This window comes from Camarhynchus parvulus, chromosome 4 (assembly GCF_901933205.1).
Source record: "Camarhynchus parvulus chromosome 4, STF_HiC, whole genome shotgun sequence".
Classification (NCBI taxonomy): Eukaryota; Metazoa; Chordata; class Aves; order Passeriformes; family Thraupidae; genus Camarhynchus; species Camarhynchus parvulus.
The window spans coordinates 12792798-13081155 of NC_044574.1; the positions used below are offsets into that span (position 1 = coordinate 12792798).

A 288358-nucleotide genomic window follows, 5' to 3' on the forward strand; every position below is an offset into this window, starting at 1 on the left:
AATTTTTCTCATTCTGGGACCACCAGGTATGCCCATGGACCAAAGACAACAGTGCAGTGTGGTTGGGTTTGTATTCAAACATCACTTAGTACATGAGCAGTAAACAGGCCTTGTGATTGATCCACTGTTTCAAACTTGCTTAGTCACATAATCAATCTCAGACCAGTCTGTTACAACGTGTTATTTCAGAGCAACAGAAAATGTCTCTTATGTAACTACTGGCGTAGTCAAAGTCTGTGACAATTGCAGAGATTGTCTGCAGGTGCAGGAGAGGAGTGTCCAAGCACTTGTGAATTTGGTGGATGATCTTAGGCGCCAAATCTCAGGATGATTGTAAGGCAGGGCTGTAAGGATGGACTTTCTGAAGCGGGCTGTGCGGGGAGCTGAGAGGAGCACACTCTCCACTCCTCCTGCCTTGCTTTTGGCAACTTGGAGCCCTCTCCGTGAAACGAAGCCCGCCCTGGTTCGTCTCTTTCTGCGGAGGCCAAGTCAGGCGAGCACCATGCGGGCCCGAGAGCCTCCGGGGTGCTGAAAGGACAGCTCCGGGGGGCGAGCCGCGCTCCAGCCGCCCTCAGGGGGATCCGCGGGGACACGCTCGGCTCCCCGCCTTCCTCGGGGCTCGGCGGACACTCAGGGGCTGTGGGCCGCACACCCAGGCCCGCGGAGCCGGCGCCCCGTGCCCGGCGGCGGGGCAGCGGCTCAGGCAGCGCTCGGCGCGATCACTTCCGTGTCAGGGCCGGCGCCGGCTGCCGCCAGCCCCCCGCCTGTACCCCCGCCGACAGCCCCTCCTGTAGCCCTTGCCTGCAGCCCCCCGCCCGCAGCCCCCTGCCCCCGCGGCGTGGGAAGGGGTCGGGCGCCCTCCAGGCCGCCGCAGCGGGGGAGCGGCAGCCGGGGGCGGCGGGGCGGAGCAGAGCCGCCACCACCCCCGCGGGCACCAGCTGCTGCGGCAGGGGCAGCGCCAGCCCCCTGCCCTGAGGCCGGTTCTGCTTCCCCCCACACTCCGGCCACCCCTCGCTCTGGTCCCCGCCGCTCCCCCTGCGGCCGCAGACCGACCCCGAGCCACGCTGGCCCGTCCCGGGGGCTGCCGCGGCCGCGCCCCCCGCCCCGCCCGGGCACCGCCGCAGCCTCTCCCGCGGAGGGGGGCGGGGGCAATGTGAGCGAGCAAAGTGGGAGAAACTCCCTCCGGCTCGCCGGGGGGGCTGGGGAGGTTCGGAGCGCTTCTTTTTCTCTTTTTCTTTTCGCCTCCCTTTTATTCCAGCCCCGAAGCCACGCAGCAGCGGGTGACCGGCGCCCGCCCGCCCGCAGGGCAGGACCCCGTTGGCTCCGGCCGCGTGTGCATGCGGCGGGCTCCCTCCCTGCCTCCGCCCCCTGCCTCCCGCCCCCCGGATCATTCTATACCGGCGGAGCTGTGCACTGCGGTCCCTGCTCGGGGAATCGCTGCTGCTCTTCCCATTCGTCAGGGGCTTTCCAATCACCTGCCTCTGCCACCCTCGCCGCTCCGCTCTTTGTACTTTATTTTCACGTGCTCTTTACTAACACGGCTATTTTTAAATCCCGCTCGGATTTATTTCTCTTTCTTTCTTTCTTTCTCTCTTATTTTCCTTTTTAAAATTTTTTCCTCTTTTTTTTTTTTTTTTTCCGGGGGGTGGGTGGGGGAGGGAGGTTAACGTTTGCAGGTCCCTAACGTTTGCAGGAGAGATCCCACCAGCCAGCCCAGCTCCGCCACTGCTGCATCCATCCATTCATTTTTATGGTCACTAACAGCCTATCCCGGTAGTGGAAGGTGCAGGGAAGTGGGAGGCAGGGAGAGAGATAGAGAGAGAGAGATCCGGACAGCGAGAATGGCCGAGAGAAAGAGGAACTGGAATAAAGAAGATGACCTGCCTGTGTATCTAGCTAGGCCGGGCACGACAGCCCAGACACCGCGACAGAAATACGGGGGAATGTTCGCGTCCGTGGAGGGGGCCTATGAGAACAAAACCATCGACTTCGATGCCTACAGCGTGGGGAAGAAGGGGTCCCGGACCCCGCGGAGCGGCAGCCGGCACGATATGCTGGACGGAGGGGACAACTACAGCGAGACCGCCAGCGACATCAGCGAGATCTCCGGCTCCGTCATCAGCTCCCCGGGAGACCGGGAGGACAAGACCCCGGGCGTGGAGATCAAATACCCCATGGGGAAGGAGCTGCTGCAGGGCCAGGACAATGGACAGGTGAGCGGGGCCCGGGCTGGGGAGGTGGGAGCCGCCGCCCCCGCTCGCTGGGCGAGCCGAGCCGAGATTGCTGTGCCTAGCGGAGCCGTGCCGTGCCGTGCCGCAGAGCCCCGCTCGCCGGTGCAGGGGCTGGGGCCGCCTTCGCGGGGGAGTTTCGGCACGGCGGGTCGGGGAGGCACGGCCCCCTCCTCCCGGGCACACTGATGCTCTGGGAAGAGCCCGGCTGGCCCCCGAACTACCTCACTTGGCAGAGCTTAGCGGGGGCGGGAGGGAGCGACCCATGAAATCGTTTTCCTTTGTAAGTGATGGCGATGAGTTTTCTCCGTTTCCTTTCCTGCCCGTGCCGGGGGCTGGAGGGCAGCTCGGGTCCCTCGGCGCCTCCCGGCCGCCCCCCGGAACAAAGCCGGGCCCGCTGCACTCCCGAACTCGCCGGGGAAACTCCGCGGAGCCTGTCCCAGGCACAGCTCCAGGATCTGCCCCGACCCCCCGCCCTGCCTCTGCCCCTGCTCCCCCCGGCTCCCTCTGCGCCTGCATTGTCTCCCCGGCAGGGAGCGCGGAAGGCGGGAGGATCGGCCCAAACCTCTGCCCCGGGTTCCCCTTCCCTGGCTCTGCAGCCTGGACTCATATCGGTGGCTCAAGGAAGAAGTGAGCCGGGGGGGCTGGCCGGCCCCTGACGGCTGTGCATCTCAATCTTCGCCCTGTCGGTGGCATGCAGGCTGGAGGCAGACCCGTGGGGATGGCTCTCATGGGATCCCGGGCTGTCATTGATTTCCCCTTAGAAAGAAATGCGGCCTTGCAGTGATGCTTCTGCTTGGATACACCCTGTTCCTGAGTACCCAGCCTGGAGCCTCTGTGGCTTGTCCGCACTCTGCTCTTTCCACAGGCTGAACTGAGAGTTTCCACTCTCTTCACCCCTCTTCAATTTGAGCATGAATGGGGTGCTGGTTTGCTCTGGATCGTGTGCAGGTGCTTCCCGTGCAGCCCAGGGGGTGTCTGCTGTGGTGGGACACTGCAGCAAGTAGGCAGGGCTTGGTGGGACACTGTGCCTGGGATGCTGCTGCTTTCTCTGCAACGACTCCAGGGTTGCCTTCAGAGGCTGCCAGCTGCAGCCTTCTCTTTTATAGCTCACCTGAACTCCTGAGTTTTTCTGATCAGGACCCTGGGGCAGTGGGAGGGCACAGCACACCCCATCTTCTAGCACATCCATGGTGCTGCATCCCCATTTTCCCTGCTTCCTAGTTCACCCTGGGACTCAGGATAGTGAGCACACACAAACACACTACCTCTCTGGATCCCACTGTGCTTGTGAAGTTGACCAAAGCGAGGTGAGGATGAGGTTAGAGGTAAAGCAGGCAAGATTTGGCCACTGGCTTAGGAAGATGCACTGTAAGCAGCAGATACATGTGACCCCTGTGCAGTGACTACCAGAGTTTTTTGCAAGCTTCAAACAAAGATTTCTGGGCAAATGTGTCAGGGATGTGGCCTAGGTGCTCAATGGCTTTTATCTATGTGTGTATCACAGGGATGGGTGTGCTAAGACCCCCAGAGTTCCTGTCCTTGAGGGGATTAATTTGGGCACAGCTTTGCAGTGCCTTCTACCCTCAAGCACCATGTGTGGAGGGAGGTATTCTGTAAGACACAGAAAAGACAGAAGAGTTTCAACTAGCCATTTTGCCTCTTCAGCTGCTGCTGATTTAGCATCTGCCTGGCCTGTCCTGATTGTGTTATGCCCCATGAGCTCCATTGGCACAGAGCAGGTGTATGACAATGGGGCAGTGACGAGGAGGGCAGAGCATGACAGTGCTGCTGGGGTCAGAAATGCTGGTGAGGACAGAGCAGGCAGTGCCACCTGGGTCAGTGCCATCAGGCACAGAGAAGGCAGGGCCATTGGGGCAGTGCAAGGCAATGCCATCAGGATCGGTGGTCTGGGGACAGCGCAGGGCAGTGCCATCAGGGTCAGTGCCATGGGGACAGCGCAGAGCCCTGCCATCAGGCTTCACGCCGTGGGTACGGGGCAGGCAGTGCCATTGCCATGTGCAGCACAGCAGGACCCACCGCCGGGGGTTTTATCTTCCGTCCCCACCCTGCGGCAACCCACGCGTGGGATCCTGCCGGTGACCTCAGCGTGCGAGCGGGGCGGCGGCGGAGCTGGCGGGGCGGCGTTTCCCAGCGCCGGTGCGGAGGGAGGGAGGCTCCGGCTGGATTGATGGGCTGTGAAGGGGGGCCAGGCGGAGGGGTGGGGGACAGGAGGGAAGGAAACGCTTCCTGGGTTGCGCTGAGCGAATCCTGCTCCGACCTGCAGCCGGGAGGGCGCTGCTGCCGCCGGCAGAGGCAGCGCTCGCCGACCCCCCCGGGAGCCGCGTCCCCGTTTGATTGCAGTCGGAAAAAAAAAGGTGCCGGGTTTGCCGGGCTCCCCTTCCTCTGGGCGACGGAACTTCGCCCCCATTCTACCGCTGTGCCGGGTCGCCCCCGCCCCGCCCCATCACCCGACCGGGCTTCGCATTATTATTCGTCTCAGCACCGCCGGTGTTGTTCCGCTGGGCTCGGCTCGCTCCTCGGGTTCGTTGCGTGCTCCCGGCGCTAGGGAGAGCCGACATGTCTTACCAGGGCAAGAAGAGCATCCCGCACATTACGGTAAGCGGCCCCGGTAAGCGCTGCCCGCGCTCCTTTGTTCGCGGGGCGGGGAAGGGCGAGCGGCGGGAGCGCAGTGCCGGGGGCCGGGGCAGCCTCAGACTGCGGGGCCGGGGCTCCCCGGAGCGCCGGGGTGCGGGCGCCGCCGCCCGGCCTCCTCCCGCTGGAGCTCTGGGCGAGGACCGATATAATTTATTTTAGAATTTCATTATTACATTTTTATTTTATTTCTTTATTGTATTCTGCCTCCCCTTGCCCGCCCGCCGCCCAGCCGGGGCTCAGCGCTGTGTGCTCGCTCCAGCCCGGGGAGGGAGGGAGGGAGGGCCGGCGGGGGCTCGTCCCGGCGCTGCCGGGGCCGGGGCGGGGGTACCGCCCTCCCGAGGAGCCGGGCCCGGGGAGGCTCGGCCGCCGGGCGAGGCAGAACAAAAGAGGGAGGGGACCACCGCAGCACAACGTGCCCCTGCCACCGCCCCCCGCAGCGGGCAGGGGCAGCGCAGCCTCGGCGGGGCACGGGCGGTGGGCAGGGGGAGGCACAGGGTGCGGAGAAATGGGAGGTGGGCGAGCGTGGGCGTGGGGGGAAGCGTGGAAAATCAAAGAGCGCCATGATGCCAGCACCAACACCTCTGCGCGCTATTAATACATCAGGCGTGGTGGGAATCAGAAGTCAAAGAGTTAATCATAACCATCCTCTTCCTATCGGTGCCTGTCTCCCGCTAGATGCTTTTGTACCCGAGCAGAGAGAGCTACAATAGGGTGTGCTTTCCATGCTAGAAAGAAAGGACTTGGGTTCTTTCATAGAGTATATGCTTTTTCTTAATACACACGATCGGGGGATATAGGGGCTGAGATAAAGAACAGGCAGAGCTGGCGGATAGGGGTGTGGTGGGGGAAATCGCGCGCGGAGCTTGCTCGCACGGCAGAGGTTTTCCCCAGCAGCGGTGTTGGTCTCCAGGTTGATGCTTTCCTCTTGGGGGACTGGATCAGTGGATGATGGGGTCACTGTTGCTGTGGCACCTGGGGCAGAGATGAGCGGGGAAGCTCCCAGGTTCCTTGGGTTCGTGGAGCTTTCCCTGGAAAGCTGGCACGGCGTGATGCGGGCAAGTTTCGGTGTCTGAGGGAGCGGCTGCCGGGTGGGTGTGGCACCTTCTGTGCAAACCCGGCGCCGATCGGCATTAGTCGAGCCAGTGTTACAACGCTTGTAAGCTCCTCGCGGCTTTCTCCCCGTACAGTAAAAGCATCCTTCAGTCAAAATATTTGATCGGGAGGGAAACAACATCCTTCTAAAAGCTGAGTTTCATGATACCGAAGTGCCGCATTTATGCAGGTGTCCGCTATCAACAGGCTGCAGTGCCTGGTGGCCAGGGCTGAACCTGGGTGCTGCAGTGGCTTTTTGGGTGATGGCTCCTCTTGCCTCGTTCCTCAGTGCGTTGTGTGACTTACATTTACTCAGGGCTTGTCTGGGTCGGGGGAGTCCCCGGTTACCGTCTGGGTGAGTGTCAGGTGCTTTGTACATGGCTCAGTCTTCATTTGAAGCTGGAGTGTAACAGGGTCACACCCATAGCCAGTTCTTTACTCTCCAGTTCAGATTAGGATGAGAAACTGGAAGAATTATAAGTCTTTGCCTTAGAATCAACAGTTCCTTTTGATTTCATCACTTCTCACAAATTTTTTTCTCTGTGCTGTGGAGAGGGTTGCTGTGAAAAAGAAAGCCCAAACCTCAGCCTTTTCTCTTTGAAATGGGATGTGCTGAAGCTTCTATAAATGAATATTCATTAACATTACTGTTGCATTTTGTGACCAAATCAAAGGTATAAATTAACATTAGTGAAGTTGGCAGCCAGCAAGGCAGGACTGTTTTTGGGTTTTTATTACACTTCTGGCCCTTCTCCTCCAGTAGAAGCAAGTCAGGCACTTTGTGTCAGACCTTGTACACGCTGCCTGCCCCACAAGAACCCACAGGGTTTATTCTGTGTGTATCTTCGGAAGCCCCATTCCAGTCTGGTAAATTAGGTGTTTCATCCAGCCTTTAAGGAAATACATTGTAGCTTCAAGTCCTCTGGGCTCTAAGGAAATGTGATAGCTCTGTAGAAGTGTGCAACAACAGTGGTGATGAAATAATATAAAAATATAATTTGTTACTGTTCTTAATATTTCCCCCACTCACACTCCTGCTTTTTGGAGCTACATCGGCTCCTGGGTTAATTGGAGAAGTGAGAAACTAATTTCTGATGGTGTCCTGGGTGCTGATACTTTGCTGTGGATTTTCCAGTACCAAGTCTGTGTTGCTTGCATGGGCCAGGAGCTGTCCTGAGCACACAACAGCAGCACCCAGCAACAGCATCCAGCCACAGGCACTGCAGTCAGCAGTCAGTACCTGGCCAAAACTTCCCTCTGGGATCAGGTCTGCAGCATCAGGAGCTGGGAAGGAAGAGGCAGCAGCTGGTTTCACCTCTGATTGATGTGGAAGCAGATACCACTCTTGGGCAGACAACCCTGTGGTATCCTGCCTGGGTTACTGCTCTTGGTGCACGTGGCCATAACTTCCTCCTTGTGCTTGGTCTGACTGAGCCTTATCTCCTGACTCCTTCAGACAGCAGGGCCTGATAGCCCCTGCACCTCTTTTACCCAAAGCAGCTTTATTCCTGTTTTCCCTTCTCCCCCTGCTCATGGTAATGACACTGTTCCGCACAGGCCTCTTTGGCACTGTGCATCTCCCTGCTCTCATTTACCAATCTGCATGGCTTTTTTTTTTTGTTTCATCTGCCTCTTTTTTCCTTTCCATTTCAGCTTGTGAACATTCATGCTTCTTGCATTTTACCTCATTTGTGGCTGTCCTGCTGCCTGTTATGTATCCCATGCAGCATCCAGGCTTGCTGTTAGTGGAGCACCAGCACTGTGCCAGTGTAAGGTGCCATTCAGTTGTGAGTCAGACTGGAGAGACTGGGCCCTTTTGTGTAACTACTGTGGGAGGGGAGGGAGCTCTGAAGCACCAGACCAGTCTGGGGATGTATAACAGAAATGCATTGAACCAGTAAGTGTAAGCACTTCAGTCATGTCCTCTGCACTGTGTTGGAGTCCTTGGCAGGTGGGTTTCAAACCCCTGGTTCAGGAGTGTTGGTTGGGGATGGAGCAGGGGATAGTGCATGATGTAAGGGTGGCCAAGAGTGCAGGAGCACTTTTTCCAGCCTTTGTAGTATGGACAGCCACATCCATTGCTGAGGTGTTTTTCTGCAAGAGGTGGCAATCTTTTGTGCTTTGGTTGTGCAGGATGGTCTCATGCAGACCAGATTTTTAGGATATACCCCCCAGTCCATTGCTTTTAACATCACTATTATACTCCCCTTGTGCAACATATTACAGGGAATCAATGGACATGATGACACAGAAATACCTGTTAAAAATTATTTTGCCTTCTGTGTTTTGGTAGCAGTTGGCAATTTTCAAGCAAGGCCTGAGCTTAGATGAACTCAGAATTGTACCATGGTTTAAAAAAGGCATGTGGCATGTTAAATGCCTGTGACAGGACGTGTTTGTTCCAGCAGCAACTGCACCCATTAAAACATAATCTGTGTGAGCTCAGTGAAGAGGAGGTGTGAACACAATTCTACTGAGCTATTCTACAGAATAGCTAGTCACCAAAGCAAATGCAAGGAGACATTTGGGAGAGGAAAATGGTGCCCGAATCCCATGGAAAAAAAAGGGAATCATCTTTCTGGGTATGGTCCAAGGGTTGGCATATGAGTGGGGAAATGCACTGCTGGTCCTGAGCTGACAGACTGTAAGGCACAGGGAGACAGAGAGCACAAAAATGTGGTGTTCCAGAGGAAGGATCTCACTACTGAGCATAACAAGAAAAGAAAATAAAAGATCTACCACTGCATGAAAAAAAAAAACAGATGCAGAAAAATGGGGAGACTGAAGACATTCAGAGGAGTGGGCACAAAGAATAATTTTAGTTGTTACATTTAGAATTGGTATGAAGAGAGATGAGAAGCAAGTAGGCTTCAGTTGAAGATGGTAGAATACTTTGAGAGAGAAAAAATCCATTCATCAGGATTTCTGCAGTGTGACACACTGGTTCTGGATGGAAACTTTCTGTTTGGTCTGAACAAAGTGCTGGGATATTGTGTGGTGTTCTGGTGTGAGACAGCAGCAGTGTGAGAACTGTCAGCCAATTCATTTTGAACACCAGAGGGGATGCAGGACATGGTGAGTACCTGGGATGGAGGACCAAAGTCCTTGTCTAGGTTTGGATCTATTCTGTATCTCCCCTAAGTGTGGTTGTTTACTACCTACGTTTGTTTAACATAGCTGCATAAAAGCTACACTCAGATTGCTCTGTTACTTGCCAGAAGTGTTTGAAAAGCCTGCTGAGTGCTGGCCATGGGAACACTGCCTCATGTTACCATTCTGCTCTTGGTGCAAGATTTTGGGTGATTTAGACAGCACTTTTTGTCCTGTTTTAAAACACCAAGGCCTGGGACTTCTGGGTGCCTTCTTACTCTTGAACATTTGCTTAATCCTCAAAATTACATGTTCCCATGCGTGTCTGTTTAACAGACTTGTCCCCTCTCAGTTTACTCATCTGTCAGTGAACATATGTGAATTCACCTTGTGTAGTGGACTGGACTTCAGCCTGGCAGCTCTGGGGATGCTTTAGCTGCTTCACTGTAAGTTTTTGGACTTCCAGCCACCATTTCCATGATTCTGTGAACACATCTTTTCCTTTCTTTTTTCTATAGGAGAAAAAGTGGCTACTTTTTCGTATGTCAGTTCCATCTGGTGACTTAAATTACATTCAGGGTAGGTCCTTCTGGGGACATTTCTATGGAGACTGAAACCTTTGGCAGAGGGACAGAAGGAAGGGTTTGGGGCAGTGATTCCTTTAACTGCCACAGCAAGTTCGTCAGTCAGTGCCCTCAGCAGGGCATCAGTGTTTTCAGCATCATAGCTGGTGCCACCACAGAGAACTGAGCTGTGCTTTGCTGGAAGCTGGGCAGGTTTGGAAAGGGGACAGTGGCTGTCTGGGAAGACATCTGATCCAGTGAGGTACTTATCTGAATCTTCCTGCAAGTGCTGAGAGCAACTGCTGCCAATGAACCACTTTTCTGATGAGAGATCAGGATCTGTTGTCTGCTTTGCTGCCATTTCTTTCAGAATCAATAATTAGTTGAGTGGTAAAAGCGTGAAACTTCCATTTTCATTTGAAGGAGCCAGCAGAGGCCACTGGCTTGTGAAGCACTTGGGAGTTAGTTGAGATAAACTTGGGGTTTGTACATATGAGAGAGATAAATGCTTTTGTACGTATGAGAAAGAAGGAATAGAGATGAGCAGCAAAATAATTTGCAGGTTTCTAATCTTGCTACATGTGCAGATGGAGGCCTTGTCCCCTGAAGCAGAGATACTTTGGGATTATGTTTGCTTGTCAAAAGACAAAAGTTTTTATCTGTAGTGCATGTCCTAATGAGTTTTAAGATGTAAGGTATTGTTTATGAATAATAAATATTCCTGCTGGCTTCAGTGAAGTCTACACTCTGTAAAATCTCCTCTGTGTAATAGTGAGGGCCCAGGTGGCTGGCTAGAGGAGTAGGCAGTGCTCAGAGTGAAGAGGCTGTAGAAGGGAAATCAGGGCTGATACCATGTGAGGTGAGGCAGCAAGCATCACAGCTTGCTCTCCCTGGCAGAAATAGTAGGTACACAACATGACAGCACAAAGTGTCTGAGTGCAAACAGTACACATGGTATGCACTGCATTTAGCTGATCATGAATTGTCATTGCTAACATCATCTTAAAGGCATTTTCTACTATTCTGTTTCCCTTGCATCCACCTGCTCTGTTTGGTCTTAGTTAGATTTTGACTGTGATTGGTGCCAAGTCAGATATGTCCCAGTAACCTGATGCAGGTTTCTGATTAGAACTTAGATAAAAGACATTTTCAGTTCAGTGGCCTAGAGAAGTCAGCCATGATGTAAATGACTGTTATTTTCTTCCCAAGTTTAAGCTTTCCTATGAATGGCTTGCTGGGATTTTGAGATCCCTTTTAATTGACATAACCTGTGTGTAACCCAAGGGATGGGTATAGCAACATACAATGCAATGGTTTCAGCCCTCCAGCCCCTACTTAGATGAAACCCCTGCTGATGCCAATGAACATTGTCATCAATAAGATGTTTGTTGTGCTTCCCTTCTAAAAGCAAAGCAAAGATGACATTTTCAGTGAAGAAATCCCTGTGGAGTTGGTAGCTGTAGGAGTAGCCCCTTTAGAGTGGGTGATTAAGCAATGAAACTGCCAGCTGAATGGGAAGCCAGGTCTCAAAAGGGGAAACAAAAGAATATCAGATCTCTTAAATGAATAAAGATGAATGAATACATTGGCTACAGACCAAGATACAGCACTACTACCATCAGCATAATCCTTCCTAAATTAATTGCCATATAGTAGAGTGCATCAGTTAAGAAAAGAACCTTAAAAGCAGGATTCTCCATTAGTGGCCTGTTGGAAATGATGCCTCAAGGATGGAGTGTTTTACAAGGAATTCCCAGAGTTGTTTCAGGGTTCACCCGAACTAAAAGCCACTTCCTATGGAGGGTAATCTAGATGTGAATTCAAAAGGAGGGATACTGCTGATTAAAAGCAGATCTTTTCTAAGCAGACAGTACTTCATGAAATCCCATTTACAGGTCTTTGATCCTTATGAAAGGATTTTAAGCAAACATCCCTCGAGGGAAAGATATCTTTCTTCTTTTGCCATTAAGTTTAAAAATGTTCCTTATTTGTAAGTACTTTGCCTAAAGTGAGGTAATTTAACTGTATTATATCACAGCTGGGTCTGAATCTGAACTGCTCTGAAAAAAGAGAACCAAATATATCCACACACACTCAAAAAAAGTAGATCTCTTGTATATTGTGGGAAATAAGTCTGCAAGAATGAGCGCATGGAAGCACAGAGGAGCTCTGAGTGTCTCCTTCCACTGTTTGCAGTGGGTCTTCAGCCTTTGAGAAATGTGTTCCATACAAATAGTCTTCTTGTGGAGATTTAGATAATCAAGGAGAGCTCAGATATCAGCCTATGTTTCTTGTACCTTCCCTCTGAACTGAATTCTTTGTCTTTTGTAACTCTTTGGACTCTTTGAAACCTTAGGAACAAAGAATTCTGCCTCTCAAATGCTAAAAAAGTAATGTCTTGGCTGCAAGTGTGATAACATAGCTTAATGCCTTTTTATGTCTATTGCATTTGTTCTGATGTCTTTTAAACCACATGACATTATAGAGAACTAAAGTGCAGGTGGATTTAGAATTTAAACTGTTTCCAAATGGCTATTTAGCATAAAATCCTTAGTCATCTTCAGGGCTCTTGACTAATCTGGGTTTTAGAGAAAACAGCTATTGTTGCTCTGGAGATGTATAGACAATGTTATATTCTAGTAAGTCCTTAAAATTACACAGTGGGTGAAATCACTGCTGAGTGTTTCCTCATCCTCTAGGCGCGGAAAATCTGGGTTTGAGTGTAGCAAAGACTTTTTTGATTGGCAAAAGCTGCAATGCAGCAATTGTAAAGGTCCAAACCAATAATTAAGCAGCACAGCACTTAGACCTGTATGCTGGATAAGTTATCTGAAGTTAATTGTATATAAATGGTAAAGCAAACTGTAAATAGTTAAAAATATATGGCTTACTTGATTTGGAGACAAAGATCTAATAGGAAGATGTTCCATTTGTGGAAGAAAAGCAAAAATGCAATAGCATATATTGGAATTGCAGTCTGGACTGATGCTGCTATTTGATGGAAACACTACTCTTGGAATTTCTTGGATTCTTCTTGTGTGGCTGGAATACATAATGGCTTTTTTTTAAACTCCATCTTGTATCACAGAAATGTGGTTTTCTCTGAAAGATTCCTGCAGATGCAGTGCATAGGTATTGATGCTGTAGAGAAGTGTGTGGTTTCTATAACTCGTGCTGCATTGTATTTTGACACACTGCACCAATTTGAAATAATGTTTGGTAAATTTTATGGCAGTTTTATTTTTCTGTTACTGTGTTTTAGTAGTCCCAAGAAGCAGATTTGAGAACTGCATGTCTAAAAGCTATTTGAATTTTGTTGTGTATTTTTAGATACCACTAGCTCTGAGGGGAGTGGGTGAATGGGAAAAGGCTAATTTTAAATTTCTTTGCAACTGTTCTTGCTCTAACATTTGGTTTGTAATTTCGAATAATCCACAGCAAAGCGATTTTCCACCCAAGGGAATTTGGTTTCATGTATATTTTCGTGGAGCCATGGGGACCATGGGAGGGCTCAGGCTCATGGTCCTGAAGCTTGGTCAGATGCTGCTTCTCTCTGCTGGCCTTTTGCCATTGGTGTGCATGAACATGTGGACACGCTTCACAAGAGCTGAGCCAAGCTCATTCAAACCCCAGCAAAACAGGCAGTCAGTACAAAGTGTGCCAGTCACCAGCTTACAGATGTTTGGTGTTGCTCCTGCTCTAGTGGAAACAATGGTTGTGAGGGAGCGACAGCCGCCGCCCCCAGTCTGAGCAGGCAGCCCCTCCTCCTGCAGCAAACGCTTGTGCCATCTCCTTCTGCTGCCATGAAAATTGCTGTCATGTCACAGACTAAGCTCTGCAGCTTTGCTGCCAGGTTAAACAGGAGAAGCTAGACTGTGATTAGGAGGAGATCCCCAGGGAAGCAGTGTGCAGGGTTTGAAGGTGAAGGGCTGGGAGTAGCAGGAGTGGCTGTGGCACACTCAGCAGTGGGCTGAGCTGGCAGATGCCAGAGTGCCTGTGAAATGGAGCTGCAGGGGACACAGCAGATGTGCATCGTGGCTGAGCTGATGCTGTGTCATGGCCAGGCACAGAACTCACAGGCAAACAGCATTGCAGCAATGCAGTTGCATCATTGCAATAGTGATGGATGGAGAAGAAACACCTTGGCTCCCACACCCAGCAGTGACTGCAGAGCATGGGTTTATGGTGTGCTTTCTGCTCCTCCCTTGTCAATGACAGCAGGGCTTTTTACCCCTTGCATCTTGGCATCCCATGAACTGTTCTAGGTAATACTCCCTTTCTGTTTTGCCATGTTCCTGCTGTCTGTCCTTGGCAGCCTGGAGGGGGGAGAGGGCCCCGGCAGCTTCTTTTGGCTTGCAGTGGGAAGAGGTGGGCTGGCAGCTTCTTGTGCCAGGCAGTGCACTGGAGGCTTGGTATGGAGCCCTTGGAGCTCAGCAGGCAGGACACCAGTGCCTGAGGCACCTGTCAGCTGAACAGAAAAGCGGCAGCCACCCTAGAGAGGCTGACAGTGCTGTCACCTGAGCTGAGTGATGAGCCTGTTGCTGTTTGCATTGTGAGAGCACCTGAGGGTCAATGACTGGCTGAGGGTACCTCTGGGAAGCTGGGTGTTCTTCCTCATGGAGATTACAGCTAGGAAGGAGAAATACAGGCCAGCACTGCCAGGATTAGTTCAGGAACTTCAGGTCACTCCTCCCTTCCTTTACTGCTTTCCCCAGGGCACTGCAGAGTGTGTCTCTCCTCCAGCCTGAAACAGGGAGAACGGGACTCTGGTCCCTAATTTACCTGGACACTTGTCACTTGGTAAGAAAATTGCAAGCAGTCTGCCTGACATCATGCCCCTGGTAAATAATAAATGACCCCTGGTCTCACACAGCCTTCTGCATGTCCAAGAGGGCTAACCCACGTCACAGAGCCTGTGTGTGCCCAGATTTCACTGCAGCAAGGACCAGTGACCTAAACCAGTGCAGGATCACCCAGGCTCCAGTGGCTGTCCCTGAAGCCTGTGCTTGGCTCTAGCAGGGAATGAATACTGCAAGTGAACCAACCATTTGTATGAAATCCTGTTTCATGAAGAATACAACAAATTGCTTGTCAACATTAATCTGTGTCTCTTTTCTAGTAATTTATTTTTTGTGTAATTTTTCCAGCCTGTTCATGGAACTGCATCTCTGTGATCTGTGCATCCAGGCATTGGGTACTGCTGCTTGGGCTAAGGACAAGCCAGCCCTGGTCTGGAGCAGGGTGTTTGAGGCAGTGCTGGTTTGCTTTGGCACAGTGTGCTGCTGAGGTGCCCACAGGGCACCCAAACCTCACCTGGGCTGCTGGTGCCCATCACCACTATCTGTCTCAAGGTGCTCTGCTTTGCAGCAATCTGTAGTGTGTCCTACACTTGGCAGATCAAGCTGGTTGGAGGTGTTCCAACAGAACTCTTTTTCTACTGAATTTGCTGATATGCTGGAATGGGAGCGTGCTGTAGATGCTTCCACAGCTCTCAGATTCCAATGAAACCTGGGCAAGGCTCCACAGCACTGTCCCAATGGTTCCCTGGGATTGTGTGGTTCTTGGCAGCCCAGTCTTCCATGACTTCCTATACCCAGCTGGGGGAACCTTAGCCTCAGGTGCAGGACTGCTCTTGCTACAATTCTGAATTGTTTGTATTTTCTTCTGAGGTGTAAAGAATTAAAATTTTCAAATTCTCCATAAAGTGCAGGTTATTTAATCTCGACCAGAATTTCTTACACCCTCCAGAATTCTGAACAAGAACAGACTTTGTAGCTGAATGTTCAGTAATCCTTTATAGGATATGAGGCCCAATTTAATGGCTGACTCCATAATTGAGTTCTTTCTTAAGACTGCATTTATATCTTTTTTAGATTAGCTTATTCTAATACCTAATTTTGTTACTTACATATTTATATATATATGTAAAAACATTTAAAATCCTTTTGTCTACAGTTATTTTTCTGGAGCTATGCTTCAGCTTTTAGTCTGTTTTATTTTCCTTGCCTCTTACATTTCTTTCTACTTATTATGCATCTTCTCCTGTTTTAAAATAAATGAAATGCAGAACTTCTTGATGAGGGTGCAGATTTTTTCACTCCTTAGCAGTGACAGATGCAGTGCTCTGGGAACACTGCCTGCCTCTATTAGTAGGCTTGTGCCTCTTGTAATTGGACAGTATTAATATTTAGGAAGGCAATTGAATGAGTTTGAAAAGAGCTCACAAGATGGTGGTCCCTGCAGGTCAGCAGGCAGCATAGTAGATCATCATAGTGAGGAGGTGCAACTGCCAGCACGTGGCAAAATAACTTATTACTATTCTGGCTGCTGATTCACAAGTCCTGCTGCAATTACAAATGACGGTAGAGAGGCTGGGGAGAAAACAGGGAGCCTGCTCTGGCAAATTCCAGATGGAGGACTTGCATTCATCTCCATTCTCTAATGAGGGGGTGACAATGTCTGAGGCAGGTCCTGGGGACATATGTCATCATAGTTCTGTGCCTTGGTTGCAACCCCCCCAAGGTTGCTGCTGCAGCACATGGAGAATAGCTTAGACCTGCTGTGCAGATACTCTTTTGTTGTGCACTGTATTTAAAATATCTTCCCCCCCTGCCCTTCTTCCTCTTTTAAAAGTGTATGTTTCTCCCTTTTCCCTTTTTCTAGAATGATACAGAGGGCTGTAAAGCTTTGAACCTGCAAAATTGTTCAAGTACAAGCTAAAAAGTAAATGTGCATTGTATAACAGAGGTTACATTGTAACGCCCCTAGCTCTGCCTCAGCACTTTTTAATGAACAGTTTTTTTAGAAATTTATTGTTTTTGTTGTCCTGGTTTTATAGATTAAGAATATATCAACTTGTTTGCTTTCTAAAGTGGGAACTCAGGACATTCATAGTTTATATGCCTGAGTCATGGTGTAATTAAATCAAGAATTGAATCTGGACTGAGTAGTATAAAACATGGACAAACTGGAGATTCTGAGTTATTGTCTGGTGAGCCAAGGAAGTAATTTATATTAAATGGCTATTTTTATGTATGAATGGGAAAAAAATGTTCTGACTTCTTTAAGAGTTTTCCAGCATTCACAGTCACTTGGCAAAATTTTTCCCAAAAGTGTTATGTGCTTGTCATGGTTTAACCCCAGCTGGCAGCTCAGCCTCGCACAACCACTTGCTCAGTTCCCCCCCACCCGACCCCACTGTGCGATGGGGGAGAGAATTGGAAGAGTAAAAGTGAAAAAACTCATGGGTTGAGATGGAAACACTTTGATAATGGAAACAGAATAATCATAATAATAGTAATGATGATAATGCAATTGGTAGGAAAATAAAAAAGATTAATAAAACCAAAGAAGGACAAGTGATGCACAATACAATTGGTTACCACCCACCCATTGATGCCCAGCCAGTCCCGAGGCAGTGCTCCCCCCATCAACCTCACCTTGAGTTTAATTGCTGAGCATGATGCCATATGGTATGGAACATCCCTTGGGTCAGTTGGGGTCAGCTGTCCCAGCTATCCCCCCTCCCAATTCCTTGTGCTCACCCAGCCTCTTTCCTGGTGCTGAGCAGAGGAGACATTCACTCTCTAAGCTCTGCACAGCAATAGCTAAAACACCCTTGTGCTATCAGCACTGTTTCCAGCACAAATCCAAAGCAGCCCCATACAAGCTGCTGTGAGGAAGATTAACTACCCCAGCTAAAGTCAGAAGAGCACTGAAGTTATGGATTTGCCCTGTCTTTGGGTAGGTGGTAGGGGGCTGGCATTTCCAGTATGACCTCTTCAATGAGAGAGTTTAAGTACTGGTTCTCTGGAAAATGCACTGGTAAAGTCTGTTTTCTATAAAATGTAGTTTTTGAGAACAGAATATAACTATTTGAATAGAGAAGAATATAAGCAGACAATTGTTGTGAACAGTAACTCTTGCAGACTTGATATTTTGAACAGTCCTTCTTGGAAAAAAAAATAAGTTTTCTTCCTGGCACTTTAGAAAATGAGTTGATTACAGGAGTTGATTACAATTAATTCTCATGCCCATAGAAACTCTGTGTTCAGCTGGAGGTTCGTACCACAGTACAGGAGCCACGAGCTGTGGGCTGTGTCCCTTGGCAGCTGCACAGGAGTTGCTCCTGCTGAGCTGGTGTTGAAGGAGCTTCCCTGGTGAGGAATTTCTAAGTGGCAGAGCTAAGCAGCCTCTTAGGACCTTGTGCCTCTCCATTCAAAGCTTTGTTTCTTTTCCAGAGGTGCCAAGGGTGCCAAGTGAGCTCAGCTTGGCTATTGCAGTGCTGGGCAGTTTCTTCTGGGGGCTTCTCTTCCCCTTTTGGCCCTTGTGCAGTGAGGTGGTAAAAGGGGGATGTAGTGGCATTGCAGGTGTTTCTATGTGCAGTGATTGCTGCTTTGAGCAAAATGAACTAAGATGATTATGAGGTCTTGTGTTCCAAAAGTCAGGAATAAACTGAAACTCTCCTGAAATAGGATGAAACTATTGTGTTCACTGCAACTGTCAATGAAACTATCCTGTCCACTGTCTGTGTACCCACAGGAACCCACCTTTATATAGAATAGTGTTTGATATTAATGGCTTTCTTTATAATATGAGCATATTTGTTATCATATATGTTATTATGTTTATTTATTTTGACAAACCCAATTTTCCCTTCTTTTCCTCCAGAGTGACCGACTGCTCATTAAAGGTGGAAGAATTATCAATGATGACCACTCCTTCTATGCAGACCTGTACCTTGAAGATGGACTTATAAAGTTGGTTTTTATTAAATATTGCTTTTTTTGCATGCATGTTAACATAGACTACTGTGATTTCTTGATAGTGCTGACTTAAAATCTTTTGTGGGCAGAATCTCAGTGACCCCTATATGTGAGACTGTAGTTGAGGAGTGTTTAATTATTAAATTCTGCTACTTTATCTTTGCTAAGATTAGATAAGTAGAAAATTTCTTTGCTGTAATTTGAAGATATTTGCTTTTCAAACAGTTCAATCACAGTTTCTTCTGAAATAGTTAAGGCAAGTAGGCACTCTCAAGAAAAGAAGTAATGGTAAGGACAATGGAAACTGTTGAGTCCATGAATGGCAGAAAGCTCTCTACAGCTTTTCTCCCTGTACCTAGTCAGTGCAATTGCAGCCATGCTCTTCAGGATTGTAGGGCACAGAAATCTGAAATATGCCCCATGTTGCATGGTGCAAATGAGGACCTGCTGTGTCTCAGTTGCCTGTTGGTTAATGCTGAACCACAGCACGTTCTGTTCCTATAATGTTGTTATGCATTGTTACACAATTAGAAAGAGAGTCCTGATTTATCAGGCTATAAAATACAGGAACTGGGAAAGTAGTTGTTAGGTGAAAAACTTGAAATATGTGTTACTGATAGCCTGGGAAACTGTAACAAAGATGTCCTGTTGGTCCTGCCTTGGCTTAGTGGAGATGAGGATCTCTGGGGTTTGCAAAGTTATGTAGTGTATGAGCACTCTGATGTACACAAGGATCAAAGCCTTTTTCATGGTTGCTAAACACTTTCACTAGTGACCTAAGAAGCTTGGTCTCCAGTGGCTACAATTTGATGCACAGAAATATAATTATGGTTATCTGGTAAATAATTAATTGCCTACTTGTTTTCAGAGCTCCTTAAGAATGTAACATCAGATTAAAAGTCCAATTCTTTATATATCTGTGACTGCATATGTTATTATGATTCAGGTTATTATAACAGAAAAAAATCTGAATACTTTCATCCATGGACTGTGAAATTTTCTTTTTAATACTTTACTCTGCCTTTCCATTTGTACTGTTAATTGAAGTGGCAAAAGTGGAGAGGACACAAAATTTTGAACAAGCTTCTATTTTTAAAGGAACAGTTATCCAAGTTGTGCTCTCTTTGATGGGTGTTTATGTTGAGTTTTTCTGTGGTTTTGTTAGTTCAGATACAAATCTTTTATTAACACGTGTAAGCATCAGAACTATTTAAACAACTAAATGCGTGAGATGCTGAGAGCCTGAAACTGTTGTGAAATTTTGGCTTTGATTCCAGAAATGCAATGGTAGTTAGTAGGCAGGTTAGCAATGCCAAGCTTTCACCTGCCCTTATTAAGTACATGGACTGCCTCTGAAATCCTTGTGTGGATCCATACCTCCAGGAAGTATCTCAGCTGCCCAAGCTAATTAGGGTTAATAATGAACAGACAGGCAAGATCTTAATTTTTAAGAAGCATTTATCTTTGCCCAAGGAGGCAAGTTCTCAATTTAGCACCCTGAGTTATGCCTGATGCCCTAGATTTAGACAACCCAAGATTTGTCTTTGTAAACTGTGCAAGAATTCCTGCTCTGAAGTAATTTGTGAGGGCAGCCTGCTGTGAGATGGGGTTGAGTTCTTACTGTGTTCAGATGATAAATTTTGCAACCTAAGAAAGCTCTGGATTTGTCTGATCTCTCAGTTTCTTCAGGTGGAACTGCCCATTGTGTCTGAATATTTAACATCATTGTTAAATGTGGCTCAAGCTTGTTTGGAGCTGGACCTTGAAACTCAGTCATCTGCATTTCAGTTGATGCTACAACTTTCCAGCTGCAGATCCTGCTGATAATACAGAATTCTAGCACAGGATGGAGCAGACACCAAACCACTCAGCCCAGAATAGGCAGTAGTGTCCTGGTTTTACCGGGCTATAAAAGATCTGGGTTATTTTTCTCACCCTGAAATGAAATCTGATTGGAAAAGAGAGGGTTGGGTTTCTCTTGCAGCCTAATGAAAAGATTTGAGTCTTTTAATGCATTTAATGCAGATCATTCTGCAGAGAGGAAAGCAGATGTAACCTTGAGTGTGTTTGAAGATCAGCTATAGTTTGGAGGATGGTTGATGTTTCTGCCTGACAATCAATGCTCAAACTGGCTCCCTAGGTTCAAGAAGCAGCAGTGCAGGTGGATTTTTCCTACCTGAAACTTAAGCCCTGCACACTCAGATGGCAGCTGAGAGGCAATTCTCCATCATCTAAATAGTATTTTAAATATTTGGTAATTTAAATTGGCATATAAATAATGCATTTTGCCTACATCTCTCCTGCCTGGGTTATCACATGAGGAAGTGAGCTCTGTGCCAAGTGACAGGTCATGGTCTGGTGCTTGCTGTCCTCTGCTCCATCCCTGCCAGGGGGAATGGTTGGGTCCCTCTGGGCTGGAGGGACAAACAGTGGCAGGATGGGGGACTGGGGGCATGGTTTCCAGAGCTGGGCCAAGTGATGAGTGAAGTTAGGGGGAACCTCAAATGTCTAAAAAAGGTCTGGGCTTGATAATTGCAGAAGCACCACCACAGAGTTCTGGGAGAGGTTTTCAGCTTCCTTGGATGAAGCTTAGGAAGAGCTGAAGCCTGCTGTTTCTGTTGTGCTTTGATCAGCTCATGTACAACAGAATTTACCAACTTGTTCAACTGAAAATGGCAGACAGCATCAGCTTCCTGTGGGTCTGAGTTTTCTGGTTGCTGACATATGAGGAAACCAGCTCAGTCATTTGTACAGTGTCTAGAATGCAGTTATCTGCACTGTTGTATTTTTTCACCCACAGGTAATAGAACTCCATTCTTACTCACATACTCTTTGCATTAATGAGTAAGCAATTCAGGAATCCCGTCACATTATCTCCTACTCTCTGTTCTACTTGGACAGAATAAAAATAACCTTGAGCAGCAGTGAAGATCAGACTTCTCCCAGCCTTAATCTTGATGCCAGGGCAATAGATAAGACAGGTTTCTGACAGATAGTAGTGCAGCATCATCCACAAAGACTGTTTGGTCCCATGTCACTTCAGTATGGATGATTTCAGCTGACTAAGATGTTACTCAAACATACACTGAAAATAATGAGCATTGAGTTGTCAAAAAACTTCAATATATAGTTAGCACACTTTTACTTTGTTAGGACATGTGTCTTCTTGAGGAGGAAATTGGTAGATACTAATTGTGGAAGAAAATAAAAATTAATTGCTTTTTTTGTGAAGGTTTTCATTAATATTATTCTCAGAAGGTGTGTTAGTACTTGAGGTGCAGTTACTCCTTGGACATACTCAAAGGAGATGGGTCGTAGTTAATTTTTTTTCCCCAGTTCAATTTCTTAGCTGCATAAATGCTCTACAAAGGTGGAGGGTTGTTCTGATTAAAATCCTGGGGATAGATTTGACTAATGAAATAGTGCAACACCATTGCTACACATGGGGCTACCTAATTTTATACAGGCATTGAATGTGCTCATGGATGCAGTGCCCTATGATATGCCTTTGTGAGGCACATCTTAAAACAGAGGAGCAGCCTTGGTTTGTGCAATTGGATGTGCTGGGCAGCTGCTGGTGTTTGCATCCAGGTTGGTTCCCTGTTTGTCAGGGTGTTCTTCACTCTGTGCAGCTGCACACAGGTTATGGCAGTGCTGCACATGTTGATGACTGTTAGGTGCCAGCTCTCATGAGTAAGCCCTCCTGGATTTGTTCAGTGCTCTGACCCCATCCTGGGATGCCCACAAGGAGTTTGCCCATGGAATGGCTGTGCTTCCCTCCAGCCAGAGCCCGGGGCACCACGGGAGATGAGTTGCTGGAGGTGGCATTTTTGCATAGCATATGAAACAAATTCTTGACCTCTTGGGGCTGTTTATTAACTCTGCCATTTGGCCAGATTCCAATGTGAATAATTATCCCCCTTTTTCTTGTTTTTCCCACTGGTTTTAATGAAGAGTTGTATTCACTTCTCATTCTACCTTATCACAGTTGGCTGTTAATCAGTTGCTGTGTTTTGAACTGTAGGTGGGACTTGCCTTTTAATATGGGGAAACAGATTCAGCAGCTCAGATGTCTGAGGTATTTATTTAGCTGTGGATAAAAGCTATTTTATCCAGAGAGAAGAAAATTAGGACCAAGGACTCTGTGTCTGTAATATAAGATAAACTAAGTGAACTTTAACTACCTTAGAGTTACCTCTAAGCCCAAATATATTGTGGTGTAACAGTGCAAGGACATGGCTTCCACATAGACCCCTCTCCCTGTTTGGTGCCATGCAAAGTAGACAATAAATTCTAGTGTGGCTTTAAAAGTTAAAGTTTAATTTATTTGTAATTGAGTCCATGAATAATACAAGTATTTTGATCATAAGTATCTGGAGTTTGATATTGGTATGGGGGACAGATTAATATTTTGAATAGTGAAAAAAAAAATCCTGCTTTGAAGACCTGAAGGGAAAAATACGGCAGCAGTTAATTATAATTTTTCCACACAGTTATGCAGAATGTTTCACTGGCTTTTAACTTCAAGTGGAGGATGAAGAATATGGGACATGGTAGATTAAACATGTTTAGGTCTCTTAGATATGTATTTCTGTATCTTAGGTTATTTAGATTTCTTTTTAAGGATGCATTTGCATTGCATGATGACAAAGTAATTATAAAATTTTCTGCCTTTTGTTTCTGCTATATATTTTTACAATTCCAGCTTGCTCCTGTATTTGATCTATGTTTTCCTATTTTCATTTAAGAACCTAGTATACAAAACTGGAGCCCCCAAGAGAGCATTAAGGGTACATAATTTGAATTGTTTAAAGATAGAAATCATATAAAAATAATCAATTTTTAATGCTGGTGCATTACAGCTCCTTTATTGGCCGCTAGAGCCATGCAAAGCAAACAGAGCTCAGGGCTCAGTGAGTCATCTCTCCTCTGCTTTGTTCTGCTGTGCTGGGCAGGGCAGAGGGAGCGTGTGCTTGAGCTTCACCTTGCCTTTGGGGACCCACCTCCTGCTCTATGGGCCCAGGCTCCCTCTCCCCTACATGCCTCAAATAGCTTTGTCCTCTGTGCTTGTTCCAATAAAGTAATACTGGCTTTCCTTGCTGTGCAGGCAAATAGGAGAGAATCTGATTGTTCCTGGAGGAGTCAAGACCATAGAGGCTAATGGGCGCATGGTTATTCCTGGGGGAATAGATGTCAACACTTATCTACAGAAGCCCTACCAAGGGATGACTGCGGTTGATGACTTCTATCAAGGCACAAAAGCAGCACTAGCAGGGGGCACCACCATGATCAGTGAGTACCAGCAGAGCTGTCTCTGTGTGGGGATAGCTACCAGAGGCTTCGTTCTGATTTTCTGAGATCTTCTGCAATGAATCTTCAAGTTTCTGGGCATTGTGTTTGAGATCCATTTATCATTGTTAACCAGGGTTGGCCTGAAAATGAACCTATCCTCAGAAAGAAATACCAGCATGCAGAATTGTCTCTTGGATTTTCCTCTGAAATACAGAACAAGCACTGAGGGATAATGTACGTAATTTGGGATTTTTGGAAAGCAGTGTAGGTAGCGCTGTAAGTATATGGCACAGAAAATCTGACAAAGATCTGCTATTCCCACCTACTGCCATTTCAAGAGCTTTGGAAATAAGAAGATATGCTTATTTATGAACTTGGATTTGGCAGCAGGAATTGAGGAAGATCTTAACAGAGATGTCCCAGAGGAACATCTTTGTTGGTGAAAAGAAGTGTTTCTAGTTGTTAAAGACCCTTCTTCTGTCTACAGATGGTGGAACATCATTTATCTCTTTCCTTCTGGCTGTGACTTGACTTTGGTTAGATGTTGTGAGGCGCTAGTTCAGGTGCCATAAATTGTCTTAGCTTCCTTGTGGAGAGGAGCTTCCCAGCAGAGTTTTACTCCCACTGAATTGGAATGTGGATTTTTTTTTGGTGTTACCCTGTACCCATATTCAGCAGCAGGCATCAGCTAAAAGACTCTTTGGCCATAGGCACAAAATGCACTGTTGTACATTCCTTTTGTTAATAGTTTTTTGTAGTCTGTGTTCTTCAGTTGAGAATTCCTGTGTTGAGTTAGGCTTGCGGATGGCACTGGTTAGCCCATCTTGATTTGTTTTTGTACTAACTAGCCCTGCAGAGAGAAGTACCTATGCATAAGTAGTCATGTCTTTGTGTCAGTGGATGGTGTGGCACCATTAGAGGCAGAAAGGCTGAGGCAGGGGAGAGGCAGGGCATTCAATGGACTGTATAGTGTGGCAGTGTTTGTGCTCAACATCAGCCCCGTGCAAACCTTTGGCTGTGTTCCCAGTTTTGGCTGCTGAGAAAACATTGAACATCTGCACTGATGTCTTGGTGGGGCAGAGTGGGCCAGTTCAGAGACTGTGAGGCACTGGTTAATTATTGTGCTTACTGTGGAATACATAGAAATTAACACATCAGACAAGAACTACAGTGAAGGCCAGAACCTATGGTCTCTTACAATACAGTAGGGGAAAGACAAATGTTTCCTGAACTGTGAGGTGTCTGGCTCCCCCTTTGTGTGTCTATTGATGCTGCACCAAGCATGTTGCCAGACTCATCTTTAGTATAGACTGTTCACAAAAATCTGCTGCACCTGGGGCAGCAGGACCTGGCTGGCACCCCAGAGTTACAGTCAGCACACAGACTGCTCTTCTGGCTGAGATGCTGGAAGGCTGCTCACAGGGAGATCTGAACAGTGGGCATACTGTCCTGCTAAAAGACACTCAATCTCTTTTTCAGTTGATCATGTGCTTCCAGAACCTGGAACTAGTTTACTGACCTCCTTTGAGAAGTGGCATGAGGCAGCTGATACCAAATCCTGTTGTGATTATGCTCTCCATGTGGACATCACCAGCTGGTATGATGGGATTCGAGAAGAGCTGGAAGTACTCGTGCAAGACAAAGGTTCGTGAGTGAAATGCAGTAATATTTTTTTTGTTTTATTGAAATATCATACGGAGGTGAAATTTTGAAGTCTTTTAATGAATGCATAGGCACTGGCTATGCTGGCTAAGGTTCGTCACTACTTTGAACTTGTATTTTCACTTGCTGCTCTGTAAAATGGACCTAAAACTTTGTGCATATATATGACTGTGTCCAGTACAGACATGGAAGATTAAGATGCTTACATTGCCATAAAGAAATTTATCACTTTATCCTTGCTTGTATGTGTGGAAACAGGCTCATAGGTAGGTTTTTTTTTTTGAAGGTAAAACTCAAAGATCAGTATTTAGGATAATCAGCCCAGTCACCTTAGATCCTCTATTTAATGAATTAAGAAAGTGAAACATTTCAAAGTAGTGGTTCAGGTTTTAACTAGACTGAAAGATTTGATTCAGCTGCCTCCAATTAAATCCAAATATGAAGAGCACATGGGGCTGTGAAAATGTCACTACAGGCTAGATCTCATTTTGCAGCAGTGAATTGGAATAATTTACTTGCTGAGACTTGATTTTGTAAAATAAGACATGCCTGTATTTTTAGAAGATTCCAGTTATTAGAAAAAGAGATGCTAAAGTTAGGTATCTAATATTGAAAAAATGCCCTGATTTTCTCAAGTGCTTCTCTCTGCTGGCTTTCCCTGAAGTTACTAGAAGATGCCATGTTTCAACACTTGCAAAAAAAAAGGTCGCTTATTTAGGAATCTAAGACACTTCTATGGGTTTGACTGTGTTCAATTAACAGGCCTACTATCCTGTGAGATGCTGTACGTTACCTTACCTGGACTCCAGCTCCTAATTCAGAATAGCACAGATGAAACCTCTCCTAAATGCATTTCCACACATGCAGGCTCAATGTGGCAGTCTCATGTGTGGAGGGCATCTTTGTGGCACCAGATGCCTCTGTGGGCAATGGGATCTAGCCTTCAGAAGATCCTAACTTAGATGTTGTTCCTTGAAATTGTGCCTGACAGCTTGTATTTTCTTTTCAGAATCATATATTTTCACATATTTTTCATTTTCTAGATTCCTTGAAAACATATGGATATTGGAATATTTTCTGAAATGGCATGTGATTTCCATGGGCAAATAAGAATGACTCTTCTCTTGGGAAACCTAAGTGATGTGTAAATGCAGCGTCCTTTGCAATGTGTAGAACTAGTGTTGACTTAGATGTGAAAGGTTCTCTTTATAGAGAAAGGTACTATCAAAGTAGAAAAGAAGAGCAAAATGCTATTTTTGAGTGAACAGTTGTTTGCTGAGCTGCCCTGGAGGTGCAGTCACCTGTGGGAGTTTATTCCATGTCACAGGATGCTAACAGTACATGTGCTCTATAACCAGATTTTAGGCAACAAAACACTTCCGTCAGCAAGACTGCACATAATTAGAGAAGCTGCAGCTGGACTTGCATAGGTCTCTAGTATAGGGGATTTTTACAAGGTGATGACATCTGTCAACACAGGCTGTGCTTAAATCTGTGCTGTTTCCCTGCTATCAGCATTAACATGAATCTGCTGCTGTGCATTAGCTGATTGTACTCTCAAGACAAGTATACTGTGCCTTGTTTCAAAGGTAGGGTATTATTTTCTAGAGCTCCCTGACCACAGATGGCTCAGCACTCCCAAATTTGCCTAAGGGTTTACAGTAAAAGCCTGGTGCAGTTAGGTTAATAGTTTTCTCCAACTATTGAAATGTGAGTTTTCTGTGTAAATCTGATCTGCCTTTGAGTCATCAGGGGAAGCAGAAATCTGTTCATTGGTGCCTGAACTGAGATTTATGATGGAGCCTTGGTGGCCTCTTCAGTGGTGAGAGCATTAGGAGGTCACCTTTGTTCTCATGTATGTCTCAGGCAGGCAGTGTGAGTTACTCTCACTGCTGGAGACACAAGGTAAGGGCGAGTATGAACTCACAAGCACAATAGGAAATAATTCAGCATGGCAAGGCTTTCAAATTAATGGGTAGTATTTCCTGATAATTGGAAACATTTAAGCCAGCTGGTGTAAATAGACTTGATGTCAGTGGAGTGACCCTGGTTTTCATCAGCTGGGAATCTGGATTGAATTGTGGGTGAGCGAGCTGAGTGACAGGGCTCAGCTCATTGTGTTTCAGAGCTACATGTGCCTAATGCAATCAGCATGAGTAACAGGGGAGCTCACAAAATGGCTGTTGAAGTGCCTTGTCATGAGGTATAATTGAACAATTAATCAGTTTCAAATCAATACAATGCTAATTTAAGGAGACAAAGGCTTTGGAAGTGCCTGAAGATTTTGTAGAGACAAATATTGATTATAAACACTCCAACTTGTGTAATTTCAGCAGCTATTTTGGGATTGAGCTTCTTCAGTATATACAAAGGAGTAAGAGCCTAAAGTTGCTGACAGAGGCCTCACTGGTTATTTTGACTTTGTCACTGTTCAGAAAGTTCAGGAGTACACTGTAGTCCTGCCTAAAATTTGGAGAGGATTCTGTTGAGTACCCCTGGTGTGAGAGCAAGTAGGACATTAACAAGAACGTGGTGTGTAACAGATGTGAAGTATTCAGGTCAATAGGCCACAGACCAGGGCTTTTGAAAAGCTGCATAATTCCAATGAGCAGGTCAAGGAACCAGGCCAGGGCAAGGAGTCTAATCTTGGATACCTGTGTATGTAAATTTGTGTTATTTATCTTGGTATGTGGTATAGGGAGGATTGTTCATACCCTCTTGCCTATTAGCTGTAAAGGCAGCCCCTGAATTGCTTTTCCACTGTGTGTGTATCTGATAGCAGCTGAGGGTGGGAATGTGTGTTTACATGGGAGAACTCTGCTTCTGCACTGTGGTAAGGAGCAGGCTCAAGATCCTATGGCAGGTTCCCTACTGGGATCCCTACTGCTCCCATTAATTTCAGGGAGAACATTAAACAGAGTGAGAGCAAAACTCATCATTTTATCAAGATCAGAAGAGGCCCCAAGAAGATAGCAAGGCAGTAAAAGAGAAAGGATGAGAATACATATTACTTGAGTCAGGGTATGTGTTTTCTCCCCACAGCAGTCAGGAAAAGCTGCCTTACCTCCTGCAGGACTGTGATGCAGTAAATCACCTTTGGCTTGAGCCTGGAGGATAAGGGTACCCCAGAGTGGGACCCAGAACATCCCTCTGGCTGTCCAGGATGGCCAGGACCCCTGCCAGGGGGCTCAGAAGCCCTGGCACAGAGCCCAAAACACCTGTGGGTTTGATTATGACCCATGGAGCAAATTACCAACCTTATATAAAGATCAGCAATCCACAACAGTTTAGGCAGAATAATAGTGAAGTTATCATGGGGTGGAAAAGTAGATTTTGGGGTTTTTGGTATGGAGGTTCAGGAGGCAAGATGGAGGGAACTGGGTGTGTGCAGCCTTTCTCCTTCTTCTTGGCCCCCATCTTCTGCTGTGATGTTGGCACTTTAAGATTGGTTTAGAGTAGAAGCTCACTGTCTGACATAGGTGATAGGTATTGGAAAGTAATTGTAAACATTGTATATGTAGTTTTTAGTATAAAGACATAACACCACCCCAGGGCAGGCAGAGTGCCTGGAACTGTCCTGCTGGATGGACCTTGGCAGGACAGGAGAAAATTTTTTATAGATAAGATACAATAAACAACCTTGATACCAAGAACTGGAGGGCCCTGAGTCCTTCTTCAAGCACCGGGCTGGGAAAAGAGACTTTCCAACTTTTCTCGGGGTCACTCTGACAAGCAAGAGACCCCGACACCCCAGCCCTGGGCTCACAGAGAAATCCCTCTGAGGCGTCAGTCCTGTGCCATCACTGAGGCAGCCAGCGTGGCTTGGAGCAGGCCCAACATGTCCTCCTTGCTTTGTGTGGGCACGGGCACCCCTGCAGAAAGGTGGCTCATGGCAGCAGCTGACAGCTGACATGAGGGGTGGGTTTGTGGGGAGAAAATTGACCTTTGCTCTGAGGCAGATGAGATGGGTGTGCTGGGGCCTGCTGGGAGCACTCAGAGGGCTCAGGGCGTGAGGCTGTAAGCATTGGCCCCAGGCAAGGCCCAGCCAAGCTTAGGTTTTAAAATAAGAATGTACTGGGTGCTCTGTAATTGTAATGAGGACTAGAGGGAGGGATTACAGTTAGTAAACGCTATATGTGCCTTCTGAGAAGATGATAAATGGGAAATGGGAAGAAAGAATGGGCTTACAGGCTGACAGGGTTCCACTGTTCAGGCTGGATTTGCTCAGTGTAGAAGTCAGCAAGGAGGGGCCAGCTCCAGCTTTGTGTTCTCTCTGAGCTGCTTGGACTTAGCAGGAAGACATAATGCCAGGGATCATTTCAATGTTTTATCTTGCATGTATCCTGGGCTATTTTAGTCCTGTAATTGTAAATAAATTAATTCTGTGTGTGTGTGTGTGAGCAGTCATACCCTCTGCTTGAGGATGTGTTTGCTCAGTCTAGACTCATGAAGGAGTTATATCTCCATCAGAGAGATTTATTCATTTTATTCATTCACGTAGACAACGTGAACAACAGGAACATTTTCTTCTTGCCCCAGGAAGCACAGTTTTCACCACAGCCATTTTGAAATGCAGCATACACAGCTTAGGTAGCTTAGAATTTACTTTTTTTTTAAGCTAGGAAACTATGATTCTGGTCCTTGGACCAAACTGGGGGTCTTGCCAGTAGACTAGAAAGTAAGACATATATATACACTAATATGAATTCATATGTACAGAAATTATGAACAGAAGACATTTGTAAATTGCATTCTGTAAGAATACAAAGCTGTGTAAGTAACCAAATCTTTGAAATAAATAGCAACACTTATGGGGATTTGAATACAGGGGTTATTGAGAACTGATACTCAGCACTAGCATTTCTTAGGGATTTCTGAAATTTGAAACTGTTGTCTTTCTTGGTTTTTTATGGCTGCCAGCATAAATCCTTCTTTGGAAGGCAGAAGAAGAGGTGTGGTGAGCTGCCTATGAAACTGGTTTCAGGCTTTGTTTCCACTCCTTCCCAGTGTCTACCATCAGCTAAGCTTAGTGCTTTGGAGTGTAAGGTCAAGATAAAACAAGTCTGTATGCACATTCAGATACACATTTCCTACACCTTCTCAACACTTTGGGGGAACCTAACCAGAAAAATCATCAACAATCACAGTTTAGACCAAGCTGAAATGTTTTTCAGAATAGTTAAGGAAACCTAAAAAGAAAAACACTGATTCACAGAACCTTACACAAGTTTTTTTAAACTTCACAAACTTTACATGCTTGCTTTAGCCGCCACTGCTTGTCTGTGATTTGGCTACAAGCAATCCTCTTGGCAGTGGTGGCTGGGTTACTCCAGGGATGAACGCAGGCTACCCACAGCATCCAAAAATTCCCCCGGTGTAGAGGGCATCCAGGCCTCTAGTCCTAGCAGCTGTAATGCAGCTGTGAAGCCATGCTTGATTTTTGGCAATCACTAGTGAAAAGCCTAGTCCAGACATACTCTATTACTTACTTTTCCTGAAGTTTTTGCTCAAGTACAATTTAAGAATACACTTACATGGCAACACCTTTGAATTTTGTCTTGGAACAGGTGTGAACTCTTTTCAAGTCTACATGGCCTACAAAGATCTCTACCAAATGTCCGACAGCCAGGTATTGCTCTGAATGCTTTTCTTTGCTGTGATCTGTCCTCTCTTTCCTCATCTCCCAACACCTGAGGAGTTGCTGAGGTTGAAACCCAGAGAAAAATTCTCACTGGCCTGATTGGCACTGGGAGGAATGTGCAGTGGTGCTTTACTCTCTTGAGGGTCAGTTCTGAGCTGTGCAGAACACCTGCATGTGTTTCTTCAAGTGTATGGTGTTCACCTTCTGTAGAGATCTTCTGGTGTCTCCCAACATTGCAGCCACTCAGCTCTGCTCAGGGTGTCACTCATTTTATTTTGCAGTAACCTTTTGAGGACTCTAGGTCAGAGAGGGAGGAAAAGATGAAGCACTCGAGGCAGTGGCAATTCTGAGGCTTTCAAGAGTTTCTTGGTTGTGTAAGCAGCTAAATGGAGTTGCTCTTTGGGGGAGGTGGCCTTTTCTCATTAGGGCTGGAGATAACAATGAGCTTGTTTGTCCAGAGCTCATTACAGATTCCAGACTCTTCAGCTTTCCCATCCATACATATCAGGCCACTGTAAATGGACAATGGCATCTGTTAGTAATAATAATGTTTGCTTATTCAGTTGATAAAATGTTTCTTTCTTACTTATTCCCAGAGCTACAGCTCTCGGTCTCTTAAATAACTGTTGTTACACCTCCAATACATGTGGTTTTAATTGGAATTTTGGACATAATAATTTATAACTATTCTCTGACAGACAGTGCCTGTTAAATTTAACTCCCTGTTGGAATTGTCAAGAGGAATACATCAAAAATGTTTAGTGTGTGGCTGGACTAATGGCTGTTACCTTGTTTAAATGTCCATGTTGCAAGCTGTATATTGCAGCCCATTCAGTGCTGCCTGAAGTGCCCTAGTGCAGAAGTAGACACTGAAGAACCTTTGTCTTCCATATTTAATCTGTATTTGAAAGCTGGGTTCCCAGTTACTGAAGTCTGGTTCAAAAAAGGGACACATAAGCTGAACAGCTTTTGGAAAGGAAACTGTGTTTCAGTAGATGTGTGCTCAGAAATTACCAGTAAAAGCAAAAGGATCAACTACTGCCTTTCATTAGGGATGGCTATGGAATCTTAAAAAGCAATTAAAAAACCAAGCATGCTCTAGAGAAAATATTGCAACTTTTAATATCTGAATTAAAGATGTTGCTGAAAGCTCAGCAATGATGGCTCTAAGAAGATGGTGCAAAATGCCTACACTTCAGAAAAGAGATGCTCTAGCCATACTGAAAGTGCCTGTAGTACATGGCAATAATTCTATTTTACATTTGCTAAAACTACAGAACTACAGGGCTGCTAAACTTAGCCCTGCATGGGAGGGCATGGGGAGGTGGCACTGCAGTGCAGGGACTGGGGCAGACTCTGTCCCAGGGAAATCCAGCCCTGCTGTTGACCCTGTCTTGCTGCACCTGGTGAGTACAGGGGTGGGTAAGTCAGCACCAATCAGTGAAGCTCAGGTTCTGTGTAGAAAAGAGATCATCAGCTATTTACCAATATAATTACCAGCATAGAAGGTACAAAACTGAGGTGAAGAGAGAGGTCTGAGTGTTAAGTAATGTGTTTTCCTTATTCAGCAGTGTTTCCTTCTTTGTACTACCTGCAGCTTTATGAAGCCTTTACCTTTTTAAAGAGTCTTGGGGCTGTTATCCTGGTCCATGCTGAAAATGGAGACTTGATAGCTCAGGTGAGTGAACCATCGTTTTTGCTTCACTTTGTGAGATGACAGAGAGGAGAAGTTAAATAGGCCAGTCAGAGAATAAGTAGGAAGAAGGAAACTCCTGGAAAGAGCCTTAATTGAATGTGATGCCCTGCACACTGTTGGTATAAAGCTTTGGATGAGAGAATGGGGTCCTTTTGCATTAATTGGCAGAGCATCCTTGAGATAGGGCAATGATCCAGGCAGCTCTTTGCCTTGGCAACAAATGAGGACTAGGTAAGGAGGGCAGAAGGAAGCAAGAAGATTTCTTCTGAATCCAGCAGATACAAGTGAAGCAGAATAATGTAAAGCCTTGTTCACAGATTTGGGGTACAAAAAGAGGATCTGAAAGCTTTATACTAAAGTCTTGCCGCAGCTGTCAGCAAAAGCAACACAGTGAGTTTGGAACAGGTATTAAAGCTCACAGACCCATTTATTTTTGGGAATATTCTTATAAATCTCTGAAGTTTGAGAATAAGAACTACTGTGATCTTGTAGACATTTCAAAAACGTGTGTTTAAGCATAATCCATGCTCTTAGAAGATGCATCTCGGAACCAGGAAGCTGGGTTCAAGTTCAGAATGTTCCATTAGAGTGCCCTGCATCTCCAGTGCAGTCCTTGCAGGTCAGGTGCCCTGGGAGCTGCTACCCTCCCACTGGACTGTACCATGGCTCTGAAACATGGAAAGAGGCAGCCCATGGACAGCAGCTGATAGTAAACCTCCCACTGGGCTTTCAGAGGCCAGGATCCCCCTCTGAAACAGAAGGGGCAGGTTTGGGTGGGTGTTGTTTTGATGCTGCATTGTGACAGATGAATCTTTGAAGGCTGCTGCAGAGATATCTCACAGCCCTGATCTCTCGTACATGCATCGAGCCCCTCGTAGGTCAGTGAGGCTGTGAGTGAGCCATCTGATTTATCTGCTGAGCTGCTTATCTGCTGGCTTATCTGCTAAGGACTGGGCTGCAGAGCTGACAAGGAAATTACAGCAGCTAAAGCTGTCTTTGAGATCTGGACAAGGCAACCCACCTTGTCTCACATCTAAGGGAGAATGTCAGGGAATGGGAGTTGTTGGGTTGTGTGTAAGAACTCTTGCCTTGGGTGTATTTTGTTTTTCCCTCTGGGGGAGAAACTCATCTCCATCTGCCTGGTTAGAATTTACCCCCTTTGAGATCTGCCTTTCATTTTAACTTTGACCAAAATAACCACTGGGATCAAAAGTTACTAGTGAGGAATCAGCAGGCACATACACTGTGGTTGTGTCCTTCCCCCACTGAAACTAGGTGACAACCCTCATTTGAATTAAAGAGAGGAAAAAGCTGATTTCTCATGGAGTTTAGCATGAATAAAAACTACTAAATACATGATTTACAGTTTTAATACAACATAAAATATCCAGTAGAATTAAAATGACTATTAATAAGCATGATTAAGTCAATATTACTGTAGGAATGGCAAAATAAAACAAATCAAATTGCATCTCCGGTGTCTTGATACATTGCCTATTAAAATCAAGGCACACTCATGGTATTGCATATTTGATAGAAATCTATTTCAGATTTCTGTTTTTGTATTTCATTTTTCTCTGATCAGCCTTAATATATGGCCATCAAATATGAACAACCAGGGCAGAAAAATTATTAGAAAAAGAGGAAGTAGTAAATAAATATAAGTTATGTTACACATCAACATATTTGTTCAGCATTGCCATGTTTCATAAAATCAGTCTTTCTCTGTGCTTTTATGTAGAAGAATTGTTTGGATAATGAAAAGAAAGCTGCCTGCACATAGGCTTTTTAGGACTGTCCTGTGTGAAAATACAAATTTGATCTTGTCAAACAAATATTCTAATTAATTAGCACTATCAGGTCCTCTTACAGGGGGTAATTTATCATATGATCTGATTTTATTACTTCCTTCAAGATGAAAATCTGTCCTACTTTGGTGTATCTATTCTATGCCAATGTGCTATTTTTTTACGTCGCTGTAACTTCATTTTATTGATGTATTTTAATTATCTGAAGTCTTTACTGGCACTGTTCAGAGCTGGTGCATTAATGATCCAGAACAGCTGTTTTTAATAATACCTATGAAACCTTATGTTTTTCTAAGAACCAAAATGTTCTTACACAGTCAGATTAATGCATTCCTGCAAGGCCTCTTTAGCCTTGATTGATTGCAGTGAAGACTAAAGTATATATGAATGTTAACTTTTTCAGTTTTACCAGAGTATGTTGGTGCGAGCTTTTCACCCTGAGGGACCTGGGATCAGGTATTTATTAGTTGACACATTCAAATACGTTCAGTAACTTCATCCTGGTCTCTAGGGGACATTTCTCTGTGTCACAGAGCCATTTCATCATTGAGCTGGGCTCATTAGAGCCCTGTGGGCAGGGCCAGGCAGGGGAGGCCGGGGCTAGACCTCAGAAAAAAGGTTGACCACCAGTTTCTGCAAAAAGGGAAATTTATTCCAGTAATGCTCCTTGGCCTTAAATTAAGTGAAGCTTTTCTACTAAAAAAAAATATTTCACTCCTATGAAGCTGGATAGCGCAGATTATTTTTCTGACAAGCCCCCATTGGTCCTGAGATGGGGTCTTTGATAAGAACACAGTGCCCTTGCAACTGGAGGGCACTGTTCTGTTTCATAAAAGCATAATTTTAGTGATTCAGTGTATAGGAAGAAAAGCATTACAGAAAACTGAAAGTGTCAGCAATGCTGAAGGTTTAAGAAAGTGCTTTGTGGATTGCAACCAGAGAGGAACTTGAGCAAGTAAATAGGGAATGGCAGGCTGGAATAATTACCATACCCATTGTTACCATTTAGAGTATTGGTGGTTGAAGCCCATTCCCTGGGCTGGTGTTGAGGTGTCAAGCAGGACTTTCGGGAGGGCAGAGGAGGTTTCTGATGGTGCAGGCCAATGGCTGGGGCACAGATATGCTCAATCACACAACAGAGAGCACTGCTGGCTGTGCTGGTGTGGCATGGGAGCAGTTTAGAGCCAATGTTTTCAGTGTTCAGTGGGCTTTGCAGCTGCATTTACACTGCCACTGAAAGGGGCACTCAGACCATGTGGCTGCTCATCTCCCTGAGGATGCTGGGTGCACAGATCTCATCCTGGAGCTGGGTCAGCATTTATCTCTTACATTGCAGGAACAAAAGCGCATTCTGGAGATGGGAATCACTGGACCTGAGGGACATGCCCTGAGCAGGCCAGAAGAGGTAAGGTCAAATATCTGCTTCTCCCATTGCCTTTTCCAGTATTACGTAATGTCTGAAAAGTCCAGGTCCTTTCAACTTGTTTGTTTGCCTGAAAAGCCCTTTGGATGCTGCAGCCAGGTGCATTCCTTTAGTCCAGGGATACTTGTGTACACTCCTTGTACAGTCAGGAGTCTCAGCTCCTGCTGCCCCAGACATGGATATCCATGTACTTTTTTAAGTGTGACCTTTGTGTTTTGATTTGTGATAACAAAAAAAAATGGGCTTATCAGGCTAAAAATCAGCAGTGCAGCTTGAGGGTTAATCCTTAGAGTAACTGCATTTATTAAAATGCTTTGGCTGAAAACCTCCTATAAGATGCATGCGCACATCTATACTATGCACAGGCATACACCCACATATAGATCTACTTTCATGCTGGCAGATATATTGGTGTCAGAAATGCAGGCTGTAGAGATGCAAATACATGAGAATGGAAAATTGCTGTGAGGCAGCTTGTTTTAAGCAACTCCCTCATAATAAAATCTGAGCTCTGGTGTGGATCATCTCAGGCATCTGGAAAGGGTTTATGTAATGCCAAGGAAAATGTGGAGACATGAGAATGCCCCCTAAAGTACACAGCTCAGACTGTTAATGGGATGTGGAGGGCAGTAGTGGGAAGTGACTGCTTTCCTAGAAGACTAAAGAGATGACGTCCCAGGGGTTTGAGGCTGAACTTGAAGAGATTGTTGTGGTTTGCAGATCTTTATTTAACTTCTCCCCAAGGCAAAACGAATCAGCTTAATTGGTCACATTCTTCTATTGAAATGTTTATGTACTTTTTCATTTTGCTGTTCAACTTCTACTAAAATTATTCCAAAAGGATTGAGTTGTTTCCTTTTAATGAGAACAAGGGCCTAAGGAAAATCTGCATTTGCAGTTTCCAGAAAGGAATTTTGCTCAGCTCTAGTGCTGCAGTGCAGAGGCTGTGCCTCCTTCCCTGCTCTCTAAAGGTGCATTTGGGGTTTCCAGAGCAAATGTTTTGCTACAAGTCCTAGGACAAACTGAAGCAGTCTGATTTAAGGAAAAATATTTTACAAAACTGTAAAGGATTAAGCCATGTAGTTTTGGAAGGTCTAAGAAGCTCAACTTTTCTAGAAAAACTCTCGCACAGAAATTTCTGTACCACTGAGTCACTATTTTCAGTTACAACAGGGTTTTTCATATTAAAATGCCAATACTGTGAGTCCATCTGGGAAGGATCTGGTATAAAACTGATGGCTGGGGAAAGGAGTCTCCAGAGCTGCTGGGAAACACTGCTCCTCCATCTGAAGATGCTTGCTTTGTGTGCCTATGTCCCAGCTGGCTCCTGGGAGGAGGTTGCTTTTATGCTTGCTGACAGAGGGGACTTACTGGGCACTGCTTCAAAGGCTTCTGTGGATTATGGGCTAAATTCAGTCCATAGTGCTGAAGTTGCTGTTTGAGAATTCTTTACATTCACTGTCACCATTATGTAAAGATTAGGGAAAGCTGCCGAGGGAGCTCAGAGGTTGTCTCCAAGCAGGGGCAAAGTTTCCTTGCTTTGTTCTCCTTTCAGCTGCAGGGTAGGAGTCTTAAACAAGAGGGTAGGAGGAAGGTAAGGAGGAGCTGCATCAGCTGCTTGGACATGATCTTTCCTGGGGTGCAGGAAGCCAGGGAGCGGTGTTTGTGCTGTGTTTGTAGCTGTACCCTGGTAGTGAGTACAGCCTGGCTGTGGTTATTGCTAGTGCCAAGTGTTTGGGGTTGGGTTAGCTCCCTCTTTTCTGCACTGTGTCTCTATGGAAAAAGCAGAATCAACCCCTGAAGAGTTGTTGCTGAACAATTAGAAATACAGTGCAGTCCTCCAGCTGATTTTTTTCAGACTGCATTTGCAGTTAACTTTTCCCTCCTTGTTTTGCTCAGCTTGAAGCAGAAGCTGTTTTCCGTGCCATCACGATTGCCAGCCGAATAAACTGCCCAGTGTACATCACCAAGGTCATGAGTAAGAGTGCAGCTGATATCATTGCACAGGCCAGGAAGAGAGGTAAGTGACTTCCTTTGCACCCCCAAACTTTTTTTTTGTTGAATAGAAGCTCAGTGAAAAAACCTGTATGTCTTGACCCAAAGGAGAGACTATAGGGAGAGGTTATCAAAGAATGCCGGCACCATTGCAGACTAAATATTTGTGGCTGGGAAGGATGAGGTGAAATCCTTTTATATTTTTAAGTTGAGATGCTCTTCCCACAAACTGTCCTCTCAAAGACTGAATTGTAACATTTCTTTATCCTGTTTTCCCTTTTACTGTTCCCTTAAACTGCTATATCTCTGTTCATGGGAAGGAGATACTTTATTCCTAATGGCACATCCTCCAGGCCAGTATTTCAGCTTTTCTAAGATGTGGCTTGGGCAGTGACCCTGCTGTTAGAGATGCTTGGGGCTCTCTCCTGGCCCTGCTGCTGGGAGCTGAGCCCCTCTGATGGGTACTGCAGGTCAGCCCTGCTTGCTGGGGCTGTGGTGGGATCCAGGTTACAAAGCACCCAAAAGGGACATGTGAGCCTGAAGGCAGCTGCTTCTGAAGCTGCATTTGCAAGTCAGAACTGTTCTGCTGGTTGGGACTACAAAGCTTGTGAGCAATATGGAAAAGCCAAAGAGCAAATTATTGTCTTGATGTTTGTATTCTTGGAGACTTGGAGTGTGGTGCAGGGGACCATATGCTGCTGTCTGCTGGTGCTGTGCCCAACCTGGAAGTAGTAAAAAGGCATCTGCCTGCTGAAGTGATCCACCATCCAGTTCACTCCAAATGGGAGCAACGTGCCTGTGATTAAAACAGTACAAATTAAAAGTGGGTCTGAACTGTCTCCTTCTGGATTAGAAAGAAAGATTTGTAAATAGGCTGATCAAAAGCATGTAGAGCTCAGAGAGACTCCTGATTAATTTTTTATCATACAGGCAAAGCCAGGGCTGTTTAATTTCCTGGGAGCTGTGCTAGCCATGTAGCAATGTGTGAATTATACATGGCTGCATGCTGCAAGCAGTGTCATGTGCTGAAGAGAGAGTGGGTTGTACTTAGTTCCTGTATATCCTTGCTTTCTCCAAGGTCCCCTTGTTTTCGGAGAGCCGATCACTGCCAGCTTGGGGACAGATGGGACACATTACTGGAGCAAAAACTGGGCCAAGGCTGCAGCTTTTGTGACCTCACCACCTTTGAGCCCTGACCCTACCACTCCAGACCACTTAAATTCACTCTTAGCATGGTAAGACTTCCTTTTTTTTTAACAGGATGATGGTGAGGCAAGTGCAAAAGCCAAATGGCATGAAGCATCTAGGGATCAGCCTGGTTTCCTTTAGACCAGTCTCATACATGAAACAGGAGAGAAAGGACATAGAAAACTAGAGATAGTTCTATCCTTATGCTTAGGCTGCAGTCAAGTGAGTAGTCATGGACACTCCAGTTGCTGGTTGGCTTGATAGAGAGGCAGTTGCTCTGGAATTATTCACGAATTAATTCTTTTTTGTTTTACTTTTCAAGTGATTCCTAGTTGTACAACTAGATTGTCAGGACTTCAAACTGGCCTTCTCCCTAGTTTTCAGTTTTCTTTAGCTGAGCTGTTGATATATGATGGGATGGCATCCTCACTGTCCAGCATAAGCAAAAGCCTGGTGGATACATCCCCATCTTTGAGACCAGACTCAATTTTAAGCCCCAGTCATATTTGACAAGCACAGCTCCAGAAATCAGGGCTGTTCCTGAATGCAGAGATACCTAGAACCAAGAAAAATTTCTTGGGGCAATTTTTATCAAAGCTGGTGCAGGGCTCTCAGCTGTGAGTTCTGAAAATTGGTTTGTCCTAAACTAACTTGTGTTAGTAGCAGAACTTGGTGGGTTTATCTTCTGAATATTGGAAAATTCTGATTTGGTAGTTTGCCTTCATCTGGGAAGGGACCAAAATCATACAAGTTTCCTCGTGTCCAGTTCTTGCAGGCTTATTTTAGCTTGCCTGGTGTCTTTATGGGCTCTGGGGTCCTCCAGCTGGAAGAAGGCAAAGATAAGTGGTACATGGTAGAGCAGGAGTGTCAGGAGAAAGAGGCCAGAGTGAATTACAAAGTAGACTGTGAGGGATTTGGGTGGAGACAGCTGGAGACTGAAGGCCATCTCTTGACAGGATAGGGATGTGAGCTGACTGCCTTCAGGTTGGCAGGGAGAGTTTAATCACTAGGTAGGTGAAAGGAATGTGGACAGCAAAGGAAGAAGTGTCTTTTTCATATAGAAAAGAAGATAGCAGCAGTGCCTTGCCAGAAACCCAGACTGTAAAACCCATCTCTGAAAGTATTTCCTGCTTGTAGCCAACTGTGGGTCTTTAGCTTAAGCAAAAACCATCTGCTCTGAAATGATACAGAAATTCACAGCTGAAGCCCCACCAGGACAGATTACTAGGGCTGGAGGGAGGAACTCAACTTACCATTCATATCCTCATTTACCTTCATGTGGTGGCACCCAGCTGACCCGGCCTCCCCCTTCTGGGGTTTCCAATGCCCTAGACAGAGCAGTGAAACCTGAACCTTGAAAGTGACCATCTTCAGAGCTGCCTGGGAGCTGGGTGGGCACACACATGTGACAGGGAGATGCCATCAGTCAGTGCCATGTCTCCCCTTGCACACGATGGGTCAGGCAGTGCAGCCCAGAGCCCACCCAGGCTTTAACTCAACTGCTCTAAAGATGCTGCAGCTGAGCTCTGAGTAATGTCTGGCTCTGGTAAGAATTCACAGCAGTTCTCTTCTGACAGTCTGATGGCAAAAAATGGTTTTTTCCATAACTGAGCTTTTTGTTCCAAAGAAAGACTCAGAAAAGTATCACTTTCATGGTCTGATTCATCACTATCAGCGCTGTAAAGGGTGAAGTTCAGTGTGTGAGGGTAAGGCTCTTAGCCAGAACATGTAAATGTGTATCAAAATGTTTGTCTCCTTACTCTGTTAAGAGTGGCTATATATGCTTTCTAGAAGAGAGTCCCAAAATAATAGTATGTGGGTCAAAGCAGATTAGCAAGAACATTTTTAGAATTGGAATCCAAATAATGACTTTTTAAAACTAACATCAGAAACACAAATGGAGGACTTACAGAAGTTTTCATTATTCTCCAAGCATGCAAAAATGGCTTTTTTTTTTCCTAGTGACTTAAAGTCCTAGATCTTAAATGACAGCAGCTTAGCCTGCTTTCAGTTTTAATACTTCAAATCCATACTGTGAAACTAAAAAGAACTGTATATTGTATTGGTCTGCTCTGCATTCTTGGGGAATTTTATGCAAATATGATGGTAAAGACAGTATTTCATGTTTCTATTGCACTGTTGATTTGGATACTAATATTTTAATTCATTTAAAATTCCCTACAACATCCTTCCTTTGCAAGCATGCAGCATACTGCTTGTGCTATTCTCCACAGAAAGCTGAATGATTTGATTTGTTGATTTTCCACTGAAAAGCTGAATGTGTAAAACCCCATCATGTCTCATGGGATTTGCAGATTGAATTTGCCTCATGAGATTAGGTCCTTGTGTCATCTGTGGGCCATGCACTTGAGTTAGCTTTGATCTTGCATGGTGTGCTGCTGCATTACTGCAGCTGGGATGTGCCACCTCTTGTGAACCAGAGATGTGAGATCTTGATGCTACCCAGAGGATGCAACTTGCCATGAAAACCTTGTTTAAGGGGAAGAATAAGATGACAAGGTATTGATCTGGCATTTATTTCATGGTGATTCCTTCCTGTCTCTCAGTTTTTTAGTTGATGTAATGCTTATCCCCCATTTGACAGTAGAGTGTGTCCAGACAGTAGGAGTGCTCTGGGTTAACCAGGGATGGGAAGATCTGAAGTGACACACTTCAGTTTTGGAAGTCTTCTATTGATTTGACTGGGGAGTGCAGTTCATATCAATGTCATTAAATGTCAGAGAAGAGGGAGTATGGAGTTAAGAAAGCAAACCCTTGTTATCTTTCAGGTGTAGGAATTTGTAGTGTGATGTTAGAAGCACAGCATGACCTCAGGGAAGTGGGCAGTGTCACAGGCCTGGCTGTGACAGTCAGGTTTTCATGGTTATATCAGTGTGTGGAAAGGAGAGATGCCACAGGAAGCTTTGCTGATTAGAAGAGCATCAAAAAGGAAGAAATGCCATTGCAACCTTCTGACTTTATTGTTGTGTTAAAATAAATGGATGTTTAACTGATGAAATTGGCTTAATCCTATGGAGTAACACCAGGCAGTCATTAACAATCAGGAGCAGCTAAAGCACAGCAGCCTTTTCTGTACTGAATTCATGGGTTTGGCTTCTGCTAAAATCTGAATGGATGGCTTGTGAGTGTGGTGAAGAACCAGAAAGGAGGCCAAGGACTCTTCTCTGTCAGCAGTCATTAGGGCTGGCAGCCTAGAAAATGGAATTAGAATTACTCATGTGTGATACTTTTTTCTTCTGTACTTGACTATTTGTTAGCTTGTTGGATCTAGATTTGTAGACCAGAATAATTCAGTTGTTTCAGAGCTGAAATTTACATTATCAGTTAAAGAAAAAGATGACAGGCTCTTGGGGACTTATGGAGTGATGGAAGGAAAATTACAGTGAGTTCTAATGTGCCTGCCTCCTGTAAGTTTAGTCAAGAGCTAAAAATATCACATTTCCTGTGGATATTGGAGAACCTTCTTTTTTGACTTTCTATTTTGGCAAGATTCTGCGTATTGATTATGTTCTTCCTCCTTATTTCCAGGAGCAGCTGTGATCCACTTCTGCTCTCTGCCAAAAAAAATTCTCTAGGCTGAAAAACCCAACCTCTTAAATAAAAGCATTATAAATGGTAGCTCTTACTGCATTTTTCTCCATGCCTTTTTCTGTGTAAGACTCTTAAGTTAGATAAATCCAGAGCATGTGTTTGACTTGCACTATGCCTTTTGTTGTTTAATTAGAAAACTACCTGATAAAAATATTTTTATTTTCTTGGTTCTGTTTTAGAAGGTCACATGAGAAGTATTCATGTAAGTTTTGCAAGAAAAATACATGTGTAGGAGAGAAATGCAGGGGAACACATTTGAAGCTCGTGACTTTGCACTGTGAAATTTGCCATCATTTTTTAATGTGGTTGTGAATTAATTTATCTTGAGAGTGGCAGACATTTCATACAAGCTTCTGATCATTTCCTTAATCTGGAGTAATCCTTTGTCCTGGTTAGTGGGCTTTTGCCTGATCTCTGTCAATAAGCAGCCTGGAGCTGGAGGGGGCTGTAATCCAGGAGTCCAGGGTGCTCCTGGGGGAAAGTGGAGATATCCAGTGCCATTGTTACTCTCAGTGATCTGTAGCCAGCACAGAAAGGCTGCTGGCATGATTTACAGCATGTGCCTCTGGTGGCTTGAAGGGTCCATTCACAGCCTGTCTGAGACAAGGTCACCTTGGTGATGCCTGGTCTAAACCTTCTGTGTGTTAACTCCACAGTGGGGACCTGCAGGTGACGGGAAGTGGACATTGCCCCTATAGCACTGCCCAGAAAGCCATTGGAAAGGACAACTTCACTATGATTCCTGAAGGGGTCAATGGAATTGAGGAAAGGATGACTGTTGTCTGGGACAAGGCTGTAGTAAGTAATAACTTACTTTTATAGACTAAAAGGAAATTGAGTGTTGGCTGAATAATGGAAGCCAAGAGACTCTTGGCCATTGCTTAAGTGACTTTCTGCTATATTTCTGAGAATTCCCTGAGAGAATGCTACTGTGAGGTGAATTGCTTATTTCAAAAACCTCTTCCAGTTTTTTAAACTCAGGGCTGTGTTTCACTTCTGACACTGCAGTAGTATTGGATTTCATTAGACCTGAGGCTTCCCAGACTCCATTGCTCTATTTTCCCTTAGTGTCAGAGCGGATGCTTCTGAGAAATGTGGTATCTGGAGCAATTGAATGGTTTTGAAGTGGACCTCATATAAACGTGATGAATGAATTGTTTGAATTTGGGAAGTGTCTCATCGTTTTTGAAAAATTACAAATGGATGGCAGCTGAGCCTGAGGCTAAATGATGAAATGCTTTGAAGGAGAGCGTTGCATGTAATTCATACTGGCACACTTTGCAGTGGAGTGCCAGTATAAGTCAGGAATTTTTTGATGGTTCCATGGATTTAATGTATAATGATATTCTCCCTCTACTGTCTGTCTCCACATGCACACCCTGCACACTCACACCCACTCACTGCATTGTGCTCAAATGCACATTGCAGACTGGGAAGTGGCAGTATTTACAGTGCTGTGATGAGCACTTCTCCCAGACTCTATTTCATAACCACTTTATTCAGGGACAGCTATTGAGATTCCAAGCGCAGAAGCAGCTTCAGATACCTGCCATGTAGGAGCAAAGTAGGGAAGCAAGCAAAGCACAGCCAGCTGCTGATACTTTCTTTTGTTACTCCCTCAGTGGGAAGGAACTGCAGGAAGGGCTGCAACATGGGATTGACAGGTGGTAACAGTCAGTCCTGCACCACTGAGTAGCTTGTACTTTACAAACCTTACATTTTACCAGGCAGGAAATAAGTGTTTATCTAATATTAAAAGGCTTGGTACTGTTTTTCTTCCTTAGAACATTGTTCTTGCTCATTGCCAGGGAAGACCCCAAAATACTGTACTGAGAAATCAAAATGCTGTTCTGTACAGTTGCAATTACCATCACTGACTGTATGTCAGGTTATATTGGTGATGACATTTCTCCAGGCAAAGACTTTATAATTGGTTGTATTACTTAGATGGATAGCTCTTATAATAATGGTAATAGAATGGACTTAATTTGCAAGTGTTCCCAAAAGTGTTGGAATCTTGATCTTTTGTTACATCTCATAATGCTCGTATGAGCTTCTCTGATTTAAAATTGCTTAAATATTTAAATAGAAATTAGTAGGACTAGCAACAAAACTCTTAGGCCTCAGTATGTAGAGAAAGGGATCCCAGATAGCTGAGCACCTTGGTGGTGTTCTGTGCACTAAGGTTTCACTGGCTGGCCTTTGCAATGCCTGGAGTAACGTGTTCATTCATTTGAAACTTCCAGTTAAAGAGCTGTACAAAAGTCCTGTGTGATACAATCACTGTTTCATGCAACATCAACACATCTATAAAGGGATGCCTTCCAATATCTCCCCAACCTTTCAGTACTCTGAATAGTAAATCCTTATTTCATAAGCATGTTTTGCTCAAATCATATTGTTTTTTAGGCCACAGGCAAGATGGATGAGAGCCAGTTTGTAGCTGTCACCAGCACCAATGCTGCCAAAATCTTTAATCTGTATCCAAGGAAAGGCCGGATTGCTGTAGGATCCGATGCTGATGTTGTGATTTGGGACCCTGATAAGGTGAAGACTATAACAGCCAAAAGCCATAAATCGGTAAGGAGGAAATGAAAGCCAGCAAGAAAAAAGAAATGTCACTGTTATTTTTCAGCTGTTGACCTACATCATGTGAACACCAATTGCACAGGATACAGAAGAGTGGGGTAACTCCTACTCCTGTTCTGAAATGGGTAAATGTTTCAGGACATGAGAGTACTGAAGTCCTATGTTGGAAGCATTGTGATCAGGAAGGATTTCTTTTCTCTCTGCATATACCCTTGCACTGTTTATTTTTTGCATGCTTGTGGCAGACCTATAAGCAGGTGTGAATCAGCAGCTCTGTAGCTGAGGTTAATAAGGCTGTGAGAATAAATTTAAAACCAGTTTGTTTTTTTTTTTTTTTCTTAACTAAAAAGCACCTGAAATTATAAATGGCACGATTAAATTAACAGTATTCCAAACTATGGCAGATGATTACATGTTTTGTTAATACAGCTCTAATCAACTTCATGGATGGAATTTTCTGTTTAATGCCAGTTTTGCTACATGTTTCTTTGCCCTCAGTGCAGAAAACCAGTGACTGACAGTTGCTTTCATTTTGACTCTGATAGGTTTTGTGTTGTGTATCCCAAAGTTGTTATCTTACTCTTTAGTGCTTTGGCCCTTTGTATTGGGGAATTCTTCCAAAAGTTTTACTGAAAAATCCAGTATTGGATTTTTATATTAAAAGACCAAAGCATTTATAAATCTTTAAAAAGTAAATTTGGGTAATTCAGTTTCTGTTTCTCTGTCTTGGGATCTCTCTGTATTTTCAAGAAAGTAATAACCACCTGCCCTATCATTCCCATTTAGATTCAGACCTTTCTGGGCTTTTTGAGACAGAAATATGTGTGCTGGCTTCTTTGAAAATTGCTGACACAGTAACAGCAGATGCACGGTGGGACCACATCCTCTGATTATCCAGCACCTGAGTCACAATTTTCCTTCTTATTAGGGCTATTGTTATTCTAAATGCTCTGGTTAGATACAGCAAATTTTCAAAAACAAGTGAAATCCTTGATGGAAAATGAAAAACTGGAAGGAAATGTCTTATATTAAAGGAAAGATCCTTTAAAATAATTTCATATCAAAAGGCATTGCTTTTCCTTCCTACAAAACAAGTTTATACACTTTTAATGGCAGTTGTCTAAAACTATGACTACAAATGTACATGTTCTAAGTTACTAATGGAAAGAGGTCTTGGCAGTGAATATGTTGGTTGATCCTCAGGCCATTGAGTACAACATCTTTGAAGGAATGGAGTGCCATGGTGCCCCACTGGTCGTCATAAGCCAAGGGAAGATTGTGTTTGAAGATGGAAATCTGCATGTCAATAAGGGAATGGGCCGCTTCATCCCTCGCAAACCTTTCCCTGAGTATCTCTACCAGCGCATCAAAATCAGGAATAAGGTAATGGCAGATCCTATTGAACCCTCCTGGAAGCACAGTAGCATCTGTTTTTAATATTGTGCTATTATGAGTCCATATCAGATGGACTGGATATGACTGGCTCAAAACTGGTTGCAATTGTGAACTCATCCAACTTAGTATTAACACTGTGAGCTTCAGCAGGTAGAACATGTAATTGCCAGCTGACAGAATTGCCTTGTGTCCAGCAATGCCTTATTCCACCTCTTTGAAGAGAGGTGGAATAGTGATACAATTTACTTTCAGTTAAAAATTCAGGAAAAGAGAAAGATTTGTGTGAGAGAGGGTTAGGCAGAGTAAAAGCAGAATTTTAAATTGCATACTGAACTGCTACACTGCAGAGAAGAAAAGCATGTCAGCCAGAGATTCTCATTATATTGGGCATTTCTGAACTATTGTTAGTGCATTTGCTGAGCTGTATATTAGCAGCATTAAGGGCTCAGAAAACTTTTCTCTTTTGTTTAATAAAAAAGCTTGGGAAATGACCAAGATTTCATCTTTGTGTCACCTCTGGTTTTGAATTATATCAGTGTTTATCTGTTGAAAACCAATTGGCTGGACATCAGTTTGGAGTTTGGAAATTGCTTCTTGTCACTGAGCAGGAAAGTCACTGTGAGCACAGGTAATGAGAAAAATTGACTAAACCTCATATTTTCTTCAGCCAAGCATATAGCATAGGCTGTGATACGGGCAGCTGAAATTAAGCCTACAAGCAGGTTGATAGCTTTGATCTTTCATTATTTATTATACAAATTCTATCAAGCTGCAGAAGAAGGGCTTGCGCTTCTTAGAAGAATAGGCATTGTAAAAAGCAAATGCACCTGCAAAAATTTTGCAAAAGACCAATAAGTGTTGCATTTTTTTTACATTATCCATGTAGATGATACAGGCCTTCTCTTCACACTCACTGCTTAAGGCTTCAGTGCCTGGGAGTGTGACATAAATTAATGACAAAACTATCAAAATAGTGAAAACAGCACTTTAGAAACAAGTATCAGAGATTAGTTTGTTGGAGCGGGAGTTTGAACAAAATTACCTGGGCTAAGTAACCTGTGTCTTGCAAGTAGGCCTGGATTTTGGGAGACCTTTGATCCATGGGCAAGATCTACAGACAAAGGGACTGATATATTTGCTCCTGCAGCTCCCTCTGCTGCCTGCCAAGAGGGACAGCAGATTCATGCCCAAATTTTTTTTCCCACTTTAAAATTTTATTCCCTGGAAATATTCAGAAAACCAATTGATGGTTTTATCAGCTGCTGTATGAACACATCCGTGCACAACAGAGGAATATATAAAAACTTGTCAAGCAAGGGACTGCAAAACTGAACTGGCACAGCTTGGCAGTATAAACTTATCCCTGGAGCGGGGATAGCAGTATAAATTCATGCCTTTGGGGGTCCCTGGAAGATGGATTCATTGCTGTGATTGGCAACTGCTCTCTTCTGGGCATTAGTTTTGGCTCAGCCTGCAAGACAGTGGCTCTTCTGAGCCTGATGTCCCTGTCCTCAAAAGCAAGGAAAATGCACTGATTGCTTAGAGAGCTGGATCAAACCCCTGTGAATAATGTCTTTCCATACAGTATTTTAATTTCACTTTTAACCTGTTGGGGGAAATTCTCTGAAACTATGATCTTGTAAGACACAGATTTCTGATCTCTTTGGTGAGCTTTGCATTCTGAATTCAATGGCTTCAGGCTCTTTCTGAAAAGTGCAACTGTTCTTATTAAAATATTCTTTCCTAGATTCCTATGATTTTAAGGCCAGTGAAGTTTTTTTTGATTGTCTTTTCTAATATTCCTTGTAAGAAGCATACAGGGAAAAAAATCTAGAGACCTCAAACTGAAATCAGAGCTCAACTGTCAGATACCTTAGTGATAAATATTGTAAGATAGATCCCCTGCCACAGTCCAGTGTATAATTGCTTTTCTAGTTATGATGGGAAACAGAAACTTTTGAAATTTAATTTAAAAATTACCACTCCTTTTCAATGAGTTCTAATAAAGAGAACGAGACCTACGAAGGGGAGGAGCAGAGGAAACACAGGTGGGAGAGAAGTTGCTGCAGTTGGTATAGTGGGTATCAGCTGTGCTACAGCCCAAGAGTGACTCGGCAGCTGAATGGAGAGAGAAGAGGTGATTGTGGCTGATCTTATGTAAAATAAACAGGTCACACCTGTTCTTTTGAATTCCACTTCTCCCCTTTGATTGTGAAGGAAGCTTGATAAGAAACTCTTTTTTCATTTATATATATATATAAATGGAGGAAGCAAGCTAAAATTTCCTTTATATATAAAGCAGACTGCACTTTGCTTTATATATAAAGTATAGATGCATTGTTAATTCAGTCAGTATAGAATGTAGCTCTGTGCTCACTGCTCTCTTCCTGCAGGATCGCTAGGCAGCATTATCTGAGCATTCAGTGTCTGCATTTTTACTCTTCTCTTGTTTTAGGTGGGAGGACTGCAAGGAGTCTCCAGAGGAATGTATGATGGACCTGTGTATGAAATCCCAGCTACGCCAAAATATGCAACTCCTGCACCCTCAACTAAATCCTCCCCTGCCAAAAACCAGCCCCCACCAATCAGAAACCTCCATCAATCCAATTTCAGCTTATCAGGTTAGTCAGCCTGACTAATGAGAAACCTTTTAAAGCTGTAAGTATGGATTACTGGTGATGAATTTCAATTATAATTCTTTAGTCAAATATAAAAGGACTGTATTTAGTCATATACATTCATATACTTATATATATATAAGTATATACATGTTTTTACTCATTCATTGCCTAGCGATATTTTACATATTGCCAAATACTCAAAATGTTTTAAATCTGAAATTTTCTCTGTGTCAATCTTTCACAATTATTTACCTGGCCCATTGCAATTAGCTGAATTCTCTGGTATGACTGAAGCCCCTTGGTGGTGTGCACAGCTGATGGGACTTGGGTCTGGTGCAACCTGTGAGTCTCAGACATCTCACAGGCTGCATCACCAGCATCAGCTAGACATGGAAACTTCAACTGTCCTTGTCAGTGGTCATAAACCATGTGCAGAAGCTGTTCATAAGCAGATTGGAGTATTTCTTATCCTCTGCTCTTGGTGCCCAAAACATTTTCCATGGTGCATAGGAAACAGACTGGAAAATCATCCTTTGGGGTTGCTGGAAATAATTGTCTGAAGACAATTAGAAGTGTGTCAAATCCTTATTCTTCAAAAGTCTACAGCCCCAGTGGTGAATAATACATTCATATGATGTTGTGAAAGTCATTGGATTTTCCCCTTGTGGGAGCTGATGATGGAGTTTTCCTACTTTACAGATTCTCTTTTCAGAAACTAAATGAAACTTGTGTAAGAATGTCCTAGGAGAGCAAATATTTAAAAAACCCTTCTAATGAGGTGAAGTATATTTTTGTCCATACACTTGGGGCCATGGTGAGCATATGCAGATATATATGAAGTTATACAAAACAAAAAAAGTGCTTAGGAAGTTCACATCTTAGTAATAACCAATAATTGGGATTTTCATAAGCATCTGAAGCTGTGGTTTCACAGTGCACTGCTGGATCTGGGTCCTACCAAGGCACCTAGTGGTACAAATTTGATCTGGATGATGCGAACATAAAATTAAGCAGAATTAGAGACTAAGGTAACATTTTAAATGATCCCACACATTTATTACATTGCCTTTAGGAAACTGAGTGTGATCAGGCAATATTTAGCCTGTCAGAAAGCTTGTTGTCCACTAAGGCTTAACATTTCAGCATTTAAAATGCAGTATGAAGTTTACATCAGCTTGGTGCTCATTTCCTCATGGATTTATGATTGCTAACATCAGATTTACTGAACTGTTGTCCCAGTTGGACTCGGTAGGGACATGTGTTCCAAGTCAGTGAGGCAGCTTTGAAAAGTCCCTTCAAGTCAGTGGAAAACAATTCTCCGTGTAAGGTGAGCATGAGTCTGATCCTAAGCATATAATCACCCACTTCTCATTGAAGAGAGAAATGTGCCTTGAAGGTCTCTTCAGCACTTCAGTCAGGCTCAAGAGAAACTAGCTGATGGTGGTGTGAGGGAAGCATAGCCAGGTAAAACCTCACTAGTGATGTTTTAATCCCTTTCATAGCTTTGTTTCCTCATTCTCTGTTGTTGCAGGAGCTCAGATTGATGACAACAACCCACGTCGTACTGGCCACCGCATCGTGGCACCTCCTGGTGGGCGCTCCAATATTACCAGTCTTGGCTGAGAAATGCTGATGGACAGAAACACAAGGATGAAGGATCATGGGAATAATGTCCGTTCCCTTCAGTGTTATCGAGCCCACAGTTTTATTTGGTACTAACGGAAATAAAAAATGAAATGTCTTTTTTTTTTTTTTTTTTTTTTTTTGTATAGAAAGAGGTGATAATAGTGTGGTGTGTTTGCTTGGAACTACTTGCCTCACAATTGTGCTTTCATGCCATAGTCACCTTAAAGCATGGTGCTTCCATTGCCCCTTTAGTGACTACAGGTTTTAGCTTTGTCTCGTAACTGAATGATGGTTCCTTTGCACCCTTTTGCTGTTTTAGAGTAGTTAATGCATGTTACTGAGTTATTTATGCAAGTTGCATTCTGTGAGTGAGTCCCTTTAGAACACATTGCCAACAACTGACTAGACACAATGCCAAGATTAATGTCTGTATTTGAGAAACACCACCAAAAACACTAATGAAGGAAGAAAATGGCCATCTGGAAAGTAAGCAGTAGAGTAGTATAGGCAGCTTCTGTTTAATCTTTTAATTTATTATAAACCCAAGAAGCACTTCTCTCAAGACACAGAAACTCACTGGGACACGTAATGACAAATGGTCTCTGTAGCACCTGTCTGTTCCCACTCGGTACATTCCAAGTCTGTGTCCTTCTTGTTTCCATTTTAGACAGAGCCATCAGTTTTACATACCAATGCCATTGCCACCCCTGCAGGGATTTCTCCACCTGGGCAGTAGTGCTCTCCTTCTGCATGAGATTTTTGGTACTTACAGATAATCCAAGTTGCTGTCAGATTTTTAAAGTTTTTTGTACAAATTTTTTCCTTTGTAATCACACGCATTTTTACTTACTCTACCGTATCAAGATCTACTAGTCGTGGTTCAATTTCTGAATTCAAAGCTTGTGAAATAAAGGAAATTAATTGATGGGTAAGCGTCTTGCTCTGTGCTGTGGCTCAATGACTGAAAATTTGGAATGGAGGAACTCAAGAGAAATTGTCTTTCAGGTTGACATCATGCAATAGAAGGAACCTCCTTAAATCACAAGTGTTGAGAGGTGTATAGGTGTGCAAATGCATACTATTATAGCATGATATAGTAGGTCTTATTAAACAGTGCTCACAGTAAAAATGTATTTGCTAAAAATTGTACTTACTATTGACTAAAATGTACTTACTAATGGTTGGATTCAATCTTAAGAGTTCTTTTCCAAGAGAAAGACTTAATGAGACTTAACAAGTCTGTGATTCTATGATTGCAGCTGCCTCAATTTTGCCAAAATGAGACACAAAGTAACTTTCTGCCAAAGACCTTAGATCTACATCTTACTTGCCTAAAAAGGGGTAATTCACCGCTGTCATCTTCATCTGTAGTACAGAACCAGCACCCAGTGCTGCACTTTGACCTAAGCTATATTTGACTTCATTGTGGTTTTCTCTACTGACTGAGCTGTGTCCAGGCATGGCAGGAAAAGAACATGCTGCAGGTAAGGTGAGAGAAGTGGACTTCAATTCTCTGAGAGTGAAGGAAGTATTTCTCCTTGTCTTTCTGACTCTCTCACAAATTATTTAAAGAAACCTTGTTTCCTGTCACTTTTTGCTTGTGTAATGGTGTTACAGATGCTGTGGGAGGTGTGGGCTGCAGTGAAGTGGGGTGCTGTGAGATTAGCAGGTCGACACACCCCTCCTCTTGTGCTACTTTGCCTTTATCCACACTACAAAGCTGCAGCAGGAACAGTCTCGCAGCAGTGGGGTGCTACTGGAGTGGTTTTACCAGCTGTGCTGCACCCATCCATTCCACCCCTGCATCAGTCACTTGGGTTGGCACAGCTCCTGTGGGGCATGCCAAGTGCACGTGAGCCATAGCAGTTTTGGGAAGTAGCCCACCTGAAACCTGTCATTCTGAAACTGGTACACTGTCACCTCCAGCTTGCCTGGGAAAGGAACTGCTACCCTGGAAAAATCCATTTTGGTCAGCTTGGTCTGAAACCTGGCAGCAGAGCTGGTCTGAAGAGCCAACTTTTCCTTTGGCTTTGAGCTGAACCAGTGCAGAAACACTGCAATTCAGTCTGCAGTGAACTGAATTGCTTGCTCCCAAAAAAAGGAAAATAAAGCTTTTCATGACCAATCCTTTCTGCTAAGAATTCAAATTTGCATTTCATATTGCTTGGAGCATGCCCTCATCCTCAGGCTTCCTTGCTCATTTGGTGGTTCAGATATTTTATATGATATGAATTGAAATAAATTGCTCATTTGGCAGTTCAGGTTTTTTAGAGGACGTAAAATAACACCAGCAGAGAAGCCTGAGGACAGTGTGCCCTGGAATAACCTACAGCCTAGCAGGTAAGGCAATCCTGAAATGCCAAGTCTCCACCTGCCTTGTCCTATTCCAACCCATTTGCTGTGAGTGTTGACAGCCAGCAGCAGTTGTGGTGATGTAACCCTGACAGTAGAAATACAGCTGCTTTGTGAAGCTATGTGGCAAATTTGACAGCGTGAAAATTTCCAAGCTGCTGGTTACAATTTCCCTGTTGTATTTCTTGCATGTTTTTGTGCAAGTAGCAATGGTTGCTCACCTCCAAATAAAAAATCCACTCAATGTATGAGGCTTGTCACAATTGAGGTAGCAGAAATGATCTTTGTGTAACTCATGTTGAGATTCCACTTTTCCTGCCCACTTAACAGCATCTTAAACCAAAAGCCCTTTGCCTACAAGCTGGTCAAAGATTTACTGGTAACATGCATTTATTTTTCACTGTGAAGTGTCTGTGAATAAACACGTGTGGGTGTTTTGAGAGGCATTTCATGGTTCAGTGCTCCTCTGTGAACAAGACTGTGCCTGTCAGGTCAATGTGGCTCTCTGTGATGTCTCCAAGAAGAAGTAGCCTAATCCCTGCAGCCTGGCTGCTCCTGCCATGGCACTGCTGAGGGGCAACCTGCAGGAAGCCGTGGATCCTGAGCTGCACCTCACCAGCTGAGGTGGAGTAGCCCTCACATGGATGGTTCCTTTGATTCCACCAGAGAGATGGCATGTGCCATTCCCCATGGATGGAAAACAAGGCAAGGGGTGCTTCTCTTACCACCTGGAGTCTATTTCATAGCAATGTCCCTGCCCCTACATCACTCACCTGTCCTTAAGAAAATAAAACATGGATTAGGTGGTGCTCCTGAGTGCATGCTGAAAAATAGGAAACTGCACTTGTGTTTGCTCCCTTGCAGAACACCAGGCTGGGAGATGTTGTGAACTTGGTGAGGAGGTGTTGTTATCTCAACCACAGCTGGAAGCAGTGCAGACCTTTCAGGCTTTCTGAATGGTCAAACTTATAAGATCTGCAGCAGGCTATGACCTTTCAATACCTGATGTAGCTCTAATGATGTAAAGCTGCTCTTCCCTATTGCTGTTTGCAATGGTCAGCTTAAAATGAGTCCCTGTGACCAGCCTGGGAACAATCTTTGTTAATCAAGTGATGTGGAAGGGAAGGCTGGATCCACAGATTGATTTCTGAGGGTATTTTGGACCAGTTAATCTTGTGCTACAGTTTGTCTGCTACCAGAGCAATGCAGTGTTTATAGCAAAGCCTGCTAATTATGATGCTAAGACTGTACCAAAACTGACAGCTGTCCCAGCCTTTAAGTGCTTCTCTTGGCAATATACTGGTCTTTGTCCTCAAGAACTAAGATCTCAGACTAGACCAGGTCAGATGACCATCTGCTCTGAGTTCCAGTAGCCAAAACCACAAGCTTGAAGGAGGTCAGAAGAGCAAGCATACAATGCTAATCCTCCTCTGAGTGTCTGCTTCATTTCCAGTGCTCTGTAATTTCTTGAGAAGCAGCAGCAGCATCATTGTACCTGTAGCTCTCAGTGAATTTGTCTGCCATGAATTTGTCAAGGTGTGTTTAAACCCATTTGAAATCCTGCCATTAATGTCTTTCTGGAGCCAGGAAATGCACAGCTTAATGCACAATGGCAAAGTGTTGACCTAGTCCTCTTGGCACCAGCTAATTCTTGCCATTTAGATCTAGCATGGTTCTCAAAGACCTCACATGGCAACAGCCTGACAGACCCAAGGGAGTGGCAAGCAGAATTCACTGGTTTGCCACGATTCCATCTTCTTGATATGAACGTTTGTCAAAGGAAAACTTTTTAGGGTAAAAAGTCTCTACAGAGATACTCATCTATCAGTGTATTTAAATATATAATGTAACTAATAACAATGTAGGTGTTACATTTAAAAAAAATTTAAATATTATAAGTATCACAAATCTGCACAATAGAGACAGTGCATAATTAGAACATCAGTCTGGAGTAACAGTGATTTAATTCAAGTTTTTTCTTAATCCTGTTTAATTGTCAAGACGCTCTAGGCACAAAAAAAAAAGTGTGTTTTTATTTCAGGCTCAATAGAACACTGGATTTTGCATTTTTTATGTTTTGGGTCAGGAAGTGTCCATGAATTCAGTGCTTGCATCTGAGTTTTCACCTCCCTTAAAAAATCAGGGATGTCTGAATGCACCTGTTCCATATTACCTTCCCTCTGACTACGAAGCTACCAATCCTTGTTCATCTACTATTGGCAAAAAAAAATAATCTCAGCTAAACAAACTGACTTTAGGATAGTTTTTCATCATGGTTATGATGAACTTTCCATAAACTTTCCAGATAAATTTCAGTGGTGGCAGTCAGGGCTGTTGGGAGAGGGGTACATGGGAGATGGAATAATGTTACCCTCCATGTTTAAAAATAGGAGGAAAAAGGCATGACATTTCCACTAAATTTCTGCAGTGTTTTTGATATGTACCTGTAAAGCATGTCAAACCTCCATGTTATCCCTTCCAGAATAAAGAGAGGGTTTTCCATAGATTTACACTATAAACTGAGTGTTTTGAGCTGTGACTGGTGCCTAGGTATCCCATTTTCCCCAAGTCTACGATTCTCTAACATAACATAAAAGTTCAACAATATTAACGGCAAAGCATCTGCTCTGAGTTTTGTTTGGCATTTTCTGCACTTGTTTCTTGGTCCAGTTAAACCCTTCTTGTTCAATATCTGCCTCACTGGCAGACAGTCGTGGAAAGTGTCACACTATTCCCACCTGCACATGACATTGGGCTTGGTGTATCCACAGGGAAACTCAAGGGGACTGAAGTCACTAACAGGGACAGGACCAGCGAGTGTTTTAACAGGAGACTGCCAATGTGACTGTGGGAGAAAAGAAAGGTCTGCAGAAACTCCATCCCAGGAAAGTCAGGCAGGTGGAAAATTGAGAGGTGCCTGCACCTGGACCTGGGGGACTGGCAGGGATGGCGCCGAGCACAGGGACCCTCTCTGGGGACTGGCAGGGATGGCAACGAGCACAAGGACACCCCTGGGACTGGCAGGGATGGCATCGAGCACAGGGACACCCCTGGGGACTGGCAGGGATGGCACCGAGCACAGGGACCCCCTGGCTCCCTCCCAGAGCTCCGTGCCCGCCTGCTCCACCTGCGAGGGGCTGTGGCCACCGCGGGCTGCCCGGGAGAGGGCACTGCTGCCCTGCTTTTGGGACAATCCCCGTTCCTAATTCAGAGGAAAAAGCCATTTCCAGCCGGGCTGGCCAAGGCACAGCCCAGGGTAGACCCCACCTGGGTAATCAGAAACCCTCTCGGGTGATTCTGCTGCACCCTGAGTGTGGCAGGAGCTATTGCTGTCCCGAGGGGCTTGGAGCATCATCTGCTCTAATGGTAACAGCTCCCTGTGCCCTGTGTACAGAGAGCCCTGCAGAGTGAAACATGTGCAATCCTACATGAATACATTGATTCTGTTACCAAAAAAAAAAACCCAACAAACCACAAAAAACCCTCTCCCCCTCCAAAAAACCCCACCCAAAAAATACCAAACGAAAAAGAACAAGCAGCAACTAAAATGTTAAAATGCCCAGACTGGAAAGGCAGAGAGATACCATAGAACTGAAGTGCTGAAATACCAGAATCAAATGCTTGAAAGGGTACAATTTAGAATTTTTTTTTACAGCTGAGATGAAAATTAACCATTTAACACACGTGTGTAACTGGCCTGGTGAACTCGTTTGTACAGCAGCACTTTTGTCTGAGGCAAACTCTGTAACTGATGTAGAACTTTCCATCTTCCACCAAAGGACAACCTTTTCATTAGCAAAATATATGTTTATTTTTGAAAAGGCAGAATACTCCCACTTCATGAAAGCTGTAGGATTGCTTAAATGGGGCAATTTATTACACAACACAGGTGCTCTGTACAGCCAGTAAGAAGTAACTGCTTTGCATAACAAGAATTTCCCATAGGAAATGTAATGAGCATAACAAAGTACACTGGAAACAAAAGGGTGCACTTAAGGAAGAAGACTAGAAACTGAAGCATAAAAAGTGAAAGAGTAAATCAGTTTTCTCTCGTTTTCTTTAAAAGTAACAATTTGAATTCTTAGACAAAGGCAGAGAAGTAGATATATAAACATCTTTGTACAAATTTTAAAAAGCATACATAGGACTGGAAGCACAAAAATATAACAAAAGAGAGACCAAATGTCATCTTTTGATCTCTCAGTACCGTCTGAAGCCTGTTTACATATTCTCTACATTTTTATCTCCTTTCCTTAGATCAAAGTAGCATTCACAAGAAAGAACGCTACTGTGTACCACATCTCAGGCTCAAAAGTAAACAGTACATCACTCTTGTGATGAAACCTTACTGAGACACACTGACCTGGGCCCAGTGTGCACCTGCTCTCCTACAGGTGCACAATCCTCAGGTTTATTCCAAATCTAAAACTGTCTCCCCAGCACATTACCCAAGCAGTCTCAGAGAACTTGTATTAAAGATTTCCTTGTTCCCCCTTACCAAAACCAAGAGGGAATGTTTTATTAACAGCTAGAGGAAGCTGGGATTGATTCTTGGTCTGCAGCTAAAAAAGATTTATGAGTTATTATTGATTTTCTTCGTTGTTCCTCAGCAAAGCAGCTCAGTAAGTACCTATAGCTGCTGAGATTCCCCAGAAGGATGCCTTGGTACACTGTGTTCAGACAGCTCAGACAAAAGCTTTTACTACCTGCTGCCTTTCTTTTTTAACATCTTTGAGTTTTTCCTTGGTTCAGTCTCCCCTTCGTGTGAACTCTGCGGCATCTCTCTGAAAGAATAAGTAAGAAAAAGAAAACAAAATTGCAGACAGTTTTTTAAACACTCTACTTCTCTCCTAAACTAAATTAATTTTGGTAAAAGAAAGGCTCTTGCTACATAACTTCTGCAGTCACTGGTTTCACTGCCTCTGCTGGGGCTGCCAACACAAAGTTGCAAACCCATAAACGTTCCTTTGTTGGGTCCCTGCTCCCTGCACACGCATCCCTGGTCGGCTGTGGGAAAGCAGTGTGTGAAAAGGGCTGATGCCATCAGGGAAAGGAGCCATCTCCTGAAGTCAGTCCCAGGCTGAGGTCACTCAGGGGATAAATACTTTTCCCCAAAGGCCTCTGGCTCCTGAGAACCAACTGTTTGCTTTGCCTGTCAGCAGGATTTTCTCTGCTCAATATATCAAGCCGCAGCAACCAGCTGGCTGGTTTGATCTGCCCGTGCTAATCAGCTGGCATCTTTCAGGTTTGTAGCCACTTCTCCTCCAGTTAGCAGCCCAGCACAAGCCAACTGAAACATCTATCAAGAAAATCATTGTTAGAGCTGCTACCCTCATCAGCCAAAGACTGGAGCTTGCCTTTGTTCCTGAAATAAAGGTGGAAGTTGAAAGCCTAAATACCACAGACCATATTTTGGTTGCTACATTTCAGCCTAGTTCCATTGAATTCACTTGTCTCTGCTGATTTATGCTGTCTGTGACTAAGGTTTAAATAAAACTAAATAAAGGAAATTTGGAAACAGTATTTCTCATTTCTCTACCTTTGATCAAAGCTATTTATAAAATACATAGCAGTACAGACAAGAAAATACAGATGAATTTCCTAAGTTCAAAAAAGATCATAAGGTAAAAAAGCTTAAGTACATGTGGAAAGTAAATATTAAGGAAGCTCAGCTAGTGCAGGCATTATGTTTTAAGTCTGATTGACATGCCACATTAAAAAGTAAGTTTTGCAGTTTTTGTATTAAAAAAGGATTCTTTTATAAATAGCTTTTCACATACCATTATATTTAGTCTGTAACGTACCTGCATAAGCCAGAAGTTATTCCATGGGGTTCTTGAATATTTTCATGAGAATCATCTTTTTCTGCTGGTTTGGGTGACTGGAAGGTCTGTCTTTTGGAATTTGCTTTTTCACCTGAATTGCCAAATGCAGAGGATTAGAAAAGAAAGAATCACAAATAGTAGAGCTTGTTTGGTTTTGATTAACTGAAGCAAAAAGTTACACTCTAACTTGTCATCCATACCTATTATTATACCAAGGAAATCACTTCACTTTACATTAACCCAGCATACAGCTTTTTGACCACTGGTTAGTTCTCACACAGCAGACTCTGAACTGCCACATTTGCTGAACACTGAAGTGAGTTTCCATGTGGTGCAACAGCTGAAAGCCCTAGCACATATTTTCTTAGCAAGCAACTGAAAATGGCCTTTTATTACCACCAAGCAGAAGAAAAGCCAGCTCATATTTTTGAGTGATTTGAATCAGAACATGATGTTAAAAATTCACTGCTTTGAGGGCCCTGACTGTGCAGTCACTGTGCCTACCATGGCAAACAATTCTGCACATCTGAGAAACAACAGCTGGGGAGAAAGACTTCAAAAGTGTGCAGGAAGTGACCTGCTTTTCCCTTTCAGGCACCCATCCTGCCTTTCAGCATCCTTCAAATGCAACACCATATGTTTCATTCTGATAATGACAGAAAGATTGCACGGCTAAAGGATGACACTCGTACACTGCATCTGAAATGTGGACTAGGAAACACAACCCCTATTCTAAAAATGTGTCCCTAAGTACCTCTTGAAGAATGAATTAATATAATTTGTCAAAACTACAGTAAATTCATAAAAATAGATCAAGCTTCCTGATCCAGTGAGATTGTACTTTTAAGTACATGTGTGGGAGGCAATTCTTCCATTCTGCCAGGAGAAGGAAAACTGGGTGGTTCAACTCTGCTGTTCTCCCATGGATTTAGCAACTGAGGTGAACAGAGTTGTTTCTAAAGGACATGAGAAAGACACAAAAAATGTTTTGGTTTCAGCAGGGCAAGGCCTTACCTGAGTGGACACAATGTAAGCTATAGGCTAAAGGATGCTCTGGAGTGAGGAAAGGTGACACTTGTTTGTGGCTGTGCTGCTGAGAACTGGGTGACCTTCAAAGGTTTCATTACTTTTCTACATCCCAGTTAGGGAAATGGCACTGATGAAAAATCTCTCCTGAAACTCCAACGTGTTATACTGCAAAATCTGCACTGGTTTGTGGAATTAAGTGGGTTTTTTTCTGAACAATTCAGGATAGTACCAACCTGCTGGTTTGCTCCTTTTGGAAGGCTTCTTCTTCACAGTCAGTGGAACTCGGGTCAGCACAGCCAACTCACTCACAAAGTCCTGCTCTGCCTCCTGCATGCAAGGACAGAGCAGCAATCACTCAACACAACACAGCTCAGTTCTGTGTTATGTTATTACATGTGGCACAACAAAACAGGCACATCACTGCAGAAACACAGGAAACAATATGGGAAACAATCAGAGAAGTGTTCCTACAAGACAGAGATGAATCTCAGCACTGATTTCAACTAGAGTCACAAAGAGACCCCTACAACCTGTGCCATGTTTCCCCACTCAGTGCTTGGATCCATGAACCATTTTACCCTTAGCTGATTCTCCAGCTCAGCTCCCAGGTGGTGCAGCCCCAGCAGCTTCTGTTTCAGACACTCCAGACGAATTTGCTGCCGCAGTTCAAACTGAGTCAAAATCCTGTTCTGCTGGAGAACCATCCTGGTCAGAGAAATGCAAATGTATAGATGTTGTTCAGTGCAAGGGAGGAATACAATCCTGTCAAAGTCTGTTTAGAAGGTTTTGTAGAGAGAAAGGCTCATTACCAGTATTGGCCCAGCCAACTTCTGCTGGGACAGAAAATTCTGTGGTAGATTTTTAGATTTACTAATTTTAATAACCTGCCTTGGCTGTCCATAGAACACAAGCTTCTTTTGGAGGTAGGAATTACAGGAATTTGCAGTGGCCATGCCTGGATTTTGGGAACTGGAATTCAGCTCTAAAGCTGAAGCCTGCTCTCAAAACCACTGTATGTTTCTAGGATCAGTTTTACTGCCTGCTTGCCAAAGGGCCAAGGCAAACAATGTTCAAAGATCTGTTCAAAGATCAGGTGTGAGAATAAGGGACTAAGGATTAGGCATTTCATCCAGGCCTCTTCAGTACTGAGCCATCATCAGAACCAGACTGAGCCAGCAACATGGTAATTCAAAACTTGGGAATTCAAAGCATTAACTGCTGTATTCTTCACTTGTTTTACTTTCCTGGTTCAAGATTATTACTATTACAGTACAACCTGAATGGCTGCAACTTTGCTGCATCTGTATTTCTCCTGTTTTCTTGCCTGATCTACCTTAAAGCAATGCTGCCAATCACCCATCAAATTCCTCAGGGAAGGAGGTGACACAAATAGTTTCTGACATTTACACTTAATGAAGTTGCTACTGTAATGCTCACTGCTTACAGAGGTTACCTTTCAACATTTGCTTTTTGAACTCACACTCCTAACCTTGCACCAAGGGCAAAAAGAAATAAAACAATAAAACAATGTCGAGTTTATAGGAGTTGGATAAATTAACGTAAACTTTGTCTTTAATTTACAAAGGACTAGACCATAAAAGAAATCATGATGGCAATAGGAAAATGGGATTATTATGGTATCAGCTTAGATGCTGCATAGTTACATTCTTCAATCCCACACTTCTGCTTGCGTGAAGGCAAATTTCACTGTATTTTCTTTAAAGTAGTAGAACATATTATGGGAGAAAAAACAAATACGAAAACAGCTGGAAAGTGAATTTGTATGTCACAATAAATGGTAAATTTGATAATTAATAACTAACAGATCTTTTATGAAACCTTTTATTACACAAATCCATTTCTTTACTAACTCAAGCAGGGATAAAAAAGTGGGCAATGATACCTTTCAACTTAGAAGAAACACAATGTCTAAAGAAAGATTTAACCTCTTTACAATGCCAAAATTGAAGCTGTTGTGTTTTGCTGGATAATAAACCAAGAGTAAAGACATAAAATGATTACAAAAATGTATCATGTACATGACAAGCCATAGAGCTTTTTATGACAACTTATGCCTTTTTAATTGCAGTGCTTTTTGTCTGGACTTAATTTTCATTTAATCAGTAATTAATTAAATATGATTTTTATTTAACTAACATTTGAGGGATTCCACTCTAAATTTAGTGCAAGTAATCTTGATTTTCCAAGGCATTCACTGAAGCCTTGTTTCCACTTTGAGTATTTTTTGGGCTTCAAGCATTTTCTCCTCATTATGGTGTATGTTTTCTCCACAGCAAACTAACAAACACTTTTGATGTTCAAAGTATAAAGGATGGAATGTAAAGAATTACATTCAGCACTGGTTCCCATCCCACATTTATGTTAAATTTCTTTTAAATTTGGCATATGCTTCGGCATTGTATTTCATTCTCTCTTTTCAAACTGCCTAAGTATAGTTCTTCAATCTGTAACTAATGACCATCAAAAAGTTTATTTAATAAGAAAGTAATTCTCTGAGATCAAAGAGCAGACATCATTTGGCAATAGGTATTTCTTTTCCATCAAAGAGAAGTATAAAATGCAAACTCAAGACATTTATTCAGCTAGACATTCATGTAGATCTGCAACCACTCACAAAGTTTAAATAGACAGCAGTGCTGCTGCCTGGTCTAACCTTTGGTGGACCGTGGATGACACATGTAAGAGGCCTTTGGTGTGTTTTTCTTTCAATGCCAGTTCATTCTCTTTATTCTTCAGTCTGATCCTTTCATTTCCGTCTGCTGAAATAATGTTTTTGAAAAATTTTATGCTCAAAATTAAAAACTTGGAGTTGTGACAATAAATTAATCCTGTTTCTAGGTAGTCTTTCCAAAGTTACAGCTCCTGGGATATCAAGTACTTCTTACACACTCTGCCACTGTGATCTGCTGCAAAGAGAATACTTTGTGCATCATTTAGCTGAGATAGGAATGTCACTGAATTCCTGTTTACAGACTTCTCCCACTAGGCTAACTGATTAACATGGAATCTAAAGCAGAAATTTTCTAAACAGACCTTGATGCCTTAAGCAAGAACTGTATTACCTAAACAAAAAATGCATTATAAAGAAAACCCTCCACTCAGATGACTTATTCCTGGGTATGCCCAGCTTCACAAGATGTCCCTCAACTGACAGGAAACTATTCTGGTTTTGCAAATGCTCACACTCTGTGACTGAGTGCTTATTTGCTGCCCAGGCTCCTGACTCTGCCCCTGAAGTCCTGCCTGGCAGCAAGGCTTGGGCACATCTGACAGACAAGACCTTGCACCGTTCTATTGGAATTAAACAGGAGGGAGATGGATGGGTTTGTAACAGATCAGGGTACAAAACCTTCATCTGGGGAGCATCCAACCTTTTCTGAACACTCAGAGGGGCTGACAGGCACCTTTCCTTCCACCTGAACCATCAGGAAGCAGTTACTGAATGTACTCTGGGCTGGGCTGGGCTGGCTGTGAGAGGGGAGGTACTCTCGTGACTGTGCCTGGCAGGCTAAATTCAGATTTACTAGGCCAAGGGATGCCAGAAGAAGCCAAATCCTCTAACCTTACACTAAGCACACTTACTGGGAAACAAAATCGTCTTAAAGTTGTCAGTACCATACGAACCTTGTAAGGATTTCAGATGTTGAAGCTTTTTTCCTTCATACTCTTCTGTGACTTTTCCTAATTGCTGGTAGTAGTTTTGCACCAGTCTACTGATATTATTGCTGGTCCCATATACACTTTCAACAGCAGATTCCACCAGTCTCTCCTGTATCACACAGTACAAGTCATAATTGATTTCCAAGCCCAAAAGTGTTTTGATCTGTTTAAAGAAACCCCAGACCTAATTTGGTATGTGCACACAAAATTGTGAATTTAAAATGTGGCTTTAAAAATGAGGCAGACTGAGATACTGAAAACCATGCAACATTTCAACATGAAAAATTGCAGCAAAACCTTTCTAATCAGCCTCATCTCCATCTGGGAAGAGGTCATTCCCCTATCCATTCAATCTCTACAGCCCATTTTAACAATCAAGCCAACTGCCAGCAAAGCAAGCTAATCTATGTGTAGCTCTGCTGTGACTTTCCATTACACAGAAAACCTAAATATTTACTTTGGAGAAAAATTATTAATCTATGATGCAAGTTTTAATTTTAATTTTATTTAATTATTTATCTTTTAATTAATATTAAGCTGCTAGAATGCAAACTATTAATTAGTCAAAAACCCTTTATCAATAGATAATAATCTCATTTTTTTCCTTCTTTTTGTTATTCTCTGCCATCAAGGGTTGTGACAATTTTTTTCCTGTACCTTTTACCTTTTTAAGTGTTTGACTTAAAACCTGTTTTGGCTGCTGCAGCAAATACTGTACTGCTACATAAATGCTAGCTTGCAAATACTTAGCAAATTATGCTCAGTTTCAACACAGGTCCTAAGGGTTTTCTGCTGATACTTCCAGGCATAGGTTAATGCATACATTAAATTGCTTTCTATGTGTGCAAGGTAGCCCTTGTTTTGTTTGGAAAACTGCTACTGACCATTTCCATACCTTGAAGTCCTGTTCATGATCTGAAATCTTTTTTTCAGCTTCCCCTCGGGCATACTGCAGCAGAGTCTGCCCAATCACCTGCTCCATGTGCTGCTGAAGAAACTGAAGAGCTTCTTGGATTTCTGTGACTAGCTGCTGGTGAAATTCTAAATTGATTTCTTGTGTTTCTTCCTCAAGCTTCTCCTCCTCTTCACGAATGTGGGACTCCTGGTAATCAGACAATAAGACAGCACTGCTATTTAAATATGTTAACAATTGTAGTCAGCTTCACTTTGAAATAAAGTCCTGCACCCATTCAGAATGTTACAGTTTTAGTAATTATAATAATATAATTTAGAGAGGAAGTTTTTACAGTCATTTAACACATTTGTCATTGCAAAAGAACCATAGCCTCTGTCATGATATGTACAGCTGTGGTATTTGCTGGGTCCCCAGTCTGACTCCATGTTCTCAGAAGGCTAATTTATTATTTTATAGTATTATATTATATAAAGGAAGCTATACTAAAATTAAACTAAAGAATAGAGAAAGGATCTTACAGAAGGCTTAACAAGATATTAATTAAAAACTTGTGACTGACTCCTCAGAGTCTGACACAGCTGGACCATGATTGGTCATTAAGTAAAAACAATTCACATGTTGGATAAACAATCTCCAAAGCACATTCCAAAGCAGCAAACACAGGAGAAGCAAAGGAGCTAATATTGTTTTCATTTCTCTCTGAGGCTTCTCAGCTTCCCAGGAGAAAAATCTGGGCAAAGGGATTTTTCAGAAAATATGACACTGACATAGAGTAAAACTGCATCCTGTCCTATTAGTCACTCCTAAGTGATGTAATCCCCTGTATGTGAAAGATCCTGAGTCCAGTAAGGGACAATTGTGGATGCCTTGATAAACTGCACAGGGGCAAGGCAAGGACAGTTATGCACCAGGAATGCTTGCACAGTCTGTGTGGTCTACCTGAGAACAACTTGGTTTGCTGGTACTTGGGAGTACCAATGGCCCTTGGGACAGGTCACAAAAGTGTGTAACAACACTTGAAAACCATTTGCACAACATCCTCTGCTGGTGAGTTCTAAAGCTTCTCCACATATTTATTGATTTTGAACCTGCCATCTGGTAACTTTGCTAGGTGCTCTCTTCTTTCATTAGAAATGTGAAAAATGGTTCTCTATTCACGTATTTGATGCCACCTTTAAAACCTATGACATTCCAGAAGGCACCTATTTTTTTAGGCTGAAGAGTTCAAGTCCTTTGAGGTCTCTGGACCATCCCTGCCTCCAGTTTTCTGCATGAAAAGTGCACACTTTTCATCTAAGCTCTATTTAGTGAACAGCAGTATCTGCTTACCAGCATGGTCTGTTCTGTCATCCTTAAGTGTAGTAGTCTGCCACAGATGGCCTTCTATTCTGTTGCTGATGTCTTTCTTATATTTATACAGTCAGTTAAGGCTAAATAACATTAAAATATTCTGGAAGATGTGATAGTACCTATTTGATGCCTTCTTGGAAATAAGAAATGCAAGTAGAAAAGGAACATTAATCTGTAGAAATATTCTTATTAATGCTTATTAATAGTCTTATTAATGTTCTGACATGTTATATTTATAGTTAAGACTTATGTTCTTGAGGTTTTTGAGGAAGTTGGAATGTCATTCAAATGTTTCTCATTTTTTTTAGAGACCCAATTTCATGTGATTATGCCCAAGCTAGGATTCATTAGTCATTCACATTCTGTATGAAATCAATAGATAGACATGACATTGTCCACCAGTATAAAACTGGCCCGAGTAAAAATTAAGTTTGGGCAAAACAACACAACATACCTAAAAATCTGGTTGAATAGCTGTAAATTAACCTCTTCCTGACCTCCTTATAGATTGTTTTTAGTTTTGGAGGATGTTTGTAACATGTTTTTTCTCTCTTGACTTTTCCCAATTCCACACCTATGCTCTACTTTTTCAGCAGCAAGAATCCAGCAAGTGTATTTTTAGGCACTTCCTTGTAAGATGGGTTTTAGCTGGAATTTGGAAGAGGCTGTAATGGAGAGATGCCATAGGAACACTAATACCTGAGGATATTTCACTTTCATTAGGGAAGGCAGTGATTGCATCAATTAACATCTCCATGTGAGCTAAGTGAGAGGGAGTAACAGAAAGCAAGAGGAATGCAGTGATATGCATTTGTATTTTATTATTTTATATTTTATTTTTTCTGAAGGTTAATGAGTCTTTCTGATTTTCAAACTTAAAAGAAACTGCTTCAGTTGACATTTTTCAAATATGAAAACAGCAGGACACAGATTTTCCTTATTGCTCTTCCGTGTGGAGATTGAGGGTCTGTATGATGCAAACCAAAATTAGAGGGGTACAGAATTTTATCTCTCAGCTAATTACACAGAAACAGCATGGAGCACAGAGCTGCAAAGTGTTTGATGGGTTCAAGCCATATGTGCAGCAGCAGTGGGTTGGGCAGACCTATCACTGACACATGCTGGGATGGTTGTCTGAAGTTGAAATATGAAATGTGGTGTTGCTCTACATAAATATCCAATGCATATAGTTAAATAACCAACAACACTTAATAGATCAACGCTAAAAACCAGTCACAAACAGACGTGAAAGTGACCTATGGGAACATCATGTCTAAAAGTCCCTTAAACTTTGTTTTGTCTTCATGACCTGCAGGAGCCAGATAATTGGGGAGGATTGGGGATGGATGCTGATTTTCTTATGGACAGAGAGAGAGAAAAAAAAAGAAAAATTATGACAGTATAGAAGAACTTGATTTGTGTGGTAGGGGTAAGAATTTCTCCTAATGCTCCAGTAAAAACTTCTCAAGTGCATATTACAATCCCCAGCAGAATTAGTAGGAGGTTCTCTTACCCTGAAGCAGTAGCTTTGCAGAAATCCTTTATATATTTTGGCAATATGGCATCCCTCTTGCATTAGTATTTTCATATAAATAAATTGCTAAATGAGCTTGCTAGGCCACTCAATAAAGTATAAGGGATTAAAATGTCTGCCCAAACTGCAACAGACATACTCAGGGACATCCTATATCAGCAATGTGCACATTTTTGGCAGAGAATATTTTTCTTTATCCATGGAGCTTGAAATTTTTTTTGTTGTTGTTTTTGGTTTTTGCTTTTTTTTTTTTTTTGTAGTTTAGGTCTGCAATAGCCAAATATCACAGCATATGAGACTTCTGGAGATAACCCACCTGGGCACTGTACCTACCACTGCCTTCTGCAACTGCCACTGGTCCTCATCTTGGCACAGGGAGGATCCCTTCTGCAGGATGTGCTGCTCTCTCAGCTCCTGAAGCGAGCTCTTCTTTCTGGCCAGCCGCATGCGCGCCAGGGCTGCCAGTCCAGCTCTCCGCAAGGTGAACCTGCTGAGCACTGAGCACAGCAGAAGTTGGTGCTTTTGCAAGATGTAGCTAACAGACCTGTAAAAGGACCATTAAAAATGCATCAGTGAAGCTGCTTGCACACCTGTGTTCAGCAAAGTCATTCCTTAAAAGTGAGAAGTTATTCCTCAGTCTGTGAAATGTCTTTTTGTACAAAGCATGCCTTGGAAGGCTGCTCAGGTGTAAAGAATGGGTACTGCTGTGTTACACTTCTAGTTCTGTCACACTGAAGTTAAATTAAAATGAAAACAGAAATAAAATAGCTAAATAACCATCTACATGTTGCTGGAACAAACACTTTATCTTGCAGAAAATGCAGCTACACTGTGACACAGGGAGTGGAGAGAGAGGCTGGTTCAAGACTAGAAACCACTCACAAGCACAGCAGATACAAAGCACACCAATGACAAATCACATAAACTATTTTTTCTAATTTCCAGGAGTCATGATATGTCTATTTTTTAAAATTTGCTTTTGATACCCTGACAAAAAATGAGACCAATTGCCTCTCTGTCTGAAGGTGCTAATAATCCCTCAACACTCCTTTCCCTAATGTAATGTACAAAGGTTTTTATCTGGGCATGCAACAGCGAAGTTTTACCCCAGTGCTATGGATGAAACTGTGCTTACTCATCACTGAGGCATCCTAGTCTGCTCACGACACCTTGAATTATCTTCTCTTGTTTCTCAGACAGGTGCTTTTGCATCACAGCAGACAGAGCATATTCTGTTATCCAGAGCTAAGCAGGGAAAAGAATTACAAATATAAGATACTCTGATTTCAGCAGTCACTACATAAAGAAACAACTCTTTATTTTGCTAGAAAAATCATCCCTTGCTTTCAAAAACAAATTCATGTTGAATTAAAATTATTCTACTATTTTTTCAATTATCAAAATCCTAAACAAAACTCACTGAAAAGAAAAGCTTTGCACTGGTTTGGATCAACCCTGAACTGTGTTTCCTACAGAGTTTTTGGTTTCAGCAACAGAGGAACAAGAAAAAAATAACAATATGGCACAAAATACTGCATTGACTCTTCTCAGCAGTAGACTTTTTATTTGTTTATTTCTTTTCACTAGCAGAGAATATAGTTTTTATTTTCACTGAACAAATACTGGTATCATCTTCCATCACACTTCTGTCACAGTAAACAGTGCTAATAATTGGAAATGGAGATTAAGTGATTAGGTAAGTATATGGACTGCAAGTTTACAGCTCCTTCACAGTGATATTTAGATTGAAGAATTTAATCTTTAAATGAATTTGGATAGATTTGCCATTAGACTGTAAACTTTTGGAGATACGGAGTTGTGATTCTGTTTAGTATGTTGCCAGTGTTTAAGGAATAGTAAGTCATAAGCTGCAATATTTGCAAGGCTCCAACTCTTACTGTAAGATGAAGAGTATAATTTAGGCTACTGACAGATGAATAAAAGTAGGTTACCTGCTGATGTATTCAGAGACCTAAATTAAATATACCACCCAGGATGCCTGACAATTTCACTTTGTGTTCCAGTGTCATTCAGAACATGAGGGACTAAATTTTCAATTATGGCAGACAGGCAGGTTTCACTAGATCACTATGTGACCACGTTCACAGGGGTCTTAGGATGAGGGAAGAGATGAGGATCTGACTCCATGTTTCAGAAGGCTTGATTTATTATTTTATGAATTATATTATATTAAAACTATACTAAAAGAGTAGAAGAAAGGATTTCATCAGAGGGCTAGCTAAGAATAGAAAAAGAAAGAATGGTAACAAAAGCTTGTGTCTCGGACAGAGTCCAAGCCAGCTGGACTATGATTGGCCATTAATTAGAAACAACCACATGAGACCAATCGCAGATCCACCTGTTGCATTCCACAGCAGCAGATAACCATTGTTTACATTTTGTTCCTGAGGCCTCTCAGCTTCTCAGGAGAAAAAATCCTAAGGAAAGGATTTTTCATAAAACACGTCTGTGACATCAGTATGTCCAGCAAAGGATCAGATGTTGTCTTGGCTGCGGGGGGGGTGAAGCTTAGTGCAGTGTGGGCACATCCTAGTTGTTATTCTATCCCACCCACATCATACACGTGGGAGTGGTTTTGGGATAAAAATGAGCACACTCTTCAGAAGTGGGCACCATTTTGCCTCTCTTCAGAAGGAGGGCGTCAGCATCAGCCCCTGCAGATCCAGCCCCCACCGCACCCCTGCTCCCTCTCCTGTTTTCTCTGGAATGCAGCTCCAGGACTTGGTGCTGAAAGGACAGCGGCACCAGCGCTCATAACTACTGGATACATACCTGAGTATTACACAAAGTATCAGCAAATTGTACAACTGATACATCTGGAACAGCTATTTGGGCATTTTTTTTTAACAGAGAGAGAGAGGCCAGTGGATCCTGATAATATTTTGTGTGTTTTCTGTATCTAAATATAACAACCATTTTATCTAGAAGTTCTGAGAGGTACTATTCAGTATAACAGCATAACAGCAGGGCTGAACTGACAGAGCCTGTGCAGAGGCTGCCACAGAGGAAGGACTGGTGGGATTGAACCCCAGAATAGCTGAGAGGAGCCCCACTGACATCAACTGAGCTGAGGCTGGGCCAACTGAGCTGAGCTGAGCTGAAAGGAGGTGGCAGAATGGCTGGAAAAGTGGCAGTGACCTGCAGGACCAGCACAGCGGGGCAGGAGAAACAGCGGCACAGACACCTGTGCAGAAGTGAGCCCAGCAGAGCAGCAGCACAGCTTGACTTGGGATTTATTTGTCACTGGCTTCCATTGCTTCAGGATGGGGTTGTGGGAAATATATGGGAGTTCCCTTGCCATCCTGCCTTTGTTCCTGATGGCCACATAGGTAGTGAGTGGGAATGGTCTCCATATCACCTTTGTCTAGGGAACCAAGTGGACACAACCTACAGGGAGCATCTGCCATCTGTTTGTTTTTTCCCAGTGGTGAACTCCTTTTTGCTGGGTAAAACACCTTCTCTTCTTGTACACCTTTGCTATTAATGTTGCTGTTGTTATTGTGAATTTCTTACTCCATGGCTTTGTGCTTTCAGTAAAGTGTTATCTCAACCCATACTCTCTGCTTTTGCCACTCCCTTACTGGAACAGGTAGGGGAGGGGGAGTGGTTCATTTGTAGTTTAGTTTCCATCTGGTGCTAAAGCCAACACAAATGTATAATTGCACAATTGTTAGTGTTAGAAATTAGGAGTGCTACTAGGCATCTCTGCTGGATATGAGTTTTTTCATTGGGAAGCAGTGATCTGTGCAGGAGAGAGGCTTTCTCTGTGAGCACAGAATGAGCTCCCCTGGGAAGTGCAGAGAACATCAGAAACTTTGTTTTGGCTTCAAAATAAAAATGTATTTCTTTCATGGCTAGTGCTTTCCCTGTGGAATACACAGTGACACAGCTAACTGACCTCTCTTCATGTAGAAAATCTCACCAAAACACATGTTCCTGAGCAGGATCCTGACAAGGATGGGAGAGCAGACAGTCAACAACAAGTGACAGATAGGAAGAGTGCAGCTGAGCATGAGAAGCACAGCCCCAAAGACAGCATGGCACTGGAGACCCACCAGGCTGCTCTTGGCAAGAGCCTCAAACATACCTGTGCAGCCAGATCTCAACTGATCTGAGGCTAGGTGAGTCTGATAATCACAGAGCACAGCTGAGCACACTGTCTTCTCTGACTGCATGCTGCAAGCATCAAATTAAGGTCTATCAGGTCTTCAGGTATCATCATGACAGATGACAAAGATGTGCTTGAAGTAATAATTGTTACCAGCATTTCCCTTTAGCAGCTCTGTGGATTTAGCTCCTAGGGTTTCACACGTCTCTGCACATGCCTTGTAGATCCATCACATTGTGTACTTCAATGTCTCTTTCAGCAGTTCAAAGAAAGTCTGAAAACGACCTTTTACTTTCCAGAAGTAATTTTATTTCCAATGAGAGGCTGGCTGTGGTTCAGCTGTGGGTTTCCATCATTTCTGGAGACCTGATTGCTTTACTTTACTGACCTTTACTGAGAAGTTGCTCTTGAAGGGCAAGTGAAACAGCATGAGGGTATATATCACCAAGAGACAGAACACCTTCAGGAGATGATACCTGAATTGCAGTTGGAATGGTAAATGATATAATATTGCAGCCAAGGACCCAAAATATAGCAGCTCATTTGCTATCAGTATATCCTATCCAAAAGTATATCCTATCCCTGTCAGTGATAACAATGCCAGTGCTTCTTGTAGTTGTTCTTTACTTCTGTTTACGGAGAAACAGCCTAGCTCTGTACTAGTGAGGAGTTCCTTATAAAGAATGAGTCCCTTTTCCATTTAGACTGCATTTGAGGTAGTCCATATATAGAATTTATAAAATAATTCTGCACCTCCCTGCGACCAATGGGAAACTGAGAATACAGCAGAAATTGCTCCAGCACACAGTTATTAAACTGAACACTAACAGTGCCTCAGTCATGTTAGTAAGAGAACAAGAGGAAAGGAGGGGGAATCATTACACATTTATGATGAAAGGATAAATAAGGAAGATTGAGAATTAGACCAAATACTAAACCAGTGTTTCATCTCAAAAAGGCCATTAGGAAGATGATTAAGATAGAAAGGATCAGCTGGAATAAACAGGAACATGTTTAATTGGAAAGAACACCTAGGCAGCTCACTGGGATGGGCTAGCAGAGCTGGGTATTTTCCACCTCCAAAATACAGGAACACCTCACACAGAGAGGCAGAAACGTGACAGCAAAGATTCTCTGGGAATGTTAAGGCTGCTGGCATGTGGTTGAAAACCAGCAAAACAGAAACTTTTTCAAAACTTCTACAGGTCAGGTGGCAAGGTCAGGCTTTGTGCTTGCACCCATACTCCACGCTGGGTCAAGTCACCAGGCACGTCTCCAAGCTTTGCTGCTCTTGGGAACAGCCTCACTTTGCTCAGAGATGGAGGGGACAAACTCATGCTGCTGCACAAACTTAGTAGCTCAGGTTCTCTGATCCCTGTATTCAACCAGTAAAACCAGTGACAAAAGTATAGTAAATGAGGGAGTAAAGCTCTAAGGAATGTCTGGCTTCTTGAAGCATTATTCCAATCGCTATGAAAAAATTAACCAGAGAAAGTGATAAAATGCCCACCCTGTCAAAACTGGTAAGCAGGGGCCAGTTCAGCTTTCTGAGTAACAAGCAAGGATGTGGGAATGGATGGAAATCTCATCCCATTTTTATTCTGTAGTCTCCAAATATTTTGCTTCTTGGTCACAGGTCCATTACAAGATCTTCTGAAGCACGGCTGAGTTAAGTATTACTCTTGGGCAATAAAGGTGAGGAATATGCCTCTCCTTTCTGTTTTGACACCTTTAGCACAGACTATTCAGGGAATGAAAGCAAAGTGATTTCCCTGTCTCGGCCTGTAGATGGGGTGCGATGCACACTGACAGCCAAGCGAGTCTCAGCCCGGTGCAGGAGGCTGCTCCCTGGAACTGCTCTCTGCAGAAATCATGAATTAGGGACTATGTGGGAAAATGCTCAAAATTTATTTTCATTAGTCATTTATTCCCATTTGCCTCACTCATATCCTCAAGCCTACAAGGCAAAGTTATATATGAAACTGATTTTTTTTCTTTTCAGTTGTAAAAGTGTTTCTTTTCACCCAAAGGACATCACATTCCAGACATGTATAAATGCTAGGAAAGATCATCTAAAAAAAGGTAGTTCAAGTAAAAGGGAAAAATGTCTTTTAGAGTCACTTTGAAAAGCACACATAAATTCCCTGGTGAAAAGTCTTCTGGTGTTGGCTTCCCAAGCCTGTAAAGCAGGTGACTGTAACTCCCAGCATGCCACATTTATCAAGAGGCAAATGAAAGACATATCTCCTGCTGCAAAATGCCTGACAACTTAAAAGGCCTGACAATATGACTGTGGATTTATGGATCTTTTGTCAAACCCAGAATTCTAACATCTATGGGCTCTCCCAAATGACATAATCATCTGGCAAAGTGTCCAATATCTCTTCTTAAGGTGGAAACCGAGTGTTCCTTTTTGTAGGATGCAAGTGTCAGCTTATTGCTTAAATGTTCATGCTGCTGTTTTATAGTAGGAAAGGGACAAGAAATGCACATTGCATTTGAACACAATATAATGCATTGTTATGTTTTTCAGACTCATGAAAATTTGCCAGCCTAGCTTTGGTGGAATAGCCATGTCCCTGCATGCTCTCTTTGGAGATAAAGCAGATTTTTTTCCAGTTCAAATCCTTTCAAAAAGCATTAAGTTAAAAAAAGGTACTTAGGCTCCTGCACAGAATATTGTCTTGAGGAATCATAAGATGAATTTCTCACTATGAGAAACTCTTATCTCTTCTTGGAATTTATCCTGCAGAATCACTTGTCCTTAGGACAGCTTTGTCTGCCATTCAGGAAATTTTTGTATTGAATAAAGCCCAGCTGCAGTGCTGATGACTCAGAGACCAATAGGAGAGTTCTGTCACTGCTAAGTTAATTCCTCTATAGCTCTATATCTCAGTAATTACTGTCAATGATGTCAGCAAACCCTTTATTATTTTATTTTAAATTTTTTTCCCAGCTAGGAAGTCATCTGCTTTACATTATGCATGCTAGGATACACAAAGTGAGAGAAAGTCAATTTAATAATTTAAATAAGCTATGCTTGGGCATGACCAGAACACCTGAATTCACATACAATGAATCCACCACACAGTGCTGCCCAAAGACCTATTATCTAGCAGCTGAGTGCTGGAGATGAACTAATCCTTCATATCCTTTGAGAAAAATTCCCAGGGTATGGTTTCTCCACTCAACAGTGTGCCCAGTGATAGCAACAGAGGAATGTACAAACAGCATCTTTGGACCAAAACGTCAGACTTGAGATGTTTCCCCTCTGTGGAGAATCTCTTGTTTGTTAAACACATCCCCTCCAGCCCTGAACCATGGCTGGGGTTCAATGGGACAGTGGAAGGCACACAGCAGAGGTGCCCTAATGTGCTCTCTGACACGACATTATTCACAAGTTGCACACCAAACCTCCTGTTTCTCTGTGTTTTTCTGGGACACTGAATCCACCACATTGCTGAGGGCTCTGTGTGCTACAAGATGTGCTCGTAGTTCACCTACCAGGCCAGGCTGCTCAGGCCATGTGCATACAAGGACAGGCAATTTGTGCGCCCTTGATGAATGTGAAAATCAACAGCAAGGTTTAAACTTGACAAGTCAGGTATTCTAATCTAATCCTTGATAAAAAGGGGCAAAATAATTTAAAAAAAGATTGAGGTCAGGCATTGTTTCATTAATCACTGAAGGTACAGGTATGCCAAAATCAAAGAGTAAATGCCAGCCAACAGGCCTGGAAAATACAAATGTAACTGAGCATGTGAGCAGACCCACTGGCATCCGTGCTTGGTCCCAAGCACAATTTAGTTTAGTTTGTTATATAGCCCTGTGACACCAAACCAGCAAAACAGAATTGTTTTTCAAAACAGGTCAGTTACAATAATGGAAATATAAAAAGATCAGCGAGGTGCAAGTTGCATAACTCCAGATTAAGGAAAATATAAAAGAAAAAATGAAAATGTCTCAATGTTTTCAATGAAAAATTTTACTTTTGTATTGCCAGTGGTGTTCTAAACCCACTGGTTAGCAAACAACCCTACCAGATTTAGTAGGGAGCCCACAGTTTCCTGAATAACAGTGTTTTACAGCAGAATCCTAAATGTGAGTGGGTGAAAAAGTTGAACACCTTAATGCAGTTTGCAATAATTAGGGACTTGCTCAGTATCTCATTAACAATGTACTGGATTGTCTAAGCACTTTGGAGAATGAGGGCAAGGGAAAATATGATTCTGCCAGTGTTAAAGAAATCTGCCAACCTTTTATTTAAGAAGCTCCAATTACTCTGTATGTTGCAGCACACAACATTTAGGAAAGGACACACTTTTGAATAGAGAAGGTCTTTCTTTGACAAAGCTGTGTTAGAAGCAGTATTGACAGAGACAAAGCACTGCATGAATAACCTGAAGGCATATTTGAGCCCCAGTCTGATGCTAAAGACAGATGTCTCAGCATTACTCTTGTTTTCTCCTCTGATGTCAATGCCCCCTATGGTGGGCACACACACAGAGCAGGAAAGCTGGGTGTGTGTTTTGCCACCTTTGCAGAGTAGAGTAAGTTTATAAAAGTATGTATCATATGTTTCCAGTTATTACAGTATTAATACATAAAAATTAGTAAGAAATATTTATCATTGCAAGGCTTCCTTGCCTGTAAACTGTATTTATATGTACCCTCTCCAAACAGACCCAGTGAAGGTTTTTTTGAAGTGTTTCTGTAGATGCCAAGAGCTGAGGACATCAGAGAGCAGCCTTGCCAGAAACTGTTTATGCGCTGACAAAGCTGTCAAACACTGTGGACAGATGTTCAGTAATTACTCTCTGACTCCTCTATGCAAGCCTACATGCACAGAATACATATTCACTCCATGCAGCAGATAAAACTGCTCCTCCTCAGCCTAGAGTTGTGTCTGGACCAGGCTATATAATTATACACTAAACACTTCCACAGATAAATATCTTGATCATTTTTTCCTGTATACCATTTTTAGGACACTGAGATCTCAAAGCATAACATGGATCTTACTTCTTTTTCTTGCAGTAGCTGCTCCTGGAAAAGCTTCCAGCGTCTCTGGCGGTGGCTCTCCCATTTCTCCAGCTGAGGGACCAAATTCTCCTGCCACTCCTCCTTCAGAAGCTCACATTCTCTCACAGAGAGGCTGGTCACCACAGGCAGGGTCTGAAGAAACAGCTCTGTCACCAACTCTGCTAAAGCATGGGAAGCCTTAGAGTACAGCTCCTGACAGAGGCACAGAGAGGACAGAGAGAAACAGGTGACAAAGTGAACCTTGGAGCTCTTCCCCTGCATGTTCCACAATTGATGCCAGTGAGGGAACCATGTGAATACACTGGGCTGGTGTCCAAATCCTAGAGCTAAAATCCAATGCCTCTAAGGCTTGAGTTAAAAGGACCAGGCTTTGTAGATGGAACAACAAAATGTTTTGGTTCAAGCTACACAAGGCATTTAAAATGCAACAGTGGCAAGAGCACATGAGACCCTGCACCCTAACTGCTGCTCACATGTGACTGCAGTAGAAAAGAATATCTTGTTTTACTGGCTATGGTGGTGTGTTATAAAAACGCCTATTTTGAAAGTGGCTGTGGAAACAATCTGGTGTAGCACAAAACCTTGTAGGCACCTTTTCTCAGGTGCTGCTATGAAATGAATGAAAAAAGAGGGAAGAGTTAAAAAGGATGGTATGGCTTTTAGCTAGACAAAAGTGACATTAGTCATGTCAGTAGTCGGTACTTCAAAATATGACACTCTTCAATGCCTGAAGAACAGAATTAGTCAAATTCATCCTGACGCAGAATAGTTTCAAGCCTAGGAAAACCAACATCTTCTGGTGGTTTTCATGAAACTAGTCCCATATGAACAGTTTTAAGTTGTTGAGGCTGTTTCACTCACCAGAAGTGTTGGGGTGATTTGGTCAGATGGCATCCATGTTAAAAACTCAGCTCTAGTTTCACTGTCAAATACACAGTGGTGACAGGAGCTGTGCTGGCAAACTGGGTGCCATCTGAGATCATTTCTGGGCAGGAGTGAGGACAGGTAGCTTTCCCAGCTGAAAAGGGAACAAAACCACACTGGAAAGTCACATGGACACTGCTGTATTCCTGCAGGATGAAGAGCTATTTCTGTGTGAGTTCCTGATCCTACCTGTCCAAGAAGCTTTACTGCCTAGCTGGGCTTGCTTTGATTGCAAACCAATGTTAACCCTCTTGAAAACAAGAGGGTATTTCTTTCTTTCTTTCTTTTCTTTAAAATATTGATAATATTTTTAAAACTCTCTTAAGGCTTCCTGTTAAAAGAACAAGTCAGGTCTTCTAGATGATGCCTTCTTTTAAATACAGGTTGAATTACAACTTCTTAGATGATCAAAAAACAGAACCTCTCAACAGAAACACAGGGATATTTACCTAGATGTCAAATATGCTTGTCTGCAGCTCATAGACAACAGAAGTTCTAGTGGAATTTTTTTGGAGGGGAGGGCATATACTGCTATAATATATTGTTGTGTAAGAGCCCATTCCAACTGCTAAATATTGAATTATAAAATACAAAATACTAAAAAATAATAATAAAAAAGTGCAAGGACAAGAAGTCATAAATAAAGACCAGAATTTAGGTTGAATATGAAATATAGTTCTGTGCCCCCATAATGATACATCTGGGGTTCATGTAATGTTTTCCCAGCCCCTTTTTCTGTTCCATGTTTAGGCCTATAAATATCCTTTGAACTGATTGATTTCTGAAAAATATTTTAATATTTCTCATTTATTGTAAAATATACAAGCTGTGCACTGAGTACTAAATTATTATTTTCCTCCTATGAGCCCTCTAGGATGCTAATCACCATATTAATTAGCTGTTTCACAAACAATAAATAGCTTAACAGCTCCCTGCAGTAACCTCTTCTTATGGATAAAACTGAGGCACAATACTAAAAAAGATGTTCACTACACCTTTGAAATGAGCTGTCTCAGCTCCTTCCACTCTCTTACCTGTTTAAAGAAGGCAGGATTCTCAGAATCCAGCTCCCACTGGCTTTCTTCAATCTCAAAGTATTATAAAGTTTTGCAAATTGGACTACAGCTTTTTGAAAATGATTGCTGGACGTTAGTATGAGAATTAGTAGTCAAAGACACAATATGTAACTTCTGATAATACTTTTCCCATTTCTAGTGGTTGCTCACAATCTAGACATGACAATATCATTAGGGGAACATTTGCTACACAGGTGCATCCTGTGCTGAAGGATTATTGCCCCTACTCCTTAATTATTACAGTTATAAGTTCCTGTTACAACAAGAGGCATGATTTATACCATCCTAATAATCTGTGTAGTTGTGGGCCTGGCTTTACTTGCCAAAAGCAATGCCAAATGGTTTACTTGAATTCTCTCTTCTGCTGTTATTTTAAAATCCAAGACTCCAAGTTCTCAGGTTTAACATAAACTCAAAGATACTGCACTTCTAATCTAAATATCCCATACAACATTTAAAGAATAATGGCTCTATCTCTGTAAACCATCTCTCCTCTGAGCTTTAGCAGCCTTTCAGGACATATTAATTCCCCTGCCTTTACTGGGTGTTCAGTGATATAAGAATTTCTATTGGGTCTGAAATAGTTCAGAAGGAGTCTAGAGGAGTCCGTGGCATTTCTACTGCAGTAGATCAAAAGATCTCAGGCAGGGTGTAAAGGAATTCTATTCTCAAACAATGGCAGCTAAATCCCTTTTGAACACATTTTGCTGTGGAACTGATAGCATTTCCCTGGCATGCTCACAGCCCTGTGTTATTATTTGCTATGAAATATTTTGCACAGAACAAAAATATGGTATTTTGTTCCTTGTTGTCAATGACATTTTGTTCTGCCTGTACCCCCTGCACCTTCAAAATTATACTGTTTGCTTACCTTTGGCACTACCACAGTGGGGATGGTTACTGAAGAAAGATGTGATTAGGTCTTGTTCCCACAGAATTACTTATGTATATGACCTCATTAATGTGACAATCACATGGACATCAGAGCCCAGGCAGCCCTCGCATGCCAGACCTAAGAGGACAGCACGCTGCACCCAGAGGCCACACCACAGGGACAAAACAGGCGCCATGCTGCTTCATGCAGCACTTAAAAAATGTCACAAAATGGCCTTTAAAAGTTTGGGAGGGGAAATACTATGTCTACATTTAGGAAAGATTGCAGATGTGGTTGAATTCTACCCAGTGACTCAAGCTAACAAAATAGTTCAAAACTATTTGTACTCTTAAGGAATGTACTTGATTTCAAACTGTAATAAAGTCTGTCTGTGAGCAGGGATGGCACACTATGTATTATAAAAGTTATTTTCCACAAGAAAGAAAAGGAAAATCAGTACTGCTTCCAGGTTCTTATTTTTGGACTAGAGCCTCTACAAATATTTTTAAAAGCTTCCTGATATGCTATGTCTTGTTTTTAGAGTTTTGACTTGATGAAATTTATTCAAATTGATTCTATTAATAGAATAGCTGATTGCAGTATTGAATGAACCTGTTTGTAGTACCTGGCAATCAATCTCGAAGCTTTTCAAAAAATTCCCAGAGAAATACATCAAGCATAAAGAAATACCATGCGGTACACATGGAAATAAAATGGGCTTAGATTAAAATGCTGAGTGCATCTGAATTTCAAACAAGGCAGTACATATACAATTTTGTCAAAAAACAGGGGAAATAAATAGCTTATCAGATTTCACTCAAAAAACAATATTAATTTTCCCTGTTAAACCTAAAAGATTAAAAGGTTCCTACATATAGATGAGTGAATAGTGAAATTGTGAAGCAGGAAAATGCTTTAGAAAGGCTGGTTGTGGTTTATTTTACATGCCAGCCACTGAAAAGTATCTATTATCTCAAAGAGGCAACTGCACAACTACTTGTTAACTTGTGATATAACATTTTACTGAAGGAATTAAGTATCTGATCAAAGCTGTGGAACACTGCTGCATGTGCCCCCAGAAGCTCAGTGGCTAGGACACTTGGTTAGGAGGTAAAAGATTCATCTCCCAAACCATATTGTATCTTACAAAGGACAGAGATTCGATCCTCAGATCATACATCCCATAAATACATGGAAAATTCTGGGACACTGGACACACACACCACTGGCCACTAGAAGATACTTCACATACACTCAGAAGATACACCACTCAAAACAGGGAAAAGCTGATTGCATGTACTTCCCTCTTCCATCTGAAGAATTCTGGAAAGTCAGTTGGAAAATGAAAACCCTGCCTGCTTTTAAGCATCCTAACATCAAAAAACCACAGTGACATTGAAGTCATCCTTAGCACAAGTTAATAAAAAAGCTCCACTGCTTGATTTCCACACATTTAAAATGGAGGTCTATTGAAATATCAGTCTTGCCCCCTCACTGGTCTTCGATTTACTCAGGAGGCAGTTTCAATCTTCTCTTTTGGTACTCCTTTTTTAGAAATATGCCTTTGTGGGTAAGGTTATGTCCCTCACGAGATCTAGCTATTAGCCAATTGTGAATCTATTTAGTGGTAAAATCCATTTTCTTATGCAGTAAAGCAAGAAGAAGACTTCAGAATGAAGGCTACTCCTATCAGACATCTTGACTGAAGCAACCAAAACAAATCTAATAGTGCCCAAATCCAGAATTAGAATGGGCTCCCATGGTTTGAGTTCACAGATTTAATCCATCAGATGATGCTGTATTTTTGGGGTAAGTTACAGGGCAAAAATTTCACAAGTGAGCTTTTGAGGTGGAGGTCTCTTGATAGGGATTTCCATCTGAGACAAACTGATTCCCCCTAAAAAGATGCCAGCTCTTGGTACCCAAAAATGCAGTCCAGCATCCCTAACCATATCTCATGGCTAACAAAATTCCGTAAGGAAAGTAATGAAAGAGCAAGTCCCTGAGAATCTCTACTTTTTATCTTGTCAAAAATATTTTTTCTCCCTTTTATTAACAGACAAAATCAAATATTTTTCCTCAAACTCACATTTATTTCTACCCATTCAAAAAATATCTACTGCCTTGCCCATTGTTAACACTCATGACTTAATAGCTTTTAGTCTAAATTTTTGTGCATTTTATTCCCATGTCAAGCCAAATGAAATAACATTCTGATGAATGGCTATCAGCAAAGGGGAATTATAAATGACAATAAATTGTACTTTTATGGTTTTGGAATTAAGGCAGAAGAAAAAGACCTATCTTACAATGTACTATGTAATTCCTAGCTGTTAATTGATTTCCTTTGTGCAATCTGCATGTCTGTTTTCTCAATAATAGTGTTATCCCCCCAACCTCTTCACTTCTCCTTTTCCTGCTGAAATACACGGGTAGTTCACACAGCAACAACAACAAAAAGAAAAAAGAGGGAAAATATTAAAGGTTGGTGATTATCTGATATGTTAAACTTGAGACAGGTTTGACATAGAACTGGGTATATTGGGGCAGAGAGTGGATGTGTGGTGTGTTATTGCTGCCATGTAATAGAAAATTACAGTGAAAACAGTACAAAATCTCTTGTATACAGGATAACTTTGCAGACCCTGGTCTGTGTCTAGAAATAGACACAGACTATTCACCTACAGCACACTCTCTTAATCCATTAGTGTGGCTCAAAAGTCCTACACTATCCTCCAAATATAACTCATTCATTCACTCAGGCATCAACAGATTCCATTGACCTTGGTTAACTCATTTTAATTGATTTATTCATGCGTACACAAAACAAACCTACTCAATTATTCTATGCAAACACACTCAGCTTCCAGATCATTGAATTTTTACATATTTATTCACCAATTTGGATAATTCTTCCACATACTGTAGCAGTACAGACTTCCCTAGTGCTAGAGGGTTATATAAATCTATCTTGATCTGTTTAAAGGGTGAAAAATGAAAAAATGGAAAAGGCATAGAAATTTGATAAGGGCTTAGAAGAGCACTGTGAGAACAAGCTAAGGATCTTCCACAAGGGAGTGGCACTTAGAGGTTAGTAACACCTTTTCTTCTGTCCTGAGAATACCCACTGGTTCCCCAGCCACATGGTTACCCCTTCCTTATATTTTAACATCACCTTTTTCATTGAGATCATGTTTCAGCTTCTCCATTTGAAAGGCAAATGACTGTCATAAGCCTCAGAGAGTGCAGATCCTCTGGAAAGGCAACATCAGGCTTTGCAGTATTTGCACAAGTGCCTAAAACTTGCTGGTTCTACACAGGACCATGGTGCAAACCCAGTGGGGACAGAGGTGTGTATCACAGAGCTGACTGCTGCCATGTGAGGCTGGCTGGTACCCAAGCAATTGGAATTAGTTAATATCTGCTTGTTTAACTCTGCTTGAGCTGCAGCCACACAACTGCACTGGGGAGGATCCCAAATCTCTGTCATCTTCCCACTGCTGCCTTGCCTTTCCCAATAGCAGCAAAGCATCTTCCTATGACAAAACTGGAGCAAGTGAAGAGGCAAAGTCCTGCTGCCCAGGGAAAGATCTGTGCTTGTACAGGCTGCACTCCTGCTCTGGATGTGTGGGGGAGCAGAGAGAGAAGCAAAGGCATTGTGTTTGTGAGATGCACCTCCTTCCTTTAACAGCAAGTCCACTTTTGCTTTTGTGCCCCTGCTTATGGAAAACATGTAACCACTGCACTGTCCTCAGCTGTAGAAGTCAGCACAGCCCCATCTACCTTCAGGTGGACCACAGTACATGGAGTTTTTCATGTCTGGCACTGTTTGGGTCAAGTCATAGGAGAGCAGCTGTAATATGGAATATAATGGCCTAGAGCTTGGTGAACTGGCAGAGTTCAAGTTTGTGCAGTTCTCCTGGCAACCTGGCAATTCTAGAAAAACTTAATTCACCCAAACCAATTTTTTTTTAGTGGGAAAGTACTGGAAGAAATAGGATTTTCAGTCCTGTCTTAGTGTTACTAAAGCAGAGTACACAATAAAGGAAAGCAATATAATTTCACAAATGAGGAGGAACTGTGTAAGATAAAACAAAAAATCGTTTAGTCTCCAGACTTCACATGAATTGAGGAAGCAGATGGAGAAGTCAGTAACTATGGATCATGAACTGAGCACAGTAATATCAGCAAACATGTTGATTTTTCTTATATTACACAGCTTTGTACATTTAATCTACTCCGATTCACTGGCTTCATTTTTTTGAACATGAATTTGAAAAAGTGCATGTGGACTACTGCTAATTAAGATTGTATGGGTATATTAGCTGTATGTGATAGGAACCACAAGTTTCCAGAATATCCTGATCTGGTCGTAATTAATCATGACAAGGATCCTGTTGAGCTGAAAGTGATTAGTTCCAGCCTAATTAAAGGTCACTACTGACTATGGTTTTGGGCTTCACCAGACAGATCATGTTATCATATTTTTTCTGCATAGACAGAAAATAATTAAAGATTATGCAAAAGCGTGAAGCACCTAAAGAAGTGTAAAAATTATTTATACCAAAGATCTGAACCAATTTCAGGAAACTAACTAGAATAAAAAAATTCTCTGTGAGAAATGAATGAAAAAATTGTCTTTGGAGATGTAGTGAAGTTCACTTGGAATAGTATCATCCAGTGACAGTGCAGAAGAGATAATTATGCCACATAAATGAAATCTCCCTCCTGTAGTAATGACATTGTATGCTCTCAACATTACTGCAGCCTTGTCAGCCACCTGGGCAGCATGTTTTGGCAGACCATGCAGGCATTTTCTGACTAATACGAGGTTAGGAAACATAGTGTTTTGGGAAGATAATGGAAAAGGCAACCTAATATGGAAGACTGTCCTGCTTCCATCTTCTGCTTTGTCAGCCTAGCTTTCTGGAGCTGTAACTCCTGGAGGTGATCCTTCCTGCAATTCCCCAGTCTTCCCCAAGGCCTGACACTGTAGTGGGGTGAAGCAATCTTCAAAATTAATTTAGCAAACGACATTTATCACTAGAAGTGGCACCTTGTAGAGATCAGCGACAGCCTCTGTGCTCTCACAGTCATCCTCCTCCTCCAGATCCCACTGTGCTTGCCTGTGTTTCTCCAGCAGCCCATGGTAAGCCTAAAAAGAAACACAGTAGGTATATTTAAATAGCTGAAAAGATTTTAATAGTTTCTTGTGCTCCTTCCCTTTTCTTCCTTGATGCTCTTCCCATGTATCACTACAACAGGAACTATTTACCTGGAACCATGGCTCAAAGGGAACTTGGCTTACCACCTTAATTTGAGCTTTTCCACTCTTGAGTATAAAATTTCCTAGGGTCAGCAATATGGGGTTAAATAATATGTAAATACTACTACAAAACATGTGAAATGATGTGACTTGAAACGTGCTTTCCAGTGTATGAATATCCCTACATCACAGCCATTACTATGAGTTGCAGAATAGTCATCTGAGACACCTGAGTTGCAGCTGTATCACACTGTACAGGGCTTTTGCACTGGGGTTGGTCACCATGTCCCATGGTGGTTCCTAAGAGGCTGATCTGTGAGGTGGTCCTGACTTGGTCCTTGGTCACAGTTTTAAGAGGGATGCAATTTTTTTCTTCAGGTAAAGACTGTGACTGTGAATGTGTAGGCAGGCTCATGGAAGATTATATTTCACAAAGACTACCTCAATCTATAGCCTAATGAGTAGCATTATATATAAATATTCCAGATTTTGATTTAATCCGTCAAGAGCTCCCTATCACTCCCATGGAAAATATGGCTTTTTTCATCAGGTATGTCAATAGAGCTCTTCTAAAGAGGACCAAAGTGCCCATAAATGCTTCATTATTGTTGTAAAGGTAGACTTGAAAGCTCACACATGTCATGGACTCATACTTTATGACAGAAGTTGACAAATTAACTGCTATAACTTGTATTTCCACCGTAGGTAGGCAGAACCAGAATGGATTACTGTAACTGACACTTTATGGTTTGTGTTCTTCACTGATCATTCCTGTATTCTCTGCAGTAAAAGACAAAACTAAAAGACTCCTTTTCCAACAGAAATATAGATGAAGGAGAAAGAATGATATAGGAACTCTAACCTTTACAATATATCTCATTCTGTCTTATAAAAAAGATCAGATGTGCAGCAACTCAGTTGTTACCACCCTACTTGTGTTCAGAGCAATCTGATGTGAATGAAGTTTACTGCAAAATCCACCATCATAATTAGCAATCACTTAAAATTCAGCAGAGGTTAGTTACTGGCAAGGCTGCTACCATGGTGGTGTGAGCCCTTAATGAGGTGAAGGGGGAAAGGCAGAGGAAAGAAGTGTTTTTGATGGGTACAGCTCTGGGCTCATGGTGAGGCTTTGCAATCAACTCCTTTACAGTTGGGCTGGCTGTGAAATTATGAAACAAACACGAAATAGCTCCTCAGTGCCAAGTGGATTGTTCTCACAAAATAATTACTAAACTATTTAAGTTATTTTTAACTATTTAAGTCAAACCATGGGAACTGCAGGTACAAATTTTTCTTATTCTTTGAAGAGTTTCTGCACTTAAGACCCCTATCTGTTCTGGGACAAAAGACTTTCCCACTGTGCAGCAGAAGGGCTTACATTTCTGACTTTCATAATTTGTACACAAGCATTTCATAATCCTAAGACTCAGCTGTGTTCTGTCCTGCAGCATGAAGTGCAAGTTGCCCCTCCCTTCTCAGCCTGTCAGAAAGCTGTTGAGTAGGCTTAGTTAAACTCTAGACTAATGATCTGCTCATCAGGTGTACAGAACAGAGCATCTCTTGCACAAAGCTGTGTGGCTCTACCTTTGTAGGGAAGGGGTCTTACAGCAAAATTTTTAACCTTTGTTCAATGAATCTGGGATGTGTCCAAGAGTGTCCAATGATGTCTAAAGGGAAATACATTCACAAGTGCACACTGGCTACAAAAATGTGTCACAAGTTTGGCTTTAAGAAAAGCCAAAGGTGTAAAAAATGCTGTACTTGTTTTGGAGTAAGGTGTTGCCAGGCAGGTGTGCATACAGAAATAGTAACTGCTTTATCCAAGTCATACAATATAATTAAAGAATGTGGCCCCACAGTGCAAAATTGCAGTGTTAAGACCAATAAATTCTGATAGATTGCTGCAGTTGGAATCTGGGTCTTCTCATACAATAATTTTATCTAAGTTATTAGATTTCATCAAAAGTTTAATGCTGCTGGATGTAACCACTTTCACCTTAAATTATTTATTTTCATGAAAATTGAGTATTGATTTTTTTTAATTGTTAATAACTTGGGTTTGCAGTTCTCAGCAGTTACTCGAATTCTGCAGCTCTCAGCATTTACAGCTAAGAACTCTGATTTTGTATATTCATTTGGAACAATAACAACAAATCTCTATAGAAAATATGAACACAAAAACATTACACTGGCCACTGTATACCATATTAAATTATCAACTGCAAACCTTCTCTAAGGCAAACTGCCAGAGATCATAATTAGTTTTTCCTCTACTTCTCTGAAATTTGGTAAATCTTTTGAGCCTCAGTAACCCCACTCATAGAAAAGCAATTAGATCAGTGCAGACTGTTTCCTTCTGTAATGCAGGCTGGATACTTTCCTCCAGGTATTTCCTATCTTGAAGCAAACACACAGTACCTAAGCAAAAGATGTTTTCTACCAAACATTAATTTTGCATTAACCCCATTGGCATTCTCTTCCAATGCAACACCACCAACACTGCAGGAACAGCCTTGGCAACAGGGGCTCTGACCCTGTCCACCTGTGCTACCACACAGGATTCTCACAAGGACCCAGAATTCCCAATTTTATGGAACTGGGAGAAATCTGCAATACATTTGGCTTTAAAAACTAATAGAACGGGGAAAATAAGCTTTTACTTGTTCACCTTGAGAAAATTATGAACATCTTCAGTAAGAAAAGTTTTGCTAAGGAGACTCCTTTGTTCAGCTTCCCGTCTGCGTTTGAACTCTTCCTTCTTCTTGGCACGGCACTCCAGCCGCTTCCAGATCAGCTCTTTACTTTGTTGCATGCACTCTGGAACATCAACCACAAACAATTAGGCACCACAACTCCACAGGGAGAAAGCAGCATCTGCTGCTGTCACACAAGATAAACTCATGGAGATCTGTTAGTGAGTGAAATAGGCAAGTAATCACCATGCAGGATTTGAAATTTGCTTCTTACCCTGATGGCCTTTTTAGCTGTGAACTTCTAAATTGTTACATGGCACTTAAATCTATCAGGTTTTTGGACTGCTACCATCCTGCACCCTCCCTTTCACTGGTGCTGCTGTTTATGCAAAGGCAGAGTGTTAGTCCAAGAAACAGATTGCCTCATGCAGCACCCCAAACCTCCCCCTCCAGCTTCAGGAAGGTCAGTAAGTGTCTCATTACCTAATTGAAGATATGCAAATGCTGCTGCAAGGACAGGGGCAGTAACATATGGTGGGGAGAAAAGGTCTAAAGCAGTGCTAGTTCAGATTAGTTTGAACTGGCATGCAGCCCATACACAACAGACTTCTAAAGCGACTCATCCAAGAACCTGCAGTAAAAGTTGTCAAGGTCCCTCCAATTTCGTGCTACTAATGGGAACTATTTGGGACTAAATTCCTCCCCACTTCATTCCCCCTGCAGCTCCAAGTGATATATAAATTAACGAGGCTATTTGCATCCTGGGCTGCTGAGTGCAATCACTGCTTTAAATGTCCTGCCACTTCATGTCTCATTGCCTGTCCACCTAAGAAAAATTTTACTAATTTCCCCCAGTTACCGTGCCCCAGAGCAGTACTTCACTCCTGACACAAGCAGCTAAAGGGGGATGCAAAAGAACAGTTACCTGTGGCTGCTGTTCTGCCACTACACCAAGCTGCTTTAACTACAGAAATTATTTTGTAGAGAAACAAAAGGAGCACAGTACTGCAGTACCAAGAATGTTATTTATTCTCCATGCTAATTTATTGTGTTTATCCACAGGCTGATGATGCACTGACAGAACACTTGAAGGTGCACCAAAAGTACAGGAAAGCCTGTAATGAAAATATCACTTAAATAAATGTAGCAGTGTTTTACTTTTAAACACTATTGATTCTTTAATACTTCCTTATTTTGTACCCTAGGAGCACAGTCTTGCTGGCTTTGTGCTCTGTTTTTGAATTATAGGTACAGTTTAACTTTTGTATTTAAAAGCTGGTAAGAAAGGTCAACATAAGGCTCTATTGGAATAAATGCTGCACTCCAGATAATTTTTTTAAAAGCACATTTAATTTCCATCTAAAACCAGGAGGTTGATAATGTTCTTCTGCACAGGACGTACCAACTATAATATATAGCTATATATAACTATAAAAGCCTACTTTGCATAAAATAAAGCCTTGACAGAGGTATTTTTGCTTAGGAACAAGTGAAAATTGACAAAAAGAAGGAAAAATCACCCAGCGACAACCATTTATGCTTAAAGAATGTTAGTGGCTGAACCTATGTGAAAACGATGAACTAGGCATAGATAGTTTTAGAAAACAACATCTGTGAAAGAAACTGTATCACAATATACATGTATTTGTGAATGTCAGCAAACTGTTCACACAGCTAGATGTTTTGAAAGAGGATCAAGTCTGCAGCACTTTCTGTGATGAAATAATTGGCTCAGCAGATGACAGGACAGTGGTGGATATTGGCTACCCTGACTTCAGGCAGGTTTTCAATGCAGTCTCCTGACAGATCCTCATAGAGAAGAGGATGGATGAGCAGTGAGATAGACTGAAAACTTGCTCAAAGTCCACCTGGAAGCCAGCACCTACTGGTGTACCCCAGGGCTCAATACTGAGTGCAATTCTGCTCAGTAGCTTCATTAATAACCTGGAGCAGAGTGCAAATTTAGCAAGTCTGCAGAAGTCACAAAAAATGAGAGGAATAGCTGATCCACCACACATGCTTCTACTTCCATCCATAGGGCACTTGACAAGCTGGAGAAGTGGGCTGATGCAAATCTCCTGCAGTTTAACAATGGGAAGTGCCAAGTGCTGCACTTGGGGAGGAACAACCCAGGCACAAGCACAGCTGGGGACTGCCCAGCTGGAAAGCAGCTTGGCAGGAAACGACCTGGGGTTCTGGTGGACACCAAGTTGAACATAAGCCAGCAGATACAGGGAGGGGATCCTTTCCCTCCATTCAGCTCTGGTTAGGCCACACCTGGAGTGCTGTGTCCAGTTCTGTGCTCCACAGCCAAGTACAAGAGAGACATGGAGATACTGAAGAGAATTCAACAAAAGGCCACAAGGATGAATGGACTGGAGCATGTCCCCTATGAGACAAAGCTCAGAGAGCTGGGGCTGCTCAGCCTGGAGAAGAGAGGGTTCAGGGGGGATCTGAGCATAAGTATATAAACAGCTGAGTACAGAAACACCTGGAGAGTGGGTACAAAGAAGACAGAGCCACTCTCTTCTGTTGTGCCCAGCAAAAGGACCAGAGGCAGCTGCCAGAAACTGAAACTCAGGAAATTCCTTTTACCATGAGGATGACAGCACTGGGACAGGTGGCCCAGGTGGAGTCTCCATTCTTGGAGAGAGAAGCTGTCTGAACAGGATCCTGGGCAACCAACAGTAGCTCCACCTGCTTAAGCAGACAGGGTGGACCACATAACCTCCAGAAGTTCTTTCAGTCGTAACCATTTTGCGATTCTGTGAATTTATGACTGTGAGATAAGGCACAAATTATCACCACTAAGCCCAAAGTGAGTGAGCAGCACTGCAGCAAGAACATACTGCAACAAGACTACATTCATTCTGACTATTCAGTTCACTGAACTCTAAGCCTAATGCCATTTTGCTATGACAATTTTCTTTAAATATGTCCAAAAATAGCAGAAATGGTTCTGGAAATTGTGTTGAAGTGGTTTGCATTATTTTCCTTCTGGCTAAATGTTTTACCATTATTTGATTTGCTGTGAGTGCTGATGGGTGGCACTGAGCCCGGAAACAGCACCTATCAGAGAAGATGGGGGTATATTTCTCATCATTGAGCATTAGGTAACATACAAAATGATACAGGGAGAACCTTAAATAAGTGGGTCAGTCAGCCTAGACTTTATTATGACTGTACTTTTCAGATAGGCAATATGAAGAGGTGTAAAAGGAAGAGGAAATACTTCATTTTAGAAGTATTTTAGTTTGACATAAGAAAAGAGAGATTTATAGGAAGATTTTAAGCTTTAACATTATCTTTTCAGAAAAGTGATAGCACAACTGCTTTGCATATAGCACAATTGCTTCTGGCTTTACATGCTACCAAGGAATCCTACGACTGTCTGTCTTATGTCAGCCAGTATGACCAGCAATGCCAAGTGAACAGTAAATGGAGAAATATCACAAATTAACGGAATTAGATTATGTGAACTATAGAGTAAGTACCTAGTAATACCTGGAACAGGACATAAAAGGCCTAAAGTCAAAGTTCCCATTCCAAACATACACCTTCCAGAATGAAACTGATCCTGGTCAATTCATTAGTATCTTTTTAAAACAGAGAGGTATATACAGCTGAAGCTGTAATTTTTTTTACTCTTTAAAACAATGAGAATTCATGTAAGTGATGAGCTCCAGTCTAAGTACTCACCATTACTGTAATGTGCCAGCTGTTCCCAGAAGGCCTTGTGCAGGTCTGTTAGAAGCTCTTCCTTTTGTCGGACTGAAAGATTATTCTTTACAGTTAAGTGGTCCAGAATATTTGACACAGTATTTAATCTGCCCTTACACTCTTCTGGTATAGAGGACTTCAGTGAATCGATCATTTTCACCATAAGCTCCCAGCTGAATAACCTTTCCTGAATGTCCTAAACCAAACATAAAGTCCTGTTTAGAAACCAAGAATGTATCTTTGGTTGTGCTTTTCTTTCATTGAACTATTGATTCCCAAACCACAAAGAAAACCACTGAGGTTCTCAAAACCATGTGAATAACCATCTTCATGTACTTAAATACTTCTGAAAGTTTTGATCAGTGCAGGCTAACAGTAGATTTATTGCACGTTCAGTTGCAAGAGCTAACCTAAAATTATTGCTGCTTTTCATTATTTGTAGCTGTCAAGAAGACATTAAGTCTGGAAAAGATAATAACAGCCTTGCAGAAAAAAGTTAAATACTCAAGGAGGATAGATGGACAGAAGACAACATGAAGTCCTGGACCTCTTTTCAAAATACTATATGGCACACCAGTAAAGGTTCTCATTTTGAAATGAGGACACATATCTGATTCTGATAATGCTGTGATTCCTTCAAATACACGCTCAGTCAGTCCAGTACATATACTAAAAATTAATATAATTGCCCTCTGCATAGCAGCTTTCATTGCACTATTGAAAAAGTAGCCCATGATCACAGTAGGGAAAGATCTCCCAGGTAGAAGTGCAGCTGCTTTAAGCAATGCTGCAAGGTCAGAAAGAGTTTGACAATGCTGTACTAAGTTAACAGCTGGACTTGATCTCAGGGCTCTTTTCCAAACCAAATAATTCTATGATTCTCTGACCTACTGTAATTAATAGAGATGTACCTACAATGACCTCTGCAATGAGATTTCAGCATCATCACAGTAGTGACTTCAGGCAGGAATATCTCCTGTATCTGTATCCAGATTCTCTTATCTGCAGTCTTCCCATCTGAGGAACTTACTGTGCAGCAGCCCAGTTTGGGTCAAGTGTGACAAGCAGCAAAGGCTTTTTTCATACCTGGCCAGCTCAGTCTACTGAGCTGCTCTCCAATGCAAAACTAACAAGCTAATAATTACTGTAGCTGTTTATACACCAAAATTACTAATAAATGCAGTGATTCCAATTGTATATTAATTTGTAAATTACATGTAACTCTTTCAGCATATCCTGTGCAAAAAACCAAGGAAGGATCTGTTAGATTTAACACAACATAAAGCACAGTGCCGGTGCATTTATGAACACAGTTTTTCCTCTTCAGACCATATTCCTAAGAGCTGATAAGAATTTTCAATTCAAATTAAAGTCACACACAGAATCAACCTCAAATTTAAATTAGGATTTCTCAGTCAAAGTGAAATAAATATTTTGAAAGAAAGTGAAATTTTGTAATGCCCACAGTAACAATTCTCCATCCATTGGATCTTGTGCTCTCGCTCCTGATTCACCATCTGCATTAACAATACTTTTTCCTTATATGACTACCTAAATGGTATTCTGAGAACTAGAACTCAAGTGCAGAGAGTTCACCCTCCTGTGAATCTTCCTAAAGTGCAGTGGAAGTTGAGCTCTCAGCAACAAAGCTCAAAGAGACAACTGGATTAAGCAAACTTCATCACTCCTCAGGCAGGACTGACAGACTCTGCACTGACATAATTCTTTCTGCTCATATTGACTAAATCTGTCTCAACTTTTATTTCTTTTTCACTTTACCATCGCCTGCAAGTCCTGAGATTCACTTAACAAGCTTTCTACTGCAATCATCTTCTCAGTCAGATCCATCATTATCTTTGCGGCTTTGGCACTTGAGCATTTTGATTGGTCCAAAAAATCCTGCTGGGCTTTGTCAGTCTGCTTCCAGAAGGCTTCCATCTGTGGAATATGAATCAAAAAACAACCCATGTTCCCTCATTGATCATCTGGTATTTCATTACAGAAAGAGGCATATATATGAGTCTACTGAAATACAAGTCACAGACAGCTCTCAGTATTAGTTATATTGAACAATTTACAAAGATAAAGATACTATTATGTATTTTATATATATATATATATATATATAATATATTGGTGGTGGCACCTAACCAGTAGATCAAACCTGACCTTTTAAAATAACTGCAGTAATTCTTTTTAACTAGCTAAGAATTTGTTAATTCTCGACATATTGCATCTATAAGAGCCTATAATGTTCTTAGTATTGATGATAAAACCTAGAAGATAAACTGCATCCCTTTTATTCTGGGAAGTTTATTTAGCTGTAGGAGCAGGTATTCCAGTCAAACAATATTTTCACAAAAAAAAGAAAAACTGAAAATTATTACCGTTTTACACCATCAAAGCCTTTCACAGCTAGATGCTACATAAGCACTTTGCTGAATTAAATACTTTATGTCAGCACAGTCTATGTGCCAATTCTGATAGGTTATTATATGGACAATCCCTAGTTTTAGGTTCTGATTCCACAAACATGACTGTGCACACTGTCAATATTCTGCGCTCTGTGGGTTACTCGTACACACAAAGGTAAAAAATGCATCCATCACCACGATTTCTATTAAGTACCCATGAATTTTGGGGGGAAAAAAGTGATTATGGCATCTGTGAGTATGGCAAAACCCCCTTTATATTCTCAGAGGAAGACTGGATTAGTTCAAGGTACTGAGCTATACAAATCTGCATAGAGGGAAATTATTTTCAGTACAACGAAAAGCATCTGCAGGCACAAGAGTGACAGAGCCACTGAAGGATGATCACTGCTGGTGAATAAATGCCTCATGCTCCTCAGCGAGGTTGCCAGCAATTATTTTTACATGACTAACCCTGGAAAACTCTAAACAATCATTTTTCTACTGAGCAAAGTTAAAGTACAAAAGAAACTTGACACAGATGTTCCAATGTTACCAGGACTTCCACTATAAAGTGAAGGGCTTAGAGAAAACAGAGAAAATTCCCAGTGAAGCACTTAAGCACCAGACATTAAAAAATGTTGACTCCTGCATGAAAAAGGCCCAAGGCTGAGGTGATGGGCTGTTTGGTCCAGGGCTGAAGTGGCACAGTCAATCAGCACAGGCAGCTCACAGAGCTGTCACTCTCTCATTTTCATCACCAGTCAATTTGCTCAAACTTCAAAAACAGGGCTGGGAAGAATATTAGTCAGTTTACTGAAGAATAGGACATAGAATGTTTTTAACCTCCAGTGTTCTAGCCTGAATCTAGACTGACACAGTGAACCTACTTTAGCAAAAAAAAAACCAAATGCCTGCTATCAAACGGTATTTTCACATCAAAAAATGTAAATATATTCTCACGTGGAAAGCTGCTAAAGAAAAAGGCTTTGCTAAAGTAAATGCACAAAACATACTAAAACATTGCCCAGCAATTACAGTTTTAGTACTTCTTTCTGCTGGAAAAAAAATTGTAGGCTTTTATTACTCCCTTACTCAGTTAGAGGGATTGACAAAAGCAAGGTGTTAGGATAACATTCCTAAAAGTCAGGCTATATATAGGCTTGAAATAAATCTTATCCTCAGACAAGCACCAGCCATTTCCCAGCTGATAAAACAGTAGTGTTTTACAAAAAGCATAAAAAATGTTTTATTTATAAAAACATATTGACACCCAAAGGAAGCTGGAAATATTTTCATGGGGCAAAGTAAAAATATTTTCAGGACACATATAAAATACTAACTGTGGACTACTCAAGAAAACCATTGCACTAAAGAACTCCCCACCAAAAGAATAATATTAAAATAAAATCTTAGAAAAATTTAGAAAGTTACATTATCTATTACGTGCTCAGAATATTCCCTTTCCCTCCTTTCCAGGTCTTCTAGAGTCTGGAACTCTGAGTTACGGGCTCCTGACATTTCAGTATTCTGGAGTCTAGAATCAAGTTGTTTCTGTAATTCTTCAAAATCCTGGGGAAAAAAAATCAAGTGATTTAGTAAACAGAAAAACAGATATAACTTCTAAATTTGGGAATGAATCTGTATGTCAGTTCTGGCCCATGGCTAAGGAAGCTGAACAGGAGTTTCAGAAAGTTCTGTCTCTGGGTAATGGACCTTCTGTAGCAAGCAAGGAAATCTTAATACAAACACATATATCTCCACTAGGATGTGAGTAGTCAAGACTGTAGTCCATCTCTGCTGAATTCATCGGTAAACACTGCTTCAAGAGCTTTTACACTAATAACCCCTGGAATCTATCCACTAATATTTTTATTTTAATGCATGTGCCCCATCTTAAATGGCAGCTATGGGTGTACAGGCTGTGTTTAAAAGCTCAGGTAAGTATCCAGGTGATAATCAGTGATTCCTGCAGAGTGCTGGATGAACACACATGGATGAACATGTCTGTAATACTCAGAAGGGACACATTATAGGCTGCATGATTACATGAGGTTTCACAGTTTTTCAGTCCTTTAGAAACCAGGATGATTTTTTATTAAAGCTAATGTCGCTGGCAAATACTAGTCTGCTGCCATTGCTTAGTAAGCTGATAGTGAAAAGAGTGACTCCTCCTTCACTGCAACATGCCTTACATAGCAAGCACTGACTTCTAACACCATCCACTTTTGGCTATTAATGCACTAACTTGATACCCTTATGCCTTAAAAATGTAAGTAGAGAAATTGTTCACTAACAACTTCATCAAAATCCTGTGAATTTTTATGATGCAGAATTAAAAGTGGAAAAGACTGTCTGCAATAAAACATGTAACATCTCTTTTACATGGTGGTCATAACCAGCCTTGTTCCTTGTATGATATCTCTCCTCTAAGACTATAAGGTTTACAAGATCTTTCTCTCCATCATATAGGACACAGAAATCCCATACTGGCACTTAAACAACTGGACTTCTCTGGCAATTATTGCATCTAATTATTTGGATTTAGTCCTCATCTTGCAGCATCTTAGGAGCATGAGGACAGCAATGCCATCAAACTTCACTGAGGATTAGGTTCTATCAGGAAACATGCCTATTCTAGATCACCTCTGTCTATAATTTGAAGTCAGTACCAGAAGACCACCAGTAAAAGGATTTTGCACATCTAATCTCACTTTTCATCTAGTAAATACAGTAAGTTTTAATACTTAACCTGAGGATTCAAGGCAGAAGAGTGCTTTAAGGCAAAATACCTTCTGATATAAATCATAGGGTACAACTACAGATATTTCTTATAGTAACTCATAGACTGTGAGACTGTACAAAGTGTTCAACAACTAGAGCTCATGAGCTGATAGACAAATGTCCACATGTGAAATTCCATTTACATGTAAGAAAAGCATAATTGTTGCTGTGATTAGGCTGCTCTCAGTACAAACTTTCAAGACTTGGACTGGCAGGGCACTGGATAACCTTACCTAAGACAAAGCTTCCTACAGAAGGCTGGGCCAGAAAATCTCAAGATGTGCTTCTCAATCCAGATTTTTCTGTGACTAAACTGGAAAGTGGAACCAATAGCTCTCCTATTTTCTATAGTTTTGTAAAGCTTTTTGTTCCTTCTCATAACCTTGACAAAAGTACTGTGACTACCTGAAACACACTGATTGTCAGTATATGTCTTCCAGTTCAGAAGTGGCATATGGACTACAATGCAAGTGCATGAAAGAAAAAAGGATGATGAGGAAATAAGTATATTTTTCCCTGATGAAAGCCTTGAGCGTCATACTGCTACTTTATTTCCTGCTATTTTATTATCAGCAAGACACCTGGGACCAAAAAAAGCCCCCGATAAACAGTAATTATTAAATCTGAGTGAATAAGGTTCAAAATGTTCAGTTTAAATGGATTCAACTAAAAAATATTTTATCTTTAACAGATTACGTAGATCACTTCATACAGCAAAAAGGAGGAAAAGCATACAAGGTAATGTAGAATATCAACTAACAAGGGAGTTTCTTTGCATTTTCTTCAGAAATAAGATTACAAATGACATGGCTGTTCAAAAGGAGTAGGTGAAATGGCCTGCTGTGGTAATAAAGTTAACTCTTATTTTGTGTGGTCTTAAATACTACCCAACAAACCCCCTTACATTTTCCTGATTTAAAAGGATCTTCTTCAACAAACCATCAGTAATCTTCTTTTTACGATGGAAGTCTGTGAGGTATATCTTGAAAATCTGAATAAACATCTGTTTAAAAGGAAGAAAACAACACCCAGGTTAAGTGCCTGTTCATGATTGTAAGGACATCTTTGTGATAACTTTTGCTGATTTAAATCAGTCAGGGAGATTATAGCGAATCATAAGAGAAACAACAGATCAATTAACAGATTTATCATCAGCAACTCTCCAGTACTTGCACTGTGAAAAATTCTCTGGTTTTGGCTCCAGTGAGGTACTGGAAGATGGTGTTACACATAATCTCATATATCCTTGTAACCAGACAGACACATTTTAAACTATTCTTGACTGGAGAAAATGCAGATCACTTGAAAACGCAAAGCCCAATTTTCTAAAGTTTAATGAACCCCCTAAACTGGATGATATTAACTATTCAGAAGATACTAAAGACTCATTACTCTGACTTCAACTGTAGTCTGCCACATAATACATCAAACATTTTTATATACAACCCAAAAGAAACTATCTCAAGTTCTAGCTAGCTTCTCTTGCAAGAAAATAACTTATTTTCCATTTGTGTGCCTTTTTTTTTTAAGACTGTAATACTAGTGTCTTCAAAAAGATATTTTTGATTTTTTAACACTGGGAAAACTTTTGCTTAACCTTTTCCCATCTTCCCTCAATTAGAGTTTCAGTGTAAGGTTAATTCACTTCATTAGTAACTGCTGCAGCATTTTCCAGTGTGGAAATAAAAATACATGAAATTTAACAGCCACCTGCCTGTTCCTTATAATCTTGAAAACAAGATAATGCAGAACTTCCCTGCATAAAACATATAAAAACATAAATGAATACATATTTACATATAGAAAAAGTTATTGAAGCCCATGTCAGGTGGGAAATACATTATAATTAGAGCCCAATAGAAGAGAAAACCATATAGCAGTCATATTTTGGATCTCACTTGCAAATATTTTGGACAGGAGTTCGTCAAGTTTTGAACACACTACTAAGATACCATATATAGTAAAAACAAAAAAAAAAGGGTTCAGGAGAAGACTGATAGAAAAGGATGTATTTCCTTAGACTTGATGCCAAGAAAAACTGAAATCAGAGAAAGCAGAGTGGGAAAGGAAGAAATGATTCTCAGACTGATTTATTTTTTCCCTTTTTTACCTTCTGACAAAAATATAAAGCTATTTAAATATTCAGCTAAAGGTCTAAGGCCTTTGTGGGTATTTCTAGTGGGCCACAAAGCGTGTTAAGTGCTCATTTTCTCTGTGTTTCTGTGATTACATCATTATGTTGCGACTTACCTTCCTTAGAAATTGATTATTAACTTTGACATCAAGTTCAACCTTCTATAATCAAGCTAAACTTCCTTCTGGAATCTGATCACGAGTTCCCTTTCTCATCTAACTAGATGTGGATAATCCATCAGATGAGAAACTGCTTCCCAGGTTTACTTTCCTGTTTCCTCCTTTGGGTTGTGTAGAAATTTGTTCAGAAAATCCTTCTGAAATATTTTCAGTGGATTTAGTAAATTATAACAGAAATTACCAATTTTGTTTAAACAGAGCTCAAGAAAAGAGGGAGGAAACAGTTGTAGACTTCACGTCCAGATTTGTATTTACTGAATCATGCTGATCATGGCTAGGCACAACAATCACTACTGAATATCCCATGGCCTTAATTGTATTTTGTTTTTCTTTTCTCTCTTTTTCCTTGTCAGTTTTGGATGATGTTACTTGATGCAGGTAGTTATCTATGGTTTAAATGGTATCTTAATCCCACAATTGTAAAAATTCAGAACTATTGTACTTACCACAATGGTACTGATGGAGATGAACTGAGTTTTCCATTTTATTCCAAAAGCTTTAAGTCTTTGCAACACACAAACAAGCAAGTTTGTCCTTAAGACAAACTCACCTACTAAATAATTTATTACCTCTTCTTATGAGCCTCAAGTGCTGTATGTTAATCTCTGGAGTAATGTTTGAAACCAATTTTTTGTATTTGCTATATTGGTATTTCACAGACCAGTATAGTTCATCATATTTTACTTCCTTAGGAAGCTCATATATATGCAGAGTAGGAGGAAAAAAAAATGTCAATAATGTGGAAATGCAACTCTGCTGCATTACATCTCACCTAGCCAGCTGTTTATGTTATTTCCTAAACTAATATTCAACTAAGATGTTCAAAACAATGAGCTATAAATGAGATATAAGTACCTACCACATTTTTTTCTTTTCTGAGTTCAGTATCAAGAAGCATGAGATCTTGTAAAGTAAGACTGCAAAGGCAGAGCTTAACATCAAAACTAAAACAAATATTAAAAATGCATTAATAGCAACCTAAATGACAGTTACACAAAAAGACAACACAAGTTTCATTTAACCACTAGATCCTCCAAAAACACTGCCCCAAAACAGAAGTGAAGTCACTTTATTTCTACATTGCCTCCTTTTTCAGAAAAGATTTCTGTATGTAAAAGTAAACAAAACATAGAGCTTTTAATAAAGGTGGTGCTGCAGTTTCCTCTAGAAAAAGACAAGGTGAACATAGGCATGAGTTGATACCACCAGGGAAAGCAGGGCTTTAAACTGAAACAGCCATAGTAAGAGTGGATATTTTGTAAACATTATTCATTGCTAGTACCTTTCCCAGTCCCTGGGACACAAATATGATTGTGTTTTTCTGAGAGTGCAGAGAGTGCAGACACATGTATTCATCTAGGGGTACCTTGCTGTGGTGCAGCTGAAAGGAAATCAGAGCTGACAGTCCGTTTCAATTACCTCTACCTGCTCATCAGCAGTGTCAGAGAGGAACTGTTTTCTCAGAGTAAGACATGAGTAGTTCCCATTAAAACAGAGAGAACAGAACACTGAGTGTTCTGAAGGCACCTGCAGTGTGACATGGCAATGTACCGTGCAGAGAGCTCCATCCCCAGCACACATGAACTGAGCATACAAGACATAACAAAGACATCTCCTTATCCAGTGACACACCTTTTATGAGACAGCTTTTGGCCAGCTCTGATTCCCAAAATTTCACAAAGAACAGGATGACTTCCAACAGCTTAATGTATTAATCTCCCAACAACTTTTAGGATTATAAGCAGATAACCCTGTCCTGATGTGGTGACTGTGTGCATTCATACCCAGCCTTTCACCTTTAATGACTGTCCTAAAAACACAGGAATTGACCAAGGAAGGGCAGGTTTACTGCTTACCTCTCACATGTCAGCACTTCAGGGAAGCTGGCCACCTTTAGAAAGGCTCGGGCCTGAAATCTGTCATCACTTGTTGTGGAATGGATTGTTGTGGAGGAGCTGCAGTCCTCTTTGTCTCCCTGGCTCAGGGATCCCAGGCTGCCTGACATGGAAGTCTCCACCACTTGATTAGGCAGAACTGCCTGTTTTGGATTCTCATGCAAAGATGGATTGGATGAGCCATCTGCCAGAGGCTACAAGTCAAAGGAAATTCACAAGGTCAATTAATACAACACAATAAGGAGGCAAACATCACGTCAATTTTTCAGTGTTTACTTTTAAGGGAAAAGTTAAACAGTATACACAAGAAAAGTGTTTCCATGTTACATGAGAGGCTTTGGCATTGCCCAGGAAAGCATTCTTCTGCTGTAGTTGGCTGCTTGGTGTATGCTTTCTCTTTCACATCCTTGTGGTGTTTTTCTTATGGCTCCTTAGACAGATCCAACTTCCATTAATGTTAGGGGGCAGACAAGCTCTCTTAAATACAGTGAAAATTGACAGGACACCATGTAAAGCATTGCAGGTTCCAGCAACGAAGGGGAGCTGAAAGCAGCTGACACCTTACTTAGCAGAATAAGCCCTGAGTCAATGGACTATAAAAAAAGATTCCTGTTAAGCAGATTGGCAGTAAATTTTCTTCCATTACTTGACTCTGCAATTTACTCTGACACAGAATGATTGCCATTAATTTTTACAAGTAGAATCTGCAACCTTACCCTAAATTTCTGGTTGATGGGATAGATCACTTTTGCCTTTAACGCAAATGCTGCAATGTTACTGTTCAGAGGAGACTCACCTTCCTGTATGGAAAAGAACAAAAAATATTTGAGAACAGCAGCAGATCTGGCAATTATTCACTTTAAGTATTGTGTGCTCCTTTTTGTTACACAACTTAAATGTTCCTATTGATAACTGTTTATTGACTGTCCCTGCTTTGGTGCAAGAAGTTTTCTCATAAGGCTCATTCCAAGCAGGAAAACCTGAAAAGGGAACTCTTGTCATTAGCACTGCTACACAATATTTTTAATTCTCCAGGAGAAAATAGGCAGTATCTGGTATTTCCAAAGTATTTTCATTTTGTGTCTTGTCACCACCTCCACACCCTTAGCAACAGCTAAAGATTTTACAAATTAGACTAATACTAAAAACTACTAAAGGATAATAAACTCCACAGATATCATCATGGCCATAAATTCTGTCTTTCAATTTAAATAAAGGAACAATAAATAAAGCAAATACAGTCATCATTTTGTCCCAGGAAAAATTTATATAATACAACCCTTACCCAAAATCTAGGGAAAATAACAATGTTTTTCCAAAGAACTTTTAATAGATACTGAATTATTTTCACATAATTTTCTGTATCACATAATCTGACTTTCTGCTACTGCCTTTTTCTATATGCTGGAACAATGGGATCATCATTTGTTTTGAGAGGTTAGGTATGGCTTAATAAAATTTTGGCTATAAATAGCAGATAAAATGTCTAAATCCAAGCACTAGGACTTCCTATTTTATCTCTTTTGGTTTTGTCATATGAAAGACTAATTTGTCAAAACACACAGGGTTTTTCATAAAGCTTTTTCTAGGAAATATCAAAGCACTAATAGAGTCTAAAATGGAAATGGAAAGAGAAGAAAAAACTATGTAATTCACTGGACTTCTACCATTGCACATTTTCATCTCCATTTCATTTCTTTCCATTTTTGGGTTTACTGATAAAGTTTACTGATAAAGTTGCCCCTGGTGAGCAGTCCCAGCACTGCAGTATCCCATCAGGGACAGGAGTGGACAGAGCTACTGCTCTGCAGTGACTGGAGGCAAAGCAGCCAGGGCAAAGCTGGAAAGCTGTATTGCAGTGTGCTAGAACTAACACATCCTGCTTCTCAGCAGGCATAAGTAACACACAATTATTATTAATGCAGTAATTATGGTATTATTGCAATGTGAAAAGTCTCAGAATGAAAATACCTGTTTTTCTGAAGTGCTCTAACCTAATTAAAAGCATTTTCCATCTATGCTTCTTCATAAAATGTCAATTTGACGCTAGTAACAGCAAAAGCCTCTGGAAATCAGAACAAATTAGTAGAAAAAAATACATATAATTTCAGTAGTTAGAGAGATAGGTGGGAGAAAGTCCCCTCAAATAACAGGGTTACCTCTTAATGTCTTATAAATGAGCCATGTTATGGAAATGGACAGAGTTGTGAATTATCACCTTTAAAAGACTATGATCCCATTTCAAAAACACTGGTAATAAGCATAAAGATGTAAAATTGTGTAAGCTCTCCCACAACATTTACACTTCAAAAAATAACCTAATCCATGCTCACTTGTTATATTCTACTTTAACTCAAGCAAAATGACCAAGCATGTTGTGTCACCACTCCTGATCACAAAGGTGAAATGAAGATTCATTACTTGTCAGGATTTAAACCAACAGTTTCAATGTTAACAATAATATTTTCTTGAAATCAGTTCTTGTTACCAGCTAAGCACCAGACTGGCTGGTTATGACTGACATTTTATCCATGTATTTAATTTATGTATAATAGACTGAATCAGTCAGCTGAACTGCACATTTTTAAATGAGCAGTTTAAATCACAATCTTTAGTTCCAGCAAGACCAGCCAAATCAGCTTTGGGTGAAAGATAGTGACTACACAGTAGGACTGGTTCTCCAGTTATTTTGGGATTATTAAAAAAAAAAAAAGTTAAGTTACTTGATGTTTCCATTGTGAGTGGGTTGTTAAGTTTATATTTCTACTTTTTTTCACAAATTCTCTAATTGTCTTTGAATCCCAGCTCACCACAGTAGTCCTTTCAGTACTTACAAACTTTTTCTTATGTTAATAGTGTTAATTTATCCCATCAACCTTTTGAAACTAAGGAAAACATAGGGATGAAAGCAAAGAAGTCTCTGTCCAAAAAGAACTCAGGATCCTGATTAAAATATCCAAAGAGTGCCTAGGGAGAAACAGAATTCATAAGGGGAATAAGTGCCTGAAATGGCTGCATTCATAAGCAGCAATCAACTCCCACTCTCCATCTTACACTTTTTTTGAACACTTTTTAAAGTCTCTCTCCAAACCCATTAAAATTAAGACAATTTGGAGCAGGTCCTGAACATGTTCACTGCTACATGCAGCAAAATGGACATCCACCCCCAAGAGCAGAGCTTTACCTCCAGCACCATCTCCTCTTTTGATGTATAGGGTTCTGCTTTACTTTTCATGAGTGCGTGCTCTTTTTCATCAGCATTGAAGCTTTCCAGAAGTCTTTGGGAATCATCTTTCTGAAATTCCAAGAGAAAACATAAAATGTAACACTTGAGATCATGCAGGTTAACTGGAAACATCTTCCACTGCAGCCTTGATACATTCATGTCTCCATCATGAAAATTATTCCAGTATTAGTTGAAAAGTTTGGAAAAATACAATCTGAAAATGGATGAAAATGTTATATATTCAGAAAGGAATCATTAAAATTAATGAAGTTTTAAATTTGTCATTCCAGGAGTAGAATTTTAATCTAAAAAAATTTTAAGAGGCCATGAACCTGTCAAATCAATCCATCTGCTCTCAAAATGTCATCCTACAGACTTGGGAGTCAACCTCATGGTCTGAGCTCAAACATCTCAATCACAGCAAATTAACTAAAATTGTCTACAATAACCAGCAATAAAGAGAATGCCAAGTATTTTTTGTCCCTGGCCAAACTTCCTAAATGAAGCTTTATGTGTGTGGAAGTTCCTGTCAGGGAGAAGTAACTATCAGAAAATGTTCATCACCTTCTTTCCCCAAAAGCAGCCCATATTGGCCTCACTTCACAAACACAAAAAGCCACAGGTAGGGACACAGATTCTGTGTGGCAACGAAACCTCCTGCTACACATGATCTTCCCTACACACTATAGAGATCAGAAAACAACAGTAATGTGCCTCCCTCCAAACACAGCACTGCAAGGATTATTTTCTTAGGGAAGGGAAAGATAGCAGCCACACTACATGGATGACTTTTTCAGGTTTTCAATCCACTGACTACTTTTGGATGTAGCCTAATGATACAGCTGCAGCCACTACGCATGTCACTCTCTTATGGAAAGGTTCACCTTCATTCACCTTCACCCATTTGGCCATTTGGTATGTAAAGCAGTCCATTTTCCCAGAACACAGAGAAGAGCCCAGCTTTGGACGCAGTCCATTTTCCCAGAACACAGAGAAGAGCCCAGCTTTGGAACACACTTAATCCTGTATGACTTGCCTCTGTCACCTCTCTGGATCTTAGATGGTGCAATAATCCAGATTAAATTTTTGGGTTAGCCTTTTAGATGTGCTGAAGTGCAGATGCTGGTTCCTAAAAATCTACTGATGAGAAAAGAACAGCTACAAATCTCCCTCAGCAATCTTGTAACTTATTTGTTACCATGGTAAAGAGTTCTTCTTAAAACTATCCCAGTGTATCCTGTGCACAAATCCACAAGTAAGGGACTTATGCATCCTCCATGCATCCAAGTCCCACAGATTCGGGCTGTGATCTATAAAATAGTTGTAACTATTATAACTTAGGCTATAATTTAGGCTGAGTGAGATTAACTGAGGCTGAGTGACAAATATGTTGGCTTACCATGGTGTTTAAAGCTGCTTCAGATTCCAAGCTAAGGATAATTTAGCTGCTTGGGATGGAACATATATTCAGGAAAGCTGTCCCTGTTTTACTTTGGATACAGAAGGCTGCAATAGGTGCAGTTCAGCACCTGCTTTCTCCATAGCATTGCTGGGGCAGAGAGTGGGAAGGAGGAACAGCCTAAGGTTGCCCTGTTCAATTGGGGAAATCAGACCCACATGATACAACCTTCCCACTCTGCAAGGCGCTCTGTATGTACCAGCAAGCAGTTTATTTTTCCTTCAAAATAAATAACCCTTTTAGGGCAGCAGCACTGATTTTAATAGCATTTAAACATCTAAATGCATCTGAAAATCCAGACCAGGGAGAACTGACAGCTTCTATTCCCTACTGACATATATGACATACAGGATAAAATTGCACATGACTACATTTGAGTTGGTAGTGGCAATACACTAAAGATATACCTATTAAGGCATGGAAAATGAGCAATTGAACCAGAAGAGCTTGTACTTGCACAGGATGCATTGATCCAGCATTTGAAGTGCCTCCATTACTAGCCTAATGTCTGGCTTCAAACAGAACTTCAATCCTCCAACTTAAAAGCAGTTGGGAACTAGAGATTTTGTCTCCTATGTCGTGTTTAATGATGATCAACACTAGCAGATACACACATGCAGCAGAGCTGTTATAGCTGAGAAAAGATGTGGTGAAAAACCAAGCTGGACCAGACCCTGCACCTGCAGGCTGGCAGAACTCTGCAGAACTCCAAATTCCACTGCTGTGCCAGCACCAATCACTGCTACATCCAGTCAGTCCAGCATGACCTGGTTCTAAGTGGGATGAGAGAATAGAGCATAAATCAATAACAATTCTCAGACAATTTATCTGCCTGGTAGTGGATGCCTGCCTGGTTTGGTGGGCGCGTGCTGCCTCTGCAATCTTCAAGTCCAAACATTATGAAATAAAAGATATATGAATTACAGTACTTAAAAGAGAACAGCAAGTAAGTTACTAACAAAATCACACATTTCAGAAAGTGGCAGCAAGCAAACTGTCAGCAGTGCTCAGGCTCCTTTATTTCTTTACATATTCATGTGCATACTCTCAGCGCAAAGTTATGGCTGTGGGTTAGTACTAATACTCTGTGCTGTGTTGTAACATGAACTTGGGAAAAGTCTGCAAAATACTTTGGAAATAAAATTACTGGTTTAGGATAAAAACTAGCGTTTATTTTCAATTATCTCGAAAAGCTTCTGCAAACCAGGTACATCTTCCATTATCCCCAAAAGCAACACTGCCTCGTACACGAATCGGTGGTTGCAAGAGGCAACTTGCAGGTCACAAATGTTAGAGATACAGGCCAGGGGGGCAACACTCAGAACACTTCAACACTTTCACCGGCCTCCTTTTAGAGTTAGTCCATTTCTTTCAGCAACTTTTTAAAGGAAGTAGTGAAATCCTTTCCAGCAGAGGTGTGGCAGGAATTACGGGGCTCCGCACCCACGCCCGCTGCAGCGCGCACCCCGCCGCGCCGCTCGCCCCGCGGCAGCCCCGGCTGTCCCGTGCAGCGGGCAAAGCCGGCAGGCGACTCCTCCCGGGCCCTCCGCCCTTCAAACCTTCACACTCGGCTCCCCCGGGCCGTTCGTCCGCGCCCCCTCCCCGCCGGCCCCGCGTACCTCTCCGCCCCGGCGCGGCCCGAGCGCGCAGCGGCAGAGCAGGGCGGCGGCGGCGGCGCCCAGCAGCAGCCCCAGCAGCGCGGCAGGAGCCAGCAGCGCGGGCAGGGCCTGCAGCGAGTCCGCCCAGAACTGCAGCCCCACGGCCCGCAGGCAGCCCTCCACCGCCGCCATCGCACGGGGCCCGGCCCGCGGGGGGGAGAGGGCCGGGCATGAGGGGAGGTCCCGCTGCTCGGGGGCCCTCTCCCCTCCGCCCTCGCCGCGGTGGGAGGAGACCGATGGCGGGTGGATGCCGCGGCTGAGGCCGGGCCTGATTCGGGACAACGCCTGGAAAAATCCGCGCGGCGCCGTCCGCACCCGCGGAGGGTCCGCCCGCTGCCATGGGGTGGCCGTTGGCCGGGCTGCTGCTGGCGCTGCTCCCCTCCGCGCCCGCTCAGCCCCTCGCAGCGGGCACCGGGCGGGGCCCAGCCCGGGACCCCTGCGCTCGGACGGCGGCTGGGGTAAGCGCGGTGCCCGCGGTGCGCGGTGTGAGCGGCCCCTCGGCGCGGGGGGCGGCGGCGGGCTCCGGGCAGGCCCGCGGCACGGTGCCGCAGCCCCCGAGGCGGGCTGTGCTCGGGAGCGGGGCCCGGCCCGGCAGCGGCCGCTTCCCCGGCACTGCGGCTGGGGGAACGGCCCGGGAAGCTGCCGGGCACCGGCGTGGTGAGAAAGCCGACAGGTTCTGAACAGGGTCCTCAGTACACTGGAGAGGGTCCAGCAGAGTGCCACGGAAGCGATGAGGGGTGTGGGCCATCTCTCTTACCGGGAGAGATTGCCTGTTTAGTCTATAGAAGACTGAATTGGAATCTCATTAATACATATAAATATTTCAAAGGTGGGCGTCAAGAGGATGGTGTCAAACTCTTTTCAGTGGTAGCCTGGGACAAGACAAGGAGGAATGGCCATAAAGTAAAACACAAGAAATTTCACGTCAACATGAAGAACTTTTCATTGACGGTGGCAAGGCACTGGCACAACTGCCTATAGAGATCTTGGAGTCTCCCTCTCTGGAGACATTCCAGACCCACCTGGATGTGTTCCTGTCACCTGCTCTGGGTGACCCTGCCTTGGCAGGGGATTGGGCTGGATGATGTCCAGAGTTCCCTTCCCACCCTAATGATGCTGTGTCTGTGCTTCCCTGTGCTTCTGAGCAGAGGCCCTTGGTGTTTATGTAGTCACAGCAGCTCTGCTCAGTGGTGTCAGTCTCCAGTGAGGAGTGCAGTAGCTCTTAGGATGGAGCTTTTATGTTCATTCTTGCTCCTTATCTAGGTTTGTGTCTGTCAAGCCATGTCAAAATGTGTTGACATAGTTATCTTTTTGCCCTTACTGTACAGTGGGGATTAGAGTGAGTGACAAATGTAGTTTGTTGGTAGGATTACAGAAAGACTAATAAACAGGAAATAGTATTGCAGGAAAACAAACAAACAAAACCCTCCCAAAACCAGGACCCTCCCCAAAACCAACAAGCAGGACACCAAATTACTTTACCAGAAGAACGCAAAGAAGAAAATTGCCCTTAACATGCTGTACTGTAGCAGTGGTGTTGACATAAGTCAGTACTTAATATTACCCACATGCAGTGCTTGGTAGCAAACAGAAACAGTGAATGTGGCTGATGTCACCAGGCTGAGTTGGATCCCTGTTAATTACCCACATTCCTACCTCTCTATTAGCTCCTGCAAGGAAGAATCTTTGATCAACAAGAACTTGCTTGTATGACTACTACATCTTGATCCAAACACTGGGCAATAAAACTCCTTAAAAACATTGGTTTCTTCTACTGATGTTTTGAGCTGTGATTTCTGTAGCAGTCTCTGTGGTCCAGGCACAGGCAGGAGGCTGTCACAGATTGCCTTGCGAGCTGCAGTTTTAGCATGTGGCCCCTTTGAAAGGCCCTGTGTAGTTCTCTGGAGAAAAAATGAGTGTCATGTCAGTGGGCTTGATATCTCATATTGACACATTCCTGCTGCCTCCTAGTGATCAGATTTTCCTGTGTCCTCAAATAGGCCTCTGAAAATGGCAAAGAAAGGTTATTTAATGGGAGCAAACCAATAGCCAGCCCTGCTCCACTATTGTGCAGGGACTCATCCTGATAATATGAAGTGTAAGTACAATTTGAGCCTCAAGCATGGATATCCACGTTGGGCTACAGAGCCTCCTACTGCTTAACAAGCTGTGGGAGACCTCTAGAGCCAAGTTGTGTCCCTTCTGAGAGTTAATTTTGGAGAAACTCGAGGCTTTGTAGGATAGGGTTCTGTGTAATTGTGTAATTGAAGCATAAATTCAGTGTAAAAGTTCAATAATAGGTATTTATGAAAAGTGTTTTTTTTCATAATTGCTCTCTTCCAGGTTTTTGAAGATGATCTGTGGCTTCAGAAGGAGATGGGATGCCTAGGAATGGCAGGTATGCAACTGTTTCCTCTCTCTTTTCAGCATTGTGGGGTCCCAGGACTCACAGGGCATGTGTGTGAAGGTGAGCAGGGGCCTGGAACTGCACCCTGGTGGCCTGCTGACATCAGTGGGACTGTCAGTCTTGAGTTACAGGGGAAAGTTTGCACAGAAATTAGGAACAAGGGTGCGTTAGGTTCCCTAAATGGCTCATCTAGAATGAGGGCCTTATGAGAAGGCTTCATTTCATACCCTGCTCTGAATCATTTTCAGGAGGAGCCCTTTTTCATTATTAAACATAATGGTATAGGGGAGCACCCTCTAATGTCTAGAGTTCCCAGGTTTGTGAAAAACCCAGACTACTTAAAGCTGATCAAGATGTTCATTTACAGAAGCTAGCTTAACCCCTGTGCATTTACCAGCAGTGTTGCAATACCTGTTCTTGAAGCTGTTTTTATAGACCTCTGGAACTGCAATGGCTGGACCACTTTTTCCTGGACCAAAGACTGATTGTTGAAGACTGTTAGATGTAGTGGGTTAAAGACTGATAGATATAGTGGGTCTAGAGGTACTGCTGGGATGCTGGTAAATCTTCACAGCAGATATCAAGTAATGCTTGTCAGTGATCTCAGATAGGGTGATTGTCTCCAGTGGTGGTTGCCTAATCTCGTTGAAACTTAGAGAAGTCACTTTGAGCTTGGTGTAGCTGCATCTGAGGGCTGACTGCCACAGGCTCTTTGTGTAAATTTGAGAAAAACACTCTGTTTCTCTGAGTCTGTTCTTTAATTTCTATGTATATATTATAAATAGTGTTCTACTTCATCTGAGCATGGTAGAGATGAGTATGTCCTGAAAGGCTGGGATGTCCTCATATAGCAAATTAACAGGGCAACACTGTTAAATAAACCTCTCCATCACTAAGGTTCCCCAAGAGATTATTTCATGACATGTTTTTTCCCAGAAATTACATGCTTTGAAGCAGTTATCAAGTGAGATACCTCTAATTTCTTTGCCCTGTGCCATGGCTAATTCACAAATGAGTTTATTAATTTAAATATGAAAGCAAGTAATTCAGATTTGCTGAGCTTGTTTTTTTCCAGTATTTATTCAATGTCATCTTTGCTGTGTGCATCCTGCTTTGTGATGGGTTGCAAATTATTCATGTAGCATCCACCGAGAGAGGAAATGAGTGTGGTTTTATACTTAAGAAAAACCTTCTAGCCCTAAAAAAAAGTGGAGGATTTTGATATGCAGTATCATTTTGTTAGTGGTTAAAATAGTATGGCCAGCAGGATGAGGGAAGTGGCATCCCTTTGAACTGGACACTGGGGAGGCTGCACCTCAAATCTTGTCTTCAGTCAGCGAGAAAGATATTGAGATTCTGGGATGTGTCCAGAGGAAGGCAGCAAAGTTGATGAAGGGTCTGGAGAATGAGTCTTGAGGGGAGCAGCTGAGGAAGTTGGGGTTGATTAACCTGGAGAGGAGCCTCAGGGGGGACCTTCTCACTTTCTATACTACCTGAAAGGGGGTTGTAGTGAACTGGGAGTCAGCCTCTTCTCTCAGGTAACAGGTGACAGGATGAGACAAAATGGTCTCAGGTGGTGCCAGAGGAGATTTAGTTTGGATTTTAGGAGAAATGTCTTCATGGGAAGGGTTACCAGGCATTGGAAAAGGCTGCCCAAGGAAGTGGTTGAGTCGCTGTGCCATCCCTGGAGGTATTTAAAAGATGTGTGCTTCGAGACATGGTTTAGTGGTGAACTTCACAGTGCTAGGTTTGCAATCGGATTTAATCTTAAGGGTCATTTCCAAACTCAATTATATATTGTGATTCTGTGAAATTCTGGCATTTTGTTAGTAGGTAAATGTATGTGTTAAATGAGTGCTACAAACACTGAATTATATGCTTGATTTTATAACTGAAAACTGTCCCATTCTATTAAATATCAATTTTTAACTTATTTAAAACTTAAGATTTTAGCGATTTGCCTAATCAGAGAATTACATTCTTTAGATTTTACTGAAGAAGTTCTTGATGAAAGCAGAGAGATGCATAAAGCCATTGTCATTGAGACTGGCAGTGTGCTGAAGTGTGAAATGGTTTGTGACAGCACACTGATCTCAGTGTTTCTTTTGGAAGCTTTTTTGAGTTGTTTCTGCATAAGATGAGAAAAGACAAACCCAGAATATTCCTGTGACTGAGGAACACAGTGGATTTTTCAGAGCTATATTTGAGTCTGCTCTGATTTATTCAAAACAGACCTGGAAAGTAGATTTGTTTTTTCTTGTTGATGCCCATAGTTTCTTTGACATTGTAACAAGAAAAGCTAATGGCAACATTCAAAACTGAACACTGTAAATTGCTACCTTTGCCTGTTCATTGTTGTGTGTAATTGAAAGGACTTCAAATTGGATCTTGTATCCTGGATGGTTTTCAAGACAGGGAGTAATTTAGAACAATGACAACAAAAATATAGCAAGTGAGTCTATTTAACTCCTGTCTTACCCACTGAAATAAAGCAAAATTGTTCAAAGCTTTGCTGATAGATTTGTGGTGGGTGAGCAAGTGAGACTCTGGAATCTGAATTGAAATATTCAGCCCTTGAGAGCCATAAATTAGAATTAATGTCTTAGTTAAATTGTGGGGGTTTTCTCATTTTTAATGCTGAGCTTGAAATTTCACGAACTTGTCAGTGTCTTTGCTTTCCTACTGTAATTTGGCATTCTACTGCTTCGAATGGGCTCTAAAGGTATAGGAGCTTTAAGGAAATTCTGGAGTTTTTGATGTAAACCTATTGCAAGATGATTTTAATTCTCTCTTATCCTATTTAATTGCTATAGCCAAGAGTAACCTTCACCTTAACTTCTGTTGTGATGTTGTGTGTGCAGTTCTGCTGGTGGGTGGTCAATACCACTGACACATTCAGGACTCAGCCCCCTGAATCCAATGGTCAAGGCTTGTGCTGTGCCAGGTCCATGTCTTGACACAGAACTAATTTCAAAGTAAAGGATGGTGTGCTGACCATGATCAGGGGAAAATTTATTTTCTTTGAATACCCATCCTTCTACCCTGGTCTGTATGAGCACAGATCCACTTCCATCACATTCTCTATGCAGCAGGTGCCTTTTGTACCAGGTTGAATCCTCAGTATTTGCACTCTCTGAGCAGCAAGTGAATGCTAAGTGAATGCTGTGAGGGCTGGCAGTGGGTGCTCTCCTTCCTAAGCATATTGCCTGTGCCTTGAGTGGCAGCTGGAAGCCCAGAAGAGCAGTATTGCCCAGAAGGCAATAGTGCACAGAACTGGAGTGACAAGTTACGACCTAGGGAGAACAGCAAAGAAAATTGAACATTAAGTAGCAGAGACTGCTCTGATCAACTGTGCCTTTGTCATTTTGTATGGTGGTGGAATGCTTATGTGGGGGACTGAGTGAATACTGCAGGAATGTGAGAGGTAAAATGTTACACCATTATTCCAGCTGTTGCAGCTATATTAATGTGTTTTTTGTGTTTTCATTTTGAAATTCAGTACAAGGTCTACCTACCAGCACTAGTAATTAGCTGGGAATATGCAGTTTAAGACAGGGTTCTGATGTATCCGCTTATATTGGGTTTATGTAGAATTAAATAACGGGAAAACGTTTTATTAATGTGCTAATTAAAAGTAAGATGAAATATTTAACAGCTTGATAATGCCTTGTAAAACAGGGGAGTTTTTAATTAAAAAAAAATTCTTAAAGATTGTGATACTGTCTCACGTCTCAAAAGAAAGTGAAATTACTGTCTTTCTTTGATGAACTGTTTGATTTGGCGTCTTTGGAGATGTTTACAGGAAAGCCCCAGATGAAGCCCCGTGCTCTGGTAGTTTGCTTGCTGGAAATATTTTGGCCTGAGGTGCTGTAGTCTGGGAGTGCCTGGTGGCAGCCTGGCAAGCCCAGCTGCAAAGGGCTGCTTGGTGGAAAGCTGAAACTGTTGACCTGGGTTGCAGAGATTTTCTTTCAAAAAGGGGTGGGAATCGTTACCATTTAGAAACGAATGAAAATTATGACCTTGCAGCCTGATAATGGCTTTTCTGAAAACAGCCAGAAAAATTATGAAGGTTGAAGCTGTAGGAAGAAAAGAGTGGAAGGAACAAGGAGACCTCAGAGTCGCTGTCAGCACTGGGATGCATCTCTGAAGGGGCAGTGTTGATGGCACCGTGGAAACAAATTGCACTTTTGAGCAGCGTCCAAAAGAAAGCCCAATGCTTTTCAGTGAAGGGTTTCAGCAGTCAACTGTTAGTATTTTCCAAAGTCTGATAAATCTATTTGTTAAAAAAAACCCCTGTTTCAGAACAGAAATCTAGAGTATATGTGAAAAAGACAGAATGTATTATGCCTGTACCATCCTTTCTCAGATATTTAGAGTCTACCTTTTCAAGCACCCAGCAGACATCTACAATCCTACATCTACAATAGGAACTTACCTGCAAAGAGACAGTAGGTGAATTGATAAATACAATTATGTTGGCTGATGTTGAGTATGCAGCAAGTTATGTGGAAAAGCAGTTAAGTGCTTTTAGATTAGCTGTTCCAGTGACAGTTAAATATCTGTGGATCAGAAAAAAGTTATTTAATTGACAGTCAATACTTGAAATAAGAATGCCACAGAAAAGTGCAGGTTTACTGGCAGTGGATCCAGGGTATTATAGAACAGTCTATAATGTTAAAAATTAATAGGCAGGATGAGAAAAATTCTGGAGAAAAGCAGTGGCACAAGTTGCTGTATGGACATGCATCATACTGGTTGAATCTGTTTAAGCAAAACCTTCCACTGGGAATATATAAGTGGATTTGCAGAAACATCCTTGTCATCATCATCAATGTTGAGGCTGCTTAACATAAAAAGTTCAACTATTTCAGCTACTGATGATGGAGCAGCCGAATAACATGCCTGGAGACTTCTTCTGGGAGTGGGGAACATTATCTTGGAATTGTAAATGATGACAAAGCACGGCTTGAAACAGACTCATCTGTGTAATTAGTAGTACAGAGATTCATTCCCAGTCAGGGAACATGATCAGTTAATTAAATTGGTTACTGTGGATTTGATACTCTTTAGAGGGAGAGTGGCAGGCTTTGCTGTCACATTTAGAGTGCAGCTGGGTGTGCTCATGGAGATGTTATACTACACAGGACGCAAGGTCAAAAGACCCTATGAAGCAACAGCACACTTCTTGTTGGCTGACTGCCCATCCCAAATTCAGAAGGAAATGATCTGCTAAACAAGAAGCACCTTAAGGGTAGCAGTTGCTCAACAGAGTTCATACATTTTGTCATTTTGGCTTCTGACTTACAAAGCCCTACAAAGAAGCTCATTCAGGGTTTTTGTTTATGGTAAAGGAAAGTGCATTTCCTGTAGTCAAGAAAACAAAAAGGAGAATTGGTGCCCCACCTTCATAGGAATGGGGTGACAGTTGCATTAATGTATGAGAGACACAGCGTATATAAAATTAATCTTTTCCAGTGTATGAATATATTTATACCAAACTGCAAAGAGGTTTGATTCAGTAGTCAGAAACAGGTTTAAAGCCGTTGGAGGTGAGATACAATATATTTGGATCTGCTGGGGAGTGTCATGGCTAGGTGAGCTTAAACTGGTATTTAGCGGGTTTGCACTGCACTGACAATTCAGCACTGGTTTCATTCTGAGTGATTTGCAGCATTGCTTAGTCTTGAAATTGAAATAAGCCATGCATGACAGTCTTAAAAAAATTCCAACATTTGTTATAATTCTACATGTTCCTGTTCTCACTGAGTTTGCCATGTTGTTTTTACCAGTCCCTAAATTTGTCTGTCTGTCACATTGTTTAACAGTGCTTTAAATACTTAAGTAAAACTTAGAGAAGTGAATTAAAACTGGTCATAAAATATAAACACCAACTTCCCCTGGCCTATATATTCACAATTTAGTCAAGTATATGCTACTCCCTTCCAAACAAACATTGGGAAGACAGGGCAGCTCCCCAAGTGTGTGTCCACCTGTGTTTTATAAGCAAGAAGATTGCATCTCATTCATTCTGTTAACAGAATTATTTTCAGTGATTCATGTGCATTAATGCTTTAAGGCTCCTTTTAAGGGTCCAGTTCTGAATGCTCTGTCCATGCTTTTCTATTTGCAACTAATTGTATTTCCCTATATTGTTCTTCTTACAGAGCAGTGGCTTTTCAGAAAAACTGCTGCTACTCATATTGATGAGATTTTAATGTCTTCAGCTTTTCATATTTTATTAATATGTAATAGGCTTTTTCATAGAAAAGTCATTTCAAAAAATTACTTGCCTTTTTAATGGGAGGTTTTGTTCATTTTAATGTATATTGCTGAAAATTAATTTAAAAATAAGTAATAAATGGGAATAATATTAAGCAAAAAATGAGAAAAATAACTTCTTTGAACATAGACAACCAACTAACATTTTAAATTTTCATAACATATTTCTCTTAATTCAGCAGCTTTACCTTTTGGCAATTTAACATATTAAATTATTTATTTTTAGTATAAGTTTCTTTTATTAATGTCATAAGTGCTTTTACTTTCTTAGATCAAAGTGATATGATTTCAAAACTATGCCTGTTACTTTGTGTAATGTCACTGACTAATCTTTCATAAAAATTTAAGAGTATAAGCTAGCATTTATATTGCTTATTACTAAATTTATGAGCATTTGATTTGATGGCACTTCAGCTAAAATGTAACTGAGACCCATCTTCAAGTGAGAAGTATTTAAGTTCTGAATGTGTATTGGCAAGGTCAATGCTTAATTGGAAGACTGCATTTTTAAAGCAGAACACCTTTAACACTGATGCCCCTCACACTGTGGATTATATGAATTCTTTATGCTTTGCTGAAAGTTTCTTTGTGTTGAAAATATTAACAGTTGACTTATGGCTTAAACCTTTTAATTCATGCATTAAATACTTTACATTTAAATGGCAGGAAGTTTTCTTTGGGATATATAGGAGTTCCTTGGGGAGGAAACAGTTTTGTTCTGACTCCTGCTGGGTTTTGCAGGACAAATCCCATCTCTGGCTGGCTGGCTGGCTTCAGTCTCTGTTGCTTGTTGTAAGAACCGAAATGAGGGATGTGGGACTCCAGGTGGCTCTCCAAAATGCAGTTTATTCCATCCAAGAGGTTACAGCAGTCCAGGGTAGTGGGTGACAGAACCTGTGCCTACAGCTGTCAGCTCCAGCTGCAGGCAGGCCTGGAGACCCTTTGGTTTTGGTTGCAATGCATTATATACTTTTGTTTGCTGAGCATCTTAATACAGTAGAACCAATCTATACCTTAACTATTACCTGTAGCCTATCATAACTACTATAATTACCATATTCATGTAACTGTTCTCCAATCACTAAAAGCTGGTACAGTACAGTTGAAGCTAGAAGTTGTTTTTCAGTTTTCTTGCAGTGGAAAATTCTGACACCTTTTTTCTACTTGCAACTTTGCTGACTTGTTTGCCTGTGCTATCTTTCTGCTTGGTAAAAACATCTTGTTTGAGTTGGGTTTCTCCTTTGCTCTAAGTCATAAAAACCCCTTCTAACTAACACACCCTTTGCCTCCTTGGTTATCCAATAAGACTGGCTCAGCAATTCTTTTCTTCTATATCAAAACTTGCTTCCATCTCTGTTCCTTCATCACACTCTACATTTAAAAATCTTTCTCCTAAACATACATGTCTGTGAGACTTTCTTGTCAAACTTTCATCCGTCCCAACAGCTTGTCATGATTTTGAGTGCCTTGAGAGAGAGTATCTGGACACGATGCCCTGAGCCCTCTCCCTGACTGGCCTCTGCACCAAGTAGCTGCCATGCAGGACCCAGCCTGAGCTCTAATGCTGGATGTTGCTTTGGTTTTCAGCAGTGCCCTTACCTGAGGCCATTCAGGCCAGCAGAGCCCCTGCCCAGCTGCTGAGCTCGGCAGCCTCGGACAGCCCCTGGAGCCATTCGCTGTTTGCCCTGATCCCCTCCTGGACCAAGAAGGTGCTGTTCAAACGGGAGTCTGACCTCAGCCACCTCCCGGTCAGTAACAGACGCTTTGCCAGTTTCAGTGTTTGTCAGGGTTGTAGCAATTCTGTAAAAACTGAATGTTGGGAATTTACTATCCAGTTAGTACATTTCTAGTTCTGTCTCAGATAATTGTGTTCATTTGACACAACTTCAGCAGCACCAGCTAGTTTTGGGATTTCCAAAGAATTCCTGTGAAAGGTACAGCTGTGTGATTGCTGTAAATTCTGATGGACCCTTAGTAATGAAAAGCTGTATAGTCTGATGAGCTTCATGCATAGTGTGGTTTTTTTGTGAATCATGATAGTCAAAAGATGAATATATCAATAAGATTCTAATAATTACTTGTGGGAATAAGTAGTGTTTACACATTTGGACTAGAAAAAAGATTAAATTGTTGGGATAATAAAATTCCTAAATTTGAAGCCAATTGGTACCTCTAAATATTTTTTAATTATGTATTTATTTGTATAATTTAACTTGTTGCTGAAGTTTGTGAATTGTGTTTTCATACACTATGTAGATTTTTCCCCTTACTTCATAGCCTGAAGATGTGTCCAATATGTCAGTGTCTTCTGAATTTGGAATAACTCTTCAGAAATGTGGCATGGTAAGTTTTCTTACATTTCTGTTGTTGGTAGGAAGTTTGTGCCCAAATGACCTTTAAAAAGTGGGAACCTGATTGTGCCCATGCTGAGTTTTTGGCAGTATGTGCATTTTGATGTTACAATGGTCCTACTCTCTGAGGGGCACTGTTTTGCAGTGTTGATTCAAAACAGAAGTCTGTGAAATCTCTCAGGCTTCAGGGCATTTTGGATTGTGGTTGAAATAAAAACCTGACTGTCAATTTCTAAAACTGCAAATGGGCAAACCCCAATCACTCCAGAGTAATCAGCCAAGAGGCTGGGTAGAGACAGACAAATTTTACAAGATGAGATAAACCTTCTGAGATATTCCCCTGGCCCAGCCATGGGTGCCCTACCTGGGTCAAGTGTGGACTTCTTTTGAGGGATGAAGCACTGACCCCTGTGCTACCCATTGTGTGTTTGGGCATCCTAACACACAGTCATAGCAAAGCTATTGTGTCATGTCCGAGTATTCAGTGGGACTCACCTGCAGCACAGTATTTAATGAAAAATGGTTTCATTTGACTTGTGTAAATGCTTTTAAGAAGCAAAGATAAGGAAATTTTTTAAACTTCTGATTTTATTTTTACTAGACTGTTATTTTTCCTTTTTTCCCTTTTTTATTTTCCCTTTCTTTACACTTGATGAAGCAGGTATGAATTCTTATAATTACAGTCAGTTCATCCTAGCTGTCTCCTGGAGAGAGAGAAAACACATCCAACTTTAGGACCATCTGAATCTGAATTTAGCCGCTGAAGTGGTGCCTGAGGGTAGAGGATTCAGTAACCAGTACAGAAGAGGTGACATTATAACCTTCACCAGATCAGCTGTGTAGAGAAGAATGAATATGCATCACATCTCATGGTGCTAATTACCTCTAATGTTGTTATTGAAATGGCAGCATATCATGATTAACGAGGCTGAGAAGTAAGCATTTCAGACATAAGAAGTAGTAACAAAGAATCTTCTGCTTTTCTATCTGTGGATCCCCAGTTTTTATACCACAGCCTCTCAGGAACAGGCTTTGAAACACTCCCATGTTGTTTTTTCTGCTGTTTACAACACAGCCTCACACAGGCTCATTAAAAGCAGCAAAATAACTGCTGTAGGAGATTAAAGATAATCTGTTGTAGCTGCTGTCTTTATCAGAAAATACTTTTGTAGTGCTATTAGTTGTAAATTACTGAAAACTATACAATTATATGTGATTGTCTTCCACCTGCAAATGCAGTTCATATTTAATTTTCCTTGGATTACATTGTCTTCTGCTTCAGTCCTATTTCAAGTGAACAAATGCGATTTCATACTAAGTGACAGACTGGCCATATGGTGCTCTTTAGCTGTTTTAAATAGAAAAAAAGTGAAGTTTGCACATTTTCCTCCTCCTGCAGTGAGTCACTTGTCAGAGCATGGAGGTGTCTCATGTTTGCTTCTTGGAGTCAGGATCTTTCCAACCTCTTAATGTAGAAATAGCCTTATTGAAACTGAGGTGTTTAAATTTTACCAGTGCTTCCAGCACCCACTGTCTTCCTTCTTTTCAGAAATGTGTTTCTTCAACAGCTTCATTCCATAGTGTGATGTGAACTTTTCTGTAACACAGTGACAATAATCCTTCTCAGAGCTGGAATAAATCTTTAGATTTAATTACTTGTCTTCTAACACTTTTACCTGTCTTGTTTCTTAATCTCCTAAGCATTCGTGCATTGGAGATTATCAATGATCCTCTAATCTTTTTTTCTCCTTTCCTCCCTGTTTCTAGTTGTTCTAACTTACTCCTAACAAGGATCCTCCATTCCTTTCAATTTCTGTGGCAGTTCCTTCCTCCTCTCTTTTCTCCTGTCGTGTCCATGCTCTTGCTGTGGTTCTTTCATGCCACTCTCCCAGGTACCTGAAATGAGTTCATTCTAGGAGCAGGCAAACCATACCTGTTGCTTGGTTCTCATCTGCTGATTTCAGGGGAAAAAAAAATCCGAATTCTTTCAACCCCTTTGCAATTGAGCTGAAGTCTGATTACCTGTCAAAAATAAGGAATGAAAAACATGTATTTAATATTAATGAGAAATGGGGTTTTGAGACTTTTTTCTTGTTTCATTTTGAGACTTTTTTCTTGTTTTGATTTTCCTTTTTAAAGCAGGTATCTAGCCTTTGTGATTGCACATGAAATGTTGAAAGGCATCTTGACTGCATCATGCCAGTTCAGAAACCAGAAGAAAGAAAATCTGACCAAAATATAACACATTTTTAATACTTGGTGGTTTTAACTCTCAGAAGTTGGGGTATAACTCATGATATACAAGCATAGATATTGGCAATGGTTTCCTCAGAAAGACAACTAAGCCTATTTTTACACATACATTAATACATACATTTTTATACATTGCCTGCAGCTTCTAGTACAATAAATAGTTGGAAATTTTGTCCCTTAATTTTTAAAACTCTCATCTGGTTCTATGCTGAATTAGTAAGAAATGCAGAGACCAGTGCGCAATGAGACCATAGCTGCATGTATTGAACCCTATGGATACCATGAACTCTGGATGCCATGAAGTCTATCACAATTCATATTTTTAGAACTCATTTTTCATGGGGACTGCTTTATTGTCTTATATTTGCTGGTGTCCAGATACAGTGTAGGCATTTCCTTAAAAGGAAGATCTAAAAAGAGAAAGGTTCGGCCTGAATCATAATTCTGTCAGTTAAAGGACTATTAATTTAGTGTCATTATTTAAACCTCATAAATCATCATAAATATACTATAGATCACCATATTATTATAGATCCTATAAAGATTTAGACAATTCTGGTTTAATATGAGTTACAGAGGAAGGCAGTTTGGAAGGTGAGAGGTCAGTAAGCAACTCTGTGCTCAGAATAATTTCATTTGGAGGGTATAATTGCTCAATGAGACTTAAGGGCCTAATGGAATAAATAAATCACATGGGTGCATGTTGCTAGAGATTGATGATTAGTGTATGACCATCACTGCTAACTGGAAGCAGAGCCATGGACTCCCAAGTTCACTGGTGGCTCCATCTGTCCTCACCTGGGAAGGGCAAGTCAAGACAGCCAGTGTCCTTCAGAGAATGGGGTTGCTGTGAAAGAAAGGAAAATAGAGACCAAAACTGCATGGAGAGAATTACTTTGCAGTGAGGAAGCTAGTAGAAGAAACATCCTTGTGGTACAAAGGTACAAATTTAACAATTTTCCAAACTCTGGTTAGAAAGTTATGATCCAGTTTTGTGTTGTATGCAGTATCATGGGGATATTCAGAATTTGATTACACTTCTGGTCCTGTATGAGCTGAATTTCCACCTTCTGCCCTTCTGCCACTGTCTCCAGGCAACAGCTTGACATGCCAAAAATTAAAATCTCACTGGGAATGTGAGATCAAACTGAGTGTAGTTTCATTTGCAGATCACTCAGAATACCTTCAAAAAATGAGTTTGCACATATAATGAAGTTTTATTTGTAATCCAGGCTATGAATTTTGCTGTTAAGATGCACATACAGCCATCTTGCACCATTAATACTAATGTTTCTGATTCCAGGTGGATGTTGAACGTGACCCTCAAACTGCATACATTACACTTGTGATTAATAACTCCAACACATTACTCTCAACAAACATCACAGATCTTATCCTCATGGACAACATCACTGGTCTACATGTTGAAAAAAACAGAGGGAATAAGACCACAAATGGCATACAGATTTACAGGAAAAGTTTCTTGCAAGGTAACAAAATCTGCAGTAAAATACCCCTCATAACACGTCAGAGTGCATCTGTTAAAATCACAGTATTTATTTATTTAATTAATTATAGTAGTATAAATTATTTGATTATCAGTTAATACAGGCAAAAAACTCTGGGAAAGGTTTTAGGCTGCAGTTTCCAATTCTGTCAGCTCACTGTTAACTGTTTTCACTCCCACCTTTGAACTGCTTCCAGTCTTCCAGGCACAGAACTGAGCCTCCTTTACTTTGTAAAAGTTGCCATCAAAAATAAAAGAGAGTTTTTCACAATTGTATTTGTTAATTTTGGGTATTTTTAGAAATTTCTGCAAAAGGCATTTTAATAATATTTTGAGGCATTTTTAGACAAGTGTAGCAGCTCAGCTTGCTGAGGTATTGAGGTGCATTGGAATTGCAAAAGGCCATACAAACAGGGAAGATGTTTCACCAGAAATAAGGCAGCTCTTCTCAGTATGGGTTCTCTCCAAACTGAACAAATTATAAAGTCAAAGCAAGTAATAGAGAAATAAACCTCTTCCAGTTGCGAAGTCAGTTTGTTCCTTTTCTAATTGATAGAAGTTTAATCAGTGCACATGCATTAAATTTTGTCTTTCTTGATTTCTTCATCTCCTTTTTCCTAATCACAAGCGTGTCGAAAATTAGCAGCTTGCTTTTGGGAGTCACAACATTTCTCCAGGAGCTTCAGAAGTGTTCACTGATTGCTGTTTATGATGGAAGTATCTCTGGTTATGATAGTTTTATGGTGAAAGATTTCCATGTAGAAAAGGGAAATAAGTAGACAGGGGCTGCTGTCTGATTGCAATTGGATAGCCAAACCCTATTTCTGTTAACAGCAGTGTGAGCAGGACTGGTCTTTTTGGAAATGGGAAGGAATTGCTGACTTTCCACAGAGATTTCCTGGAAACAATTATCCCTGAAAAAGAATAGAAAAATGGCTTTCATATCTGATCATAGTAAGCCAAGTTGGAGCTGCTACCTAATTTATTTATAATTACTGAATCTGGAGTTGAAGCTAGCTTTTCCAGACAAATCAGTGTGAAAAATACTGAAGTGGAATAAAATCCAGCAGACCAGATTTCTGCATAGTTTGAGGTTTGGTCATTACTATATTGATCCTGAAGTCAGCCCAGACCTTTCCACAGGGGACAGAAAGGCTCCATCTACACTGGCCTATGTACTGTCATGCTCAATGTTGGCCATAATAATTTTCCATATTTCAGTGCATTGTGAATGAAAATTCACCTGAATTCTGTCAGATTTCTCTTTGGTTTCAATAAGGGAAGAATCAACAAGTTAGTGGTTAAAATGTAGGCAGTCCATTTTATAATAAAAATGTTTTAAAATAATCTCATGTGACTTTTGGTATCAAAAGACAATGCTTTTGGGTAGGTCAGGTCATCATTTAATGCAGTTTCCAGATCCTAGGCTGAATTTGCTTGAATTCTTAGAGGCAGCAGATATGAAGGATGTTGCTGAGCTCGGATGGCCATGAACTGTCTACTTGGGATGTGTGGCATCTGCTGTGTCAGGAAGGAAAAGCTCCAGTGCTGTCCCAAGCCTTCCCCAGGGATTTTTGAGAAATTTTCATGGAAGAAAGCAAATCTCTCCATATCTCTTTTTTAATAGGTGGAGAACACTTTGTAATCAACTACTCTGCATTTCTTGATGCAGAAGAAATGTGGCATGGCAGGGTCTTGACGCTGCCTGTGAAGCTAACTTTCAGGAGTTCATCACAGGTATTTCATTCACAATTTTGTTCTGCTCTTCATAAGTTTTGTAAAAAAACCAGTCTCCAAGGTGGTTCTTGCCTGCCTAAACATGAGGCCATCATGTAATGAAGTGAAATTCTTAGGCTCTCTGATTGTTTACCATGAATTTATAAATGCATGAATTATTCTTTATAGCTTAAGAAGTCCTAGACCTCCTTAAGTAAAGTATTTTTCTGTGTTGTCTTGTAACCTTTCTTTATACTTTTCATATTTCTCTCCAGATTATTCATTTTTCCTGGAAATAAATGTCCCACAGACTTACATGTGTATTCCTGAAGTCTCAGAGTTTTAAATTTTTGCCATATTTTTATAATAAAATAATTTATTTTAACTAAAAAAAAAGTTGCAGCCATGGAAAAACCTCATTGCTTATAAGACACCTTTTAGTATAAGAGTTTTCTGTGTCTGAAAGATTTTTCAGAGAAGCTGACAAATCTCCATCCTTGCTGATTTTTGAGAACTCTGTTGCATCAGGCTCTGAAACAACTGGTTCTAATGCTGGAATTAGCCTGGCTTTGAGTAGGAGACAGGACAAGTGGTTTCTACCAAAGTAAAATTTTTCAGTTCTTAAATATGGCTTGATGGTTTTTCTGTGGTTTTCATAACTACATGTAATTATAAATTGCAGATGTATTTTCATTTCGATTGCCTTTCTCCTTGGTTTTGGAGGAAAAGGTGTTCCATGTGTATGGGAGTGGTACTAGAGTGGTGGAGAGGAAAACTTAAAAAACAGGGCATGGTAAAAATAGAGATTTATGTGCTGATTGTGGCTCCTGTTCTGTGCATTCTCGGTCAACCCAGATTTTATAGGCAAAGAAAAATGTAATACTTTGTGTATTGGGATATGGGGAGTGTATCCCACAGAGCAGCTGCTTCCCTGTCTATTAGTGTTACCCCTAAGCACACTGCATTTTCCTATCAGATTTATTTCAGTTTTAAGCTTGATGAGAAGTATAGTTAATCTTCTAAGGAGAGGCTTTTCTAGAGACTTTAGGCTGTTTGCCAGTGGATTCTGCCCTTTTTTTAATACAGGTAATTTTTATATCTCTCTCAGAATAAAACACATCTTGTATCATTGACAGCATCACTTACCATAATGGAAGAAGAAAAGACCAAGGTAAATTCTGTGATTTGCTATTACATTGACTCTCCTGCTTATACTTCTGGACAGTCTGAAGTAAATCCTAGGGTCTAAGGATGTACTTGTGTACTTGTGTCTCATCACTCAGCTATTGGCTAGTAATCATACACAGGTTCTGCCTTCTCAGATTTTGAGAAGAAAACAGGACTCAACATACAGGGTCTTTTTTTGTCTTAAACCAGCAATATTTAGTATGGAAAATCTAAAAATGCTATTATGCTCCTTGCCATGTTCTTTGATTTGAAGAATCGTCCAGGCATAGGAAACTGTGATGAGGATTATGCTCACCTGCTGCTGTGCCTACCCACCATGAGAAAGCTTTTTGTTTCTCCAAAAGAGTAAAAGTGTCCTCCACCCGTTGAGGAAAGGTTTCTGTATGATGCTGATACTCAAGCCTGACAAATAAAACTGTGGAAAGAATGGCATGGTTTATGCTTTCTTTCATTTTTTAGCTAGTCATTCTTTCAATATGACTTTCTGTTCTTGGCTTCTGAAGTAATTCTGAAATGTAGTTTTTAACAGGCCAAATAAACATTCAAAATTACATTGATTGCAGCACTATTATTCTTTTAGATAGTTTTTTATTAAAAAATTCTCTACTTCATCCATCAGTTTTATTGCTAGAGTAATCCCTTCCCCAGACTTGTTTCTCTCACCCAATCTCTCATTAATTTGACAGGCGACTGTTGCAAGGGGTTGTTTTTAAAGAAGCTGTGGCTTGGTTGGCAAGAATACTGGGATTATTTATGTTCGGGCAGAAGCAAACAGTTTGTTTCACCATAGAACATTTTGCCATGTGGATAGGGCTTGCCTGAATAGATCCTGAGGGCTAGATCGCTCATTCCTTCCATGGACCTGTCCCATGAATTTCTCTCTGCCTTTAGAATAAGTGATCTCTTTGGACACAGGGGCTTCTTCTGCTGGCATCTCTGCCTTCTCAGCTTCTATTATTATAATAGATAGCATGTCCAGACGTGGCTTTCTTGTAATTGAAGATCAAATGCCCATTCTGTTAAAATGAAAGCCATGATTAAACATGGTATGAACTAGAACTATACATAAGCTAGAGAACTCATAGTCCCTGGATAAAGATCTAGTAATATTTAAAAGGATTGGATATTTGTATAGCTAAGAATTACAAATGGACTTGCCATAAATCTCTTTTTTGGAAACTCTTAGAGGTGTAAACCATGAGGTAGCTGACTGGGTTAGAAAAATAACCTCATGAATGTTTTCTGTAAAATTTGGTGTGAATTGATTTGCAGCAGTTGCTGATGTCTTAAGCCAAGACTGTGAGCTACATTGGTCTCAACTGACCATGAAAATTTCTGCAATCTGTTATTATACATAAAACCTTTTTACTGTGCTTATTATTTTTTCCAATTTGAACTTGGTAGTTAGACCTCAAAAAGTTCTTGTGAACTGTTCTGTAGGTAGGTAAAATTAGCTCAGCTGCATTTGAACTTAGTAAATCAACAGGCATTGTAACTAAAATGTGTGGTAAAGATGTGTGGAAAATACCATAAATTTTTGAAAAATAAAGCTTAGAAATTATTTAACACATCATGTTTCACATGCATAATATTTGACTTTGGGTTGTGGCCAAGCATAAGGTGTTTTGGAATGAAACCAGTTTGTGCAAGGAAATTAGGATTAGCTGGAGCAGGTGTGATATATTTTATTTCATTCATATTGTCAGCTGTCATAAATGCTCTCCATCTCAGATTTATTTATTAAAAATAATTATTTAAGCCTGTTCATGGATATGTTAAAGCCAATGCACATATATGACAAAGTGGGCAGTATTTGGGAATGACAAGTGAAGAATTAATTACATAGTAATGACAGTGTCATGCACATTGGTCCCATCAGCTTTCACATGATTTGTTTGAACACTTAGATACTATGCTGTTCTTTAAAGTTTTACAAACCCTTTCTCTTCTGTGCCACTGGAAGGAAGTGCTTGTTTGCCTGGAACAAGGTAATTTTGTGGGTTATGAAAAAAATATGAGTATTGCTCATCTGAGTGTCCATGCCAGATGTCATCCCCTAGTGCTTCAGGGCCTGTCAGTACTTTGTGCCTCTGCCCTTGGCTGGGGGACTTTGATGCTGAATGGGACACTGGTGAAAGGGAAGCTCTCCCATCTAAGCCTGTGCATGGGAGAGATGATAATAACTCCTTTTCACTGATTTTCATGAGGCTTGCTTCCCTCAGCACCATGCAAAGCAGTGGGAGCATATCAGTTCTTGGGCCTGTAATGCCTCTTCCCACTGCTGGGATGGCTTTAGAGGTTGGCTTCAGGAATGGCTTTTGAGGCCTGCTGATGTGTCCGTGGTTTGAAGGTTGATTTGCAGGGCCAACACTGGGCTCTGGCACTTCCCTTGCACCGTCTGCTGTGGTGCTTTCAGATGGCATTAAGCACCTGCTGTGTTCTGCTTGGACTGACAGCCCCCCAGTGACATGGACTGTCCTTCCAGAGCCCATTTTCTTTAAATATGAAAGCACAGACAAAACTGCCTTCCTTCATGCAGACTGTCCCACCATGGGTCTCGCCTCTTAGAACGCACGGAGTCATTCCATAGCCAGGGCTTTTTCTTCACCAAAAGAAGAGCAGCTTCTTAAGCAGCTTCTTTCCAGCTTCACTGAATCCATAGCCTCACCAGATCCTTGCTTTCCCCAGAAGCCTCGAGAGATCCTTAAATTTCACAGAGTGCACGGAAATTAGACAAATGCGAGTGGGTTCAGACAAAATGATGAAGTGGTTTCAAAGCAGCTTTTTTCCCCTAAGTATTATCTATGACATCTCCTGTTCCCTGAAAGTGGAGGGATCTCAGTCAGAGTCCTGATGTGACAGAGGTGTCAAATTGCAATAAATTATTTGCAAATTGAGGGCCATCCTTGAATATCGTTTCCTATGCAGAATTACCATTGACTCTGTGGAATGCTGTCAGGTTTCTGTTCCAAGAAAAAACCAAACCCAGCTTGCAAGCAGCATGTTAATTATTTACAGTTCCTAGCCCCAGCAGAATGATCAGTGGTGAAACATTATACTAATAGCTGTGCTATGTTTTTCATTGAAAGATCTCATAGAACTAAACAAACACTGAATTAACTTTTGCTACATAGAGCATGAAGGAAATATTAATTTTTAATTCAATTCAGTTTAAAGATTAAGTTAAGAGCTAAAGTGAAAGGTCTAAAAAGTTGTTTCTGGCTCATGGTTCTGACAGCCTTTTCTGACTCAGGCTAATGGAGAAGCTGCAAGGTTGCACACAGATTGGGTGGATGTCAGTTGCATGTTTATTTTGAACTCATATTGGTACTTTCTCCCTATGGTTTTTACTCAGTTTCATTGAATCAAGAAATGGCCATTAATTAAAGTAGCCAAAATCTGACTGACTTTCCAGAGCCTATGAGCAACATCAAATGCCAGAAATTTTAATGAGACTTCTGAGGAGAGTGGCAACTTTGGAAAATAGGTATTAAGTGCAGGGTACCCAAAAGACAAAGCAAAAAACTTTAGCCTGTGGGGTTCTCTTGCTTGAATTACACAGGAATTTGGACAAGGTGAACATAGCAAACTGTGCTGACTTGGAAACCTATTGAAAATACACACTTGTTTGAAAATATTCATCAAAATGTAGTAATAACATAGAGCTGAGAAATCCTGAAGTTGTGTGAAGCCATTTAAAAATAATTTACAGTTTGCTTACAGTTACAGTGTTTGAATTACAGTTATGATCTGACCTTTTTACATATGAAAAATAACATTTTAATTAAATGATCTTTTAATTTCAGATTTTATACAGCCATGCCATCAGTGCTTCAGCATTCTTCATTGCTTTTTTCATTTCCCTTGTGTTGACATGTGCTGTCTTTTTCATCATTTACCGAACCCAAATATTAAAATGGAGCTTCTGTAGTAAAAACCAGGTGAGTTGTACTGTCTGTCAGGGTAGATTATTTAATTTTTTTCACTGATCATATGTGATGATATAACTTGCTAAGATTGTCTGAGGAGTTTTTGAAGATGAAAAAGAAGCCACCAGGTGATGGTTTTGGCTCACAGGTAATGTAATCTCTACATCCTCTAAACTTCAGTGCAGTCAGGTTTAGAGGTGAGCGTAAGAATGACACCCTGATCAAATAAAACTGCTGTCAGTACCTGGATATTGGCTCTAGATCAGAGGGAGATTAACCTTTGCCTGTTCATGTCTTTCCATATTCCTCTCTTCCTCCCCTCCATCCCTCAGAATAAGCAGCAGAATGTCTCTGGGTTATTTTGAACACAGCAACTTTGGTGCAAATTTTTTTTCTGATTATCAGGAATAGGGATTTGAGTTTTGGTCTTAGTTTCTTCAATGTGCAATAATATCTTCAGTGATTAAGCAGGACATGTGGGATTGAGGGTGAAGTATTTTCATTGTTCTGGGCCATTTTTAAGTATTTTAGTATATATTACACCAGAGAAAGAAAATACAGAATCTGATAGATATTAATCAAGTTAGTGCAATTCCAGCCATTCCTACGATTATTTTTTTATTTATGTAAAGTATAACAACTTAACTGGGAGGGAGCTAGAGACCTTAGTGAGAATATTACAGTGATTGGAGCAGTCCTGAGAGAGGTGTGCTGAGAGCTTTGAACCCTTTGTCTGCCAGAAGGGTGGTGGATCTCTCATCCCTCTGGACTGACCAGAGTAGCTCACAGATCACTTACAGCCTTTCTGCTGTTGAAAATTACACCATCAGTAACTTTTATTTATTTTAGGTCTGAAAAATAAATCTCTTTAAATGAAAAGGATTGTTTCCTTTTACAAAAGAAATAGTGATAATGAATTAGTAAAAAAGGTCCAGCTTGGTCTAGCATCAGATATTTATAGTGGGGTTTTTACGCAATATTATTAGTCCTCAGTCTGAAGTCTCTGTGAACTGAGTCACTTCCATCATGGATAGATTAATTTTTCCATGTTGTTCACCTGATAATACTGTAATGTTGCCATATGTAATTTGTATACCATGGCAATTTTTTTTAATTACCTAGAAAGTTTGAATGGAAGGCAACTTCCTAGATGACTTTCACAAGTGTTCTGTGCTCTCCATTTCTTAATCTGTATTCCAGATCAGATATATCCTAAAAAAGATCAGTCTGAGATAAAAGTAGTATATTTGATTTCAGATACATATCTGAATTACACAATCTCTTCCTACTCTTAGCAGCTTTACAATTTGATGATAAGTAGAAACTTTCTCACCTTGAGTTAAACTGCAATAAAATAAGATCAGACACTCATTATACATTTTTTTTTATAATTTAAAGTTTGCTACTTTTTCTCCCTTTTTTTCTTTTTTTTAGGAGACACAGCCTGATCTAAGCCAAAATCACAAACTGGAGCATTCTCAATTTAATTCAGGTGATCTCTTTAGTGAAGATATAATCATGAATGACCAGATCATTGATATTCTGTCCTTTGAAGAACCTGGGAACATGCGTCAGGCTTTGGAAGAGTAAGAATTCACTGCTAATACATCACATTTATTATTTTATCATCAGCCAAACCTTTGAATCTGTTTTGAGTATGTCCTCCTTATTGTTTTGTTTTTTTTAATAGTGTTTGTTTACACATATTACTGAACTACCTTCGGTTTTTGAACTGTTTTAGATAATCATCTATGGGAGAGCCATCATATTTCATATTGATTCACTTGTAGAAGTCACAACACCATCTAGGCCTTAGACATGCAAGTTTTCCAATCCAAATTAAACACCTTGCTTTGTCTCTCTGTGGTTCACTATGTGAAAGGAAACTTCTTGGTGTGCAAGAAAATACTGAAACACAGTATTCTACTATTGCTTAAGACATTCTGCTTTCAAAAGGGTGGCTTTTGTCCTAGACAAGAGAGCCCCTGCTGAGTGTCAGCATTATTGTTGAGCAGTGTATTTTGAAAACAGCTGGATCAGAGTCTAAGGGGTGACAGTTTGTAGTGCTGCCAGAAAGATACCATGTGATTGCTGGGACTACTTGCTAGAGCACAGAAACACTCCTGGTACTGTTGAAAGGCTTTTTGACAGAAACATGCCACTGTTAAAGGTTATCTGTTCTTCAGCTGAATCACATAAAAAGGTCTTATGTGAGGATGAGCAAATGTTGTTCATGCAGTCATATCATTACCTCCTGGTAAGTGAGGTTAAAGGCAGTATTATGAAACTATAAAATCTGTAGAAGCTGAAAAGTTACAGAACCGTGGATGGAATTTTCTTCCTTGAAGGGTAACTAACAGCATTATTATTTTCTGCCTTGCCTTGATAATTGGGAACTTATCTCTATAAATTGCACATTGGTCCTTGCTTTTATAACTGTATAGCAACTCAGGCTTTGAGAAGGCTTGCCTGAAAATAATTTTATAAATGTTAAGAAGAGCAGGATCAAAGATTTTTTTAAACTCACTTTAGCATTAATTTATTTCAGGGATAGTTAATATCTAACTAGGTTGAAAAAAATTGCTGGACTACTTTCAGATATATTATGGATTAAAAAGGTAAATATTCTTGCAGACCTTTCTAAAGGTTTTATAACAGGTTTATTTCTAAACCTATGAAACAGGATTTGTAACCTTGTTTACAATATGTGTCCAGGGGCTGAAGTTTTTTAATGCTTTTATAAAGTTATTGCATATGTCTCTTGCTTCCTTTCCCTTCCTCAGTTTCTGTTTTGTTTACATCTAAAGAGGTAGAGCATTGCAGTGAATAAAATAGATGCCCATTGGTCAACACTCACTAACCTGCTTCACCTTCTAAGCTATCTTTTCCAGGGTAAGGATAGTAGATAGATCACAAAGGTGTCCACAGTTACAGTGATTCCTGCTATGAAAGATGATTGAAAGGGTGATAGGTATTTTCAGCCAACCAACATCATCTTGCTTGTATGCTAGCTTGGTAATTCCTTCTGTGTGTTTCGGTGCAGGTGTGTTTCATTTTTGTCTGTGTGGCGCACATACAAGCGTGCCAGCATAATTGATAGCATCCTTTTCATTGCACTCTCATGGCTGGAATCATTCTGGTCTTTCAGATACAAATGAGAAAAATACTCTGAAAAGTAAGAGCCACATGTCATTTTCTTCTTTGCAACACAAAGCTGTTCTGTCTTCTAAGAAGTGACAGTGCCAAATTGTTTAGGAGATACATCAGGAGCATGCGTTCAATATTTATGGACAGGGACAGCTTTGGAGTGTAGACAGTTTGCAGTGTCAGGAGGATTGGCTAGAGAACAAAACATATTTTAATGTTTCATAAGGAAGCTTCTTGGTTACTCATTTTGTGAATTTTGTCTTAATAAGTCATATCCTTGATGTTCATTATGCAGCAAAATATCTTGGCTTTTATTCTCAGTAGGTTCCTTGCAGTGTGTATTACCAAATATTGGCTTCTGGGCAGTGAGTACTAATGAGGGGAAGCTGTATGGTTTGGGTATTTGGCATGCATACTAGAAGATCATGCTCAAAAATGTTGTGGGTCTCTTTTTCTGTATGACTGCAGGAGAATGTGAAGAAAGCTGAGCAATTTGGGTTTGTGTCCAGTGTGATGGAGCTTGACCATTCTCATAGTCTCAAAAGATACAGATGTGTTAAAGAGAACTTAATTTCTTTAAATGGCTTTTCACTACTACACCTTTTCTTTTTAATCTTCAGCAAGCTGTTCTTCCTTAAGCTTGTCAAAGCTTTAGCTGAATTTGAGCCTGCTTGCTGGTACACAATACATACTGCCAATTATTTTAGTAAATGAGTAAGTAATATGTATATATTGCAGCTGATTTTTCCTGTGGTAGAGGACACTGAGGCCAGTGTACAAGAGAACCGGATTAAATTGTCTCCAAAAAGCCTTGATAGAAAAAAATAAAAACAATTTACCATGATCTTAGAAGTTCACTTTTTGTTTTAAAATCTAAATTTCTTGCTGTGCATGCCAGTTTGATTTGCTATGGAGCAAATGTTCTATTTTTTTTAAACCTTGAATTTAAATGGAAAGTAAGAATTACAGAATCATAGAATCTTAAGGGATTGGAAGTGACCTTAGAGATCCTCTAGTGCCAGGCCCCCCACCATAAGCAAGGACACCTCCCACCAGACCAGGTTGCTCAAGGCCTTATCCAGCCTGGCTTTAAACACTGCCAGGGATGGGGAATAAATGATCATGTTTTCATAGCACCTAGACTTGACTATTCCTACACAGAAAATGGTGAGAAATAGTTGCATGGTTAGTACAAAAAAAATTATGAGGAGCTAAATTTCTGGTTCTCATAACTTGGAAAGAATGTGATTAAAAGTTTAGAATTTTTGAAGGGAGAGCATATTCAGTACTCTCTTTTTGTGAAATGTGTACAATGCAGGAATAGAACTAAGTAGTAATTACCTTGATATAAGATGCAGTGAATGCTCATGGTATGAACTCCAAACCCTACATTTGTGGTTCTGTGTTATGAATGCTGCTAGAAACTTCACAAGCATGTAAAACATACTTTTTATTTTTAATCAGAGATCAACTGCTTAATATATTATAGGAGCCTCTAAGACTTGGGAGCTGAAGAAAACAAATAATTTAAAATTGATAAATGCATATTTTTCTTCATCTTAAAAATGCCACTTTTCTTTGATGTTGGCTAACTGTGAAGTGTTTGGAATTATAAGGGTAATTTCTGCTGTCTACCTGGAACAATTTATCTCATCCAGAAGAGAGTTCTTTTGAGAGTTGTGCTGTTCCTAATGCTTTATTCCATATAATTTTTAATGAAGATTGATATGTCCTACCATTTCTGTCATCTGAATACTCACCCTGTGTGGATAGATCAGAAGAATCTGAGGAAATCATAGCAGAGCTGGAAGCTCCTCAGGCATTAATGCATAATGCATATAGCAATAATGCGTATTTATTATTTTGTGAGTATCCAGGCTGAAGTTGGTGATTTTGAAATCAGTGGTGAAATGTGTGAATGACTTCAGCAGAAGCAGAATTGGAATCTTTCATACACTCTTTTTGCATAGTATCTTTTCTGAGCAAAAGAGTGAAATAACCATTTTCTGAGCTGTGTTGCAGCAGCAGTATTATAGGTAGATGTATTTTTTTAATTGATTTTCTGAAGATTGACGATTTGTCGTATTTCTTATTTTCTGCAAGCAATGCAGAGGTTCTCAGTCTCTTAAATGCTGTATTTTAAAAACGTTTTCTAAACAGGTAATTGTAAGAATTGAAATACTCTCTTTATATTGCTGTGGAGAATTAAAGGAATTTGATAGGTGAAACTGCTGCCAGATCTAATGCTCAGACTTTCTGTCACATTTTCATGAACGTTTGTTTTCTGAAGAGCTTATGGTCTCTCAGCTCAATTTTTCATCTTTTTCAGTTTTTTATTTAATTATTATTTCTTGGCTGTATATCAGGAATCCTTTTCTTGGTTTTGTCAGCGTTCTGACTTCTGGAAAGCTAAACTTAACCTGTGACTCACCCATGTGAAATCATCCTTAGATAGTGCTCATATACCTTTCTTAGCAATTTCATTTACTGGTCTGATGTTTGTTTGTATTCTCTGTAAGGCTGCGGCAGGAGCTGTGCTGAGTTCACGCTTGGCTGTGCAAGTGCTGCAGGACTAATGGATGAACTCCCCCAGTTCAGAGCTGGCTGCAGGCCAGTACAGCTACTGGTCTATCACAGAGTATCCTTCAGACCTGTGCTAACACAGCCTGGCAGCAGGCTGGAACCAGGGAAATGCAACCCAAGAATTTGGGTTTGGGCAGTCAGTAGCTGTGGGTGGGTGTTCAGAGCTCATGCCATTGCCTCTGCTTCTACTTTAGTGCAGTTTGAGTCTCCTGCAGAGGTTTGTCTCCTGTTGTGCTGCAGCTGTGTAAATCCCAGCCCTGAAGTGTTTACAGCCTCTGTTGAGACTGGACCCAGCAGAAGAGCATGGAATGCAAGGGAAGGAAAAAAGGAGGGAGATGTTGAAGGGAGGAGGGTATGGGGCTGCACAGAGGAGTTGCATTGACATTCTTTAAAGAACCACCAACAAAACACAGCAACAAACTAAACAGACAAAAAGCCAAAAGACAGCCCAGCTTACTGATACTGTATTACTAATCCCTCAATAAATGGATAATTTGTGAAACAAAGCACATCAACAGCTTTTGAATACCTCTAATGCCCATTATGCTCAAATTGGCTTTCTTTATTTACTGTGACTAAAGCCAGCACTGCAGGAACTGGTTTCTTTGTGATTCTTCTTGTCTCAGTCTTTCTCCATCTTCTCTTCTCTGAAGTGTGACAAGGCAACATGGACCATAATGTCTGGATGTTGTCCTCCCATTTCTTTCCTCACTGCAGCTGTCCCATCGTCATCCACCGTGCCCATGGGTATAGGACATGTGCTGCTCTGGCTGTAGCAGTGGATGCCTCAGTGCTGGGGTGCTTGTCTGTCTGTCTGTCCTTCACTCTTTCCATTCTTCTCTCCATCCGGAGTTGGTGCGGCTGCTGTACCTTGGGGCTCTGAGTCGCTGCTGAAGTAGAAACAGTGGAGACAAAGTGTCCACAAATGGCTCTAAATTACTTAATTACATGCTTTTCAGGAGTCTGGTATATTTGAAGCAGTACTTCTACAGAAACAGCTACCACAGAACTCCAGTCTCCTCTGGATACTTTTGTAATACTGTGCTACTAATTAGCTTCCATTGGCAGAGGAGAGATGAGCCTTCTGAGAATGACAGGCTTTTCTGTTTTGATGAGAACATGTCATCAGCGGGGAATTTATTTAATGTTTCTCTTCTTTTTAGACTTCAGAAAATTGCATTACAGTAGTTTCTTAACTTTATAAATTCAGAATTAGTCTTTAAAATGTGTTTGAAAGCCATTACTTATTTTTAGGGCTGTTAAATTCAGCAGCTCTAAGTTCTCCTGTTCAAAAATTCTTTCTGTGGGCCTGTAATTTGAATAATAAGACTTAAAGATGCACATACTTGGTCGTTAATGAGAGGTTTCAATTTTTTGTGGTGTGTTGTGTTTTGGTCGGTCTTTTTTTGAATTAACTATATTTCGTTTCCTGACCTCAACTACTTTCCTGTATTTTCATTAGGTCTGTGGAGGACATCACTTGCTCAGGAGCTCTTTCTGCTTCTCTGTGTTTGGCATCTGGGATTCTCCCCTTCCAGATCTCTCTAACAGATTTTTAAAACCTCTTTCTCTTCAAGTGAGTGAAAAAACTTTACACTTGCTGTTTGAAGTTTCATTTTCTGTGTCTATTCAGCTTTCCTTCCCCTACCCTTTTGTGTTACCTGTCTCTGCATGCTTTGTCCAACAAAAGCTTTCAGCCTTTTCATCAATAGGTTGCCATCAGCTACCTGTACTTCATTAGCTTTCATGTTTCTGTGATGCTGAATATGCTCAGGAAGTGAGGCAAGACCTTTTAAACATCAATTACTGTAGCAAGCAGAGTGCAGAACATTTAAAGCAAATTATTAAATGTACCTTGGCTGGGGGAGACAGAGTGTCAGGCTAGAATTTTTTTTTCCCTATGTGACGTGAAACATTTAATCTGGTTGATTGTAAACCTTGTTCTTCTGAGGGACTTGAATGAAACCAAATGAAAGCATTCAGTTTATTATATGTACAGGATTCCTGCTTTACTGACTGTTGGTGTGAAGCAGCATGCTAGGGGTGCCCTCAACCTCTCTGTTTTGAGTAAAGAGCTTGAAGCAAGGTTTCTGATCTGTGTGATGAGCTTGTCTCATTTCTGCTGGCTGCTATATGAAGCTCACAGACCAGAAGCAGGGCACATCAGATGAAGGGAGCTTTCATGTTTTTACAGCCACAACCTTTCTTCAGCTGCCACTGCCAAAAGGTGGTGGTGTGGGTGCTGTCTTCAAAGATGTGACCTGGGAGAGCTATGGCTTGTAATGACTTTTCTCTCTGCTGATACCCTTGGTTTGGTGGAATAGTTCATAAACTTCTCTTCTATTGCCTTCTTCACCAATGTGCTGTCAGGAAAATGAAGAGTGTGAGTTGCAGGTTAAATACACCTGAGATCCCAGGAGCCTCATTATTCACTTGCTGACGCAGCAGCAGCAGGTGATTAGTACCATTGCTCCTCCTGCATTTTGCATCACATGGAGTTACTGGGGTACTGTAGTTCTCTTTGAGGGTGAAAAGGAGCATGGGAATCTTGCTGGAAATGGAATCAGGTGGAGTCTGTAATGACTTGCAGCAAGTAGGAAGAAGTGCTGTGGGAAGACTGAGGGAAAGAACAGGAAATGTTCTGATGGTGTTTCATTTTGGTTTTCATTCTTGGGGTCACTGATGAAGAAGAGTGGGAAAGTAACAGGGAAGTGGGTGGGGAATAGCTTTAATCTTCTTTGAGGCATGCTTTAAAAATCTCCTGTATTTGTCATAAGGAATAAATTTTGTGTTATGAACTATGTAACAATATGGTAGAGCTGTGAAGTGTTACTTTCTGAGGAGAGGTGAGGAATTCAGTCTTTCACATCTCAGTAAGAAAGGGTTAGAGGGTGCTGGGGCAACCATCTATCATTGCATGCTTGAAGAACAGAAAAATAATGACTAAGGAACTTGTTGTTCCAGCAAACAAAGAGAGTTGAAAATTGTAACTAATAAAATTCTGAGGATGAGGCATTCTTTGGAGAAATTACCTAGTGGAACAATTGATTAAAATGTTTAGTTCTTTGTTAGAGGACGCTTGAAAGCCAGGATGTTTCTCGCAGAAGACAGATATGCTTCAATTAAATTAGAGCTGCTGAGCTTAAAGCAGGAAGTAAAAAAGAAAAATAAATCGGGTGGCTTGGATTTTACAGGCTAGAAATGAATTTGTGAATCTATGAAAGAAAGTCTCCTATCACTACTTCACAGTCATTAGAAAAATATTATAGCAAAAAGCTCCCATTCTCTGATTCCTTGTTTTTGTTTAAGTGCATTTACACAACTCTTTTATTTCAAGTTGTCAAAAACAGCTTGATAATAGCTGGCTGTGTCAGCAGAAGTCCTGAGACTGTAAGCAAAATTACTTAAGAGAAAACACACATCCTGATACCTTGATCCTGCCATCACTTGCCCTCTTTCCTGGAGCAAGAAGGACTCTGCTGAGGGATCAGGGCCCTGAGGTACTTTACCATGAGTGTAGGTGAAATGTTACCCAAGAAAGCCGTATGCCTCCAGCTGCAGTGTCCATCTGTAGACAGCACAGAGAAGCTGGATGCTTGTGTTACCTTGGGGATATTATAGCAAATATTAGCTCTTAGAGGATCTTCAGATTACTGTGAGAAATATTTCAGGCTCATGGTACTTCAATTGCAGGAATTTCTGTTCCTGCATATAAGGAAGAAGGGATAAAATGGAGGAGGTTTAGCAGCTGCAGCCAACCAGCCATCTCTGCAGCAGATTGCCATGATGAGGACAGCCATCACCAGTGTGATTCTGTGGTGTCAAGAAATTGCAACAGAAAATCAGTCTGTGATAGATGATTACATTTCAAAGCTAGCCTCCCAAATACTTCAAGTATTTGAGTCATTGTGAGAAAACAATTCTATCCCACCAATTTCAGGATCGGGAGAATACATCTCTTGTGCTGTCAGGGAGGCAGTGATGATATGTCAGTTGTTTACTTTTAATTAAACTTTACTTGCTTTCATAAGGAAAGGAAAGTTTGACAAAAAAAGCAAAGCGTTTCTTGATTTGCATATCTTCATTTATATGATTCTGAATGTAGTATCATTCCACTCTCTTGCAAGTCTTACCAACATCTTTGCTATGGATTTGAAATTTATTCTGATATTTTTCTACAGAAAAATTAGACCAATAATTTAGTGTAAGCAAAAAAAAATGAAGAATGGGTTTGAGCTCCTAAAAGTATGTTTTTAGGTCACAAAGAAATTTATGTATATGTGGTCCACACACAGAAGTATACAGTGTTGTGTATTCAAGTAATTTGACATGCAGGAGCATCCAGTGAATTTTCCAGCGTGGAATTGAGTTCAGGTGTAGAATTTAGAGTAGTTACATTGTATATGAAATTAGAATAATTATAATTCCAATTTAACTCTACAGATAAATGAGAATATATTTATATGCAATGTCACATATTGCATTTTTTTAAAGCTCTTGTATTTCTATGTGGCTTTAATCTCTGTTCTAGAACTCTGTTATTGTTCATGAGAGACAGACACCAGCTATTTTATTTGTATTAGCGTAAAATTGAAACTGTCCCCTCTTCCCTGCAGAGAAGGGAGTACACCAGCCAAGAATATGAAACAGTGATATATCAATCTAGATGGGTCAGTGAGTTTAGAACTATTTTACAGTAAAATTTATAGTCTATTCAGGTGTCCATTTGATCTGCTTCCCAACAGAGATAGCAGGTTGGTTTTGGTTTTTTTTTTGGTGGGGAGGGTGTCAGACATTTCTATTGGCTTTTATCTGAGGGAGTGTTTTGAGTATTAGTAAAGAAAAGATTTTTCTTTTTCTGTCTGAAATGGAAATGGAAGTGTGGACATACTTCATTAAAGTTGCTGTAGTAGAAGTTGACTCACCTTCTTGTTTAATGAATGGTTACTATCATGATAAATAAACTCCTATACTGTGATATTCCTGCACATCTCTGACTGCCATTTCACTACCCAGTATTGAGTGAATCTAGATCTAATCTGGAGATTGAACGCTCTAGATACCAGGATCTTTTTTTCTGGCAGAAATTTCCCATAATCTGTGATTTCTAACAGTCCTGATTACTTTGCACAGTTTGGAGGTTGCCAGCCTGACGCGGGCAGATGCTGATCTGGAGGCCAGTCGAACGCAGATCTGTAAGGAAGTGATTGCTGTGATGTTGAAGAACATGGTCTTAAATCACAGCCTCTTTCCTCATGTGGAAAAGAAGATAAGTTCAGTTTTCAAAAGGCAGTTTCTTGCAATGGAGGAAGAGATTCAAGAGGAGTATGAAAGAAAGATGGTGGCCTTAACAGCTGAATGTAATCTGGAAACTAGGAAGACAATGGAGGCTCAATGCCAAAAAGCGCGAGCTGCAAATGAAGAGGCTGAGGAGTTAATGAAGAAAATTAATGAAAAGGTAAATCTGGTTTTAAACCAAGATATTTTGCATGATATGTAGTTTTATGGAGATGTTTTCTCTTTTAGACTAGAACAGCTTAGTTATCCTCCTAGAAGAGTAAAGATCTACAATTAAATGTGTTCAGAAATTCAGATACCATAATCAGGGTAGTTATTATTAAGAAATTGTGTTTAATTCACCAGAAAATGATTTTTTCTCGAGACAATCTGTGACATCTGAAGACAAAGAGTTGTCATTACCCTCTTTGTTTTGGGGTTTTTTTAATAGTCACTTATACTATTGTAAAGTGGTGTATTTTTATTTACTGTATTTTTCTGAGATTTCAGACACTGTGTGAAGTATTTTGCACATTCAGAGCAGAACAAACTTCTGCATGATAACCTTTACAGTCTAGGTAAAAAACTTCCAATATTTATGTTCTGTTTTTGAAGAAAATTAGAATATAAGCAGAACCAAGGGCTGATTTCCCTCTGAAATGAATGAAGGCAAGCAGAACAATCTGTATTTTAGAGCGAGGAGTGGACTTTTCTTGGAAATAGCCTCTTTGTAATAAATAAATAACTGAAGTCAGAGTGAGATTCCTTATAATGCTCCACTCTCCCATGTCTTTTTTTGAGTATATTGGATGCTTACAATAAAACTGATTTCCCCCCACCCTTTATTATTATTGTTAACAACTTCCTGTGGCTTGGAAGGATTCTGGTAAGTTTTGAATATTTCATCTCTGTAAAGCTTAACATGCCAAAATGCCCCAAGTTGATGTTTCATATTTGTTAAGAGGGTGACTTGATGGGAACAAATAGTGCAGTTTGTTACTAGTGTGGCTTTGCTTCTGGATCAAAAGTGGTATTTGCATATCACATACCCATAATTGTTTAGGTCTTTTATGACAATTCATGATTAAAGTTTTGGCACAATAAGGTTTTTTTGCCGAGTGTGACCCATTAAAGGTATTCCAGCATGTTGAGGCTCTCAGGAAGTACTTTGTTTTATCAGGCTGTTGCATAGAGAAAATTAATGGCACAAGGCTAGTGAACCAGTGGAATTTCCCTGATGTTTTCAGGTGGACTTTAAATTGTGACTCTGTGGAGTTTTCCATGCCTGTAGGATATGCCAGTCCTGAACTAGCACCTAGAGGTGTTAGAAACACAAGAGGTGGGAAGAGATACTTGTGGGCACCTTCTTAAGGATGAGTTGAACTGTACTCTGCTGGAGACTTTCTCCTCCTGCTGGATATAGAGGGAGCCTAGACCTCACTGAGATAAGTCCTGCCTTTCTGCCTTTGCAGAGAGAGGGGCCTGACTGAAACTCAATGTGTGAACCCACAGTAAATATACTCTCAACAAAGTCTGATTTGTACTGAAAATCCTGATTAGGAGGAGTTAAGCAAGCAATTAAGGCCAGTCCAGTACCTGTCCTGATCCCTTTACCATATCTTGTCATTGCTGTTGCTGTTGACTGTTCTGTTGGTAGAAGGACCTGGTTTTATACATGCCACAGCACGCAGTGCAGAAGGACATTCTGAGCATGAGGGTTGGCTCAGCCCATTCTCCTGGGCAGCAGGTGTACTGCCAGACACCCAAGGGATGGCACTGGAAAACAACTAGAGCAAGAACTTCCTCCCCTTCTCAGCCAAGACATGGAATTTATATTCCTTTTTGATTAATTATTTGCTGCCTGCAGTGTGTCTCTTGGGGAAGAAGTTGAAGTGCAGAGGGCAGTTCTCCTCAAGATAATTGGTATGAAATTTAGAACAAGACATTGTGACTCTTAGGTAGCTCTGCTGGCATAAGAAGCATTCTTTGCTCAGTGGGACATGTATGTTTTGATTCTATAATGACTTTATGCCATCTGAGATTAAAACTATGAATATGTAAATCTTACTAGAGAGCTAAGAGGAAATATTTCTGGCAAAGAAGCTTTTAAAATAATTGCCATTTAATTCTACTCCATGGTTGTAAATGTAAATCTAAAACAATGCTCTTGGATTAATTTGTAGAAACTGATGGTTAAAGTAGGTCACTAATAATAAAAAACTTCTCAAGATTTTTAGTACAGTAGGGTTTTTCCTAATTTATGTTGTTTTTAAAATTATTATTATTATCATTTAACTGGTATGCGTTATATGAGTCTGAGTCTGTTTAATTTTAATAGGATTTCAGGATTGATGAAACCTAAAAAAATAATTTAATATATAGTCTTTGTGTTGAATTTCATGGCATTTTATATAATTTATGTTATATAAGACTTGTGAATTTTAAAAGGACTTCATTATGCCTTGGAAGTGATATCTGGATTAGAATCTGGCAGCTGTACAGCCCTGCCATCCAAACAGATGAAAACTATGCAAAGTGTACACTGATTCAATATTAGCCTTCACATAAACCTGAAATGACAGTGACTAAAGTATTTATAAAATTTATATGAGCTAGTAGCACTGATACTTTAAAATATGTTGAATTCTGAAAATCACTTCTGATGCATTTATTTCTTTCTTTTCTGCAGCCTGCTATAGAATACAGAAATCTTCTGGACAAACTTCACAGGCTGGAGCAGGACTGCCTGAAGAGGTTCCTTTTTGTGAAGCAGGAGGAATATTTTGCAAAGGCTTATAGAGAGCTGGCTGTTACCCAAAGAAAGGAGCTGCATGCCATCTTTTTTACACAAATAACAAATGCCACTTCAAAGGGAGAACTGAAGGTGGAAGCAGCTAAAACATTAGTGGAAGGTTACTCTAAAGTACAGGTAACAGGATGATATCTCCATTCCTAACCTAAAGACAGAATACAAACCTGCAGTGACTTTTGAGAATTGTTTCAGGATTAATGTTACCACTTTCATAATGAGCTTTTGTAGAAAATAGTTTAAAAAATTATTATGCATTCATTATGCACATCTAGACATCTACACAACTGTATATTCAGATATATTGACATGTTCAAAACCCACTAGGCACCAAATGCTCTTAAATACTTCAGAAGATGTACTGAGCTCCCCAATCTAAATATGTAGATTACTGAAATTGTGGTGTGTCTGAAGTACTATGATTATGTACTTAGAGAGGCTGAGTATCTCCAGGTTCTGTTATCAAGGGGTGCTGATGGAGAGTATGTTCAGGACTTCAGGTTTGCTTTCAGCTATGTTTTAAACCTCTTGCAGTATAGTAGCCTAAGTTATTTCCTCATGGTTTGCTTTTTTTGTTTGGTTGTTTTTTACTCCATTTGTGTTGAAAGTTAGTGGTCTGATTACAAAAGTTCTGGAAATTTTTCTTCTGGCTGCTTCTTGAGGAAGAGTATGATTGTTGTAGACCTGCAGGTTGAGGGGGGAGGTTAAAAAGCAACATCTGGAAAGTAGGTGTCAGAGCATGTAAGGCCCACTCCTAAAACCTGATGCACAACCTGGTATACAAAAGCTACACATGGGCCCCTGGCAGAGGGAGATGCAGCAACCACTTTGTGCAGAAGATAGTTAAGCAGCTAGGTCAAAGAGGTAGAGCAAGTGAAAAAAGGTTTGACTGTGTTTTGTCTGCTCAGACATGGGTCAGGTAACTAGCAGACCTTGTCCTGGTTATTTATGCTAGCAGAATGTCTGCTATAGTGCATTGTGTGCCTAACTCTGGTCTCTGCCCAGACCTGTCTGTAGGTATTTAAACCCTTCCTGTTTGCCACTGTTGGAAGGGGGAACTTCTAAGCCAGCCTGTGTGCAGCGGGCTGTACTCTACATGCATGGAAGAGTTGGCTTTGAAGCCAACTTATAGACATCTTTGAAGATGTGACCTTTTATGTAATCATAAAGTACATTGTAAAGAACAGTTCTGCTAACACTGGTAGGGTTGCATGTGTGGATTGTGAATATCTGATCAAATGACCTGTTAACTCAGGGCACTTAGGACATGCACCAGCTGTTCAGGAAAGTACACACAGTATTGAGGTTATCAGGCCAAAAGCTCTGAACTTTTTTTTTTCTTTTTTCTTTTTTTTTTTTTTTTTTTTTTTTTTTTTTTGTTGAAATAACCATAATCATTTCTTGTGATCATTAGAGTTAAATTGATACAAGCTTATTATTTTACACTTGTAGGAATTTTTAAACCTTGCCCTATGAAGGAACAAATCTGCTCTGATACTCACGTTGTTAGCCAAAATTAGCATTACATCTAATTAAATGCTCACATTTGTTCATATTCTTTCCTGTAGGGTGACATTGAAGAGCTAATGGACTTTTTGCAAGCCTGCAAGAAATATCATCTGAGTAGAAGATTTTCTTACAGAGAATATCTTATAAGTAAGATACAGTCAAGGGATTCTCGTGTCTCTGCTCTTATAAATGCTGCAGCAGCCCAGATATCGAGTCTCATTAACAAGACAGAAAGGTAAAGAACTCAACTGTTTCCTTGTCAGCCATTTGACTGTGTTATCTCGCAGACAACAGACTCTTCAAAAGTCTTTTTTTCTGTGTTACCTAGCAGGAGGGTTGCATAAAATGTTATCTTTTAGTTGATTCTAAGAAAATATTTTGTAACTGATTGCCTTTGTTAGTTAAATCCCAGCAGGTGCTAAGGTGAGGTTTTGTTGTCTGTGTCTGCTTTGTCCAGCACAGAGATTAATTGCTGGAAACATATGTAGTACCTGGTTGTAATTCTGAGTTCAGTGGGAACCAGACTCATGTAAGATTCTCAGTGTCTTTATACATCCATTATTTGTGTAAATACTTGTCAGTCATGTGAAAACACATGCCAGAGTCCAGTGCAATATGTACTAGTGAAGACCATTTGTCTACATGCTTCATACACAAATATCTGGATTTAATGGAAAAGAACAACTTTGATTCACTTTTGATTGACTATGTTTGAGGAGCTGGACACACAGTTTCTCTTTTTGAGCTGGAAATCATTAATATTTTCTAAAGAAAATAGATGAAGTTTATAAATAATTTAACTGGAGGATTTTGACTAGCAGAGAATACACCTGTTGCAAAAAATTAAAAGGTAGATGTCAGGGAAGTAAAAAGTAGACCTGGAAATGTACTGTTGTAATACACACATTTAATTTGTTTGGGATATCATACCAGACCCAGGCTGACTGAGTACTCTGTGATGGGATACTCAGAATCAAGGTAGAGAGGTAGAAAATGGTGACCCAGCGGAGACACAGAGACATAGTTATTTAGAATTGTGTGGCTGTGAGGAGCACTGAGGGAGGCATTGTGCTGCCACACTGAGAACTGTGTTAGTTTGGCATATGGAGAGATTAGTGAGGAGCTTGCAGGACAGCAAAATATGTCAGTGTACAGATAAACAACCTAGCACTGCTGCTGTTGGTCCTGTGCATGAAGCTTTATTTGTGTATTTGAGATGTCTGAATTTATGTCAGTCACTGACTATATGTGAAATATGCATTAAGAGAACTAGATGGACACTGATCTTTATGGTGTGTTTTTTCTTCCATAATGTCAATTTAATTTAAAAGTAATATATTATTAGGAAGCAGGAAGTCTGTTAAAAACTATCAAAGATTGCATCTGTTGATGTGACAAAATAATTTATCAGGGTGTTTAAGTATCTTTTCCTTGCTTTTCTTTTTGTTTGTCCTGTGTTCTGCCTCATTGGAATCATACTCTAAGTTTAGCTTGAATCACCCTGAGTTTAGCCCCCAGATTCATTGGTTGGAGAGAGCTTCTTCCAGTTGTCTTGCCCTGTTTTGCTAAGTCTGCAGCTGTGTGGCTCAAAGACAGATGTCCTGGAATAGGAAATATAGTCCAGACATGTGTTTCACAGAGTTCCCTTCCTTCAGTTCATGCCTCTCTTTGGAATTATAAGGTCTGAAATGTTTTCTCTGATTATGTGTTTCTCTCTATGTGAAAAGCCTTTGTGAGAACCTCACTGTGTGACCATTGCAGTGAACAAATGGGACTTCTTGAGCTGGAAAAATTGGTTTCACCCCTTGTTTAATGCCTATTATTGCACCTAACAGTCACAAAACAAATCAACTATTAAACAGAAAGGAAAGGCATAGTGTTAGTTAATCAAAGACCTCATGGATCTCATCCCCAAAATGAATTAAATGTATTAAAAAACCTTCCAAAACCCCCCAGACTTCCAAAAGCAGCAAGTATTATTACCAAGATGAAAAATTAATTTTTCTAGCACTCTTCTATAAAACTTTCAGAGTATGCATTGGCTGGTTGTCTGTGGACAAAGGACACGTGCCAATAGTTGGAGATGTCATTTGGAGAGCAGCAATCCCATGTGGCTTTCTGGGCTTAGAACTAGTTATTTTCCTGTAACTTCCCACACCTGCTGCTGCAGTAATTCCTCTCAGACAAATGTTGGCCAAACTCTAATAATTCATTCTTTAGCTGGTGTGATTATAAAACTCCAGAATGTAGTACCTCAGTTTATATTCTACGGTTTTATTTTCTACAGGCAAACTGAAATAGCCTTGTATAACTCATGAGAAATTCATAATTACATAACATAGGCTTGTATTTCAGTCTCTAACTCGAAAGTGATTTTGGGAATGTTTACAAATTGAAGCACTAAAATTTGAGCAGCAAGAGCAGTCTGGTCTGAATAGTACTTTAAATTTGTAACCATAGTATCCTTTTATTTTTCACTTTACCATTGAATCTGCTTGCTCAATATAGATACAGCTCTGTCTTAATCTATTTTGTCCCTCTTTATAATAGAGTGCCTTAAACTTATTGTTTTAAATGGAATTCTAAAATACAAAACTTAAATGGAGAAGAGAGAAGATATAGATTAGATATACCACAGATAAATGCAGTGATAAACCAGCAGATAAATATTGAGGGGAGAAGTCTTTTTAAAATGAAGCTTTATTAGTATGTTTAAAATTTATCAAATAGGAAGGCAATTTCAAATTAATGTGAAAAGGATTCTGTGTGGCTAGAAATGAGTGTTATAAAAACAAAAATAAAACCAAATCAGTTCTAGGGAGGGCTGTGAACATTTTAAATGAAATAGAGCAGCCAGAGTTTTCATGTTGTATTTAAATAAAGTGTCCCATTTGTCTGGACTAGTATTTCAGGACTCACTGTCTTTTGAAAATCAAGTCTGGACTGCAGTGCCAAAAAGCAGGAAAGGAGAATTTAAAATATAATCTGTAATCATGAACTTGAGGGATGGCTACATAGGCTCTTTATGTTTTTTCTTAAAGAATAATGTGCAAAAGGGCAATACTTGAGGCAGTGTTTATCTTGGATATCAACAGAGGTGCAAGGTTCTTGATGGTTTTAAACTATAACATTGGTAAAACACTGTTTTTCTTTTGCCAGTATCTTCTTGTTCACAATAAGTATCTTTCCTCTTCAGTCTCTTAAAAGTGGAATTCAGTTCTTCTGACTCATTAGATACAAACAGTTGCAAGTTCATTTATTAATTTCTCCCAAAACTTAATTTTTTTAAGACCTCAAGGATTTCCTGTGTATTGTGTTTCTAAAGTTGTCAAACGATTAAAGCACCTTATGCTGCTCTCATTCTTACTAATAATCACCACTTATATGGACCTTGTCCATAGAGAGTAGTTTTCCAGCTATGTCTTGGCTTGACATTTGTGGAAGTCAGCAGTAATGCATCAGTATGAAGTTTTCTAATAATCTCTTAAAACCTTTTCTGCTTGTAGCACTCTGCTATGTAGGGAGGGCATTTATTGCCCTGAATTATTTATATGAATTGTGATCTGGACAACAGCAAGATGCCAATTCAGCAGGTGAAATCCTGATGTAGCTGGAGTAGCATGGACAGTCATGCAGGTTCTCTCTCTGTAGGTTCTCTCTAGTGATGTGATTTGGCCTCCATGTACATTCAGGCCTGTACAGCTTTTCTGCTTCGTATGGATCTCCCTTTTGCTTTAGTGATACTTATGTTCCTTTTCTAGCTTCCATGAAACAATTTTCCTTGGCTGGGGTCCAGCATTCTGGAACATTGGTTCCCTGTAACATCAAAGTCCTGCTTTTCACTTCAGTACTCTCACTCTGTATTTGCTCCTTAATTTGTTGACTTTCATTCAATACAGAGGAGTCAAGGTCTCTCTCTGACTGACCTGTGATACTGCTGCTGTTGGCTACACACTTCACCTCTGTACTTTGCTTGGTGCTCACTGCCTTTGGGAGGATTTCCCTTTAAACATCCTTGGCATTACCACAGCATTCTCCTTCATTAAAATTCTTTGTTCAAAGATATGTACCTGCACATTCCTTCAGTGATTAAATTTCCAGTATGCTGAGACCAGGCAGTTTTATCACACAGTCTATACTGTCTCATTACCTTTCTCCTCTCCTTTTATTTTGCATTTCTGTTTGGAGTCCTTTGAGACTAGGACATCTTTTATTCCTAGTACTGTAATTGTTTTTATATTGTATTTTTATGAAACCAGAAATGAAGGTATCTTGCCAGGATTGAGCCTTTTAGGAATTACCATAACACCCATTAATATAAGCTGGCACGTAAACAGACCTAGGCTTCTGTGATTGGATACTGCATCACTGCAGTTTTAGCTGTGGACATACTGGATCTCTCAATAAACCAACTGAAACACTGTAGACCTTTTATAATCCTAAAAATAGGTAGCTATATATCATCTTCCTATCATTCTGGGTTGCATGACTTTTCTTAAACTTTCATTTGCTGTGTGGTTCCAGCACATCTATCTTTTTCTATTGCAGACTCTTTTCAGTGCTCTGGACAGGGATTTTAATTGGATGTAGCAAGCCTGGGTTTATTTCCTCAGTACAGAAAAAGATGAAGATGTTAAAAATTATATCTTGGTTATTATCTTTCCTCATTTTCTCACCATAATTAGTTACCTTTATTCACATATCTTTTGTCTTGGGTTCAGTCAGAAAGGAGGGGGAGGACTTAGAGTTACCAAAAAACAAAAACTTGGTGCTGTTAGGGAGGTTTTGACATAACACTGAATTTTAAGATTGATTAGTTTCAAGGCAGAAATTACCTGGCCAAGAATGATGCCTGGTGGATTACTTTCAAAATACTGAAAGGTATTTTAATCCCCTTTGCAGATTAAAGAAATGCAACAGATAGACTTTGAAAAAGCTCTGCAAAAGGAGGATTTGTTTTGTTGCCATAACTGTGATAAAGCACGTCTGAGTTTCTATCCAGCACATACATTATACAGGAGTGATGTTTTATGGCTTGCTCAGATAGTTGTGGATGCTTGAGCAGAAGATGGGGAAGTGTGAATTATGGGTTCTGGCCACCCTGGTTACAGTGCAGTGGGTGCAAAGAAGCTGATTTGGTAATCTTCTGCTTTATTTTAGCACTTATTTTGAGGATTTTGGTTGGAATTAAGTTGTCACAGTAACAAAAAATCCTAATAAATCAAAATAAGACTCTCCTTTCTGGAGAAGGGCTTGCTGACCACATTTAGATACAACTTTAATTTAGGAATTGGGCCAGGTATCACACTGGAATGAAACCTTGAAAGCCCTGGAGTCATCTGAGTCCTGACTCTGTAATCTTTGAGGAAATGGGGACTGGATAGGTAAATTAGAAGGTATCTGTGTAACATCCAAATTCAGGTCAGGAATTGGTGCTTTCAATTCAAAGTTTCGTGTTGACCTTTTCAACACCACATTTTGTAAGTCCACTGTGCTTAATAGAAATTATAACTCACAAATGTCCAATGGCCCAGTCTGAATTAAAATGTTCTTTTATTCTTCTGTTGAATAAGAAAGATTTGGGGAACTTGTAGTGTAAATGTAATAGGAGGTAAGTCCTGAAATTCAATTTGAGTTGGTGGAGATGGAGCTTTTTTAACTGTTGCAGCCACTGTTGAGATCTTGTTTTCTCTTTGACATTAAATGCTGTAGCAACTGGAGGTAGACCATAGTATTGAACTTCCACTTGAAGCACTGTGGGCTTATGACTGATAATTTGCTGTTTCAGATCATTGAATTTTGCTATTATTTTGAAATTTTTATAAATATTCTGATGTAAAATTAGTAGAAAGTATGAATATAAGTATTTTATGGATATGATTGCTTAGTCTATTAAAAATAATATTTCTTTTTACTTGATTACATACTTTAAAGAGAGATTTGTTTTAATAAGGAGAAGGAGTTGTAAAAGACATAAAATGGCATTTCAGGAGCATTAAATGAAAAAAATTAAATATGCATAATATATAAGGTTTAAAATGTCTCATTTGAATATCACATTACAAACTGATGTGTAATTGGTTTTGCACTTGCCTGTCCTTCCCATCTGTCCTTTCTGTCTATCCTTCCTGTCTGTCCATCCTTCTTCTTGTTTCTTTTTATACACCTTCACAAACTGTCTCAATTCTGTGCTCATTTCTGAGATTGTCTTCTGATTATCCCCTTCCTTGTTTGATTCTCCTGAGTATCACTGCTAAAGAAACAAAGATCATTCTTTGTGTCTATTTTGCTGAGCCTTTTTATGGTGCTAATTGCCTCATATATCCTTTTGCTCTTAAGAATTTGGGATAACTGTTATTACAGAGCAGGTCATCTACCTGAAAGTCACTTGGGAATCCTGCTGGACCGAGCTGAGGCTGAAATTAATTCTGTTAAACAGAAATTTGATCATGATTTAAAACAAGAAAAGCAGAAGCTTTGCCAGAAACTCATTACCAAGCGAAGGCGGGAAATGCTGCAAAAGGTAATTATTTTCAATGTTTTTATTTTTATAGGGCTTATCATGAATTAGAAATTGAATTAATTGAAAAATAAGATGTAGTTCTTACAGCAGGGGTCAGCACTGCCAGTAGCATGGTTTAAAATAAATGCCAGTTGGTTTTATCTGTACCACCATATTCTGTATTATTCATGCAGTAATGCTTAGCTGTCAAACCACATGATGATGGATTTGTTTAGGTGTTAGCTCTTTTATCCAGCAACAGTCCATATTATCATAGCCTTTGTATCTAACAATAGTCAGAGTTATCACAGACCTCCTAGGTGCTCACAAAGCCAATCTGTTGAGGGCTAGGTGAGCCTCTGGACACTGAAAAGCAGTTTCAAGAACATGGAAAAGCAAAAGTATGAAATTTTGCATTGCTATGAAATTCATACTTGAGGAGCTAGAATTCAAGACGTTCTTTTTTCTTAACTTTCTTCCTCCTTTTGGTAAATGAATCAGCAGAAAGAGCATCAAAAGGAGCAGCTGTCACTTGGAGACCCCTTCAAAACTACTGATGAGATCTCTCACTACCTGAGACACTGGAAAACTCTTCTGAGTGATCACACCATTGAATTTGAAGAACTTACTGAAAAGCTTGACAATGAGGCCAGCGAAGAGCTGAAGGAGCTTCTCTTTAGCCTAGCAGAGAAAGCCATTGAAGAGCTTAAACGTGTTCAGTGTGGAGTGGTTGTGCAAGAGCTGGTCAAGCTCAATGTGCCAAAGTTGTTCCTGCTGGAAGCTGTGGAGGAGCACAAAAAAGAGATGGTGGTTAAACATGCACAGCTTGAAAGGGAAGAACATGACAAGATCATGGCTGCTGAAGAGCTGCTTCAGCTCACCAGGCAGAGGCTAAGCCAAGAGCTGGAAAAAGGCATCTCAGAACAAAAGAAAATAAGGAGCTGGGAACAGTCAATATTCATGCAAGTATCTCTCTGCACTCTTTTCTTACTTACTATGGCAAGTAGAATAGAACTGGGAGTTTTCACACCTGTCCACTTGTAATTCCTAATGATCAGTTCTCTGTTGGGCACTTAGGAATTGATTTTTTTTTTTTCAAAGTGCTCAGCCCATGCAGTACCAGTGGGTGAACGCTGCAGTGGAAATCCTAGGAAGCAGTAGTCTTGAAGCTAAAAATGTGGAATAAAGGTTTTATACTTCCGTTCATTCCATGGGAGGTATCACTTAGACATCTTTCATTGTTATTCTCAGTCTGTTCTTTGAGTTCCCACACTTTGGAAATGCCAATTAGCATGTCAGACCTAATTGGCCCCAAGTCTACGTTGAATATATTCCTTCTAGCCACAAGTCAAACCTTACTCATCAGGTTTGGTTTAAGCTTTGGCACAGAGTACACAGTGCAGTGTCTGCCTGTCCAGCTCATTGCTCCATGTGTCAGACTGGGCTGCCCTGGGCTGTGGACAGTGTGTCCCTGGCACTGAGCCCTGAGCCAGACAGGCATCATGGCACAGGCAGTGCTGCAGAGAGGAGTTCTGGCCCCTTGTTAGGAAATTAGGGCCATTGCTGCCTGCTACAGTGGGACCCTGGGGAGGTGGGAAAGCAGGTGGTGGCCTTGCCATAGCTGGGAGACCTTGCACAGGGAGAGCCCATGGCTGTGGCCAGGAGTGGTTGTGCCTCTCACAGTGGGCAGCAAGGTCCCTGGGAGATCAGGGAATGTTGGTGAGCATTTCTTGTTAGCTTTCAAGTACATTTATGTCTGGTTGTTTGATTGCCTGAATATTTGCAGTAGTACATTTCCTATACAATGTCTATTTAATAAGAGACATTGTTAGAGACATGGGAACATGAAAAAATAAAATTGCAGCTTTAGGGGAAGCAGCTGGAACAGGCAAACCTATAATAAGCTGTGTGGCTCTGAAGAAAATGTACCAGGCATAAGAGATTGAACAGGGAGGGAGAAAAAAAAAGGAAAAAAAAGACACTGGTAAAAGTTTCTCCTTCATATCTCTTCTTTAAAGCAAAATAGATTTGTATGGGCAGTTTTATCCAGAGAGAATAAGTTTTCCTGCCACATGTTGTAAAACCATGTAACAGGAATATAAAAAGAAACTTTACCCATTGCATTTGCTCTGCTAAAGAAGAAAATTCTATTTTTTCCCATTGTTTTGGTTCTAATTTCAAGGGCTTTGTATTTTATTCAGCATTTTAAATACTCTTCTGTGAGTCATTTATATGCATTTTCTAGCTTGTCTTAACTATCTCTTGCTTACATTGCCAAGAGCAGACCTGCAGGAATATGGAGGTAGATTGTATGACCCAGCAGGACTTTACTGTTTCTGTCTTAATATCCGTAATAACTCTGTTCCAACCTGCAGTGTGCCTGTCATATTTGTTAGATGCTGTCTTTATTTGAAGCAGCAGTAATCTGTTTGGGGTTTTTTTTCAGTAAAATGCAGGAAAATATGTGCAGAAAATGCAACAAAAACTGTCCTACCAACAGCCCCTTAAAATCTGTCACGGTTTTTCCAGTCCATTGTCTGTCAGTTATGGTATTTTGATGACAGATGCCAGCTCTCATGTTTATGTTCTCATCTGCTGTCTAGCTTTCAAAAAGCATTATTTTGAATGATAGCTTTTCATTTTTGTTGCTTATTAAAGAGACCATGGGTTAGTCCAAAATATTTGTGAAGATTGTTAATGTTTACAGTCCTTTTTAAATATAGACATACAGCAAAACTCTATTTGCTGTATTTTATTTCATACCTCTCTCTATATATCTATGTATGCGGATTTATGGCATGGTTTTTCTTCCATAAGTCTAAAACAAGATGAGAAATTGTTAAGTATGCTATAAATGATCTGGAGTAGTTTGCAGTAGTCTTGTCTTAAAGTAAACAACTTTTTGAAGGGAAAAACCTCATGCATTAGAAGTTTTTAGCTGTTCTTTGCTGATTCAGTAGAGAGAAAAAAGGATTTCTAAACACAGATATTTTAGTGAATTGATGAGGCAGTGTAGGTCTGGTACACATTAAATAAAAGTATCAGTACTAATGAAACATGCAGCATATCATTTTTAATGAAAAGTCCTCTTTGAAAAACATGCTGCTCATATTTTAAATACAAACATTTTTTGTGGAATAAAAGAAATTTCCAAACAAATAAAAGTATGTTATTTTTTGTGAAATATTCTTAAGGAAATAAGATACACAAGGTGAGAAGATGAGTGTAGTCTATGGTTAATCAGAACTGAGCATGCTTTGTTTTTAAGTCAACTTCAGCTTGACTTGATAATCAGTTCCTTAGAGATCTGTATTGAGAACCTTATTTCTGCAAAATGGGAACTTTGATTAATTCAAATTGTTCTTAAAATATATTGCTTTTTTCAGACTGCAAAGTGCCTTTTTACAATTAACAGCTGGAGCCATTGTTATCTGTGGATCGAAGAGATGGCATATGCATTTATAATAGAGAGAAATTTTATTTTATTTTTTCTTTCTCAGTAGCTGTGGCTGCTAAGTGCTGGGAAACAGCACAGGGAGGCTTTATGGGAAGCTTTTATCTTGATTTCAGCTGAAGTTCAGGGATTGTATTGTCTGAAGAGGTGGAAGATTCTATGCATAGGAAATGTACTAAAAATATTAATTTATTTTTAAAATATTCAAAAGCTGTTTTCCTTTGAAAATGAAGTTTCACAGTCCAGGAAGCTCTGTATGCAGAATTTAAGGTAACCTCAAAAGTATTTTGTACAGTTCATTGCTGTGTGTGGAATCACTAACTGATAGATGAAATAGACCAAAAAAGGATGATCACTGCTTAGTAAAGTGTTTGTATGCATGTCTCTTACATTTTATGCAATATTGCCTAAATCACTAAACAGCAAATGGCTCTTGTGTTTTTTTAACAGGCAACTTCTAAGTTTACCCCTCTCACTCTCCGAAGAGGAGTTGCTTAGAATGAGGCAAGAGTTGCACTGCTGCTTCTCCCAGGTGGACAGCAGCTTGGCTTGGCCCAAGATAAGAGCAAGAACCTTGCTTCAGTCTTTTGAAGTGGAGCAGAGGGACACTGAGGTGCTGAAAGTTGAGCAGAATTTAGCAATGAGCAGTGAACAGGTGGGAGCAGCCTGGGATCTGTGTGGGGATGTGGGAGGGGATCCTGGGGGTACCTGTGGCTGCTGGTGTTGGCTGCAGATCTGGGTCTGTAGCTTCTTCATAGGTGCAACAGCAGTGTACACTTTTCCTGTCTGCATGGACCACTGGACTTAAAGATACTGTTTGGGCAGCAGTTGGATAAATAGGTGTTTTTCACATACATCTGTGTATTTCTGTTGCTTTCGTGAAAATTATGGGAATTTCTGAACAAGTCGCTTCTACATTATTTTGTCTGTTTACAAAAATAAAGTTCTTGAGTTAGATACCTTTTCTTGGCAAGAAATTTGGCATGATTTATGTTTTCTGTTTCCAAAAGATTTAAGTGTATGCAGACAGTTTGGGGTATTTCCCCACATCTAAATATATAGAAGATGAGGCATACTCAAAGTTAGAGAAATATTTCCAACAAGAAGTCTATCTGCCTATTGAATCTAGTACTTTATAAAGAACCCTGTGAGGGGTGTTTAATTCTTTCAGTAAAGTATAAAAGCTTTGGTATTATAAATTGTTTTCAGTTCTTATAAAGTATGGGGGTCAAAAATGTTTCCTGTATTAGTTGTGTGTGATGCCATCTTAAAAAGGAGGACTTGCCCTTGCTTTGTTTTGATTCAATTATGTTTTCTAAACATGTAAACTATGCTGGGTTAATTGTGCTAAGAATTAGCCTAGTTCAAAGCCTTAATAGTTTCTAAAGTACTAAAGGAGGGAAATGACTTTGCAAAACCTTACAGTTGAACAGATGTTATCATTTCCCCAAGAGTACATATACTTAGTTGGTATTCTTGTAAAGAAATAGAAAGGTCAGGAGTAATTTGATTACATGGAACGGTGCTTCTTAATATTATCATGGTTCATTTGTGATTCACAGACTGTGTGTTGAAAACAATGTAGATCTTAAATTAATATTCTTTGTTCATTTTTAACTGAGCTGAGGAGACAACGTATCAGTTAAAATCTTCTCTTATTATCACTGCTAAAGCTTGTTTAAAATCAAATTTATATGCTATGAGTTTTCATGGAAAGAATGAATATAATTCTACTTGAAAATTTTTTTTTAAATTCTAATTTTTTCTGAATGTCCAAAATGAATGTTCTGAATGAATAGGCAGCACCTTCATTTCAGATGAACTTTCTCAGTGAAAGTCATATTTTCCAAGTTTTTGATTATTTGGTGGATGTGCCAATAATACCAAGTAATAATTTTAACATTAGCATCCTCATATACCTCTTACAAATAAAGCATTTGTGCTCATCTTGTTACAGCAGCATTCTAAAATGGGGAAAACAGGATCCAGGAATAAACATAAGTTAGATATTCTGAAGAAATCTTTACAGGACAAAATTTTAATTTATGAAGACTCAGTGAAAGGTGAAAATTTGAATAGGGTAAGTACAATCTTTTCTGGACTGAGGTCAATACCTAGATCTTTAGTAATTAAAGATTGACAGCATTCTATCAATGTGAATAAGAACCAGAGAAAAAAGGTGTAAGGTAAAGTGGCATGATGCATCTCCCTACTATTGCCTGCCTTTATCAAGATGCTGCATTTCACACTTAATAGTTTTTGCTTTGTTTTAACTTTTGCATCTTAGTTACAGATCTGGTTTCATGTCTCACCCCTTTTTCTTCCAGTGGTTCTGGGGCTTCGTGTGTGCAAGTTTGCAAGGCTGCTCTAGATCCTGTGGTTTTCTAGGAAGGCTTTCAAACATGGAAGGTGCTTCAATGCATGCTTCAGCTGAGCAGCAGTTAGTTCCTGGACATCTGCTAATGCTGCTGAAAGTCCAAAAATGGATTCTTAGATCCCAAAGCTTTTTGGGTAGGGTATGAGTTTATTTGTACAGAGTTAATTGAAAGGAAGTCTTAATTCTGGTGGGTACCTTTTAAAACCACACAGCCCCAATCTAAAGTTAATCCTTGAGAAATGAGTCGACCTTAATATGGGATTGGAAGGCTTTTTGCTTCCTTGCTAGTAGATGTTCCAAGAGATCTTTCACATGTGTATGATATGGATAATATTAGTCTTGCATGTCAGGAGGACATTGCAGTGATAAGCTTGTTAAACACAGGTGGTGCACAGCTGTAGAAACTATGCATGACAAGCAGGTGTCATTGGTAATTAAAATTGGTAGATTAAAAAATAGTTTCAAAAGTGATTACAAGATCAGTTTTTGTACCAATTGGGACAAAAAGCTGTTTTTATACCTATTTCTTAGCTTTTTATACCTCTGTCCTGAAAAATGAAAAATACTGGGTCAATGTGTTAATTCAGAAATTTTTTCACTTTTATGTGAGACCAACACATTGTTTGATTTGGTTGCAGGTGCTAAAAGCAAATGTTTATCTAGTCTAGCACCCAATCTTTGAAAGTGAGAGCAGGTGCTTGGGCAAGACTGCAACAAGAAGGCAAGTGTGTTCTAGCACTCTTCACAAGTTTGATAACTGTGGTCTGAGAATGTTCTAATCCTCAGATTAGAGGCATTTAACAGAGGCATTGAAATTTTAACTTCAATACCTAATGCCCTGATTTTCGAAATTTAGGTGGTTTTGGTACTCTTCCTTGAATGTACATCAGATTATAGGCTAAGTTTTAGAGGCAAAAAAGTACTGAATACTTGTTTAGTAAATGTAAGGCAGCAAATGCTGTCTTACATTTTTATTAGAATCTTGTTTTTAAATTGGAAATTTAGCTTCTCTAAACCTCCTTGCTCCAGTTTTATATGCGCCATCTGGCGTAACTGTTGTTGTTCTCATTGTATGGCTGGTTTCAGAGCTGGCAAGTGTCAGAAGGAGACTGATGTGGCTGGGGGTAGACAGCAATACCAGTTGAGTGATGAAGCATTTTGTTTGTTTAAGAGGAGTTCATTTGCTGTGTAATGTTGAAGGTGTTTCACCACCCTCATTGTAAAATACTGTGAAATATTTCTTCCTATTTTAAAAGATGTATATTAATTTTATACTAATTTAAAGTATGCATTATGTTTAAAAGATTAAATATTTCTAACTGTTCTAAAACACCAAGTAGTTGAGTTGGAGCTCTCAGGGCTGCATATGCTTTCTCTATCTGTGTCTTTTTTCTCTCACAATCCATCTCTCTGGGCCCACATGAATAGTACAGGGAGAGAGAAAAAAAAATAACTGGTAATTGTTTACTGTAGTCTTTTGAAGATTCAGCTGCCTAAATGTTAGATATGCAGTGGAGCCATTGGTGTCTGACCTAGACATCCACTTTACATGTCAGTGGAAATCCATATTTTAGGATCTGCAACCTACTGAGAAGTGTCTTTTCTTTGAGTGTGAAGGGAGCTTAGAGTGACAAGCTGAAAGGGAAGCACCTAAAGAAGGTAATGGCAGCTGGCTGCTGTAGACACTGTCCCTCAGAAGAACAGTCACAGTGCAGTGTCCTTGGCTCTCAGTGTCAGTGGTACAGCATGGAGAGCTCATGCATTGGATCCTGTGCCTGCACGTGCTGCACTTGCCTTTCACCCTTCAGTAGTTCCCATGGATGTTCCATCAAATGTGTGGCAGCAACACTGTTATTGAGTTATACTTTGATTTTATGCTGTTTGATGTTGATCCAGTCCAGTTCTAATCTTATTTGAAATCCATTGCCAATAGACTTTTGACTTACAGTTTAACTCTGTTTTATATAAGAAGATCTTTTGTTATTTGCTCAAAGAATGGTTGAATGTCATCAGTCAGCATTAACTGACACTTGCCAATTTGAAAAGAAATACAGTCTTTCTGTAAGTTCCATGTTTTTTCTAAGCAAAAGGACATATTTTCTTTCCATTTAACCATTGATTTATTTGTGTTTCTAGCTTTTAATTTTATTATAATAAAAATTATATTGACCCTCTGTTTTGGGTTAGCATTTAATATTTCAGTTTTGACTACCTGAAAAGAAAGCCTGATCTCTTTAAAGTATTTGACTGTACTGAAGGTTTTTTTGATTACAGTACAAAATTGGAATTGAAGGTTAAAAGCACTTCTTGAAACAGTGTATTACATTTTAAGATAACAGCACTGATTTATTTGCTCTCATAATCCTGCTTGTTAATTACAGAGTACTAAAATCATAAGTGTGCATGTAAGAGTTTCTGTTAATCTATCTTTTGTGTTTTGGTTTTTGGTTTTTTTTAGATTAAGTATGAGTTGCAGCTTGAAAAAGAATGTCACCTGCGCAATCTGGAAAATAAACTTGGAGAGTATAGTGCTTCTTTAGCCTTTCAAAAGACTGTTAAAAAATCCAAAATGCTGGAGCTATATGCTGCTGTCATAAATGTGCAAGCTTTGCTCTTTGAACAACTGAACACGTCAAAAACCCTGTCAAAACTGGAATGTATTCAAATTTTAGAAGCACATAATCCTGTAAGTAATATAGTTGTTAAAAGAAAAAATCCTGTTAGGAAACCACCACTATTAGAGTACCTTTGATTTAGCTGCTGGTTTGCAGCTTCTAGTGGTCCAGACTTTAATTTCTGTGAGTATGTGCACTTCAATGCATTCAGTAAAAGACATAAAGAGAAGCTGAGCCAAGGAAGATTGTGTTTTTTTTTTTTTTGTTACAGATGCATGCTGGCAGAAAGGGCAGTATTTTGGTGGCTACTTAGTATTTTATTGATTGAAAGAAAGACAGTTGAGAAGTGCTTTGGACTCATGACAGAAGAGTAAATTGTTGTGTCTGTCTTACAGAATTACTCATGTTATAATGCTGTCCATATGCTAAATCCATAACCACATGGTATGCTTCAATTGTCAAGTTTTTAGAGATTATACAGCCTCCTACCTGTCTCACTCCAGGCACACTCATGCAGCTTAAATAGCAGAAAATCTGGAAAAACCTCTTCCTTTCACCATATTTATTACATATTTGATATCTGCCAATTTTCTAATCCTTTTTTAATACTTCAGTGCTCTGTTTTCACAAGGATTTTTTTTTCTGCATCTGCTATTTGAAACCATCCAAGTGAGGCTTGGGGAGAGCACTGGAGTAGAACAAACAAAATGGGTTTTTGAGAAAAACCTCTTTGCTAGAGGGCATCATTAGACAGCTACTGCTGTGAAAATTCCTTGTTAAATTTTAATGTGGTCATCTCTACAGAGTTTCTCATAGAGTGGCAGTTAGGATGCTTATATGCCTCCAGTTTTTCTTGAATTTGTATTAGAGCTGTAGGAAATAGTGAAAGTTGAATGTAGGAAGAGTATTTTTGCCTTGTATGCTTTAAGTGTGAGGGGGCTTTTCGGAGAAGTTGCTTTCACCTTCTCTGTTCTTGAACAGGTGAAGAAAAAGGATTGAAGAAGGGGCAGACGTGAAACAGAATAGCTAACACTGGGTTAAATGCAGCTGATGAGGCAGAGGAATCGATTAAAATTCAGCATTTTATCCAAGGTACAGGTTAGGAAGTGGGGCTTTGAGGTAGTAAGCAATGTAAAAGTTGAGGTGAGACAACAGTGACATTGGAAATGGGAACATGAAGCCTTCCTTCTGGTGTCTAGTTTGACTTTTTGACCAAAGTGAGATTTTTAGCATGGGGGATCCAGTCCACTGAAGACTTTGGATTTTAACCTTTTGATTTTCTGAGCATTTTATTTTAACCCTTTATCAGACTAATTATGAATTACTGCCTTTTAACTTAAATCCATTTGATATGAGCTGTTAATTTGGTATAACTAAAATTAGTTAGTCTGAGTTCTCAAGCTGTTTCAGTGGGTTTATGCAGCTTACAAATGAATTTGAATGGTTCTTTGTTTTGATCTCAGCCATGCTGACAGTCTAGTTGCTGGATGTCCTCTACAGTGGAAGGTTTCAGAGAGCAGTGACTTTTAACACAATGAAAATTGAGTCATAGCTTTCCTCATTGTTCTGATATTCATAACGTGCCAGTCATGTTTACTGAAGCTGTGCAATGAATTGAAAAGTGTAATGACTGCAAGTGGCTGGGTAGAATAAGAAATGAATAAAGTAATATCAGAAAATCTGATACCATCATCTTTTTTCTTCACTCCAAATGAAATTTGTTCTTTCAAGTTATAATTTAACTTCTTATCATCATGCATTTTCAACCTCTAGGAGATTGAAGAACTTGAAAAGAAGCTGGAGTATGAGATGTTGAATAAGGAGTCAGTGCAGCAGCATCTAATGAGTAGGCAGAGGTGTTTTCTGGATGGTTTGGGACTCTCAAATGAAGCTGTGGACACCAATGCAGAAAGACATGTGACAGTTCTGTTAAGACAGGCCATGAATAAATGTAGACAATTTATAAACCTGTACCAGCAAAGGTAAGTTCTTTGGTCTCAGGTTTTACCATGTTACTGCAGATCTTATGGACCATAAGATACTCTGGAGAAGCAGCAGGAGGAATGTTCTGCTGTACTGGGGAGGGACCATGCATCTGTATTTGATCTCTGCCTTCTTGTGCTGTGGCCCAGAGCATGGCTGAGGGATTGGGAATATTGAAATAAGAAACATGAAATAATAATAACTTAGTAGCATATAAAGGGTGCTGTGTGTTGCATGGCAGTCGCCATTTTTTTGACAGGGATAGTGGAAAAATAATGATACATCTTAGCATTAAGGAGGAAAATAATTTTATTCCTATTGCTTTGTCTCCCAGGAAGATGGGGAAGGACTTCAGAGCAGCATCTGCTGGGGTCAGAGGAAATAGCTGAGACAATTTAAATTGAATTTCCATCTCCACTGTCATACCGTAGACTGAATTCCCTGGCACACAATTATTTTTGATGAGATGTATAAACTCCTCTTCAATTTCAATTTTCCCTGGCCAGTTTTTAAGTAAAGATATCAGCGACAAATAAAATGCCTCTTGGGAGGTATATAGAAATATCTGTGTGGTCATAATGGCTGCCTAGCAAAAATGGGTGATAATTTGCAAAATTGCAGCCTATTGTATTACTTTTATTAGGGTTACAGGAGGTAGAAATGACATTTCCATGTTTACAGTATTAAAAGCACAGTATTAAAAGCCTAGCACATTTCAAGCTTCATGTGATGTCCTCAAAGTTTGCTTTCCATTAAGAAGTGGTTTTCCATAAAACCACTGATCTATTAAAAATGGCTGTGATAGTGGTAAGTCTGTTTTAATTCTGAAAAAGCTGGAGCTGTGTTTAGTTTAGATTAACAATTAGTTTAGATTTCTTGTTGCAGAAGTAAAGAGTCAGTAGAAGATCAGATAAATCTCTGTACGAGTATCCACCAGCTGGTAACCTATCAGAAAAACCTTTAAAGAAACTGCAACTAGGCTTTACTTGAAAATTTACTGGAAGGAACAAGTTTTGTACTTTTGTACATTGCAGGATTTGTGCATGATGTCATCATGTTTTGGTCTAGAAAAGAAAAATAATCACCAGCAATGAGGAAGTTAACTGCTTAATATCATATTTCAGCTACAAAAAGATCCACAACTTGCCTTAAAGTGTGATGAAATTTAAAAAGGAGGGAAGAGGATGGGGATGGGTTGAATCACATTGCTTTGGAGTGATTCCAGATTTGAATTGTGTGCAAGAGCATAGCCTTAGATTCTGCTCTGATGTTTGCTTGGAGGTTCAGGGAAGCACGGAAGAGAATTTGGCATGTTTTAGAAGTTAGGCTGCTCACAGCAGATTTGCTGACAGACAGATATGCTTCCTGAATGGGTGACCTTCCAATTTTGTTTCCCATAATACAGTCATTGCACCTGGGAAGATTTCAATGTTAATTCTGTCTTTCACTTCAGCTTGAGAGATGAGCAGTGGAATTGCGTGGTGCTTGAAGATCTCCTGGAAAATATAGAAACGAACGCGTTTTTGGCAATTTATAGTCAGGTAAGCATGAAATTGAACAAAGTTCCAAGTTTAAATTACAGCTGTATCTGGATATCAGCTTTTCTTTTTTGGGAACTATTAGATCTATTCAGAGTTACTCTCTGCTAGTACTTGCTACCAGCTTGCAGCCTATACTGTCAGTCACTTCAGCTAATTCTGAGCTACTTTCAGCCTTTTGAATTTTACTGAGTTATACTTCTGTTTATTCATTTACAAATCTTTTTAGGGTTTGTTCTGTTGCATTTCCTTCTGTGGAGAGCTGAAGTGCCTGATTTTCTGGTTGACAGATTTACAGTTGAATCTTCATGTAATGTAAAAAGAGTCTTGTTTAGATTTTGACGAGCATTAAGAATGATTTGCATTGATTGTGTTTCAAAATTAAATGATAGCAGGACTGCTAGTTAAATTTTCTAGTATCATTACTCATACTTGTTTTCAAAACTGGTTTAAAGATCCTGAGAACATTTTGCCAAAGAGCAGAATAGGTCTCAGAGATCTATCATGTTTATTCTCACTTAATGTTGCATTTTGTAAGTTTAGAGAGGAGCAGTGTTTAAAGACCAGAACTACATGACAGTACTATAGAAATTAGACTAGGTGTTTATATTAAGACTTATGCTCTTATTTGCATTCCTCTCCAAAGAAGAATCAAATAATTTCTTTCACTAAGTAGCCTGAGCAAACATCTCTTTGGTGTTCAACTTTGGTGTCTAGTCATGCTGAAAATATTTTAAGAACTGTATGAATTTACTAATCTCTCATCAGTCTTAGGACTTGTTAAGTCTGTGTGATCTCAGTGGTTTCCATGTAAAATCTATACCAACACTGAAGAGGCCAGAAAACTTTGGAAAGTGTTTTCTTACCTTTCAGAGAGAATTCTCTGCTTGAAGGACAATTATGGGAAAAGGAGGTTGATTGATTTCTTTATTTTGTATGGCTGTCTAAATTGGGCTTAAGACTGCCTTGCTGGTGATGCTTTGTTTCTTTCAAAGAGGATTCAGATAATCCAGGGATCTCCTCGGTGAATTCACTCCTCTGAAAAGTTGTCACACAGAAAAGGAGTCAAACATTTGCTGTGACTTTTTGAAACTACTCTGGAAAAAGAAACCTGCCTGTCTTCCTGGGACCTTGTGGGGTTTTATGTGACATGGGCTTTGTAGTCATCTCCTCCATCAGCATTTACAGGAGGGTCTGCAGAGTGCTGATAACTCAGCTGTCATGAGTCATCGTGTTTGGCATGTCTTACCTAACTTCAGCTACCTGAGCTACATGTATGGCTTGAATAGACAACAGCAGCTTTTCTTTCTGGCATTCTTTGAGACATTTAACTTGCTTTCATTTGCCTTACTCTTTCCTTTCCACGTGGTCCTTAATATTTTGTAGACTTTTCATATTTGACACACACAAGAGATCTGCAGAAACACCCTGGGGACACTGTTTTTATGACAAAAGAGCAGAAAATAGCAATGGAATTTTGATGTTTGGAGTGGGGCAGGAGATAGGGCTGGCTGAGTGTCTATGGAACAACTAAATTTGAACTCAGTCTATTTGAACATTGTATGAATGTGCTTTACTACTGACCTTAGGGCAAAAATTGGGCAGGACATTTGGAAATAAAAAAATACTACCAAAAGAAAAGCAGGTGTTTTCCTTCACCTCTTAACAAGCTGTTCTCTTAGCTTATCACAGATTCTGATGTTAGGAAAAGCTGAACAATGAAGTGATCAACCATGACAAAGCTTTTCAAGGCAGTTTTTCCCTCCATAATTTTACAGACCAAGGAATGCCATATTGCTTCCTTGCTGTCTTTAAATGATTTCCTTATAGTAGTAGAATCCATGAATTAATTAAGCCTTACATGTTAGAATGTAATTGTCTTGTTATTTTTCAAACCAAAAGGCATCAAGTACATGCCCTAAGCAGATATTGTAAGATCAACTGGTTATTTAGCATTTACATTGCCAAAATCCCAAATTAGATGGACAGCCATGGTATACATGGGCCACTGTGGGTAGAAACAGTGAACATGGAAGTGTGAGCACTTGATGCCAAAATTGTCACTACTAAAATAATCTTCAATAATATTTTTTGTTTCCATAATGACTATTTATTGAATAACAGTAACTAAGATTGGCTAACATTTATTTTCAGTGCTGAATTTATCTTTCTTCTACTCATTTATCCTCTAGGAGCTTCGTCTGGCAGGTTATTTAGCTAAACTGACGAGGGTGCCAGTGGGGGTGTTGCACGAGGCCCTGAACTTGCTGCTGCCCTCCAGCTCACAAAGTGAGGTTCTTTCTGTCCTTGATTCCATCAGTAAATATTCAGATGGTGCTGTTGAAAGTGACAGTAATGCAGATGAATCTGGCAGCTGTAAGAAAAGGTAGGTGTGATGTTTTCTTGTAGACCACTGCAAGACAAGGTTGTTGTTTTATGTGTATATCTGTTTGCTGAACAATGACATTGACAGCTATAGAAAAAAATCACAGGTTCATAAATTTCCTTTTGAACTACTTTCTGGGGTAAAAATACTTTAAAACTGCTACCTTATTTTGTGAAGTGTTTTAACTATAATAAATTTATTAATAAAAAGTTAAAATCATTTTATAAGTTCATTAATTAAACAGTTTTTTCATGGATTTATAAATCCTGTTCTGATCATTTTCTTTCTGTTGCCTGAATTGGAGTTTGTTAAAATATTTTCCTTCCACTTTTTTTTAATAATGTTCATGATACACTGGGTTTTATGTGTCTGTAGCTCTTAAAGATGTAAAGGAGATCCTCCTTCCTAATAGTGAAAGTTTCAACCTTGCAGATGTCTGTCCCTTTGTAGTTAATTACTGAAGTTCCAAGTGGGCACTGAGTTTCCCTTTTCTCACAGACACTGGTAGACTCTCAGGGCCTTTGTCACTCCCCTTTAGCCCCATTAACATGAGCTCAGATCTGTGCAGTAACACCAAGGGATACTCAGGACCTGCTCTCCCAACTCCCTGCCATGACCTGGGCAGGAGACAAAAGCAGATGTGGCACTGAGCCCAGGCCTTGGCAGCTGTGGGTTCTCAAGGAGCAGATAAGAGTCCTTGGTACCATGCCCTGAGGTCTGATCTTAACTGATTTAAATGATTTGTGGCAGAGCAGCAAAAGTACTTGAACACTCTTACTGACTGCATTTGTGCTGTTGCTGTCCTGTGTTTGGTAGCTAAAGTCAGAGAGGGAAGAAAAATGTGTATATTTGGGAATTTGCTGCTGGGAATTTTTCTTTCCTGCTCCTTCAGGAAGAGCCGAGAGTTGTGGCAAACACTGGAGAACAAAATAAGGCAAGATCTGATAAACAGAAGTTTAGAAAAGATCCCTCCTCTAAACAAGAGAAAAAACAGGTAAGGAGAAAACCAGAACAAACATACCTGGGTTTTCTTTTGTCTTTATAGTTTATTTAATGTGCCAAGATTCTTCTTACAGCTTTTGAAAATCAGAAGATTAGTTTATAAGTATGCATTTTCTAACACTTCTCTATCTAGTTCTTATGTTTCCTACAATATATTTACACATAATAAGCAATATAGTAAATACCTAAGAAGATTTTTCTGTACATATACACAAAATTCTTATATTTTTCACATACATTGCTCATCTTCCCTATATTTATTTATTATGAGGTTGCCTTTCCTTTTGCAATTTTGTATCTCAGAAAATGATACATGAATTATTAGGAATTGGAATGAAAACTACAATTCTCCCTGTTGAAATGTGATTTTCTTTAGCTTCCAAAGTCACCACTTCTGTGGCAAGGTGTGTTATAGGACGTTGTGCATTTTTTGCCTGTGTTTTCACTTTTCACCTCAATTTTTCTCATTGATGTAGTGTGATAAAGAAGAAGCAACTTGCTGTCTTGGAAAAAGCAGCATTCATTCATCTGGGATGTTCAGCTGCACACCCTCCTGTCGAACAGCCTGATCCACCAGTTTCTCTGAACTCTGCAGCTGCTGAAGCCATAGAGCTGTTAGACACAGGGGAGAAGATACTTCTGTTCCGTGAGCCAAGTGATCCAAAACTTGCTTTGCATAATTTTCCAAGGAAAAAGAAAAAGAACTTTCTTAATTCTAAAAAGGCTGCGCGTGCAAACATGGACTCACAAGAGCAACTTCCATTTAGAGTATCAATTAGGGAAGAGGAAGTTATTTCAAATTCAGTAAAATGATGAAGAATGAAGTGTACAGTTCAAATAACGTGTGTTTTTTTAATCTGATATTGGAAATAGATGTAATTTTAGGATGGCACAGTTGGTGATCTGCATCTTGCATTTTTAATTCTTGTCAGTGCTTTGTTGCACTAGGTAAATATGGGTTTTCTATGATGCACATTCTGGCAGGCAGGACTCTGTGTTCCTTCACTACATTTTGGTCATTTTTGCACTGATTTTTACCATAGTTGTATTTTCATAAATTATACAGAAAGGTTATTTATGGTATATAGTAGGTACTGATTTACTATTTTTGTATTTATATTTTTTTGGTAAGCTGCAGTATAGCAGATGACATGAAGAGATGTAGTAGAAGAACCACATGGCCTCTGTTCTCTGATTTTATGTTATTCAAGTTAATTTACTGTTTAACACTGTGTTCCTAATAGGCTTTGCCTGTTTCTTCTGCAGTCTGTGTTCTGCAATGACAGCTGGTCGTCCAGATCTTTAGCATATTCTTGAGTACTGAACCTTACATCCTGGAGTAACTTCAGCATTTCTCTGTTTCTAAACTTGCTTCAGTTGAACTGTGAGTGTGGCTACAGTTCCAAACTGTTACATATTTACAACCTGTTGCAGTCTTTTCCTTGGTGAAGCAGTGTCATCACATTTGCTCAGTAGAAAAGTGAAAAATGTAAATAGGTATGTAATGCCTTCAGAAACTCTTTTGATTGCAGTGTGCCAATTTTCACAATTTTAGATATTTTTGAAGTTCTTTTTCCTGAATTTCTCTAAATTGATGAGAATATAATTTTATACTTCAGAAAGAGGTAATTTTTAAACATGTCTAGTTGACTCAAAGAGTCCTATAAATATTAATCCAAAAAAGAGGAACAGGAAAAGCTAATTAAAATAACCATATGTGTTTGTTAATATTTTTTATTATTCAAGCCTGCTTTTGAGGGGGTTGTAATTGTATTTGAATGCTGTGCTCTGAGGCCACTGTGATAATATATTTTGTATTTTTTCATGTACAGATCTTCTGTGCCTTTTTATTAATAGGGTACCATATTAATTAAAAATTAAAATGTTACGATATACGTGTCTGCAGTTGGCGTTTTTTTGCCCACTTCTCTGACAAGTTTACATATTCCTTCCACAGAAGACAATTAGTGTTTCCTAGCACTACTAGCATTAGAAAATGTATGCAGTAATTAGAATGACAGTCCTAATTATTATTTCATTGCATTCTTCAATCTTTTCATGGAAGTATTTGCTGTCACAGGAAGAGAGTCTGTCAGGGTTGGGGGAGTCCAGAGCTGCTGTTTTAACTGTGTCTGGTATTTCATCCCCAAGGCACAAGTGGGTAAAGAGTAGGGTCTGTCCTGCCTTGGAAGTGGGCCAGAGCTGTACAGGAGGAGCCTCAGGTGTTTCAGAAAGAGGCAAGAAAGCAATTGGAAAACTTGGACAGCTCATGGCTGCAAGGAGCACTTGAAAGCTGAAGTACCTTCTTGAATGTCAGTCCCTTCAGGATGTCTTTGCAAGCCCAGGCTCTTCACTGTTACAATGTAAGAGGGAAATGACATTAACTCATCACAGATAAGACATGGAGGCCAATAGCTCTAGGTTGCAATAATAAAATGCAACATCTGAATGTTGATTACAATATCAATTTATTATCCTTAATAAATAATCTCTGTGTCTAGCAATAGAAAGCTGATTTAAGCTCTAAGTCTCTCACACCTCATCACAAATTTGAAGCAGTTCAGTGACTGTAACTTTCTAGCAGGGAAAGTCACTCCCTGCTATGAGTCACTCTCATACCATGCAATACATATTCAAAGAAACATCCAGATCTTGACATCTCTTGTGCCTTGTGAAAGAAGTACTAACTAGGAAATAGCCCACTTCAGTGAAGGGTTGGCTTGCATTCAGCTTTGAGTTGCTCAAGAGGACAGAGGGCCAGCTCTTGATTGTGCAGCTTTGTGTGTGTGTCATAGGTATTGCCATCATTATTTCACACCTGAAGTCTCCCAAAGAATGTGTGTGCTGGACAAGCCATTCAAATTCATCCCATTTGGTTTCACAGTCATCAGTACAAGAAGTAATAGAGGGCCAACTTCTTCAGTGTTTGAAACATTGTCCAAATCAATTGTGTTCTCCTGGAAGTTCATTGCTTCTCCCGTTGCCCTTGACAGTTCCCTGTGTACTCCCATCTCCATTGCACTGTGGTCTTCCCTCAACATGAAGCCATTGCACAAGGAGCCAAAGCATACAAAGAACAAGAAAAAATAACTATCCTTGGACAATTATTTAATCCATACAGTAAATAACAACTTACTGGCAATGGTAAATTTTATTGAAGAAATTATTCTCCATGCTAGACTAATAAACTGTAGCTTTGTTATGATTTTTTCAACATGTGCTTCAGTAATGTCAGCTTGCAGCTAACAGCCCTTGTGCCCAGGGTTCAGGATTTTCAGGAGGCTTTGTTATGCCCAGGCTCTTCAGCATTAACAATAACCCACCTTTCTGCTCACCTTGCTGTATTTTTGGCTTGGGATACCTGGATACTGGATACATTAGCATGCAATACATATTCCCCACTCTGTCAAGTTTTAAATAAAAAGAATACATTTTGAAGGTTGGTATTTTTTTAATAAAAAGGATCCCACACGATGAAAAATATTTCAGGAAAGATGTACTAAAAATGTCCTGCTGTGATTGAGGTGAAAATGCTTCTCTGAAACAAGTGAGTTGAGATTTCTTATCATAAATTTATATTAAATTTCTTTAACCTTGGTATTGTGTATTAATTTATTATGAAGTAGAATGCTCATGCTAGGCCTAATGAAGAATAATTCATATCAAGAGTGAATAACTGGATGTTCTGGAAGAGCCTATCTGTGTCAAAGTCAATCTGTTGTAAACAAAAAGTGAGAATACCTATATGGACCTGGCACTTCACTACAAAAAAATGTAAAAATGGAAGTAAAAGGATTGACGCATTAGTGGAAATAATTGTTATGTTTAATAGGTAACTTTTATCTTCACTGATGACTGTAACTGCTTAGGGTTTAGATGAATTTTTAAACTGATAATGTCTCTTTAATAAGGTCAGTTCTACAAAGTACTTGTCTGCCTTATTTGAACCTGGGGAACTCATGCTGCTTTCTTTCATTATCTGGTATTTACCCAGCTGCTATTTTAACACCTTCATTTCTTCTGGGGAATGTTAAGTTTTTATGCTGTTACCTTTGTAGAACCCAGTGCCAATAATTACACTGCCTTTTGTCAACAGCTCCAGCTTCCCAAGAGACTGACAGTGGGATTTGCAAAGCATCAAATGCCAGGTTCACTCATCTGTTGCCCCATGCTGTGCTTATGTAGCTGGTGCGGCCTTAGGTGTACCAGCATAAAGCTTGTTTTCCTTGCTGAGTTGTGAAGCTGTGCTGTCACAGGCTGTTGAGAGCTGTGTGAGTTCGTATGAATAGCAGTACTGTGCAAGTTGTAGCCATGATATTTTCTGAAAAATCCTTTCCTTAGGATTTTTCCTCCTGAGAAGCTGAGAGGCCTCAGGAACAAAATGTAAACAATGGTTATCTGCTGCTGTGGAATGCAACAGGTGGATCTGTGATTGGTCTCATGTGGTTGTTTCTAATTAATGGCCAATCACAGTCCAGCTGTCCAGACTCTGTCCGAGCCACAAGCCTTTGTTATCATTCTTGCTTTTTCTATCCTTAGTTAGCCTTCTGATGAAATTCTTTCTTCTATTCTTTTAGTATAGTTTTAATATAATATATATCATAAAATAATAAATCAAACCTTCTGAAACATGGAGTCAGATCCTCATCTCTTCCCTCATCCTAAGACCTCTGTGAACACCATCACAGCAAGTGATGAACATTGTCCTTCTAGCTGAGTGCTCCAGGAAGGATCTAGCCTTTTCCACAGTCTGCTTCTCCACTCAAGGTCTCTTGTAAAAATGACTGGCAAAGGCCACCAGCTCAGGTCTTTAGTACTGTCTTCCTACTTGTTTTCTTGTTGTTCACAGGGAGCAAGGCAGGGAAAGTCAGTCAGACTCCACCCTTGTGAAAAGGTATACAGCAGGCTCACTGTTTGCCTTTGTGGTGCAGACCAACTGTGACCTAAATTTAATCTCATTAATATATTCCATGAGAACTGGTAATGTCCACCTCTGTATTTGAGCAGTCTTGTTATCTAAAACCACCAGTTACTTTTCTCACCTCAGCTGTCACAGTGACCAAAAGCAATTTGTTTTCTCCAAGGTTCAGAGATTCCTCTGGAGAGCAGAAGACATATTTGCAGGGAACTGAATTTTGAAGAAGTCAATATTGTTGGAGCATCTTCTTCAATTATGCCAGAGAAATTATCTCACAAAAGAGGCTGTGTATTTTCAACCACTTCTATTTGAAAAAAGATGACTGAATAAGAAAATAAATTAAAACCTGGAAGTGGCATGTATCATTCCAAGCCATAATAGCGCTCAGAACTTGGCAGATTTGGGCATTGCTGATGGAATTTAGTTCTTGATACTGTGTAGTTGAGAATGACAGCTGGTTACAATGTGTGAATGGTTTTATAGTTACTCAGCTGAGCAAAGATATCCCTGTGTAGTGTTGTTCCAGAAGAAGTAAAATATTTCTGTGCAGCAGGTAGTGAAGTCTGTAGCTTTCTAGAAACTCTTGTGTGTTCCCAGGTGAAGAAGGTTATCCTTGGGGATGTGTTTGGTTTTGTTTTTTGGGGTTTTTTAATGAGGTCTACAAGACAGTATATAAATGTAGGTTTACTTTGCAATCTCTGAAGATAGTCCAAGCTGTGTCAGTGCTAAGAAGCTGCTTATACAGACTGGGTTTTATCACTGGTGTCTGCAAGCCCAGAGAGTCATTCTGTGTCTTCTCTGCTCAGAAAGCACCCAGGGTGAAGTGATTCCCTACAGATCAGCTCCTACCTTGCCCTCCAGAGTCTCTGACTTTTTGGCTGGAGATGTGACAATTTGCCACATGTATTGGGATACAAAAACTTAAAAGCTCTGGGAGGCCCTGATGCACTTCATTTCACTTGTAAATAGAACAACAAGTGAAAATCCTACCAGTAGTGGAATAAGGCAGTTTGCAGCCAGCTGTTGAATATACAGCATGGCCCTTTATGGAAATTCACTCTCAAATAGCAGTGCAGTGGTAGAAAAGGGATTTATGAGCTGTCTTCTCCAAAGCAGCATAGAAAAGCTGTGGGGTCAGCAGATTTCCTCTGGGTTTTTGATGCAAAGCTGTCAACTGTAGCACGAATGGTGCATGTGCTGAAAATGATCTTTGAATGCATCTTGTATGTTGCTTTTAAGAGTAAAATTAATTTCTTATTCCAAGCCCAGACTGTAGAAGGAGTACAATGAGGTTATGAAATTACTTTGTTCTGAGAGTAACTGTATTGCTGCCTTTGTGTCTGTGTTTGAGAGGTTTTCTTCCTAATTGAAGTGTATGAAGAGAGCGCTTCATTTGGAAGTAATATTTGCCAAGGACATGTGATAAGAAAATCATGATATGAAAAACCCTATAAATTTTGGGGAGGAAAAAACCCTGCAGAAATGACTGGGCATCTTCCTGGCTCTTCCAATTTTTATGTGTACGAATGGCTCCTTAAATGTGATCCTATTTACATAAATAAGGATGTCAGGGTTTGGTTAATACAGCCCCTGCAGATAGTGATTCAGTGTCATGTACCTCTGGAGAGTAATTCAGAGTGGCACAAAATCCTGCTAGCATGATCTGGCTGTCAGAGCACGCTCTGGGCACAGGGTATGTGCTGCAATTTGTTTTGCTACATTTTGACCATCTAAATGTGTCTAATTGAAGCTAAATGTGGCTTTCCTCATAACAGAGAGACAGGTACAGGCACCACCCTGGGATGGTTTCTCCTTCTCTTGGACCTTTTTGCTGTGTATGGCTTCTGCAAGGCAGAGGTGCATTTTCATTGTGCATCTCAGAACCTCTTTGCACAAGAGAGACTAAGTCCCAGACATCATGGTTAGGAGAGAGAACAACTATGTTTTATTAGACTAACAAATACATTTGGGCAAAGCAGAGGAGCTTTACTGCTATTGAGTTGTTTTTCAAACAAAACCAGAACTTCTCAGCTCTTGGCAGTTGCTGTGGGAACAATTTCAAACAAATATGGTATTAGAACTGGTCAATGTTTAGAATGAAGGAATGTCTTTAATTTAAAAACAAAACTCATTTAGCACACAATAAACAAAATGAAATAAAAATATTTAGGCTGGTTTGTTTCCACTTTCCTTTTCCCTCTTTTACTCAATTCTTTTAAATGACTGAAAATCTTTTTCCCTTTCTCCTGATTTTATTTAAATAAGACTTGTTTTGTTTTTTTTAATAGAAGCAAAACATATTACAAAATGCTTGGATAAAAGAGTTGTTAGTTTTAAACCAGTTCTTCATAGCTAAATCCACAATCATGTGATCTTGTATTAGTACTAATGGTAGGAGATGTATTTAGGGATCCAACATCCAAAACATGATCTTCAATGAGTTCTTCTCTAAAGACACCTACATTTCACAAGCCTTGAACTGTTATTTTCCCAGTTACCTAAATGTTAATTAGCAGTTATGTGCCAGTGGTCCCAAAGTATTCCAGTCTCAGTGGAACTACATAGCTTAGTGTCTGATTGATCCTGAAGTGTCTTTGTCATCTAGAAATGAGGTGAAGCTGGCTCAGTGGAGGCTCTCCAGCTGTGTGCTGCTCCCAGAGCAGCATTTCATGTGTGATCATCCGAGGGATGGCCAGGGGGTGGCTGACTGGCTGACACAGATCACACTTGCTAGAGAAATCATAGATGTACATGTACTTTCTTAGTTAAGAGTTGGGTTTTTTCTTTCTAATTCCTTCCTAATGAGTCATCAGGGCTTTACAAGGTGAGTGTGTTTAAACAAGGTATTTTAATGTTTCATCCTTCAGAAACAGTCAGATATATACTTCAAACAGTCCTAGAAATCATGTGAAGATGCAACTTGATAGCCCTCTCCTGCCTGTATGAATGGAGACACTCACTGTAAGCTTGAAAGCAGAGGTATTCCTCCCCACCAGGCTGAGTTATGTTATTGCCAGAGAGGCAGCCTTTAAAATGTAAATCCTCCAAAATCCTTAGTGTTGTTAACTGAAGTCTGAAAACCCAGTAATTCAAGTGCCTTAATTTCAGTGGGTGGAGAAAGTGAGGCAGCACAGCCACCTGGGCTTTGCATTGGACTTGTTCTGGACCCCTGGAGCAGTCAGTCTGAAGGGAAGCTGAGTAACCCCTGTGCTCTTTACCTGCTGATGTTAAGCAACACTTTAGCCTATCACTTTATGACCATCATTACAAGTTTTTTGAATGAATGAAAGATTTCGGGCAAACAGTTGAATTTTGGCATTGTCACACCGAGAAATATGTTTTTTATGAAAGCATTTAGCTTATTGCTGCCAGTTGTCATGCCCAACAACTCTTGCTCCTTTTCCAGCTTCTGTGAGTGAGGACTGGGGCTGTGCCCTGGGGGAGTCAGGTTTGGGTTTTTGTGGTTGAGATGACCTCTGAGGTATTAGAAAGTCTTTTTTTTTTCTCAGCCTTGTGACTGAAGAAGTCGAGATTCATCAGTTCTGCTTTTCAAGGTTTTTTATTTTTTCTTATTTATGACATTCTTTCACCTGCTGAGACCTGTCCAGCAGGTCGGGTTGTGGCACAGTGACTGCCCTTGGGTGGTGTTAACTTTTTGTACTACAAACTATGGGTGCTTTATTTACAATAATTTTCCAATACTTATCACCTATGTTAGACAGTTTGTCTCTACTCTAAACCTATCAAAAAGTGTCACCATCCCAGCAGAAGATGGAGGACAAGAAGAAGGAGAAGAAGGACAGAACACGCTTAGATTCTTCTATTTTGCTTCTCGAACCCCCATTCTAAAACCCCAAATTTTTACTGTGACAAATTAACTATCATTCTACTCAAACTCTTGTGGCTTGTAAATCTTTACACAAAGTTGGTAATTTTTTCCATGGACTAAAATTGAAGGCACAGGTGTTTTTGACTCCGTGCCAAGGTCTCTGAGCCCCCTGCCAGGGTCTCGAATCAGCCGGGGCAGCCAGAGGAATGTCCTGGGTCCCAACAGTCAGGCACAGACCCTTTACAGGAGACTGAAGGATATTATGAGGCCAATATGCTCAGGATGCTGCCATGCTCAGCTGTAACTCACCGTGCTGGGAGAGTGTCACTGTCACATTTTCTGGAAAAATCCCTTTGCTCAGGATTTTGCTCTTGGGAAGCTGAGAAGCCTCAGAGAAAGGGGAAACAATAATTATATGGTTTGCTTCCCCTGTGTTTTGTTGCTTTGGAATGTGGTTGGAGATTGTTTACCAACAGGTGGTTGTTTCATTGGTTTCATGTGTTTTGACTTAATGGCCAATCATGGCCAAACTGTGTTGGGACTCTGGAAGGAGTAACGAGTTTCCATTATTATCTTTTAGCTTTCTGTAAGTATCCCTTCTCTATTCTTTAGTGTAGTTTAGTATAGTAATTTAGTAGTTTAGTATAGTAAAAAATATTCTTTAATATATTCTAGTATCATAAAATAATAAATTAGCCTTCTAAGAACATGCATCATTCAGATGTATCATTCCTCCCTTTGTCTGGGAACCCCATAAATACAGAAGGAGAGAGTCTTGGCTTTTGCTAGAGATTGTGTTAATCAAAATGAATACCTACAAATTTTTAGACTCATGACAGTTAATATCTACAGAGCCTGCAAGGCTATCTTGGAGATAGATTTGCCTGGGAGTGAGTGCATGGTTCTGTTGCTGAAAAGACACAAGAAATCTGTTCCCTCTGGTTGAGGATGATGCCATTGTGTGCAGGAACTGCTGCTGCCATGAGCTGAAATGCAAATATTAACTCATGTGCCATGCAATTGCATTACAGAAATTAAGAGTTGATCATATAATTTCATCAGTCCCAACGGGAAATGTTATGGTTTTTTGTTTTATTTTTTCCTTAGTCTTCCTGGTGCTTGAGTTAAAAAACCAGCAAGCTAAGAATGTGGATGTGCTTGGTGAGAAGCTGGTGTTATATTACACATCTGTGAAAGTTTCACTTGGAGCCAGATCTTGAGCACAGATCCACCAATGTTAACAGATGTCTCCTGATTGGTACCCCTTGAAGCTCTTTTGTTGGTTCATACATTTCTGCTACATTGCTGTTTTTTTTAAAATTTCTCTTTCTGCTTCAGTCTAAACATATAAATACAAGAAATAAATACATCTGTGCATACTTTGTGCATTTTAACTGGAAACAAATCCTTAAACCTGAAATCCATGTCTGCTCTATTCATCCTTGCATACCCTCCCAGTGACTAGGGAATTTTCATTCCATTTGATTCCCACCACAGCTAAAATTCATAATTTTAACTGTTTTGTGTTCAGCCTGGCTGGTAACACTAAGCAGCCTTGCAGGGTGTACAGAATTGCAGGTGGAATGACAACTCTCAGATGACAACCACCAGCCTAGTGCTGCACACCGTGGGCAAGTACCTCAAAACATAATTTCCATCTCTTCCTTTTACTCACTTTCAGTGATTGTTATTCTTTCATAAAACAACTGTTTGTGTTTTAGCAATATGGACTTCTCAATATTTCCATTCCTCCAGCATTTGTTTTGATTAAAAACAGTAAGGAAACTGCTACCAGTACTACTATTTCACAGAGGGGGAAATGAAGCACAGAATAACTAGATTTAAGGAAAGAGAGAGTGGTCTTTGCAGCAGGTGCTACCACGTGGCATTTATCCCATGGACATTGGTTAGGAGTAGATGATGCCATTGCTTCCCAGCAAGGGGTGAAGAACAGCTGATGCTATTTCACAAGTGCCCTAAACACGAAGAGCTGGGAGAACAATTGAGGGGAAAAAGCAGCAGTGTGAATTTCTTGAGCTTGCAACAATTTGAATGAGGGACTGAAAGTCTTTCACTTCAGATAACACAGAGTTGTCATTTAAAAAAAAAATGCCTTTATTACTGAGGCTTTCAGTTATTTCTTAAGAATAATTTTCATTTCAAAAGTGCTTTATTTTCAATTCTATTGTGGAAGTAATAATTTTTAAAAAGAACATGATTGCAAAGCAGTTAGTGTGGAGTTAAGGGCTATCCAGCCAATTCTACCACTACTATTTCAGTGCAATAGTGTGGAGAAAGAGATGGGGATGAAATGCCAGTTTCTTTTCAGAAACCTGTTCACGTTGCCATGAAGTTAATGGAATATAATGTCAGATCTAAAATTCAGGAGCATGGATAGACTCATCAGGAAGGGTTTCAATCAGCATGCAGAGAGTATAACAGCTTGAAAATAGGTGTGTAGATACAGCCCTCCTGAAGCTCTGTTTCACACAGCAGCTCCTGAATACCAATGAGTGTCCTGGCCTGGCAGAAATAATCCTGAGACAGGAGCAGGGGATGGGTTCAGAGTTACTGCTTACCTAGGTTTGGATTAGTCACTTCATGTTTTCTCTGAACATAATTATTGGTTGTAGCTGATAGTGGGAAAATAGTTATTCTGGTTGCCTTTTCTTAAATCAGATTTTGATCAGTTTCCAGAAAGATCACAAAAGTAGCATTTGCTCAAACTTCAGGTGCTTTTATTAAAAATAGGTCTGCTTGCAGCCCTGGGGCTGTTGCTCAGGGCTGTAGTCATGGTCCTGTGCTCTGTGCAGGGCTCACTGACTTGGCAACAGGGAAAAGCAATCTCTCTCTCTAAAGCCTGCCTTTTGCAGCTTTCCCAAAACCCTCTAATTTTAAGGATTCCCACACTTTAGCATTTGCATTGCATTTCGCTGCTGGGCTGTGCATATCACCAAAGCGAGACAAAAGGGGTTTCTGGGAAGAGAAGACTTAGAGAGTTTTAAAACCCAAGCTGGCCAAAATGTGAGTCATTTTCTATAAATGTTTCTGCAAGTGGTATAAACTTCTGAACCTGTCAGAAAAAAACCCAAAAGGTTATGGCTCCAGCTATGATCAAAAGTTACCTGGAAGACAGCATGAAAAAAAAATCAAGCTTTGATTCAGGCTCAACTGACAGAAAAATTGAAAAAACATATTGTTCCTTGTCTCAGTTCCTTCCCTTGGTCCATAATCTTTCAGGTGGCGTGAAGAGGACAGGTGGGCTGACAAGAGCAAGCCCATCTCTGGGACATATTTGGTGATCACCACTGTGCTACATCTCCACACCATCATTTTGCTCCTCAGTGGTGACTGAAACAGGCAGGGTGTGTTTGAGGCTGTGTGTGCCATCACCTGCACCCTGGCCCCAGCCCTGGAACTCTGCTTGCCTGGATCATCCCTCTTTCATGTCCTGTCCCTTCCCTGCACTCTTCCCTGCTTGCAGCATCCATCTCCTTTTGATTTCTTTTAGGAAAGAGGATGGGGAAAGGGAGGGAGGGAGGGAGGGAGGGAGGGAGGAAGGAAGGAAGGAAGGAAGGAAGGAAGGAAGGAAGGAAGGAAGGAAGGAAGGAAGGAAGGAAATGAGGAAATGAGGAAATGAGGAAATGAGGAAAATAAAAATAAGAGATAAAAAGGCCAGGTATCTTTAGCAGCTGTACAGCCAGAGAGGCAGCAAAAGCAGGTGTCTCTGCAGTGCTCCCCTAGTCTGATATTCATCAGGTCTGGGCAAGAACTGAGCATCTCTGTTAGTCTTTTCTGTGCTCCCATTTTGTCCTTTGGGAAACAAAAGCAGTCTCAAAGAGCAGTGACAATTCTAATTCCTCTCTTTTTGTAAAAGAGACAGCTAAATGCTTTAATGCCCTTGAAAAGAGTGGCAAATAAATGTATTTTTCATTCAATGGGGTTCTTCTGTACAGGTAAGGGGAAAGTGGTAAGTGGCATTGTTAAATTTAATTTCACTTTGGCTTTCACTTTTCAAATGCTTTAAGAGTTTTCTTCTTCTCCTTTATATCTTCAAGGGAGGGTTAAAAAGATTTACTGGAGGCTGTTGCTATGGTGCTCATATCAAGGTATCTGCATTCATTCCTCTGAACCTTGGTTAGTTCTTGTACATGTTTACATCTTTGTCTGTCTGGATCTATTTGCTCTATCAAAATTAACACAGTGCACCCCAGCTGGTAAAGAATGTGTGCTTGGTTTTGCCTTGAGAAGATGTAGAATAAATGCAATGTGAAAGGTCTGCAGGCCTTTTTATAACACTTCTCAAGTCTTTTGTAAACTCAGAATAGGCATGTGTAGAGCGACATGACAGATGCTGTACTTGACAATGTTTGCAAATCAGGGGACAAATTAGGTTATTTTAATAATTAATTAATTTTAATAGCATTTTGAAACTTTACAACTGAAGTCACAGTGTAAGATGGATATGTTTCCAAACACATCACCAGGCCAGGGCTCAAATTAGCCTTAATGAACTGCAGAGGAATTAAAAGGTGCTGCTGTTTTCTACAGGATGTGTTGAGCTACACCAATATATAAGTGGATACCACTAACTGCAAGAGCTTGTGCTTCTGACAGCTGTACATTTTTTATTTGTAGTTCTCTACTGTTCCTCCATTTGTGAGCTGATGGCAGTGTTGTTTGTTTACTTTGTACCATCAGTGGATTTAGCTTGTATATTTGTTGTCCTCTCTGCTGAGGTAAATCTGATACCTGGAGAAATACAACTCAGGAGGGGTTCTGTGATATGTGCATTTGTTCTATGTGACCTGGCAGCATTTTTGTCTGTGACATGGATATTTTCATCACTGGCTAATCATACCTGTTCTAAAATAAAGGCTGTTTCCTATTGATTGCTTTAAAAAAATGTGTCCTCATTTCAAAGAAGAGGATGGCTTCGTAAATAGGGGCTTCTGTATTAGAGGAGAAAGAGCAGAACATCATCAGTGGGAATGAAGGTCTCTTGGCCTAAGCTCATCACCACAAATGCTCTCCTTGGAGCCACGGGGGTTTAGGTCTTGGCAACAAGAAAGTGTGTGTGTGTCCTCAGAAATTTATTCTGATATGCCTCAAGAAAAGCTTTAAGTGGTCCATCTGAAAGTCTTTGGAAGTCAGTGTCGTGTCTGCAGTGTGGTGCTAAGGGAAAACCAAGAACAGGGCCAGCAGGTCTCACCCTTTCCCAGTTTGCAGCTGGTTTAAGTCTCTGACAGTGTGATGCGTTTTCAGTGAGTTTCTCTTTCATCTGTTTCTCCATCCTTGTGCCCATGTAATGTTGGGACTTACAGCACCCTTTGGCAATGAGATCCACAGGTGTATTTCCTAAGTAGAGCAAAATTTGTTTGTTTTCTATAAACAGTGGTTTACCTAGGATATAAATAAGTGTACCAAGTTGCTTCAAAATGAGTTTTTTCTGCAGTCTGTCCACCTTTGTCTCCTACTCTGGCCAGTGTAAATAAAGGTAGTATAGAAAATGATCTTACCCCCTAAAGAGTTGCAGCTGGGTTAATTATTAAAGATTAGGAGCAGGCCTGACTTTAACAGGCCACAGCTGTAGCCAATAAGAAGTGTGTTATAAAAGTGGATTGGTTGCTTGAGGGGAAGTGGAGTCAGTTGGCTGCTGTGAGGATGAGGAAGAGTCAGTGCTTAGAGGAGATGCCTACGAGAAACATCAAGGAGGTACAAAACTCTAGCAATATGGAACCCTTACAATAAAATGACAATAGAACTCTTGCAATGTAATGACAACAGGCCAGAGCTGCTCTCCTGGAGCCACATTCCTCCTCAGGACACGTGGGTGCCAAAGGAAAGGTCTGAGCATGAGTGGGAGCACCGTGTGACATCACTCGGGGTTTACACATTGACTTGTGCTTGTCTGCTTTCTAAGCTGGCTGTGTTTGCTGTGCTTACTGTGCAACTGTTGTACAGTTGAAGAGAAAAGTAAAAATTTCCTATTTTTTGAGTAAATCATATGAAAATGTCTCTTTCAAAAACACCTCCTCACGGTTTGGTGACTGACAGTACCAGTTTTATCTCGCTACAGTTTCTTTTTGTACAGCGCTTATCACCACAGTGTCCAAACCTCTCACAATGCATCATCATAACTGCTTTCTAGAGAAGGATCATTCTTCTTGTATGGAGGGAGAGCTGAGACATTTGAGGTCTGGTTTAGCACCTGAGAAAGCTGATGACAAACCTGTTTGCTAAAGGCCAAACCAGGAGTCTCTGGCAGAGCTGAGAACAGAGTAACAGCTCAGTACTTTCACCTCTGGACCATTTCTCACCCTCTTTTCCAATATCTTTGCAGTTTTTTTGAGTGTTCTCACTTGTCAGAATTCTCTCATACACCTCCATCTCTAAGATGATCTATTATTAAAATATTTTGGCATTTGGTGTGTATGTTCTGCTTAATATTTGCAATCAGATGGAAAGTGCAGTTTCCAAAAGGAGAGATCAGTGGGTGAAGGAGCAGTGAATCATTTTCTGTGGGAATATAAAGCATTGGTAATATCAGACTATTTTCTTTTCTTGAAGTAGATCAGGTAGGGTAGGCTGCTGTATTTTGCTCTGCTTATATATCCTGAGTTTGTTACAGGTTTTCTCCATTGATAAATAATCCTCTAACAATTTGTTTTGTGTGACAACAACCCCTGTAAATTTGAGGTTTATATGTGAACAAGAAATGTCTTACAATAGTTGTCCTCTTATTCTTATTGTAACTCTTGTTTTGGATAGGACATTTAGCATCTAAAGATGCCCTTGCTCATTGCAGGGGTCTTGGGCAGATAAACTTAAAATGTCCCTTTCAACCTCAGCCATTCCATTGTTCTATGATTTTGGTTTTGCAAACAGAGAAAGGTATATTTTCAAAGCTCTTATTGTGGCTTGTTTCTTTGCAGGATAATCAGTTTAGTTTTTCTGGGATACTGAATGAGATGTCATTCTTTAGGACTCATGAACTTCCCCTGAAAAATCTCACAGTATTACTGTGAATTTACTTATTTTATCCTTTTTTCTTCCTGATTCAATTGAATAATCCATTACTACATTTATATTCAGTGATAAAAATTTTAGTAGCATAGACATATTCCTGAATTCCTTTTAAAAATTGGGTGCAGTTTCAGAGAAGCACAAACAATGAGGAATATGAGCAAGAATGATGGATTCCTGGGTGAATTTTGCTGAAACAGTCATAGGAAATACTCAGAACTTGCTAGGAATAATAGCAGTCATGGACAGAGAGATCACAACTCTCAGCAGAGCTGATATTGCTGTTAAATGGCACTGTGGGTTTAGATGACACAGCCCATGTATTTTCAAATGACTGTGAGAGTAGGGCAGAACTAATTTAACCCAAACTGCATTTATGGCAGTTAGCTGTGCTAAAATCTAGGCACAGTGAATCCTGAACAAAAATAGTCATAATGAAACAAAATCAGTGTTTACCAAGAATTACTGCCTTTTGAAATGTGATGGGCAATAGACATTACCTGAAATGTAATGATTCAAAATTTCCTAATGACTTTGGGAGGTTTTTCATTTGTTCAGAGAATTCTGGTTCTGGTCTTTTGTCAGCCAGTCTGAAGGGCCTGGCACAGATGAGTGTTCTAACTGCTGCCACTGTTCCTGGAGAGATGCTGGCCCCTGTATTTATGTGAGTCAGCCACAGCAACTGCCAACAACTGAAACACGATGTTTTTCTGTCCTTCTCGGTCTCATAGTAAATTAGCACTGAATTCTTTGGCTATTAAATCATGCAAGCCACTACAGATATTTACTGGTAAACTGAAAAATTGTTCACTAATCAATCAATTGCATAAAAACCTCAAACAGAGCAAATAAATTGTTCAGCTGAAGCTATTATAAAATCTATTACAGCAGGAAATTAATTTCAGTTCTTCAATTAATTTAATTAAGTGACTTAATTCAATTAGTTTAGGCTTATTTTAAAACCCTGATCTGAGGACTGAATCTCCAGGTCCATATATTTTATTTCTGTCATTCTCTATTTCTTCCAGGTCCCAAACTCCAAAGTTGTCTAAGTGGTAATTTCATTTAGCTTTGACACAGACTACTCAGTGTAAGTCTTGCATCTCTCATTTTTTTTTTATCCCATATAGACCTAAGTTCCTGGGCTGAACAATCAAGATTTTTTTTCTGATTTTCTCTGTAACTAAAAGTTAATGTTTTTCTTTCTTATGTTCCAAGGTGCCCATATGGGGAAATGGCTGAAACCAAGTGTCAATGGAGGATCAAAAAGGAACAGTGACGAACTTTCAGATTAATATGTCCCTGAAGAAAAATGTTGACATCCTAAATTTTCCCCCCTTAGCACTAAATATGTTGATAACAAGAACTATGTTTTCTGTCAGGCCAGCTTGGGCTGCATTCACCTAAGGAAGGTCAGCAGTGCAGCAGATTTGGGTGGCATCTCTAGAGGAGACTACATGATACAGAACAAAATACAAAACCAAATTTTGGAGATGTCTCTAACCTTCCTTTTATTACTTTCTAATGGGAGGGGTATTTTGCAGTTGAAAAAAAAAAAAAAGAATGTGTATCTTAAATACTCAAAGGACAGTTCAGCTGCTCCCCTGCACACTCTGTGTAAATTGTTCAGCTGATGACTGAGTCTGATACCAGACCTTTTCCCCGTGTTTGCTGTAGGGTTTGTGTAACACAGCCCCTGAAATTGCACCACAATATTGGCTATTACTGTCACCAGCTGGCTGAGACAGAGCCATTTGAAGGAGTGAAATACAGAAAATGAGCCTCTTTTTTCAGAAGTATAGGTGTGTGATGGTGTTCACAGGGGTCTTAGGATGAGGGAAGAGACAAGGAGCTGACTCCATGTTTCAGAAGGCTTGATTTATTCTTTTATGATATATATTATATTAAAACTATACTAAAAGAATAGAAGAAAGGATTTCATCAGAAGGCTAGCTAAGAATAGAATAGGAAAAAAATGATAGCAAGAGCTTGTGTCTCGGACAGAGAGTCCGAGCCAGCTGGACTGTGATTGGCCATTAATTAGAAACAACCACATGAGACCAATCACAGATGCACCTGTTGCATTCCACAGCAGCAGATAAACATTGTTTACATTTTGTTCCTGAGGCCTCTCAGCTTCTCAGGAGAAAAAATCCTAAGGAAAGGATTTTTCAGGAAATGTGTCTGTGACATAGGTGCTTATGGAACCTGTGGACCATTGTTAAGCAACAGTTAAATCTCAGCAAGCTAAATATGTAAAATGATTTTAAAAGAATTGGAGTTTTGTAGCCATTGAGATTATACAGTGAAATTAGTTAGAAAAATTTCTAACCATAGTTTACATCTTATGGGATATTCTTCTACTTCAATAACTTTTTGGTTTTAATTTTGAAAAATTCTGCAAAAAACCAAAAAAAGGTTAACATTGCCTAGGTTTGATTTTTCTTATTCTGAAAAGACAGAACCTAAGTTTTTTTGTTTACTAAAAAGAATAAGGAATTATGAAATTTTTTTAAGTATAAATGAACTTTTTTTCTGAGAAATTTTGATTTCTGAATCTACCAGTATTCTTCTATGAATTTTCTGAGCAATAATGTACTGGAATCTTCACTGAAATGCAGAGATTTAGTTCAGAATCATTATACTTGCCATAGGCTGAAATGCAGAGATTTAGTTCAGAATCATTATATTTGCCATAGGCTGCTGCACATTCTGTAGCTGGTTTTCACCCCCACCCTTTCATCTCTATTTATAGTGAAAAAAATAGTGAATTTTATTGTTAGGAAATAAAATATTAATACAGAATTCATTTCAATGAAGCCTAAGGATGGATATTATTAGAATATAGTGCATTTATTTAAATTTTAAGAACAATTTTTGATAACTAGACATCTATTCCAATAATTCTTTAGAGAAGATGCAATGAAAAATATTATGACATTGTCTCATAGAATCCACTCCCAGAACAAACTAGCCCAGTGATGACTCTTGGTTCTGCATGGGTTTCATGCTCAATGTAACCTGACTCATCTGAATTTTTGCCATCTACCACATAACTCTTACAGAACATTAAAAAAACTTCTTAGCTAGATAAGATTCCTATAGGAGACAAGTTATAGTTTATAAAATTAAAAAGACTCTATCCCATAGGAAATGGGCAATTTCAAATCACATGTGATTGAATTTCACAAGTGTGTTTGAACTGGATTTTCACAGAGTGAAATGGAGATGCTGCTGTAGTCTCTCTGTGTAGGTGACCTGTTTCTCTTTGACCACGGTACCTGGACCTGAAGCAACAAAAGGCTTTGTACTCCAAAAACTGAGTTCTAAAAGGGCTCTGGCTCCTTATGTGTCAGATCTCCAGGTGAGCTTTCTGTCCTTAGCGGCTCCCAGTCCCTAGCAGGCACTGCAGATCGCTTTCTCCCAGGGAATTCTGTAACATCCCAGGGCTCTCAGACTTCAGGGAGGAGGTTACTAGGACAGAACACAGTTTCTAGTGACAGTGAAATCCTGGTTCCATGGGAATCAGTGGTAAGACTTTAATGGATTTCAAAAGGATTACAATTTTTTGTACAGCTTTATGTTGCCTTCTTTTGATGTAAATACCAAAAGATCTTCAATGACAGCTGAATTTTAATTCCATTTAAAGAGAGCAGTTCCAGTAGGATACATTAGGCTCCTGCTGACCCTAATAAGCTAGGAGAAAAAGTCAACAGCAGCACAGCTGTATTGTTTGGAAGGAAGACACATTAAAAAAAATAGCAACATGAAAAGGGTAGGATTTTAAAAGGAAGAATCAAAAATACTAAACGCAATGTCTTGACATTAACAGTACAGGGGAATAAAATATTTTTAGTCATTGCTTTAAGCTTCCATTTATGCACTTTACAACAAAGCTAAAGACTAGAAATACTATCTGATCTAGGCAAGTCTGAAAGTCTTTAGAGTACATGGAAGGACTTGAGAGTTGTGTCCTAAAACCTTACACATCTGAGAGTTCAATACTCCATCTGTTCCCCTTGCTGACATCAGCAGGCATTTGTGATTCTGACAAAACATCCTATCTTAAATGATGGCCCCAGGAAAATATTAAAAATAGAAAACTACTTCTCAATCATTAACCTTTTCCTAGGAGCTTAAAAATTCCTTTGTAGCTGAATCTCCAAGTGTGACTGCACACAGGACAAGAATGAATTCTTGGAAACTCAGGAAATCAGAACAATTAATTATCAGGCATGCAGGTAAGAAAGTATTAATAATATTGGCTTACAGTGACAGTGTAATGACAGAATAAAACATTAATGATCAGACCCAGGATACCTGACTTTGCAGAGCCATTCCCTCCTATTCCCTGCTGTGTGGGAAGCAGGGGCTGAGGGATGACTTTCCCCCCCAGCCAGCAGCATATGTGCTGGTGGGCACCACCATCAGCCCACCTGGCAGAGGAGGGGCTTGGGAGCCCTGGATCTCTCTGGGCTTTGCTTCCCTTGCCCTCCTGGACTGCAGTCCCTATGTGGTTTTTAATTTTTTTTATGAAGTGTCAACTCTTTTTCAAGCCATACCCTGAAGAGAAGACAGATTTTACTTTTGTTAAGAACCATTCACTTGGTAAGTCTGACATATCCCTTAAGCTCAGGCACTCACATTTTCTGCTTACCAGGCACACACCAGGCATCTCCAACAGGTGAAATGGGAGTACACCCCACATCTCCTTTCACAGGGCTGTGGTGTGTAAAAGGACTAGATGATCTCTGAAGCTATAGGTGGAAGGCTTGGCTTTATCCCTACCCTCATCTATTCCCTATTTTTTGCACCTCTAAGCATTTATGTGCAGGAGATGCTGCACGCCACTACACGTGTATTTGTGTGTTTGCTGGGGGGCTCCTGTTACAAGTGACCAAATTGTGTTCACAAACAAGGACGTCCCATGCGGGCTTCTGAATCCCAAATGAGACATTAAAATTATCTGGTCACGCAATTTTCCACTTCAATGTCCACTGGGACACTGGCAGTGCCCAGGAGTGTTTCCTCCTTGTGGGCTACTTTCCATGTGAATGTCTTGCCTTTGATAAAACTGTGTAATAAAGCAAGATTAAAAGGTGGAATATCTTTTCAGAAATAGAATCAAAATTAGAGGAAGACAGGTGCTGAATACTCATATAAAATATAGGACTGTAAGAAGTTAATCTTAGCATGGATATACTTAAAAGACTTTCAAAACTTACACATTAAACCTTATGAAACCACCTTGAAGGAAGACTAGGAAATTGAGATTTGTTTCACTTCCTTTCCTGCTGAATCCAGACATTGATTAGAAGAGTATGGAGAATGAAAAATCCTGTTCTCCTGCTTTACTTGGGGTCTGACAGCATCAGCCAGCACAGTGCTCATTGCCTGTTGCACCAGAGCTGGTGCCTGATCCCTTCTGGAGCCACTTCTCCCTGAGCAGAGGCACAGCAGCAGCCTACCCCTGTGGTGAAGTGACTGCTGATTACTCAGGAGAAAATTGCTCCAAATCACTGTCCATCAACTGCTTGTTTCCACAAGATCCAGGACCCTCCCACCTCATTGTGCACTGGGTCTGTGGGATTCTGCCAGTGTAGTTTTCTTGTTCCATCTGCTGCCTTGGGAGGGATGCAGGGCTCTGCTGTTCCTTGCAGTTTCTCTTTCCCATCAGTATACATTAATGAAGTGGAATGTTGTTCTGTTGCAGAGTCCCAAAGTCCCATGGCATTTACAGTCTGGGAATTGCTGGTTTTTACAAATGGTTTCTGTTGGGTTTTTTGAGACTGGGGGGTAACTATTGAAATAACACATGTTCCTAAACAAATAAAGGGAAAACTAGGAACATCCAGTCTTGACAGATAATGGAATCAAAGATGAGCAAGCCTCATTTCTTTTCTGCTATTTGTATTCAAAACTAATGTGTACTTGTGACATTTCTGAAGTATGTGAATACTTCAGAGAAGTTCATCTGAGCAGTGAGTGCCTTCAACAGGCTCTGATTGCCTCAGGACCCTGTGAATATGTTTCTCATTCAAGATCTGTAGCCCTGGGATGCAAGTAGGCAAGAGCATCTGTTTGTACCATGCAGCTGAGACCTTTCCTTTTAAAACCTTTCTCCCAAAGTGAAGGTGATGCTTCCCTTTCAACAGCTCCATGATCAGGGACCTCACATAAAGTGAGGAGTTTGTTTGGGGCTCTCCTCTGCCTGAGGACCGTCCAATCCAGTCTCTAGCAAAGGCCATTATGCCTGGACAGAGGGAAGTTTTTTCTGTAGATGCATTTGACAGGACCCTCACTGGAGCCCCACCGCTGATAAGCAAATGTGAAGAGAGAATGTTGACATTGGAAAAGGACTTTACCACCTACTGCTTCTAAGTCCTACTGAGGTTCCCAAAAATCTTTGTTGCCGTAAATCTGGGATGCTGCTTTTCTCATTACTTGGATAAATGAAACACTGGCCATAATTTCTGGCCATTAAACAATCCCCTGTAGAAGAGACAGAACCTTTCTGGAAAATATTGCTGGTCTTTAAAGGAAAGAAAATCAGAAGTTTTCCACTGGGTCTGCTAAATTGCCTCTGAACTTTCAACCTGTGTGTCTGGGCTCTTGCGCTGATCCTCCTTTTCCTGGCATTCTCTAGCTTTTCACTAATTTTCCATAGTCATATCATAATAGTATTTTTGCATCTAAATGGCTAAATCTATCAAGAAGCCAGAAAACCAGGATTCCTTTTTTGCTTTCAGCTGGTAGAAGTTTTTCAAGAGAACATATCCCTTCAGATAATGGAGATTTGCAACTTCCTGCACTTTCCAAGGAATGTCTTGGCTTCCATGAAATGCAGAAAGGAGCCTTTCCTACCAGCCTTTTCCCCATCTCCCTGAGTCCTGGCATTTCTTATGTGACAGTTTTCCTGCCCTCCAGTTTTGGAGACACCAAAAGCCCCTGTTGTGAGAGTGCTTTAATTGTTTCAAGGCCTTCTGGTCCTGGAATAATACTTTTGGAAATATTTTCATGGGAGCTGGTGAGCTCTAATCATCCAGTACTTCATGTGTGCTCATGGTTCCTCAGCAAGTCTGGAAGAATTTGCTCTTCTGCACAGACCTCTGTTGCCAGTGGTTGTGTTTTTCCCTATTTGCCTCTATTTCTCCATGGGAAACTACAGAAGGGTGAGATGTACTTTGCTGGAAGATTCACATCATTTTATAACAACATGTACAGTAGAAAATTAAGTCTCTGCAGGGGAATGTGATCTGCTGGGCAGAAATTCTTCCATCCATTGCACAAGAATTTGTTCTGGCCTGACAGATCCACTCTCACCCCAAGCCCTCCAGGCTGTTTCTTGTTGTGCTTTTTCTCCCCTCACTTGCTCATGCCTGGACTCCTTCATCTGTGCTGTCTCTTCCTGGCCAAGCTCTGCCACCAGTCCCAGGCTCCACATCTCTTGGTGTGCCTCAGCCTTAACCTCCAGCCCAATCTCCTTGTGTAATCTCAGACTTTAGCCTCATTCCTTGCTTTTCTCTCCCTCTTTTCAGCCCAGGTATTTTCTATTCTGCTTTACAACCTTTTCTCCTTCTCCAGGTACTGCTCCAGATCTTTCACTTCACAAACACACCACAGCAGCATTCAGTGAACCACAAACCAAAGAATGTTTGGATAGAATTTTGGGTTTAGGTTTCCTAGGGTTTTACTGAATTTGATGCAAAATGCCAGTGGGAGAGGATCAGGCAGGATCTGTGACCTGTGTTCTCCTGCCCAGGTAACTTGTGGCAGCTTGTTTTCAATTGGGTGCAAAAATGCCACAGGAATTGGATAAACTGGGATCCTGAGAGCTGCTTGTGGATGAGGCTGTGGAGCATTTGGCCTGGATTTTACACAAACCTTTAGACAGTGTAACCTTGGGGTTGTACTCAGGCGCCATGTGTGTTGGACTGGGCCTTTGCAAAAAAGCCTAAACTGCGCTGTGATGACTTCTTTACATCAGTTTCCAGTGTTGGGAAGAGCGGGTGAGAAAGGTGTTAGAGTGAAGCCACATTCCTTAAAGAGAAGCATAGCAAAATGCAGTTCTGTATCTTCCTTCTCAGTAAGGGGTGAATGGAGAGAGGTGTATCTCAAGAATAAATCAACTCCAGCCATATACCAGGCTTGGACAGAACATCAATCACTGAGTGGTTAAAATATGAAGGAGTAGGCAAGGGATCAAAACTATTTCCAGTATAAGTGATGTTTTTCTATGCATTTGTTCATGTCCAATTTGTCTATACATCTGTTCATGCTTAGCAGAAAGTAAAAGACTTGAATTTTTCATTACTGGCCATCTTTCTTCAGAGGGACTGTGGGAAGGGACTCTTCAGTTTTGTAGCAGACATTGATGGCTATTTAATGAGGTTAATATCAGTCAGGAAAATTGCCATCAACATGTCAGAAGAAAAGATTTTGATAGATTTCCATTCAGAAGCTTTTATCATTTACCTTGAAAGTAGAAGAAAATGCTTCAGCTGACACTTGTTTTTATGTTGCTGCTTTGATCTGCCAATGGAAATGGATCTATAATAGCACTAGTGACTTCCCTTGTGTCCTTTACAGTGGAGACACCTTTTCAGTAACATGACTTCTTGATAAAAGGAAAAGGACATAGTGTTCCTCATTTTGGGTCACTGCACATTCCTCTCTTTCCTCTAAATTTTATGGATGGACTACCTGAAAGCCTGGCTGAATGGTGTTTACTTGCCAATTTGTTTTTGCAGCAAATGAAATGAATTTTCTTGGCCTTATGTACCCCATCTTAGCTCTGATACACACTACTGTTCTTTTTGCAAAACAAAATTCTGCATGAGTGTTAAAGAAGGCTCTTGCCAGTTGCATTTTTGTTAAAAAAAAACTATTTTCAAACTCATTCCATTCACTATGCCATATTCTTCATCCAACAAAAGGGGTCATTCAATGTGGTTGTGTTTTGAATAATATAAATTCAAAACCAAGCCTCATTTCAGGATGTGTTTTAAATGTGCTTTCATAAAATGGCTTCAAAAAATGTTTGCCATCTAAGAAAATGTTTGTCATTTAATGAATGACAAAACCAAAAACATACAAACATTAAGATTTGTTGAAGCAAATAATTTTCTTCTAACTGATGTGGGAAAAAAGCCTGAAATACATCAAAGCTACCACTGAAATGGAATTCATTCTCATTTTAAAAAGATGGAACTGAGAAGCGTTCCAGTCTCTCAGGATTCTGAGTTACAGTTTGAACACTTTCATATGAATACTGATTAGAGAGCAGTAACTTTTTGTCCTGTAGCTGATCTTGAGAGCAAGTAATATAGACATGATACTTGAACAGAATGATTGAACAGAAATTTTTCCTTAATTTTATGTTGTGTACAGCACTCATTGTGCTCTTCTTTACAGAAGAATGTATAATGTCCTCTATATAAGGACATTGTGTTTTCTTTCATGAATCGAAGATTTGTAAAATAATCTGGGATTCCTCAGAGACTGGGAAAAAACAACAAAAAAAAAGACATTTCTTTCTACCGTGTGCTCCCCTCTCCTGGAAGGACATATTTTAAGTTCCTTGGGCTTTGGAAAGCTTCAAACTAGAGGTTTTTAATTGTCTGGATTAATTTTCTCAGTGTTAAGATGTCATGGTACTTACTGGTGTAGGCGTGTACCATCACCAGGACAGCTGCAGGGCTGAACTGGATGGAGACCTCATTCCCCAGGAAAGGGAGGAATTCCAGACATATCCCAGAGCCTTGGACATGGTGGTGGTGAGCTCTGCATGTCTGAAAGCTGCAGGGCTGTGAGGTCTCTCTGTGAACTAAAAGAAAAGGGCAGGCTCTAAGCTCACGGTCCTGGGTTTCCCTGGGCTCTGTGCCCCAGGTATCTAAATTTATGGTGCTTGAATATTTTAGCCACTCAAATCCCTCATTAGAGCTACCTCATAATTCTGCATCCAGAACATCCAGAAGGGCCCAGCTAAGCCTGTTTCTAGGAGGGGCTGCCAAAGATGATCTCACATCCCCACAGCAGAAATGGCATCCAGCATGTGTGGATAAACAGAAATGGCATCCAGCATGGTTAATGAAGACCTTTCTTTGAAGTACAAAATATTACTGCCATTAAATATAATTAAAAATTATTTTACTTTAAGATAAGACATGGTGGGAAGCAGAGATGTGCAGTTCAGAGTGGAAATTCTTGAGAGGAAGAGGGTCTTTAACACTTGGGCATTGAAAGTGGGCAGAAATGGAGAGGGGCAGAAGGGAAGTTTAAAAGAACTTCATTAAATTCTGATGTAAACAGACAGAAATTTATCTGATAGCATGAGAGAAAGCTCATCATGTGCAAGCTTTTTGCAAAAAAACCTTTTGCTATTAATACAGTATCTCCAGGTAACAATAAGCTATGGCTGGAGCAACACAAACGTGTTTAAATTATTTTTATATGTCTAGTCTTTCTGGTTTATGTTAAGCAAAACACTCTTATTTGGGATGACATAATTTAACAAGAAAACATTGTCAGCTTCCAAATATTGGGCCAGTGCATGTTTTCTGTCTCCTAGAAGCACTGCCTTCTCCCCAGCCCGATCTAAATACACTTCTAGCTTTTCTGGCAGGAAATCTGCAGCTCTCAAATCCCTGGAGAGAAAGCAAGATTTTATTTTTTAACACACTTGTAGATGTGTCTGCATTATGTCTCATTATACTTCAGCACAATATTTAGCTTGGAAGATTGAGGCTTCTGCCATCCATGGACAGCAAAAATCTGTTTTCTATGTTATAACTGTTATATGTATGTTTTCCTGTAGGTGTGGTTTGTCATTTGTAAAGGGATATATATTCCAAATCTGTCGATAAACATGGGGAAAATGAACTATGTCTCACAGTCACCCCTTTTAATTATAGATTAATATGTATATGCTACATAATGAGCATATCACAGATAAAGATCAGAAGGACGGCTGCTTTATTTTAATGGAAAGAGTTTTGGAATAAATGTCTTCAAGAAAAACAGAAGCAGATTTTCAGCACCTTCTAAATCTCATAGCATTCATTTAGGAAGAGATTTAAACAGTTGATAGGAAGTGAGAAAATTATTTTTGAAGTGTACTAAATGGAAGAGATTTAATTTGGTCTTCTCAGCAAGTACAAATAAATATTCCTTCCTTAAAGAGAAAAATACAGTCAAATAATTGGTTCATACAAATGTATGCTCTTCAAAAACAGCAGGGCTGTGTCCCTGTTATAGATACTGACTCAGTAAACCAATAATCTTGGTCCTACCAAGAAGACTGGCAGTACTATGAAGTGGAAGGTGAAAAATCAGTATTGACACACTCAAGGTGGGAAGGAGCAGCCTCAGGGAGTTAAACATATTGCTGTGCAAACATGCTGAAGCCATGCAATAAAATACCCAGAGCTTTGCTGTGCATTCAGCTGCTGTGCATACCCACACTTAAAAAAATCCCCAAAAACTTTAACTCCCTTTTCTCCAAGACCCTACAGTATTATGAAACATGATAGTGTGAAGTATTAGCAACTTCATGCATCTTAAATATGATAATGCAGCCTCATATCAATAACTTCCAGTTTACAGGGCAATTGTAAGCTGTCAGCATAATTCACACAGAAGATTTTCCTAGAGAGGGACAGCACAATGTCTGAGAGACACAGAAATCTTCATTTGTGTGGGAAAACTGAAAATACTGTGAGGGGAAAACAGAGAAATATGTTTGTGGTGTGTGTTGCCAGGGGAATATTTGTTTTTATAGAGGAGACAAATTACAGAGAGGGTAATATGAAGTAATGAAGGATCCAGAAATGGCTTATTGTCGGGACCTATTAGTCTTCAAAATAAAAAGAAAAAGTGGAATAAAAGACTGTTAATATGATATGGTATTTGTTTTAAAATACAGTTCCCACAATTTGACCTGTAGGATTTAATATTGCTGCTACAAGCTTTAGCAGATACTTTATCTTGAAGAAAATAATGAGAAGAAGGTAATGAAAGTTAGTGCTGTGGTCTGAGAGTACACTGTCAGTCACATATATTTTCTCTGATTTCTCTACCCACACTGTGTGCTTATGCCTCCCATTTGCAAAAAAAAAAAAAAAAAGAAGCTATGACACTTACTTTAATAGCTGTGCCTATAAGATGGGGAAGACATTTCAGAAATCTCTTTAAAATATATGTTGAAACACAAGACAAGCAGCCTTATTTTTATTTTACTGGCTGTTCAGTATTAATGTGTACCTCTGAAAAATATAACATTAATCTCAACACTGAAGAAAGAGGAATTCTGGCTACAGGAAATACTGTGAAACACTCTGGTGGACTTGGTGGGGCTTCAGAAGACTCTAAGCATTTCCAAGACCTTTAATTCCTGGAGTTTGTGACTCAGCAGTACCAGAGCAGGTGGAAGCCCAGGTGTTTTGGATGACAGGTCATGGCTGAGGTGGGGATCTGTCTGGGGATGTAGTTTGGCTGGAAGGGCAGGAATTCTGTGTGTCAGTCAGAATGCTGTTGAGCAGGGCTGGATTTCTGTGCTGCAGTGCTCACATGCAGGGGTTTGTTTCTGTGCACAAACATGCAGGGGTTTGTTTCTCTGCACAAACATGCAGGGGTTTGTTTCTCTGCACAAACATGCAGAGGTTTCTGTGCACAAACATGCAGAGGTTTGTTTCTGTGCACAAACATGCAGAGGTTTCTCTGCACAAACATGCAGAGGTTTTCACCCCACACCTGGAGCAGTGAGTGCCCTGCCAGACCCTGGGGAAGGCAGGATTTAGGAGAACAACATGAGGTCTTAACAAGGAGGTGCAAAAACAGCAAGCCAGCTCTATTGGCAGCTCTCATCATGTTTACATACTTAATTTCAGCTCCCCACATCTGTTTTCATCTGGATTCTGCAGGTGCAGTGATCTTCTGCTCAGCAGAAGGAGCCTGGTGTGCTCCTGCTGCCCTGAGGAGGAGGCACAGGTTACAGCTGCTGGTGTCACTGCAGCAGGCTCTGTACTCTCCAAGATTATAATGCCTGAGGGTTTGGATATAAATGGGAAATTTATGGCCTTAAAGGAGATGTTGAACATAACTAAATGTAGAAAATAATCCATAATATCTGCATTATATGGGTGCTTGTCACATTTGTTAAGTTGATTTCATTGTTGTCTGTTGCCCTGAACATTTTCCAGTTTATCCCTGGTTTCAAAGTATATCTTACAAAGCTGGTTCCAATTGTAAATTCATTGCAGTAGTGTCTTGTGATGGGGTTCACAGGGGTCTTAGGAGGAGGGAAGAGATGAGGATCTGACTCCATGTTTCAGAAGGTTTGATTTATTATTTTAGGATATATATATTATGGTTTATTAATTATATATTATGTATACTATATATATTATTGTATATTATATAATATCGATTATAATATAATACATAATATATGATATTATATATCATGTTATTATATATTATACAATATTATATGTAATATATTTAATAATATATTATATATTATTAATATTATTAACATAATATTATATTTTATATGTAATAATATATATTATTAAAACTACACTAAAAGAGTAGAAGAAAGGATTTCATCAGAAGGCTAGCTAAGAATAGAAAAAGAAGGAATGATAACAAAAGCTTTTGTCTCGGACACAGTCTGAGCCAGCTGACTGTGATTGGCCATTAATTAGAAACAACCACATGAGACCAATCACAGATCCACCTGTTGCATTCCACAGCAGCAGATAACCATTGCTTACATTTTGTTCCTGAGGCCTCTCAGCTTCTCAGGAGGAAAAAATCCTAAGGAAAGGATTTTTCATAAAATGTGTCTGTGACGGTGTCTGACTTACCTTAATGTGTGGATAAACCATTTATTATTATAGGACTCAGGATATGGAGCAGACTTACAGCATTCTCTCATTACTAATTAACAACAAAATTGCCTCAATACCTTTGCACAGAGGCTGGAGAATATTAAAGTTATGACAAAACTGTGTAGAAAAGTCGTAATTAAATTATATAGTATTCTTCCAAGAGGGCTTTTTCAAGTACAAAATTATCACTGTGGGAAAATTCCAGGGCTTCATTATAGCACACATCAAAACAATGGATAGTAAGAAACAAAAAATTCTTAAGAGCACTGGTTCCAACATAGTTTTGCCCATGAAAGTGTCTGTGGCTAAATCTAATTCCATTTAAAGGACACTGGTTTTACACAACTCTGTATTCTTGGCATACATTTTAGAAGGACTTGTATTTTATGATTGTTCTCAGTTGTGTTTTTTTTAATGGATATAGAAAGTTACAGTTGTTTTTTTTATGGCTGCTTTGTTGTTTTTAATAGACTTAAAGAAACCCACAAACATGGAACAGCAAAGCTCTGCCCTATATTACAATTTTGATTCTTTGGAAGGACTCACGAGGGCAGTTGGGGCAGTTTTGTAAAAAAATTGTTTAATTGATTAGATACATTGCTCCTTTCCAATTAAAAAGCACAAAAAAGGGAGCTTGTGACTCTGAGCCAATCTCATTGATGTATAGAGCATAGCTAATATCAGTCATTACTGGGGTCCTGATTGTAGCATGTGTTTTCTCACAAACAAGATTATAGGAAGCTCATTTGCATCGCTAAATGAAGGCTAAAAATACGAAAACATTTTTCCCTGCTGGCCAGAGCATAACTGATTCAATCACTATAACACAGATAAACAAAACCTGATGAAGGTTGAGATGCTGAAGCACAGTGTGCAGAAGAAATCAGTCGTTCAGCTGGTGGTGTGCTCTCCAGGAGAAGAACCACAAAGCTCTTCTTTAAAAACCGCGCCAGTCTATCATGGAAGTTTTTGTGTGACAGCAGAAGGGTCTCTACAAGCTTTACATTATCCCTCATTCAAAACTCATCACAGGATATGGTGGTAGCATGTGCTAAGGGGCTGAACTGCAATGGATGTGTAAGAAAAATCCTGCTGTCCCCAGCAGGACCGATAGCAGCTGCAGCAAGTGGTATAAGTTGTTGTTTGTCCCTTTTGCTGCACTGGAAGGCAAAGTCTGAGCAGCCCAGCACTGCTGACAGGGACTTTTTTCCTTCCTTTGCTTCTTAATCAGAGTCTGCATAGACGGACTCACTTTTTCATGGATGAAATCTGGGCCAAATAAAGAAACAATTGAGATTACTTGCAGGGCAGTTGTTTGTTCCAGTTCTCCTCTTGGGGCCAGTGCTAGAGCAGTGAGGCTACCAGAGACAGCCTATTAAATCTGTAGCTTTTTTTCATTAATGCACTTTGAGTATCTCCTTGCTTTCCAGCTCCCACCAAAACTGTCAATGTTCCTGTGCAAAACCTCTAAACTTCTCCTGTGCTGGCAGCCACATTTTTAGTAGCAGAAGTATTGGCACACCTATCCATGTGGAAAACAGAAAAATGCTTTGGGTCTAATTCAGCCTACTTCAGCTTCCCAGTACAGCCCATTACAGCATTATTTAGGTTTAGTTTAAACAGTCAGAAATAAGTGTGAAATTGTGATCACATGTTCCTACGAGCAGAAAACATCTCAATGACTGGAATTGGGTGGATCAGTGCCTATTATTTCTTCTATAATGTACTTAGCTGTCATTTTAAATAATGTGCCAAAACCTACAACCAACTCTCCTATTCTCCCAGATCTACAGGAAAATCTTCTGGAAATGTTACATTAATAATTTTTGTCAAGACTACAGATGAAAGGAGCCATTTGTACTTTATGACAGTTGATAATTAAACATTTACAGTACTGTGCCAATATTTAATACACAACATAGAAGGAGCAAACTGAACAGAAGGTAAATCTGGCAGAGTTTAACGTGGAGTGATGCTGTGGGAATGTGCATGTGGGATCAGAACTGCAACACCACAGACCAAGAGGCACTGCAATAAACTGTGGCAGCAGCAAACTGCTTTTCCAGCTGTGTTAGACTTCTTTATCTCTTCCCTGGAGCAGAAATGAGAAAAATATTTTTATCTTCTAAATTACTTAGAGAAACCAGGTGAGATTTTGGGAGTCAAGATCACTGTCCACTTTTGCAAGGCAATAAAGCTTTATAGAATAAATGAGTCCCAAAGAGTTTCTTGTGGATTTATGATTGCCCTGCTTTCCTTTTGTCCTTCATCTTGCTGAATTTATTGTAATAATCTTCTATGTCTTATTTAGGACTTCCCTGTTTTCATTTCTGCTGGAATGCCAGATAAGAGTATGTTTGTGTATTTTCTTGTCGCTCTAATACCACTTCTGCACTTAAGGATGAAAACTGTTTAATGTCTCTTATTCCCATTGAATAGATCAGAAATGATCCCATTTTTTCATAAGGATTAGAATGTAGCTCGACAAATTGTCTGTCTCATCACAAATCAGATTCATCTGACTAAATGTCAGTGCACAATGTGCATGTCCACATCTGAGCTGTGTGCTCTGATGTTTACTCCATGGAGGCAGAGCTACAGGGAGAACCATCTGCTAAAACAGACAATCAAGACAGGGAAAGTGCATCACATCCTAAAAGCTTTTTTCTCCCTTTTTCATCTCTATTTTTGAGCCTGGATCTGGATAATTCATTTTTCTTTTGTCTAAAGTAGGAGAAACGAGTCTAAACCAAGCATTTCTCTCAGGCATGTTCCCAGGCTTTGTGACTTTTCTTGTTGTATGTGTTCTATTCCCACAAATCATTTTCTATTAAAAATAACCTCTCAGTTTTCTTCTGCACCATTATCAGAGCTTCCCATGGCAAGGCAGATCCTTACAGCTAGGTTGGTTGAAAGGAAAGGTGAAATAAGAGTGTAGGTGTTCCGGAGAGATGGGGGTCCATCCCTAGAAGCATTCAGGGCCATACTGGATGGGGCTCTGAGCACCCTGATCCAGGTGAAGGTGTCCCTGCTCATGGCAGGGGAGTTGGACTGGGTGACCTTTAAATGTTTCTTCCAACCCCAACCATTCCATGATTCTTTGATTCAATATTGGGTCTCCATGGTATAACTGAGGGCATTCACTGATCTGTGTAATAAGTTGACACAGATAATTATATGCAGCATAAGGTAGAGCTTCAGTCAGTGGAAGTGCCATGGACTCTCGATAAAGCTGATTGGTGCCATGATTTCAGTTTTTGCAAGCAGTACAGTTTGGGAAATGATCGTGTGCCAACAAGCGTGAAATTAAAGTGTCTGAGTGAGCTTGCATTCATGCACAGTACTCTGTGCAAATATATTTAAGTAGATGCAATCTATTGAATAGCCAATCTCCTCTCAAAACCAGCTCGGTAAAGCACTGGCAAATACACCCAGCAAGAGACAGATCAGGCTGCAAATATTTGGTAGAATCCTTCTGCTAATTAAATTCTATCTGCAGTAAACTCCTCCAGTTTTTAATGCAGTCACTGATGGTCTTGCACCATGTAGCTCTTTCATTTTACCCCTTCCCATCCTATAAGCCCAGGTTTCTTGGGGGCTGTGTATGCATTGGCTGTCAGTGCAGCTGGACAGGAGAGGCTCTGCTGACCTGACATCCACATGAGCCACATTTTGGGAAGTTCCATCTCAGATTTTCTCTCATCTATTCCTGTGGTCTACAGGCTCAAGACTGGGGAAAAGGCAGTTAAGTGCTCTTTTGGAACACATCTTCTGGTGTTGTATCATCCAAAAACATCTGATTTGGGTGCTAAAATATGTACCAAAATGCAGTAGGGCTGTAAGGTTAGGACATTTACTTCAAAAATGCCTTCCCAACCTCAGTTAAGGTGCTAGCACTGTGGCACCATATGTGGTTGATGTATAAAATCACCCAGAGTAGCTCTTCTTGCTCAAAATAAAGATTTTCTTTCAGATCCAGATCCAGGTCCAAGATCACCATGCATTTTGATTGGAACAGAACAATAGGTGTTTCCAGAAATAATCTGAAATCTTATCTAGTTTGGTCCTTCCCAAGGCAAATGAATATCAAGTAAAAAAAAAAAAACTAAAGAAAGGATGGATGGGAAATAGTTTATTCTGGGTGATGGAATTTATCCTCTTATGACCAGAAAAATTTTGCTCCTTTGTTTGATTGTATGATTATTTCAGTCTATGACCAAATTAAGAAAGAAGACCAACACCATGCTTGTGACAGACATAAAATCTTTACCTTTGTACATTTGTAAACTGTTTGTTGTTGATGATATGGAACACTGTCTCATTTCATGGAGTGATAAAAATCTGTATTTGTGAAAAAGTTGTGATCAAAAGTACATATAACAAGAAACAAAATTTACAATAGATTCAATTACAAAGAACTTTGTTTTTTAAAAGAACAGAAATGATGCTGTAAAAATAGATTATTTCAAATAAAATGTTTCTCACTTCCAAAACCCTAACCTATTCATTTTAAAAAGTTGAAATGAAATTTGCTTACGGGTGGTAACCCTTCGAAACAAAAGCACAATGGGACAGAATAAACATGCATTTATTATCAAAATGTGGATGTACAAGTTGTAAAATATCATAAATGTTTGGAATTTTGGCTGCTGTTTAAAATAAAAGGATTTCATGTCAGCAATATTTTGACTAAAGTAGTTTTTTTTCTATTCAAGATAGTTTCATCCAGAATAGATCCATGAAAACAGAGACACATGTAACTTTTTAACATTTTATAACATCTAGCTATGGATCTGAGCAAATTCTTAATGTTTTTAGCTCTCCTCACTAAGCTGCTTTTCAGCTCTGGCTCAGTCAGCCTATTGTTACAAATAAAAAGGTGTTTCTGATCCTGCATCCACTAAAGTCACTAGCAAAACTTTTTGACTTGGCCAGGGTCACACCTTTTATTACAAAGCAGAACACAAGATGTTAAAGAACAAGGTGAATACACTCACACTGCAACTTTTTCAATGAGTTTCAGGTATTTAAATGAAATTATTCAGTGTTTGGCCTATTTGACACTACATTAAATGTATTTACATCATGTACATCTGTTATAAACTCAACAGCAGATGCTTAGAGACAGCTGTGTCCAGCAGTTTCACAAAATTTCAAACCGGACCGTTTTAATTAACAGAGAGATTGGGGGTAATATTAAAGCCTTCAAGATAAAGCTGGCCCCAGTTGTCTCCTGCAAATATCCAGGAATGTGGCAATCTTTGAGAGGCTGCCTAATGAATTGTTTCAAGTTTTCTTCCAGGATTTTGAAAACGAAAGTCACACTTACTTAAAAAACTGTATTTTGCTGCTGATGGTCATTTTCCCAGTGGCAGAGTCAGGAGCAGAGTTGTAGGTGGAGAATCTCAGCCCGTGTGCTGTGTGGGGTTGTCCTTGGCCAGGGATCCTGTTCTGGAGGAGCCAGGATGGATGCAGGGGTGCAGAGGGAGGGGTGCAGGGAGGATTCCCCCTCCCTGCCTGTGTGGGAGCAGGCTGGGCTCACTAACTGCTGCAGCCCCTGGTGCAGCCCTGTCCCAGCAAATTGTTGTTCCTCCCGTCTTGGAGCTTCTCGTGGCTCTGGAGAGATGCTCTGCTGTCAATGCTGGAAGCCTGCCCACTTTGATCCTGCTGTCTTCTTAACCTGCCAGAGGTTAAAAACATGGATAGAGCTGTCATGTGCAGGTAGCTGTGCTGGAAGGACAGCTGCTGCCTGCCCTGTGGATAGCCACATCCTCCTGGTATAAAACATTCCTGCACCATTTCACCTGTATTAAATGCTTGAGCTTCATAGCTGCCATTTCCTCTAAACACTGATGAGTGCTTCCTCCTAAATATGTGCAATTAGGTCTTGGACAAATCCTGCTGCCCTTAATGCCTGCCATAAAGAGCCAGCAGAGATAGTGCTGGTTTTAGCACCTCTGCTCAGGCTGCAACTTGGTAAAACCTCCAGGCAGCTGGAGGCTGATGGAAGCTGCTGGCTGGGCACACAACAGCTGCTCCCCTCTGCTGTCCTACAAAATTATCAGTAACCTTCATCAGTAAAAGAGAAAAAAAACCATGAGATGGAAGTATTTTCAGTATTCCTCTTCTTATTACTTCATGCTATCAGAGCCTCCTGAGTGGTGTCAAGAAACATCAGCAGCAAAACCATATGCTTAAAAACTGCAAAGTTATCTTCTTTTGACATAATTTCTGGGGAACAGCAACAGCCCTAGAATCACCTGCAGTCCCCACCAACTGTGTTATCAAAGAGCTTCTCAGCATTTCTGCTCAACAGCAATCTCTGTGATTTTACTATGGATCATGTCATATTCAGTATTTTCCTCCAAACACTGTATAAAGATGTAACTTTCAGAAAAGATGTAAAGATTCATGGGGAAGCTATGCTATGTGGTGGTGGAAAACCTTTTTTTTTTTTTGGAAACATGAACAGCTACTTTTTTGAAGGATTTTTTTCTCTGACTCTTTCTGTTCTCAAAATGGGAAATAATATTCCTCAAAAAGGCACCAAGACTTGGCACCAGAGACATTATGGAAGAGCTCTTTGGTACAGCAATTATAAAAGGTATATATGCTATACTCCAAAAAAACCCCAACTTTGCAAATATAGAATACCTAGGAAATAGTAATTAGTGGAAAAGCATACAAAAATCAAATTTAAAGGGTCAATTTCAAAGCCTTAAATACTTCCAGGTGGCATAAACAATATGGAGACACTGTACTAAACACTCAGAAGACAATGTGATGGGACATGAAAATACTGTAATTAAACAGATGAATAGGGGAGGCTATTAAAGCAAAAAAAAAAATGGGAACACTGTGTAAAAGGGCAGACACATTAAATGAAAAGCTGTAAGGCAGACTGAAAACAACAAATTAGAGGAACAAATTGCCAAAAGCATTTTGGGTGAAGGTTTTAAGTGCAGCAGAAATTCAATGGATACCATTGAATCTATAGGTCAGTGTATGAGTGAATTATTAGAGGATAGCACAGAAAATGAGTCCCCAGCTGAAAAGCCAATTATCTTCACCAATGTTCTTGACAAATGAGCTGAGGAAGATTCCTTTCCTTATGAGAAATTTTTCCATCATCTCCAGTAAAACATCAGTGAAACAGCTTTAAAACCAGTTGCTTAAATTAATGTTGACAAAGCATCAAGACAATGGATTTTCACCCTAGGGACTTTAAGAAAATTGTAATTTTTACACAGATGAATGGAGAATGTAGCTCTTCAAACTGTCTTGGCACCATGGAAGACAGCAGATGTGATGATGTTGGTCATTTGCTGGTTTGGGGTGTTTTTTGTTTGCTTGTTGGTTTGGGTTTTTTTAACAAGATCTTCAAAAAAGATCAAAGAGACTACCAGGAGAGCAATAGACTTCAACTTGAGACTTGAAACATCTCAGGATCTGAGCTACTGGCACAAGAATGATGACTTTGTAGGCATCAAGAGAAAAGACTGCAGTGCTTGGAAACTCATGTTGCAAAGTGTGGGTGGCAAACCTTGCAAAATGCTAAGTAGTGCAGTGAGAAAAACTTTGGGTCTGTAGAGATCTGAGGAATCATTGCACTGGGCTGAGACACGTAAGTGCTTTCTTCCTGGAATTGTCTATTTCCTTTGTTTGTAAAATGCTGAAAAAGAAGGCATTTACTGCACTGCTCAATTTAAAAGGAAAATAAGAATTCTCTCAACATGAAGCAAGAAAACACCAATTTAATTTTTTTTGAGAACCACTTGAAATGACACAAAGGCAGAATGCATGTAAGGAGGACAGTGGAAAAAGGAGAGAAATAAAGCCCATGCTGAGTTCAAAAGATACCTCTGGCCAAATTCAATTTTTTCACTCTCTACAGAGGTGGTTAACAATGCTGATTTATTTCCATTATTTTCTTTTATCCTGGTCCTACTCCCAGGTCTACTACTGAAACAGAATATGAGGATTTGGAAGTCTTAAAGAAATATATTGTTTTAGCAGCACTTCACTGTATTCCCTTTTCAGACACTTTTTTCTGTATATAGATTCACTATGCATATTTCAAACTATCAAAGTAAGCAATGGGTTATTAACCTGATGATGAGGTAAAAAATAACTGCTATTTAACTCTTTGATAATTTATTAATCACTGTATTTAGTTATTAAAATTACATTAAGGATTTCACTCTAGGGGTTTATTTATTATGGGCATGCAAAACCCTGCTTACCAGTGTACCCTTGGGGCTGGGAAACTGGACTAAGAACCAGGAGATGCTGATTCTGTTTCCACATCTGTCATCCTTTGGACAAATTGCAGCACATTTCTGTGTCTCAGCTTCTCTCATCAGATATCAAGCAGCTGCTGTCAGGAATGATGGAAGCTGAGAACTTTGTGTCTCTAAGTGCTGCTCTGTGTCTCACAGGCCTGAGTGAAACAAGGAATTACAGCCTGGTGGCTGTGATAATTAGAAAAGAAGGTGGCATGTATAATCAACCAAAATGTAATTATGCTGCATGTATAATTATGCCTGTATGCATTATTGAATATATAAAAATACAAAAGTAAAGAGAACAGACTGGCTAAAAGCTAGCATGGAAAATAAAATATTGAACAGAAAAAGACTGCAACAACTATGGCAGGACAGAAAGAAAATCACAAACATTTAATGAAAGCCAGTAGAAAACTTGGGACCAGCAGGGAATTGCTTCCAGCTCAGCTTTGTTCTCTAGATGAAGAAGAATATTGAAGTTTGTCTTTAGGCTGCATAGTAGGATAAGTTCAATGACAAAGAATGAAAAGTTGCAGATTCAACATAATTGTCAAAATTGCAGATTTGCTAAGACTAAGCCCTCCTCCCAACAGCACTGCAGTTTCAGAAAAAATAAAATAAAGTAATTGGTTTCTATTTCTTTTTACCTCAAAACTGCAGACTCAGGTCAAGGCACAAAGAAATATGTGTGCACAGTCTCTTCAGTTAAAATATTGGACTGTTACAGAAGTGAAATTTCTCTCTTTTTGGTGCATTCTTGATTCCTTGGTGTCAAACCCAGAGCACTTTTCTGTCAGATGTTCTAAGCTTTTAAAAAATGTGAGTACCTTGACATGTTTCCTGTAATTATGGCAAAATAAATGCAGTCTGGGCCATTCTGTTCAAAAATGACACTAGTGCAATAAATCATTTGTAGGAAGCTGCTCTCCAGTGAATGACTTATCTTGCCTTTAAGCTGATGCAGCCACAGGCTGTGGTAACTTTATAAAGACCCATGGGGAATGAATGGATTGATGTGGTGGATCTGAAGCAGGTACCTGTTCCTGTGCTGAATACAGTTGGCCAAGAATAAATAATAAAATGGCCAGCTATGGATGAAAAAGTGAACAAGTGGTTCTAGTGGATGTAGCCATATGGAATTAAAAAAAAAAAACAAAACTGCAGGGAAAAGAGGATGAAAATGAGTTTGAACAGTGTCTGTTGCATTTATTCCAGGACAGTTCTGTACAAATACATGAGGAGTCTAAGAGGCAATTATGCTGGGAACCAAGTGTGGTTCTGCTGAACCATCAAAGAGTTTTCCTTCTCTTCCCCATTGCTCCATGCAATATTGACAGTGTGTGACACTGAGCATTGCAGACTCCTCTCCAGCAGCGAAGCAGAAAGAGGCTGTTCCAGCCACTACAGGAATGCATCAAGAACAGTAACTGAACCTCCAGTCAAATCTTGGTTTTGTCAGTATTTCTGGCAAAGAGAAAGAGCATGTGTGAACCATGAATTGGTTTTTAAGGTTCTTATTTTCTCAATACTCAGATACTATAGTAGCATTCCTGCAGCATTGATGTCTAATACTGGATCTTGAATTTGATATCAGTCAGTGGAAGGAAATTCAGAGAAGGAGAACTACTGGGTCCAAACCCACTACAGTAGTATAGAGCACTGGCATCAGGCTTTGCAAAATGTACTTGCTGTGTTGGAGAGCCATGTGGAGGCTGTTACACTGCCTGGTGAGTGGTACCACCTTTGGGCAGCTGATGCATTCCTTGACAGGCTGCACCTCTCAGGGTGAAACCGAAGCCTCAGAAATGCCAGGAGTTGTCTCAAACTGTGGGCCTGCTCTCTGCAACCATGAGAGGACAAAAGAGACTTTCTACTGACAAAAGAGAACTCAAGCCAGCAGAGCTGCCCCTCCCCTGAGACTCCCACGCTCACCAGCTCCTAAAGGAAACTCTTTTTGTTATGAAAAATCTGCAAGTGACTTTGCCAAAGTTGCAAATCAAGTGTCCTGAGTGTGGAGGAAACTGAACAGTCTGAGTGGGCAGTGGATTTGCTTTGCCATTTCTAGATTTAGCATTTTACCTTGGTTTCTTGATGTTTCACTTTGCTGGAGAAAACAGATGCTTTTGCTTTTGGTCTGGGGAAAAGAAGAGCTTAATAAAATGAATTATAGAAACTCATTTTTATTGTAGGAAACAAAAGCCTATTAATGAAAACTTTTACATCCCTTGGGATAAGTCCCTGAGGAATAAATAAATCTGTGGAATATTTATCCCAGTTATTCTTCACAAGGACTGAGATAAGAACAGATGAGGCATGTTGGCTTTTTGAAATTCGTGAGTCCTGGAGGATAGTTTGCTAAATAATCAGAAACTCATCTCAGCTCTATGATTTAGCAGCTACACAGAAGTAATGCTGGTGGCTTGTGCAGATGGACTTGCTGTAAAGTTAATTCTGAACATGTCAGAATCAGAGGAAAAAAAAAAAATGTCTGGTCTGCCATGAGGGGTGACTGTGCTCAGGAAAGAACTATGTGTCTCTGACCATGTCGTGTTTTGTCTACTGGACCACAGATACAGAAGACAGAAGGGGATTTAAAAAAAAGCAGTAAATGTCCTAATGTCCAAATCCCATATTTTTAGAATTAGCTGGCAAATAACATAGCACTAGAAACTTTTCACTCTCAATAGGAAAGATCTAGCAGTGACATTTTGTGAAGGACTTAAAAGAAGCTGGAAAGGGACAGAGATAGGCACTATTTTTTATATTCCAGACATAGAAAATAGAAACCTGGAAGTTATGCCATATAACTAAAATTGCTGGATATTATCATGCTGAAAAACTTTCATCCAAATAGTTTTTACAGGGTGGTATAGCTCTGTAGAGGGACTCCACAAAGTAAGAAGATCCCCACAGTAGCAATGTCTCACAGGGATCCTGTCAGAGCTGGGGACACCCAGCACATCCAGCCAAGATGGGAGAAAGTTGCTAAGATAGCCAAGGATGGAGTGAGAGATTTCTTGGCACTGAGGACACGTAAGGTGTCAGTTTGGTAACCACTGCTATGTCCCACTGTTTGTTTCTGATTTTAATTTTTATTCCGTGTGGTATTGATGCATCCAAATTTGTGTACAAACATCACCAAAAAAAAGGCCTGGTGAATAAATCACAACTGGTCAGCACAATTTCTTCCTCAAGCTGATGACTCTTTAACTATTCCCACACCACCACTGCCTGTCCCTGAACACAACTAATTTGTTTGACTGATAACTAAGCACTTTTACCAAATGGTCCAGAAATTGCTTCCTAAGGAAATGGAAGTTGTTAGCAGCTGGTTATTGAAACTGGCTTCAAGGCTTAGTTCCACACAAAAGAAAGATGAAATGCTTAGCCCAAGTAGTTTGTAACATTTGTGGCAGTCTGGAGCTCCACAGACTATATCCCCATCCATCTCCATTATTTCCAGTCAAAAGACATAAAAAGGAAAACTTAATGGGATTTTGGAGTCTAACTGTGGCAATAAGATTTCCTTATTGTGGAACAAGTACAGACTATATCTCTGTGTTACTCACATTTTTAAGTGGCTTTATGCAGAGAAACCTGGTCTAGAAAGAACAGAAGTATTTGGACTGTGAGGATTCAAAAGAACACACACTGGGTGTGAAAAAATTATAACCACAAAGCTGCTGGGTAGTTTGAACTGTACATGTTGGTATATCCCTCATGAAAGGGGGTAAGTTTTGGTTTACATCTCAGTCCTAAATAATAAGTGTTCAGTGGGAAGTAGGAGGTTGACAGGTGGAAATTAATGATGTTGGTCATACCAGCTCATTTTCTGCATCAGCTCACCCAGCAGCCCCAAAAGAACTCTTCCCTTGGCTTGGCACTGAGGAAAAATGTTCACAGCACCCACAATCGCTCATGTTTTAGCCAGAAAAAGAGTCACTTCCCCGAAACCTGATCATTTATAAAACCCCTATATAACCTTTATAGCAGCTCATGCACTTCAGCAAAGAAGACACTGCAAAAACAGGGCAAGGGTTTGGCAGTAAAATGTAGGTCCTGCAGTGCACAAATGTCTTTTCAAAAATAATGGGCTGTGGGCACGTGCATCTCACACTCCACTTTGAAAACTTCACCCATTATTTCTCTGCCATCATTTTAATATCGGCTGCAGGCAATGATTGTGGAAATGCTGATAATGGAGCATGACTTCTGGGACAATGAGCAGCTTGGCTTGTCATCTGCTTTCCTCTGTCCAGAACAAGAATGGACTTTGATACACAGTCACTTAATAATTTTCTGCCTGCATGTTTTAAGGTTTCTCTTATAAATTGGTCCTTGCTGTGTTCTATTTTTGTGAAAATGGAAGAAGCTGGCAGTGTTTTACAATTGTAAATGAGTGTCACTCTTTCTCTTATATGTCCTTTATTCTGCTCACTAGATGTCTTGTGCCAGGTTTTCATTCAGCTATATCTTTCAGTGAAAAGGTGACATAAAGAAGGAAGAAGTGAGCAAGGTGTTCTGAACAAGCTATTTTTTAACTGAATAAGTATCTTGGGAAGAGTATTCTTACTTTTCAAAACAAAATAGCCATTAAATTTGTCATAAAGCACTGAAAATTCCTAGATTTGCTTTTTAAAAAAAAAAGTTTGCAACAATGAGCCTGAGTTGATCAGAAATCAGACAACTTGCTTAATTTACACTTTTATTCATAAAGCAGAAAATAGTAACTTTGCTCAGTGTAAATCTTAAGGAACAGAGACAAGTTTGTCCAAATAAAATGAAATCCTCCAATTTGAAAACATGTGCTCTAACTTCATAACACCATATAGCAGAAATAATTGTTAATCTTGCTTAGGTTACCTGGTAACCTGAACATCTGACAAATTATTCATCCATTTCTGATTCCCCAGTGGGATCTGGGAGGGCTCTCACGACAGGCAGCAAACAGAGCACTGCATGGAAATGTAATTCCTGCAGTTAGGTAGGGATCAATGCCTGGCAGCTGAGTGAGTGGCACAGAGTGCCTCACATCCTTCTGGCTGATCTCCAATCTGCAAACCAGAGCTGTTGTATTCCAGGCTGCTTGTTGGGCAGCCTTTGGTCTATGATAACCCCTGAAACATGAAGGGATTTGCTTTAAAGAGTGATTTTGGCCTGAGAAAAAATCATGCCAGGGACCACATTAACAATGGAGCAGTATGGAAGACTGCCTTTGAAAAATAGGTAGAAAACAGCAGTGAAGGTAGAAAATGCAGGGGAAAAAAAGGAGTAGAAATGAAGGAAGGAGAGTTAAACATTTTTTAAATGATGAGGGATTCAAAAGAATCCCAACCATGGAGATCTAATTAATTAAACTAAGTCATTATATAGCTAATTAAAACTATCTCAAAAGACAGCTGTATATAGCTAATTTCCTTTTTGGTTTGTTTATTAAAAATCCCACTTTACACCTAGCAGAGGAGCAGAAAGCATGGGAGAGTTAATAGTGGGTTTTTCTTTTCTTCAGTCTCTGCACAGAGTGATCTCAGAAGTCTTTTCAGGAAAACAGAAATCACTGAAAAGTGTATGAATTTTCTAAGCATTTCTGAGTAAACAGGGAAGGCACAATCCTGCTCTGTGCCAGAGGAAGCCTGGGGCAGACCAGGGCAGAATCAAGGAGCTGCTGAAGCAAACACAACACTCATCAGTCAGCAACATCAGAGCTGAGTCACACAGCTCCAAAGTGAAAATTAGTCTGTAAATGTAGATCATTTCCCCTTGGTCTGGAGTTTGTGTAGAGAACCAATGTGTGCAGAGCAGCTTTAAATGGAACACGATCTGTGTTACAGCAGGTGAGTGTTGGGAAACCTGGGTCCAAGCAGTAACTCCATCTAACCAGTAGCCAAGAGTGGATGTCATGAATCTTTGGCATTTCCTTGAAAATGTTTCCAGCCATGGCTTGCTTGTTCTTGGTCTCCTGCCCCCATGGCTGTGGGCATACAGCCAAATGCAGCTGCCTCACCAGCGATGCTTTGTGCTGCATGAGATGCTCTTGATTACCTGACACAGAGAGGGTGGTCAGACCACAGAGCACCTGTGCCTGCAGGACTGACACTCAGAAATTATCTGAGTGCACAAACGGGGGATGGATTTTATGCCACCTAACTGCAGGCAACTGAAAGATTAGTTCAGGCTCTCTCTACAGGGTAAATAGAGTCACCAACCTAGATTAATTTCTTCAGGTCTAAACTATCCAATATATGTGTCACAGATCAATCTTGGGAGATACAAGTCTCTCCTCACTGAGTACTAAAGGAGCCTAAACTAATGAAATTGTTTTTAGATACATTGATTTAAAGGGATACAGGCTTGTTGCATCTCTAGAAGAACATACACCCTTTCCCTCTTTGAGAAACAGATTCAAGGCCCTTCCTGTTTAGTGGCTCTCCAAGCTCTGCACAGACTGCACTGCTTAGCAGAGCCAGTTTGCTGGATTAAAGCTCATTTGTACCCACACAGTTCAGGTGAGCAGAAATGGAATGGTCCCATCAGTCTGTAACCCAGCACAAGGTGATGAGCTCTGCCAAGAGCTGAGTAATGAAATCACCAACAAGAACAGGGCTGCCATTGCTGCTCATCCATGCAGATGTGCCTGTAGTGTATTCAGGCTCTGGCTCTGCCAGGAGTGGCTTTTCTGCAGGACTTGGTCTATAACTTGAAAAATACTTGGTCATCTACTTCCCATTTATTTCAGATATCTCTGAAAAACCTTGTGTACAGACTGTGGGTAGAAGTTGTTCTCTGTCTAACCACTATTTTGCTCAGGCTGTCTTTGGCCCCAGACATGCTCTCTTGGTACTGACTGATTTGATAGAAACAGCCAAAATCTCAGGTCTGTTCTCCTAACACACTGTGATGTATGTGTTTGGATAGCTCAGTAGACTACCAACTAATTATTCAAATAATTATATTTTAACTCCATTTACATTTAAATTAATGATTTTCAGATGAAAAGTTATGCTTTATTACAACTGAATGTGAAAAGTAAAATTCTGGGGGCAGTATCCCCATGTAGCACATATGACTTCTTTTACCACTGACACTCAAGGCATTTACTCCCACCCTTTCCAAAAATCCTTGGGGAAACATTCTTAAAGTTTGGATAATTGATTCAGGTTGATGGTTCCTGCTGAGTAATTGCACCCAGTAAATGGCTGTGAATATAATTTTCTATCAACCAGCAATTTATAATCAAACCTAGCAGGCTCAGGTGCACTCGGTGTGAGTGACATGTGAAATACTGTCACTACGCAGAAGGCAAGCGAAAAACTGCACTGGGTGCTACAGTATACTGACCTGTACTGTCTTCAGATCTGAGGTTTATCCTTGGATTTGATAAAGCAAAATAAGTAGACATGAAGTAAATAAATGAAGACTTAAAATGATGTGCAGTCATTTAAGAAAATGTGACTAAACCAAGTGATTAACACTAACATTAAAGCCAGGTTCAGATGGGTAAAATAGGTGTTTCTTAAAAGTGGGCTATTGTCTCCTCAAGACCAGGTGCATCCTAACCAATGTCTGTCTTGTTCAGGCACATTTTAAAATGTGCACAAAATTTCTAGTTTAAAGTGTTTGCAGATCCACATCTACAAGGAACATGAGAGCAGCTATGAAATTTCCCAATAACTTACTGTGTTTCAGACCCTTTGGGATGACATGGAAAAAATTTCTTTCTAGTTAGCCAAAATCCAGTTTTGAGACTATAGTCACCTGTCCACAAATGAGGATATTTCTCAGCAGTGTAGGCCAACCATAATTTTTTAAAAAATACATTAATTTCCTAGCCTGCCTTTGGTATCCTGCAGGGTGTAGGCTCACCCTTTTGTTCAGCTAGCTGCAGATGGATAGATCACAGGGAGGTCAAGGGACCCACTCTGTAGCTGTTCATGAAGGAATGCAGTCTGTGTGAGGAAGCTCACACTGGAGCAGGGGAAGAGTGTGAGGAGGAAGCAGCAGCAGAGACAACATGCAGTGAACTGGCTGCATTCCCCATCCCCATGTGCCTCTCTCATGGAGGAGGCAGAGGTTTTGGGAGTGAAGTTGAGCCCAGGAAGAAGGGAGGGGTAGAGGCAAGGAGGGTTTAAGATTTGGGGTTTATTTCTCACTATCCCGGTCTTTTACTTATTGGCAATAAATTAAATTAACCTTCCCCGAGCTGAGCCTGGTTTGCCCATGACAGTAACTGGTGAGTGGTCTCTCTCTCTCCCTGTCCTTTTCTCAACCCATGAGCCTTTTGTTGTATTTTCTTTCCCCTGCCCAGATGAGGAGGGTCATGACTGAGTGACTTTGGTGGGCACCTGGCACCCAGACAGAGCCAACACACCTCTGAAGTCAGTCTGGCTCTGCCTAATTATTTGACCTGACAATAAACATTGTCAGGCTGGCATATGCATCTGGGAGTAAGCAGGTTCAGCCCTGCCTTCTCACAACATCAAATTCCAGGAATTAAAGGCTGTGAGCTGCCAGGGAACAGCCACAGCCTGCACTCACCTCTCTGCAGGCTCATCCCTCCCCAGCTATTTTTTATGCAAGATTTCTCTGCCCCAGTCCCAAACTTGGCTCCACAGGAAGTCTGATCAGCTGTGCAGCTCTTTCACTCCCTGTAGGGTGGACTCCCCAAAAGGAGACTGAGCCAAGAGTTCACTTGTGATTGCACAGCAGAATTTGCAGCCTTCAGTTAATCACCAAACCCCTGCACAAGGTGTGGGAAAGGTGGTGCCCAGCACAGGGATCCCCAGAAGCCACTCCAGTGAACACCACGTCCCCCAGGTCAGTCAGTGAGGTGCACCCACAACAGGAGCATGGATTGAGCCCCAGGAGGGACGCAGGAAAATTACCAGCAAATGGGAGGCCTTCCCAAAGGATGGGGGATGTGTCCTGGAACACAGCAATGGACAGTCTGAATCTTACCTAAATCTCTTACTGACCTAAGTCTGCATTTCTTTTCCTATTTCCAAAAGGTGAGATATATATATATACATACATAAATATATATATATATATACACACATACATATATATACATGCATACTTGCATATATACAGTATATACATACTTGTATGCATAAATATGTATATTTTGTTCAACCTTTGTGCTGTTGTGAAGACTATATGAAAATGGAAGCCTTGGAAGCTGTGAGAAGCCATAAATGCACATGCCCAGCAATTCCACCTAACAGGTGGAATGGGCCCCTCTCTCATAGTGGCCCATTTCAGACACTAGGGCAGGATGTTGACCAATAAGCTGAGTGGAGACAAATGTCTGCTGTGGCAGATTTTCCTCATTTCTTTCCAGGTTTCCTGAACCAATCACTGCATCAGAAGCCTCACATCTCAAAGACCTTGACAGATTTTTTCCTGTGAATTTCTCTAATCCTCTTCTGAATCTTTTTCTATGTTTAACATCCAAATCACCACTCAGCAACACGCTGCATTCACAAAAAAGCATGGTTGATTTTCTTATTATCCTGCTGCCTGAAAACTTTGTGACCTTGGTTACCACAAAGAGTGAATAATCATTGCTTAGTCATCTTAATAAGTTTCAGAACATGTTATTATTTATCCTGTTTCTGTCTTTTCAGTTGTCTCTTCTCTGAGTTTAATTAGTTTAAGTTTATTAAACCCTTCAATATGACCCATGTCAGCCCCCTGGCCAATCCTGTTTTTCTTGAAAACTTTCTAAGTCCTTTTTAACCTTTTTGAGATGAGGAAGCTGAGCTGTACACAGAATGGAAGATGCAGGTGTATGTATTGAACATACATTTATCTGTGGCTGATTTTTGCAGGAACATTTCAATATCTTTCAGTCTTCCACTAAGCATTGTGCTATCCACAGTCTTTTCAAACTCTCTCTCCTTCATAACTGAAGCTAATTTTGAGTCTGTTATCCTAAATATAAAATTTAGATTTTCTTCTGACTGTATTTGCATTTACCAGTACAGAATTTGAACTGCCATTTTCTCACCCATTTGAGCTGCCATTTTCTGTAGCTCAGAACCATGGATATCATTACCTGCTGCAGCTCTTTTCACTCAGATTTAGCTGTGACTACTCTGGTATCATAATTGAACTTTGTGACCTCAGCATTCACCTTCCTTTCCAACTCATCTACAAATGTGTTCAACAGACACATGGACATCAGAGTGACTGGCAGTAATAATGTTATCTCATTTTATCTCATTACTGGCTTGTTTCTGCATTACTTCAGCAACTGGACACAAATTGCTGCCTTAAAACAGGACAAGGAGTTCAGTCTTCATGACTCAGTTTATGGAGACTCATAAGAAGTGAAAATTTATGTTAGTGTGGGACATACAGAGAGATGAAGGTAATTACCTCATGGAGGCAATTCCCTATGGCAATGGAACAGTCATGACCTGTTATGCAGACTTTATTTATCACAGATATGATTTGTCCCATGTAACCTACTTTTTAAAAAAATTTGGTACTCAGAATTATACAGTTGTGCTTCCCCTCCAAAGTCTGAAATGTGCAAATTTAGACTCCTCTTTCCTCTGCCTCTGAATTGACTTACAATTAGTTTTTATGAGTTGTATTTGTGTTTAGTTTTCTGTGAATAGAAACTAATTTCTGGCCTCCAGTGCTGAGGATCTCCATCTGTTATCCTGATCCTTCCAGGACCACATTTCAAGGTGGAGAATGTGCTGACAGATGCACCCCCATGCAACTTTCATTCCCAAAGTTGGATGGTGGAGTGCAGCCATTATAATGACATCATTGCTTGTTTGGGAAAACTTTGACCATTTGTCCTGGAAGACTTTTAAAATGAGGTTCCCGATACTGATTACCCTTTGTAGTTTTTTTCCCCTCCATGAACTGTGAAGGGAACATATTATTGAAACAATGGCATTTGTATGACCACTCCTTTCTCTAAAAAAAGTGAATTTGAAGGTATACCTATAGAAAAATTACCAGTTTGGGACTGCTATGCTCAAACTTTTAGGTAGCTTGGCTCACTAAGAAGAGAGTGACATTTGGATTGGTAATTCTAAACCAGTAATAACAAGCAGGAATCAGAGGCAGAAGTGAAAGTGCTCCTGTTGGCAAGCAGCAGTTATTACTGCCCAAACACAAACCAGGTTCAATCATCACATTCAGAAAAGCATCTTTCCAATTGCAAGAGCAATCTCCAAAAGCAGACAGATCCATTACAAAAGGGAGAGAAAGGTTCAGTGAAGAGCAGTGTAACCATTAGAAATGCTCAGAAAGAAATGGATTTGAACTGAATTAAGGTCAGCAAAAGGGGCAAGAAAAGGACAGCAGCCTCATCCAAAAAGCATTCAGATATTTGAAGGATTATGATAAATATCTCCAGAGACAGTAAGAGACATAAAATACATATTAAGAAAAATACATTCAATGAATTACACTGCAAATCATTATGAATATTCAATTTCAATCAAACTGAAATGAAAGAGAGTACTCAGGGACTCTGGATTTGAATCTTAAAAGACAATTGAAAGGAAAGAAAAAGAACTAAAATGAGAGAGATAATAAATTTGATCTTATTAAAAAATGCAGAGAATATTAAGTAAGCTTTTAATCTATGATATAGAAAAAATCAGACAAGAGGATTTTAAGCATCTTAATATGCTTAAAATAAGCCCCCTCAAGTTTTGGTATTTATTCTGGGAACAGAGAGCTGTCTGTTCACCTCGAGCTGTTCAGGATCATTTATAAGAGAACTAGATATGCTCAAATGGAAGGAATGATAGCAGAAAAGACAGAGTAATGTGCTTCGACTTGTGGCACATTTTTTAGTGTGCTACCATTGAACAAACACTGAGAGGAGGAATAAGGTGTATCAGTACTTAGGGCAGAGACAAATCTGTTCAGATCAGTGGGGACAAGACAGCTGAATTTCATAACAATGCTATTGCAGCATATTAGTATTAAGTTAAAAACCTCCAAATTCAAAATCACTGGTAATGTTTTGAAAGTTTTTACTGGAATTATTAAAAACATGGATATTTTCCTAATCAGTTCATTACATTTGTTAAAATAGTTTTGCAGAATTCTAACCCATTGTCATGTACATTGGATATATGAAATACATATTCTACACAGTAAAATGTGGATGTTTGATTTTGCTTTCTTTAGCAGGCTGATAATTTTGATTAAGTTTGTGAAGCATCTAATTGAAGGATTATTCTGCCTGATAAGCAAATATTTCTTGTGTTTTCTTCTCTTCTTTGATTTCTCAAATCTTTAATCTTAAAGGCATCTTTCAGGGAGAAGAAGAGGCTCAGGACCATAAAGAGTAAGAAATATGACTTCATTACATGCAAATATTGGGTCTGTTTCTTAATTTCTGGTCATTCCACATTTTAGATATTCATAAAGAGATGTACTTGTATGTGAAGGTCTGTTTAGTGATAACAGCACAAAAATAGCAAAATAATCTCTGCTCAGCTTTTTAATAAAACTACAAGCAAAGAGTGTGGCTTTATCTATACAATCTCCCCATCACAGACACACACACAAAATTAAAAAAAGAAAACTTGAAAATGTAGCCTACAGCTTCTAAATGATATCACATTCTGGAAAAAATGATGGCAAGTCTATGGAAATACACATTAAGATACTGCAAAATGTTTGGTGCTGCATTTATGGGTATAAAAAAATCTATTTACAGAAATGTAATTAAAAACCGAATTATTTTGCCACAAATAGGAGCCAAACAGATCCTTGAAAACTACTTCAGATAATATTTTCAAGCTAATCAGTGTGTGGACTATTTGTATATCAGAGTTTATTTAGTTTATCTGTTTAAAACTAAGAGACTACACTGACACTTTTAACAATAGAAAACAAATCCTGCAAAAGGATTTTCCTGTGTTATTTTACTTTGGATCAGGGCAGTGTGTGCCCCTCTCTTGTAGGTACTGGAAGATAATGTCACTGTGGACAGATGCCATATCCCCATGTCACATCAAAACAGACACACACACACACACACATACACACACGAGATGTTTTAATTTGTAGCTCACATCCACTGAAATACTCAACAGAAGATGCCCTCTGATCAGGATTGTGTAAGGGATACAAATCTAACTTTTTTACCCACTGTTGACAATCACTAACTTCATGCCTTTGTCCATGAAACCCTCACTTAAAACTTTCCTACAAATACCAGTTTTCCATTATTTAAATACAGAAAGCAATAGAATAAAGAAAATGTGCACATTCTGTCTTTGTCTTCATTAATCAAAACTTTTAACATACTTCATTCTCTTCCACTCTGTTTAAATTCTTTTTAGCATTGTGGGCCTTTACCTCCCCTGCTCCTCTTGCCTGCAATCTGAGAGTTTCTGATGGTCTCCTGAGCTTCTTGAGAAGAAAGCCAGTATGACACATTGCAAGGTTTGCAGTGTCTCTTGCAGGATGAAAGAAACGCAGCAGAAAAGAGGCACAGTGTAGAGCGACCAGCAAGGCATTCAGAAATACCATATTTGCTTTTCACAGCAGATATTTTACAAGTATTGGATTGCAAGATGTTGTGTAACTGTGATGGCTAACACCAAAAAATTAACTATGTATTAACATCTGAGTTTATGTTGCTCAGTTAGAAGCATCTGAATTTTTTCCTTGCATCCTTGTAGTTGGGGGAGTCTCATTTTTTCCCTTTGAAACACATGCTATTTTTTTTCCATCCTTTCTTTATTAGTATTTATGTAGTGTTCTGTGACACTGAAGTAAACTAAGCAGAACGCTTAAGTGACAATAAAAGGTAGATTTTTGCTGCTGAATATAATGAAGATCTAAGGAAATACACAGATACTTTCAACAGTTACTATGTAGAGGAACATGGAAGAATATCAGAACATCTGGCTGCATTAATCTGAGAGTGATTTAAAGCTCTGTTTGGGATTCACACCTCACCTAATGATACAATCACATTTTAATATGTATTATATTTGTAGGAAGAAATGGTTCACATCTTTCAGCATCTTCAGCTGTTCCTAAGAACTTGATGGGCCATGTGGCTTTGGAAACCCATGTAAGCACAGCCTCAGCTTGTACATCCAGTCCTGAGGGCACAGAAGGTCTAAGGAAACCCACCCTGAGTTCCTCTGGTGTATGCTGTGTAGCTTCTGGTATGATGGGCATCTGTGCCTGCCACTGCTCCTGTTTTGTTCTCATTAACTTGAATTCACTTTGCACTTCAAACATTTGACATCTGCTTCCCCCCTTCTTAAAATTTTTTTCCCTTGAAAAATATTACAGAAGTGTCTCCATGTCTTTCATAAGCTATGATGCAATTGAAAAGAGAAATGGTTGTGATCTGGCTTTAGACAATGCAGGATCTGTTATAGGTCTAAACTAAATATTCTTCCTTTACCTTGTCAAAGCCAATCAAGCAATGACCAAAACACATGCTTTTCTGGTTGAAGTGCATGTGGTTTATCTTTTGCTTCTATTTTACTTGTACTCCATTTAAACTTTATTTCTCATCAGCCTCTCAAGAGTTCTTTATAGCTTGTTTTGTTACTGTAGTTGTGCAATATGAAACAAATGAAAAAAATTTCCTAAGCATAAAAAGATTTAAGAATAATGCAGTAAAATCATGACAAGAAACATTGTTCAAGGTAGTGAACACACCAATGAGATTTTGAGTGTCTTACAAAATCTGGTGTTCTAACTTCCAAAGTTTGCTGCATATTGGATATGCCTCATATCTGACTCTAGGGTAGGTGGGAGACTAATACCTGGAAATGAATTACTTGTATGGACAGCTTCTAGGAAACTCATCAAATTGATTAACCAATGTAATATTTTTCTAATCTTGTTACTATGATCTTAATAATTTTGAATTTTGTGGGTTAAACTACAAAGTTCAAGCATTCCCCAGTTCAACTGATTCAAGGAATCCACCAAGATATTTCTTGAAGCTTTCTATGGGCTGACTTGGTCTGGGTTCTCTTTTTATGGCTTTTACAGAAACCAGTGGCTTTCCTGTACTAGAGATCATGCAAAATAACATGAAGAATCTGCTAGACCTTCCTTTTCTTTCTAAGACCTTGTAGTTTCTGTGAGCAGTCTGTATCAGTCAGAAATGTGCCACAGATTGTAATAGGAAGAAAGGTAGATCGTGGCATAATTTCCTTTGTTCTATTGTGTGAACTGTGCAAAGCTGACACTCCCTTTTCAGTTTTAATTACAGAGACAGTAATTACCTGTATTGTATGCATTAAATAAAATAGTCACAACTTTTAAATTAATTTTTAACATCTCACAACTCTATTCGAAAGACTTGCATATATAATTAGATCAAATAAAAACATGGGATACACTTGAATGGAACGCAATAATTTGACCAAAGACACAAACAAATCCATTGTTATGACTTGTATCTGCTAATACAAACAGGTCCACAATGACTCAGAGGCAATAATTACAAGAAAGGCTGTGCATTAATTGAAGCAGGAAGATTATTGATATCCTTGGGAATCAGTGTTGTGCTTCTGTCAACCCTGACTGACCCTTAGATTAGTTCTTGCTTCATGTTTGGTAGAGGTGTAATACTTAGCTTTGTTGAAATAGTTAATGTTGGAATACTTTTTTTTTAAAGAGTGGGGAAGTATGAACAGCTTTTCCAAGTCAGAACATTGCTGTTCATATCATTAAAATTTCATGACTTATGACTTCCCTTGGTTTTGTTTGAGTTGTGAAAAAGCAGTACCTTTTATTGCATTCCTCTGCTTAATTACTGACAGTTTCTCTGGGGAGTTCCAGTAACATTTACCTCATATTTCTAACATACTTTCATCACAAGGTCTTCTGCTTGCTTGCAGAGATGCAAAAACTACAAAACCATCACACCAGAGACTATAAGAGGAAGAAATCAATGGAAATCCAGTCTTTTAGGCTCTGCCACTGTGATCATTAATCACCTTCCCTTACACTGTGAGAAAAAAAAATAGTTCTCAATTTAATTTTAGTACTGAATGCTAAAGAGGCATTAAGAAATGCACTTACTTCTCTCGGTTGAATATGATGAATTCTTTCCTAACGGTTTCCAAGCACTGCTGCAGGTGTACGTTCTTTAAAAAACAGCATGAATAGGTTGATTAAAAAAGATGAGGAATCATAGACAAAAATCACAACAACACAAACAACACTGAACAAAATGCTTATGAATGAATGCTATCAAGAGGCATTTCGAAGACTCATTAAATTGGGCTGTGATAGCACAATCAATCTCATTCTTTTGGAAGAAGTTCCTCACAAAGAATTCCTGAGGATTTTTACATCTGATAGCTCGAGGAAGAACAACTTGCATGAACATTCAAAATCATTAGGAGTAGCAGCATAATTTATAAAACCTCACTGGGATGATAATTCAAGTCTGGAAATTATTATTAATCTTCTTGGTACTCTTGGCTGTTCATACAATGCATCTTTCTACATGGCACACATTAGTCAAGAGTGGAAAAGACAGCTTTAACATATTTATAAATAACAAGCCTTTTCACTGCATACTTTTCATTTTGGGTAGTAGTAGCAAATAAATACTCTTTGTAACTATTTGTGCATGTGTGGGAAGTGTTTTTTGCAACTGGCAACAGTTTTTCATATTTTAAATGAGCATCTGTGATAATCTTAAAAATTATTCTAGCTTAAAGATGTTGTTACTATTTGACTGAAATAAATGCTTGCTTTTCATCTTGCTTTGGAGGTGATTTATGCAATGTATAAAATGACAGAGAGGTTGAGTATATTTTCAGAGGTGATAAAGCTGAACATAACTGAGTTTGCTATTATTATTACACTATTAGAGGGTAAACAAAATGCCACTGACTGCAGTCACAGCCCCCATCTTACCAGTGGGCAGGTTTCCTTAGCTCCATCTTTGGATTTGTTTTTGGCAAGTCGTTTTTTCTTTTTATGGAGAGGTTTGGACTCCAAAATCATTTCTTCAAGTTCAAATGTGGGATCACAGTTCAGTCTTCCTTTCTGGTACAAAAGGATTCAAAGTTAATCTTTGAAGCATCATTGTGTTTTTTTTAAATTTGCTTGGCAAGTGTTAACAGCAGTAATAATGAACCAGCTCCTCAATCACATCTGTAAAATGAAAACTGTCTTTTTAGGCCTGAAGTGATGCTCAAAGTTTAAATAAAGGAGATAAGATAAAAATCATATTAAAAAGCAATTATAAAGAGTTAGATCCTCTTCCTGGTTATAAACAGATATGTTCCTACAGTGACAAAAGTTATGTTACCCAGAGAGAGATTCTGATATATTCACTAACAGAATATCAGTTAGTGCTGTAGAGTAATAGTGACACCAGAAATAGTGCAGAAGAGCTGGGGAGTACCTCTAAGACCTTGCTGAAATCTGATTTGCTGAAGTGCTGCAGTGGATTCATTTACTTAGATGCTGTCCATGAGAACAAAGGAAGGAGCAGGCCTGCTTAGGTTAGGAGCATTTATATAGAAAAGGGTTCACAGTATTATGGAATGCCAGGTTGGAAAGGATCTCAAGGATCATCTGGTCCAACTTTTCTGGGCAAAACCACAGTCCCCAATCTGGACAAGATGGCCCAGCAACCTGTCCAGCTGAATCTTCAAAGAGTCCAGTTTTAGAGAATCCACCATTTTCATAGGCAGATCACTGAAATGGCTGATTGTTGTAAAAAATATTGCTCTTGTGTCCGACTGGAATCTTCCCAGGAGTCACTTGTACCCAATATTCCTTGTCTTTTCCATGTGACTCCCTGTTAAAAAGGCAGTCTGTCTCAGTAGCAAATCTTTAGGTAATGGGATATGGTGATAAGGTCTCCCCTAATCCTTCTTTTCTCAAGGCTCTACAAGCCCTGTTCTCTCAGCCTTTCCTCTTATGGCCTATTTCCCACTCCTCTGATCATCTCTGTGGCCCTTCTCTGGACCCTCCCCAGCCTGTCCACACCTTTTTTGTGTAGTGGGGACCAAAACTGAGCACAGTATTTCAAGTGTGGCCTGGCAAGTGCTGAGTAGAGTGGGGCAATGACTTCTTTATCTCTGTTGGTGATGCACTTGTTAATGAAACTCAACATCCACTTGGCTTTCTTTGCCATGGCAGCACCCTGGTCACCCACATTGAGCTTGCTGTCCACCTGGACCTCCAGAGCTGCTGGAGATGTTCCTCAGCTGGACAGATCCCACCCTGGACTATATTTTCCCAGGTTTAAGACCTTACACTTGTTGAACTTCACAAGGTTCTTGTTAGCCCACTCCTACAGAGGTCTTCCTGCCGGGTAACTCTCCAGGGTGTCCAGTTTCCCACTCAGTTTGGTATCACCAGTGACTTCCTCAGAGTACACTTCATCCCATGATCCACATCATTTGTTGGGGTTTTAAGCAGTGTTGGAACCAATATTGATCCCTGGGGGACCCCACTTGTGACAGGCTCCCAGTTTGAGGAGGAGATTTTCCCACCTCCCCAGGTACAGCCCATCACCAGTTCCCCACCCATTACATGGATCACTTTTCTATACCATAATACATAAATTTCTCACAAAGGTGACAGTGGGAAACTGTTTCAAAAGCCCCAGAGAAATCCAGGTAAACAATGAGAACCACTTGCTCCATAGCAACTAATCAGGTTACCTTGTCATTGAATATGATAAGGTTTGGAAAATCCAATTTGTCCTTGGTGAATCATTGCTGGCTTTTCCCAATCAGGTGCTTCATTCCAATCCATTATTATTTTTCTATTCTATCCACTTTATTAATGTTTTCCTTATCCATTACACATATTACTTAAATATTTTGTATTCTTTGTTTAAAAAATGCCATGCTAATTTCTGATGCTTGACTCAAATTTTAAGATTCTTTGTTATACCAGAAAGTCCTTCACAAAAAATTTGCAAACAATTTGAATTGTGTAGTGGAAGATGTTCAAGGCAACCTATTTTCCTCTGGGACTTCTGAGAGTTCAATCACACCATTGTCACTGTCAAGTTGGAACTACTAAAATAAGTCATATATAAATGACAGATATTTATAGTAAGCAGAGACACCAAGCAGCAAAATCACATCAGAAACTACTTGTATAATTTGTGGTGTCCTAAAATGAAACATTTGGTTTAAAAATCATTCCATCATTTTTATTCCTAGCAAACTCTCTACAGCCAGAGCATAGTATTTAGATATCTGATGCCTTTTCCTATATATTATCCAGCCAGCTTTTGTGGAACATATTTGGCTTTTATCCATAGTTTTTATATTTGATTGAGTACTTAAAAAAAAATCACTTTAATTCTGAAGCTTTAAAAATAAAAGCAAATCGTATTTTAAAAAACCTTACAACAATTTATGACTCCAAGCTGAAAATGAAGAAAATAACTAAGCCATAAAGAAACACATGTGCTAGTTAAGTAAGAACTATGTTAATGGAATCAAATTAAGCTTTTAGAAATCAAGCTATGGGACATTGCTCCCATGGGCCTCCTGTGTGCCCTCCTGGCTGTAGAAGGCAGACAAGCTCCTGACAGTCAAGATAAGCTGTCAAAATTTGTAAAACTCTCTGGTTTCAAAACACAGGTCACAGGGGCCCCAGTTCACCTTCTCACCAAAGACAGGAAAGCAAGAAATATTCTGTTGTGTGGCCTCAATTAATCAGTGAAAGTTTTGCTGGTGCTACAAAGAGAAAGTTCTTGGAAAATGTGTGACCAAACTTGTTCTCATGAAACAGTAAAGTTCTATAAAAAGAAATGTTAGGCTAGAAAAGACACTTTGGTTCTCACCTCACTGCTTTTCCTGACACACTTGATCAACCAGGTAGAACAAGCCCTGCAATATCCGACTCTTCATGGAAGAGTCTGGTAGAGCTTGTAATGGGGCCTTCAGCTTAATCTGGATAGGTAAGTGAAATATGTTACTCCTATTTCCTTTTAAATGAAGAATATTATTTTTCTTCACATATTATAGATTTCCCCTTCAATTTCATAGATGCTGCCAAAACACAAATGAAGTGAATCCAAATGTGAAAAGAAAAGCTGTCTTTGCAGAGTCTGAGGCTCCTGGAACCCCACCTATGTTGTATCTTTGGGTATGATGAACTGGATCTCCCTTGTAAAATACTATGTTGTGAAGTATTCCACATGCTGACAGTTGTGGATTAAACCTTTTTCTGGGAGTAGGAAGTAAATAATTGGTTGAGTTTTGCCTGAGAAGCAAGTCCACACCTCTGATATCTCTGAAAGCAGCTCTAACTTGAAAAAAGGAAAAGAGGAAAGTCAGTCTCCACTCATCATGTAGATCCACACACCAGGAGAATGGAGTCCAGCAGACCAAGGAGGAGCTCTGCTCCACATTGCTTTGCTTAGGACAGTAACCTGAGAGGGTGTAGAGGAGGATCCTGGCATGGCAAAGAAATTATTCCAGCTGCATGGGTGTCAAGTAAGGGTGAAAGGGTCATGGCCTGGTAGATATGTCATTCACCTCTCCAGCTTCTCTCTTGCAGTAGGATGGAGCTACAAAGGGAAAGGAAGGAATTTCCGCACAGATGAACATTGCTCTGGAGTGCCTGTAAGAGGGGCCAGCCTTTCCCTTCTCCTGTGTGCTTGTTACCTGCTGCGTTCCTGGTCTTTCTCCCAGTTCTCTGAGGGAGACCCTGCTTGCCCACCCACAGCTGTCTTCTCCTGCATGATGTTGCTTCCAGAGAGGCTCTGGTCAGGTGCCAAGGAGCCCAGCAATCATGGAGAGCAGTGTCTTGGCAAGACACCTAGCTACCTTTGCTCCATTAGGCAATGCTCTCTCACCTTCAGCTTCTAAAGGGCTGGATGCTGTCCCCATCATGTTTATCATGAACTCTGATGTGCACCTGGATGAAGACAGGGTCCACCCATTCCACCTTCCTCATCTTTACATACATGATATAAAAATACTTACATAGTAAAAAAACCCTAGAAACAAACCTTGGTATGCTTAAATTTGTTGTTTCGACAACAATTGTAGTGCAACATGGCTGAAAAAAAGCAAAGCAGCATATTAACACCACAGTCATTGCTTTTTATTCAGGGCCCTCAAATACATTTAACTTGAAAATGAGCAAAAAGGAAATATCCAGAAAATACCAACAAAATGGGACCATGGTAAAAAAGAAATTACTAGATTCCCTCATAGAATTGGAATGTTTTATTGTAAGAAACTGTCACAAAGAAAATTGGCCTGCCTTTTGGAATACTATTTTTTTAGGTGAAAAAGTCACAGCATACTGGGATGTTAAAAAGTTTTCCAAATGTTATTCAAATGTCTAACTTTCACAGCTACAACAGTCTTCTTGGTACTCTTTGTCTCAGAGTTAACTCTGACAATCATTTGCTATAACAGCTGTAATGCAAAGTCTGGAAAAGGTTTTCTTTTATTTGAAAAGGAATGAAAAGTGAACCAAGGTTAATTAGTTTTTGTTGTGATCTATTGAAATGGGATGAATTTTCCCTTAGCTGGGACTGAGTAAATGAAAGAAGAATCCAAAGTAAATCACTGAAGAGCAATAAATACAAGCATAAACAAGTAAAACAGCAGTGATAATTAAAGTCAGAATTTACAAACACTGTTCACCTGGAATATCAACTTACATTAGGAACGAAGCCTGGGGTCACAGCTTTCTCTAGAACAGCATCCCAGTTGACATCAGCCAGGTATGGAGAATTCTGGATGTCTGCAAGGCTTGAAAGGCGACACTCTGGGTCCTTAATGAGGAGCTGTGATCAAGCACAAGGCATTTTCTAAGGAACTGCATGCCATATAGAACAGCAAATGTACTACACACATGAATTTTATGATACATATTTTTAAGTAAGAAAATGGCTAGCGAATCTTCTAACAGATGCTAGAAGTCCCAAATTAAAAAAAAAAATTAAAAGTAATAAGTCGCAGGATATGAGTACAGTTTAATTGCCACCAGATGGCTGTTGCAGGCCTGAAGTGTATAAACATATTAGCAACACAAGTCTGCTTACAAATACACAAGAGCCCTTCATGAAATGAAACATCACAGATCAATGCCACCCAACAATTTGTATTTTCTCTTTAATTTTTTGGAAAATACATTTACACTGAGAATCCTGTGAGCAATTAAACTTATCCACCTCACTGCTGTATCTATTCAAGACTATATTGCTAATTGCTGCTAAAGACACATTTTTTATTACTCTATTCAGACATTCACAAATATTTCCTGTTCAAGTATCAGTATTCATGATCTGAAATACCTAAAAGAGAGAGATTATCTTTGTGGGGTAGTCAGACAATTAAAGCAAATAAAAAACTTGGAGTTTAGGAAGAAAACAATTTTTAGGGTCGGATGCATTCAGAAAGAGCCCTGCCTTGTGGCTTAGTGATGTTTACAGCAAAGTGGCTCAACTTTTGTTGTTGCAACTATAGCAACATGGGACAGGAAGAAATACAGCCATTCTAATTTCTCATGTCCCTGTCTGGAAACTCCAGCAGAAATTCAGAGGGCAGAGTGGTTCTTCCTTCCCTGTCCCACTTGCATATCCATAGCTGGGGAGAAATGAGTCCTGGGCACAGACGAGGAATTATTGATCCCCAAACTTTTACTATCTCTAGTGAATCAGCTTTAAAATAAAAGAAATTTAAAATTTTTACTTCCTTGAAGCCATGAAAAGCCTGAGTCTAAGCCTAAGAACACTGCACCTTCTGAAAATACCACACCACTCACATTTGGATCAGCCTAGAGATCAGCTCTGCTCTCTTACCCTTGAGATGTTGACTACCTAATATGTGTGTTTGTCTGATTCCTTTTCCAGTGTTGGAGAGGCTTCTGGAAGAGGAGAGAACAGAGGACAGAAGGTATTTGTGCTTTCTTACCTTTTTCAGTAGTGCTATCATGCCCTTGCACCATGCAGATGAGTAGTGAACTCTTTCGATCTTGAACATGTTGAGTATCTCATCGATGGGGGTGGCTGAATGGATTTCATAGGGCCTCTGGGATAAAATTAAATCAACATCAAGTCAAAAAAATGGATAAAAGAGTGCAGACTAGTCACATTTTCCTGAGCTCAGTATTGTTTGTCTTGAAAATATCAAAACCACGAAAATGTTGCATAACAATTTTAAGTCTAATTCTTTATGTCTGTGCTTTTCTTTGGTTGCAATGAATGTAATTGCTCATAGATGCATTTCCTCTGCAAATTTTTCTCTAATGAAAGGAAGTATCAGTTCAAATGAGATGAATAAATAATTTTGTTCTTGGGGCATTTCATGTGAAATGTGAATTGTTTACTACTTTTTGCTCGTAATGCTAGTGATCAGTTCTTGCAACCTAAACCAACAAAATTGTAAAGAGGGGGCTGAAAGGAGCTTTGTCATCCTAATTTTACTGAGTATAATAGATAAAGAAACTAAAAAATACTTACGAAAGTCTGTCAGAATCATAGTAAAAAAGAGGACTCCAAATCCCAATTTTTTTCCTTTGCTTTTTTTAAAAATCCAAAATTAACACACTACATGGATCTGCTGTCATGTGTTTGCAGTGCCTAAATTCTTCTATAGATGAAGAAAAGCTCTGGTCGTTGCTTTGTTCATTAAGTTTTCTCTGATTTATCTTTTATTACATGCAGAATTTGGAAATAAAGGACTACATATAAATTTATATTCTTGTTATTTTCTGTGCGCACACTTGTGTGTTTGAAGCACGTTGTTATAATTATACTTAATGTATTTTTGTAAACAAGCACAGAGAGTGGATTGCTAGTGAATTAAGTTGTACCCAGCAGGTGTAAATATGTGATATGAGATCTGCAGCTAAATGCCATCCTAGCAGCAGTGTGCAAATTAATGCATCATAATTCATAATCAACATAGAGTTACCTATTAATACAATATCCTGAACAGCAAAGGGCAGACCCTCATTACCTTGACTAAGAAATGAATCATCCCTTTGCTAGTATCTACTGGTAGAAGATTATAATTCAAGAATATTTCTAGGTGTTAGTTATCTAATCTGTTAAGGAATTGGAGTCACTCTTCATAAATACCCGGGACATGTTCTTATTCTGGGACGATTCATGCATATATTTAACTTTCATATGTATGAAACCAAGTGCATTCCAACGCACTGGGGTGTTCTAAAACCAAATTCAAGGAGGGTCTAAATATTTTTGCTTTGATTAACATTCAGTTAGCCCATTATCATTTAGCTATACCATGTCCATATAAATTCAACAGGACTAAAACGTCTGTTTTAAATGCATAATTTTCCTGAACTGGGTTCAAAATTGTCAGTAGAAATAGTCTGTTATATGCTTTTCCCTACGTGTGGTAATGCCATAAAACAGTTATTAAAAATGAAACTTTTACATGTTTTCTGTCACCTAGAAGCAATTTATTGCTGACTTAACTTGATCTAACAATGTGATCATAAGATCATTGAGACAGAATGTACATCAATTGTTGAAAATGGCAATTAACTCCAAAATTAACAACTATAAGGAATTACAAACCATCAAAAGTTTTTCTGTTAAGGATGTTTCTGCCCATGCCCTTTTTCTGACAGGAAAATCCCTAAAATTTGCCTTATTTTCCACATTATAGGCATTCTAAAATCTTGATTTTTTGAGATTTGCAAACATTTTAAGTATTTTTATTAGTTAATTCGAACTATAAATGGCTATTATAAGTTTGGTCTTTTGAGGCCCTTCATACCTCTATCTCCCCTGTTTTTCAGCTATTCAATCCACTCAAGGATCTCTTCAGTTATATTTTGCAGAAAAAGGAAAAAAATCTGGTTTGCTTTTGCTGAGAGTTTTTTGTCAAGGTTTGTTGTTAATTGTTCACACTGCAGTGAATGTCAGAATCTGGGAATCCCATCTATTACTCATTCCTTCACTTTGTCTCTGCTGAATTCATGGTATATACATTTATTGCAGCATTTTAGCAATTGTCTATAGCTCAGGAACAGACTGGCACATGGCACGGTTTGCATCATACAGTTTAATTACAGTTTAATTTCATGGACCTTATGAAAAGATCGATGTTTGATGCAAAGCTGTATCAATTTATTTTTTTCTTGCTAGCTTTCTTACCAGCAGCTGGATAAGGAGAAAAATGTACCTATAACTTATTGAGAAATGTTAGCTTTAGTATGGATAACTAAAAAATGGTGCAGAAAACTCTGCACTGGACAACATGCTCCTGTATCTACAGACTCATTTCAAGCAGGACATGGTTTTGGCTGCCCAGCAGTGGAAGCCAGAAATGAGAATGGCCGGAATGCCTTGATCACCCTGAGCAGAAGATGCAAACAAAACCAAAAATTCAGCTCAATGAAAACCAACTAATTTTTACTCATTTTTCTTCTACCTATCACCTCTTGAATTCAGGCTGTCAGCATCATACGCTGTGCACAGCTGCGAGGTGGAAAATCAAATTTGTGATGTTTTTTATTTTTAATGCTCCTTCCTTTTTTGGCTCCTGCCTTTCCCATGCAGCGGCACACCCCAGGCTCCAGCTGCAGAAAGCCCTGTGTGCTGTGGCTCTGCCCTGGGCCACAGCTCCCCTTTGCCCAGGGCTGCTGCTGCTGGCACGGGTGGGCTGCTCCGAGAGCCTGCCCATGTTCAGGGGGCAGTGGGGCTGTTTCCTCTGGCTGTTTCCTCTGCTGGACAGAGCTGTGGGAACCTGGAGGAGCAGGGGCTGCATGCCTGCAGGTTTAGCTCACAGCCTTGTGTGCAAACTGTGCCTCCACAGCCATCTGCTGCTGTGGCAGATGGGTCTTCAGAGCTTGCAGTTGTTGAGATGGCAGCGTGCCTTGGGTTAAGCACATCTCCTCAACCCACTGCTACTCCTCTTGTCATCACTCAGGTCAGTTTAGGCCTTATTTAGACTACAAAAATTTGGAAAATATACACCTTTTCCTTGTCCATACAGTGGTCTAAGCTGCCAAGCCATCCTCTGGCTGGCTCAGTAGCCAAGAGCTGCTCCTCAGGAGAAAACAAGCGGCTGGCTTGGGTGACTTGAGCAGGTTCAGATGGCAACGTATTTATTTAAAAAAACCTAACAAGAGATTGATTCAGTCTCAACTTTGCTTTTTTGTAGCCATATTGACTTATTCAGGAAAGACTGTATGGATCTTGGCAAATGGATATCATCCTATATAATTTTTCATTTTTAAAGTGAATTGTCACATCAAAGTGATCTTTTATGATTAGTCTTGGGAGTTCAGCTTTTGTTAACAATCATTCATTGCTCTCCTTTCTTGGAGACAGTCACTGGTGAAAGGGCTGATATAAAACTATCAGAAATGTTCTCTTAATTTACTGTAAGTGCAGCTAGAACTACTGTCTGTGACTAGGACTGAGGATGTATTGTGCTTATCACTGCCAGACTTTAACTCCTCCATTCCAGGAATAATGTCAGTCTAAAAACTCCCTAAGGTTTGAGAATTACAGTAGAGAAAATGGATCATAATTGTTACTTTGTTGTTTTTGTTAAGAAAGGTTTTAATATTCCTCTATTTTGAGGGATGAAACAGTCTGTGCATGGGAGAGATCTTTGTCTCAGGAGCATGACTTTTGTTATTCCTATGGAAATACAAAATAGATTGGCCAAATTTTAGGCCTTTGAAAAAAGCAGCTTCTGAAGTAATAATATGCAGACACTCTGAAATTCAATTTTCCATTTAAAAGTAAGAATAGTAATTATTTCTTATTTCTATTTTCCTTTATCTGTTCTCCTACATGAAATTGTGAGATCTTAGTGGGATGAATTGTCTGGCAAGACAAGGTAGCCAAACTCTACTAGTGTCATAATATAAAAAAACATACTGCAATGCAATAAAATCCACTTTCCAAAACAGGCATGAAAAATAATTTTAAAAACCCCAAGCAGCTGCTTTAGCTACATCATCATCCTGAAATAGTATCTAAATTACTATTTTCTGTGGGGAATAGTAAATATTTAAGCAACTGACTGAAATCCTTTGAACCAAAATGGAAAAGAGTTTTCCATTATCTTCTGTGATATTCAACCGTGCTCAGGAAGATTTTTCATTAAGCTTATTCACATAATTGATTAGATAAGAAACAAATGCACTGGCACTAAGCATTTACTGTATTTGGGCCAAGCATTTTAGGAAATTAGATTAGATCTCTTATGGTGTTAGCCAAGAGAATCAAAGAGAAAATAGAGTGTGAAGTAACTCAAATTCTATTTGAAAAAAAATACCATTGTTTGCAATTCGCCATTATAAAGAAGCTGTTAAACATTAGGCCTCTCCTTAGCCAAACTGAAGCAAGTTTCCATAATATATTTGAGTATGGGGTGAAACTTTGCCAAGAGTGTTTTCAGCTGGGAAAGAACCAGGACAGCATTCCTAACCTGGGCCTTGTACACTCAAATTTTATCCTGAAGAGTGCACAGCAAACTTGAGATTTTTGTAAGACAACAACAAAGTCCATCATTCTTACCCAGCCCCTCAGTAATTCATATGCTGTAATTCCTAGCGACCACCAGTCTACCGGGTACGAGTATCCTGGACCTCCATCCATAAAAGCCTGGAACACTTCTGGAGCTAAAATAGTAAATCAAATTGAACAAAAAAGCATTTCATTAAGGTTAGACTATGGGTATTATTTCACAGCTGAAAAATGAGTAAGGACTCAACAAACTGGAATTAAATAGATTTAGAAGCAGAGCATTTTCAGGGTGAAGTTTCAGTGCCTTGTTTTACTCATAACAAGCAACCTTTGCCAGGCAGGGTATTTCAACAGTCAGTAATTTCATATGTTACTTCTTACTTTGTTCATTTAAATGTTAAGTTATGTGAATAAAAATAAGTAATAGGAGGGGAAATCTTGGTCTGAAGTGTGACTTAGAGCACTTAGGGTTATGTAAACATTTTATGGGAGAAATATCTGCGAGTGAGGTGATTCTTCGTGATTGATGAAGGTGTTGAATATGGTAAATCTCATCCTTATTCTACATTTGGATAGAACTAATCAGACAGGTTTTAAAGGTATTCAACATAGGAAACTTGTACTTAGATAGAAATCCTGACACTGATTTTACGATGTGAGAAACTGTCACAACTGGAAGAAAACACTCTGTCAATGAAGTAATGGCTTCCATAAACTTCTGTGGATGAAAAGAAAAGGTGTTTTCAAAACAAGGATCCACCTTGTTTTAATTTTATGAAAAAACCTGTACTAAATAACGTTACTGTAATTTCTTCAGAAAACCAGATATAAATAAGAGATATGGATATGAAATGAAATGAAATGAAATGAAATGAAATGAAATGAAATGAAATGAAATGAAATGAAAACTTGGTCATGCTTTTCTAATGATTTAACAGCAGAATCTCAGTACACTTTGTTAAAACAACATTTTCAGTGGAGATTTTCTAAACAGCACTGTCCCCAGCTGTAACATCATGCTAGATTACAATTACCATGAGAGCCTCTCCTGACCATGATACTGAGGCTAATTTACCACATTACCACTTATTACCACAGCCTCACTTTCTGGTGTGCACACTGCAGTGAATGATGCAGTCTGGTCCCACTTCTGACTGGCAGCTTGGGATTTGACTATTTATGGCATTTAGAGAAGCATCTTTAATAAATAGAAAGGCATTTCTCTTAGAGGAGTTTTTGCAGTCCTTGCGTTATGGATGGCAATCTAATAATTTACAACTCCAGACCTGACTTCAGAAAGTCTTCAAGTGCCAAATATAATAGAAGATTTCAGCATCCATTCATTAGTTATGGCAAAACTCTGATCTGTAGAATAAAAACAGTGAATGTATGAAAGTGGTCTTATACTCTTTGAGCAGCAGGATCATGTCTAAACGTGTTTGGAATGAGATCTGTAGGCACCGAAATAAACATTTTTTTCTGGAATACATGTGTTTGGAGAACAGGCGACCAGTGGATCTGTGACAGAGGAAAACTTGTGCTGTGATCCAGTATGACATAAAACAACGTTTTATGTCATTACACTGAGTTAACTCTTTCTCACATCCAGATGACATAGCTTCCCTTGGCATGCTATAGCTTCATGTGTATTTTAACTCTTATTTGTGTGCTGCTGGTGTGCAGGCAATTCCTACAGGTGTGCAGTGTATCACATAGGTGGTGAGAGCATAAGGAGGATTATTTTGATTACTTTAGTGGATCAATGCACTTAAATTGCACATCAAGCACCAAACTTACATTTTGAATATCACCACAGGAACCTTGTAGTGAAGGTTTGCTTGACTTAGCCCCATTTGTTATGGTTTTTGACCACTGTGCCTAGATGATGTACAATACCTCATTACAGAAAATAGCCTTTTGGCATTTTTACTGAACTATGCAGGTATAATGCTGGTTTCACTTTTTCTTGTATAGCTTTAACATTTTATTAATGAGACAGATCACTATCTGATTTCTGTGAGATAGAGGTGAAAGTACTTCATTGATGTAACCTATGACATTGCCAGAATGGTGCAGCTGTTTTGCTAATTTAGTGACTGAGCTGTTGACTTTTATTTTATTTTATTGTACCAAAATTCTCAAGGTCAACTCATCCTACGTTAAGCAGATCAGCAGAAAATGCTTTATTTTGCCCTGGAGTTTTGAAGCTGTTTTCTCACCTTAAGCTGATGGCATTCTGAGGATAGAATCTGAGCAGTTAAGGTCCTGATTTTTAAAGCCCCTTTTTGCCCACTTTAACAGCATTATTTTCAGTCCAACTGGAATACCTCTCTGCATTCCATCAGCTCCAGTGAAGTCGTTGTAAACACTCTCTTCCCATGGTGGGGGGGCTGGCAGAGGGTGCAATATGATTTGCTGTATCCTATATTTTGGTTTTTTCTCAGGGTGAAATCTCAACCATGTTGAAGCCAAAAGACCTTTCTCTAGTTTGACTGGGCTGTTGAATACCCATTTCACACTAAGCTTGTGCTTAATGTGTCTAAAAGTCTTTTTGAACTGAGACATTAGGTGCAAACAGAGGGCTCCAGGCTGTGTGCAGACTGCTGGAGTTTGCCTGCTCATTCAGAAACAGAGCATGATCTTACAGAAAGACAGCAGAGCCTCCAAGTCATGGAATTAACCAAGCTCTGAAGAACTAGAGCTATGAAATACAGGACATAATATTAGATTTTGCTGTAAGAAATAACTATGCCTGGGGAACCAATTCAGAGTGCAAACTAGTTAGGATAAAAGAAAATAAAAACTCTATAAGGAAAGATTAAATTCTGCATTGATTTTCTTTAACACCATTACTTAAATGTCTGTAATCTTTTAAAATTTGAGCTTGATTCCAGGATCAGCTTGGACAGCCATCCTGCAGCCTGCTCTGGGTTCATTCTTCAAAGGATGATCAGATTTGAGTTTGCCAGCTTGGAGCAGAGGCAACAGCTCTGCTGTGTCTGCTTGTTGTGAACATATTCTCTCCTGTCATAACAGATTTAGGATGAGAAGAATACTTCATCTTTTATCCCATAGGCAGAAGTATTCTGCCTTCAAGAGTTTGTGTGAACAAGAGCAAGAGCACCTGCAAGAACAAGAGTTTCATATTTTTTCCTTTAGAAGTTTCCACTGAACAAAGGCTTTTCAGGAAAATAAATGGGTTTAATATTGGGTGTGATCCTGCAGTTTGTTTTGGCCACGAGCTGTAGTTACAATCACACACACTTAGGGGAAAGGCAGCTGACATTTGCATGGCAGGAGCTCAACTGTTAACCGTGAGGATAAATCAAGTAATAGCAAAGTGTGATCTCTGACACCTTTCATGCAACTTTTTGAAAATGACAAAGACACACCTGTTAAATATCAATGCCATTCCAAGAGTTGGGACATCTGTACTAATTTTAACAGAGCAAATAAAATCAGGAATGTCTCTTTGTCTTAGATAATAATGAATAACTTTGGCAACTAGCCAAGCTAAAAGTCCTTCCATTGTTTCTTTGTTGCATCTATATTTTTCTATTAATAAAACACTTCCATTATTTTATCATTTACCTGCTTTGCTTTCTTGAAAAGTTATATAAATAATTCACATTTGTAATGTATTGTGTGCTTCAGTGCATTTCTTGGTTGTCCCCAATACAAATTTCCAGTCAATACTTTTTTCCAACTAATAAATTAAAATAAACCCTCTTCAGACATGTATCTTTTGATGCTTTTGCACTGTATCTTTTTAATAATGCCATACTGCTGCAGAGCGTAGGAAGTAAATAAATGGTTATTTCTCTCTAAAATGAAACCATACTAGAGGACAACCTATGAAACCCATGAACAAATTGGATGTGAGAGCAAATCTAGTGGGTCTGCATCCATCTCAGAAGCAATGGCATACTGGGATATCCTTGCTCCTGTTCTGTGGGTTTGTGCTAAAGGGAGTAATTTCTGACAAATCCATCCATGTATATAACTCTCCACTGGAATTTTCACACCAGTCATATGATCTGCAATGTGAAATATGTAGATGATGCATCTCATATTGCATACATATTTTCCTAGAGATCTGTAACAAAAATAAAGTTATAAAAAAAGGAATTTTATGTAGCTGGCTGTTAATTATCTACCTTTATTTTTGGAAAGATATTGGTATCTAACAACATGATTCATGAGCTTGAAATACAAGAGAATATCAATGTAAATGCAAATAATGCTAAACAAAATTTTCACTCTTTATTCCTATTGTAAAAGTCCATTTAGTACAAGGAATAAAGTGTTTTAAGTAGGGTTTCTGAAAATCTGCTGAGTATTCATTGGTATCACAACTTCATAAATTGTAAGTGGTCTGTGTCTCTGAAATTCAGACAATTTTTAATTTGGTGCTCAAAGGTGAGTTTGAAAATGCTGTCCATGATAGAATGATCATTTTGAAGTCTATCTCTTGACTGGCAAAAAGAAAAGCTGCTGTTATTTCTGATGGAGCACCTACAAAACTAACAAATCAGTCTCTTTAAGCCATAACTTGCAAGTCAGTCTTGCAAGAGGGATTACTGTAAGGAGCTGACTGTCAATGAAAAGCTAAATATTGCCAATGACTTCTGGTCATCAGTTCCTGCACAATGTCCTGTGCCAGTGTTATCAATATGAGAAACTGAAAATGAAAAACAAACAAACAAACAAACAAAAAACCCCAAGTGTTTTTGGGTGTTTTTTTAATTGACCCAGTTCAGGTGGATATGTCCAAAACATTTCTTAAGAATGAAATCCCTGACACTGCTCATCCACTTGTCGAGCTACAGCTCTCTGATGTCTATTTCCATCTCAGCAGAGACTCTACATGTCAGTGAGGGGAACCAGAGGTTTGTTGTTTACTGGGGGGGTTGCAAAGCAATGCACTCTGCTGCAGTCATTGCAGCAAAACATACTTCAGTGGTGTGGGTCTTGCTGCAGTGCCCGAGATTTCAGATTAGAAAATACGTTCCAGAGTCACTGAGATTCAGCATAATATCACACTGCAAGGTATCACTCTCCTTCCACATCTTAGTCCCTGATCTTGGGGAAAAATTGTGTGTATAAATTGATATATACCCATATATAAAATACACACAGCATAATTGATATTTTGATTGACTAGCACAGGACAAACTGTTAAAAGGTTGGATGTTTACATCTAACAAACTTGTGAATGATGATGTATGGAACACATTTATAGTTTCGCCTTGCTGAATCAGGCTTAAGGCATGACAGATTGAGCTAAATAAAAAATGAACCTGATTTTTGGAATATTATTCCAAGAACCTTGAACTGAGATGTTTCAGTGAAATACTAATTGCTTTCTCAGCACTGTGATGATAATGTAATTTTCGCTTTACCCTGAGAAGTAAATTCAGGGGTCAGTAGTTTTTCTGGATCATGGTTTAAATAAAAAACAGAAATCAAACTACAATAATAACCAGTGATCTTCTATCCAGAGTAGAAGCTGTTTCAAGAGCAAAATGGAAGAAAACAATTTCCCTCTCCCTGAATAGAAATGTGGATTTAGTAAACTATCAATTTAGCTCCTAGTGTTTACTTTCTTATGTGTTAAAAAGGTCTAAATTATAGTGGTCAGCCTTCTGACTCAGAGCTTTAGACTAGCCAGCTGCTAACTTCTATTTTATAAAGCAAAATGCTGCTTAAAGCCTGGGCATGCTGGGATGACAATTTTCTAGCATGAGGTTTTTACTTGTTATAGCCATGTAACTGATTTTGCACCATTATTCACATTATACACCTCAATAGTTTTAATACTCATACTTAATGCAATTATTCAATCAAAGTAAATAATTTAGATACCATTACCTGAAAGCAGACATGGCATTTAGAATGCCTTATTAGTTTCCCATATGGCTATATAACCTCTCCTGCCCTTATTCAGCCTCTATCCTCATACAACTCCCTGCTTTACTCAGCCACTGAACAGAGCTCACTTCTTGACCTTGCACAGAGAAGCCCTTGGTGGCTGAACATCTGGATCAGCCCCACAGAAACAACCTTGAGTTGCTGCCCCTGCTGAAAGAAAGCCCGGCAGCAACGAGCAAGTCATGGTCTCCCATTATTGAACATGAAATTGTACACAAGCACCTTTGTTACTCCATACAAAAAGCTCACAGTGGCTGCAGGGCCAGTTTTTCTAGCAATTTTTAGAAGGGATTTTGTCCAAAAATATCCATTTGGTGTTTGGAAGATTGTTCCAGTGTACAGCCAGCAGCTGTGCTGCCCAGTACTGAAATTACTGGGTCTGTGTAATGGGATTTTCAGGACAGACTGTACCTGGCACACCAGAAGGGCTGTTCCATGCTCCTGCATCACATATTCCCAGCAGGTTAGAAAATATCTTTGCACCAGTTTATGCATGCAAAAACCTGGGGGTTAACCAGGAGTTATCCAGGGGGCAGAAGGGCCCTGCTGGGGCATTTGCCATCTCTGCTGCACCTCTGCTCCCCTCAGATCTGCCTGCAGAGCTCCACAGCACACCAGGCCCTTTTAGGCAGCCAAAAAATAAATAAACAAACGATTTAACAAAAAAAAGCCCAAACCAAAACTACCTCTTGAACTCAGAGTGGGGTATTTATTAACTGAGATAGTCAAAGAAATGATTGTATTGGTAGTTCTGCTGGAAGATCTTAAAGGATGGTAGCAGGTCAGAGAGCAAAGAGGTGAAGAGCAGCTGGAGGTAATAACTTCTTTCCTGATCTCCTGAGGCTCCTCAGCTGCTTATGTTCCTACTCATTAGTGTCAGAGTGGAACCAAAACCTGACTATGTTTAATCACAGATGTTTACATGTGTGTAAACATCACAGTGTTTAAGGGATTAAATACTGATGTGTGTTTAATCCCTTCAGCCACGTAGCTCCTAGCACAAGCTGAAAATCCCATCAGTGTGGGGAACATTTATTTCAGCACCTCAGAGTCTCACACAGCCACTCTTAGCTCTTGCTAAGAGAGAACAAAGAGAAGCCTCCCTTGTCATTCTGACATCATGAGATTTCCCTGGGATCAAAAGGTCCAGAGAAATATGGATATGACCAGAGAAACTCTGCAGACAGGCAGTCAAACCCCCTGTAGGATAAAGATAGGATTTTAAAAAACCTAAACACTGCCTTAACTGCATTCAAAATGCAATGGGCTGCAAAAGAGTATTTAATTTCAGAGCACTGTTTAATATGAGTGCAAGAAAGACCAAAGAATGATGACTTTTGAAAACTCAACTCAAAATTTTCCCTGCTATATTTTAAGCATCTGAGAAACAAATTTAGTTCTATGGGATAATTTTTTCCATGTGAAAGGTTTATACCAGGACATCCACTGGCTTTCCTCTGATTTCAATTGTACACCTACAGAGGATTAATTAATAAATATGGATGACTCATACATTCTAGAAGTTCAGTGGACCAGTGTAAATCCACAATACTCTGGTAATCTCAGGCATGCAGTCATTCTTCACCATGACAGCAGTCTGTGAAAGGAGCTGTGAAAACCTGAGATAACAAGTCTGTGAGATAGGAATGGGGTAGCTGAAACCTTTCACATAATTTATGACTGATTTTATTGACTTTGGATTTTTGTCAGGTGTATTTGTGTAATAAAATGTATTTTATTGGTTCAATCTGAGGTAAAGTCACAGTGCATAATTTGAATACCCTCAGTCTCTGGCTGAGAAAAACATCAAAGGCTCTACCTAGTCCTCCCAAACCCTCCTACCACTAAAAGCAAAAGCTCCCAAATACCAACAAAAATAAGCAACAGCAGCAACAAAACCACACAAAAAACTCCACATTAAAAAAACCCCAAACCTTATCCCCCACCCCCAAAATATAATATAATAAGATTTTGCAACACTCAGAAATAATACACAGATCTATAGAAATTGATCATTCTAAAATATTTCAATAAGGAAAAATCATATGCAATAGGACTCAAACACACATAAATTTGCCAAAGTGATGAATAAAAGAAAGGTGACACCTGTCAGGTTTTCTAGATGTGTTTTACTGTTTAACTTTTGGGTTTGTAGCTGAGCACTCTATTGCAGGGTAGAGGGGCCATGACTGCAGATGGATGCCCAGCACAGAGCATATTTGAGATACACAGATATTTCTTGCAGACTTGTTCACAAGGGAGAAATTGAAGAAATTTCCTTTTATTTGGTTTTTGTTTTTTTTTTTTTTTCTCATAAAGATGGAACAGTGTTGAAAGTAGCAAGGCCTTACAGAGCTGCTTCCAGTCAGCAAACACACACTTCCCTTTCTCACAGAGGCCAAAGTAAAATCCTTCTGCAGGCAGAAGGAGTCACAGCTGAACAGAGCAGCCCATGCACCAGGGACCATGTCCTGCCCTGCCCTGGCTCTCCTGCCCCACATCCCCATGCACAATGGAGGGATCCTCCACAGCACTGGTGGTCATTTGCTGGCAGCAGCTGTGCCTGCCAAAAGCCAGCCTGGTCCCAAAGGACATTTTGCATTGCTACCAGGGCAGGATGACAGCCTGAAACCATAGGAGTTTACAAAAAGCTCTTCCTACAGCAAGGCCTTGACAACACCCTCAGTCACAGGCATTGTAAAAGGTTTGAGCAGTGAATTTCTGAAGGTAAAATCAGGCACAGGTGGCACACAGGTTTCCCAAATCAGCAGAGGACACACATTGCCTTCCACAGTCCCAGCTGCCTGAAAACACAAGACAAACTTGGAGGACCCCAGACTCTAAGAAGTTGATCTCATTTCAGCTTTTCAGGTCACTGGCTTTGAGAGGAATATCACTGGCCCAGACTGCTCAGAACGTGCCTTGAGCTGTTTTATTTTCCAGCATCACTCTCATTACATGGTTATGACAATGGGAAGATGCCATCAGCTCACATCCCAGGCAGCAGACCAAGAACTTTATGTTACAACTTGCTTTATAAGCTGTTTAACCAATCACACAAAGCAAAAGCACATTGACAGTAGTTCTATCCTACCACTATAAGCACATGTACCTTTGGTTAAAACAATGACTGCTTATTTTGAATACAATACCTGCTTGTAAGCTTTAAAACACAATGCACAGAGCTCTATTATTAAGCTTAAAACTTCCTAATATCTTGCTAGATAAACTTTTCTGTAACTTAGGGAGTTTTTCTAGACAAGTGTTAATACACAGACCATTGTTCTATTTGTCCTTACTTCTCTACATTTTACATAAATTTTTGCACATTTTTTTCTACATTTTACATCATTTTTCTGCTGACCTATCTCATGGCTACCACTTAGCTCTAATCACAGTTCTGCTGTCTCTGAGGCTGCCTTTTGCAGCTTTCCCAAATCTTTCTGATATTATTCCCACAAGGAAAAGCTGCAGAAGCAGCAGAAGCAGCTGGAAGTGCCCTGAGTGGCCTTGTCCTGCATTGCCAGCCTGTTGGCCTTGCCCTTTTCTCATATACTGCTGTCCCTGTCTTTGTTCCTATGTGTGGTGGGTATTCACTTCTCTGAATGAATTGGCTGGGAAGGGGGGAACGTGGAAATGGACAGGGTTTCTAGAGAAACACTCAGGTTTGGGTACAGTGCATTCTGCATAAACTTTTAAATAAGTAGGGAAATAGGCAGGGAATATTTCAGGCTGAAATACTTGAGGCTAATGTGAAGTGGGATTAAGCAAAGGCTGCAGGAGCTGACTCACACCATGCTTAGCATTACAAGATAGTCATCTTAATCAGAACAGCTAGGGCATTTTTACAACACAAAATCAATTCACTCTGGTTTTCTTCCTGGAAACCATTTTTATTTTGTCATGCTGCATGTGAACAAATCTCTCCCTAGCAATTCCTCAGCCTATTTCAATCAGATTTCAAAGAAAAATGGAGGCTTTAGAGATAAAGTTTTTCTGTTTATTTCCTTAAATTTCCCATAGCAAGAAGTGAAAAATCCTATAAGTGCCTCTGCTAAGGGAAAGGCTGGAGAGTCCCCTCATATCTGATTAAACACAACAGACTCCACATGAAAGTAGGACTTTATAAAACTTCAAGAGGGGGAAATAGCTTTCATCACATCTCATACTGTCATCATTGTGAAAATCAGCACAGCATAAGGCATGTCTTACAGAAACTGCTGTTTCCTTGGTTCTGGTGCTCAGCAGGTACCATGCTTGAAGGTTACTTTGTCTTGTTATACCAAGGTTAAATTGTGGTTTGAATTCCTGGTAATAGGAGCTTGCCAGCAACCATAGAGCCAACCTCCCCACTTCTGCTTTTTTTCTATTTGTCTCATAGTCTAAACATCTCAGGAGAAGCCACATGAAAAGTGCTACAGCCTTACAATCAGAAGTCACTGCAACTGAAAAGTCCTTGTAGAATTTCACTGAGGTTAGAATTCCTCACAAAATAAAAGATATAAACTAAAAGAGGAAAGCAGCACCAATGAATGTCTGACCATATCTGTCACACACTTATTATTTGGTTTGTTGAATCTTTGTATCCAAACTGTGCAACAGAGAATCCTTACCCATCACTTTTCATCTGAAACAGAGGATTTTTACAGTTCTAAAAGCTTTGCTGTCTTCTTACAGCTCCAAATAAATGCAAGGGTGACTCTTTTGGCTCTTACTGAATGGTAAACACTGCAACTGGGGCTTTTGCAGCATCTTCACATTTCCAAGAGGCGAGGAAGGTGCAATGAAGAGAAAGTAAATTGTTGGATGGTGTGATGGTCTTCATAAAGGAGAGATTTGTTTTGGTACTGCTTCTTCTTGTGAGGTTGATGGATATGGTGGAGATCTGATGAGTGGGGAGGAGGTTTCAGGAGTGGAACAACTACATGAGCTGAGGTGAACTTAGACCAGATCCATTAGTGTGAAAAGGTAAAATCTTTTCCCAGTCTCCCATCTTTCCCTTGACTTCCTAATGCTCGGTATGCCATGCCTGTGCTGCTCATTTCACCTAAGCAGATATACCATATATTCTTCTGTGCAAATACATCATATATTCTTGTTTCAAAGTGTGGTGATTTGCAGAAAGTAACACACAAATTCTCCTGAATTTGAATTCACAAAACCAAACAGAAACTGACTAGAAGAGGGTAGAGATCAAGCTCCTGTATTAAAGAACATCCAAACAACATCCATCTCTGAAGATTTTCACTGCTGACACACATATATACTGTCAAAAGAAGTTGATCACATCTACTTATGCTTTTACAACTTAAAATCCTTTTGCTATACCATTAGTCAGCCTTAATATAGGCTTTTCTTACATTTTTAAATGTATCAAAAACTTACCCATGTAGGGTTTTGTGCCAGCCATAGAAGAAGCTTTTTCTGAGCCTTTCACTATGGTTGCTACATTAAAGTCAGTGATATGAACGTGTCCTGTAATTACACAAAGTAAAAACAGAAGTTAAAATAGCACATCATACAAATATTCCTCACTTTATCTAACATTTAAGTGATAATGGAAAAAAACCCCACCATTTGAAAGATATGTTACATTAATAGAAACTTAATATTAAATGTTCCTCTGAACTAGAAAAATCAATTTGGAAGCACAGTGATGGAATAGTTTTCTTGTCACCCACTACCTGCCTGCACTCCTGAACTGGTTTTGCTGATCACACCTGAATCTTCTCGTGCCATGAACAAAGATAAGAAATGGGACCACAAGAACCCATTGAAGTTGGGTTTAGCAAGTTTAACTTGAAGTTTAGCAGGTCCAAGTGGAAGGTACTGGATGGAGGCAATCTCAGGCATGAGCACACTCTGGAGATAACTCACTGAGGGCAGCCATGGGGGCAGAACTGAGGTGTTGACGGTGGTCACAAGGGGGTTTGGGTGAAGGAAGAGACATAGATCCTTGACTCCATTACAGAAGGTTTGATTTATTATGTTATGATATATACATACACTATACTATACTAAAAAGAAAAAGAAAGAAGAGTTTCCAGAAGCTGCTAGCTACCTAACAATAGAAAGTAAAAGAAAAAATAACAAACCAGCTCTCACGGACTGTGTCTGAGAGATCTCAGTTCTGGATTGGTCATTAACTATAAACATGCAAGTTGGGCCAATCCAGACAGACTTGTTGCATTCCACAGCAGCAGATAATCTATTGCTTATGTCTTGTTGCTGAAACTCTCAGCTTCAGCAGGAAAAATCCTGAAAGAGGATTTTTCATAAAAGAAATGTCTGTGACACTGGGGAGTTCTGGTGCATGCAAACCTGGAGATGCTCCAGCAGCGTGCATTTGCAGCATTTGCAACCCTGGGCTGCATCAAAGGAGGCACAGCCAGCAGGCTGAGGGAGGTGATTTCTCTCTCTCTGCCCTGGAGAGACCCCCCTGGAGGGTGGTGGGACACTGGCACAGGTTGCCCATCCGCAGGGGGTTGTGGATGGGCCACCCCTGGCAGGGTCCAGGCCAGGCTGGGTGGGGCTCTGAGCCCTGGTCTGATTGATGGTGTTCCTGCCCACAGCAGGAGGGTTGGAACAAGGTGATCTTGAAGCCCCTTCCAACCACAACCATTCAGTTATTCTGTTATTCTCTCTGTGTTCTCAGAAGAGTAATCAACAGGCAGAAGCAGAATGTAAAGCTGGGTGTGAAATTTGCCTTGTCTCCAGCTACAGTCACCCCTCACATCTCGGGTACTTGTGACACTGTCTGCAATTGCATCCACTACAGGTCACCATCAGCCTTTTTCTGAGTCTTCTCAGGGCAAAGAGGGAGGGGAGAAGAAAAATGGTATGTTTATCACACAATAAGTATAACATTAGATACATATTAGCAGAAGATATGTATGTAACAGGAGCAGATCCCAAATCATCACTCATTTGACAGCAGGTGGCAAGATGAACAGTAAGTGGCAGAAGTCAGCCGGGGAATGTGCTGCCTGACCAGCCAGACATGATTCAAAATGCACTAATGAGGCTGAATGGCCCAAACCTTCCATTACTCTTTTCCTGGGGTCGTTTATGATAAGCATAGGTTCAACTCTTCCACCACTTGAAGTAATAGCTGTTAATCCTGGCTTGTTATAGGCAGGTAAACTGAATAGAAATCCAGCTTGAAAATATGTAAAGCTTTAATTTGACAAGTCTTCTGTTAGGTTTTGCATCTTTGCTCAAGGACTGGTGTTGTGGAGTGATGCAGATGCTATCCTTGCTGTGATTACATCTAGCAGTGCCATGGAGGACAGGGAACTCCCTTTCCCATCTTAGCTCTGCATTCAGATCAGGATTAATATATCATGTGTTGAGCTAGACTTCTGAGTGACAAATTTGTGTGGGTTTTTTTATCAAGGTCTCAGTCTCATTCAATCCACAGAGTGGATCAGGCTTTGGGCATGATGCAGTTGTTAAGCAAGGGAGGTTTTTAATCATGTTTTCTGCCAGAGATGAAAAGAGTGTAACAAATGACTGATGGATATTACTGTGGTGCCTGATGGAGGAAGAGCAGTCTCAACAAAATGTCATGCTGCTCCAACAATCTAACCCAGATCCTGCTCAAAGACCACAGGAAATGTATCAGCCAACCTCTGATTGTGCAGCTGTGCATGTGTGAACTGAAATTCCCAGAGGACCCTGATTTGGCCAGATCTGAGCTGATTTTGAAGGGGGAAGTACTTAGGAATGTACTTCCCACTGCTAAACTTTAAACTGTTTCTCCAAATAAGAGCCACAGTAGAAGGTTTCAATGAAATGGTTTGCCCACTTTTCTGCAATTTTTTCGAAAAACCTGCCTGCATTTTATTAACGCTTTTTTCCTAAGATGCCCAGGCCAGGAAGCCCTCTACACATGGCAGAGAAAAAGTGTGAGCCAAGGAAAGGCATCCCTTTATGAGAAGTGGGAAGTGTTAGGCTGCCATGACAAGAATCACTGTTCACAGCCCAGCTTGACATTAACAATTCCAAGGTGGTTTCCTACTCCCTGCTGGCTGGGGTGTAGCATATTTGCAGTTTATTTCTGCCATCATAAAACACTGTGGCTGAAGACTTCTTGAAAATGATAACTGAAAAACATAAAGCCACCTCATGGCAGTAGTTTAAAGCAATTCTATGTACACTGTAGAATGAAAGGTTACAAGGATCTTGGTAGCCTAATATTATCTCTCTTTTTTTGACAGATAATAGAAATAGAAATATATATGAAGTTCTGCCCCTTAAATGATAGCATTGTAAGTGATGCTCCCTTATAGTGCCAGTGTCACTGTCCATTGCAAAACATCTGCTGCATCACATCCATCCAGACTGATCCAAACAGGTGATTTGCAATGAAAATTGCCTCTCCTGCAGTGCATTATTTTCTCTCCCTTTAATTAGATTTCTTTTCATGTAACAAAACTGAAATAGCACACATGAAATGCTGTATTCATCGTGGGGTTTTTTGTTAAAAATGCCTTTCTGGAAGGTAAGGGATGGATCATGAAGGTAGATTCTGCACAGCTCCTCTGCATCCTGCTCCCCAAACAGCAACAGGCAGCTCCTGTACATGAGGCAGGGCACAGTTTGCTGCTGGAAAAGCTGCCCCTTTGCTTTTCCCCATCACTGAGCTACTCCACATCCCTCAGACTGTCGGCAGGCTGCCTTTGCCTGGTGCTTGAGGGGCTGCTAATTAGTGCTGGAGTGAAAGGAAGGTGTTCTGCAGGCAGGGGAGGTGCCTGGTGGGGGCTGAGGGCATGGAGAGGGGCTTTGTGTGGTGTAAAAATCATAACTATTGAGTGCAATCCAGCAGTGTGGGACAGAGGCAGAGCAGGGGTGAACCCTGTGTGCCTGTGGTCAGTGAAGGAGGGCTGGAGGGGTGCTGAGGTGGAGCTCTGCCTGTCTGTGCACACCACTGGGTGATTTCAACCCTGGCAAGCCTAAGGGCTTGGGGGGATTGGTTTTGGGGTGGAGGTTTTTGGGGTTTTTTTCATTTTTTGTTTTGTTTTGTTTTGCTTTGCTTTGGTTTTGTTTTTTTTTTTTTTTTTTTTAAGTTTTTCACTCCTGGTGTGAATATTTCAAGAGACAATTTGACTCCAGTTCTCTGCAGGAGTCCTTCTAATCAGCCTCTAAGACAAGTTTTACTGCAACTCTTGCACACAGGAAAAGGGAAGGTTGCTATTGCTGCAGAGGATATGCTGGGATCCCATCTGCTTCTTACTGTTTGCAAAATTTCTGTTTGTGGGAACTTTTTCCCATCTGAGCTTCACACCTTGTGGTTGATCTCCCTTTCTGGGTATGATTGTGAACAATTAAATGTCCAAACCAAGTCTGTACCTTATTACAATATTGAACTAAACAGAATGTCAGTGTCACTTGGATTTAGCTCCTATGAACAGTGAAGCAGAGGAGTGCACAACTAAATTCAATTTAGTCCAGGGAAAGAGCTCATTTTTTAATCTTTGGAGCTGCATGGCCCCATATATAATAAGATGAGGGTAGAGAGAAGGGAAGAAAATGCAAATGACCACATTCCTTTGACTCTCTGCAGAGTGGCTTTTTCAAACCATCTCAAACTGCAGATTTCACATCCACCAACACATACACTTGCAGAAGAAAGTATCTCAGTGGAAATTGTTTCAAAATTACATTCCTTCAGTCAGCTTCCAATTAAGGCTCTAACTACCCACAGAACACTGTGTGACTTTGGAAATTTCATGTGATGTGACTTCTGTGTCTCACTTTTCAACGTGGCCTGAAATTGCAGTACATGAAGTAATCAGCAAATGATCTGGGTTTGGATTTAGTTTTTGAGCAAATCATAATGACAATTAGAACAAGTCCTGAAAGTTGGCTGGGGCTAGCTGACTAACATTCAGTAGAGGAAAATGTACATAATTTCAAACCTCATTGAATTTCTCAGAGTCTGAAACCAAAGGGGAGAATGTGATGACAGAGAGAAGAAATATTATACTGGTGTTAATGCCATCAACTCAGCAGCATCAGAGCTGATTGTAAATCTCAGAACAGCAACCTTTTGAACTACAGTAAAATCTGATTTGCTCTCAGAAAGTCAAACCCTATGAAGAACTTAAAACGCCTCTCTGGGTTCATCTGTACTACGTATGAGAGCCTAAGCTTGTACCCACCTGAACTTGGAATGACTTGGCAGTCTGACATTTATCATTAGGGACATTGGTAGAAATTACATGGCTGTAGATGAGTCCAGCAAAGCTCTGCACTTCAAAAAGTTAGGCAGTTTAATGGCCATGTAGGAATGTAAATTTTTCAGATACGCTTTCAAAATCTAGACAGCTTCAGGTAATTATGCTGGAACCTTTTGTCTTATTAATCAACATTGGAGGGTTAAACAAAGTAGAGTCCCTGCAAATTGTCTCACAGACATCAGTATATAACAATAATATTGGCAGTTCTGGTATTCAGAAGTTAATATTGAGATTCCAGTTATTTTTGAGTAGGTTTTTTCATCCCATTTTTGGGTTTAATGCCAAGATTGCTCATTGTCTGCATCTTTCAGTTTTGCTGAGAGCTTCCAAATAAGAGCTGAAATGTATTTGAGGAAATAGGGCTTTAAGTAAAACTTTGATGATCACAAACCAATATAATAATATAGAATAAATGAATTCCAGCTTCTCGTTTACTCATAAGTGAAATTATTTTACTGAGTAAAATTATCACACTCAGATGCAAAAATCCATCTAAGAAACCCCCAAAACCTAATAACATGTAAATAGCCCCTAAATCTAAGCGTGAAATACTAGATCTGTGATTTCAGTATGGAGAGCCATCAGGAGACAGTTTCAAGATTAGAAATAGCAATCATTCTGTGAAATTAGCAAGATGAACCTTCAAAATTAACAACTAGGTAGTGAGTCTTCACATAACCTGTATTTAGGCTAAGGATCCTAACATAAGATGTTAAGGATGATAAAAGTTTTCTTCACTCAAGGAAGCATCAGAAAAAATCTCAGAAATGGCCCCTGGAAGCTGCTAAATATGTGATTACCATGAGCCAGGAAATGCTTCAGTCACAAGAAGCTGGAGGTTGGGTGTGTACATGGGGAAAGTCCCACAAGAACTAGTCTCTTTTTTATATTCTGCTCTGTCATTCACTTTTTGGAGACTCCTGGAGATAAGAAACTCAATTAGATGGCTCATTGATCCACTGTGGTTGCTCTTCTGCCCTGAAACTGAAAGCCTGGATATCTGCAACTCTATCTATGGCAAGAGACAGAGGGACAAAACATCTCCCTAGTAGGGAGACATTGAAAACTGAGTGTCTTCTGCTGACAGGAGGGTGCTGAAGGAGTTTTTGAATACCTTGAATCTGGTGATTGCAAGTTATTATTCATCAAATCCTGGAATTCTAGATGTTTGGGTTTTTTTTCTTTGAAAGAAGAACATTTTAAAACATATTAAAGAAAACACTTTTCTACACTTTTCTTTCTTGAAGGATGGTAAACTTGTACAATTTGTTGCTCCAGGAGATTGTAAAGGCCAATATCAGCGGCAGCTTCAAGAAGGCTGCGAACTCAGTAACAAGACTTTCTTCACATTCTAAATGGAATGTGCAAAGATGCTCTGATATACTACCACAAAAAATTGTGGGTGGTAGGCAACACTGATGGCAAAGTGGCAAAATGCATGTTCCACAAATGTTTTCTCTTGTCACCAGGTGCAGCAAATGGATCTGACCTAGCAGGGAGTCCTTGCTCAGTAAACAAAACATGGATTTTGCTGAATGAAACCATGTTGTGGAAAACTTGCCTGAGAGGTGTTCAAACTCTTGCAGGCTTTTTGTAAACAGATTGTATTGATGGTGTGGTCACTTAGCAAAAGGCTAAGCCTGGATGGGAAATAGAACTTGTAATTTCTGCAGAACCACCAGCAATGTTAATTTCAATGGTGTTACCAAAGAGCTGTAGGAATAATGTTATCATCTCTTGAAAAAGTCAATTTATTACTCTGTTTACCACTGCTTGTTTTACTGCATTTAAGAAATTCTATGTCTCTTTGACATCATAGTTAATAGATCATGCAAACTTTTAAAGATATCTTTAATTTCTTTGATATTTAGACAAAAATACAACATGGACCAGATCTAAATGCTGTAATTAGTAGATCCCAGATCTAAATGCTGTAATTTCAGTTATATTGTTCTAAACCATTAAAATGAAAGGAATAGAAGAGGAATCAGAATTCTGTCATTGAGAGAATTCTAAAATGCTTTTTTCTGTGCAATACAATTGTAATAGCTCCCCTGAAACACGAGGTAGTCCCTTCAGCTGTCACTGGAATAATTCTATTTCAGATATATGTTAGCAGAACAGAGAACTACTACTAATATTAGAGATTAGTGTTAGTCATAAGAGGAAGAGCTTTCTGGGAAAGATGAGAAAACATTAAAAAGCAGCTTTATTGATTGAATTAATTTCCTTAGAGGGTCTGATTCTGGTTCAGAGAATGAACACTGAAACCCTCCCTACATTCTCTCCTCAGAGACTGGATGTGTATTCTTTCCAGGAGACCATGCAATCAACCTCTGACAGGGGCTGAACACCATTTTTAATGGCTGGTTATTCCATTCTCATGTACCATTTTGCTTTTCAGGATCACGAAACATTTATTTCACTGATGCATCAGAACATGCATCAGATGAGCAGTCCTGAGATGTGGCTTTGACAAAAAGCATATGGAAAAATTCAGAGTGCCAGAATTCCTCTGCCAGAATGACTTTGAATATGTTGTATATGTTTTTGTGTTTTTTTTTTTAATTTGTAAATTAGATTGATCACTATTAAGAAAAATCTTATGTTTTCATTACTTCTGTATTCCTGAGGTATGTTCCCTAAGCCATATAGATAAATTACAGTGAAACTAGTTTTACTGAGCACAAATATCTATAATATGTGTTCTTGGTGTATGTTATGAAAGTTAGTCAATTGAACTGCTTGAAGATGTAAGGTAATGTGAATGGTGTAACCCTGAATTTTGACTTCAGCCAGAATAGTTTTCTTCAGTGAGGCTGAAGAAATCTGAGTCACTGAGACAAAGTCTCAGTCAGAAATGTTGTCCATATCCAATTACTTGATACTTTGTGTAAGCATAATGTGTTTAATGAACTGTAAGAAAGACCTGGGGGTAAAGTCAAGCACATAGGAAACCGTTGGGCATCTTAGAGGCCACAGGCTAAAATAAAGTTCCTTCCTGTACACCTGGTTAGGCTCATGTTAGGTGAATTTGTTATGCTTATTCTGTTGCCAGATATTTTTGTGGTGCATGTATTCAGCATATTTTTCCATTGAGTGAAATCTGATGATTTTGTTAAAATGACATTGCTATGTTGCAGCTTAATCAGAGCTGTTAAGGGCTTCAAGAAGAGCTTTCTTCTTGCAAAAGAGCTTCACTTCTCTAAGGTCAGCCTGAGGTAATTAGCATGGGGCAGACACTCGTCCTACTGATATCACCACATTTAGTGAGCTGGTGTACAGACCCTCTACAGGCTTCAGAGAATTCCTTCCCCAACCACATGACAGCTCTTTGAACCTGTTTGAACCCATGAATTGGTAACTTCTGCTGACCAAGATTTGTGCTCTTCTCTGGAGAAGCCTGTTCTTTCACCCCTTGCCTGCAGGTGTGCAATGAGGGAGCAGTACTCTGCTGCTTTGCAGTAGAGAGGCCATCCATCCCAAAATTTCCAAGCTGCCTGCAGATAACTTTGTTGCTGAATAGTTTATAATCACAAAAAATCCCCTTCATTTTGCATCGTGCTCACTCTGGTGTAGGTTCTTCTTGGTGATGCCTGAGTCCCCATAGGAAAGCTCTCACAAGAGAGTTTGTTTTTTAGCCACAAGAGGCTGGTTTTGTGCACCAATTGACCTTGATGAGGGACAGGGAGAGATAAAGGTGATTGTGCTTCCAAGGCTGTCAATCAGAGATTTAACACACTCATACTCATTTTGTGTTGCTGTTGACATCTTTAATTCACCAGGACTTAAAGGCAAGATAGTTCTATTTCATGCTTGTTTGCTGATACCAGAGTCTTGGGAACATTAGCACTTATGGGTCTGAAGCATTAAATTGCTGAAGTTCTAGATGGTTTAAAACTCCAATATCACTTAGCTTTATTAGCTTTTGTGTTCCCAGGAACAAACATCATCTATGCAGAATGTTACCTCTTTAATCAACTTTTACTTGCATACTCAGCAGCTCTACAATGGATTTTGAAACATAATACCATCATTGGCATAATTTCAGTATTATATTTTCTCAGAGGTTTTCTGCTTTAAATCAATTTTGGAAGTAAACAAAGCACAAGACTTTCCCGCAGTAGCAAGCACACATCTCCTTTTTCTAGCTAGGCTTTTTCCTCTAGGTATTTCTGTTCTTACTGATACAAGATGTTAATGCCCTCTTTACCTACATTTCTTATGTTTTCCCTATAAACAGTTGCAAGAAGATCCATGACATTTTAACTAAATACTTCTTGGAGAGAGTATATGTTTAAAATTCAAGTTTAAAGAAATCAGATGCTTTCTTTCATACCATATCTTTTATTTTTAAGAACCTGGAATTAGTAGCAAAAGTTCAAAGCTGTTTATTGTTGTCTACTTCTTTTTATGCTATTTAAGCCAGAGCTACATGTATGAAGAGAAACTTTGCAGTCAAATTTCCGAATTCCCTATCTAGATTTTAGAAAGTTTATTTTAGATATCTATATGAGATATTATTTGCTATGTAGAATTTCTTAGCCCTTCAGAAGTTGTAAAAGAAAAAATAAAGTGCTTAGTACTGTTCTATTGGTAGGGACCTAAAAAGGGGTTATGGCGATCCACACAATCCTGTTAATAAAATACTAACTTCTTTTTACCAAGTGTCCCTGCTTGTCTCAATTCATATTGAATTCCTTTGTATTCAGGCCTTGAAAATTTCTGATCTGCACCTTCCTTTGGCAATAGGAGGCAAAACTACAAAATCCACAAGGTTTTCTGAGAAAGCCCAGATTTAGGTAGGAATTCAACATTGGAGGTTGACTTACAAAGCATGTCATGAGCATGCCACTGAGACCTCAGGAATTAGAGATTCTGAGGGAAAGCAATACTCACTTACCATGTTCATCCAGTAGTATGTTGTCAGGTTTGATGTCCCTGGAAAATAAGGAAAGGAAAACATTAGATTTTGTACCCAAAGGAAATCTGCAATTTTAAAGTGTTCCCCATTTGGGCACAAGGACTAAGTCACTTAAATCATTACAAACCAAATGAAAACCACATAATACATAAAGACAAATGATTTTTATCTACTGCTGCCAGGAGAAAAAATGCATACTAAAGAGGCTCTCTGGGTTTCCATTTATTGTAGTTTTGTTTTCATATGGTTAGCATTGACATGGGTCTGGTTTTCAAGACTGTGTGCTTTATTCTTTATAGCAGCAGTAAAATGAGAAGGCAGACTTGCATCTAGAAGGTGCCTGATTGCTTCAGGGACTCCACATTTGACAGAAATCATTTAATTGGAAGCATAGGTGGTTTCCCCTGTGTGCCAGACCCTGCTAATCTGCCGTGCATGGTCACTCACACACAGCAGAGCCCTGTGATCTGTCTTGTGCTAATTGAGTATGTCCAGCAGCTCTGCTGTCACTCCCAGATCCCCACTTGGCTGTCTGTGACCAAGTACCATGCTGGGGAAAGGAGCAAGGATAAGGGAAGGTGGGATAAGGGAAAATGGAGATTATGACAGGCTGAAGCATCAGCTCAACTCTGTCATTCTTGGCACAAGAGAACGATATTGCCCTAGAGAGTTGCACTTTCAGGATTATTTTCTGTTGACCCAAGTTCATGGTGCTGAGAGAAGGGATGGAAACAACTTTTCCCCACCACTGTCAGGCATTCCCTTACTCTTTCTTGGCCCAGAATTACTGCCATTGGTGTGGAGCTGCTCAGGGAAAATTCATATCTTGGCTTTGCTGACCAGAATGGCCCTGGTGAGGCTGGGTGAGTCTGATGGGGCAGTGCTGGGTGGCACTGCCTTGTCACTGGCACTTGGGGTGAGCCTGACGGGGCAGTGCTGGGTGGCACTGCCTTGTCACTGGCACTTGGGGTGAGCCTGATGGGGCAGTGCTGGGTGGCACTGCCTTGTCACTGGCAGCCTGCACTTCATGCAGGTTTGAAACTCCTTGGTCTCAGTGAGGATTGCCAGAGTGGCAGAGCAGCAGCTGCGAAACTTGAGCAACAGTTTTGGCCCTTGGGCTGAACTTTCCACTTACCTCAAAAAATAAGGAACCATAAATAGGAAAAGAAGCTCCTGAATGTCTGCAAATGAACTGCAAACACTCCTACCTCTGTAATCTCTTTTAGATAAGAGATGGCTTGATTATTCCAATTTAAACATTTCCTAGGAAAGTTTTTTCCCAACGTGCCCATAAATGGAATACTCAAAAAAGTGAAGTGTTGCAAAAGGAAAATGTGTTACACCAGAATGTTTGAAGTAGAGAAGGCCTTCTAAAGTAAACATTATACAGGAATAAGATAGCAAAAGCAATTATAATATATTTATTGCTTGCATGATATGAACTCAGTCATCACCTAACTTTCACATCTTTACTGACAGAAGAAGGAAACCTACACTTTCCTTAGCATTCTGGATTCCACATTTTCTAGCTTTTACAGACATTCTTATGAAATTATGAAGTATTCTAAAATTATTTTTATAATTTGTGTAGTGGAAGCTGAGGAAACACAATATGAACAAAAAATTAGTTTGAATAATTCTCTGCACATTTGGAAATAATGTAGAATGCATATATATATATCTGTGTAAGGAACCAGGATCTCATTATGAAGAACTATCTGTCATGGAAATTTAAAGTTATACCAATATTTCAGTGTGAAATACTGGCTACCTATAATTGTCTGATTCAGCAGCAATTCTAGTTATTTGTACAATAAAAGGAAATCTGTCCTAGAGCCTGTTTCACCCAAAATCTTCCAGACTCTGAGTTCTCTTTCCTTTCCCCTGTAATCACTTAGCATATCATTTACCACACTATAATCTTTCCTTCCCTGGTTTCATATGGGTGAAGTTGTGAGAAAAACTGTAGGGATAAATATATTTGTTTATATTATGAAACATGTTTGTGTTTTGTTTAAAATTGGAATTTTGTATTTTGTTGAATTTGGTTAAATTAGCATAGGAGATCCTATGCAATTGTAAATGTAATGTTATGTCTAATCTCTCAAGTGATGAAGGAGTTTTTGAAATAGCTACTGCTCGGATGGTTTCTATATTTTCCAGTGGCAATTTTGTCTGTAGTTTCTGATAACAGTTTTGTGGTAAGAGTTGGAATTGTGATTTCCTGTTGAATACTCTTTGTGGTTGATTCATGACTTGAAAATACAGCAATAACTTTCCATGGAAGTAAGTAAGTAATAGTTTTGACAGCTGAATTAAATATTTTAAACTTTGCCTTCCCAAATTTTAACAAGTACAAACTGACTCTGCACCTCTCATGTGGGTAAAAAGATTGGGGTAATACACATGTACATTTGGGTCTTTTTGTGGCTTCCTGAAATCAGTGATACATTCAACAGCACTCCAAACTCTCTTCCTCAGTTTAAGAAAACAAAGAATTAGAATTGTACAGTCATTGGCACCAAGAACAAAACCGATCAAAAGGAGAAATTCATCTTTATGAGCTACTGCCATGTGTATGACAATACAGCACCCAGGGATTGCTCATTACAAGACAGTGCCTTTTTTATCTTTTTTTTAAAAGAAGATCAGTTCAAACAATTTGAATATCTGCTATGGTATTTCATCATTAAACAGTCTATACATTTTTACAGCCACCAGAAAAGACATTGACAAATCCACTTGACAACTGTATGTATCATCAAATATATTCTTCATTCAGTTGGTGTCTGTAATGTTCAGAAAGTTGAGTGGTAAAATTAGATCCATGCTTATCCTTCCATGACTAATTCAGGCAGTGGCTGATACTTGATACAGATGTGCACAAACCATGAAGCCTTTCCCACCTAAGGGATGTTCCCCACTGTTGCCTTTGCTCATTTTGCTCAGGGGCAGGATGTAGCTGGGGGCAGGCACCACAGAGCGTATGGCCTTGCACACAGCAGCACAACCCCTCAGTCCCTGAGGCAACGTGGTGGACTCACAGCCCTGCCTCAGACCTCAAACAGGATATTTTAAACTGCTCTTACAGCAAGTGAAAGTTGTGGGCTATTTTAAGCCAGAAGGTAAACAGGTTTATTAAGTCAGACACTGCTGCTCTGGGGTCACACGCCCTGAGATGCACGCGGTGCGCGGATTCACGAGGCGGGTGAGAAGGACAAGCACAGGGTGAGGACACACAGAGAGTGTCACCCTGCACACAGAGCGTCACTTCGACACAGGAGTGTCACCCTGCACACAGAGTGTCACCCTGCACACAGAGCGTCACCTCGACACAGGAGTGTCACCCTGGACACAGAGTGTGCCCTCCAGCAGCTCTCTGCTGGGTGATTGGCCCCAGTTTGCAGCGAGCACTAAAAGCTCTGCTCTCCAGAGGCAGCTTGTTGAGAGCTCTAAGGATTGCAGAGGAGCAGGGACACTGCTCTGTCCTTGCACTGAGCACTGCTAGCCAGGAGCAGGGCACTGAAAGTTCAAAGGGGTCCAGGGGAAGACTTGGCAGGCCCAGGTGCATCACAAGTTACTGGATGTACTCAGAACTGAGGGCTTTTGGAGTCTGTTATATTTAGTTTCCTTAGATAAATACTCTAATTAAATTCACTAAACCAGTGTTTTAGTGAATTTAAAAGAGAAATTCTCTTTAGTTAAGCAGTTTAAATTCAAACATACTGTGTAAGTGAAATTTTGGTTTGATTCGCTTCATACCACAACAATTACACATCAATTTTTCTGAAAAAAATTTCCCATTAGCAAGATGTTTAAAGAGCAGGGTGTGAAATGCAGCACCTTAACTTCAGGGTTTTCCTGTTACACATATCCCTAGTTAAGAGAATTAATAGAATTAATTGAAACATTAATTTAATAATCCAAGTACTTTAAACCAGCTCATAGAAGAAATTTAAGGACTTTTGCAAGGATCACATTCACCATGGTTTGGGTTCAGACATGGTCTGGCTTCTCTCTCAGCATTCATCAAGCAATGACCAGAGAACTATGGAAGCATCCTTGACACTGATCTCAGAAATCTCACAACTCTCACAAAATTGTGATCTCACAACTTTGTCAGTCTGTACCAGTACTACTCCAGCTGTTTTTGTACGCAGAAATACCAGAGCCACATAGGAATGAGAGTAGAGAAACCTTCAAAGTCTTTTGCTCAGTGACAGGACAATGCATAACAAACATAAAAACTGGCTCAAGAAACTCAAAGGTGCAAACAACTGAGAAAAAAAATGAACACCCCCCCCCCAATTTAATTGCCATTTTTGGTATTGCCTGTGAAACCATTTCCAGATTTCTTCAATTGGCTTAGCTACAAATATCAAAATAAAACTGCCTGAAGGATGTAAGTTAAGTTAGAAGATGCTGCTATAATTTCCAAGCAGGAAAGAATGATTAATAATCCCCTTGTATCTTTTATAATATCTAGGCTCTGTGTGCATCCTATGTGCTTGAAGATTTTTCTCTCTGCATGGAGTAAAACCATGCATGTGGCTCAACTCTTGTTCACTGCACCTGCCAGTCAGAGTATCCTCCCTGGAAAGGCTCACAATGGTTATAAAGGACTTGGGTTCAAGAATCTGCAGTCTTAATTACCTTTTCCACCAGTTTCCTTCTGATGTTATGAAGTAGAAGTGGGTTTCTAAGTCAAGAGGTAGAGAAGTCATGTAGACTTCATCCTTGTTGGTTTTCAAGACCTGACTGGATAAATCCCAAATAACCTGTTCCGATCTGAAGGCTGACCCTGCTTTGGGAAAATCATTATGCTGGAGGTGTCTGGAGGTCCCTTCCACCCTGAATTAGTCTGAGTCTATGAAAAATAATGGATCTATGAAAAATAATGTATCCAAGTTCAAAGACTGTCTTACTTCCCCTCCTTTTACTGCTAGGAAGTTCATGAAAGATTGAAGAAAGCAGCGAGAAAACTGCATGTGTGGAATTTAGTGAGTCTTTGATATAGTCCATAGCAGCTGGCAGCTAGTGAGAGCTTTCAGCTCTTAAATTCTATCATGGGGCTTGAATGCTCATGAAGAAAATGGTAGGAATAAATAGCCTATCTTCATCCTGAAATGAGGTTAAAATTGAAATGCCCTGCAGTTCAGCACTGGAGAGGTGTAACACAGTATTTATTAGCTATGTAAGTGGTAAAAGAATGAGGATTATATCACCTGAAGAGGATTCTGAGAAATCTCAGTAGGAATGACTAAATCTAGATGACTGTATTGCTAGAGTCAGATAAAATGACAGGAATTTTATATATATATATACATCCAAAGGAGAATCTGAATTGCTCGCCTGAATTAATGACCATAAATAACCTTCCATAAATCACACTTTTGTGTTCCTTATTAGATTAAATAATAATAGTAAAAAACCTGAAAAATATTGATGATGCCACTTGCTCTAAAGCTTGAAATTCAATACAATCTCAAAAAAAGTTTCATGTGATATGATCAATCAGGACTTCGTAACTTTTTGTCTCTGTTTTTACTGACTGGACTTGAAATATCCATCTACAAAAGAAAGGAGTATCTCTGATGAATTCAACCATTATTTGCCCATTTTTCTCACAAAAAAATGGATGGTCGGTTCATTGGCTACAACTTCACTTTGAAAACAACTAACTTTAAGCAAGTTACAGAAAATTATTTTAAAAAGGTGCTATGCAGTAATTTTAAATAACATCGGTCATTCTGGTTATACAATTTCTTAGGATCTGTAAGAGAACAGTCCAAGGTGAAAAGGTCTGAGGCTAAAAAAAATTCCTTGTGAATAAAGAACAAATAGATTAGGTTGCTTACTTAGCAGCAGAGACCTGTAAGATGTGATGAGACAAATAATAGTGGTCAAAAACACTTCTCTATTTGCTTTTTGGAACATGAATGTGGATTCATATTCTATAAAACCAAAGTAAGCTAAACAAACAGCATTTTATTTTTACAACAGAGAATTAAATTCAAGTTGATTACTACAAGACATAATTTCATAAAAGTTCTTCTGAGGCTTAAGCAAAGATTTAGCCATTGATGTGAATAACAGAACTACCAGCTAGAGTTACTCCAGCTAAGATTAATCTAATTGATTAAGGAAAGCACTTCTACAGCAAATACAGACACTGTCTACCTCCTCCTCCAGGGCACTGATGATGCCTAGAGCCCATGGAAAACAAAACTCCATGGGTCACAAGACATGTTTGTCTCAGTCTGGGTGTAGTAATCCAAAATTCACGTGTGAATCACTGAAAATTCATTGGCTGACAGTGAAGGCAATCCATGTCCTTGCAGAATGCTAAGGGTTTATTTTCTCAAAGATAGTTTCAACACATCACACAGAAATCAAATTAGATGGATTTTGCATTCTCATAAGGATGCAAAAGAAGGATTAGGATTCAGACAAAGGATAAGGATGCAGACAAAGGCCCTTGAGGTCAGTGGAAGGATTACATTGACTTCAGTCAACATTGTTTCCACTCTAATCAAGATTTTCTAGTACACTTTTGTTTAGTGCTAACAACCCAACTGCTGTGTAGGATAAACCATAAAATACTGAGATAAAGGTTTTTTCTTAATCATGCAGTTTGTGTCTAATGATAATATTTTTTTCCTTACATAGAAATAGGCATTAAGATTAATACTAGGTGCATAGCAGCACTCAACAGCCATAAAAAGGGGAATGAGTTGGGAAATATAAGCTTCAGCTATGGATTATTTGAGTTCACATGAGACATCACTGGATCAGAGCAATGACATGAATCATATAATGCATGATAAAGGGTTTTCTCCTGGTTATGGAAAGAAATGTAAACAAATTCTGATTTTCACAGAGAAGCACCTTATTTCCTTCCTATTTTTTTATCACACTCACAAATAATACCAATATCCAAGGTATGCAGCTCGTAAAAGAAGTGACTGCATAGATATTGAGGTTTTCTTTAGCTGAATTTATTGACACTTTGGATAAAGGAAAAATCAATATATATTAGCTACTGTACACCCAGAGATTAATTTTTCCAAACGTGTTTTGCTTCTGTGAGGGTGGCCCAGAATTGAGGTATCTTCCAGAGCTGAACTGTGCAGGGCACCTACCAGGAGGACTTGTTCAAGAAAAAGCCTTAATGAAGTGTGATGAATCTTTTCTTCCCTTTGTCAACACCTCATCACTCATTTATCTTTTTATTTTTCTGTCCTGACCAACATTGTTCCTAGTTTCCAGAACTGCTCAATGGTTTTAAAAAAGATCATAGTAAGAATCTCAGAGTTCTTTACTGTTGTTTGCAATTAGAGGAATGGGAATGAAAGACTTTGACAGCTCCAGGCCTCTGATTGCCTGTTCACATACCACTCACTTAGATTTCAGCAGTAATTGCTGCCACTTACTGTCCTTTCATAAAAAGATCTTCAGAGCCTTCTGTTCCTGCTCAAATTAATGTTGTGACAGTATATGACCCTGTGCATCACTGTAATTTTGAAATTTAAACAACTCAATAAAACTGGAAATAAGCTGAGAAGAGGATGTATTAGATTATTCTTCTTTTCTCTGCAATTTCCCCTCCTAGTCTTTAATGAAGAAACAAAAAATCCATAACTACTTCCAAGTACTGGTCTGGTAGCAAGCATTTACATGTTTCTAATCAAATTCCCACCATCCATTCCATTATCACATTTTGGAGTCTTTTCCTTCTGTGAGACAACCTGTGTGGCAAGACCATTGTCTAGCCTGTAGGAAACATCTAACTGCTGTAATAATTTTCACAAGTGAAAAAGCTCTCACCCATGACTGGAGGCCCCATCTCTCCCCAACTACATTTAAAGAATATCTGAACACCTGGCTCAAGGCTTGGGATTGTAGTGCCAGTTATATAGAAACAAGTTACTGTGATGCTGAGTTGTGTGGTGCCTTTCTACTCTAGCACTATTTTTTACCAGATGTCCATGACAATGCTGGATTTACTTAACGCTTGTTCTAGCCAATTTTATATAGCTCTGAAAATAAAACTGTCAAAGAAGATATCAAAACATGTTTATTTACAAATGCCTTAACTGGAACAAGCTTGTTATTTTCCAATTTTATCCCCATGTGGAAATATACAAATATGAAAACATCTTCAATTCTTTCCTTGTAGCAATAGGTGGCAGTAATGATATCTATATTTGTCTGGATGGCCAGTGGGCTTTGGAAACACTGTATTTGTTAGTTTTAGCTTGGATAAATAGTTGTAGTATATGTTGTTATCCTAGGTTGAAGAAAATTACCTTTTTACAATAAAGGAATACTATAGCTAACCTTTAAAATTTCTGGGTACATATAGCCAGATAGTAGTCTTCTTTGGCTATGTTCAACTTCTGAATTTGCACAGATGTCAAATTAAAATAAAAATATTAAACACAGATTATTTCATTATATTGTTCTTATTGAATAACCCAAAATTGCTTTACCACTGAGGTAATTATATAATGCAGTAGCAAGAAAAATAGGCAAAGATCCTTAAATGTTATAAAAGCTAGAAAGATTTGCCCAAAGGAGTCTGTGAATTTGTACTTTGTCTCCTGTGTGCTGATATCTCAGCGAATGGGATTGGAAAGTACCACTGCAGCCTTATAAACTGAGCTTTTCTATAACAAAGCCCAGGCTTATATCATCCAGGCTTTGTCTTCCTGACACAATGGTTCTTTTTCAACTAAACATTTGTAAGCACAAGCAACTTGCAGGCAATCTAATGCTTAGTTTTCATTTTGCCTGAAGGACTTAAAGTAATGGCAAATGTTACACTTCCTTTGCTGGAACTGTTTTCTGGAGTTAATGTTACACAGGTACAGGTCTTGGAATTCCACGCAGTGCTGAAGGGAACCTGGGACAGCTGTCAACACTGATGATGCCAAACATCACTGCATTGCAAATAAAAAGCTTCTTCAGCCAAATACTTCTTCAGATCACATGGAGGAGTCATGCAAAATCACCACAGGGCAGTAATTTTTGATAATCTCACAGCTGATTAATATCTTCTGTGTTGTAGAGTCAAGTATTACTGAGACCTTCTGTGTGTACATGTCCAAGGGTCAAACCACTCAGAGTGAATCAGCTTTTGAGAGCAGGTGACACCTCTGATAACCATGGGAAGGGCACGACTCATTAGGCATTAACTGGAGCGTGGCACTTGGAGGGAATTATCTGGTGCAGCAGGAAAGTGTATGCATTGCAATGATGATGCTTTCTTCCATGGCCCTGTGCAGAGAGCTTTTGACTAGAAATAGGGGAGAATGTACTTGGTGTGTACTCTGCCAGCAATTGCAAGACTATCAGTCTCCTACCAGTAGAAGGCATAGGCTCTCTTCCAATTTTCACAGGCAGAAATCCATGTGAGAAACTAAATGAGAGAAGAAATTGATGACATTTGCCCTCTGCCTAAATACAAATCAGGAGAACATTGTCACTGATAAGCACATTTTGCTTCGTCTGTTGTAAAAAGCCAGCATCGTAAGTGTGGTGTTTTGTAATGACTGAAATTCTTATAGCTGCTCCTTTGTTTTTCTCTGCATGAAATATGGAATAAATCCATTCAGATGTATTGCATCCCTAAGAGTATGCTCAGCTCATCAGGCAAATTCAAAAAGAATATATACAAAATTCCAAGCACACAGGTGTGCTTGTCAGCCATTGTTCTTAAGTGCGTAATTACTGTACAATATCCCTAATACTTACCTTAAGCCCTCTACCAACTTCTATACCTAGAAGTTCATGGGTGACCTACTAGAACAACAGTACCCACAATAATATTATCACATTATTTAACAGCTGTTTCCTTCATCCACACCGTAGCAACCAATTCCAGTCAACATGGCTGGCAACTAAAGTGTGGCTCAGCACGGTGCTCTTCATGTGCAGGGCAAGCAAAGAAACAGCAGCTTCTGAAGGTTCCAGGCTTTCACCAAGTGCCTGGGCTCAATGCAGCAGTGAAACTTCCCAATAAGTGCATTTTCTGCTGGTCTGAGTTCCAGCAGCAGTGCAGCAGGGAGAAGGGCTGCAGACCAGCAATCAGGAAACAGCCACGTGAGGCTGCGTGGTTCACTCTGATGTGAAGCCCCAAATCACCCTCACCACTGACAGCATCTCCTGCTGGCTGTGCCTATGGCATGGGTATAAGTATTTGGACCTTTATTCCTCAAACTGACCACCTGGCATCCCATAATATACACAACCAGAACATATCACCAACAGGATATTGAATGTTTTCCACAGAAAAGTGAACTTTGATGTCCTGCATATGCTTCCCCATCTGGGTTATTTTATGGATTTAGTGTATGCAGTTTATTGCACTAGACTAGGAAGGGAGGTGCAGTCTATTCTAAAAAAGAAAAGTATATTTCATAAATGATTAAAAAACTGAGACCTGCTACTACCTGGAACATCAGTAGCATGTCCCACGACACTTTTCTCTGTTGAGCTTCCCATATCTTAGTAATAAGCTACTTGTAAGGATAATTTTGTATGCTTTAAAGAAGGAACATTTTTAAACAAACTCACAGAGCAATAAATATGTGTATTAATGCATATTGCTGTACATGAGCACATGAGACATGACAGGCAACATTTGACCCAAACCCAACTCCTAGTTCAGTACACCATCCTTCTAAGAAATTATTCTAGGAGATGTCAACAGCATATTGCTTGTTGCCTGAAATCAAGCAGCCAAGTATTCTAACTCCTCTTGAAGAATCTGGATGAGGAATCAGGAATTGGCAATACTGTTAGAGCCCACAGACTGCAGTGCCTGATTAACTGGATTAACTAGGCAAGAGTACAGTAGGGTTGAAGGTGAATTTAGGCTCTGTGCAGAGAAACTGCTGCTACAGTAACTACTTGCACTGAAATGCTTATGAGGATTATTCTTGCTATTTATTCAAGTGAAAATAGATATGGGATTCTGATCTCAGGTTAAAACACTTCGATTAGGTTCTATTGTGAATTAGGCATCTATATACCCATTTATTGCCTTCAGATGTATAAACATCACAGTCTTTGAAGTGCAGAAGCCATTCATATGACTGCCTAGTTTTAGATGAACTGAAAGCTTTATAGATTCTTTTAGTTTTACAGATCTTTTGGCTAGGTTGGCTTCTTTGAACAGACAATTATAAAAGTACAGACTCCCTCATTTAAACCTTGGTGAGCTGTGGACTAAGTTTTTAAAGACATAAGAAAAATCTTGCCTGCTGTGTGAAATTATGGAAACAACTGGGGATGTTCTCAAGTCAAATTATTGTAAGGCGTTATCACAGAAGTGCAGGCAGGTGTTTAAGGCTCTTGCAGGAGTCACACTCCGAGCTCTCATTGTCTTGTTTGACGTCATCTCACACCATGAACAACGCAATCCTTCATACATGGTTAATTGTGCTCTATTTAAAACACCTTGCACACTTCAGAATTTTTTTAGTTGCTGCCTTAAAAAAAACCCCATACTTCTCATTAGCAGCATGAACCTTCTGAAGTTCTGTATTGTCTTCCATCTGTGTGAGGCTTAGAGTCTGTGGAAGGAGTCCGGGGGTTCTTTGCTTCCCTCCAAGGCAGGTGGACTTCACAGGCTCAGCTGTTTGTGGCATGCAGGGAACCTGGAAATACCACACAGTGGTACAACTTTTTGTTGCTTGTGTACAACTGGAGCCACATTTCAGCTTGGGGAGTTAAGATCTTGTCTCATGTAAGGAAACTTGTGACCAAGTGTTTCATAGCAGGGAACAACAGGAATTACCGACCCCATTAACTGAACAGTTACAGTGGTCTGATGTATAGGTCCAAAAATCTAGACAACTAAGGCTTAATAATTCCATTTCTCAGCTGCAGATCTCATATGCTATTCCTTTTTGACACTGTCTCTTCCAAAAGCAAATATTAAACAATAATGACAGGATAAAAGACTGTTTGCTGGAAATGTACTTCCTTAAGTACACGCTCATAATTCTTAGTTTCAGCAGCAGAGGTACTCTGGGACTCAGGGAAATAAGCTGGTACTTTAATTAGTGTTAACTCTCTTTACATATGTCAGTGCATGTGTTTGCATTGGGGTGCATCTGTAAAACATTTCTGTGGCTTAGGAGATTTGCAGAAGACAGTTGAAGGAGCACCACCAGGGGAAAATTCTGCAGCATCTCAAATTAAGAAGCAAGCTGTGACTTTCTGTGGGTTTTAAAGGCAGAACTCTAGATAACTAATACATTTAATTAGCATAGAAGCTGAGAAATGCAGCATCCTGGCAATAGCTTTTCCACTCAGCAAGTCTTGTTAAGTGACTTTATTAGTAATTGTTACTGATTATTGAAAATACATCCATTATTTTTTATTGGATTTCATTCAAAATAGACCTCTGACACTCATTGAGTAGTCCTGTTGGTCTGATATTTTAATGAAGATCGTATCTTAATTATTGCAGCAACTTGGGGGAGAAACATAGGAAGTGTAAAACTGCATTTCCTCACACCATCAGCTTTTCTAGAAATACACAGATTGATCTTTATGTCTGTGTATTAATTTTCATCTGCAGAGCTCTGAGCAGAGGTTTTCACTGCTGGTAAATAAAGCTGTTTGACCCCTACAATGACAAAGAAAGGCATACTCAAAACCACTGAGCCTTCAGTAAATGTTATCCCACTGACTGGGAATTCACACAAGCCACCAAGCCCCTGTTTCCTCTGTTACTGCACCCCTATGATCACTCTCTCTGCTCACTCCTAATTTTAGCTTTTTGGATCTGACTCTTTCCACAGCAGTTTTCTCTTGCCCACTGCTGCAGCACACTCTGCACTCCCTGGTCTTTCTCCAAGCTATCCTAGTTACCCTCTGCCCCACTTGATGCAGGTAGATTATATCCTTGTTTTGGTGCCCTCAAATTCATCTATCTTACCACCAATTTCTCTTTTATTGCTACTGTCTGTCCAAAGAGTAGATGTCCAAAATATTTGCAATCTAAACTCAGCCTGATAGTACAGTAAAGACAGTATCTGAGTATAGAAAGGGGGCCCACAGTTTTATCATAAAACCCTCACATTTATCTTCTAATGTATCTGTGTCCATTACTAAAACCCCAAACCTTAAAAATTGTGACATGTACACTGAGAATATCACTGAAATAAAATTTGAGACTCTAATGGGACTAGACACAGAATAGTCACTCCGAAAGGCCAAAAGAGAGAGATGCTCCAGTTTTGTATTGTGTTTTTCTTGGGCTAGAAGGGAGCTCCTCTGCATTCAGAACACTACAAAAGTTTCACATTTATAACAAAATGAAGAGCTAAATGCCTGAATTAAAATGGGTAGCCAGTGGATAGAGGCTATTTCTCATTATTATTAGTCAGACTGTAGAGATTATTTTGATCATCACTATAAAGAATGACCCAATTAATCTGAACCCCATTTAATAAATTTTGGTTTATTGAAAGTGCGCTGCCTACCAAGTGCTGTTTGCACCCTGCAAGGTCCCAGTTTGACATAGTATTTTAATGCCTTTCCCCACTGACAGTATTTCTTCATGTGCAAGAGCACAACAGCTGCTGAATTGCAGGTTTGCCTTGTCTCCTCTGCTGCAGGAAAGCACGATTATCCACACTGCATTATCCTGGGAAACTCCCCTGGGATAAATGTAAGCTGTGTATGCACATGTTGGGAGAAGCGGAGGCTCATCAGTAGCACTGTCTGTCATACAACATCAAAGCTTTGAGCTGCTGTGCTTTCTCCTCTCTAAAACCCATCCAGGGGAGTTGGGACAGGATTTTACAGAGAATATAGAAACGTTTGAAAATAACCTTGAGGGAGTGTCATGAGGAGCATTCAAGGAGGGGTAGAGAGAAGAAATGCAAGGGAAAAAAAATTGAAAAGGCAACTTCAGCATAACAAAACTGATGGTACTTTGTATGTTTGTAATTGCAGTCCCTGCTCACAATATAATTTATTTTTAAAGAAGAAACTGTCAGATGATCACAATTACAACTCTCACTCTTTCTCATCTCTCAATATATCTGTGGAGTCAAAAGCTGTACAAAGGAGACCACATCTCACCTGAAATATCAAAGCTGTACTGAAAGCTTCCTAATGCATTTCCAAGGCATGAAGGAAGCTCGAATTGCAATATCCCTTAATGAAATATCTTTGGCCATACCATGAACAGTTCACTCAACAGCTGAGATACAGAAGAGTACTGCAGGCATGAAGAAATCAAGTAAAAGTACACTTTTTTCTTAAGTTTTTGCCATATATTAGAAAAACTTACATTGTAAGGAAATCTCCAAGGGCCTGATAGAATACTTTATGTACGTGTTACTCATCCAAATTGAAAAATATGTTGCCACCACTGAAGCAGAAACAGGAAAAAGAAACAATTGTCCATATGTTGCTCTTGGTTCATAATTTGCTTAGCATTAAATTTACAGTCTTTTTTCATATTCCATTTTCCATCTACATGCTTTAATCAAAGCTTTTAGATTTCTTCACTGACTGCAAACAAAGAAGATTCAAGCACACTGCCTGCAAATCTGCCATTTCAGTGGAGAGAATATGCCTGCTTAGAGTCATGGTGGTGTGAAATTTCCAGGATACAAAGGTATCAGAATACTTATAATACTAACACTAAAGCTTTGGGGGAAAAGGGATTAATGTTGTATCACATATGGTTAGCTCTGTTCTCTCCTCTGTTAGCTGGGACTTCACATCTTTGCTCATTTGATCTCTCTGGATCAGCCTTTCATCCACTTTCAGATGCATGGAGGGGTCGGGGTAGGAGGTGGAAGGCCAAAAACCAGGGTAAGCCAGGCAGTGCCATATGAGACAGTGGATACTGTTGTGCCTCTGTGGAAAGAGTGCCTAGTCATTTTAATTATTAGTAAAAATTATTTGCATGTATTTATTCATACTCTTGATTATTATATTTAGCATAACAGTATCAACATGCTATTAATATGGTGGGCTTTGCTGGCATAAATCAGCCGGGAGCAGACACCCATACTAAAATCACTTGAAGCTTTAAAGCAACAGCAACAATTTTTAATGGATTTCTGTGAAAGAAAGGTATCTCTTATAACTGGCCACAAAGAAACTAGCAATATGCTTAAGCAGAAAACTGGCATTAAACAGATCAGATTTGTGGGTGGAAACCTGAGATAATCTTGAAAATATAGCTCTGCTTTAGTTCTTTCAGCATCTTCTGCTTCAGTGTCTGAATGTCTAAAGATGATTCATGATTGAAATTTCAATACTGAGAAGTGGGGGAAGGAAGGAAGGAAACAAAGCATTAAATTTTATTATCCACCAATAGGATGCTAAATTATGGAGATGAGGGATATGTAGCATTTTAATACATACCATGAGCCCTAAAGCCTGCTTTTCCTAAAAGTTCATGTAAAGGGAATATCGAAGAAAACCAGGAAGGGAAAAGCAGGAACACAGACAGGTGATGGCAGCTGATTTACATGGGGGTGCAACCAATGTTTGTGTTTGTGGTGTACACAGCACATTGGTTGATTTTCTTATTGATTGCTTCTCTGTTTAAAAACAGAGACCCAGACAAGTGTAGATATGATCTAGACACAAAATGAATTTAGAAGAGTTATTAATTCTTCTAGAAAGAATTTCAAACAATGTTGTCTAAATCACAATTTTTTTTACACTGATTTGAAAGTTTCCCTGAATCCTCCCCCACTTCATTATCATTTAGCTGCAACCAACAGAAAAACCATGAGAAATCTCTAAAATCACAATGCCATCACTGGCATTGTGGACTTCTACACGTCTAGATCATATCTACCCTTGCCTGGGTGTCTGATTTTGAACAGAGACACAATCAATAAGAAAACCAATTATTGTGCTGTGCATGTCACAAACACACATTTAAGATGGCCTTGATTTAGGTTATCTTTAGCCACTAGTTTTGTTACCCAATGCAAGATGGTCAGCCAAGCTCAGTCTGTAAGTCACATGGTCCATCTCCTACTATTGACCAGACATGTAAATTCTAAGTTATTTAGGGCTTGTGAGATGAGTTTTCTTTGGCTAAACAAAAAAAATCATATAAGCACATTCCTATTATTATTCCAAATAATGCGAGAGGGAAGATGAAAGAAAGGGACAAGAGGTGACTTCATCTACTCACTTGAAAACATAAGGATAAAGCAATTCCTTGCTGGCTTCAGTGAGGGTGTCTCAGCCATGGGGAAGTGAAGGAGTGAGGGTGTGATGGGCACCTTCTGGTATTTCACCTCAGTGAGGAAGGGAGAACACATCAGGCCCACAATAAAAGACTGTATCTGTGCCAGTGGCAGGAACTGGAGCACCTGATGGGACATCCTGCATCTCAGAGTGTTCCCTGGGTTGCCTTCCAAATACAGTCTACTTTACTTTATTTGTAGTTTATATACTCTGTGTATGGAATTCTCTGTATTTCCAAACCAGCTTCATTTATTAGCAGCATCTTATCTGGTATTTCAAATAACTTTTTCTGTAGCTAAACAGAAATAAAATTAATTTGTTCTTGTAGGGAGAGAACTCTGGTCAGAAGTTGAAAGGCTTGTTCTCTGTGTATTTGTGTCTTGTGGTATCTAATTCTTTGTTAAGTGCATGACTGAAATTTAAATACCCGTTGTGCCTAGAATTTATGAATCACTTTCTTTTTTCTTCTTTCCTGGCTCATAAGCATTCAGCAGGTGTTCAGGGCTTTATGGTTTGCATGGTGCTTTTTTTTTGGCTGGTTTTGATATGTGTTCTGATTTACTTCTCTTACATAGCTCATTGCTCAAGTCCTGTAATTTTTCCTTCGAATAATGTGGGCTAGCACTTGTTTAAAAAACATGATATAATGCCATGGAAGAGACATGGGAACACAAACTAAGAAAATTCAGTAGATGAGCCTCTTGATCTGCTATGATCTTTGATACTGCCTATGAACTGTAGCTGTATTATGGTTATTTTTTCCCTAGTTCATTTACTTCAGACCCTACTACATTTTTTCTCCATCTACACACACTTGCCAGAAAGTAAAAGACTATAACTATGAGCAGAAATCTGTAAGGAACTGTGTTTCATTTAGTATATCCAGCTAAATCTCAGGTTGGCACTATTCTGCCTGTGACACCTGTGAAAATCTAGGGGCAAATTTTCCATCTCCAAGTAATTTTCAAAACTATTTACTGCTTACATACTAAATGGAAAATGTTATGAAGGGCACCCTTTTAAACAGAGTTTGTTCTTTTGCTCTGTGTTGTCACAAGTGAGACAGGGAAGGTCCATTTTAAAGAAGTGTCTAATAATTTAGATGTAGCATCTTATTTCACCAGACTGTCAAACAAATTGGCAGACTCAATGATAATGAACAAACAGGTTCAGTTCTGAACACAGAGTAACTCTTGTCTAGCTGGTAGCAGCAAGACAGCCTTACCCTGCAGTGGTTCATCTGGCAGAGGAAAATACAATGCTCAGTTTGCCACCATTTTCCATTAGCTTTGGCCCACCCTGCACTGCTATTGAGTTACTCAGAGCTGGAATAACTCCTGGTGCTATTCTCCATTGGAAGCAGAACTTGGAGGATTGGAAAACAGACTGGTGATGAAACAACACAGACCTGCCAAGCCAGGCTGATTCCAGTCATATTGTGCTCAAAAAACAAAAGTTATATGTACACTTATATATGTACACACACACACATGAACAGTTTTGCATTAAACAAACCCCACTAAAATAAAAGTGTCCTGGGCACACTGATCAAAGATAGTATCCTGAAATTGTGCTGGAAGGTTACTGCAATTTCCATTCCAGACATCTGCCACATCCAGCCTCCTCTCTAAGCAGATGAAAACCAGTGGAGCCAGACGCTGATGAAAAGTTGTGAGGGCAATGCAGTTAACACTTGTCCCTTAGAAAGAGAAAATGCGATTTTTTTTCAGCATGATCATGTTACCAGGGCAGCAGCCACAGCACTGCAGGGCCAGCACTGCTCTGAGCCAGGGCTGTAGCTGCAAGAGCATCCTGGAAGAGACAACACTGGAGCTACTGCAGGAAGAACTCTCTGAATGGAAACAGGCAACCTGCTTTGGTGAGGAGGCAGGTGGCTTTATTGAAATGTATGAACAGCAACATTTGTGAAAGGAGAAGGTTGAGTTACTCACGGCTGAAGTAAGTTTATTCAAGCTTTGATGAGAAAACTTTTGTCCAATACATTATTCACTGGCATTATACAACCAGTTCTGGAAGGAGTGTGTTTAGTCATACCATCTTGAAATGGCAGAATTCCAGATTTGATCCAAAATTGAACAAGGTTTGAGATGATGTATGCTGTAAGAAGCCTTTCTGGGTGTACAGGGATCCAGGGGTCTATAGAAATGCCACCCATCCAGCTTTAAAATAATAATTTTTTCATGTGAGAATGTGGATAAAATATAATTACAGCAAGGCTGTGAGAAAATAAGAGTTTTTGGTGTAACTCTTAGCTTGACCAGCAATCTCAATATTAAGTTAGCTGCTGTATAAGTGAAAAATTTACTCAGAATAGCCTTCTAATAATAGCTTGAAACTTAGATATTTTCTTTTTAAAGTTTTTATAATTCTGGGTGAACATCCATGCAAATGCAAACATTTACAATAGAGCTGCAAGACGCAGAACAGCATTCATTATTGTACCATAATAAATAAATCCACTATAGCAGAATTATGCATGACAAATATGGATTTTATACACATGGATGTGATTAATAAAAATTGCAAGTTTCATAAATACATCAGAACAGTTTTATTCTATTTATGGCTAAATTTGTCCCTGCAGTAACAATAGTCCTACTGCTGAAATGATTGCCACATTCAAAGTACACACCACTAACCACATCAACAAACACAGAGGCATTGCAAGGCATCCCAAAGGGGAATGGGCATAGTACTGATCTCTACACTCCTGCATCCATTTTTCCATGCTGGAAATTCCTGTTCCCTTCAGTACCATCTCCTTTTCTAGCAAACTCCTGGAGACACAGGTTAACCTAGAAAAACCCATTCTGTCATGTTGCTGGATGCAATAGTAATGGAAACCTGAACACATTTCATACACAACAATATATTAGGAGGAATTAAACTCCTGATTCACACCCCATATATTCAGTTCTTTATGATGCTGCAGTTTGAAAATCCACCAACGCTGTCTGATAAATCGTTCAACTATTCTTTCTTTGTAGCCAAGACAACATCTGGGAGTTGTTGTCTCTCAGAGGCTCTCTCAATGACTCTCTGACTTACCAACATTTTTTTTTCCTTTTTGCTGCCAACACATTCATTTTAAAATGAAAGATCTAATATAGGTTAGAATGCTGACTGGAAGCACTTGGTAACAATGATATTGCTGAGGCCTGCTACCACAAGGTATAAACACCAAGCAGATCATTGATTTCATCTCCAAACAAAATGGTGTGTTTGCAGTGATAAAGGAATGACTAGATGTGTCCTCACCATGCATCACTGCTGGCTCTGCTCCTGCACCAAATGAAGTCAGCACTGCACGCTTGATGCCAGATATGCTACTGAGATTTAAGGCAGCTGTAGACCCATCCCACAGACTGCAGTTCCAGGTGGTGGTGAGACAGAAGGCAGAATCTCAAAAAGGGTCTCGCCTGGCTAAATAACATGTTCATGGGTGTGTGGATCATTTGGGATTTTGTGTTAGATAAGAGGCAAAAGGCTCCTCATGCCACAGTTGTGTCATTGAAGTAAGACAGACACATTTGGATCTCAGGACTGCCATCTTCAAAATAAACATCTCTTCCATAACACAGCAGAGTCCTGAAGTAAATCCCTAGATAACAATCCTAGCTAACCAGCAGTGACACTCTCTGCAGGCTGAGAGAGAGCTATTTTCTCCAATCTTTCTGTCAAAACTTTTGGTGCAGAGCAAAAACAAAATCCAAACCCCAGAACTTGCTCCCAAATGGAGCCAACAACCAGCTCTGAAGGACCATACCTTCCCCCACCTCAGTGCAAATCAGCAAGTGTTGAACCACTACAACTCAAAAAAAGTGTTCACTTGATTAAGTAATACAAAAGAGATCAAAGAGTCAAGCCCAGTTTCATAGTGGGACCATGACAAGACAGACATTGTCACAAAAAGCTATGAACAACCACAATGACAACCCAGTCCTTCATTCTTTCAAGACATCTGTCACCTTTCTCAGACTTTTCTGTGATACATTTTATACATTTTCAAGCTACAGACTTCTAGCAAAATACAAGTTTTGACTGCAAACTGGATTATCTAATGAATATTTTGCCAGCCTATTTGCATAAAAGATCTCATCAATCAGTTTTCCACCAAGAACATTCCTTAAGGGATTAGGAACAAAGGTCAGCTATAATTCTGAGCTCCACTTTTAAAATACTCACTGAGAAAATAAAATTTATGCAAAATTCATGGAAATATACTAAAATAGTAACAGTGTACTAAAGAATTTTCTTGCAATGTTTGCAAGTTTTATTATATTTGGAGTTCTATCTGCAAGCAAAGCAAATGTTGCAATGTTTACTGGAATTTTGTCTTGCACAGTTTCAGTAATATGAAATATCCACCTATCATTGCATCTCTGCTCAGATACATTTCATGCTGGCCATTCCTCCTCTGAAAGTCAGACCATACTTTTTATTGTACCTTTATTGCAAAACCATGAGGGAGCTCTGGCAAGTGGAGGGGTGAAAACTCCTCATTAATATATTTGCAGGAATTTGTTCATAATGGACTTTGGGAGATCTATGGCACAGCTTAGTTTAGTTTGGTCTCTGAAAGTCACATCCAGATTTTTTATACACAAAACTGTATTTTTGCATTCACACCACTCTAAATCAGAAAAGATAACTCTGAATTTAGCTTAAAAAGAGTAAAAAAAAGGTTCAAGCCCATAATTTTATAATTTCATAGTTACTGTGTTGACATAAAAATAGAAGTTATCCCTGTTACTTCAGTTAAATGCCAAAATGTTTAAGGAAAACAGACCCTGATTCCTGACACATTTTCAAAGTGAATACTATCTTTGCTTCTGTATGGCAGAAAACCTAACAGATTGCTGTAATATAAAAAGTAAAAAAAGGATGCAGCATCTATCATTGTTCCAATTGATTTGTACTATTATTCCTACTTCCCCACCTCTCTTCCTCCTGACCTTCATGCAGATGCTGCCAGTAAATGAATTATTCTCAGCTTTAGGTTCTATAACTCTTCCCTGATCTTATTGTGGGAAGTTCTGGTACTGGATTACAACAACATTTTTGTGTTCTGTAACATCGGGGCACTGGAGAATTAAAAATAATTTAAAAGCAATCAGGCTGCTATTATGGGTTGTATTTAGTGTTTGAAGACCATAGTGAGAAATGTAGATCATAGTATGAGATCAGAAGGAGAAAAGGGCAGTATGAGAAGGATTCAAATCTACTGAATGGCTGTGGACTGAAAGAAAGCAATTAAAAATAAAACCTTTCAGACCCAAATTCCACCCTTGAATAAGCAACTGGAATTTTACAGGGGTTTTGAATAAACAGAACTATAAAATCAGATATATGATAAAGTTCCTCTGCTCTGCCAAAAGCAACCAGCCCACTCCTCAAATGAAATTTACTCACCTGTGAATGATGTGGTATCTCTGCAAATAATCCAAGGAAAGGGCCAGCTCACAAATGTAGAGTTTAACAGTTCCTTCGTTGAAGTGCACGTTCTGCTGCAGATGGTAGCGCAGGTCCCCTCCGAGTAAGAGATCCACCACCATGAACATGTCCTCCTCATCTTGAAAGGAATACCTGGAGGAAAGAGTTACAGCTGAGATCTCAGGGTGGATGGTGCAGTCACAGCCACGCCTTGGGTTGGCTCTCATTAAGGAGATCCTGGTGATCCCTGGTTTGCTCAAAAGGCATGCACAGAGAGGCATTCTCACTTTCACTACTGAGATCTAGTCCTGCAAACAGGCTTGGATTGTGGTGGGACTCTGAATGTTTTAAGTGTTGTGCTTTAACCCCAATAACAGCTAAGTACCACGCACATGCTCTCTCACTCCTCTTTCCCCCAGTGAGGTGGGGATGAGAACCAGAAAAAAGTAAAAACTTGTGGGATGCGATAAGAACAGTTCAGTAATTGAAAAAAAAAGGAAAGTATAAAAATAGTACTAAAAACAGTAATAATTGCAATGAAAAGGAGAGAAAGAAAGAAAACCTCAGAAGAACAAGTGATGCACAACACCAGTGCTCATCACCCCTGAACAATGTGAAGCCTGCCCCCAGTTGCAATCAGCCCTTCCCTTCCAAATCCCCCAGTTCATATGAGCATGATACTTTATGGTGTGGAATATCCCTTTGGACAGTTTGGACCAGCTGTCCCAGCTGGGCTCCCCCCCAGCTCCTTGTGCAGATCCTCACTGGCAGACAGGAGCCACTGAAGAGTCCTTGATGTAGGGTGAGCACTGCTGAGCAGCAGCCAAAACATCAGAGTATGATCTGTCACAGACACAATTTATGAAAAATCCTTTCCTTAGGATTTTTTTCTCCTGAGAAGCTGAGAGGCCTCAGGAACAAAATGTAAACAATGGTTATCTGCTGCTGTGGAATGCAACAGGTGGATCTGTGATTGGTCTCATGTGGTTGTTGCTAATTAATGGCCAATCACAGTCCAGCTGTCCGGACTGTCTCGGTCAGTCACAAGCCTTTGTTATCATTCTTTTTCTATTCTTAGCTAGCCATCTGATGAAATCCTTTCTTCTATTCTTTTAGTATAGGTTTAATATAATATATATAATAATATAATAAATCAAGCCTTTTGAAACATGGAGTCAGCATTCTCATCTCTTCCGTCATCCTAAGACCCCTGTGAACACCACCACAGTGATCAACATTATTCTCATCCCAAATTCAAAATACAGCACTGCTCTCGTAAGCACAAAACTAATTTTACCCCAGCTGAAACCAAAATATGAAGGCAAGCAGAGCTTGAGCTACTGCCATGCTACTGTGTTATTTCAAACATGGATTAACACCTGAATGTTGATAAAACAGAATTTAAAATACCTTTAAGATCTTTACATTCTTAAATAACCATATACTCATTCAGGTGACAAAATATCTTACAAAGTAATACGAATAAAATGGAAGGCCTTGAAACACACTTGGTATTTACACACATACAACTCTAGTTCAGTGCTTATGGAAAGTACCCTGGCAGCATTGAGAGCTGCTGTCTCAGGCGTATTTTCCAGATTCAATAAAAATACACAATGTTCTATTAGCTGAATATTTTTTACAGCTTGCAGTGTAGGTCCAAATTCAATAAGGACTAAAACTGCAATTTTACTACCTAACAATACTTATTTTTTTCAGTCAGCAACCTATATCTTATAAAATGACAGAGTCTTCATGGTTACTGACTGAATTCTTCTGGACCCTTTCCCAGAACTGCCTGCTGAACACTCTGAGGACCAAATTTTGATGTGATTTAAATCCTGTAAATCCAAAGGTGTAGCCAGTCAATGTACAGTATATATATACATATAAAGTGTTTGGGCAAGCAGGAATTTCCATGTGTTTCTATTTACCTTGGCTATGCTGCCATTGCTCTGGTTTTTTGTGGTCTGACTGAAGTGACAGAAACTCTCTGGATTTAGTTTCTAAATGCAACTGTATAAGATTGCCCAAATGAGGAATGGTAAATACCTTATTTCTGATGTGAAATCACTCTTTTCTTATAAATTATTTTAGAATTCATTTTGATGTGAAGTCACATAATCTTATACCAGATATACATGGAGTACTGAGAGGCGATCCACAATGATAGTGCCTCTTCCAGCACCTTTCCTCCCATGAAGTGTGTAATGTGTGTTGGCTACAGTTCTGATTCTGTTCTCCTGAACTTTAAAATTTATGCCAAGAAAATGGAAAAGAGAGGGCTTCCAGAAAAATCTGTGCACACCCTCCCCCAAGAGGCAGAAAAGTCTATATTAGATTATTTTACTTGACAGTTACGTACAGTTTCACTTTCATTCCCAGGCTTGCACTTACTGAAATGAGGCACTGCTTAGGGGTTGTCACAGATGGTTCATTTTGAATTTAATGCTTGTTATTCTTTCTGAACACAGTTCTGAGAAGTGACTTTCTCTCATACTCTGTTCTTCTGTTGCGTTTCCGTGTGACTGCCAAATGCCAGGAGGGGAAAGTCATTTTATTTGCATTAAGTTTACTTTTCAATAAGTGAAACCTCTGAAGCAAAATGGCAAAGTAGGTGGCACATGGTGTCTGCTCACCTCTAGAGAGGCAGAATTTTGTAACACACAAGCATATAAACAGGATAACAAAACAGAAGGCTTCAAATATATTCAAATTCCTCCCCAAGCATTGTGCATTACTGAGCCTGGAGCAATTGCAGAAGCAAAGCTTAAAAGTGTAGTTACATTTAAGATTTTTTTTCCTTTTTGTCATTGTTGTTATTTTAGTTGAAGAATTTGTAGCATTGAACAGTAGTAAAATCATCATCATAGAAGACTTTGGTTGGAAGGGGTCTTAAAAATCATCTGCTTCCAACCCCCCTGCCATGTGTGGGGACACCTTGCACATATTAGACCAGGTTCCAAGGACAGGGCAGCCACAGTTGCTCTGGGCAACCTGTTCTAGTGCCTCACCATCCTCTGAAAAATGTTAATTTTTCTCATCAGTTACCACTTAAGTATGGTACAGATTTTGTTTCCTTCTTTTTTATATTATTAAAATAATTTTTGTAAAAAAATTGCAGATTGAAGACTCTACTTAAATGGTAAGTGAAACATTGCATCTTGTCTGGGACTAAAGAGCACTCTTGATGTCTAAAGTCATATGATGACATGTCAGTAGAAATGGTACTGAGGCGCCTCTAGTTTTGAGATATAAATGTCCTTAGTCTTTTTTTTTTGGGCAGAGTGTGAAAGCAGGGTAAAGAGTGACTGCTGTGAAATTGCTATTAAATCCAATGTTTATTCCCTTTTCTTTTTTTTAATTATGAGTATGTTTCAAGGTGAAAATTCAGTCTAGCCAAAAGACCCATGAGAATCATCCATGGAATGTTCAATCTTGTTCACATCCAGATAAATGCTAACACTTGGTGGAACAAGATTCTCACTCCAAACATGTTTTTAGGCTGACGTACTCTGGTTTTCTGTGCTTGTGAGTGGGGAATGGTGGTTCTTTGTCACCTGCCAGGCAAGCTTTTGTGCATTTGCAATTATTAATGATTTTAAAAAGAGATCAAACAAAGCTTTCCTACAGAGCTCAACCAACCTGCACCCATTCACTGCCTTGGGACCCTCAGGGCATCTCTGGGAATCCAGGCTGGGATGACAGCAGATGGGTTTTGTCCAGGGGCTGTCAGATCTGCTAGTGAATCAATCTCCTGCTACTGTGCCTTGCCTCTCAGGTAAACACATGAAGTGCAATCCCTAAGGACAGAACTACAAGGCATTCCAGAATAACTGTACTGCTAGAACAAAATACTTTGAACCCAAATACAAAACCCAAACAAACAAAACCCTCAACAAAACAAAAAATACCCCAACAGCACCAAAGGTAAACTGGGAGACATTTAGAAGTACAGCTAATGTTTGCACTAGGCAGCATTCCCACCATAGAACACTCCTCAGATTTGTCTGGGCCATCTTGACTAGATCATGGTTTGCTAAGAAAGGTTGGAGCAGATGATCCTTGAGATCCTTCTACCCTTTTATTCTATGATTTATATGTTATATATTCTATGATTTATATATTCTGTGATCTTTCATGACCTGTGGAGGGAGTACAAGTCAGTTTTATCTAGATGTTGAAGGTAGAATGATGTACACCAAGACACAGAGGTTGTAAAGCTCCCTATGTCCTCTCTGATGTTCTGCTCTTGCACTCAGTCATTATTTTTGTTTTGTACTGATATGTGTCTCTGGTAACTGATAACCCTGCCAGAAGTGTTGTCTATACTGGTTCAGTTAAGACAAAAGCTGTATAGGCACAGTTTGGAGGAATGGACATGTTCAGTATGGTATCAGCAGGTTTCCCATCCCCTCTATATTCTCTTACACCTGACACCCATCATTATGCTACTCTTACACCCCTTCTCATGGGCTGTGCTGTCTTCCCCACACAGTCGATCCAGTTGGGTCAAACCTTCATGGGTTCTCTGTCTGGATCAGACCACAGTGTGATTAAGACCACCCCAAGACATTTTCTGGAAGGTAAAGAAATTCACCCTAGTGAGACTGTGTGCCTTTGACCTGGAGGGCAGCTTGGGCATGGCAAACAGGAGAAGGTCTCTGGAGCTGTCAGGAGCTCCACTAAGCAGATCTTGCAGCTACCAATTTCTAAGTGACTGAATGCAGAGCAGGAGTTTCTCCAGGTCCTGCTGTGCAGCTGGGTAACAAATGGTGTTATTTTCCTCCTACCCTGCTTTAAGCACTAACAGGACTTTGTGTACCAGCTTGGACAAATTTGGTTTGTCATGGTCACAAGCAATCTAGTCCTATGCCTCTCTCCCTCCCACAAATCCAGCATTCTGCCTTTACATAAGAAATGAAATATTGCCTTTATCTTTTTTATTCTATTGTGGTATTTTAAGAAAAAAAGAGATTTTGATATATTGGTCTAAGAATTGAAATAGACAAATGAAATATTGGCCATGGGAGAAAGGAATCTTTGAATATGTTGGTGCTGGTTGGGGAGGGGCTGGTGGCAAATCAGAGCAGTGGAGATTAGTTTTCAAGCAAACACTGTAATTTTACTTTTGTAAGCTTCTTATCTGTTCAAAGGGAAATGACATAGAAAAGGGTTGATTGGTTTTTGAAAAAAAACCTCAGGAGTTGTTTGGGATTTTTATGTTAAACAGGTAGCTGAGAAATACCTTCCAAATGAATTGTAACATTGTGACTCATGTTGAATATTAATCAATTGATACTGAATACCAATAATACATTGTTAGTCACACTAAAGACAACATTCTAATCCTCTTTGAAATGAAAGGGTAAATTACTTGAAATAATAGTTCTTGTTTGTTTCCTAAGTAGTGTCATTCTCCAGTTATAGGAAAACTGTTCTAAATACAGATCCAGCCTCTGCTTTCACTTGGTTGGAGAAGAGTTTGAATGCATTATAATCACCTTTCTCCAAATTAAGATAAAATAATAAAGCCCATAGCAAACAGAGAATTGAATTTTTGATTATCTTCAGACTGGAAGATAAAGTATTATTGGACATAGTCTTCAGTGGAAACACATTTAAACAAAGTACTCTTTGAAAAAGTTGTATCTGTTTCCACATTTATATCTGTATATTTGTTTTAATAATATCTATTTTTTTTGTATTTACATCATATATTTATTTATTTTTTGCAACTCTGTCTTCATAAAAGCAGTTACAGGTGAATTATTAAGATAATTTTTCCCCCTTTCATTTCTCCTATTTAGTTAACCAGGGTAATTTTTCATTTAAATCCTTCCAGTTGAGGCGCCCAGTATTAATATATCTTGTTTCATATGAATTACCTGGGGAAAATGACATAGTGATGGATATTTTATACATGACTTAAATTAAAGATTAGAAACAGATTAGAAAAATTTCATCATTAAGACTTAACCTAGCTTCATAATCTTGAGGTAATCAGTTAAAGCAAGATATGCACAGTTCATACATTCAGATAAAACTTCTGCTTTCCACTGAATATGTCAAATGATTGATCCTTGGTGTCTCTTAACTACAAAATTAAAAAAGGATCCGTTTCCAGTTTTCCTGTGGTAGCATTAAAGGGACAAGGTAATTTTTTCAATGACATAAACCCCCCACTAGTAACTGCAGATTTTCCCAGTGTAGATGTAGATGCCATTTCTTGATATGGTTACCTTGCTTTTTTTTTTTACCAGTCCAATTTGTATAATTATGCTATAGAATACTCCTCACCCACTGTAAAGCAGCAACAGGTTTAACCAAGATTTGCTGCATTGAAAAACAGGTCACTTAAAGGCCTGAATAATTTGACATTTGCCAAAGAACACAGCAGAGGAATGACAGTCCAGAGCTCTCTTGTATGGGTATGGTGGAATAAAATATAGCTGTAATAGAAGGTGCTGTAAGTATAGGATATAATATAGGTGTCAAAAATAGCAACTTTCATCAGTCAAACATCAAATCATTTCAAACTGCCCTGGGCTGAGAAGGTATGCTGAAAACACACACACTGTGACTGCAAATAGCAAATACTTACCTTTGAATTACATTTTTCATAAAATGAAGTGTCCAAGCCAAACAAATTAATGTTTTTGTTGAAGTTTGTGTGTTCTGCCAGCCAAGGACAAGCCTCAAGAGACAAAGCCTCAAGATTTATTAACTTTGTAAATACAAATATGCAAGTATTTTGAAGGAATGTTGGAAATGTTCCTTCATAATGTCTGTTTTGTTCACATTTCTATAGATTTCTTTGTTATTTTGGAAAATGGATAAACATTAGTTATTGGAATTTGAGATTCGTGCTTGCAAAGTCTTTAATAGAAGTCCATTGTTGGGGAAAAAAAAAGGAAACACGCCTGTTTCCGAACTCAGAAGGACAAGAGTCATTCCTACAAATGTTGTTAAGAATGAAGGACGATGATGTTCTTTATTCTTCCTATATTTCTTTAAAAAGATATGAAAATACCTTTCAATATTATCTAGAAATATTCTCTAGAAAAAAGAAAACTCCTGAGAATGGGGAATTTCTTCTATAAGGAATTTGGTTGTTCATGCTTATACCTTCTCAAATTCTATTTAGTGCTGAAGTGAGGAACCAAAAATGGTAAGAAAAATGCCTAAATAAAAAATAGCCTGAAATTAGGTTGAAAGATGACTAGAATTTGTTTCAACAAAGATAGTAAGAGACTTACTAGCATAGTAAATATTTACCATTAACTCCCATGCAGGAAAGGATTATTAATTAGAGACAGCTTAGTATTTATCCTCACAAGGAAGAAAATTTTCTCTCTCCAGGAGGTTGAGAAGACCACAAATCCTCTTTGATCTAGGAAAGAACTGTTCATCATCTGGACATGAGCTGGCCATGTGCACTCACAGCCCAGAAAGCCAGAGCTGTCCTGGGCTGCATCCAAGGCAGTGTGGGCAGCAGGGCCAGGGAGGGGATTCTGCCCCTCTGCTCTGCTCTCCTGAGACCCCACCTGCAGGGCTCATCCAGCTCTGGGGCCTCCAGCACAGGAAGGACATGGAGCTGCTGGAGCAAGTCCAGAGGAGGCCACCAAGATGATCAGAGGGATGGAGCCCCTCTTCTGCGAGGAAATTCTGAGAGAATTGTGGTTGTTCAGCCCAGAAAAGAGAAGGCTTTGGGGTGACCTAACTGGGGCCTTCCAACACCTGAAGGGAGCCTACAAGAAAGAAAGCACGTAGGGACAAGACAAGGAATAGATTTAAACTGAGGACAAGTTTAGATTAGATATTAGGAAGAAATTCTTTACTGTGAGGGTGCTGAGGTCCTGGAACAGGTTTCCCAGAAAAGTTGTGGATGCCCCTACCCAGAAAGTGTTCAAGGCCAGGTCTGGTGCGGTTCTGATCAACCTGGTCTAGTGAAAGGCATCCCTGTCCAGGGCAGATGGAACTAGATGAAACTTGAGGTAGGTCCCTTGCAACCCATGCCTCTCTATGATTTTATGATCATTCCCATATGCACTGTCAGCATTTGGCTCAGTTGAGATACACAACCAAGCCATGGGCAGGCAGCAAGTGGTAATGAGCTGAACATGAAAAAGCAAATTGCAAAATACTTGTTGCTTGCTCCATTACTATGCACTTTACTTTCGGCTGATGAAATAAACCTCATTACTATATTTTTGCCTGCACAAACTACAGTTATTGATCAATGCTGTTTTGAAGTGTTTCAGTTCTTTCTGAGCCCTGATTATTCGAGATGGTTTGTTTTAGATCACATTTTCTTTCACTCCTTCACCTGGTTCTAATCAATGAATGTTTTGCTCCACCTAAAAGAAGCTTCTTTATTTCTGCCTCTGATTTTCCAAATGCTAGGGGAGTAAGAGGTCATTTGAGATGTGGGTTATGGTAATAATTGTGAAAAAGGACAGGCTAAGATTTGATGTGAGGAAGAAATTCTTTACTCAGAGGCACTGGAACAGGTTGCCCAGAGAAGCTGAGCATGGCCCGTTCATGGAAGTGTTCAAGGTCAGGCTGGATGGGGCTTTGAGCAGCCTGATCTAGTGGGAAGTGTCCCTGCCCATTGGAAGTAGATGATCCTTAAAGTCACTCCCAACCCTAACCATTCTATGAAAATATGGTATTTTGTTTGTCTTTCATCATGGTGATATGGTAGAGAAACCACGAGAGAAACCATATGATTAAATGTAGGTGGTCATCTACTACATGAGAAAGAGTTCTTACAATTTTCTGTTCGTTTTAGGCTGGGACTAAAGAGCTTAGATCCAGGGTTTGCATACCACCCATGGTCATGTGAGATCTTTTACACTGTGATTAAATAGTGTTCACTGAACATTAAAATAGACACACAGAATAATTTTGGATGGAACAACTCTTCAGATGTCAGGAATTCCAAATTCCAACCTCCTCAAAACAGGGCAAATTTCAAACTAGGTCAGGTTTCCTGGGACATTATCCAGGGCAGTTTTGAAAATCTCCAAGGTTGACAATTCCACAGCCTCTCAGGGAAGCATGTTCCAGCCACTCATTTAGTCTTGAAGAGATATTTTGCTTATATCTAGTTAGGATTTCTCTTGCTGACCTATGTCACTTGTGTCACTCATCCTTTCAGTGTACATGAGTTTTTCTCCATCTTCATGTCATCACCACCACACCTTTGGGTAATGGCTGAAATTAGTTCCCTCCCTCAGCCCAGCAGTGTCATGTTGCTCTGCTCTCCAACCCAAGAACAATGATGCTTCCTCAGATCTTGTAGAAAAGGGCTGGATGAACTTATTCTAAGGAAGATGACTGCAGTAGGTAAATTTTGAGAAAATAAGTGATATTAGTTGAAACTTTCATGAACATTTGTTTAAGGCCTAGAAAATTTCAGACAAATACGATGAATTTTTGGTACACTATGAAAAATGAAACTGAGGGAAAAAATCACACTGCTATCAATTACTGTGACTCTGGAAACATTTTTATTCCCACATATTAAGAGCTCTGTTTTTGCAAAAGGCTGGTCTCTAAAAGTGTTTTCTCATAATTTGTTTTTCAGGAGAAAATTAATTACTTTTCTGGCTCATTTGCTCATATACTTGTAGACTTAATGACACAGTCTCATGATAAAGTCTGTGTTTTCTCAAATATTATTAGACCAATGATAAAGTAAGACTTGCAAATGAATGCAAAATAGGCTCATTTCTCAGTCTATTTGTTTGGGATTTTTAGCAGACTTGGATGCAATATCCTCAAAGCTCATTTTAATTGTTCTGCTCTCATGAAAAGCATGGCAGCTTTCACCAAGTTCACTCAGTTTTACTCTCTGAGACCAAAGTCTGCTTCATTCTTCATCAATTGTTTTCCAAGTGTTTTATCTTTCATTTGTTTTTTGTTGAATGGAATAAAGAAAAGTCTCCAGTATCTTCTGTTCTATTTATAGTCTTTAAAATAGATACATCACAATTATACATGAGAGCTCTATTTTGTTTGAGAGAATTAGAACATATATATATAGAAGGCACTTGGGATTTGTTGATACTCTCATCTGAATGCAGCCTCTGAACTCCATTCAGCTGTGTTGGAGATGTGCTGTGACTTGGCCAATGTTCTTCATTATCACTTTGTGTTATTATCACTGCCAATTTATAGCACTTCATGTGCACGTGGCACTACAGCAGTAGCAATTATGTCTGCAGTGCCAACGAGTCTCTCTTGTCTCAAACACTTCCAATTAAAGCAGGCAACAGACAGCTTGTGTGACGAACTCAGGGAAACTGCTCACACAAACAAGGGCCCCACTACCAATACAGGAAACTGCTCACCTAGGAAAAATAGGTACTTGAGAAATTTGTGGGTGAGGAAAAAGCTCATGAGGAATAATGGACTGAAAACTTGTACCCCATTTGAGATGCAGGTTAAGATCTCAGTCTGTATCTTGCAGAGTTTGATATATTAATAAACTATGGAATAACAGAATCCTTTAGATTAGAAAAGACCTGCAAGATCAAGTCCCACTATTAACCCGGGACTGCCAAGTCTACCACTAAACCATGTCCTTAAGACCCACATCTACATGTCTTTTGAACACCTCCAGGGATGGTTACTCTAACACTTCCCAGGGGAGCATGTTCCAATACTTAACATGGTCCACCCTGATAAGCAGAAAATCGAGCACAAGAAGAAGGAAGCCAGCATGGATGAGCAAGGACATCCTAACTGAACTCAGAGAGTAAAAGTAAGCGTACAAGAGGTGGAAGTAGGGGTGGGTGATCCAGGAGGAACATAGAGTTGTTATCTGATCTGGCAGAAATAGGGTTAGGAAAGCCAAGGCTGACCTGGGCTGCTGCATCCCATTCTTGGCTTTCCAGTCCATGAAGAGTAAAGTGCAGGGTCACAAAGATGAATAAAGGACTGGAGCATTTTTCATGAGAGGAAAGGTTGGGAGAGTCGAGACTGTTCACCCCGGAGAAGAGAAGGTTTAGGTGGGATCTCATCAATGCATATAAATAGGTGATGGGCAGAAATGAAGAAGAGGGAGACAGACTCTTCTCTGTGGTGCTCTGGGACAGAACAAGGGGTAATGAGCACAAATTAAAACATATGAATTCCATGTGAGCACAAGGAAATACTTCTTCTGTGAGGATTGTCAAAAACTGGTTTGACAGGTTCCTCAAAGAGGCTGTGGAGTCTTCCTTTGAGAAGATACGAAAATCCCAACTGGGAAACTTGTCTTAGGTGACTCTGCTTGAGCTGAGGGTTTGCATCAGGTGAGCTCAAGATGTCACTCCCAAACTCAACAATTCTGTGATTCTGCAACCTTTTCGTTGCAGCAGCTAGCTGGCTTTCTAAACTACATATGATTAAAGGAGTGTTGAAGAACAGAATTTGAATAGAGGTTTGTCTCTGGAGGCAATAGAAAATTTCTTCTGTTTCTCTTCCCTCTTTCTCACAACCTCATTATTTGAGGTTCACAGTTCTTCATTTAGTAGAAGGTTTTAAAAAAATTAGTTACCAACGCTGATAGCTAACTACTAAACAAGGATTTCACCTGATCAAATAACCCAAATAATTGGAGCACAGAGCAATAAAATTGTGTTGGGACAACAGAAGCTAATGAAAGAAAACTATTAGGTCTGGACTTATGCTTTCTTGAAATCCAAAGTTCAGCAATTAAACTTGTGATACATTACAACAAATGATTCCAAACTCTCTCTATTTTTAACTTAAAACACTGTATTATCTTAGAGACAATTTTGTGCCCTTTTTTTTTTAGTTTTATGAAGAAAAGAAACATCAAATTGCAGCACTTATGATTAAGCTTCAGTCATAACAAATTCAATCTTCAGCACAAGACTCATTGAATGAACAACAAATCACATCCTGGAGTTAAGAATAGGTACATGTTTTTGCTGTGCGTAACCTTAGACACTGCACTGATTGTGTAGGTGTATCTCTGTGTGTTTGGCACCCTGCATGGGTTGAGAGGCTTAAAATTGTGCTTTTCTTTTTCATTTATTTAGGCATGAATGAGATTTTCCTCTGAGCTACACAAACCCCTTCATTTTCCTAGTATGGAACCTAGAAAAGGCAGATCAGTCTTTCCTTGCATGCATACACCTTCTATAGTTAGTTTACTCACTAGAATTGAACAAATTTCCTAATATCCCTTCCCTCTTCCTGACTTCACTTCAAAGGAAAATTTCTCACTGCTACTGAAATAAATGTTCATCTTGTTTTGGTTTTGTTAAAAATATACAAACACTCTTCAATCAGCTTCCAGAGAATCTCCTCCACTCCAGTATAATCCTGGCGAATGAAGCCAGCTACTCAAAAGGTTTCACTCTAGCAGTTTCTCTTAATTTTTGTCAATAAAATAGTTAATGTAAAACTGTGGTGCTGATGTATGATGCTTTCAATCACGTGTAGATGCCTACAAACATTTTCAGACATTCCTCTTAGTATGATGTACCTTATTTTTTAATTGTGGGTATTTCTAAAATGTTAAGATAAATTAAACAAGATGGACCAAAATACATCTCACTCTGTCAAATCTTCACTAGCTCATTTCAGACTTACCCTCTTAATTGGCATGCAAGTTATTTTGCAAGCTTTCCAAACCCAAAAGATGAAGCAAAAATCTGAATAGTAATGTGAAGAATGTAGTGCAAAACAAATTAGGCTTATTGTTTCTCTGTCATTTTAAATGAGGACAGAAAGCTGTTTTCAGTTTAAATTGAAAGATGATTTCTTTCATACAAAAATTTCCTTACAAAATTCAATTTCCATGTAAAACCCAATTCTTCTGGAAGGAATGTAAAATAACAGTATGATTTAAGTGATCCTTCAAGCAGCATAAGCATACATGAAATAACCTTTTCTTTTTACTGTTGTTTCTCACCCATACACCAAATCTAGGAGAAACCTTAAAAATCCAAATGGGCAGACGCTCAACACCTTACTAGAACTGAGTTTCTTAGACCCAATTTTGTCCAGACTATCTTTGAGTACATGATTAATGACCTTTGGGTTAGAAAAGTGGTTTTTCTATGGTCACTGTGCAGTAAGCAGGACACCTATGGTCCTGCTCACAGCTGTGGTAACTGCCGTCTGGAATTTCTCTCTTTTTCCCACTGATTACAGAGGCAGACCGAGGTGATGAGGCTGATGTTTGAAGCGAGCTGGGAAGAATTTAAGTTCTCTAGAGCTTGTTTTTTCTTGTTTTGGGAAGTCCCTAATAAGCTCAATGCGTCACAGTCACATGCACATTTTCACTGGTACAGAAGGGTTGATAATTATGACTGTCAGAGAATGGTTTTTGTTTGATCAGTAGAGAAAAGTATAAGACAGATTTTCCAAATTATGCATGTCTTAAAAATTCTGAGTTCCTTCCATATCTGTGGTGCATCCCTTGCTTCTGATCACTTAATTGATTTTACATTTAACTTCAAGAAGATAAACCTTCATCTATTCAGGTTAAAAAGACAGGAAAGTCGTCAACTTGCAAACACAACATTATGATGCGTAAGCCAGGAAAAAAGGCAAATAATGAAAATTTCCCTAATTTTCTATCTATGTTGCTCAACCTCACCTGAAGAAGCTTTTTGTAAATGTTCAATTTCATGTAAAGGGCACTTTGTTCTTTAATAAGAACAAAATTTAGTGCAAAGAGACATGGAAAGAGTAAGGAGCCCTTCAGGTTAGGGACCCTGAATTAAGGAGATTCTTTAAGGCAGTTATAGGAATAAGTAAATGAAATAAACATAGGCAATTCTTCTGTGCTTTTTTAAAAATTTTTTTATATTGCTGTCTCTACATTAACTCCAGCATATCAGTGAAGCTCAAAGGAAGAAAAGCTGCTCAAAAATCTCCTCTGTTTAACATATCTTACTCCCACATAATGATAAGCAATTGAGTTTCTCCAGAACCTGCAGTGATCAGTGGCACAGCTGGTCCCAAAATGACCTGCAAAGGCTCACAGCAGTGTGAGGATCAGGACATCTCTGTGGTTATTTCTCAGCCAGCAGCACCTTGTGCTCATTAATTTGAGCATGAGCACTCAGATAACCAGTGCCCATGATTTTTGGTGTCCTGTTCCATGGCAGCTCTTGTGCCATGCTCATGCCATGGTTACTGCCACAGGAGGCAATGAGGCTTCCATTTGTACTTTGAGTGTGTGCCACATCTTCATGTCCACTCCTTTTCCCAGCATGTGGAGTGGGACATCTTCCCT

General features: G+C 40.0%; 4 protein-coding genes across 8 annotated transcripts in view; 2 read left to right on the forward strand and 2 right to left on the reverse strand.

Annotated features, from left to right (window-relative positions):
• The first annotated feature begins 1381 nt into the window (after positions 1-1381).
• On the forward strand, positions 1382-51870 carry CRMP1 (collapsin response mediator protein 1). Of its 2 annotated transcripts, none has more exons than XM_030947002.1 (14): positions 1382-2213; positions 18302-18390; positions 23504-23688; positions 25168-25332; positions 30918-30979; positions 32589-32669; positions 35832-35900; positions 37818-37938; positions 38992-39148; positions 43370-43511; positions 45123-45293; positions 46506-46685; positions 49153-49318; positions 50850-51870. In XM_030947002.1, exons 1-14 carry the CDS (start codon positions 1842-1844, stop codon positions 50939-50941), a joined length of 2052 nt encoding a protein of 683 aa, XP_030802862.1. In that variant the 5' UTR covers positions 1382-1841; the 3' UTR covers positions 50942-51870. The 2 variants fall into 2 exon arrangements, with proteins under 2 accessions (XP_030802862.1, XP_030802863.1); XM_030947003.1 differs by lacking the exon at positions 1382-2213 and adding an exon at positions 4473-4847.
• Positions 51871-57099: 5229 nt separating this feature from the next.
• Positions 57100-107449, reverse strand: EVC (EvC ciliary complex subunit 1). The gene is made up of 21 exons (XM_030947119.1): positions 107067-107449; positions 103947-104057; positions 101479-101562; positions 100724-100956; positions 99727-99811; positions 97459-97557; positions 95205-95342; positions 93139-93297; positions 91339-91555; positions 87615-87763; positions 84734-84832; positions 76783-76995; positions 68767-68876; positions 67965-68175; positions 64727-64933; positions 63796-63994; positions 62825-62930; positions 60729-60855; positions 60384-60477; positions 59101-59212; positions 57100-58080 (listed from the first exon to the last, which is right to left on the reverse strand). The coding sequence occupies exons 1-21, from the start codon at positions 107235-107237 to the stop codon at positions 57999-58001; spliced, it is 3006 nt and encodes a 1001-aa protein (XP_030802979.1). The 5' UTR covers positions 107238-107449; the 3' UTR covers positions 57100-57998.
• Positions 107106-167810, forward strand: EVC2 (EvC ciliary complex subunit 2). 4 transcript variants are annotated; one of them, XM_030947116.1, is made up of 22 exons: positions 107106-107563; positions 109449-109503; positions 117379-117539; positions 118069-118134; positions 121699-121885; positions 123530-123639; positions 124727-124789; positions 128613-128747; positions 130170-130321; positions 139599-139923; positions 142432-142671; positions 144120-144295; positions 150400-150583; positions 151064-151524; positions 154467-154671; positions 155974-156096; positions 158852-159079; positions 160782-160990; positions 162445-162532; positions 164722-164915; positions 165808-165909; positions 166394-167810. In XM_030947116.1, exons 1-22 carry the CDS (start codon positions 107444-107446, stop codon positions 166728-166730), a joined length of 3921 nt encoding a protein of 1306 aa, XP_030802976.1. In that variant the 5' UTR covers positions 107106-107443; the 3' UTR covers positions 166731-167810. The 4 variants fall into 4 exon arrangements, with proteins under 4 accessions (XP_030802976.1, XP_030802974.1, XP_030802977.1 ...); XM_030947114.1 differs by having other exon boundaries at positions 150424-150583; positions 162397-162532; XM_030947117.1 differs by having other exon boundaries at positions 150424-150583.
• Positions 167811-200152: 32342 nt separating this feature from the next.
• The window catches only part of STK32B (serine/threonine kinase 32B), a 163153-nt gene continuing 74947 nt past the window's right edge, over positions 200153-288358 (reverse strand). Inside the window, exons 4-12 of the mRNA XM_030947996.1 lie at positions 274072-274245; positions 252373-252410; positions 242614-242703; positions 231349-231452; positions 226754-226870; positions 225499-225624; positions 220761-220892; positions 219915-219979; positions 200153-201262 (exon numbers count right to left, since the gene is read on the reverse strand). Of these exons, the coding sequence (XP_030803856.1) occupies positions 201124-201262; positions 219915-219979; positions 220761-220892; positions 225499-225624; positions 226754-226870; positions 231349-231452; positions 242614-242703; positions 252373-252410; positions 274072-274245 (985 nt within the window). The 3' untranslated portion in view covers positions 200153-201123. The remainder of the gene's footprint in view (positions 201263-219914; positions 219980-220760; positions 220893-225498; positions 225625-226753; positions 226871-231348; positions 231453-242613; positions 242704-252372; positions 252411-274071; positions 274246-288358) is intronic.

Excerpts from the sequence above, each read along its gene's own strand:
- EVC (XM_030947119.1), bottom strand. The coding sequence starts at position 107,237 with ATGGCGGCGGTGGAGGGCTGCCTGCGGGCCGTGGGGCTGCAGTTCTGG. Across the intron at positions 100,957-101,478 it reads CCATCAACCAGAAATTTAGG|CCTCTGGCAGATGGCTCATC; the intron begins GTAAGGTTGCAG and ends TTTGACTTGTAG. Across the intron at positions 63,995-64,726 it reads ATCATGAACAGGACTTCAAG|ATCAAAACACTTTTGGGCTT; the intron begins GTATGGAAATGG and ends TTCTTTAAACAG.
- CRMP1 (XM_030947002.1), top strand. The coding sequence starts at position 1,842 with ATGGCCGAGAGAAAGAGGAACTGGAATAAAGAAGATGACCTGCCTGTG. Across the intron at positions 37,939-38,991 it reads TGCACAGGCCAGGAAGAGAG|GTCCCCTTGTTTTCGGAGAG; the intron begins GTAAGTGACTTC and ends GCTTTCTCCAAG. Across the intron at positions 49,319-50,849 it reads ATCCAATTTCAGCTTATCAG|GAGCTCAGATTGATGACAAC; the intron begins GTTAGTCAGCCT and ends CTGTTGTTGCAG.
- EVC2 (XM_030947114.1), top strand. The coding sequence starts at position 107,444 with ATGGGGTGGCCGTTGGCCGGGCTGCTGCTGGCGCTGCTCCCCTCCGCG. Across the intron at positions 107,564-109,448 it reads GCGCTCGGACGGCGGCTGGG|GTTTTTGAAGATGATCTGTG; the intron begins GTAAGCGCGGTG and ends GCTCTCTTCCAG. Across the intron at positions 154,672-155,973 it reads TAGCAATGAGCAGTGAACAG|CAGCATTCTAAAATGGGGAA; the intron begins GTGGGAGCAGCC and ends ATCTTGTTACAG.